The sequence below is a fragment of the Gasterosteus aculeatus genome, chromosome 1 (assembly GCF_964276395.1).
Source record: "Gasterosteus aculeatus chromosome 1, fGasAcu3.hap1.1, whole genome shotgun sequence".
In the NCBI taxonomy this organism is placed as follows: domain Eukaryota; kingdom Metazoa; phylum Chordata; class Actinopteri; order Perciformes; family Gasterosteidae; genus Gasterosteus; species Gasterosteus aculeatus.
Window position 1 is genome coordinate 22,227,579 of NC_135688.1, and position 242,894 is coordinate 22,470,472.

At 43.5% G+C, this 242,894-nt stretch overlaps 16 protein-coding genes across 48 annotated transcripts; 7 read left to right on the forward strand and 9 right to left on the reverse strand.

Annotated features, from left to right (window-relative positions):
* Nucleotides 1–4,341: 4,341 nt before the first annotated feature.
* Nucleotides 4,342–18,570, reverse strand: mdka (midkine a). Of its 3 annotated transcripts, none has more exons than XM_078104411.1 (6): nucleotides 18,221–18,381; nucleotides 14,225–14,292; nucleotides 11,864–11,949; nucleotides 7,039–7,206; nucleotides 5,812–5,973; nucleotides 4,342–5,096 (listed from the first exon to the last, which is right to left on the reverse strand). In XM_078104411.1, exons 3-6 carry the CDS (start codon nucleotides 11,937–11,939, stop codon nucleotides 5,068–5,070), a joined length of 435 nt encoding a protein of 144 aa, XP_077960537.1. In that variant the 5' UTR covers nucleotides 11,940–11,949; nucleotides 14,225–14,292; nucleotides 18,221–18,381; the 3' UTR covers nucleotides 4,342–5,067. The 3 variants fall into 3 exon arrangements, with proteins under 3 accessions (XP_077960537.1, XP_040038467.1, XP_040038460.1); XM_040182533.2 differs by having other exon boundaries at nucleotides 14,229–14,292; nucleotides 18,221–18,292; XM_040182526.2 differs by lacking the exon at nucleotides 14,225–14,292 and having other exon boundaries at nucleotides 18,221–18,570.
* Nucleotides 18,571–24,941: 6,371 nt separating this feature from the next.
* Nucleotides 24,942–92,777, reverse strand: dgkza (diacylglycerol kinase, zeta a). 22 transcript variants are annotated; one of them, XM_078104261.1, is made up of 38 exons: nucleotides 86,117–86,258; nucleotides 84,699–84,799; nucleotides 79,263–80,370; nucleotides 77,623–77,731; nucleotides 77,340–77,435; nucleotides 75,766–75,843; nucleotides 75,396–75,458; nucleotides 73,859–73,915; nucleotides 73,654–73,722; nucleotides 73,494–73,565; nucleotides 73,295–73,378; nucleotides 71,810–71,881; nucleotides 71,503–71,601; nucleotides 70,967–71,049; nucleotides 70,771–70,831; nucleotides 70,561–70,674; nucleotides 70,344–70,481; nucleotides 70,025–70,103; nucleotides 69,864–69,919; nucleotides 69,459–69,521; nucleotides 69,215–69,288; nucleotides 68,490–68,601; nucleotides 67,174–67,260; nucleotides 66,978–67,090; nucleotides 66,797–66,897; nucleotides 62,818–62,897; nucleotides 62,437–62,472; nucleotides 55,089–55,155; nucleotides 53,506–53,546; nucleotides 51,430–51,572; nucleotides 44,410–44,493; nucleotides 44,133–44,189; nucleotides 41,013–41,062; nucleotides 33,116–33,156; nucleotides 32,862–32,982; nucleotides 30,143–30,179; nucleotides 29,716–29,996; nucleotides 24,942–26,501 (listed from the first exon to the last, which is right to left on the reverse strand). In XM_078104261.1, exons 3-38 carry the CDS (start codon nucleotides 80,159–80,161, stop codon nucleotides 26,497–26,499), a joined length of 3,822 nt encoding a protein of 1,273 aa, XP_077960387.1. In that variant the 5' UTR covers nucleotides 80,162–80,370; nucleotides 84,699–84,799; nucleotides 86,117–86,258; the 3' UTR covers nucleotides 24,942–26,496. The 22 variants fall into 22 exon arrangements, with proteins under 22 accessions (XP_077960387.1, XP_040028415.2, XP_077960381.1 ...); XM_040172481.2 differs by having other exon boundaries at nucleotides 29,716–29,815; nucleotides 73,295–73,411; XM_078104255.1 differs by having other exon boundaries at nucleotides 73,295–73,411.
* A 3,231-nt stretch (nucleotides 92,778–96,008) lies between these two features.
* On the forward strand, nucleotides 96,009–98,470 carry cryaa (crystallin, alpha A). Of its 2 annotated transcripts, XM_078104439.1 has the most exons (4): nucleotides 96,009–96,103; nucleotides 97,040–97,382; nucleotides 97,604–97,726; nucleotides 97,887–98,470. In XM_078104439.1, the coding sequence occupies exons 2-4, from the start codon at nucleotides 97,185–97,187 to the stop codon at nucleotides 98,094–98,096; spliced, it is 531 nt and encodes a 176-aa protein (XP_077960565.1). In that variant the 5' UTR covers nucleotides 96,009–96,103; nucleotides 97,040–97,184; the 3' UTR covers nucleotides 98,097–98,470. The 2 variants fall into 2 exon arrangements, with proteins under 2 accessions (XP_077960565.1, XP_040038634.1); XM_040182700.2 differs by lacking the exon at nucleotides 96,009–96,103 and having other exon boundaries at nucleotides 96,896–97,382.
* A 304-nt stretch (nucleotides 98,471–98,774) lies between these two features.
* On the reverse strand, nucleotides 98,775–105,698 carry hsf2bp (heat shock transcription factor 2 binding protein). Its single transcript, XM_078104431.1, has 9 exons — nucleotides 104,814–105,698; nucleotides 104,567–104,677; nucleotides 103,260–103,395; nucleotides 102,793–102,896; nucleotides 102,430–102,579; nucleotides 102,210–102,351; nucleotides 101,351–101,468; nucleotides 99,574–99,677; nucleotides 98,775–99,391 (listed from the first exon to the last, which is right to left on the reverse strand). The coding sequence occupies exons 2-9, from the start codon at nucleotides 104,627–104,629 to the stop codon at nucleotides 99,156–99,158; spliced, it is 1,053 nt and encodes a 350-aa protein (XP_077960557.1). The 5' UTR covers nucleotides 104,630–104,677; nucleotides 104,814–105,698; the 3' UTR covers nucleotides 98,775–99,155.
* Nucleotides 104,609–111,449, forward strand: ankrd10a (ankyrin repeat domain 10a). Of its 2 annotated transcripts, XM_078104419.1 has the most exons (7): nucleotides 104,609–104,973; nucleotides 105,063–105,238; nucleotides 107,472–107,624; nucleotides 107,725–107,816; nucleotides 109,807–110,024; nucleotides 110,247–110,303; nucleotides 110,400–111,449. In XM_078104419.1, exons 1-7 carry the CDS (start codon nucleotides 104,919–104,921, stop codon nucleotides 110,702–110,704), a joined length of 1,056 nt encoding a protein of 351 aa, XP_077960545.1. In that variant the 5' UTR covers nucleotides 104,609–104,918; the 3' UTR covers nucleotides 110,705–111,449. The 2 variants fall into 2 exon arrangements, with proteins under 2 accessions (XP_077960545.1, XP_040038625.2); XM_040182691.2 differs by lacking the exon at nucleotides 104,609–104,973 and having other exon boundaries at nucleotides 105,047–105,238.
* An 18-nt stretch (nucleotides 111,450–111,467) lies between these two features.
* ccdc14 (coiled-coil domain containing 14) lies at nucleotides 111,468–117,438 on the reverse strand. Its single transcript, XM_040182679.2, has 11 exons — nucleotides 116,972–117,438; nucleotides 116,472–116,527; nucleotides 116,302–116,383; nucleotides 115,707–115,779; nucleotides 115,445–115,519; nucleotides 113,251–113,970; nucleotides 113,037–113,169; nucleotides 112,804–112,889; nucleotides 112,587–112,730; nucleotides 112,302–112,404; nucleotides 111,468–112,187 (listed from the first exon to the last, which is right to left on the reverse strand). The coding sequence occupies exons 1-11, from the start codon at nucleotides 116,993–116,995 to the stop codon at nucleotides 111,761–111,763; spliced, it is 1,923 nt and encodes a 640-aa protein (XP_040038613.2). The 5' UTR covers nucleotides 116,996–117,438; the 3' UTR covers nucleotides 111,468–111,760.
* A 2,325-nt stretch (nucleotides 117,439–119,763) lies between these two features.
* ddx4 (DEAD (Asp-Glu-Ala-Asp) box polypeptide 4) lies at nucleotides 119,764–127,261 on the reverse strand. Of its 2 annotated transcripts, XM_040175444.2 has the most exons (22): nucleotides 126,974–127,261; nucleotides 126,092–126,122; nucleotides 125,973–126,021; nucleotides 125,753–125,791; nucleotides 125,626–125,673; nucleotides 124,382–124,402; nucleotides 124,235–124,300; nucleotides 123,871–123,891; nucleotides 123,752–123,793; nucleotides 123,629–123,676; nucleotides 123,508–123,543; nucleotides 123,241–123,285; nucleotides 123,023–123,165; nucleotides 122,734–122,886; nucleotides 122,441–122,595; nucleotides 121,443–121,572; nucleotides 121,194–121,360; nucleotides 120,977–121,122; nucleotides 120,726–120,825; nucleotides 120,383–120,653; nucleotides 120,190–120,297; nucleotides 119,764–120,113 (listed from the first exon to the last, which is right to left on the reverse strand). In XM_040175444.2, the coding sequence occupies exons 2-22, from the start codon at nucleotides 126,113–126,115 to the stop codon at nucleotides 120,033–120,035; spliced, it is 1,893 nt and encodes a 630-aa protein (XP_040031378.2). In that variant the 5' UTR covers nucleotides 126,116–126,122; nucleotides 126,974–127,261; the 3' UTR covers nucleotides 119,764–120,032. The 2 variants fall into 2 exon arrangements, with proteins under 2 accessions (XP_040031378.2, XP_040031386.2); XM_040175452.2 differs by lacking the exon at nucleotides 123,508–123,543 and having other exon boundaries at nucleotides 126,974–127,122.
* Nucleotides 127,262–127,922: 661 nt separating this feature from the next.
* Nucleotides 127,923–137,244, forward strand: LOC120818393 (ubiquitin-protein ligase E3A). 2 transcript variants are annotated; one of them, XM_040175435.2, is made up of 11 exons: nucleotides 127,923–128,369; nucleotides 128,925–128,969; nucleotides 129,626–129,930; nucleotides 130,033–131,285; nucleotides 131,366–131,510; nucleotides 131,886–132,091; nucleotides 132,190–132,354; nucleotides 133,274–133,429; nucleotides 133,529–133,602; nucleotides 133,737–133,880; nucleotides 134,688–137,244. In XM_040175435.2, exons 1-11 carry the CDS (start codon nucleotides 128,293–128,295, stop codon nucleotides 134,806–134,808), a joined length of 2,691 nt encoding a protein of 896 aa, XP_040031369.1. In that variant the 5' UTR covers nucleotides 127,923–128,292; the 3' UTR covers nucleotides 134,809–137,244. The 2 variants fall into 2 exon arrangements, with proteins under 2 accessions (XP_040031369.1, XP_077960578.1); XM_078104452.1 differs by having other exon boundaries at nucleotides 127,994–128,317.
* Nucleotides 136,820–145,842, reverse strand: LOC120818417 (cyclic nucleotide-gated channel alpha-3). Its single transcript, XM_040175464.2, has 7 exons — nucleotides 145,641–145,842; nucleotides 142,667–142,759; nucleotides 141,952–142,008; nucleotides 141,496–141,570; nucleotides 140,892–140,993; nucleotides 140,706–140,812; nucleotides 136,820–140,630 (listed from the first exon to the last, which is right to left on the reverse strand). The coding sequence occupies exons 2-7, from the start codon at nucleotides 142,744–142,746 to the stop codon at nucleotides 139,273–139,275; spliced, it is 1,779 nt and encodes a 592-aa protein (XP_040031398.2). The 5' UTR covers nucleotides 142,747–142,759; nucleotides 145,641–145,842; the 3' UTR covers nucleotides 136,820–139,272.
* Nucleotides 145,843–164,758: 18,916 nt separating this feature from the next.
* On the reverse strand, nucleotides 164,759–171,523 carry atp1b1b (ATPase Na+/K+ transporting subunit beta 1b). The gene is made up of 6 exons (XM_040182210.2): nucleotides 171,119–171,523; nucleotides 168,941–169,069; nucleotides 167,399–167,554; nucleotides 166,805–166,989; nucleotides 166,393–166,476; nucleotides 164,759–166,298 (listed from the first exon to the last, which is right to left on the reverse strand). The coding sequence occupies exons 1-6, from the start codon at nucleotides 171,207–171,209 to the stop codon at nucleotides 166,038–166,040; spliced, it is 906 nt and encodes a 301-aa protein (XP_040038144.2). The 5' UTR covers nucleotides 171,210–171,523; the 3' UTR covers nucleotides 164,759–166,037.
* A 24,167-nt stretch (nucleotides 171,524–195,690) lies between these two features.
* Nucleotides 195,691–199,677, forward strand: ddrgk1 (DDRGK domain containing 1). Its single transcript, XM_040181645.2, has 8 exons — nucleotides 195,691–196,169; nucleotides 196,947–197,096; nucleotides 197,210–197,328; nucleotides 197,690–197,791; nucleotides 197,868–197,990; nucleotides 198,166–198,204; nucleotides 198,282–198,387; nucleotides 199,362–199,677. Exons 1-8 carry the CDS (start codon nucleotides 196,082–196,084, stop codon nucleotides 199,520–199,522), a joined length of 888 nt encoding a protein of 295 aa, XP_040037579.1. The 5' UTR covers nucleotides 195,691–196,081; the 3' UTR covers nucleotides 199,523–199,677.
* A 785-nt stretch (nucleotides 199,678–200,462) lies between these two features.
* Nucleotides 200,463–207,702, reverse strand: cars2 (cysteinyl-tRNA synthetase 2, mitochondrial). Of its 6 annotated transcripts, none has more exons than XR_013467919.1 (16): nucleotides 207,431–207,702; nucleotides 207,290–207,340; nucleotides 207,087–207,204; nucleotides 205,908–205,979; nucleotides 205,470–205,575; nucleotides 205,285–205,368; nucleotides 204,815–204,944; nucleotides 203,724–203,857; nucleotides 203,514–203,581; nucleotides 203,345–203,411; nucleotides 203,084–203,222; nucleotides 202,733–202,856; nucleotides 202,410–202,508; nucleotides 201,937–202,093; nucleotides 201,060–201,861; nucleotides 200,463–200,978 (listed from the first exon to the last, which is right to left on the reverse strand). XR_013467919.1 is itself a non-coding variant. In XM_040181570.2 (15 exons), exons 1-15 carry the CDS (start codon nucleotides 207,634–207,636, stop codon nucleotides 200,892–200,894), a joined length of 1,692 nt encoding a protein of 563 aa, XP_040037504.2. In that variant the 5' UTR covers nucleotides 207,637–207,702; the 3' UTR covers nucleotides 200,463–200,891. The 6 variants fall into 6 exon arrangements, 2 of the variants coding, with proteins under 2 accessions (XP_040037504.2, XP_040037517.2); XR_013467921.1 differs by having other exon boundaries at nucleotides 207,533–207,701; XR_013467918.1 differs by having other exon boundaries at nucleotides 201,060–202,093.
* atg3 (autophagy related 3) lies at nucleotides 207,566–215,001 on the forward strand. Its single transcript, XM_040181630.2, has 12 exons — nucleotides 207,566–207,904; nucleotides 208,103–208,144; nucleotides 208,222–208,271; nucleotides 209,308–209,378; nucleotides 209,882–209,989; nucleotides 210,301–210,353; nucleotides 210,835–210,922; nucleotides 211,006–211,040; nucleotides 211,123–211,269; nucleotides 211,601–211,728; nucleotides 212,398–212,466; nucleotides 213,882–215,001. Exons 1-12 carry the CDS (start codon nucleotides 207,833–207,835, stop codon nucleotides 213,961–213,963), a joined length of 945 nt encoding a protein of 314 aa, XP_040037564.1. The 5' UTR covers nucleotides 207,566–207,832; the 3' UTR covers nucleotides 213,964–215,001.
* On the forward strand, nucleotides 214,919–219,876 carry slc19a2 (solute carrier family 19 member 2). Its single transcript, XM_040181604.2, has 6 exons — nucleotides 214,919–215,402; nucleotides 216,118–216,672; nucleotides 216,759–217,005; nucleotides 217,168–217,360; nucleotides 217,481–217,622; nucleotides 217,749–219,876. The coding sequence occupies exons 1-6, from the start codon at nucleotides 215,280–215,282 to the stop codon at nucleotides 217,914–217,916; spliced, it is 1,428 nt and encodes a 475-aa protein (XP_040037538.2). The 5' UTR covers nucleotides 214,919–215,279; the 3' UTR covers nucleotides 217,917–219,876.
* A 1,097-nt stretch (nucleotides 219,877–220,973) lies between these two features.
* arl6ip6 (ADP-ribosylation factor-like 6 interacting protein 6) lies at nucleotides 220,974–222,945 on the reverse strand. Its single transcript, XM_040181657.2, has 4 exons — nucleotides 222,417–222,945; nucleotides 222,018–222,053; nucleotides 221,614–221,731; nucleotides 220,974–221,492 (listed from the first exon to the last, which is right to left on the reverse strand). The coding sequence occupies exons 1-4, from the start codon at nucleotides 222,556–222,558 to the stop codon at nucleotides 221,399–221,401; spliced, it is 390 nt and encodes a 129-aa protein (XP_040037591.1). The 5' UTR covers nucleotides 222,559–222,945; the 3' UTR covers nucleotides 220,974–221,398.
* A 1,375-nt stretch (nucleotides 222,946–224,320) lies between these two features.
* arhgap1 (Rho GTPase activating protein 1) lies at nucleotides 224,321–236,771 on the forward strand. The gene is made up of 13 exons (XM_040181618.2): nucleotides 224,321–224,481; nucleotides 226,233–226,439; nucleotides 226,688–226,786; nucleotides 226,905–226,992; nucleotides 227,590–227,721; nucleotides 228,290–228,376; nucleotides 229,995–230,093; nucleotides 230,935–231,042; nucleotides 231,553–231,629; nucleotides 231,717–231,794; nucleotides 232,454–232,582; nucleotides 232,818–232,921; nucleotides 233,184–236,771. Exons 2-13 carry the CDS (start codon nucleotides 226,316–226,318, stop codon nucleotides 233,349–233,351), a joined length of 1,293 nt encoding a protein of 430 aa, XP_040037552.1. The 5' UTR covers nucleotides 224,321–224,481; nucleotides 226,233–226,315; the 3' UTR covers nucleotides 233,352–236,771.
* Nucleotides 236,772–242,894: the final 6,123 nt, after the last annotated feature.

Here is a 242,894-nt window from a genome sequence, read left to right on the forward strand (position 1 = left end):
GGTTTATCAATTAAACATTGTATATGAGTGAGAATCAGAATCTGTAATTTGATACACACACCTGTGTTTATCCATTTACCGGTCGGACTGGCTTGTAACTTGCATCTATAAATGTGATGTATCCTTTCTCCATATAGTCAGGTCTCTCATGATCCTAACAAGAATGTTTACTGGGTATTCGCTCAACTAGTTTCGCTATTGAGAGAGCTCCCCACTCATAAGTCATACATATATCGAAGTAATTTAACAGATTTTAAAGGTATAGATGAGGCAGGTTAATTAACTCAAAGCAGCTAATTTAAGTATGAATAAATAAATTCTGAAATGAATACAGAAATATTTAAATGCTGAAATAAATATAGAAATAAATTAATTGATGTATCTATAAATCAATAAGTAAACGTTGATAATAAAACAGATCATAAACAAATACATATTTTATATTTCTACATTTCTATTCCCCTACATTTCTTTGTTTCTGTGTCTGTATGCTAATGAGGTGGGAGGTAACCTCTGTCTGAAGCAGGATTAGTAACAGGAGTCGCTCCTGGGCCCCATTCCTCGTATGTTGCTATAATTTTCCGGATAAGATCACACAGATCAGGCTTCGGTTCCAAAAGCCAGTTTGGCAAAATCACCATCGTGGGGCTTTTGAGTTGGTCTTTCCTCAACCCACTAATTGGGTGTTTCCCCAACAAACTAGGTTCATAGGGGCATCTCAATATACATGTTCTGTTAGATTTTATATGGATATATTTTTAATTAAAATACTGAATTGTATGTTGTTATTATGTTAAAATAAATATCTATTTGAATACTTAACTGGAAAGTAATAATACGTGTTTGGTACCTTTTTTTTTTGCATTGAATCATACTGGTATGTTTTCTGAAAAATCCTAAGGATCCGTTATCACGTCACAAAGACCTTCTCGAGCCGTAACGTTACATGGTGAACACTACACACCACAGCCGATCATTCACTTTCCCACAAGCTGTGTCCCACACTGTCTCACACACTGTCTCTCATACTGTCTCATACACTCTCTCACATACTGTCTCTCATACCGTCTCACACACTCTCTCAGATGCAGATGCAGAGAACACCTAGAAAGCCGCTGCATGTGGTGTTCTTCATAAAGTTCTGTTTGTTTATTTGGCGCTTAATAATCTTCTGTTTCACTGCTTCAGTTGATCACATTTCTGATTATCAATAAATCGATATATACTGATTCGCCCATGCACAGAGCGACAGCCCAGAAACCTGAAGGATCTGGAGAAGGTCTGTATGGAGAATTGGACCAAAATCCCTGCTGCAGTGTGTGCAAACCTGAGCTACAGGAAACGTATGATGTCTGTAATGCAGGTTTCCTTACCAAATATTAAGTTCAGCTTTTCTGATTTATCAAATACTTATGTCATGCAATAGACTGCAGAATATATATATATTTAAATCATACAATGTGATTTTCTGGATTTTAGTTTTAGATTCAGTCACTCACAGTTGAATGAGTACCTATGATAAAAATGACTCCTACATGCTGAAAACCCGCAAAATCGGCAGTCAAATACTTGTTCTCCCCACTGTATATATGAAAAGTTAAAAGTGGCTGTATCATTTTGAAAATTTAGATAATATGTACTGATGGTAACCTTGATGAACGTTTTACATGGCTGCCATGGAATAAACTCGTCAGTATATCAGTTGAATGTAGCCTGATTTGACACATTATTAAATAAGCACAATTTCATCGGTTTGACCCTTATGTTCATAATCTCAACATGTGAAAATTTTTAACTTAAAATATAACTTACACGTGAAAGGGATTGACAGATGTCCAGCAGGTTTAAGTTTAAACCTCAGATCTGACAACCTCTAGTCTAGACATTTTAGCTTTCTAGTTCTTATAATTTAATTTATATTAATTGAATTAATGAACTTTTTTAACATGGTTTTTCAATGGAGTTAATTTTCAAATCCTCTTAAACTTCTTAAACTTTCCGTTTGAGATTTACATTAGTGTGTATTGGATTTCTTAGAGTGAGAGCTGAAGATCTTAAGTTTACAGCAGCTTCAGAATATGGTTAAAAAATATTTCTATCTTGCCCTCATGGCCACAATATTCACTGTTCAAGCTTCACTGTTGGATGTTGTGGATTGTTGTGCTGGTTGTACTCATGTGGCTATAGAATCCCACAGGCATTTACTTTTTTCCTGAAAAGCCAGAGAGTGAGAACGTCTGTCTCAAGCTCTGTAGAGTCTTGATCATTAAGGACTCAGCAGGGACCCGACAAATCAATTTGATGACATTAATCAAATCTTTTGAAGTTTTTATGCCGATCTATTTTCATCTGAAAAGGACCCAAGTCAAGAAAACAATTGATTTCTCCACAGCATTGATCTACCATAGATTAAACAAGAACAAACTAACATATTTGACTCGCATGTATTGCCCAATAAGCATTGGGCACCTCCTAAAAAAGTTAACTTTCATCAGTAATGATGAAAGTTCATTGTTTTACTTTAAAAAGCATGTCAGTCGGACTGATACATGTTCTGGTGGTTCTAAAAAAGTTAATTTCACAAATATGTAGAATAATATAACGGTGATTTCTCCCTGGATGAGTTCTATAAACACATTTGGTTCATTTTAGCTCCACTTTTTAACAAGATAACTGAAATAAAACAAAATGCGCAATTTCCAACCAACATGAATACAGCTTGTATATCACTCCTCTTCAAACCATACAAAGATCCAACTCTTCCATCTAGTTAACCGTCCAATTCCGGTCCTCGATCTATATATTAAAATTATCACTAAGACACTAGCTCACAGATTAGAAAAAGTCACTCCATTCATCCAGATCAAACCGGCTTCATCAGAGGTCCATCCACATGCAGACTGTTTCATTTAATAAATTACTAATTAGAACAAGCCAGAACCATCATAGCCTCCTTAGATGACAAGTAAACTGAACATTTCTCAAAAGCACATTACAAAGATTTGGCTTTGGGGAAAGATTTATTAACAAGAACAATTGCGAATTTCTAAGCCACAATAAACCTCTAAAATTTTACGTGGTCCACTAAAGGCATCACCCATTTGAAAAACATAATATATTCTTGGTTCAGGTGGTATTGGGATAACTTTTTGGAATATCTGCAATTGAAATAATCTATTCAATCCAAACTTTACATCAAGACCATTAATACCTCTCTCAACCTTCAATGTTTATATCACCTCCTAAAAAAGTTAATTTCACAAATATGTAGAATAATATAACGGTCTGACAAGAAAGCCTCCATACCATGAAGAAAATGGGAGACCTATCCATCATATCAGGTTTCATGATACTGGGCAAAAACGGTTTCAAATGGGATTCATGTCAGACATCTCTCCACATTACATTCAAAATATCCCAGTTAGCTACATTTATGCCACCTGGCATTGCATACCAGTTAAACACTTTTGGAAAAAAATAATTGCATCATTATCTGTTTTTGTGGGCTGCCTCACCCCATTATCTCACTCACTGTGCTTCCTAGGAGACGTTTCCACTTGAGCAAAATAAACCACTGATTACTCCTCGTGACCATAACCAATGCCAAGAAAACTATTCTCATTAATTGGAAATCAAATGATAAAACGTATATTGACGTTTGGAGAAACTTGATTTTGGATATCTTAATAGAAAATCTATTGACCCCCATCCCTTACAATACAACAAAAAACCACTCCATCTTGTAAAATTTCACTAAATATTTGCAAACATGACACCAGCCATCCCATTGATATTAAAACCTGTTATTATTGTTAGTTTATTCGGTTACTTACTTACTTTTTTTGCCGGAAAACCAATTGAGCCCACGAGTCAACTCCCTTCTTCACTACCCACTGGTATTGCACCAGGGGAGATTCTGCCAAGCGGAACTCAGCCCCTTGATTATCCTGGTTTAGGATCGCCACAAAATTGCACTATTTTAATGTTATACAGGTGTAATAAATGTTTTTCAATTCAGACCGAGTCTCTCCTGAGTGTAATACAACTGCAAGCACATACACGCACCATTGTCCTATACCCATACCATATGTTTTTTGACTTATAGTTTTCAGTATGCATCATTCCTTACTAAAATTATAAAAACACCTCAGCCAGAATTTCACACATAGCTTTAGTGTACTGTACCTCCTGTCATCAGTGTATGAATGGATCAGATCTAATTTTAAAGAGCCTTGAGTAGTCCAGACTACAAAAGAGAAAAACAAGTACAGTCCATTGAACATTTGCATTATGCTTACAGGTCTAGAAAAGTCTGAAATAATACAAAAATGGACAGTGTCACACCATGTTGGGCAATGTTCAATAAACAAAAGAAAATAATACGGTTTGAGCAAACCTTGGACAGGATAGATGGAATGGCAATTCTTCAGTGAGAGAGGGTTGTGGGTGGGGAGGTGGTTAGTGGTTTTGTGCCCTAAGGCAAATGTATTACCTGATATACCAAATGCACTTTCATACGAGTATACCCGTGGTGATTTGAAGTTTTGAACCGGATGGCTGCTTTATTGGGACAGAATAGAACACAAAGTATACAGTTTGTGTGTGGATGGTACCGACACATCCAAGAACTGATTCAGAATGGCTAAGAAAACTGGGAGTTTAAATAGCTCATATTCCCAGTGAAGCTATAATGGAGTGGAGCACAAGAAAAGGTTTGGAGGCGATGATGGATCACTTAATGAGAACACCTCAACGGGGAAAATGTTATAACATTTATCAAAGTTAAACAAATTTGTAAGGTGGTGGTTTTGAAAAATATATAATTTTAATATTCCAAATGCACTTTGATTTGGAAGCCAGTGTAGGCAATACTCATTTTATTAGTCCTAAAGAGATTTAGTACTTTACTGTCTTCTATTTTTCGTTTAGAAACATACATAATGGGTTTGTTAAGGTGTAAGAAACCTGTATTCAAATATGTGTCTATAAGAATCAGGAAACTATTCTATAAGCGTTGGGGGCACTGTGCAGCTGTCAGCTGGCTCTTTGACTCCTTTCCACAGACTTCTAGTTGCCCTCGCCTTTTGTCTTCTTTGCTGGAAAAAAGACAGACATAGGCTCAAACATTATAGTCTATAATTAAAGAAAAATCTAACAGAATTGCAAACTGTTAAATGGTAGTGCAGTCCTCATAGAAGACTGAATGCTGGCAGTTCAAAACAACGGATAGAAGAGGAACAATGGGGATTTCGTCCTTGTCCTTGAACAAGGGACCAGCTCTTTACTCTTTCAAGGTACATGAAGGGGCCTTGGACTACGCTCATCCACTACAAATGTTTTGTCTTGGGATCCCCCAGTAATAGCCGGTAGACGTGGACGTAAAGGGAATTTCTGGGTCCCCTGCTTGAACTGTTGCCCCCGTGACACAACCCCAGGTAAGCGGTTGAAGATGAGAGATGAAACTGTTGTAGAGCATTCCTGGTCCACACAGCATAAACACATATGGACCTGATAGGTGTGCTTTCTTTTGAAATGTCTGACACCTCCCATGTCCTCCTCCACTTCCCGTTTTTTGATACATGGCCAAATACACACAAAGCTGATGACATTATTGTCAGCCTTCGGAGCACTGTGATTAATACTGGTAAGCACAGTTTAGCATGCAAAGACGTGAAATCAATTAAGATGGTGAACATGATAAACATTATACCTGCAATACACCAGGATTTACTATGGTCATTGTGAGCATCTCATCCTTATAATCTTATCCTTATCATCTTATAATTATCATGTCAACATTATCAGTCTCACCTTTGCTTCGTGTCTTGATTTTTTCAGTGCAGGGTTTGGAGGCAGAAATAGACGGTTGACATTCCGCATTAAACAAAGCCTTCTTTAACGTCCCCATTCTGGTCCGCAAGCCAGAGCTTGGATCACACTCTCCCCAACTATCAAAGCGATACTTGCAGTCAGCTGGGAGAGAGAAGTCACACAGAAGATAAACATATGCATCTTTGAATACATGCATGTTCCAGTAAAGCAGACCTATCACATCTTTAAAACGTGTATGAAAGTTTAGCTACGTTCATTCTCATTGCTCAAACACAATCATGCATGTTTTCAAACCAATGTGCCTGACATTTTGACAATACGTACATTGTACCTACTGTTCTTTATAACATCACAACATGTCTGTGATCTCATTTATCTTCTGCTACAGTCATAACCACAACCACATAATCTGACTTCTTACCCTTTTTCATCCCTTCCATTCATTCAACAGCTGCCTTCCTAGTTATCTGATATAGAGTAAGACAACAACTTTGCTCATATACTGTCTTACCAAATCACAACCATAGTTAGGTTATGGAACTTGGCGCTACACCAATTGGGCCTGACTCAAACTCCACCTCTACCTGTCCTCAATTTTTTAAAATACAAATCAATGTTCTTTGTCTTTTCTAAACATTTAATGTAATAGATACTTCTAAATAACCACTGTGCTTCACGCCACCACTGATCAAGTCATTTTTACATTGTCTGCTTTAAGAAATGGAAAACTCACTTGTTTAGTCACTTTTACTGTGATTCAGAAGTGATCAGGGACAAATAAGCGCTTACATAACAGTGCAGGTCTCCTTTAAGAGAAATACATATGGTGAATCTCTGAGCACCATGGTTAAAAAAATATTTTCTGACTTCACAGTACAAGCTACAGGCTGTTTACTGAATCATTGTTTCTGAATCAATTTGAATTCATACCTCGCAACAAGTCTATCATTATAGCTACACACATGAATAAACAGTATGTATATTCATACAGTGCTGCTGCACAGGATTGGATAGGATATAGTTAATTACTAGTTCACGATGATGTTGTGTTCGCATACTGTACTATGTCATTCAGTTAGTTTCTGATTGGCCCTTTTCATTTAAGTTTTCTAACATTACCTTATCATTAGATACACTGTGTGTGTGTGTGTGTGTGTGTGTGTGTGTGTGTGTGTGTGTGTGTGTGTGTGTGTGTGTGTGTGTTACCTCCAAATTTCTTTTTCCAGTTGCACGGTATTCTACATTTCATCCTCTGGTTCTGCTGCTCACATGACCCCTCTCTAAACCCTAATCCACAGTCCCCGTTGCTAGGGACACAGTTGCCATAGCGCCAGTTGGTGCATTCTGACCCGGACTGGGAAGGCTTGTTTTTCTCTGAGGACAGAACAATCAGACATGCATCGGTTCAACATTATTTCATCATTCAACGACTACTAGTGTAACAGATGTGATCTGTATTCATCAACCTCCACTGTGTAATGTCATATCAACTTTCAAAGCCTTTTAGACAAGAGGTATTTACAAAGTGCTAAGTGATTTGGCACCATATCATCCCACTAGATGGTAAATGGACTCTACTTGTATAGCGCTTTTCTAGTCTCCCGGCAATTCCCACTACACAAAATTCAAACCATTCACAGACTAGTCACATTAGTCGCCCAGCTATTTGTGGTTAATTTGCGTCATTTACTTAAGGAAAAGGGCCGGGACTTGTCTCCGGCGTTCCGCTATCCACAATGTAATTGTGAACCAACAAGCCAAACCAAAAAACTGTTGTCTTGGTTCACTCTGAACCAAAAGGTTTTCTAGCCACTGACGATGTAAAATTTCATGACAAGTATATAAAATAGTAAGGAAATTAGAAAGCTTGGGTGGCTGATGGCGTAGCGCAGCTGTCTTGTAATGTCTTGTTATTTTGCTTGACAGGGTTCGAATCCAGGTCGAGGCGATCTTTTAATAAATGTATTTTCTTGTATTAATGTATTTCTTCAGACATGGCAGTGATGTAGTGCTCACTTATACAATCGTAATGGCTGCAAAAGATATGTGATGACTTTTGAACATTTTCAGCAATATATTTTTGCGAATGTGTGACAAATCAGGTGACCGAGGCAGACAACATCTGCCGCTGTAGGGGGAAACAAACACGCACGCGTAGACAAACCAGTAGGCATGTAACAGCGGCAAACCAACGTTTGCAGAGAGAAAAATGGGTCGACGCACACAAGGTGGTGTGAAAAGGCACGCAAGGGACACGCAAGGGGCTCTTGCGTCTGCGTGTCCTTGAGTCTCTGAAAACGCAGAAGTATAAACTAGGCGTAATGCATTTATTGACAAATGCCATTTTAAATTCATCTCATAGCACTTTTTGTTTTTTAGCTGTACTCAGATGGGGTGATACATTTACTTAACGTGCACTACAATGATGGTAATAATTTAATGAATAAGCTTCAAGTGAACATGGGGGTGTGTTTGAGTGTGCAAGTATTATAGAGAACAAGTTCTGACGTTAAAACAAATCCTGTTGAATTTTCTGGTTTGTATTTTTATAAATTATGTTAAAGGAGCAACCTGTACTTCATGTATTTTTGCAATGTGAATTTGCATTTCTGTTTTAGAATGAAGGGGGGGAAGCTTTTTAATGCGTTTTTTTTTAATGCAATTCATCGATTAATGGAAGAAATACAGTGGATCCGGAAAGTATTCACAGCGCTTCTTTTTCCACATTGTTATGTTACAGCCTTATTCCAAAATAATTAAATTCATTAATTTCCTCAACATTCTGAACACAACAACCCATAATGACAAAGTGAAAACTTTTTTGCAAATCGGTTAAAAATAAAGAAGTATTTACAGCCTTTGCTCAATACTTTGTTGAAGCACCTTTGGCACCAATTACAGCCTCAAGTCTTCTTGGGTATGATTCCACAAGCCTGGCACACCTATTTCTGGCCAGTTTCTCCCATTCTTCTTTGCAGAACCTCTCAAAATCCATCAGGTTGGATGGGGAGGGTCGGTGCACAGCCATTTTCAGATCTCTCCAGAGATGTTCAACATTGCTGCATTCATCTTTCCCTCAAGTCTGACTAGTCTCCCAGTTCCTCCCGCTGAAAAAACATTCCCACAGCATGATGCTGCCACCACCATGATTCACTGTAGTGATGGTATTGGCCAGGTGATGAGCAGTGCCTTGTTTCCTCCAGACATGACGCTTGGCGTTCAGGCCAAAGAGTTCAATCTTTGTTTCATCAGACCAGAGAATTTTGTTTGTCATGGTCTGAGAGTCCTTCAGGTGCTTTTTTGCAAAATCCAGGCAGGCTGTCATGTGCTTTTTACTGAGGAGTGGCATCCGTCTGGCCACTCTACCAAACAGGCCTGATTTGTGGAGTGCTGCAGAGATGGTTGTCCTTCTGGAAGGTTCTCCTACTGGAGAGTCCTGGTGGTTCCAAACTTCTTCCATTTCGGGATGATGGAGGCCACTGTGCTCATTGGGACTTTCAATGTTGCAGAAATCTTTCTGTACCCTTCGCCAGATCTGTGCCTCGATACAATTCTGTCTCGGAGGTCTACAGATAATTCTTTGGACTTCATGGCTTCTGATATGCACTGTCAACTGTGATACCTTATATAGACAGGTGTGTGCCTTTCTCAATAATGTCCAATCAACTGAATTTAGCACAGGTGGACTCCAATCAAGTTGTAGAAACATCTCAAGGATGATCAGTGGAAACAGGAGGCACCTGAGCTAAATTTTGAGTGTCATGGCAAAGGCTGTGAATACTTATGTACATGTTAGGTTTTCGTTCATTATTTTTAACAGATTTGTAAAAATGTGCAAAAAACAGTCTTCATTTTGTCATTATGGGTTGTTGTGTGTAGAATGTTGAAGAATATAATGAATTTAATCCATTTTGGAATAAGGCTGTAACATAACAAAATGTGGAAAAAGTGAAGCACTGTGAATACTTTCCGGATGCACTGTAATCAACCAATTAATCGATTATCAAATTAATTGTTAGTTGCAGCCCTACTATTGAGTATGCCCACAATTTAAAATAATATTCAAACCGTCAGATTATTTTTTTTTTCAATGCAAATCCTTATTGGCTGTCAGATCGCGCCCGCGCCAATTATTCTTAGACGTAATATAAGGAAAGGCCAATTTGCTGCTGCAGCAGGCAAATGTTTCTGTAGGTAAAATACAGAGCGGTGTAAAGAGTGGACTGAGAATTTGAGAAAGAAATGGAAGGAGAAGAAAGTTATGAAAAGAAAGAATGCTGATTACGGCCAAAGTTATGATTACGGCCAAGTGTTTAAAAAATACATAAAGGACATTAACTTTCTTATCCGTCGTTACTGTGGTCGATCTCCCATTGTCCATCCACTATCCCACAGGTCGAGACCCCCTAGTGGCCTGTTCCGGTTGTGTTTAGAGTGAACTTTGTGATGGCCCAGCCGGTGAGCAGTGCCCCACGTGGCGAGAAAGGGCCAGGAGAGGGCCACCAAGAGGCATGGTAATGGAAGGGCGGTACTACCCCAGGTGTCACTGAGTTCCCCTTCCAGGTGTTGGTAATCACGCAGGCAATCAGGAACCTGTTTTAAACCTTCCTCCCAGGAGACACGAGGGAGGAAGCGAGCGGGACAGTTGGAACGCAAGGAGAGTGAGATTCAGGGATGTTGCGCAGCAAAAGGAGTCTAACTAAATATATTCTCTCTCTTCTGCACCAGTAGGAATCTGGGGATGTCCCTGGCCATCCTGGTGAAGAACTTTTGAGTTATCGTTTTCTCACCCTTTTCCCCCCTCTCCCCTTTGCATTATTTGATAATAAACCTTGGTTAATTCCACCGGATGTGTTTTCAAGTTTGCGTCGCTTGTGCTCCGGTCGTTTTTGTGATTGCCGCATTTTTCTCTTGTAGCGTTTTACTGTATTTTTTTAACAATAGTACTTTCACTTGTAATTGAGTACAATTTAAGCAATGTAACAGTACTTGTACTTGAGTACACATTTTCAGTACTCTTTCCACCTCTGGTAGCCGCACACAGCTCGGTGAATTTCCTTTAACTTCTGCAGGGATTGCGTATGGATGACTGCAGCTTCCAGAGCTACTTCAGGCTAACCAGTAGCCAGTTTGATGACCTGTTAGCTCGGATCTGGTACCAGGATCTCTCGGTTGGACACCAACTACAGGCTTTCAATCTCAGCTGCGAATCGCCTGTCTATCTGTCTCCGGTGAATGGCATTTCATAAAATATATTTACACTTTGGCAGCATCTCAACGCTGATTGGCTATCGCAAGACAGCGTCAGGTGTATATTTTGTTAAAGTTGGAATACTTCAACTTACGCAAATGAGCACACATTATTCGTTCCGCGCCGCTTTTTAAAAATGTTAGCTATTACGGGGATTGACCGGTCAATCCTCCTGAGCTTCGCTCCCTGAATTCAGGGTTTCTTGTGGTAAAACAGAACCAGAGCATTAATTTGCCGAGCTACTCTCTCGAGGAACCAGACTCCAGTTTTGATATTTCTTATCTCACACTCAAAAACAATGCAGGTTGAAGAATTCCTTCAAATGGTGCGCTGCTTACACTTGCTGTTTGAGGGCAAAAGTGAACTAATCCTGGAGCTCACAGCAGGTTGGTGGAGCATATCTGAAAGTCTGAGCTGTTGGAAGTTGTTGCTCAGTGACAACGCCTCATTACTCTGATCTTCCTGCTGAATGGGCTTCCTGTGGCAGCCAGGGTGACTTAGTATTACAGTAAGCTGCTTTCAGCATGGACGGGGCAAAACTTGCATTTATAATAAGTTTGATACTATGTGTCTTGAATGATCTGCACATTTTTGCACATGCCATATCTTTACATGTGAATTATGGAATGTTATAACAATGGACCTATGGGTAACAGACCTATTGTTAGTATGTGTCAGACGTTCAATGAGATTTGGGCTTCAGCAATCAATATTTGCAGGAACATGCAAATACAAGTATATTGTAACATGAAAAGCATAGAGAGAGAGAGAGAATCCTACCTTTCTTGTTTTTCCCTCCAGCTACACTCTCGACCGCAATGAGAGTGATGACCAGCAGAAGCATAGCAGCCCTCATCCTGAAAAAACTGCAGATAGAAAAGGAATATTTAAAAGTGTTCACCCTAACCTTTGGGTTGTTTCATGAGGAATTGTGATGTGCTCCTCTCAGCACACGATCAAAGCTCATAACAAGCTGACAGGGGACTTCTGAACACGGCCAGCCTTCATTCAATAAAATAAGCACATTTGAAGTTGTCAGACACAGCACACATAAGCCTCTGCTTATTTTTATACAAATAGAGCAGGCGTATATTGCTAGTTAGAGCTACCTGAAGAAGATATTGCTATTGTACATGTTTTAAAATGATGTTGAATCTTGATGTCTATTAATACCTCAGTACAAACATATGGGTTCCATCAATATTTAGGGCCCTTACCACATGATGAAATCCTCAGACACACTATGTTGAGGCAACAAAACTAGCTTGTTAGCTTTAGGGTTCATACAACGTAGTGCCTGCTGGTTGCACTTTGCTTCACAGCTGCACCTCCTTGCTTTGCAGACTCACCCAGAACTTTGATTAAACTCATACGTGATGTCAAATATAAACGTAATCAAGGTAAAAACCGGTGTCCCAGGTGGAAACACATATCAGGGTATTTATAAGCTGTTTTCTTTTTACTTTCCTTCATTTAGCTGAAAGGTTTTTTTCTTCCTTCACCTAACAGGGTATTTGTACACTTGTACCCTGTTTTTAAAGTTTGAGAGACATAGACACTTGTGCTTCCCACCACACTGAGCCTTTACACATGGCTGTCCTGCATTACACTCCAAAAAGTCAGCAGCCATAAATACAACAGAAGCAAATGATCGTGGAAGCCCATCAGACATTATATTCAAAGAAGTTCCTTCCTACAGGCTCCAGGGCTCATTGTTCCTTAGCTACAGGTAATTCTGTATAGTTCTAAAAATCAGTCTTTAATAATAATTTATAATAATAGTTATAGTTTTTTTATAGCGTTTTTATAGCTATCCAAAGACGCTTCACAAAGACAAGAACAAAACCAGGCAAAAAAGAAAGCGAAACGAGCAGACAGACAACAAAAAGAACAAACAGAACCCCCCAAAAAATAACTGGAGAAAACTGCACGGAATGAATTAGCATTTGAAGGTGAGTTTTGAGGGCGAGCCTGGCAGATTTGGATAGGGAGGGTGTTCCAGGAAGGTGCAGCAGCTAAGAAGGCCCTGTCGCTGCAGGTCCGATGCTTGGTCCTGCCGGTCTTCAGGGTGTTAGCATTGATGGACCTGAGGCAATGGGTTGGGGCGTGGAGGGGGAGGAGGTCTGAAAGGTAGGTAAGGGCCAGGTTGTTTTGTTGTCTATCCTGTATTTGACCGGGAGCCAGTGGAGGTTACATAGGACCGTGGTGATGTGTTCGTAGAGGCGGGTGGAGATGAGCAGTCGAGCGGCAGAATTCTGAACATATTGGAGTTTGTTGAGGATTTTGTTGGGAGAGCCGTAGAGGATGCTGTTTAGATTAGATTAGATCGATTTTATTGTCCCGAAGTCAGCTGTATACAAAATACAGACATTAACATGGAGCAGGGGTGCCCACACTTTTCTGGCTCACAAGCTACTTTTCAACGTGGCGATCTACCCTACCCCCCCCCCCCCCCCCCCCCCCTAGTAACGGTAAATAGTAGCGGTCATGCGCTCCAACAGTGCATAACTAGTCGATATGAAGAAAACAACAAGCCTCTCATCTTTCTGAAGGAGGAAACCGTCACAAGCATCCTGCACATTCTTGGTAATTACCTTACTGGAGTCAGCCTGGGTTGCTTTGGAATGAAATTAAATGTGTTCGTTAGTAAGCAAGGATCACTAATTAGCATTAGCATTAGTTTTGGTCATCTCCCGCGGTAGACCGCGCATGCGTGACGTCATATTTTTTATCGATGGCCCGCGATCGACTGGTACTGCCTTTGAGATTGACTGGTCGATCGCGATCAACCTATTGGGCACCCCTGACATACAGCATACATACAGTACATACACAGACTGTCGCCAGCCGGCAGATACATTTCACACTGACCATTGTAAAAACACATCTCTGGTGTGGTGTGAGACAAAAAGATTTAAAAATAGATAATAACTGTCGTAGAAGTCGAGTCTGAAGGTTATGAGGGCATGAATAAGAATTTCGTGGGAGAGGAAGTGTCACGAATAGGGGACAGGAGACAGCCGTGAGGTGAGTACAATAGTTTATTCACACGATAACGGAAGCAGACGGAGATATGAGGAATAGGCAGGCAGATGATCAGGATTGAACGTTAACAGGAGGGTAGTCTGAGTTCCACATTACGGACTGGAGGAGAGTCCCTTGGAGCAGCCGGTAGGGATTCAGGTACGTAGCTTGGAGTCTGTGGTGTCCTGTAGAGACGAGACCAGACACTGAGTGTGTGAAGAGGAGCCAAATATAAAGGGAGGTGAACTGATGAGGTGCAGGTGACGGTGATTAGAATTCAGGGGACTGTGAACGAGTGGGAGGAGTGAGTGAAGCTGGTGGGATCCTGACAGGAAGGGCCACAGCCGTGCAATGTTCCATAGGGCCAATGCTGAGTATTTCAGATTTATTGCAATTGAGTTTGAGAGAGTTCTGTCGCATCCATGATTTTATGTCAGTGAGACAGGCAGTGAGAGTGTAGCGGGTGACTGAGGTGATGGTCTTGGAGGAAACGGAGAGTTGTCGTTGTCGGTGCAGCAGTGGAAATTGAGATGATTTGTCCAAGGGGAAGCATGTAAATGATGAAGAGGAGGGGACCAAGCACGGAACCTTGGGGGACACCGTGGGTGACTAGGGAGGTGTTTTGATAACATAAAAACAATCAGAGAGAAGAAAGACATCCTTTCTAGACTCTTGATGGAGTATAAATGGACGTTATTGCTCGGGCTGAAAGTCGTCCTTGGTTAGTCAGATTCCGATTGTATGTGTTCAGTCTTGACAAACTGATGAGTCAAACTTGACTCATTGACTTTTTTTAGCTATGCCATCTGTCTGCAGGGCTCTCAAGTGTCATGCATTGAACGTGACAGTTACTCATTTCGGCCCGTTTCTAGTCACGCACTCCCGCCACACATCCAATTTTCACGCTAAACTTGGGTCCGAGCCGCATTGGCTACTCTACTTGGGAGGAATTGCGCAATCCGAGAGGAGGCCCTGCTCGTCGCTGCCTCCCCCCTTTATTTGAACAGGAAAATACAGTCAGAAATGTGGCAAGTGGGATGACTGGCGCTATAAGAATGTTGACATCTGGTAGCCCAGGTCCGGCTGTTTAATCCGATATGTGGCTTCAAAAATAGCTTTCATTCATAAATTCAGTTAGGCAGGGGGGGGATTTGGAGCTTAACAGGTTAAATAAAAAGACATCAATCCTGCTAAAAACTAGAACAGTGAATTTCAATAACATGGCTTCAGTTCAGTCGTTGCCTCTCCAGAGCACCGTCTGCAGGATTAGTTTGCTTATTAATGTAAAAAATATATAAGGTATCACTACTGGTTTGTTTATAATGCAGTGACACAACTGCACTCATGCTGGTTTGCTCCTAATTTAATACTTTAATTTCTGCTGGGATTTCTGCATATTTAGCAATAATGCTTCAGTGAAACATTTTTGAAAAGGTTCATGAAAATATTTCGCTGCTCTAGATACATACATAAAGGCAGACATTTGATTTTGGGATGAACGAATGTACTGTAGCTTCTGTGAGGATGTATAACACTCACACGAGGACAGATCCTGGGGTAATTCCTCAAAGGATGTTCTATTCTCTGCTCTGATTCTCTATCGGAGCCTGGATGTCCATATGACAGGACTGAGAAACAGAGTACACCAGTCCTCACACTATACACTTCCTCATGAACATGAAGGTAGACAGAGATAAGGTTCCCTTGTTTAAACGGAAACACTGGCGGCATATGTGGCAGGAGGCTATTTAACCAGTTGACCATCGTTATGTTTTAGATTCTATTCTTCACTAGAATACCTACCTTTATCCGCCACACTGTATATTTGTTGGTGTTTCGAGGGGGACAAAATATTAGAAATACTTTTCAGTTTGAAGTGTAGCTTTAAAACCTCAATCATTTCATGTTCTGCAACAAGCTTATTGTTAATCTGGCCTCTAGTCAGTACCATTACATTCCCTCACTCACACACACACACACACACACACACACATGCACAGATTGAAAAAACACTCAAGTGGTCCAAGTTCTTGAAATAAAGAAAGGGGGAAAATTCCCTGGGTTCAATGTGAAATGGGGCACAATGGTTTCCATGGCAGCCTGATCCTTCCTTCTCTCTGTGAAGACAGGCGGCTCATTGTTGGGGTAACTGTACTTCCCTGTCATTGTAGCAGTATTAATATCCTTCTCCATGCTATCATCGTCTGACTTTAGGACAAGGGTTACAACAAATAATCTTTCATTTTGGTAGAGTTGGCGTATTCTTAACTGACTGGTGCAAGAGTCATGGTTGCTTATTTAAAAAACACACACACAAACAGACACACACATCCTCTTACAGTATATATTTATGTGGCAGGTATCCTTATAATTTTGAGAAGCCATTTGTTCTGTGAAAAAGACACATTTTGTTCACTAGTTTGGAATCTGACCAAATTATTAATAGTGAAGGAGGTTGGACATAAAGGCTCCATGTATGTGTGTGTGTGTGTGTGTGTGTGTGTGTGTGTGTGTGTGTGTGTGTTGACTCTGTAATTTGGTATTTTGATAAGCAGGCAGTCGGAAATTACATTTTATAGGTCCCTGTATAGCAGAAGATAGAGGCACATAGTGTATATTTGTGTGTATTTGTATTTTTCTGTTGTCTCCATCTGATTGCAGTCGGTTTTAATCAGTCGGCAGTTAGACTCACAATGTATGAGTGAAACTGCATCTACCGACTTCTAAAAAACACTTTTAGCATCCGGTATGCATCTTATTGCAGAAAAGCCAATATTCTCACCATGAGTAGTATCTGTATTCCTTTCATTGACATGTGGTAGCTACTAACATAATATGAATTCTGTCACGTGATGAGTCTGTGAGCTCAATCTCCTCCTGCCAAACTTCCTGCACTCTCTGTAGATTTTTAGATTACAACCTAGCAGGAAAGGGAGGAACAATGACTTTTAATGTGAAACATCTGTGTGAGAAATGTTGTATTAAGTGGATTGAATTTATAAAGAGAAAGAAGAGTCTCCTCTTCACACTGTGTAGCAAAGTAGTTTTTAGGTGACTCCTCAATTTTTATCCTGCATATTTTCAATATTGTGTTGTTTAGTTTTTGTAATTTAAGTTACTCATATTACCTGTCAATCAATCAATATTACAATTCGTATCAAAACACAGCAGCACTGTACACAATGCAAAGACAAATGGAACTCTAAGCGTGCATGGTTATTAATAAATACTTACCTTATGAAGACAACAGGTAAATATAAATGTTTTTATATCAAGGCTATGAATGGGGTATGTTACAAAAAAAACTATGAATATGAAACTATCACATAAAAATGTTCTACTCTCTGAGGTGAAGCTTCTGGCTGGAAATTCACGATCATACACGTGAATGTAATTCATGACTGACTGCTGATAAATATTCACCGTGGGGGTAATTTAGTTTTATTGAGTTGCATGTGTGTGGTCCTCTTATCACCTGCAGGTTGTTGCTCAGCACTGTTCTGTTAAAGCTAATTGAATTAAGCCTCCTCCATCTGCCTCTCCCTAACACACACACTGGAAATGTGTCGTAAACTTACAGCACAACCCAGCTGAACTACTTAAATCAGCAGGAAGCCAAAATATGCATCTGTAACGTTTTAAATCAAACCCTAAAATATGCTAATATGGCCAAATTTCAATGATTCCGATGCCTATCTCTTGTAGTGTGAGCACACACAAACACACAGACCACATGAAGTATGTATAGAAGAGCTTTTCTTGCACTATTGTAAAGTTGAAATGTGGTGAAAGGGCTAAAGACTAATGAAACATAGCATCAGATGCAAACAACTTAACCCAAGGGAAGGACAGGTAGCCGAAGAAGGATACAGTAACGTTAGATATAATATGTGTTTTTAGAAATGTCAGCTCAAGTTCAAAACCGTATTTTGAAGTTAAAAACACATTTTTATAGTCTAACAACTTTAAGGCTATTAGCAAAGCTCGCATTTCAAGTGCTGGGATGATAATATGGTTAAAATCAGTCAGCCACATGAGTTCTCTGTTTTTTGACGTCATTTAAAACAAGTTGCTACATTTTACAAAATGTGAAGTGAAGAAAAGCTTACTTACTTGTTAAGCAGATAGTTGTAGGTAGTCTTAGGGGAAAGTTGAGTCTCTGTCTGGACTCATGGGAGTTTACTCATGCACCCCCCTTAGCTCCTGCTTTGTCCCTAAATCCAGTTCATTCTGGTTGCATTGCCCTCATTCACCCCACTTTCTCTCACACAAACACACACACACACAGAACACACAAGATAGTACTGACTCATACGACTGTACAGATGTTGTCTTGAAACAACCCTTTTCAAATCATCAGGGTCCGACACTTTTGACATGCTCAACCAAAACTCTAACTTTCAACTTTCGTTACAGTTGGTATTTGTTGATTATTCCGATCCACATGAGCCTCCGGCTGCAGCGAGGAGAGCGTTTTTTTGAGCATTTGTTGTTTCTTTGATCATTGTGTTTCTTATCTTGTTGTGTCTCTGCTTTCATCTTATTCCCATGATGTGGAGTTGATCTTGATGAAGGGTGATCAGAAGGCAAGAATAAGAGGCAGAGAGCATGATCATTTTCAAACCTCTAATGTAACACAGAAGCTGTTGGAAATTAAACAAGCCTAGAGGCGAATTTAACTCAAACACAAGTAAAAACTTTCGAAAACTACTTGATGCTGCTTGATCAACATTTTAATCCATTAGCCAACAAAGAAGAAAAAAAGTGACCTGACTAAGGATTGTTTTTATAAACTGGCATTACCCCAAATAACCTTTGAGCCATAATTTCACAGAATGTGTGGAGAGGTTGTTGTTACTGTAGATGCGGCGTGCTGAACAGGAGACAATAAAATTTGATTAAACTTTCTTAATAAGGATAAGAGCAGTTGGCAGTGTGTCATGATCCTGATCAAAGACACCAAAATAAGATCAGAGCTGAAGCTTTCATTATTCATGAGGAATTTGCTCGGACATGTCAATGAGAAAATGAATAGAGATTTCAAAGGAATTAATGAGCAGCATACTTTCATACGGTGGCCCTGAAGTGCAAATCACAACGGCAGAAAACATGATAGCAAATAGGAAAACCTAACGACATTAGTTTCTTACGGAAAGGGTTGGGCCTATCTAGCAGAGGACAGACCCTTCTAATTGGACAGACGGAATGAGTGTCTTTTAACAGGAAGAAGAGGTGAAAAACACTGAAAAGCGCCCATTTTTAAAACAGGAGTAGAGCAGCGCAGCCGCAGTTGCTTATGCAACTGCGGCTGCGTGTTTTCGCGCAGTCATGTCGATGGTCTCGTTTCAATTCAGGGTTCTAAAAGGCTTGCGTGTGTTGCAAAGCAATTCACCGCCAGAACAATAGTTGGAGTATCGTTTTTTCGACGTCTTTGTCAAAGACGACCTAAAGAATGCCGTCTTTGTGTGTGGAAGTCGTTGGTTTGTTTATTTACTCTGAAGTTCTCCCTCCATGAATTGGAGGCCATCTGCGCATCCTTATAGTCCGCCAATGACGGGTTGTATAAGTGGTCATATTTCCGTATTTCTTCAGACAAAAGCTCTTAAATCTGATTCATTCTCTCTTCAAAAATCTTCCCTTTAAAAATAGCGGTCTTGTGCTATGAAACCGGAAATGTGAGACTCCGGAAAGAATGTAGTTAGCAGACCAATCACAGCCTTGCAGACTGCGTGAGGCTTACGCTAGTCGAGAAAAATGGGTCGACGCGCGCAAGAAGGGGTAAAAAAGCACGCCCCTTGCGTGCGCGTGTCCTTGCATTTACTAGTTTACTATAAACTAGGCTTAATCCCGAAGAAACTTTCGCTATTATCAAGCGAGTTATCAAGCTCCTCTTTTGTGGAACCAGTTTGCACTTTCAGTCCGGGGGGCAGATTCTGTCAGCTGTAATAGAAAAATGTATGTAGCCCTTCAAAATGTTTCATTGAATGAACAAAGTACTAAATTGTAAATGCTCGGATGGTGTGGCCGTGATAACGAATTGAGCTGGAGTGTCTCACACCGATAAGATGCCAGTCTCCTGGTTGTAAAGACAAAACAAGTTGGTTTGAAGGCAACCTGTAGGTATAACAACTGCCTGGCCCTGTTATGGGAGGAGGTCTACTGAGCACGTAGCTGTTGTGACATTTTTTCCCTTGCAAGGAAATAAATGGAAAAAGACATGTTCTCCCCGTGTTTGCGTACGTTCTCTCCGGCTCTGGGAATTATGTTGATTGGTAACTCGAAATTGCCTGTAGATCTGTGAATGGTTGTATGTCTGTGTAGTGGCTAAAGTTCCCTTCTTACGTTCGGCAGTTGCTTCTTCCAGTTCTTCATTCATTTAACCACTCCAAAGCGGAAAGAACGAGTCTACGCGTGTGTAATGTGTTGAACAACGGTAGAAAACAGTGTGTTCGCTCCGTTCGCTTTACTGAAAGATCTGCACAGTGTACAATTACACAGAGTTTCTCGCTTTGTCAAAGCACAGGTACCTTACATCATAAGTCAGTGCGCTCACTTGCGTCACTCCTATGTATCAAGCAAAGCATGTACACTAAACATGTATTAACTAACATGCCAATTATAGATACAATTATGTAATCATAGCGTAATCATACGTATGATATAATAAATCATCATTAAACATGAATTGAATCAAAATAAAATCAATCTAAATCTAAATTACAACATGGAAAATGGCAGAACAGTCTGGTTCTTGTGTGTTAGCCCTGCGATTGGCTGGCAACCAGTCCAGGGTATACCCTGTCTATCGCCCGAAGTTGGCTGGGATAGACTCCAGCCCCCTGCGACCCTGTGTGCAGGATAAGCGGTTTGCAGATGGATGGATGGTAATTCTAAATTGCCTGTAGGTGTGTGAATGTGAGTGTGAGTGGTTGTATGTCTCTGTGTAAGCCCTGCGATTGGCTGGCGACCAATCCAAGATGTACCCTTGGATTGGTAAACTTTATCGCCCAAAGTTGACTCCAGCCAATTTCTGTTGTATGAATTGAATGTACATCTTTTACATTGTTCATTCTGTACACATGACATCCATTGTAGTCTGTCCATCTCGGAAGTGGGATCCCTCCTCTGACGTTCTCCCTAAGGTTTCTTCCCTTTTTTTCCCCATGGAAGGGTTTTTTATTTTAGTTTTTCCTGTGCCGATGTGTGGGTTTCGCAACAGAGAATGTTGCATGTGTACAGACTGTAAAGCCCTCTGAGGCAAATTTGTAATCATCCAACAGACTTACACATGTCATTTAGCTGACGCCTTTTTCCAAAGTGACCTAAAATAAGGATACAAACTCAAAAGAACAAGAAACAGGAAAGTGCAATTTCATTAAATAAGCCGGTTTACAACTTGCTATAGATAAATACAATTTAAGTGCTACAACAGTCTGAAGAGTTGTGTCTTTAGTTTGCGGCGGAAGATGTGAAGGCTATCTGCAGTCCTGATGTCTCAGAGAGCTCATTCCACCATTTCGGAGCCAGGACAGCAAAGAGTTGTGATCTAGTCAATGTTTTGAACTGGATGTGGGCAGCAACTGGTAGCCAGTGAAGAGAGCGGAGGAGTAGAGTAGTGTGGGAGAATTTAGAAAGGTTAAAGACCAGTCAAGCTGCTGCCTTCTGGATGAGCTGCAGAGGTTGAATGGCGGTAGATGACAAGAGCCTGAACCAGCACCTGCGCTGCCTTCTGAGTGAGAAGGGAACATATTCTCCTGATGTTGTAGAGCGTGTATCTACAGAATCGTATTACCGCTGTAATGTTGGGAGTCAGGGAGAATTGGCTGTCAAGGGTCACACCGAGGTTCCTAGCAGTCAAAGTGGGCGTTAACACGGAGTTGCCAAAGTTAACAGTCAGGCCCTGTGTAGGGGAATCTTTTCCCAGAAAGAGAAGTAGTTCAGTCTTGTCAGGTTCAGCGGACATCCAGCGGACTGAGAGATGTCAGTCAGACAGGCAGAGATCCGTGCCGCCACCTGAGAGCCGAGAAAGTTGGTGTAGAGAGAGACGAGGAGGGGACCGAGGACGGAACCCTGAGGAACTCCAGTCCACAAATATTGTTTCACGTGATGCTATTAGGAGGCAGGCAGCCTTTAAGAATTGAGTGTGTGTGACTGCACTGCTTTTCTTGAAAGAGGAAACTTCAAAGTTGTTGTTTTATGGATTCTTTATAAATACTATACTTCCGCTTTTCTCTACCACTTTGATATTTGTCTAATGTCTAGCTGTTACGTCCCCTGACTTGACTCTGCCTCCTCCTTTAAAAGAGGGCGGGGAGGAATTATCTTTCATGGGATTCACCTGGAGCAGCGCCACCCAAGAGACATCAGGCAATTAGTGGGCTGAGGTTGGGTTTTCTCTTCTCTTCTTCCTGAGAACCAGCAGACCTTCTGCGTATAGTGGCTGAGGGCAGACTATCAATATGTGGGAAGCGTGTAAGGGTTCTCTGCCATTTCTGTTTCTATTTTTTCTCCTGTTTTGTGGATAGACAGGGAGGTCAGTAATGTTTTTCCTTTTCATGCTTTAGGCCAGAGATACTTTGTTTTCTAGCTAGGGTGGGGTTTTTGTTTATTGTTTTGGCCTTCGAGACCCTGATGCCATTTTGCTTCCATTTCAGTCGTCGACTGTTGTGTTAAATAAGTCATTGACGATAAATGATATTCACTGTTCTAACCTTGCTCATGCCTTGTTTATTTCCGTTGTTCCACCTTTAGCAAGGCTGCGTTTTTTCTACATTTGTGTGTGACGCCTGTGCCTGTGGTACCATGGGCAGGCCATTGTTATGGCCTATTGACTTGGCTATTGACTTGTATGCTTTTACTTGGCTAGTATATCACTGATATGCTTCCACTACATAAGCCTTCAAGATCACTAAGATCTTCTGACACCAATCTGTTAGTGATTCCCAGAGTAAATACAAATCATGGGAAAGCATCATTTAGTTACTACGCAACAAACAGCTGGAATAAACTTCCTGATTTAAGACTTGCCCCAACTCTGACCATGTTTAAAACAAGACTGAAAACTTTTATGTTCAGCTTCGCCTTCTGCTAAATTTTACCTACATTGCATTTTTAACCTCTGCCTTTAATTAAACAATTTAAATAAGATTTTAATTTATAATTTTTTTTGCTGTTTTTAATTGTCTTTTAATTCCTGCATTTTATTTCACTTTATTGTATGTGAAGCACTTTGAGTCTGCCTTGTGTATGAAAAGCGCTATACAAATAAAATTGCATTGCCTTGCCTAGTTTTATGCTTTTACTTGGCTAGTTTACCACTTATACAGTATAGATTATGCTCACAAATATGTACTTCCCCTAATTGTACAAAACAATGTGCCTTAAATGAAATACTATTTTAGTTTTAATCTCTGACATGGTATTTTCTTATTTCTTTTTAATGATATTTCTACTTGGTCTAGTTGCTGCTTATATAGTATGTGGTCAGGGCTGTGATATATATATAATGTGCTATCATGTATAAAGGTGACTGGCTGTATGTGTAAAATAATACTTAGCAATAAAAATGGTTTCTTCTTCATTGTGGGTTGATATACCTGTAATATCTTGGTCATAATTTTCTCTCATTACATAGACAAGTCATGCGACAATACAATGTCATTTAGCTGACTCTTTTATCCAAAGCGACTTACATTTCATTTTTAATCCATGGCTTTTTTACATTCTTTTTGCCCGGGGAGAAATTGGGGGTTAGGTGTCTTGCTCAGGGACACTTCAACATGGGACATGGAGCAGCCAGGGCTCGAACCACCAACCTTGTGGTTTCCAGTGCGCCCTCTCTACTCCATGCGCCACCGTCGACCCAGATGGCATTGTTCTGGCAGAGAAGAGGCCTACCTGTGGAATTACGCACTACCTTTGCAAAGCCTTTAAAAAAAAAATATGTGTGCGTATGATTGTTTCATGAGATTATCAGGCTAGCCTTTAATGACTTGAAAATTCCACTGATAGTGTGTATGTGGCTGCCGATTGTTTTAAAACTTGGGCATTTGAAATGTATTTAGATAGGAGATGAATGAAGTGCTCACAATCATGAATACTGGATTTACTTTTTGAGTGGTGCTGGGTTGATCGTGTTTCAAAGGGCTAGAAATCACAATGATTTGCAATACATACTATACTTATGTGTATATTGTGACATCTTCGAGCAGTCTCAGCCACACACTCAAATTTTTAGCTTTTTAGCTATACTTGGTGGGACTATTTCCAGAGCAATTTATACCATAATCCATGATAATTCAATCTATTGTAGTGGCAATACTATTGTATGTTGATTATCAACTGTTTTAGTTTGACTTTTTATAAAAAGGTAAAATCCTGTAGAGCCTCTGAGAAAAGGCGGTCTGACAATGTCACTCAACAATTATCTCTTCATATCAACATCCCAGCATTTTCCTGCGCACAACTGAAGAGCTTGATAATCTGACAGAACTGCTGAAACACGATCTTTAGTTAAAAACACGACTCACAGGTTTGGCTTTGTGGACAACTTGGTTGTATGATGATACCGAGACCCCCAGATGACCTGCGGCATCGCTCTTCATACACAGGTTAGGACGTTGTCCTCCCCGTAATATCTTTCTGCTTGTTACATGCATACAGGCTATTTAAACTAAACTACTGTCTTCACAGGAAACTATGCAACTATCTAAGGCTTTCTGAACTTTCCAGAAACATGTTGATTTGCTTTAAAACTGAAATCATAAAATGCTGAGCTGTTTTTTGGTGTGTAATCCCATATCCATAAAAATACTAAAGAAACAAGGTCAAGATCTGCAATAAACTGTCTTCTTTAATTGACTTCAGAGCAATCTCAAAAACAAATTCAAACACAAAGTGCCAAAGAATTGAATCCACGAATAAAGGAATAGAAAGATAGGAAGATTTGAACAGTTGCACACCGACGTGTTCACCATGAACATGAGAGGACAAAGACTGGACTGGCTTCAGGTGTAAATACAATTTACGTTCACTTCATCACAGTACAAGAGTTTACTGTCAATGTAAAGTGAGACCATTCAAAATACTAAAACCACATCAAAGGCAGGAGAAAACTTACAGATTCAAGCAATGGCTGGCTGGGTTAGGCTGCTCAGCAGCATCTCATAATCCAAGAGTTGGTTCCTGCAGAGCAGATGTCTGAGCCTCCAGCTGTACAAGCCTCAGTGCATTCTGGGGAATGGACTCAAAGCTCTTTGGTAGACTCAAGTCATAAAGTACAGTGCGACATTACAATTGTCTGCCAGGGGAATTGAAATGCAATTACAAATTATATTAATGAAAAATGTATATCTTAATATCATTATAAAGGAAAGATTGTATGATCTATAACAAGTATGATGTGAATTTATCAAAGTACACATCGTACATTAAAAATCCAATGATTGGCGTGTACTGTGTCTTTAGTTGTAAACAAGCTTGTTTGGCACAACAAACTATATTATTCCATTTTGCATGATTCTGAGCTTAATATTTCATATTCTCGCACACACCCATTTGATCTTACTTGACATAACATAAAAGTCATAAAAAGAAAAGATTTAAAGTCCAATCCTTCATCACACGTACATCACGCTGATTGAATATGTTGATACAAGTCAACTAGTTACAGCATGTACAATACGTTGATGAAGTGGTGTGTCTGAGGTAAGAACAACCAAAGCAGGTTCCAGACAGAAATCACAGATTTTCATTCAAATTATTGGATTATTACAAATATTTATGAATCCTCTGACCTTAACACCAGAACGACTACATCCGTTTTTCCATTAAGTTAACTGTAGATATACCAAATATAAAAATCTAAACGTCTACCTTGTACACATGATATTCAATAATCTAAAGGAAACAGAAGGTTGACGTAAGGTAGGTAATGCACTTTGTAGCGGTACCTTGGACTGTGACGCCAAGGTTGTACAACATTAATTACATTTCCTGAGGAAGTTCAACCATGACATTAGAACTTTTTAACTTTTTAATACCAACCCCAGAAAGTTTGGCATTATAACTTCAATAATGCCCCCCCTCCCCTGTTGGACATCGGACTCTGATCATCGCCAAGTTAGTTTTACTGATTTAACACATTTTACATCTGAGAATTTTACTGCCCATAAACGGTCATTACATCATTGAGTTACTCATAGTTATCAATCCTAATTATCACCAAATGTACATGACTGGTATTTGTGGAGCAGTCCTCATGAGGAGTGGAGCAGCCTCAGACAGCCGTCTCCTGGTCCTCTCTTTGGATCATCTGGTAATGCTGTCTGTTCTCCAGATAGGCCGCCAGTTCAGAGTCATGAGCTTTCTCAGCCCGGTTCTTAGGAGTCTCACCCTGACGAAGACACACACAGATCAACACTTATTATTGCAGCACAAGTCCTTCCTGTTTTTATTCTGGCCCAACATTTATCTCAAAGTGAGAGCATAGGTTGCCATGACATGCAGGGCTTATCACGCCGTCCCTCGTGCTGCACTGGGACACTCTGACCACGTCATGGTCCATCTGATTCCTGCATACAGGCAGAAACTAAAGCTCTGCAAACCTGTGGTGAGGGAATTCAAGAAGTGGACCAGTGAGGCGCTGGAGGATCTTCGGGCGTGCTTTGACTGCACAGACTGGGATGTTTTCAGGACTGCTACTGACAGTCTGGATGAGTTCACAGAGGCTGTAACTTCCTACATCGGCTTCTGTGAGGACAGCTGTGTACCATCATGCACCAGGGTGAGTTACAACAACGACAAACCCTGGTTCACAGCGGAACTCAGAACACTACGCCTGCAGAAGGATCAGACATTTAGGAGTGGGGACAAAGACTTGTACACAGAGGCAAAATACAAGTTTAGCAAGGCGGTGAGAGATGCTAAACGACTGTACTCTGAGAAACTCCAACAACAGTTCTCAGCAAGTGACTCTGCTTCGGTTTGGAGAGGCCTCAAACACCTCACTAACTACAAGCCAAAACCCCCCCCACTCCATGAATGACCTCCGCCTGGCAGACGAGCTGAATGAGTTCTACTGCAGATTTGAAAGACAATGTCCTGATCCCATCCCCCACAGCTCGCCCAACCTGCCCCAGTCCCCCTCCCCTCCCTCCCCCAGCCCATCAGGAGCGCACACCTCTTCATCTATATCACCTTCCCCTCCCCCACCAGCAACGACCCTCTCTATTCTGGAGAGAGACGTTAACCGGCTCTTTAAAAGACAAAATCCCCGTAAGGCAGCCGGTCCGGACTTCGTCTCCCCTCATACCCTGAAGCATTGTGCTGACCAGCTGTCTCCGGTGTTCACTGACATCTTCAACACCTCCCTGGAGACATGCCACGTACCAGCCTGCTTCAAGGCCTCCACCATCATCCCTGTTCCCAAGAAGCCCAGGATCACAGGACTCAATGACTACAGGCTCGTCGCCCTGACCTCTGTAGTCATGAAGTCGGCTAGTCCTGTCCCACCTGAAGTCCCTCACCCCCCCCCCCCCCCCCCCCCCCTGCAGTTCGGCTACAGAGCCAACAGGTCTGTGGACGATGCTGTCAACATGGCCCTCCACTACATCCTCCAGCATCTGGACTCCCCAGGAACCTACGCCAGGATCCTGTTTGTGGACTTCAGCTCTGCCATCAACACCATCATCCCGTCTCTGCTGCAGGACAAACTCTCCCAGCTGCACGTGCCCGACTCCACCTGCAAGTGGATCACAGACTTCCTGTCTGACAGGAAGCAGCACGTGAAGCTGGGGAAACATGTCTCAGCCTCTCGGACCATCAGCACCGGTTCCCCCCAAGGCTGCGTTCTTTCCCCTCTGCTCTTCTCCCTGTACACCAACAGCTGCACCTCCAGTCACCAGTCCGTCAAGCTCCTGAAGTTTGCGGATGACACCACCCTCATTGGACTCATCTCTGGTGGGGACGAGTCCGCCTACAGGTGGGAGTCTGACCATCTGGTGTCGTGGTGCAGCCAGAACAACCTGGAGCTCAACGCTCTAAAGACAGTGGAGATTGTTGTGGATTTCCGGCGGAACAGAGCCGGATCGAGACGATGATGGTCCACTTCTACACGGGTCACTTTTTCATCGAGTCCATCGATGATGACGATTTCTATAACGCAGTTAAGACCGGCTTTAACTGCTTTCATTATTATCAGAGACTCTGTAAACTTTTTAATGCTCTGCAGACGGTTTTTAGGGGGCTCTGTGAAATCGGGTCTCAGACCACCTTCATTTTAGGGGTCCGTTACCGGAAGGCGGACGCCTCAAAGTGGCAGCTGCTGAATTTGATGACAGGAGAGGCCAGGCTAGCCATCTTCATCAGCAGGAAGAGCAGAGTGGAGGGCGGGACCAGACAGGATGCACTTCCAGTCTTCAGATCATTGGTCAGAGCCAGAGTATGGCTGGATTTTAGAGTTTTTTAAACTATGAATAATGTGCTGGAGTTCACTCAGAAAGGGTACTATAAAGAGGTAATATGCTGGGTGTCTGGAGAGGAATTCATATTTAACGCTCCTTTCTAGTAAGGAAGAAGTCACTATGTCTTGATCCACAGTGTGAACCTTTATTTTTGTACGGTTTGAATAAAGGCTCTCTTTCTACACTGAGAGAAGATGCATCATTGAGACCAATAATGACCATTATGACACAATTTATGATAGGTTACATTTCTCTGGAACCCTTGATAAGGGTTTCAGTTATTGGGATGGGTTGATATGGCTTTATAGCCATTAAATGGGACGCCCTCTATACCTCGTCTCAGCAGAAGAATAATGTTATGTGATCATTGTATAACATTCTCTTCTCACAGAATAGTAAAAGTTTGAAAACACTAGCTGACCTAATCCTCCACCGCAGCGACTTCTCAGGCCATTAAAAGCTTGCCTCTGTCTTTTAAAGATATTGTGACTATTCCTGTAGGTATAAAATAATGCTCCTTTAGAAATGGCTCCCTACCACATTCCATGCACTTGTGGTTGTATCTTTCATCTTTAGAAGAACAGATGGCTTGGACCTTAATACTTAATAGCAACCTGCCTGTTCACTTTTTTAATTGAAACCATAAGATCCTAGCAAAGTGTTAATGGAATGCATGATCCACTTCAAAACAAATCCAAATGGACAACGTTGGTAAAGAATAAAAAAAACGAGGGGATTCACTCCTTCCCACCTGAAATGATTCTTGGAGAGGGTTGAAGTGATAGGTGAACGTCCTGGTCTGAATAGTTGGTGCAAAAGGGGTAACCAAAGAAAAATCATCCTATTATTACTCAATCACTATGGAATTAATTGCATTTAGAAGCGCTGTTCAAATCCCCTCAAGCACCTATATATAGTAATTTTCATATATCGATTTGAGATTATTTTTGTTTTATATTTATTGGATGATTGTGCTAAACAGGTTGCTGAGGTATTTGTAAGTGAAAACTACCTTCTCCAAATAGTCAGTAGGCTAAACTGCTAAACCAATAAACTTCAGGACCCTTTGAAATGAGGTAGATTATTTTGGCTTTTACAAAATTGGACGCCCCACATAATATATGTGTGCGTGTGTGTAGAACCTACCTGTAGGTCTGTCTTCATCAGTGAGGCTCCTGCTTCTACCAGATAATGACAGATGGTCCTCTGACATAGCGATGCAGCTCGATGAAGAACCGTCTCCCCACTGGTGGTTAGAGGCAGAGAAGGAGAGCATGACTTGTAAGCAGCTCTCAGGGTCTTCTGAGAGCCCAGCTTCATTGGTGGTCTGATGCCCCATGGCTTTTGTTTGGTGCCTTATGATTATTCTCTTTAGCATTTGCAACACATTTTCAGTGGGGTCCGGTGGGACAGTATCTAAGCTGGTTCTGCAGAATAGAACAACTTTTATCAATGTCCAGTAAAACTAAACCAACCAAGTCCCATATTTTACTAATTTATTTGAATGAACTTTTGCAGAGAACATGTTGTGTGGAAGTGTTTATTGGATAAAGGTATTCATGACTGTACTTACTGTAGTTTCTCTGTGACATCAAGCAGATCGCTAGGAGCTGCAAAACAGACAGATGAGATTAGTATACAGAGTTTGGACGAGCTGTGGAGCAAAATCCAGGACAATTTTGGCTATATTTACTTACATTTTTAACTTTCATATGTTTTGATATTTTAGATCGTAGAACTTTCAGGGGCTTTGCATCAACTAAGAGGTCTGTGTCATCATTCAACAACATGACGAAGAAGGCTAAGAATTATAACTCAATACTTTCTATTCACTATAGTTATGTGAATGCAGTGCGAAAACAAGAGATACTCTCCAATGAGGAAACTTTGGACAGAACGAGTTTCAGTTTCAGTTTTTGCACATTGGAACTACTCCGGGCCTCACCCAGAGCTTCCTCGGGTTGCTCTGCCAGCAGAAGGAGAGGACGCGTAGAGCACTCAGTCCACGTCTCTTCAAAGTTCTTTTCAACTTTCCCTTCAGGTACTTGAGGACTTTCGGTCTTGTGCCGGCATTGAGCCTTAGATGGAGTTCACAACCCGACACTGCGAAGACTCCGGTCTTCGATGCTTACATTTAGCTGTAACCGCAGTATGAAAGCAGTGCACAGCGTTGACTTATTTGAACTACCTGTGGTTACAGCCCCGGTAGCCAGCAGACTTGGCCGTATTGCGGCTGAGTGTCGGCTAACTCGGCTGTGTTCCGGCTCGATGCGGCGAGATGTGAGCAAGCTTTGGCCCATTTCATCTTTGCCATATCTGGCATTACAGAATCAGGCCAATTCTGGTTGAGACATGGCAGCCGGGTTTATCGGCAACTAGCTCTGAAATTGGTTCTGGCCCGTTGATGGCTGCCGAACCTGGGCCAAATCTGGCATTATAGAATTGGGCCTACTCTGGTTGAGACATGGCAGCCGGGTTTATCGGGAACCATCACTGAAACCGGTTCTGGCCCGTTGATGGCTGCTGAACCTGGGAGAAATCTGGCATTATAGAATCCGGCCTATTCAGACTGAGCCATGTTGAGAGAAAGAAAATTGTTGTCTGTCGGGTTGTACATTGACAGCGGATTTCTGTATTTGTGAGTACGGTGTGCACTGTTTTGCAATCTAAGATGACCGTGGATGGCAGCCTTGACATTGCGGCCTCTTATTTGTAAAGCTTTTAGCAGTTTTTAGCTCTCAGCTCTCTGGTTGCATCCACCAGGGAATAACTTTTGAACCCCAGTGCTTCCAGGTTTGGTCCACAGCGGTCGGTCTGGCTGCCGAATTGCTAGCCAGCACGAGTCCACCTGTTTACCATCCTGGGATCTTTTCGTCCAGTTAGCAGACCTGGGTTGGTCTCTGCTAGCCATCACGGCACCAGCTTGATCTCCATTCTCTGGGCCGGATGGGCCAGAAGGTTGTCAGGCTAACAGGCTGGAAGCCCTCCAAACTATCAGCCTGAGGACCCTGTGGCCCATCTCAATCTTGCCTTTGTATCAAAAAACAACGCATTGTCCCTGCACAACTCAAAGCCCACCTCATCTCCAAAGATCTGTTGCAGCCATTTAAATCTGGTCTATTACATCTTAAACAAATAATATTACATGGCATGTATATAATAACATCCCTCAAAGTTGTCTTTCTTAAAAAATTGTAAACTGGCTTAATAAATGTTTTTAAAAAGAAAAACACCTTGGGTCTTGTATAAATAAGAACATCCACCCTCTTGTGTGATTATTTGGTATTTATTTGTAGGGCTGTCGAAATGAACGCGTTACTCCATGCTATTAATGTTTGAGATTAATGCAATAAAATATTTTAATCCCCATTACCGGAGTCATCTTTGTTTATGTACAGCAAATCGGAAGTAAATAAAGATGACCCCGGACACAAAACCACCGCTAGCTGCTGTCAGTTACCTTTGATCGCAGAGTTCGAGGTGGTGGTTGAAGATGGGGAAAGCTTTTTGCCTTGGAAGGAAAACAAACAGAGGCGCGACATACAGCGGAGAACTGTGCAGAAGAATTCCTCCACGTGTCAAACAGAACGGGGATGAGTGGCAAACGGACCACGTTACGCACTGATAAGCTAAGCTAGCTGCTAGGCTAAGATAGCTGGTAGCCTACCTCTATGGTCAACATCTAGCCTGTACTGCACACGGTTTGGAGAGTACCACCGCCTTTGCCCTGACCACCACCGCCGTTGACCAGACAGTGGTTGGCATTAGGAGTGAGAATGGTTTGTAATACCATTGTGAGATCTCAGAACGCTTTCTTGTCTCTGTTTCTACCAGGCTGCAACCTCCTGGATTTTGGCCAGAGTGAAAGGTTACCAGTCTAGTGTTACCAGTCTTGTTAGGCAGTATGAGTTTAAATTATTTTAATTGAATGTAATTTGACCCTTTTAACGGTGTGCTTTCTACAAATTCACTGATTTGGTCGGTCTTATTTTGATAATATAAAATTTAATGTAATAATAATAATAATAATGAGTCGTTTTCCGATTGTGGCCCAGTAACGGCAGTGTCGTACGACGGAATTGGGACAGTGTATTCGGCCCGATTCTGAGGTGTCATTCATCCCGAATCCAGAGTCGGCAACCGGACGCGTTTCTTTTGTAGTGGCGGGTTTGACTTGAGTCATTGTTGTTGAATTTGGTCCGAATCGATGAACACCATCGTGTGCGTTGTGTCCGTTGATAAACACCATGTACTAGTCTGGCATCTCTTATGGTACTGTGTGGTACAGTTACCATTGTCCAGGATGTAGCGGACCATCTCTTTGCTCCCCGTATCGACGGCATGGTGTAGCAAACTACAGCCGGAACAGTCCAGCACCGTCAGGTCCGCCCCCTTTAGGTGCAGCTCCTGTAGCTTTGAGTAAAATAAGTGTTAAATGAGCTTTAAGGAAGTAAATAAGATGTTAAACATCTTTATTGAATAGTACAAAATCAACAGACAAACTTCCATGTTTGCATTGATTGATTGGCTAAATAAACTGACTTACCTTCTTGTCGTCCTTGTTCTTCACACACTCGATCAGCATCTCTGGCGTCACAAGAGCGAGAGAGAAGAGTAAGCTATCTTATTTCACACAAATCTATGAATCCCACACAGTATCACTGTGGTAACCTGAGCTCTGTGTTACTCAGGAATCTTCAAATCTTCTATTCTCAAGCTTTATCGGACCAAAGAGCAGCAATGAACATCTTTAACAAGCCACGGGCAGCTGATTTCATTTGGTAGTGATGTCACATGTTTCCATGCAGCAATCAGAATTCCCCAGCCTCTAAATCAAAAACTGAGAGTTGGTGCCTTGTTTTGCAGCACAACGCTGAGAGCAACCCCCCCCCTCCCCCCCTCCTCCCCCCATCTGGGTCTGAGCCTGATTCGACCCACAGTATCATTTTTCTCAGTGGGCTTTTACATTCTATTTTTGGATGCATTTAATGACATACTATGAAATGTCAACATTAACATCATCACTGATATGTTTCATCAGAGTAGAGTGATGTATGTTGGATTAAAATACATGTGAGTCAGTGTGCAGTTACTCCTTCGGGTCTTCATAAATACAATATATGTGGTGGAGACTTTTTTTAAACAGGAAACTGTAATAAATCCTACTTTTTTAGTCAACCACATTATTCAATGAGGGTGTATACTGCCGATATTTAACATTAGTACACCCTTTGGGACTTATAATATACATTGTGAATAGAGTAAAATAGAATAAACTCAGACAACATGGCGTGTTAACGTCATTAGTTACTGTCGAAGCCAGGCCCTCAAACCACATGAATGTTTATTAGGGTTGACCTGAATACTGCTCTCACTCCTCTCTCTCTGAATAGCTGAGTCCTAATCCAGTTATGTTCGGCTTAGTGTGAGTGTGTGTGTGTGTAGGGAGGGGGAAGGGGGGAGGACTTCAAACTTCTCTAAGAGCTTTTGCTGCTGCAAGACAAATCAAAAACAACACACAGACCACAAAACCCAACACACACTCTGAATGCAGGAATTAAATGAATTTAGCCCACGGAAAGTATTAAGTAAACCAGAGGAGATGAGAGGCCGACTTAAGAAATAAGAGGAGAGAGAGGATAGGAAAGTAGGTGAGGGAGAAGAGGGAAGAAGAGGAGGGTGGGAAGAGAAGAGAGGGGAGTGCAAGGAAAGAAAGAGAGGAGATTTATGAAACTATAGAGGCCATGCACGGTCTCATAAATTCGGCACACACACAGACAGCTCCCAGAGGGGTCAGACAGGTTGACTGCATCAAACTGATAGTTCAATGGAGCAAGTGACGTCTGTATGCGAGAGAGAGAGAAAGTGTGTGTGAGACTGGAGAAGAGAAAGACATGTCTGCATTAAGAATAAGATGCATATTAGACAAAGAAAGCAGGACTGAATTCTGATTCAGGGCGACCATTCACTTCAATAATAATACTCTCCAAGACGAGCCAATCTACATCTGCTTCTATTTATGTCCATGTACTGGATGTCTAAATATTTTAACGCAAATTAACCCAACTTTGTTTGGTGTAACCAAGTTGACCCCGGAAACGAAACCACCGCTAGCTGAAGTCAGTTAGGTCGGAGATGGTAGTTGAAGATGGAAAGAGCTTTTTGCATTGGAAGTAAAACAAAGCGGTGAACTGTGCAGAGGAATTTCTCCATGTATCAAACAGAAGGGGGATGATGGAAAACGGACCATTTTACGTACTGCTAAGCTAAGCTAGCTGCTGGGCTATTTCCATCTCAACATCTAACCTACCACCACTGTTGCCCTAAAAGACCGTGATTTTGAAACGTCCTGGCTAAATGTCGGGAGATTTTTTTTTACTTCAAACACAGTCGTCAAATGATGGAGAGTTGAGAGCTCAGCAAAGTGCATGAAGGGACAGCAAGAACAGTCACTAGTTAAACATGTTCCAGTTGGTAAAATTCTCCCTCCAAGATGATGTAGTTTGTAGTTTCCACATGTGTGTAGTTTGTGTTTAAATACAACAGTGTCTAAAATGTGACGCATTTTAAAGTGATTACTCATTACCTGTAATATTTAGTCTTTTGAATAACAAACTTTTAATTGAGATTAATTCATTTGAATATGTGCAATTCATAATTTGATTTATTTTAATCTATTGACAGCCCTAATATATACACACACACACACACACACACACACACACACACACACACATATACCCCTATTTATTTGTGTCCCCAGTGGTGGGCATTTTGGTTTTGCACCTCTCCTTTTACTCATTTGAGTTATTCTATTATATTCCTGCTGTACTCTAAAAGAGGACATCCTGGTCTTTTTTTCCTTCATAACGACAACTTCCTCTCTTTTGATGGTGTCTGTATCAGCCAGCAACATTTTACGTAAAGTCAAAGGGTAAGTCAAATATTGCTTAATTATATTTTGCTTAATATTGCTAAATATTGCTTAAGTCTTTTTTACGATGATATTCATAGATTTTCTTGTTTATTAATATGTTAGGAATGATATAGACCTCAAGCAGAGATGATTCTTTACCGGATAGTTGAGGGAGAATCAGATTTGGAGCTTTGAGATGATGAGAGAGATGAGGAAGAGCCAGGTGTAGAAGAAGACGACGACGATACATGAGGCTCAGATGAGCAGGCAGACTCAGAGACAGACAGGGATGAGCAGGAAAGACGTCAACCTCTATGCTGAATGTACCATGGGGAGAATACATTCAGGGACCAAAGATTGGGCATTGGAGCAGCGTCAGTCATACGCATCAGGAAACATTTATTTACCAAAAAATGCCAAACACACAAGGAATTTGTCTTGGCGGTTAGTGCGCAACAGTAGACAGACAAGACAACAGTGCACAAGTAATAAAATAAAGTAAAATGAAATGCTAATGCGATGGGTTAGTAGAATAAGGCTATGTGTTAGTATGAAACAAGGGAATAAAGTTAAAAAATTTAAATATTAAAAAAGTTAAAAAGAAAAATATTAAGCATAAAGTGCACTAACGAACAAGTAACAGACAAGTAACAAAGTGACGAGTGACGACAAAGTGATGAATTACAGTTAAATGGCATGTGCAGTATGAAGGGGAGTGACCGGTGGAATGTTATAGTCAGTCAGTGGGGGACCGGCTCTGTTGATGAGCCCGACTGCCGACGGGAAGAAACTGTTCGTGTGGCGGGAGGTCTTAGTCCTGATGGACCTCAGCCTCCTGCCAGATGGAAGGGGCACAAACAGGTTTTGTCCGGGGTGAGAGGGGTCGGCCACAATCTTCTTAGCTCGCTTCAGAGACCTGGAAGCGAACAAGTCCTGCAGGGACGGCAGATTGCAGCCGATCACCCTCTCTGCAGAGCGGATGACACGCTGCAGCCTGCCCTTGTCCTTGGCTGTGGCTGCAGCGTACCAGACGGTGATGGAGGAGCAGAGGATGGACTCCATGATGGCCATGTAGAAGTGGACCATCATCGTCTTTGGCAGGTGGAATTTCTTCAGCTGCCTCAGAACAACCTCTGCTGAGCCTTCTTGGTGATGGAGCTGATGTTCAGCGATGATGGAGCCCAGGAAACGGAAGGAATCCACAATAATGACGGGGGAGTCACACAGGGTGATGGGGGAGGGTGGGAATCTGTTCTGCCAGAAATCCACAACCATCTCCGCTGTCTTTAGAGCGTTGAGCTCCAGGTTGTTCTGACTGCACCACGACACCAGATGGTCAGACTCCCACCTGTAGGCGGACTCATCACCACCAGAGATTAGTCCAATGAGGGTGGTGTCATCCGCAAACTTCAGGAGCTTGACGGACTGGTGACTGGAGGTGCAGCTGTTGGTGTACAGGGAGAAGAGCAGAGGGGAAAGAAGCAGCCTTGGGGGGAACCGGTGCTGATGGTCCGAGAGGCTGAGACATGTTTCCCCAGCTTCACGTGCTGCTTCCTGTCAGACAGGAAGTCTGTGATCCACTTGCAGGTGGAGTCGGGCACGTGCAGCTGGGAGAGTTTGTCCTGCAGCAGAGACGGGATGATGGTGTTGAAGGCAGAGCTGAAGTCCACAAACAGGATCCTGGCGTAGGTTCCTGGGGAGTCCAGATGCTGGAGGATGTAGTGGAGGGCCATGTTGACAGCATCGTCCACAGACCTGTTGGCTCTGTAGGCGAACTGCAGGGGGTCCAGGAGGGGGTCGGTGAGGGACTTCAGGTGGGTCAGGACAAGCCGTTCAAAAGACTTCATGACTACAGAGGTCAGGGCGACGGGCCTGTAGTCATTGAGTCCTGTGATCCTGGGCTTCTTGGGAACAGGGATGATGGTGGAGGCCTTGAAGCAGGCTGGTACGTGGCATGTCTCCAGGGAGGTGTTGAAGATGTCAGTGAACACCGGAGACAGCTGGTCAGTACAATGCTTCAGGGTGTGAGGGGAAACCGAGTCCGGACCGGCTGCCTTACGGGGATTTTGTCTTCTAAAGAGCCGGTTAACGTCTCTCTCCAGAATAGAGAGGGTCGTTGCTGGTGGGGGAGGGGAAGGTGATATAGATGAAGAGGCGTGAGCACCTGATGGGCTGGGGGAGGGAGGGGTAGGGGACTGCAGCAGGTTGGTGGAGCTGTGGGGTATGGGATCAGGACATTGTCTTTCAAATCTGCAGTAGAACTCATTCAGCTCGTCTGCCAGGCGGAGGTCATTCATGGAGTGGGGGGGGTTTTGGCTTGTAGTTAGTGAGGTGTTTGAGGCCTCTCCAAACCGAAGCAGAGTCACTTGCTGAGAACTGTTGTTGGAGTTTCTCAGAGTACAGTCGTTTAGCATCTCTCAGCGCCTTGCTAAACTTGTATTTTGCCTCTGTGTACAAGTCTTTGTCCCCACTCCTAAATGTCTGATCCTTCTGCAGGCGTAGTGTTCTGAGTTCCGCTGTGAACCAGGGTTTGTCGTTGTTGTAACTCACCCTGGTGCATGATGGTCTACAGCTGTCCTCACAGAAGCCGATGTAGGAAGTTACAGCCTCTGTGAACTCATCCAGACTGTCAGTAGCAGTCCTGAAAACATCCCAGTCTGTGCAGTCAAAGCACGCCCGAAGATCCTCCAGCGCCTCACTGGTCCACTTCTTGAGTTCCCTCACCACAGGTTTGCAGAGCTTTAGTTTCTGCCTGTATGCAGGAATCAGATGAACCATGACGTGGTCCGAGGAAAACGAAGCGCACCGAAGCACCGTGGCGGCCATCAACGCCGCCATCTTGGAGACATATATCTGAATATAATCTGAATCTGTTTAATCTCCCACAGGAAGTGACCTATTCTTCGATCGATACTTGTCAACAATCAATCTCATGGATGCATTGTTGGCAAAGGGCCTTCCAGCAACTGGAACCATAATGAAGAACCAAGTCCCAAAGCTGTGCCAACTGCCAGGAGCCAAGCAGTTGGGCAAAAAGGGGAGAGGAGCATCAGTGTCTCTGGTCAGAGAGAGTCCTGAGCTGGCCATCACAAAATGGTTCCACAACAAGCCAGTGCTGATGGCTCCCCCTGTACATGGGAAAGATCCCGAGGATGTCTGCACCAGATGGCCCAAGAAAGACAAAGCCCATGTCCAGGTGAGAAGACTAGCAGTAATCAGACAGTACAATGATAACATGAAATAGTAAATAGTATTACAAGAAATAGTATTACATTTAAGGCATATTGTACATGAAAAGTATAGATTTATAGACTAGCTAGCTAAAAAGCATGAGACAATGACAACTTACCTACTGTAAGACAAATGTCAACAAGGTAGAGAAAAGTATTTGTTTCCTGATTCCGGATTCCTGAAAATCCGGATCTAACGTGACCCCTGTTGCCTCTCATGTGACCCCTGTGGCCTCCGGGTCTAACGTGACCAGTATTTTTCTCTGTACTAGTCACTGGGTCTTATCCGGCTTGCTCACCTAAAGTGATGATGTAAACCAGTTGTGCCCAACCAGTCGATCGCGGTCTACTAGTCGATCGTGGGCTGAGTTGCAGTCGATCGCGGTCTACCAGTCGATCGTGGGCTGAGTTGCAGTCGATCGCGGTCTACCAGTCGATCGTGGGCTGAGTTGCAGTCGATCGCGAGAAATTTTGACCCCAGTACACTCAGTTAAGCCGTTGAACACAGAACTTCACCCACAGCCATACTAAGTTGGGTCATGGTGCCCACACTCTTACACATTAAACAGTAACATTTGAGCACAACACAACATTAAACAGTAACATTTGAGCACAACACAACCTAGAAAAACACACATAAACTTAAACACTAGAACATGAACATAACAGATAGGGATTTAAATAGATCCAAAGATTGTCCCATAATGCAATGCGCCTACCAGCGCAGCCTAACGCGCTACTGTAGCGACTCTCGATAATGGAACTCGAGACATCAATTTGATTTTAATAGATTTATTTAGAAACAGGGAAACAGAGCTGCCGACTTTTCCAAAAACCTTGGCGTGAGACCGAACACCGACGACACGCTTTCTGCTCCGCTGATGGGAGCGCGCGGACGTATCCGCGCAGCTCAATACCGAGCGCGTTGTAAACGTGTCCATGGACAGGAAAGGGAACCTTACATTACTGTTGTGTTCTGGCCTCCCCTCTCCCCTCTTTTTCAATGGTAGTCTCCCAATTTGTTTGGCGTGAGAAATCGGAGGTGTGGCGTGAGAGCGTGTGAAACCGATCAAATGCGTGACAGTTGGCAGCCCAGGCTATGGGCAAAGACTGCAACAACTCCAACTTGAATTAGTTCTTATAAAAGTTCAAAGAATTAGGCATTGTATTATTTGGGTTGGTTTGTCTGTCGTGTTGTTACGGGCCAGTCCTAGGCCTACTTGTGCTTATTCTTTGCAAATTCACATTTACTTCAATAAATGTATTATGATTGTTAAAACTGTATGTGTCAGAAAACAGTGTCCTATATAGGTGCGCAATAAATTGTGGCTACGCTACGGATTTCGATATGGCTTGGTAGATCTCGATACACTATCAACTTTAAAAGTAGATCTTGGTTCAAAAAAGGTTGGGCACCCCTGATGTAAACCATTCCTCTCGTGACTAATGTTCTCTTTTGCTTAGGACGCTGTCGCGGCGGCAGGTAAGACACTGTTCATTTTATGCATATAAAATTCATCTTTTGGGGGGATTCTGCCAAGCAGAACTCTGTGTCACGGCCCCTTGATTATCCCGGTTTAGGATGGAGTCCAATCGCCAAATATACTGCATTATTTCAATATTATACTGTATAATAAATGTTTGTGAGTCCAGTTCTGATTGAAATAATAGTCCGGATTGTCAATCCTGGTATCAAACATTACTATTAGACATAAGAAGAGGTGCCCTTAAAAGATCTTGTCTATGTATGTGCATTACATAGTGTAATATTCTGCTCTGGAGAAGCTGTCCCTACCAGTCTGATTTCTGTTTTGGCTCTAAATGTCAAAACAGAAATCAGACCGAAAGTTGCTCTATCATACAAATAAGGGAAGAAACGAAATTGGACCAGATCATGAAAACATGCACGTTCCCAAAACCAGTGACCCAAATAACAGATAAGACAGCTCCGGCTCCGACACACTCAACTCAGCCAAGTAAGCATTTGCAGATAGAAGTGGGGGGATTATATGCGAGAAGACACTCAATCCTTCTCTTACCCGCACACATCCCTGTGTCTTACGGGGGGGCTGGGGGGGAGGATCAAACCGGAAGATACTCGGAACAGGGCTTACTCAGACCAGAGGTTACTCAAAATGGGGATTACTCAGTACGGGGGTTGCTCAGACCAGGGGCAACTAAGAATGGGGGTAACTCGGAACGGGAGTTACTCAGGATTGGAGTTACGCCTCAAGGCTACACAGCAGATTGAAGCTTTCAACTGCTGACAGAAGTGTGAGTGTGTATGTGTGTGTTACCTTTGTCCCTCTCCTTCTCCATCTCACTTGTCTTCGGGCCCTTCTCCAGTCTGGACAAAGGGAACACCAAAAACACAGGACCTGCTTGAGTTCATTCTACGTTCATAGACATTTAGAATTCTCAGTTTGAAACACGCAATGCACAATCACAACTCACATAGACATCCTGATATATTAAGTGTATTACAATGATATGTCAAGGATCATTGTTGTGCACCTAATCCCCTTCCTTTACTTCAGTGGTTCCCAAACTTTTTCAGCCAGGGCCCACAAGACCCCCTTCCCCTCCCAACAAAAAAATGTATTAAATTAATTAATAGCATTATAATATAATAATTGGAACGTGTTGAACTAGCGAATCTTCCTGCTGTCCTCCTGCACTTTGCTCTCAACTCTCCATCATTTAACGGCCGTGTTTGAAGTGCCCCCAATCTCCTGAATGTTGACAGCCCTAATATATATGTATATCTCAATCCAATGATTTTCATGGCCAATATCGCTGAATTTGTGTATTTTCCTGTTCAAATATGGGGAGGAGGCAGCGACGAGCGCCTCCTCTCGGATCGCGCAATTGATCACACACATAAAAGATTTAAGGAATAAAGTACGAGAGGCTGTACTTCATTGTAAATTATGTACTGTTCGAGGGTGTTGTTGGCAAACCGTATTGCTTTTATAATACAGTTGCCAGCGACATCACAAATATTAAGTAAATAGCTGCCTTTCAGCACAAAAAAGGTTGTAGCCACCTAATGTGTGTATCGCATTTCAGTAGCCTACAGAAAATCATCCCTGTGTGTGTGGCTGTTGCTATGCAACAGACAAACAGCATTGGGAACCTCACGTTTATTAAACTAGCACCAAAAGTTGGTTGATGATTAGCTAGGCGTTCAACATTCATTTGTGTGTCCTCTGACAACATCCCAGGTCTCCTTGCTCGATGTCGCACCCTCTCATTCATTCACATTTGTCACGGTGTGGTTCCTGTCCTGTCTTATTTTGTACTTTTCTGCCACTCGTGTCCCCGGGTAACTTCACTTCCTGCCTTGTGCCGTCATCCCCTGTGATTGTCTGATCGTTTCCACCTGTGTCCAATCACCTGCACCTCCCTAGTGTATTTAAGCCGCGTGTCTCTTGTGTCACTTGTCGCGTCATTGTCTCTTGTCCTGGATGTCTCTAGTTACTGCCTGCCGTTTTTGCCCCTGTTCCTGTTTGCGTTTTTGCCCCTGGGCCATTTTGTGTTGGAGTTTCTGACTATTAAAGTCTTTTGTTTTCGAGAAGCGTCTGCATTTGAGCCCTGCCTTCCACCCACCCTGACAACATTGCTCATTACGTCCACCTGAATTGTCCACTTTAGCTAAAAGGTGCCCTAAATCAGTTTGCGAAAGCTAGCATTTTCCAAAACCAGTCATTTGGAGCATTGCCGGCCTTTTTTTAGGCGACCGTCACCAAGCTAAAAACTGAAATGACAACTAACGGTCAGGCTAAATATTACTTATTTTGATTGTGTGCTGATATGGAATGCCCCGGTCAATGTAAACAGGTATACTGTACATTATGGCTCAACATAGTACACCCTGTGACTCACTCTCAACCACTTGATTTCATCTACCCGTATTAAAAAAGAATATACGATACACGATAGGAAACATAACCAGTAGTCAATGTGCAAGCAGCCATTTGATTCGACTTAGTCAGTAACTCCCCAGCCACGAACCTCACCGCACGTAATTGAAAGGAACTTATGTTGTAACATCTTATTGCTTAGGTGTAAACGCAGGATTCTCTTCCATCTTTTTTAATCATGATATCAATACTCTCTCTCTTTGATGCAGAGGTGAACAGTGGGAGATGATCCCCTGAGGAGGGGGAACAGATGTTTGTTACCTTAGACTATATAACTCAAAGCTGTAGAAGGAAAGCTTTGAGTAGCCTTTACGCATGATTTGTATGTCTGTCAACTCCGGTTCATGTTTGCATGTAATAAATGTCCTGTTCATGGTGTCCTTGTACTCCGTGGTTGCCATTTTTTTTTTTAACAATTTCAATTAAAACATGCTGTGCTTCGTCAGATGAGACTTTTGCCATATTCTCCAGAGAGCTTCAGAGTGACCAAGTTGTTCTAATGGGTCTGTTCTTCTGTACCGATGCTCAGTAGATGGTACCAGCAATATTGTGGTTCTGATGGATTTGTTCCTCTATTCTGATGCTTAGTAGATGGTAGCAGTGACGCTGTGGTTCTGATGGGTTTGTTCTTCTGTACTGATGTTCAGTAAATGGTACCAGTAATCATGTGGTTCTGCTGGGTTTGTTCTTCTGTAGTGAGGGTACCAGTGATGCTGTGGTCATTTGTTTGTTTTTTCAGTACTGGTGTTGAGTAGATGGCACATGTGATGTTGTGGTTCTGCTGGAGTTTATCTTCTGTACTGATGCTCAGTTGATGCTACCAGCAAGCTTTGTATTCTGATGGGTTTGTTCAGTTGTTTGCGAAGAGTTGAACCTCCTTGCTCGCAAGTCTAATTTCTGCTTGCTCTTTGCAAGCGAAACTTGAACCTCCTCACTCTTAATTTGTTGCAAACCTCGTTTTTGGATTGGCTGGATTTCATCTCTGTTGAGTTGTGCATGCACAGAACTATGGAAGCCCATTTCTGCACTTTAAAAAATGAAGGGGAAGATTATGAGATAAAACGTTAAAGCAAATAGCTCGCTCAAGACAGACTTTTGCTCGTGAATGTTTGATTTGCGTGCGCAAATGGACCTGATTAGCACTCGGATTTTGCCGTCATAGAGAACACACTCAAACAAACTGACGAGCATTAGGTCCCCTGGCTGTCTCCTCACCGTTCTTGATTGTATGTGGCAGTTTAAGCAACGCTACGAGTTGGTGACCAGAGGGCAGCGGCCATCAGCGAGAACGCTGCCTGGTATTGGTCCGTACAGAGAAAGTGAACCTTTACAAGCAAAAACAGCAGACATTGACAACTAACACCCTCAACCTTTATTTGGACCCATCATACTCACAGCTGTTTTAGAGATGCATTACCATTCATTCAGACTCCATCATTCTTAAGATAATTCTGTGATGTGTTGATTTAAATAACAGCATTAACACACACTGACCTCAGTCTTGGATTGAAGTCAGCAGCAGTGGTGTTGGAGCGATGGATGCATCCTGCCCTGCAACACACCAACCAATTAGTAAACTTTTAGATAGGAAGGAATATGACAGGAAGGGCTTACTGTTGTTCCTCTGTCACTTGAACATGACATGAAGTGCAGAGCTTGTACCCAGTGGCTGTCGCCACAACTTGTGAAATCATTCATTGTGTTGTCTGTACAATGGAGATACAACATTCATCACTCCACGGATTGTGTGTTTGCCAAAGAGAACACTAACCTGCTGAGTTTGCTGGCCACAGGAGTTGTGTTGTGTGTTAAAGCTTCAGAGCTGTCACTGTTCACTCGCTGCCTCTGGGAAGAACTAGAGTAGAACACAGGAAACAGGAGTCAGTGAACAAAGTCCTCGTCATCACAGAGTCTTCACTGAGGCCCTCTGCCTCCACGGCCTCAGGCACCTAAAGAATGGCGATGGGATGGGATGTGGTAGGTTAATTCTTCTGGAATGTTCAGATTATTTTCAAAAAGAAATATTTTTCCCTCACCTATATTTGTAATACACATCAGTGTTTCCCACAGATCCAACAAAGTCAATGCGTGGGGGGGTTGGGGGGGGTACTACTGTATGTGCACTACAGCTCACATACTAGCTGTAGAGCACGTTCCACACCCTATATAACTTGCAGTTACAGCCTACATGCTCAAAGTCTGCAACTTCTGTCAGAGCAACGGATTTTGCAAGACAAAAAAAAAAAAAAGACACACCAGACAGACGCGGTGTGTGTGTGAGACGCGTGAGTGACAGACAGAGGGGAAGCAGGGAAAGGAAATGCAGACAAATAAAACGCTGCGTGATTTAAATAGCGTTTTTTTTTAAAATACACCAAGCGCAATGTGTGGCGGCCGGTGTTAAATTGTAGCGCACCGCCACAAATTATGTGTGGGAAACACTGCACATTTATTTCCTGAATGTGCGAAACACTAAACTCCCCTCTCTGATTTCCACATAATGCTCTGTCAGAGAGGGAATGGTTGAAAACAGTCATGAATTCACCCTTCGTGGCCAAATGTAGGCTACTGATGACTGCCTGCCTTTTAATGCCTATGACAAAAAACCTTTTTGTGACCTCCTCACTGCATCTCCTCACTAGTCTGGTAGCTTTTGATTGTCACTAGATAAAATGTTGAGGAATTGAACACTGAGATAATGACCATAAGTGAGATAACAGCACAGAAAGAGAGAAGGAGAAACAAAACATTTAGAAGAAAAAGCTCCTTAAGAACCAAGATGAAGCAGACAATTTGTGAACTCCAAATGAGCAAACTGCTAGCAAACTGCTAGTAACTTAAGTATGACAAAAAAGAAAAATGAGTCGCAGGACACAGCTGGCAACATAATGTCCACTGGGGACATTTTTGTCTAGAAGTCTTAAATCTGCATTTTCTCTTGTGTCCGTTCTGAGAAAATGACTACTTATTCCTTGATTTATTCCCTCAGTAAAGTCGTCTTCTCTAATACAGCATGATGCTCGTCTGGTTTACCCTGTTCTGTCCTCAAGTACTAGTCTGAGGATGTTCTACCACCTGTTAGACTCCAGTGCTGTTCCCTCTGTCCATAAGCACCTAGATGATGCTTTGGTGGTGATGTTGGAGAAGAAGTGGCTGTATTTACTGAAAAGTAACTGTGTAGAAAAATGAAATCAGTTGAAACCAGCATGGACTGCTTCTAAATCAGCCTCTTTACTAATGGGATGTGATAAAGATGTTTAAAACACCCACATATTCATATTTTGATCAAGCAATCTGTTTGTGTCGGACGTCAAGTCGAGGAAGTGGTAGGAGGTTGCTATGGTTACTATGCAGAGAAGGAAATTAGATGGGATAACAGTACATACAGATTCCATTCATTAGTAAGGTGGAAGATAAATATGACCGTGTCAGATCAAAAACATCAACAACACAGCAAGCGACTCTCTCCGAGATGAAACAACGTCCCTGTGGTTGAAAGCATTCACAATGTTCAGCTCTCGTCATTGACACTGAGCAGCCGCACGGCCTCTGGGGAGGTGGCTGGCTCGCATCATTTTTTGCCAGCTTCCAAAGGGCTGTGCTGCGTTGCAGAGAGGGGTGCAGTGTTGAGCCCACTGAAACGGACTGGTATCCCCAGGTCTTCGGTGTAGAGTCAGGGAAGTGTAGGGGGTTTTGTTTATCTTGTTTCCTTATGGTTTCAGTTAAGGAGGTAGGTATTTTAACAATATAACAACGTGGATGGGTAAAAATACGTTAGAACATTAGATCAGCCCCATCTCGAGTCACCAATAGACTTTAAGAACCACAATGCACCCACACAGCAGATCCTTTCTTCTTCCTGTAGCAAACTGTTCAACTCATAATCCCAACTCACTGGCTTGTTCTTTTCCCAGTATCACATGGTCTTTATCAGCAGACTGAGATTGCTCAGTTTACTTTGAACTGCAGATGATTGTAAACCTCTGTGGGATCTCTCATCCATGTTCAACTAAAAGCTGATATTCAGGGTTCTCTTTCTACTGTAAGTGTGATCTGAATCTTATAGAGGGAACACGTTAGTACCGTGCACTCCCTACAGTAATAAAGGCAGCGACCCTGTGCCCTGACACGCAGTGTGATAAACTCAAACACCAGTCAACACACTGATATAAAAATGTGTTAAGAAATTATTTCTGTCAGACTGCGACATCTCCCACAAATTGTTAGATTTGCTATATTGTTCTGTCGTGAACCTTTCAGAAATTTAAATTAAATTAAAGCAGAAGAGCATGCTTAGCAATTATAATTTGTGTGATCATGACCCACGTTAGAATTGTAGTTTGTGTGTTATTATATTTTAATTATTATATTAGTATGCTGTTAGATAAACAACTGTAAAACACACATGATAAGTAATTTAATTACTGTACATGTGAGGTCTCAACCCCAGCGTGGCGGCAGGAGGTTGCAAGGGGGCGCCGAAGAGCGAGTCCTCCGGAGCCAATCACCAGAATTTTAAACACCTGCGAGGGAGGACGCGTCCTCCGGAGCCAATCACCGGAATTTGGAACACCCACGAGAGAGTAGACCTATAAGAGCAGGCCGACGCAGCGGGCGAGTTGTGAGGTATTGCGAGTACGCTTCTCTGCTCAACCCTTTGTTTCTCTGCCCCTGAATTCCTTTAGAACCAGTGAGCCTCCGTGTATCGACCTTCCGCCTTCTCCCGACTACAAACCTGCCTGTTCCCTGGACGCCCGTATTGCCTTGTCCCTTGAGTCTACAGTTACCTGTCGTCCTAAAATAAATATTGAGAGCTCTGCTCTTGGGTCTGAGTCTGTCTCCAGAGTCCATTCCTTACAGTACACATGAAATCCAGCCACAATGTAATGTTAAGCCTTGGGGAAGGATGCTTAAACCTTCGCTGATGGATTTCTTCCATATTTTCTTACCAATGAAAGTTTTCTCCTGTCAAGGATTTAGGAAAGCCCTGCAAGACAATTGTTTTGATTTTGGACCATAGATCATATGAAATGTGATGATTTAAGATGTGTTATGCTTGTATGCGTGTATTAACTATTAATATTATATTATTAGACAATATTATGCATGTTATGTTTACATTAAGAAGTAGTGAGGGACATTCAGGAGAGGGCTTTCAGGTTTCAGATGGAGTCACAGAGGAATGTTACAAACGAGCTACGTTTAAATATGCAGCCAGTCACATACGACTGCAACACAAAGGACACACCGTGCAATTTCTAGACTGCAACAAGACTAGGGGAAGACTCCTGTGAGAACCTCAGTCTGTCCCAGATCGATAATTTTGTTGATACTGCTACAGGCTCTTTGAGAGTGGCGCTAGACGCTACTGCTCCTCTGGAAAGAAGAATAGCAACAAGAAGGAAGTCTGCTCCGTGGTATAACCCTCAAACACGGAATCTAAAGCAACTGTGCGGAAACTTGAAAGATTTTCAGATTTCAAAGTGGGCCGCGGCATTCTTGAGTTTGGGAACCGCTGCCATAGACCATTGTATCCTGTTGCAGAGACTAGAACATTTAATTGGTATCAAAGGAACTGCACTCAGCTGGTTTAAATCCTACTTATCGGATCGATCCCAGTTTGTGCTTGTAAACGATGAATCCTCAAAGACAACCAATGTCGGTCACGGAGTCCCACAAGGTTCTGTACTTGGACCGATTTTATTTACCCTCTATATGCTTCCTTTGGGGGATCTTATCAGGAAACACCGCATAAACTTCCATTGTTATGCAGACGATACTCAACTGTATCTGTCGATCAAGCCAGAAGAGACGGACCAGCTAGTTAGACTTCAAGAATGTCTTGGAGACATCAAAACTTGGATGACCGGCAACTTCCTGATGCTAAACTCAGAAAAAACAGTTATCTTGATAGGCCCAGAGCGCCTTCGAAGCCAGCTGTCACGTGATACAGTTTTTATGGATGGAATTGCTCTGGTGCCCAGCAGCACCGTCAGGAATCTGGGAGTTCTCTTCGACCAGGATATGACCTTCAACTCGCATATAAAGAAGACTTCAAGGACTGCCTATTTTCATTTACGTAACATATCAAAAATCAGGAACTTCCTGTCTCAAAGTAATGCAGAAAAATTAGTTCATGCGTTTGTCACTTCCAGACTGGACTACTGTAATTCTTTGTTATCAGGCTGCTCTTGTAAATCTCTTAAGCCTCTCCAGTTGATTCAGAATGCTGCAGCACGTGTATTAACAAGAACTAAGAAAAGGGATCATATCACTCCTGTATTAACATCTCTGCACTGGCTCCCTGTTAAATCAAGAATAGATTTTAAGGTACTTCTCTTCACCTACAGGGCACTTGCTGGTGAGGCACCGTTGTATCTTAAAGAGCTTGTAACACCTTATTGCCCTACAAGGCAGCTGCGCTCCATAGATGCCGGGTTACTTGTTGTTCCTAGGGTTTTAAAAAGTAGGCTGGGGGCCAGAGCCTTCAGTTATCAAGCTCCTCTTTTGTGGAACCAGGTTCCACTTTCAGTCCGGGGGGAAGATTCTCTATTTCGCAAAATAATATAGTTTTATGAAACCGTATTTCACTTTTTAATTTAATTGCTTCTGTTAGTTATTAAATTAGATTTCCTTTTTAAACTCAATTTGATTCTTTTGACTTTTCACCTCCGGCCGGGGCAAAGGAAAAAGACAGCTGAGCCTTGTTTCTGCTGACGGACCCCACAACACCGATGTTGAAGGGTGAACAGAAGCCATCAGCTCAGAAATCATTTCAGAAAACAAAATGTTTGGTGTGTGGGCGTCTTTCAGTGTGTTTGTCAGAGAGACAGGGGGATAGAGACCAAAGGAGAGAGAGAGGTAATTATAGTGGGAGGAATAACGCTAACCTCTGGCCCTGCGTGGGCCCAGCACTCACACTGTGTGTGTGTGTGTGTGTGTGTGTCTACATGGAGCGCTGTGGCTCTCGCTGCTCTGACATGCATTTCTCTCCACATTCACTGTTTTCCTGACTCCAAACCCGTCCCTCCATCTCTCCCTCACCCACCCCCTGCCTCTTGGCCTCATCTCTCCTCCTCATCCTCCCACTCGGTGCACTCAGTATTGCAAATCAGCCCGCCAACACACGTGCACTCACAAAAGTGCGTGCACATTCACACCAGTAGGGATTCTGTTCTTAGGATTACCATGTTGTGTTGCTCTGCCTATACTCTCGTTGTACCAGTTCCGTTATTTAATCCCTTTTTTCTATACTGTATGTTAATCTCTATATGTTCACGTTTCATAACTAAAATGCCGGGAGAAATACGACTTTCCTCTACATGTGTTTGTACCTTAAATACATCAGATATTGGCCGCTGCCTGCTAGGTGTCACCTCGGGTATCTAGGGTCTAAATGTTTCTGAACAATAAATCTGATCACTGTCTTTCTTTAAATTCGCAGAACAACAGTGAATGTATCTGTTGCGAAAGAAGAAAATTGTTTCTCCACAACATATCAACAAGCCTCATTGTTGTGCTGGCTGATAAGTTCCTTCATTAGTGTGGCTGATCTGATGCTAAAAATAGTCCACTACAAATGCAGCTTTTAGGAACTGACTGAAACTTCCCTCAAATACAACGCTCTTAAAGATCGTTCGTGGAAACCAAAGGCCCTGTGAGCCATTTTAACAGTGTTGGAATGGGTCCTAAAAATAAGAGTAACATGAGCAGGTCTTCGGCATCTCCCTTCCAACTCTCTGCGATATTCTCATTGTAAGAGAGAACGTGCAAGGAGCCTCAGCAGACGACTGCTCTAACAGGCTGCTGTAGGTGTGAATTTAATCAGTGTGAAGGTGTGTGTAGATATGCTTTAAAGGATTTCATATGGAGGCAGAGCAAAACACACACCAGTGCACACAAACACACCCACGAATGCAACCATAGCAAATAGTAACACTTCAGGACAATAAACTGTGTAAAATTAAGATAGAAAATATTTTTCCTGTGTTTATTCACACACACACAGAACTACAGCCTCTGAATGATGCAGTTCTTTGCCCTCCAACAGGCTCTATAGGCTTCACTACTCATACTGTGAAGCAGCAACACCACATCAACATACACTCGACCAATGGGAGTGAGCCAAGCCCCTCCCACACAACCAACCATTTACTGTACATGGACATGTAGCAGCAAAAGAAACCTGACGTCCTATTTCTTCACTGAAACACAACACATGTTTTGAATGCTACGCTTTTGTATATCTGTTTCATGTCGAACATGAATCTTAGAGCAAAAATAAAATTGAAAGAAAACGGTTTCAGCAGAGAGAAAGAGTCAGATAGACAGAGACAGAAAGACCAAACAGGCGGACAGAGAGAGAGGCACTGGCCGCTCTCCTCATGGTGAGGGTTCAGTGTCCTCCTTGGATTTATGTGGACATTAGGAGCAGAGGACGGATCAGGACATGATAAGTACACCAGCCGTTTTCCAAAAGCCGAAATCTATCACTGTAACTGTGCCTTTGAACGATATGGGGCCAGTGTGTTTCTACAGAGGACCAGCTGGAGGTCAAACTACCAACCAGGAAGTGGGATGCAGACTCCCAGTAGCAGTTATTACCTATTATGTCTTTGCCTGATCAAAGAACGCTGCAAAAGACCACATTTTGGGCTCTAGGGTTATCTTCTTCTTCTTCTTGAAGGCTAGACTAATTCTGACATTAACATTAAACGCTTCTATTGTGCTGCTCTGTGGCTTTTGGCTCTGAAGGTTTAACCTCTAGTGACACTGACAGCACCTGACCTACCTGCTTTTCACCAGGCTGGAGGCGGGGTTAACCAAGTCTGGCATGGCAGAGGGGGAAGTGCCCACTGTTATCGTGACAACCAGTTCGGGGTCCAATATAAAGATTTCTTCTTGGGAGATTTCTGACACATAGTTGAGATGTTCCTGAAAAATATGAGGCAGTTCTTACCCTTCTGTGAAGTGCAAACTTAATACAACATTCATCCATACTGCACAAAAATATCCATCTAAATTGCATGACTATGAGATGCAGCCTTCAATAACCAGACATTGAAACACCTCAAGCTTTAACTACAGTAGTGGTCAAAGGTTTACATACATTTGTAAAGAACATAATGTCATGGCTCTCTTGACTTTACAGTTATTTCTACAACTCAGATTTTTCGCTGATAGAAGTATCTGTTCCAATCACTCTTTGTCACAAAATCATTCATGAAGTTTGGTTCTTTTATGACTTAATTTTGAGTTAATTATGGCACTGTTTTGTCACGATCAGGAAGAAAACGCAAGCTACCACCTGCTGCTGAGAGAAAATTGGTCAGGAGGGTGAAGAGTCAACCGATAACCACCAAAAAGCAGATCTGCCAAAAATTAGAAGCTGCTGCAACACAGGTATCAGTGTCCACAGTCAAGCGTGTTTTGCATCTCCATGGACTGGGAGCCTGCCGTGCAAGAAGGAAGCCCGCACTGTCCAGTAAAGTTACTGAATCGATTTTAAGTCACTGAATCGAATCGTTCTAAATGAACCCAGATGGTCCATGAATCGAATCGCCAACCATGAATCGCGATGCGAATCGAATCGTTGTTAAAATGAATCGTTACACCCCTAATGTCTACCGTCAAGCACGGTGGTGGTAGTATTATGCTGTGGGGCTGTTTTGCTGCCAATGGAACTGGTGCTTTACAGAGGGTAAATGGGATAATGAAGGAGGAGGATTACCTTCAAATTCTTCAAGATGACCAAAAATCATCAGACCAGAAGGTTGGGTCCTGGGCGCAGTTGGGTGTTCCAACAGGACAATGACCCCAAACACACATCAAAAGTGGTAATACAATTGCTAAATCAGGCTAGAATTAGAGTTTTAGAATGGCCTTCCCGAAGTCCTGACTTAAATCCCATTGAGAACATGTGGACAATGCTGAAGAAACGAGTCCATGTCAGAAAGCCATCAAATTTAACAGAACTGCACCAATTCTGTCGAGAGGAGTGGTCGAAGATTCAACGAGAAGCTTGTGGATGGCTACCTAAAGCGCCTAATTAAAGTGAAAATGGCCAAGGGACATGTAACCAAATATTAGTACTGCTGTATGTATTTTTTTGACCCAGCAGATTTGATCACTTTTTCTGTTAACCCATAATAAAGTCATAAAAGAACCAAACTTCATGATTGGAACAGATACTTCTTTATCAGAGGACTTAAAATAACGGGAAACTCAAGAGAGCCATGACATTATGTTCTTTACAAGTGTATGTAAACTTTTGACCACAACTGTATACTGACAGCTGTGGTGCTTAGTAATCTTTATTTAACGATTAATAAGCACCGCAGTTGTGTCATGCTATGGTCATGCTCTGATCAAAGCAAAACATATGTGCTGTATTGCATGGATATTGATTTCCTCTTGGGGGGCATATAAAGTGTGTCCAGCTGCTCTGATATATCAGTATGAATGGGTTGATAAATTAACTCAGAAGATAAGTGAAGATAAGATAACTAAATGTCTTTCCACTCAGTCATATGATCCACATGTCAATGAGTAAGCTCCAGTGAACACATGTGTCGATGATCTCAAAGTGGCCACCAGCTTTATCAGAAGCAGCAGGAGATGAGAGGCTCAGGACGCATATGGGCTGGTCTATTCTCTGCGAGGCAGGTTGCTCAGGCCCTATTGTGAATGACTCCTCTGCATTCACCATCAAATAAGTCCTTTCACCTGATCCTATTTAAAGAAGATTCTTCCCAAAATAAGCTAGAATCAGTGGGATGCAGCGACAGGCTGTGCTCTTTGTGGTAGAGAGACCTATATTTCCACTTAGATATATTGACAGGATAGTGTAGGTGAAGGAATTAATTACCTGTGCTCGGTCAATTCTGTAGAAACGATCCGCGGTTGTAGCTTAAAAGACAAACAGAAACAAGGGATGAATCTTCTCTTTAAATGTATCTGATTGAAATCAGATCGTCTCTAAAGGATTCAGAAAAAAAGGCAAATGGCATTCATCATTGTTCAAATCTACAATCAGTATTAGAAACAATGGACTCAGGGAGGCTAAACCCCTCATCGGGCTTTGCAGTCTTTGCAGACACTCCCTTCTTACTCTCTTTCCACTAACAGTTCGGTCTTTCTTTGATCTCAGCTATATTCCACCTGGACTGTATGTGTGTGTGTGTGTGTGTGTGTGTGTGTGTGTGTGTGTGTGTGTGTGTGTGTGTGTGTGTGTGTGTGTGTGTGTGTGTGTGTGTGTGTGCATGCACGCATTGATAAAATATTTTTTTCTCTGATATTTTTGGTGAGCTGCACCTCTATGTATGCACAAATGACAAAATAACTAATGGGACAATATACATTTGAGTAAGAATGTATTTAATAAAAAATAAACTTTAAATGAACCAGAAATAAAATCACTGCCACTCAACCAGGTGGGAAATAAATATGTTTGCTTACCTAAAAATGCAGAGCAACTGTGCTATTTTTATGGCATTGATGTTATAGCTGATTGCATTTCATCTCTTTGGGGGCCTTATCTACCTTGAATCAGGACTAAATCCATATTATTGAGATACTTATGGTATGAAGACAAGTTAGTAATTTGCATTAGATGGAAGAGAGAGAGGAGGGAGGAGCTTATTGTGCCATCGCCAGTCTAGATCTATAGAAGTATACCTGGGGAGCTGATCTAAGGCAAACCTGAGCCAGCCCTATATGGTTTCAGGAGATGAGTTGTCAAAGCCACAACTCACTTGCAAAGCCCTTACTAGTCAAGCCCTATAGCACCCCATTTCCCAGTAAAACACTGCACACACAGAATCTAAGCTTGCTTGAGGCTTGGTTAGTCTAGGTTTCCTATGAGAGGATTGCTTGGATTTAAATTCAGGGCTGGCTCAGGTTTATAGTTAAGGCTTGGACTAGCCCCCAGATATGCTGCTATAGGCCCACGCTGCAGGAGGACTTCCTATAAACACTGAGCCCCTCCCTCCTCTTTTCTACCTTCATCTTTATATTGTACTGGACTAATATTTTTATCTGACATGTAATGTAATTAGTTCTATTACTGTACTGCCTGTATTGTTATCCTTTTTTCTTGCTAATCCCCCCTAATCATTAATTAATCTCGGCTACATTAAGGGCATATATTAACTATTAATTAATTTTGACAGACTAAATAAATACATTGAGAAAACACAGCATATGCATATTTACAAAAAGGTAAAAATCTTTTTGTAAAAAAAAAAAAGTTATACAGCCATTTTCCAATGCGATATCAGTGGGAATAAACAATCCATTTTGTCATTTGAGTATAGCTCAAAGAGTAGCACAGCAGAAACTTAATTCTCTCATTATTTGCAGTAAGAAAATTATGTCATATACATTCACGCGAGTAGGGATTTGACTTGGTTGAAGAACTGATGAAGGAAAGAGCAGTAGCGATGTACTTACAGTCTAGGAAACACCACTTTGGAGATAATCTTTGCGAGGAAAGACTCTTTGGCTTGGCTGTCTCCTCCTGAATGACAGACAGATAGAAATAGTTAGATTTGAAAGCAGGAGAAAAAGGAGAGTTTTAGTTTAGAAGCGATGCATCCATCACAGAACAGAGGAACCAATGAGCTGATGGAGCACCGCCGAGAGCAGCAAAACAACCAGAACTGGAACGTTTCTTAGTTAGACTTAGTGTGAAATTGTGGGTCAACAACAAACATCACAGATGATGACACTAGAAATAAAAGAGAGGCTGTAAAATAAATACTCAGCCATCAGCCTGCTTAAAATGAAGGACATTAACAAAACACTAGGCCCAAATCTGATTGACAACAATCTCTTAGGCCAAACTTAATCAGCAACTTTGGTCTCTATAGCAGCGTGGTGTTCTTAAAAGAGAAAAACAAGAAGTTAATCAGGTTGCTGAATATCTGATCCTTCAAATGGAATTCAGCTAACGCTGAACACATTTGTTAATGCAATCATGCCAATCCCTTAAAGCAGTGATTCTCAACTGGTGGGTTGCGACCCGTTTTTAATTTTAAAAAAAATTTATCCTGTGATTTTATTTTGAAGGGACTTTTTTAATGCAGCGGAGTGACGTTTTTTTTGCCAGCTCGTCCGTCCATGTTTTCAGCAGCGTGTTCCAGGTTTATTTAATTTATTTTGAATTTGTGCAAAAGCTGCTCCTCAAGACATAGTGTTTGTCGTAGATCTGTTAAAGTTAGGTCATGTGTGTCTTTTTTCGACTTTTTTGTTTGTGCATGAAAGCTGTTGAGTTTGTTTGAGATGGCTGAAGATTCTTAATTGTTATGTATGTTGGAATACCTCGTGTCCTTAAGGTACACTTGCCTTAAAGCGTCTGTATATGTTACCTAGTTGTTACATAATATTCTGAAAGATCACTCAAACAATATGATGGCATTGTGTTAGTCAGAAATCTTCTGCTTCCACTGTGTCTCGCCTTGAATAAATAGAAGACCCACAGAAAATGCATAAATCACAGCCTAATGGTACCTCTACTCAAACAAGGCACAGAAATGTTACTCACTAGGTCAAATGTGAAGGCTAAGCAGTTCATCCACTTATGACAGGTCTTCCTGCCACCTCACTGTCCCTCACAAGACCTCAGGTTTCTCTATTCCGGTGTTATTCCCTGCAAACATGCAACGCCTGTCTGACCACATCGCGATGCTATTTCTTTTCTCCAGTTATGTTCTACCAACAGTAGATTACATAAATCCAATTATGACACACAAATGTGTTAGCCTTTACAGTTTTTGAAGTGTATAACGCCACACCAAGTTATTAACTAGAGACATAGCAAAAAAGATTATGTCAATTCATGTAGATTGTTACTTTTGAAGGTCAAAATGAGGGGGTGAATGATGCACATTGTGACACATGCCACATGTCTCTGCATGGGTTAACAACAGTTATTACACAACAGTTATTCTACTATACTACTCCCATCCACTCGTTATAACAAAACAAATATATGAAACAAATCAGGAGTCATATTCTAATCAGCACTGAAGTTTAATAAACCAATAAATCTGATGTATAACATTTAACTACACAGGAGAATTGTGTCTGCACCCACACCGTCATATCCACTCTCCTATTACAGAAACCTTTTTGGATTTTGGCATCACTCAGGTGAATTTTTTCATCCAGTCTCCAATTAGCTCAGAATGTTTTTAACAAGATGAAAACCAGACTGCCTGTTACTTAACCTCCTGGCTCCCTGTTCACTCGAGACTGGTTTTAAGCCTAAATGATCCAAACCGGCCTTCTATCTGTGAACCCCTGACACCCACCCAGTTAAACACCTAAGATCCTCCAACTAAATGTTGGTGCTGACTTCGTGTTCGCTGAGTCTGCCGCTGCCCTGTGTTGCATGCTGCATGTTCTTTTGTTCTGTCTCTGTCTCTGCAGGACACTGTGGATCTAAAACTAATGAAGTTGAATCCAACAGCTGTGCAGTACATCGTCCCTCCATAAATCTCCATGTTCAAGGTAGGATTAGTATGGATGCAGTTTGTTCAGCTTTATGAAGGTCAAGAAGTCTTTGTTGCAGTGCAGTCTCTTTTCAAAATAAACATTAAACCGGTTGACTTAGTTTTTAAGTTAACAATACAAGTTATTGGTTAATTAAAGTCCTTTAGTGCAGTGTGTTAGTCAGGGGGAAAATACCTGGTTATACATGCGACATGAACACCAGTCTCCTGGGTGAAAGTCCAGAATCGGTTTGACCCGTCCATTGTCTTTATTTCCTCACTACAGCTCAGCTCTATCACTCACTGTCCTCGTACTGTTGGAGAGGCTTCCCTTCAGTGAGTGAAATCTTTAACTCTTCAGGAAACTGCTCATATTTACAGAAAATCAATGCTGCGTAAGCAGCTTTAATGCAATACAAAGCGACCAATTTCAGTTTTACACTGTGAATGAATGTAAAAAAAAAAAGTCCCCTTTCAGTAGACGTAGAAGCATGAAAACAAGCCAAAGAAAGTAAAGTTGTTTTTCCTTCGAAGCTCAAGCCTTTCATGTAAATTGTGACAAGTCTCCATGAAGCCTGAAGTAAACACTCCTACTTTCCCTCTCCATGCTTATCTCACCCTGCTGTCAACTTCAGAAGCAGGCTCGAGCAGAGTAAACCGCCGGCAGGCTTTAACGGCAAACCTACAAACAGCAAATCAAAAGCTGAGCCCGTCTGGCTGAATGACTCCTCCATTCACCTACTTTCTTCTCCTGTCTCTTCTGCCTTCCCTCCTCTTTGTCTTTTTACGTAGAAAGTTTGAGCTCTTTGTCAGATTTAGAATCCTGGTTGGCTTTGTGAGTTAATAATCAGGAGCATCAGCCTGGAAGAACAGTTAGCATGTTCCTCTAGAACTTCTCAAATGTTCACTAAGGAGGACAGGCGACACGTATATAAATATATACACACACACACACACACACACACACACACACACACACACACACACACACACAGTAAAGAAGTGAATTTAGATTTTAAATAAACCACAATAAGTGAATATTAATTTATTATCGGAACAACCCTTCTCCTAATCAATCTCAAGTGCACCATTGAGCATCAGCAGTCACCAGCCAGCAGAAGATCAAACACCACCTGGTTGCTATGCAACACAAAGGCCGACTATCAACCCGTGAGCTCTCTTTAGTGTTAGCAATGTGACCTATTTAAGAACGGGACTCTGTTGTTAAAAATAACATGAACAGAGTTCGTGTTGCTCCTGAAGACGAAGATGAAGAACAGCTCTTTGTACATCACACTCACATACCGAGATGCCCTCAGGTTTGAAAAGGAGGTGCGAAGCATTGTGATAACTAGAAACCCATTTCCTGTTTCATGATGAGGAATTAAGACAAACACGCGTGACAAAGATTTGCTGGATGAAACCTGAATGAAAGGGGAATGTTAAATCAGAACTGCTCATTAGAACTCCTCACTAACAGAACCAGCACCCCTTCCTTTCTAGGAGAAACCTCGGACTACATCAATGGAGAATGAGCAACACAAACAACCTGATGTTGTGGTCCTCAACTCCATCTCAAGGAAAGAACTTCCTGTGAAGGGACGAAAAATCTGCAGTCTCAGTATAAAAAACAAAAATCACGCTAGTTAAGGTATGTTTTTATTAGACTCGGACCCAAACATGTGAAAGTTTCACACTTTTCATGATTCGGATAAACTAAACAAGATAGAAGTGAAAGGAATTTTCAAACTGGACCTACAGGACAGGTGATGGTGACACTAGTTAACTGCATCCTCACCGTCACTGGGATTAAAGAGACGTGGTCAATAAAAAAGCAGTTGTAATACATTACTTTAGATAAATGGATTGTAGTGCAGAACTCCAAGCTTTGTGAACAAGCACAACCACCTCTTTCCCTCGCTCCACCCAGTGTTAGAACAGACAATACCCCCCCCCCCCCCCCCCCTCCCCACCTACAACAAAGAAGAAAGAAAAGTCAGAGACTTTGTCTGGACCACATCCGACTAATACAAGGATAATCAGTGGTGTCTGTAATATCAACTCCTGGATATGAAGATTCAATGTCCCGTAGTGACGCCAGTGTACTGAAGTAGAATATCATATAACCATATTAAATGTTCAGTCGACAAAATACATGTACATAAACAATTATTCTACCAATTATTTTACTCGTGGAATACATTATGAAAAATAAAGTATTTATACTAAAGAGATCAACTCAAGGTTCACAAGTTCTTTGAGTTAAATATATAATATTAATAAATTAAAATTCCTTTCTGATCCTGTGACATAAAAAAGTTGTGAAAAGTGTTTGGAGACATTACCACTGTACTTGTGTGTGTGTCACTTGATATTTTGGTTCTTCTGAGGAGCCTAAAAGATACTTCCTAATTAACCCTGTATATTCATAAAGGAAACCAATAATAACTTATAACTCTTCTATTCTAAAGCAACAAAGTAAATCAGCTCACCTTCACAACATGCCACAACAAGCTCTGCTTACAATAAGCTCTGCTTATTGTGGCATGTGGCATAAGAACTGCTACAGACACACATAAACTGAATATGAATATAATAAGCACATACAACTGAAAGGTAAACGTACACAACAAATATTCATGCTGCAACATGCTGAAACATGCTGAGACACATGTGGGAAACTAATGAGACAAATATATGTGTGTTTGTCTGGCCTGGGGGATCAAACCCTGTCCCCACGCTCTGTGTGTTTGTGTGCGTTGGGTCTCCTATAAGGCAATTCCTCCGCTGAATAATGAAGAATTGGATCAGTTAGTTATTAGGGGTTTGTTACACAGTTGATCATGATCTATAATGGAAGCACAAGGAGGCAGAGTTGTTCAGCTAAGTTGACCTCACAAATCAATCATTTTCATGTCTAGATTATGAACGAGATCCTGGGCTGTTAGAAGTGCTTCAATATGAGCACAGTATCAATCCAATATTATTGGCTAGCGGAGTGGATCAATTCACTATTCAAACTTCCTGGCCATTGCCATGGGAAAGTACACCAACATGATAGACGAGTGTCGGGCCCACTGTGTGCCCATTTAAAGCTTTGTTCCATAACATGAGGCCTAACGACTTCCACACACAAAGACGTGACTCTCTAGGTCGTCTTCAACAAAACACGTTACTCCACCTGTTGTTCTGGAGGTGAATTGTTCTGCAACACACGCAAGCCTTTAGAACCATGCATTGAAAGGAGTGCGTCATAAATACGCAGAAGCATGCGCCAGCCTTAACAAGCTATCCAAAAGAGAGGGAGAGACAAGGCTCTGTGTCATTTCTGTGTCCTTTTCGGGGATCATTGAGGGCAGATAGAGAATCTCCTTAGGATCTGTGGACTGTGAAATTTCATCCATGGGTTTCTCCTCTTGCTGCATATGCTGAATGAAACAACAGCATGGGGAATTTGGAATACCCGTCCTTAAAATGTGCTTCGGAGGAATAGAAATATGGCTTGAGAGATTTGAAAATCCATTTATTGTTTGAAGTGATAATAGAAATGTACCTTCAGTCTCATGGTACGTTCACACCGAAGCGTCGCTAGCGTTTTGCGCCACAGGATTACATCAGCGTTGAGATGCTCCCGGTCGTCACTGACGTCCTGCATAAAGCGGTCCCTGAATTGTACGATACATCCACGTACCTTTATGGTGACCCAGTCTGGGAAAGACCTCGCACTTTTCACAAACAGCACACAACCATATATGCCTTTTTACAACATCCCATCACTGTACTGAATATAGTACATTCTAGTGTAGGATAATTGTATTGTTTATAACGAACACACTGCTGCTAAATATAAGTAATATAAGTAAGTTTGCTCAACGTGTGTGCGGCTCTTAAAAGAGCTGTTTGGATGTGCTTGAGCACTACACGGTGTCTCCATGGGACAGTTCCCTCGGCAGAAGTATGATGTGAAGATGGTGAAGTCCGCTGCCCGATCCGAGCCAACAAGCTATTAAACGGGCTAACGGCTACCACCACGCACCGCTGGAAGCGGCAGTCATCCAGACGCAGTTCCTGTAGAAGTCAGTGAAATTTACCGAGCTGTCGGCCTACGGATGCTATTTAGTTTAAAAAGACAACACGGTTTGGTGGTCCGGCGTGAGCGAATAAGCGATACCCGCGAATTGACAACAAATGATGCCCCGAGAGTCCTGAGGGGCGTTTAAAGCGTTTGAGGCGACGCAAAACATTTGCTACGGGTTCAGGGTGAACGTACCATCAGTTGTTTCAGCTGCTTCAGGTTTACACTGCTTTACGATGTTGGTTCCTGTAATATTGAGCCTGATGCTCTCTCTCTCCAACTTGTTTCCGAAGAGGCCCCGCGAGTCCGAAAATCATCCCCCCTTCCTCTTATGTTGTGGCAGCTGTTGGCTTTTAGATTTAACCTACGGTGAAGGAGACTCAAGTAGACCCAGGTAATGGCCTCCTTGGCCTTCTTTTTGTTCCTGTCTGCGTGTGCTCCCAGCAGCTCCTCAGGGCCCTGGTGCTTGGGAGGTGTGCTCTGGGAATAGCCCCCTATGGGCCAGCATCCCGTCTGATCCGTCCCCTTCCCATTCCCAACCATGTTCCGCTACATTACGCTAAATGTGCACTACAATAAATCAAACAATACTTTTTGGAATACTGTTTTGTTAGAAAGGTATGAGTATCTGTGTGCCCATATTATGTTATGTAATGCATTACTGACCACATGCTCTTTGTATTGATGTGTGTGGGTGTTTGTTTGTTTGTTTGGAATGGTGTGTGTTGAATTCAAAGCAGGATTTCATATCGGTGCAACACTAAGAACTCTCTTTAACTAGAATTCTGTCTCAGCTGTCAATCACTCCTGCTGGCTATCAGCGCTGATGTCAGATATAACCTTTTTACTAAAGGTCTACTAACTCTGATGGTTTAAAAAATAAAAGGAAAATTTAAACCCGCCCTAAAGAACTGCAGCAGAATCAGCAAAGTGCGTGTTACAAGAATCTTTCCCTTTGATGCATTGGTCTGATGTTTGCTTTGACATAAAGAATGTATTACGTCTATAAAATTATATCAGCCACGCAATGACCAGGTAGTTTTAGTGTAAATCAGAACTTTGGTACATGTACACTTTGGATCATGTTTTCTTAAATGTTTCTTGTGCGTGTAATATATTTCAGAAAGGGTTGTGGTAAGATTTTGAGGTAAAATGTTGAAGCGGTTAGTTTCCCGTGTGCCTCTGAGCAAAACAAAAAACACACTACAAACTCCAGCATCCAACTACCAACCTGCAGTCCCAAGGTGAACTTGACAGAAGAGAAGTCCTAGAGAGGAAGATGGGATGGAGGATAGAGGTCTGTTGGCATGTACTTGCTCCACCTATCAGAGTGAGCCTTCCTACACTACCAGCCATTCGTATTAATGGCATTATGTAACATGAAAGTAGCACAACTCAATATTGCTCTCTGAATGTTATACCTCGCACAATTTCAGCATTTCTACAAATGAGTGAACTGTCCCTGATCACTTAATAAAATAAACTGAATGAGGCACACATGCGTAGTTCCAAATGTTAGGAAATGTTCTTCTTGCTCTGGACTGTCACTGCTTTTCTGTTTCCATGCAGTGACACAGAACTATGGCCTCCCCCCCTCCTCTCTCCTCCTTACCTCCTGGAGGCGCTGGATGTGTTCTCTGCAGGTTTCTAAGTCGCTGTCACCAGAAACCACGATGAGCCCCAGAGGAATGGCTGAAGATACAGAGGAACAAGACAATTATCCCACAGCACTTTGATATCTACTTACAACCTCAGGACCCTGGAGAACCTTGAACTGCATCGAGAAGGGCCTGGTGCACACCTGGGACTCTAGAGGGGTAGTGAGGACAAATCATTATCAATGGATATGTTACCTAGCTAGGCTAAATGTTTCTGGGTTTGCTTTAGTGCGGAGAATGATACCGAGTACATCCTATTTGTGAAAGAAACAGCTTACAGGAAGATCCTCCTGATCACTACTCCTCCTTGCTCTTCCTCACTGCTCCTCCTCAATGATCATCCTCACTCCTCCTCACGTGTGCTTTACACCACTGCTCCGCGACAGTGTTCCTCAATACTGCTTCTCATCACTGCTCCTTAGCAGTGCTTTTCACCACTGCTCCTCATCACTAGTCCTCCTCTCTGCTCCTCCTCCCTGCTCCCCATCACTACTTCTCCCCACTGATCCTCCTTCCTGCTCCTCATCACTGCTCCTCCCCAGTGCTTCTTCTAACTGCTCCTAATCAGTGCTTTTTACCACTGCTTCTCATCACTGCTCCTCGTCACTTTTCCTCACCACTGCTCCTCATCACCGCTTTCCACCACTGCGCCTCATCACCACTCTTCAGCACTGTCAGTGCTTTTCATTACTGCTCCTCATCACCTCTTCTCCTCCACTGCTCCTCGTCACTGTTCCTTACTACTGCTCCTCATCAGTGCTCCACCTCACTACTGCCTAATATCCCGATATCTCAGAATGGCATTTCCAAATCTCATGAATGGTGCCAAGTGAACCTTGGCATTGGCGTCTTTTATTTTCTTAAGTGAGCAGACATGACGTAAAGACAACAGACGGCTCCCTGAGGCGGTGCAGGCCCAATGCTTGCTGCAGCACCTCCACACTGCTGGATGAAGATCACATCTCTTTGTGCTAGAAGAACTCCTGAACCCATACACAGCGCTGATTGATGTCTCTGTGTGGAAGACCGACTGCCTCACTGGGTGGGTCACTCCCATTCCCTATTCTCCAAACATTGCTCAGATATAACAGACAGGAGTGTTTGGAACTAGACAACAAAATACCCCCCTTGGTTGAATCATTGTCCATTCAGAGGACTACTGCTGTTCCAGTGAACCAGAGAGAGTGGTTCAATAGGAAGGTCCCAGAACTTTTAACTCTTAGCATGGGAAGATACAACCCACCATTCAACTGCTATATTCCTCTGGCTTCAACAATGGCTCTGTTCCTGTAAATCTAATCTTCAGATCTCTGAGAGAACAGGGTAAAACGAGTCAATCACTTCTCTTATTGATCAGACAAGTAATTTAATAATAACCAGTAATTGGATAATAGATCTTGTTAACACATCCAGATCACAATTAAAGTATCTTACACTCCATGTGTGTTGAGGGTGGAAGACAGAGCCTCGGTGAGATGATATAACCACTGTGCATATTTTTATCATCTCCCTAAGTGTGACACATCCACGAGTTGAGAGGAGGGATGGATTTGCATAATGAAAACAACTCAAACTTCAGATAGCGAGAACAAAGGATGAGGTATGAAATGATGTTAGTGCAGAATATCATTTCATTTCAATAAACAAAAAGGGAAATGTGACCAGTTGATATGAATTAGTATGAACTATTATATAGTATTTCCATTAAGAAACTACAGATGTAAGGCCTGATTCTCTGTACAGTACATATATATGATATTAACTACTTCTACATTTACACTAACATACAGTTTACACTGTTGTGAGGCCTTGTGGGAATGCTTATATGTGGATATTGGAAAGGGGAACAGTGCCACCTGGTGTCAGAACTCTGAACTGACTGCTAGTGAGTGTCATTGCAGCTGTGTGTCTATGTCGCTAGGCTGCATCCTTGTAGCCCGCAGCCTTCACCAGCCTTCGCGGTCGACCTGGGCTGCGTCCGCCAACAACGGCATAGGCCGAACCGAGCGGTCTCTGAAATGGGATGGTCTGGCCTACGGGGGGACTTCCTGCCTGCGTCATCAGCTTTACCTCCACTGCTTCTGTTGCCTAGCAACCTACTGTGCTTGACAGTAAAAGGCTTAAAAGACAAAACAATTACAAAGGTACAGATAAAGAAGATAATCTTCTTATTTCATTTAATTTAGGAAGATATGCTTCTCCTCCGAGCATGATATATTTCAGGCTGAGGTAAGAACTTGTTTTTATTTTAAATTCAAATTAAATCAGTTAGGCCATGTACTTTCAGCTAAAAGTAGTATTGCAATCTCAAGGCAGAGGAGATTCCATCAATAAAAACCACAACAGCAAATAATTATTAACTTGTATGCGAGGACTTCTTATTTTTGTCTTGCATAGGATACGAGCTATTTTAACTGCAGCCTTAAGATATTACAGAATACGTCCAAGCTACAGAAGCTGAATGTCATCACACACACCATTCTCCTTCAGCCTGATGCTGCTTCCTCCTGCTACATCAAACACAACTAAATGTAAAGTTAGTTTATGACCACACAACAAAATAAACGGATCAAAGAGAGTTCAGTTTATTTGTGTATTTATTCTGTAATGTTACTTACTTAGAAAGTGACATTTCAAGTTCAGAACTTGAATGCCTGAGCTCACTTTGATCCATTTCTGTTCATAGGATGGAGTATAAACTGTGTATAAAACCATCTCAGCCTCAGTAAGATATTAGTCAGCCCAGTGCTTGAAGTAAAAAAAAAAAAAAGGTGCCAGTACAGGAGGTGGCAGGGACGTTACGGCCGACGGGGGGATTGGCGCGGACGGGGCATTGAAAATCCGGACAGTCCAGCCTAAATCCGGATGTCAACCTAGTGTGTGTATCACACACGCCGGTTACATGCCAGAAGTAGCGGTACGCAAGAAAAGGTGCTGGTACGCTTGTATAGGTACATCGATGTTCATAAGAACAGTACATGGACCCATGAGTGATTCAGGTGAGAGTCTGGGTCATGGGCTGTATGAGGTACGGGGGGGGTGGCAGGACGGAGTTAACGTCATCACTAAGAGCAGTTTATTCTAGCTTCTTATGTGTATTTAAAAACACAACATTGATTACCAATGTCACATAACTTAAGATTTCATAAACTAAGATGTGATTTTATATATTTATATTATAAATTTGGTAGATATTACTTTACTTATTACTACTTAATGGTACATTTAAAAGTAAACTCTCGGATCACCCGCCTCCGTCCTGAATAAATTAAATCCTCGTCGGACCGCACTGCATGATGGGATATGCTGGGCCGCAAAGGATAGATCAGATGTGTCCTTCAAATCGGCTCCTGGGAGGCTGCATCCCCGACCGCGGACGAGCCGGCAGAATGGGACAGTCGCAGCAGAGTTGCAGCAGTATGCGGTTGACGAATGCGTCCTTAAGCGACTAGCCTAGCGACTTTGAGACACAGCTTGAGTCTTCAGATGGAAGCTTCCCCTTTCCATATTCCTCAGATGTTGTGATGCTGCTCTCTCACTTTGTAGGTCACAGGCATCTCTTACTGAAGAGTGTCTGAAATGCTGGAGGAAGCGACCGCTGCTAATCCCCTCTGTGGCCTTTACATTACTGCTCATCATCAGGCTGTGAGGTTTCTACTTTAGCCTGAAGATGCTGATGGTATTCAGCCCCACTGAGCCTCAGTAAATACTTAAATATTTGATCTGAACATCGTCTGAGGGATGATATTGCAGGATATGGTCCAAATGAATATCATGTTAACCGTATTATGTATTAAAGCGTACACATTTCCATGCATTTGTAGGTGTAGGTTCTGCTAAGAGTCAGCAGCAGTGTTTTCCTTTTCCATCAGCCCGTGTGTGCTTTGATTAGGAAATTGAACCCTTGTGGTGCACAAAGGAATGTTTGCTTACATGCTTGTCTTAGTTTGTCCTTGTCATAGTGCAAAGCCTCGTAGTCCGTCATACTGATCCTGCTGACTCGGATCCTCAGCCTCTCCGGAACTGGCTGCTGACTAACACACACACACACACACACAGAGGCATCATTACACGATGACATCATGCCGGGAGAAACAGATCGTGAGTCACTTACTCGTTGAGGTGTGGCAGAGAGGTCTGCCGTTTGGTTTTCTGCACCATGTTCGCCTGGTTTCTGAGGCTGATGCGGATGACAGAGGGAGCCAGTCTGCACGGTTCACCGTCCACCTGACATAGAAATCAACCATGTGCACACTGCTTCAGCACGGTGTGGGTACAGATGCGCGCAGCCGTGCATGTACAGCACATACCTGTACTGGAAGAGGTTTTGTGGTGGTGAGGATGACTTCCCTGCACTGGTTCAACCTCTCGCCATGACCCCCGACCTGGAGAGTAGCCTATAAACACACACACACACACACACACACACACACACACACACACACACACACACACACACACACACACACACACACACAGAGTGGGTCATGACAGATATGACTTTATGAAATACGGTGTTTCTGGTGGCAGATTGATCCTCGTGTGCTGCTCATGTTCTGCTCCCTGCAAAATAAAATAGATTCTATCCACGTTTCCAAAGTTGTGAAAAAATTTGAATTATTGTGTTCAATAATATAAAATACACATCAAAAAGAGCCAATTTGGGTGACGATAAAACAGTTCCAGCTACCAGGCAATAGTTGAGTTTTACTTTGTCTGAAGGTTCAGGAAATACAGTTTATAAAAGGAGAATGTGTGTTGTTGCAATGAGATTGGTTCCTAGTATGTGAATGCATAGCTGGCCACTGAAGGGGATTGTGAGCTCTGTGACTGCTCTGTGAAAAACATGTGAGGTGTAAGTACATATGTAGGTGTGTGTGTATATGTATGTGTGTATGTACAGTGGGGAGAAAAAGTATTTGATGCACTGCCGGTTTGGCAGGTTTTCCCACTTAAAAGCATGTAGGAGTAGCTATGATAAAAATTACAGACTCCTACATGCTTTGTAAGTGGGAAAACACGCAAAATCCGAAGTGAATGAAATGCTGTGTGTGTGTGTGTGTGTGTGTGTGTGTGTGTGTGTGTGTGTGTGTGTGTGTATGTGTATATGTATCAGGAAACATTTATTGCCAAAATGTCAGACATACAAGGAATTTGACTTGGCGGTTGGTGCAGAGCAGCAGACAGTTAGACAATGGACCCCAAGACAGATAAGACAACATATTTTAAGGGAAATAAAAGGCTATGGGTTAGTTTAAACAGTTAATTTAAAAATGTTAAAAATAGAGTGCACCTGCGAACAGATCGCCATACTCTTTTCAACTGTGTTGTGAGTGAATGTGAAAGTGACAAGTGCATGTGGAGTGCGAAGGGAGTGATGGTGGAAAAAGGGATGTCAGAGTCAGTCAGTCAGTGGGGGACCTGGGCTCTGTTGATGAGCCCGACTGCCGACGGGAAGAAACTGTTCTTTTTTTTATGGATATGGATGTGTGGATATATATTATATTATTATATTATACATAGATGTTTCTAGGTGTGTGTATCCTGTGTGTTGAAAAGGCAACCCACTTTGTTTATTGCTTCTTAATAAGTATGCTACCACAGGTACACAGTGAGTATTACACACCAGTGACGTCATAGTGAATCCGATGACCTCGATGTATCCATCATCATGACGTTGAGGTTCAAAGTCGTGATGCTCACCGGGGTTTCCCCAAGGCGTCGTCCCTGCACAGTATCTGAGGAACACAGCATAGGTCTCATCATCAGAACCAGTTCCGTCTGAGCAGTAAACTTTTTAATGCTCATATGAGAGCTCTCGTGGAATCCACTGGAGATGGTACCTGGTACCACCAGTAGGTGCCACTCTACATCAGCTCTCAAGTGGGACTTGATGAGACTGAATCAGCGAGCAAGAAAAGATCATCTCTACTCATACAGGCCTCACAGCCTTTATCTCGGTGCACATCAACCATAGATAGTCACTGTTCCTGTAATTATGGCCACAAAACAGTTAAAGCTTGGGTACTTTCGACAAAAGTTTACCCAACAGCCCTTCACAATCTACCTGATGCTAACACTAGAATCCATACTCCAAACTATGCTGTGTCTGTATTAGCAAAGCACTGTGTTGCATCTAATGAAAATAAAAGATGAAGTGCAGTATTCTCATTAGTATTCTGTATCGGCCTGTTAATACCCAAACGTAAGTAGTGCTGGTTTCAGAACACAGCAGAAGGCCGAGGATAGTACCGATGTGGACATTCTCACTACTGGATCAATAAAAGAGTAACAATAGTGAGGAATGTAGCTCAACCAGTTCTGATCAGCATGTAGTGGTGAGAGAAGCACCTGGGAATGTTGAGGAAGACCAAACACTGCAGCTTCAAGTCCTGGACCTTTGACGTTAGATCGGTCCCGTCACACTGGAGAGAGAGCCAGATGGAGAGAGAGAAAGAGAGGGGGGGGGGGGGGGGGAAGAGCGGGGAAGCAAGACAATAAGACGACACAGAGAGACAGATAGAAGAACAAATGTAGAGAGATGGAGTGGGTGTTTTTATCTAAATGTCTGGACGCTTGATTGACAGCTGCTCACCACCACATTGATGTGCTTTGACAGGTCTTTGGAGCTTCGCATCAGAAAATCTGAGAATGCTGTCTGTATGAGAGACACACACAAACACGCAGATCAGCGGGACTGTCTCAGAGGAGTGCATTATGAAAGCTACACCCGGATGCAGCTGTCTCCCACCCCCCCCCCCCCCCCTCCCCAGGTGAAGTCAGAGCCTGTCTTATTCAGGTGTGTCTATCCTTTGATTCATAAAGGTCTCGTAATAAGTAGTTTCAATCAGGTATAGGAGCTGCTTAGCTAATGCTGGAGGCTCTGTCGTGCGGAGCTCATAGTTGATCACACCCTTCTGACATATAGCATCGTGGAGCTTTCAAAAGTGAGCAGTATTAAACAGAACCACAGAGAGCTTTAACATGGAGAAGCACTCACCCCAGCATAGAACATCTTATTCCTAAAACGACTGTTAAACTTCTCTGGGTTGGCTTCTGAAACAGCGAAGAGACACTAGATAAACAAAACATAATTTCTCGAAAAATTACAACCGCAACATTCCGTTCATTGAGTAGTAAGATGTAAAAAAATGAATGTACCTCTTGACTCATGGAACTCTAGAGTCACATGGGCATCAAATCCAAGGCTGAAGTAATTGTTGAAAATATCTAGAGGAAGCTGAGAGCATTGACACAAACATCAGCAGCTCACATTGATGAATGATTTGTGTCTCCTTCACTGACACTGAGCTGTCACCTGTTAACAGACAGCTCTATACCAGGGCAGGAGGACTCGTATAGAAAAATATAGATAAACATACGCTGTGTTGAATTGTTCTGAATGAAGGATGTTGAATGGACACTGATAAGCTTCTGGGCAGCTCAGCACCTTCACATCATCATATAGTCCATTTCGAACCTTATCAGCCTGGTGCTCGTCCGGCTCAGCCTCTGCACTGTGGTTTGGTTCCACATGTAGATTCCATCTGTCCAGCTGGACCACCGCTCCGTCTTCAACATGGGAGAGGATCTTTGACAGGGGCTCGTCTGTGTACCCCTGGAGCACATGAGAAGTTACATCAAACATGTGCACAAAGACATTTAAGTTTTATGAAGTGTAAATTAATTGGACCCACCCCCCCCCAGTTGAGGGTCCTGGCGAGGTCATTTCCTGTCCCAAGTGGTAACACGGCAACGGGAGGTTGAGGATTCAAGGCCAGTTCATCAAGACAAGACAGGATCCAGCCCACCTGGTTCCACACACAGACATGCAGTTACATCCATCTATCTTTACGAGGAACCGGTTTTTAGCATTGGTTTTCCTCAGGGTGTGTGTTTCTACTCACTGTGCCATCTCCTCCACAGGCCATGATCCTCAGGTTATGAACTTTACGATACAGCTCCAGGCTGTAAGATGGACATTGGCTAATGAACATGTATTTGGCTCCAACATGTTCATTGTGGCTAGTGCGCATGTGTGTGTGTGTGTGTGTGTGTGTGTGTGTGTGTGTGTGTGTGTGTGTGTCAGACAGAGAGACCTACCCTTCCTTTGGTCCGCCATGGCTCAGGTCAAATACCTGTCTGGGGTTCAGATACCACATGAAGGACTGCAGGATCTTAGCACCCTGTTAGACAGAGGAACCATTAGGACAATAGAATATTAGAAAGTAACATAGGATGGTTCCCCATATCAAGATGGACAGAAGTGTGATTGAAGTAGTGTGTAGAGAATGAAGTGTTTCCCCTAGGCTTACTACTTGGGGGGGGCGGACCGACGGTGGGGGGTAGTTGTTGTGGACGCACATTCTCTGAACGCTGGTGGGCGAGTGCTCACCTGCGTGTGCAATACTGTCTGTCTGTGTCCATCGGGACTGCCGTGCGCAGCGAGAAGTAGTTGTAATTGTAAACGTTAAAAAAACCCTCCCAGACCTTTTTTGGTGCCTGAGCCTTGAACTGACAGTCCGGCTGGTTAAGTGGCACCATACCTGCTTTGCATATGGCCTGACTGAGCTGAATGACACATGACTGGTTCATGGAGCAGTTCACTGGACTGCTTGCTGAAGGGACTCCGCGAATACCTGGTTTCCTCCGCTCTTGGGATTAACAAACACCAGCAGTGGCTTCATCAGTGGTGCAGGGATGGGGCGGATTAAAAAGGGCCTCCACTGCCGTCCTTCCTGTTGGAGAAGAAGATCTGCTCAGTTCCTCTGAGGCAAAGCTTGTTCCTTCAGGCCGTCTGAAGATTTATTTTACAAAAACACATCATGTCCCTAAGAAATAGCCTATCGTGTGTCCCACACAAACCAAAGAACCAGACCCCCTGTGAGGGATTTCTGTGTTATATGTGAACCATAACTAGAGAGATACAAGGACACCAGGACTGACCTCGGCTCCCTTCTTGCTGCATTTCCTCTTGAACGATGCTCTCTTCTTCTTCTTACTCGCCTTAATAGATGACTGTTAGAGACACAGAAGAAGGACAGAAGCTGAATATTATTTGAGGCCTATTTTCTCACAGTTAAAGGCTTTTTGTCATTTTTGGGTTTCAGTTTTTCCTACATCAGCATAGGGTTTTGGGACGGAGAACATCGAATGTGTACAGATTGTAAAACCACGTGAGGCACATTTTTAATTTGTGATTTGGGGCTATACAAAATAAATTTACTTCATCGTGCCATCGACCAGACTTTAATTTGCGTTTCAAAGGTCTTACAGTCAAAGTAAAACTTACTTTCTCCTGCTGTGCTGTACTAGTGACAGACAACTCCATCCGCGATAAGAAACAACACTTTGAAAGAGTAGAAGTGTGGACAGAAAGGTTTTGTTCTGATAGAGAGCAGGACAGCTGGCACAGCATCATCACGGTTATTACCTCAAAAAAATTACGATTTTTGCCAACATTTCTTACAGTTCTTTTCGTTTTCTTTACACCCAGCTTCTCCATTCCACTACACAACAAATGCAGTTGTACAATCTTCCCTAAACATCTGGTATCAGTTCCCATCTGCTTCAACACTCCACCCCCTATGCTTTGTTACTCGGGTAAAGGAAAATACCTTTTTTTTCATTTTATAATAATATTATCTTTGGCTTTGTATTCCTGTATTTCAAACATGAATCGGCACGCTCTCATTCCAACATCATGTTCGTACAGCTTTATGTACCACCAACCTCTCTAATTTAGTCCCAGTCATAAATCATTCCCTTCCAGACTTTGAACAATATCACTGTGGTCAAATCTAAATTGAAGATCAAGGGATAGAGCCATCCCTATCCCTATCCACATGCACAAAATACTCATCCATGTCATCATTCTGGAAATCATACGCTTATACATATCTTATTGGTTGAGGCAATTGTTTCTCAGGTGTTAACCCTTAAATATTGCACCCGAGCAGGTTTAAAAAAAAAAAGTTTGGGTTTGATCGGCCATATCTAGCTCACCTTTCCAGCTAGAATTTATTTAGGGTTACTTTTGAAGCCATGTATTTATTTATTTAATTATTTATTTACTCCTTTTGTCACTTTGTTGTAAGTAGAGAGTAAGTACATTGCGTACAAGAACAATGCCACTTTGCCTTTGCAACTCCAAAGTTGTGTATGTTTTTGCGACACTATCTTACAGCACTAATAATGCTGCAGTCAACCAAATAAGTTTGCCGGACCAGGAATGTTTACTCGTACTGAAACATACTCAACCAGTCGGTACACTGCATGATGCCCGCTAGAAGATTATCTTTCTGAACAAGAGGTAAAGGTATGAAAAATAGTTGTGTAATCCAAATGTTACGTATTGTTGAGGGACCCAGTCAGACGCGCTTAGAACAGAAGGTTATAAGAAAAGAAATTAAAGAGTGTAGACAATATTACCTGATGGCGCCGGACTCGAATGATCCATGTGGGTGGAACTATAAGAGCAGCGTGGGCTCCTATTGGACAAGCCTCCTCGATTTGCTGAAGCATGAAGCAAGACACCTTGTTGTGGTACTAAAGAGGGACATTCAATGAGAGACATGTATTGAACGTAAGGGGGGAGACCAGAAGGAGAGTCATTGGTAAACAAACTCACAGCCTGTTTGCACCAAGAGCAGCTGATGGCCACAATCTCCTTGCTGTGGAATGCAAACTTCTGCTGGAAGCCCTGCGAGGCAAACAGGAGCACAGATGAGTCAAAGCCTCTGGGCTGCTAAAAGTATTTATGTATTAAGTATTACACACTGCACACTCACCTTCCCACATTGTTTACATTTGCCTTCCTGCCGTCTCCGATGCACCCAGTGATGACGCACTACAATAGACTGACCAGGCACAAATAATACCGATACTTATTGAAGAGTTTACTTTTAGAACGCTCTACCAATGACCATCTTGTAAGGAGAGGAATCAGAGGAACTCTGAAGCAACTCCAGCAACAGCTCTGCTTATAAAACTCACCTCTCGGATGTTCCTTGAGCCGGATTCTCTGAAGGACGGTTTACACCTGAAGTTAATCTGTAAAAGAGCAGAGGAAGAGTAGAGAGGACGATGATAGCTGGGCAGCTTCTGGGAACTCCACCACTCATCAGGAGAACATGGTTTACAACTAAGAGCCACCACCATCCCCCCGAGGAAAGGAAAACACAGGGCAAGAAGGGAACCAGCAGATTCTGTGGCTACCAGGTTGAACACCAGACTGTTCTCAAGTCAGGCCATTGGGAATTATTCCGCATCACCCCTGGTTCAGCCATGCAGATCACAGCATTTGTTGGTATCCACCTTCTCATAATGAAAAATGGATCCATTGGTCCTTAGTGTCCCGTAATTAGTACTGTGCTGACTTCTTGACTTGACCTTTGGTCTGATATTGTATGTTTACTGGACTCACACAGTTAAGGCAAAAGAGGACCAGGATTCCCACAGTGCCATGTGGCACATTCTATGAGTGTGATTATTATACATGATGATTCATAAATAAGCACATTAGTCACGCTCACATTGAGAATCATTATCACACATCTGTGTGATTCTCAATGGGCCTCATTCACCAAATGTTCTGAAGAACAAATTTGTGTTTAATCCCCACTTACGCAGTTTTCACAAAGATTCTGGCATTCACCAATGTTTTCTTATTTGCGATTTGTTCTTCGGTAAGAACAGAATTTATGCACACCCGAGAGCACTCCTACACACAATTAAGAGCTGACATGTTAAAATAAGTAGTTATACAGTTTTTTTCCGTTCTAATTTAAAATGGGATATTTCTCTTCTTTATAATTTTGCAACTAATTATTCTGATTATTTTACACGTAATATTTTGTGTATTTGTTTTAATATATGATTAGTGTCAGGCAACACTGCACAGTACACTTAACAGGGCGTTCGCCTATATAACGGGGCACGAGCTTTGAATTTACGACATATTGGGATTCCTCATTCTAAGACCGCACCTACTATTTAGGAACACGTCTTGAATCACACATAGACTTTTCTCAAGAACATACGTATGAAATAACTTAGATATTGGTGAATGAGGCCCAATGTAAGCAGTGTAGACTGCCTGCCAATGGTCACAGTCGATGTGTTCGATCTGCGACAGTAGGTAGACCTGGTCTCAGTTACCAGTCCTGGGTTCCTCCCTGCTGCGAGGCTTTGAGAAAGTCGCCTGAGCATCATATCACTCTGAAATCAACAGAGCCAGTTTTCCAACCGGTCACATGTATACTCCCGATCAACAAGGAAAGAAAAGAAAAGTAAAGAACATGAGCCCTTCATGATCCCAGAACCAAAGTGGAAGTTTCCAAAGGGTGTTTGTCTTACCTGGATTAGATCACAAGCCACAAACCCTGTACATACATCTGTAACTATGCCCCTTCTAAGGATGTATCCCGAGGAAGCACTGATGCTGAAGATGCTCGGAGTGAGGTTAGCTACCACCTGAGCACTGTGTGTAAGTGTGTGTGTCACAGGCGAGGAGAGAGGTTGTGTGTCTCACTCTAAAGTGGGGCTCTTTGAGAGGCAGCCTGTCATCCAACAGAATGGCTCTAGAGCTGGGGAACTGCAGGTTAGACAGGAGGAACAGTTAAGGACAAGCTCTGCTTCTGGGACCGTGAGGAAATAAATTATGAAAAGCTTAGATTCTCATCATGTATTAGGCTTTAAAGTAATCCTCCTTTTCACTTCTCCAATCTCCCATCTTAAACTCGTCTTTGAGGACTAAAAGTTCAATCCTTTAATCTAGCTCCCATCACCTTTTATCCCTCATGAAAGATGGTTTAAACATCTGTCTATGATGATGGAGGTTTCTCGTCTCCATGAAGTAGATACAAATACATTTAATTGAATACATGAAAGAGACACATTACCTTATCCAGTTGCTCAATACAGATGGTGTGGGCCACTATCTTACAGGCAGCACACTTCCTTCGACTGACAGACTTTTGCTAGAATGAGAAAGAAAGAGAAGGAGAAGAGGATTGCAGAAACAAGGACCAAAGGTAAAATAACCTGTACTGTGATCAACAGTCAGTCAGTCAGACACTGTCTCTTGTGTAAAAGGTGGACTCAGGACCCTGCCATCATCAGTGAGTGTGAGTGAGCGGTACATTAGACCTCGATCCAATCAGGCCGCACCATGGTAACATCATGGCAAGAGACGGGTAATAAAACGACATGAATTCATTTAAAAATTCCTTTAGGACCAAAATAAAAAGATTAGTGCTGGGCACGTTAACGCATTATTAATTACTGACAACAATTATTTTGGTGCGTGTTAGTGCAGTTCTCTTTAATTATTAAGGTTTAGAAACACGTGGCTCACTGGCTCTGAATAAACATGCGAACAAAAAATAACTGGCAGAGAAATGGAGAATGGTAGTGACCTACTACGTGGACAATTTCACCTTAAATCTCATCCAGACGGAGAACCAAAGTTCTTTGTTACCACTACTATTGTTTTGTTTTTTAAATACATACAAGAACAAAATTGTTACTCATTAATCAGGTAACCAGTAAGCCTTCTCCCCCAGGTTGTCTCCCTCACCCAAATCCCCCAGGGTCCTAAGACCCTCCATTTACTGTTCCTTATGAACATCAATGTACAAATATACATGTATAACAAATAACAAAACTTCTGAACAGAGCCTGTTTATGCTGCTCCCTGATACAAGAAAAAGGTTTCTGCTGGACATCGTCAGACAGCAAGCAAATATTAACTTGGTATTCAGTAGATAGGTGTCTATAATGTACCTCGTTTTGCTATAACAAAAAGAATGAAGTGTTAATGCCCTGGCCGTGGCAAATACCTTTAGTTTTATGTTGATTTGATTACATTAATATGTTTACTGCTACTGTCTGAAAGGGAATACTGCTGTTAAAAATCTCCTAAAGTGTTTGAGTAAATTAAGGTGTGCAATACACTATTTGGAATTAATTATTTACTTTTTCAATTAAATATTTTGTTAGAATATCGTTGCCCAGCATTTAAAAAATACATACACATTTACTTTAGTGCAAAATGTGTGGATATTGGAGATCTCCTTCACTTAATACCCAATAAATCTACTCTGAATGAAGTAAATCGCCACACAGAGCATACTATGAAAAAAGGTGGAAGATCATGGGTCGGGACCCAGTGGATGAATGGAGAAGATAGAGGAGGAAAACGCAGGCTTACTATCTCCCCTCATGTTCAATATTCTCATATGGCAGCTATAGATTTATTGTCACTGTTGTTCATCTGATCACCATTAGAGGAAGTGAATTATTGAATATTGGATTGGTCTGGAACTTGGATGAGGTGTCTTCTTTCGTGAAGATGCTGGGGGATCTAGTGAGCTTCTGCATGATGAACTGAAGGTAAATTCACTATGACACAATCTGCTGATTGGAAGCTGTATTAGTGCTGTTGAAGAGAGGGTGGTGGGGGGGGGGTACTCACTAGTGCTCTGGCTATACAGTGTTCCTCTCCCACATAACAGTAGTCTCCAGACACGTTGGTTTCAAACCAGATGTGATCTCCATACACTGCCGACTCCTAGAGGGTCAAACACACAGAGGACACCAGCTGGATCATGGGTGGTGTTTAAAGCCATGTGAGACATTGACTGAGCATGCTTTGTGTGTTTATCCACAAGATCGTGGCACACTAGTCTCTGTCTCATCCTCTGAACACACTGACATAATGGAAGAACACAGCAGAAGGCATCGGAGCTCAGACTCACAGTCCAGTCCAAAGTGCTGCGGATATCTGCTTCTGGGTCGCTCCTGTTCAGAGACGATGTGCCCGGCTGACAGGGCAGATGGTGCAGGCCCGATTTAGCTATAGCTTTCCTGGAAACACACAAAGCTCTCTTAAAAGTCAACAAGGCGAGAACAAGATCAAACTTGCCAACTTCACACAGAAAAAAAACGGAAAGTATTCTTATAACAATACATTAGCATATCAAACACTCATTTCAACACCCTTTGTGGATGGCATTGGATTACAGTTCAAATCATTTGAATTCATATCGTGGGGTGTAGCACCTCATGTTGAATAAAACATGTTTTATTTGGCATCTGCTTGTTGGGTGAACAAAGAGAGAGTGAGAGAGAGAAAGAAAGAGAGCGGAGGTGGTAGAGCGGTCTTTAGAGTGAACGAAGAGAGAGCAGGTTTCCTGATATAACAGTAGAAACACGTCTGATAGGATACCTCTTTGCTTGTAAAACTGTAGTGTCAGCATGTGAGTCTCGATAGTGTACCCTACCTGAATAATAGAATGATGAAACTCACAACTACCACAATAATAACAACATCTAGTTTGGCCTTCAAAACAAATGCATGAAATGATGCTGCGGAAGAAGTTATACATCTGTAGATAAATCCTATGAGCATATGCACCTATACAGGAACCTCATAGACTGACTACTCCACCCAGTAAGATGTGTCTGGTTGGTCTCTTTGTTGATGACAATCAAGCAAAGTGTGTCCAAGCAACGACTGCCTCAGAGGAAGTGAAGCTATATATTTTGGCCGTGTGAAAACAACTAGAAAGATAATGCAGCATCTTTCAGACAGATGATGACCAGCTGCAGGAGGAACCGATAGCGGTAGTGCTAGCCCAGCATGAAGGGTCAATTTCTAAGGCTGAATAAGACAAACATGTTATGATATCACGAACACCAGTTGCAGTTAAAAAGCTTCTACTCAGTCCACCATTTTGCAGATTGTAAAAACTTAATTTCTATAATGTGTTGAAACCCATAACTAATCCTAGTCAGGATATCTAAAATGTTCATACCTGTCCTCACCATTCATAACCAAGATGTGTGTGTCACAGTGAAATGTTGCTCTGACAGTAGAGAGAAGAAGGCATCCACAGATGAGACTTCATGTTAGATGTCATCTTAGACGTCATGCTAGGCGTCAGGTTAGAGGTCTTGTTAAGCGCTATGCTAGACATAATGCTGGCATGCTAGGAATAATGTTAGGCGTCATCTTAGAGGTCCTGTTACGTGTTATGGTAAACATAATGCTAGGCATTAGACTTCATCTTAGATGTCATGCTAGGCGGTATGCTAGGCATCATGCTAAGCGCCGCGCTAAACGTCATCACAGCATCGCCGTGATAGAGGGGTGAGAACCATAGAGTGCAGCTATCACAGTAATTGGTCCATGTCCCATGGAGGACAGAGCCACATGTTAGATTTTTTTCTACACATCTAGACACGGTTCATCGCACTAGAAATAATACTAATAGTAGTAGGGAGTAAATCTGTGGAAGCATAGAAGCAAGAAGCCTGCAGATACAAAATCGATAATACACTTTGTTGCGGTGTTCTTGTGTCTGTGTGTGTGTGTGTGTGTGTGTGTTTTACATACGATAGGAAGTTCTCCCATGTATCCAAATAAGGGTCATAGTACATGGTTTCCTCTGTTTCCCCCAGTGGTGAAGAACAGCTCTTACGGAGAGTAGACCCAGAGGAGGACTCGTGGTTCTCAGATACCAGACGTGCTGAGTCCAGCTGACCTAGACTGGGGCTGGTCCTGGCACTCTGGATCTGCTTATTTAAACTCTGCTGAACTTGACTTGACTTTCTGCGATTATAGCGACCATAAACTCCATAACCGGTTTCACTTTTCCCGAACACAGAGTTGGCAGGAAGTAGATGGGAGGAGTTTCGTCTCAGACAACGAGGCGGGCTGATCAAGGGGCGGGGTTTGATGTTTTCCACATTCACTGCCTGGGTTAAGTGCATATGAAGCCTGAACCCTACAGATGTGGTCTCCACGTCTTCATCATTCCCCTCTTCTCCATCTGACCCCGAACAGGAACAGCAGGGGGCATCCACTTCCTCCTGCTCTTCTTTCTTTCCCGCCGCTCTTCTTCCCATCTGCACTACACTTGCAAGTAGCATGGAGGATCTGAGTAACTGAGGTTCAATAGACCTGACTTGAGGACGTTGAGGCCGCATTGCCATCCCTCGATGTACGCAGGGTGCTGAGCCAGAGGCTTTATACTGTGATCCTCCTTCACTAATGTAAGTCAACCCCCTCTGTCTCCTCTGTCCACTGGCCAGCAATAAGCCAGCACTGGTGCGCCGGCGCTGGTCAGTAACAACTGGAGGTAACCCGACGGAGGAGCGTCTGGACTGCACCAATGCGGCGGAGGGCAGGCCGACACTAGAGCGCCTCCTGGCTTTACTGGCCTGACAGGCTGCAGCTGGGGGCTTCGCTCGCTTCTTGCGATGGCAAAAATGGCGTTGAAAGAAGAAATCCATCACATCAGCGAGAGCAGTCCAGTATGGAGGGTATTAAAATGATAAGTGGTATCTGATAAGCTAATATTCCTCCTTGTTCTCTTTTAGACAGCTAAAGGGTGCAGATGCGAGTACAGGTTGAATGGTATCCATGATGGTTGATGATACTCCAGCTCCTTCCCTTCTCTCCAGCCTTCCTTTAGAAATGCTCTGTGTATTAAATGTGTTCCCTAAATGACATGAACAAAGAGAAGAGTATCCACAAACCTTCCTTTCAAATTATGAACAATGCTTCAATACTGCAAATGCATGCAAACAAATTGAATAGATCAGGCGTTGCCATGGTTAATTAGCCGTTTCACTAGATTGATAGATGCCTGATGCAGTGCTGCTTAGTTCATAGTCACTTGTTCGCTGGCTCTCTCAACATGCTTCACTTTAGGAGCCCTCCTGACCTAGGGGCCACTTGCCGTCATCATATCCCCCGCGGAAGCTTTATGGACCGTGCAGTGCGGACTCACATTAGCTCACCCTGCTTTCACCTAGCGGTTGTTACGCAGCTGATTATTTGGTAATCTAATGATGTGCTTCATCGGATTGTACATGGATGCTATTGTGTTAGACTGTATTTATATTATTATATGGTATGACTACCTGCCCAGACACTACATGAAGAGGAGCTAACATTTACACCAAAGGGGAAATAAGTGGTGATTTATGTCTGTTGAACCAATCAATTCATCAATAAATGACTGCAAATTAAACTAATACAGATTGACCCTCTGCTGTAGGATCAGCTTACATGTTCCACAGAAATCAGAGCTTTACAGCCTTGTGGGTCACATGTCCCTTTTTCACGAGCCAGAACCCTTTAACAACAGACCAGTGCCCGACCCTCTGCTCCTACTCAACACAGAGCCAACATTGGACCCAACCAGTCTCATCATGGTGGGTTCTGATGATCAGTGCTTAGTTCCTGATTTAGCTCGAGGGTCCGCTAAAAGGCCAGAGGGACACCAGGTCCAGAACAGTACAATTATGTATATGGTGATCCAGTTAGCATATTTATATGTTGTGGCAAACTGAAACCTGAGCTAGGTATGTTGAGAAAACGAGAAAACGACTAAATGAAAACCACTCGGACCACTGGGCCAAGACACACACGGATTTGCAAAGATTAAAAGAAGTTAACAGTGGTACTGACTGATGTACTAGGTTTTTAAATGAGGTAAGAATTTTGTTATTTTCTGAAGAGCAGTGACAACATTTACTCTGTGCCAACTGTTACTAGGCCTGTCAGTCATGTTGGAAGGTAAGGTATGAACATATCAGACCATTCATCCTTAGAGATCTTAGTGGACAGTGATGCCTCATACTGTCAGACAATGAGAACCATTAAGCCGTGAGACTTGAAACTAGCACATGTACAAGAATGAAATCAGCAGTGGAACTATCAGCTGTTGGGTTTCCTGCTGCAGATGAAGGTGAAAACCGTTGAGTAAAACCGCCGAAAGCGCTCTGTGGGGAAAAGAGGATGAGCACCCAGAGCTTTCTGAAAACGAGATGAGTGAATGAAGCAGACCACAGCACCACTGACACACTGGGCCTGGCTCTGCAGTGCCAAATCAACAAGTCAGCGGTTATCCCAGAGCTCTGACCAACTCTGGCACACAGTGCTGCCACAGAAGTCAGGGCTCTTCGCTGGATGCCTTTAGCTCCAAACATCACTACTGGGGTAATGTTGCTGAAGTAATCCGGTAATATGACACATGCATCAACTCTGACTCCTGGTCTCACCCAACAGATGCCTCCTGGAGGAGGTCTTTGTGTGTGGTGTGTCCCTGACTGTGAATAAATGCCATCTATTTGCCTCAACTGTCTGGGGGAAGTGAAAGTGACCAGGTTTCTCTGGATACACCTGCAAGTTGATCATCACAGTGAGACGTGTTGTGTAAAACTGTTACCATAAGAGACGGATACAGATGCTCACTAACACAGTTACAGTCCACATGTGAAGAGAGAGTGAAGCGGAATTCATGAATATATGTGATCATTCAGTTTGCCTTTCACTCTACCCAATTAATGTTTCAGTTCATGTCATCATTAGTAGCATTCCTCTCAAACGAAGCGTGTGATCACACAGGCAGCATGGACCGCCACTAAGAGGATATCCGGCTCATCTGCCACAGATCCAGTAGATGTTCTCAAGTTGTACACTTTGGGGGAGGGGGTGCCGCTGTGGCCTGCTAAGCACAGAGTTTAATGAGGCACTCAGGGAAGGGAGTTATTCTTACTCTGCAGAGTTCCAGGACTGCATTTTGCCCACTTGTTTTCTTGTGGTCTTGAAAGATCAAAAGTAGAAGTGCTCTGGATACGGTGGTGTATGGGCATGCTGAACTCGGCAGCTCCCATGACTGTCGATAAATGTACTATTGTGTTTACTACTAATGGCATAGGACAGAATATATTAATGAATACCCGAAACAGAGAATTGGGAATGAAGTTACATGATCACTGCCAACTAACCAGCCAGACCTGCTGCTGGACCAAACGCCACAGGGGGAGGACCCAGGATCAATGCATCATAAACAGATTCTCATTACTTCTCAAATATCAATGTCAAAGTTAGCTATGGTGAGTTTACAATAGAACGAGTATCTCTATCCTGTCATCCTCCACTATCCATCCCAATCCCTTAAGTCACTATACAACTGGATGATGACTTTGTGTGTGTATTATGCAACACTGCCTACTGCAATGATAATCCCAACCATAATGAGGCAGAGTGAAGAAGATGGGAGTGCTCAGCTATAAAACATTACCCTCCTAAGTGTGTATAGTGTCTGCACAGCGTAAGGCTGAGAGGAAGAAACAGATATGTTTCTACCTCTGTGTCTTGTCTTTTCTGTGTCCAGAAATAGAACGACTCCTTTTAAAGACAGCTGTGTGTCAACCCAATCAAACAGAGGTGAAGGGGCCTCTCAGGAGTCTAATACTTTCCGTACTATTTCCTGCTTTAATATAAAGCTCTGCTCACCAACATGTCCCGAGAGGGGATGGACAGGAAACACCACCAGGATGTTCATCCCCTTGAGAGGGAGACAGGACTCACTAGATGTTATTCGATATGTCTTTATTAGGACATGTGTGCAATGTTGATACTGCTTCTCCAAGATGCCGCTCTCAAACAGAAGTCTTGCTATTATATCTAAATATTTATGTGGCAGGACGGTGGAGGAAGAGTGTGGCCGTCCTCTGGAGATAACGAATACATGCAAGTCCATCCGTCCGCACACATAGAAGTGCTTGTCATCAGCAGGATGACATCATCATGTGTCACCTCATTGCTGACGTACGTGCCAAACTGTGCCTGAGTTTTTTCTTGAGGAAAGGTAGAATGCATTTAGAGTCATGGCAACAACACTAAACATCACGGTCATGCTCTGGACAGAACGGCATTGACCGTTAGTAGGAAACAGGAAACAGTTATATAACAATGTCAAGTGACCTCCAACTCTTTTATTTAGGGTTCATTAGTGAACACAGGACTCCTATCAAAACACAATACATGTTAGGGAGAATATTAAGATAAATAAATATTAATATCTGTTTGGGCTGAAGGGCAGAATAGTGGAGAGAGTGTTCGTTCCAGCCATCTCTATCAGGGGAATTGAGATTAGGTGAGCCAGGAGGACACCCGGACCTCATCTCCTCATCAAGGGGTGAGTACAAAAAGGCAAGGAGGGAAGACATCGGGAGAGAGGCAGGTTGCAAGATAAGCAGTTTGGGTGCTCCCTTAGATATCTGGGGTGGAGAAAAGAAATACACTAGAGAGAGTCAAATCTCTGTTGGATGAATAACCAGCAACCAGGGCGAGTGCTTTAAGGAAGAATGATGCGTGTGCATGTTGTCGTGCCTGAAAGACACTATCCAGAGCTCTATGCTGTTGGGTCTAACATTTACATGAAACATAGTGGCGTGCTAAGCAAAGTAACCAAGTGGATGTGGACTGTCAAAAATTTGCAATCGAATCATTGACTAAAAAGACACACGTGGACATGGAAACAGTCTGTGACACAACACTGGCTGAGAGACCTGAAACCTAGACTGAACATAGTAGAGTGCCTATTAAGGGTGTGTATATATGTATATAAATATACATATATACATGTACGTACGCCTGTTTCCTATATATTTGCGACGGTCCTGTGGTTGGTTGTATTGTTCCATACTTTGCTTTACATGCTAGTCCCTGGAACGTTACCCTGTATGGTAGCGCCTGTCATCACTGTGGATGGGTGTGAATATGTGAATGATGACATGAAGTGTTAAAGCTCTTAGAGTGACTGAAAGACTAGAAAAGTTGCTATACAAGTACCGTCCATTTTTCAGGTCTGAGTAGACTAAACGCAGCACTGCATCAGCTCAAACCCCGGCGACATCACTGACCAGCACTTTAGTTTCCTTAGTAAAGTCAGCATTTTAAGAATGCTGAATAAAGCAACAGTCTTCCTCCTAATTAATAGAATACAAAATGAAGAATCAATTATCAGCCAACCTGAAAAAGCAGGAAAAACGTATCCATCCACACTTCTTGTTTTTCTCCTCTAACTGTCTTCAGAGCGTACGCTATGAACACACCGTGGTGTACAGAGAGTGCTAATGTGCAGGAGGAGGGTGGCGGGGAGAGAGAGAAACAGGAAGAGAGAAAGGAAGGGGGGGGGGCAGTGAGACAGACAGACAAAGAAAGCAAGTCAGGACTAAAATACCCACTCTGCGAGGAAAGTTACAAATAAGGAAACTGTAGAGATTGAGTCAAGCCACACACCCTTTTCACAGCGGAAATCTCAATGACATAACCTGCATATGAATGTCATCCTTTATATACGAAGATACCAATCGGGCTGGGTCCACGTCCCAGCAGCCATCTGTGAGGCTACAGTGAATACCGTCTCTTTGGACTCTGAACCCACTCTGTCCTCTCAGGCAACAAGCTAAAGCTACCTGAGATGTGTCTGCAGCATCAAACTTTAATGGATCTGGTCGAAAGTCCTCCATCACATCCTCTTTCATGTGGTAATAATTAGAAATGATATTTGCTGCATCACTATTAGTAGTCGAACATGTTGAGAACCCAAATGTTTCATGTAGGAACCGTGACAGCATGACACCTCTCATGGGTCTTTAGGCCAGAGAGAACACAGCACCACGCTCTGATGATAAGAAGACTGTGTTTTCCTTGTCCGGTTAGCAAAGTCATTACTTTATTTTCACAATTTGTTTGAGAAATAGAATTAGTGTCTAGCAAGTGAATAGTATTAGGATGGGGCTTCATGCTTTTTAAATCCTATATGTTCTTCACTACCACATTGATCCAAACCGGCACCAGACCATCCAACGTAGTCGCTGCTTCCTGACAGCCCGTAGGAGTGTAGAACCGAGTTACGGCCACCACGGTCATCCTTTTCACTGTCTGCATTACTGCGGCCCCAGATGCAGTGGTAATAATGTCCACTGTCCACATGATCCCGCTAACATGGTCATGTACCCTACCACAGACACGCACACGCGCACCTCCTTTGTTTGAGTATGTAGAATGAATGAATGTGTGATGATCTCTACTTAGAACGGGGACTGCAGCAATGTGTCTAAAGGGTGGATGCTGGTGCCGTAACAGGGTGTAAAGGGTGGATGCTGGAGATTCAGCATCACGTCAAAAGGGTGGATGCTGGTGATGTAGTGGTCTTTCAAAAGGTTGGATGCGGACACCGTGGATGTGTGACTAATGGGTAGTTGCTGGTGCTGCAGCTGTCAGTTTAAAGGGTGGATGCTCAACCTGTGGCTAATGGTTAAATGCTAGTGCTGCCCTGATGTGACTACACATCTGTCCCCCACGAGTCTGAGGCGGTGGCTCCCCCTGCAGGTCAACAGCATGTATTACACCACCACCAGTACACCTTGCCGTTTCAGTCTTACCTCCTGGTGAAGATCTTAAGTCCGGTGAAAGACCTGGAACAGCCGGTCAGCATGTCGTTCTCTTCTTCCACACTAGGTGTGGAGGGCAAGGAGAACCCCGTGAGAAGGGTAGAAGAGGAGTTAGAGGAGGATAAAGAGCTGAATTCTCCATCCCCTTCTTTTACTTTGAGTGACCTTGGTGGTTCAGGAGCACCACCTAAGGCCTCAGCGTGTAGTCCAGGATCACAGTCCATGACAGCGGGCGTGTTTTGGTTCCTGTTGTCCAACCCGAGCCCTGCTCACATCGTGGCTGGAGGAGCTACACTTCATCTAACTCAAAGATACTTCCTGCTGAGTTCACAAGTCTTTAGATGTCCTGATAGGACCTAAATCCTGAGATGTCCAAGCTCCACCAGTTCACCAGAGTTCAAAGGAGAGCCAGGAAGAGCGGGCAGAACCCTGACTGCATCCTGTTCTCCTGGGAGGAGGTTGGACCATCAACCAATAAAACAACGACCAGGTACTACAACCACAGACATCAACAGGGCCGCTCAGCGTCTCAGAGGTTCTCCACTCCAACAGGAACCTCGAACAACAGCCGGAGAACCATCAGTCAGCTGGTCGTAGACGTGAAGGTCGTATTCAAACTGAGCAGTATAAAGATGGTACTCCTCTCAAGCTGAGCAGTGTGAAGAAGGTACTCCTCTAGAGCCGAGCAGTATGAATAAGGTACTTCTGAGTATTACACTTATGAGCACACAAGGACTTCAAACATGGCTTCCCAAAGTCAATAATCCACATGCCAAAGGTCTTTAACAAGACACACAAGGTGTGCGTGTGTGTGTGTGTGTAGACAGATTAGTCCTGAGTCCTGAGGGAAACATAATCTGTCCCTGCTTTTCTCTCCACGTGTCCCTGTGAGCAGTAGAAGTCCTTGGTTTCTATCAATCCCTGTTCACGCTCCTCTTTGTTTCTTCTTCAGCTTTTCACTCCTCCTTCCTCCTACTTCCTCCTCCTCCCTTCCTTCTGTTCTTCTTCGTCTTCTTCAATAAGTCTGGTCTGTTGTCGCTCTTCTTCTTTAGTTCGAGGCTTAGTTTAGCTTCACACTTCGCGCACACACACAGCTGAGTGACACACTAAACACATGCACGCCTCGGTAGACACACTGATCCTGAACTACCCGTCCAGCCACAACCAGGAAGTGGATAATGACTACAGTCAGGGCCTCTCTGCTAGCTGCCCTTTCACATGCCTGACTGAAACGGTTTTCACGATGTTCTTAAGCCGCAGCTTAACAACACGTTTCACTAAGGAGCAGTAAAAAATGTCTCTGAAACTGTGTGTGTATCTCAGGAATTTTGTCAGTGCAGTTAAATGAACAAATTGTGGTAAAAACTGTACAATATATCTAAATCTAGATATCTACATTCACCTGTTGAATTTGCTAATCAGCCGCATCACATGGCTTTAACTCAATGCTTCTAGGCATGTAGATTCAGTTATGACAACTTGCTGAAGTTCATACCGAGCATCGGAATCGGGAAGAAAGGGGATTTAAGTGACTTTGAACGAGGCATGGTTGTTAGTGCCAAACGGGCTGGTCTGAGTATGTCAGAAATAGAATTTGTGTGGACAGAAATGTCTTGTTGATGTAAGAGGTCAGAGGAGAATGCAGACTGGTTCGAGATGGTAGAAAGGCAACAGTAATTCAAATAAGCACCTGTTACAACCAAGGAATATAGAATAACATCTCTGAACGCACAACACGTCAAACATTGAAGAAGATGCCTACAGCAACAGAAGACCACACCAGGTGCCACTGCTGTCAGCTAAAAACAGGGAACTGAGACTACTATTTGCACGGGGGCAACAAACATGAAAGCATGGATGCATGCTATCATGTCATTATGGACCAAATCTCTGAGGAATGTTACTAACACCTTGTTGTTATAAATAATTAAGGCAGTTATGAAGGGAAAAGGGGCTCCACATTTTTACTCTGGTGTGGTGGAAATTCGTGCAGGTCACAGGTTTCCCAAGAAAGGTCACACACCAAGTTCCTGAAAGACTCTCAATGCACAGATCAACAAATTTCCCCCCAACATCAAGGTGTACCAAACACACACACATACACGCTTCATATATATAGTAGTTTTAAATTACCTTACTGTACTACGGATTATATGAACTTCCGATGCTGTATTTGACCGGTGAGGGGAGATTCTTATGAATCCAGTGAGTCTGACTGTATTTGTGTGTGATCATGTTAGTCTCCATAGAAACCCTTTCCCATAGAGACCAGTGACCTCACACCCTTGTGAAACAGCAGGGCATAGGATGTACTCTGAGCAGATTAATAAGTATAATAAATAATCACTGAACACTCATCCCATCACTGATTGACTTCTTCTTCACTGGTATCATTCCAGTCATACTCCACAGTGGGGCAGTGGTGGGTGCTAACTGCTCTAGAAACCCAAGGGAACCAGTGAGACTTCATTTGTTTCCATAACGACTTTATCGTCATGCTGCCGTGGTAACCGGCAGACTGACCCTCTCAAAGTCCTTCCTGTGTCATTAATATGGCTCCTATGTCCATGTTCAGAGCTCCTGTGATTACTGATGTCTGATCATCGTCATGGTAACCAACTGCTGAAGCTGGGCGATACTTGAAGTGGAGTAGAAGTACAATGGAAATATTCAAGTGAAGTACTAGTTTGTAGATCACAGATCTAAGTCTACTGCGTGAATACAAATTTGAGGATTCTTCAGGGCGACTGTGGGTGAGTGGGGAGCACGGTCGTCCTCCAATCAGAGGGTTGTGGGTTCGATCCCAGGCCCGGCTAACCTGCATGTCATTGTGTCCTTGGGCACGACACTTAACCCAACATTGCTCCTGTAGCTGCAACTACAGTGTGTGAATGGTAGTTTCTGATGTGCAGGTGTCACAGTGTATGGTTCTCCTGTCATCAGTGTGTGAATGGGTGTGAATGGGTGAATGATGTCATGTAGTGTTAAAGCGCTTTTCAGTGGTCAGAAGACTAGAAAAGCGCTATACAAGTACAGGCCATTTACCATTTCAGAGGAACATTTTACTCCTAGCAAGGTGAGCTCCATGTTCACACCTAATAACACCAACATGCTCCTCACAGCAGAACCTCAGCTCGATCCAGCACACAGCCTCACTGAACTGAGTCCTGGTGGTTACAGTACATGTAGGTACTGTGTGCACTGCGTGTAGGAGGGAGAATGCTGGTCATGGACACCCCACACACACCTCTCTGCTTTGTGTCATCACTGTTCCCGCTCTTCTTTTGCCCACTCAGTATTTCCATGACAAATAAAATGTCTCTCGATAGCGTGGCACACAATCCAGATCCTTTGTCTCTGTGCCTGATTTCTCTGTGTCTCTAAGGAAGGTCTGGTTATGAATGCAAACATTCATCCAAACTAACCCCAAAGCAAAGCCTTTTCCTAAGGAGCCGCAGAGATAATGACACCGTGGCTGTGGATGAAACACCCCACACACTAATACCTGATTGTTGCTGCTTTCTATTAAACCAGGTGTGTTCAACAGTAAGTGGCCTGAAAGAAGAGTAACACAGTGATTCAGTTCCATCGACTGCTCCTCTGTTGGCGGGTCACAACCTGCGTCCTAGCTGGCTGTGAAATGGTGAATGTGAGGCAGCTGGGTGGCAAGGTCTCCATCCTTCTGCTGTCACTACAAAGCGTCCACAGAGACAAAGGAGGCTGATGAATCACATAATGCCAATGACACCGTAATATGTCCGAAGGACTACTTATAGCACATATCAAGGTATTAGATTCATTTGTAGATCAATGCTTCGCCAACATCGTTTAAGGGTTAAAGAACATCTTAGGGTCACTGTCCCACTTCATTAGTGTTTCCACAATTCATTCACTTGGTTTCCGTGGTAACCCTGAGGGGCAGCTGAAGGAGCACATTACAGACCAATACGTCACAACTGTAGCTGGGCCTCACTTTATGTTCATTCATTCATTGTTCAGTGAGAAGTATATAATACGGTATAGAAGTGGTCTGTCCACTGTGGGAACAGTGGGGATTGATTAACCTACTTCCTGTGTGTAACCCGGCCCACCTCTCAGCAGCTGGCTAGCTGCTGATGGATAATGTGACCGGTCCGATAAGCATGCAGAGGATCACCAATAGCCAATCTGAAGCCTTATCACAGAGGGATAAAGCCATACAGACTTCTGGAATCAATGAGCAGTGGTACGACGTCCTAGGTGGGCTTCCCTGACGATGGGATGTTGGTCTTTATCGGGCTGAATCAATGGGCTGGACTAACTGAGCCGAGCCATTCTAATTTCATAAACAAGAATGTTACCATGTGAGCATCAGGCTTCACAATGTCTCACTGTGACTGTGGAGAACAGCAAGCAGAGCTACGTTGACATACAATATTCTAAACACCTCAAAACAAATTAACAAGAACATTATTAAAATGTCAACATTAATGTGCATTACTAACTTTGTTGTTTATTTGTGCTTTCTCGCCTCACAGGTTTCCATGGATCCCTGTTCCCTCCCGCCACAGCCCTGCTGACAACTGCTGACACTATTATCATTCTAAATATTAAACACATCACTATTACTGTCATTATAAACCAACATTACCCGCTTTGTGAGGGTTTTGTGACAGACAATGTTGCATGTGATTTTGGGCTATTCAAAATAAGGATTAATTGAATTGTCACTGCTGTGCCTTAAATAAGGAGCAGTGTGTATGAGAAGGAGGGAGTGAATCCACTGATATAGTCCTGTCCTTTATCACTTCGTGGAACCAAACACCACTAAACGAAGGCCACTCAGGGCACACAGCATCTGACTCATGATGCCTCCTTCTAACAAATGCATTGCAAGTAGGACCAGACCGGTGAGCAGCAGCGCCCTCATCCTCAGGTAGAGAACCGCAAAATGCACAAGACCACTCCTCTAAGTTGTGTTTGCTTTCCTCTCGGCCATCTGCTGTAAGATACCCGGCTTGTTGGCTTGATGCCCCGCCCCCCCTCCACGGATCAATGGAGATCAAAGTGGATGAAGTTTGTTGATGAGCTAATACCACTGTCCATGTCAGATTACAGTAACCGTCACCTCGGTTACGTTTGTGTCTTCTACATTGGGATGACTTACCTTCATTGCTCCCACTGGAGGAAGTAGAGCTGCAGTTTTGCAGTGGCACAGACGGTGGTCATTACATAACTCCTCTGGTGAGTCTGCACACCCCCACTGACACACAATCCCATCTGTATTACTGATTACTAAATGATGCTGTGATTAGGCCTCATGCTGGCAGTGACATAATAAGCAGCTTCACTGAGTCTTTCTAGGGGACATCTGAAAGCCTGAACCGAAGGAAGGACACAATCCATAAACAAGAAAGGTCCTTTTGGGTCCAATATCGTATTCATGACATCAGTGTACGAGTGCATCAGTGTGTTTTCCCTTGATATCTACACACGTCCACTTCATGGAGTCCACCGGGTTGAACCGTTGTGTTTTACAGAACAAACCAGTACTCTCTTCTATTACGGGTACATGTTCCTGTAGAGAAGGTAGCATGTGAAGACAGCAGCAACTTCAGCAAAGTCAATCTATTGATAACATCAATGATGATGAAAGTCTGCAGAAAGCTGCTTGTGTTCCCACAGCGGATCAAACTCTGCGGTTCCAGTTCAGCAGATGAAATAATCGCAGCTGGATAACTATGGATTCCAGCTTATGGATCAGCTTTTATGGAGAGTGACCAGAGTGAACTAGAAAGGTAAAGATAAACAAGTGTGTGTGTGTGTGTGTACTTATGTTAGCTATTAGCCCAACACATCACATGCATCCTCTACATCAGAGGGGCTCAGCTGTATTACCACGTGCACACACACATGCACTGCGTCATGTGACAGAGACACTGAGGCAGTGACGTGGGCGCCTCACATTCAGGTAAAACCAGTTCCCGGGTCGCAATAGCACTTTTTGTGTGTGGTGTCTCCTACCTATAGGACACCTGCTTCCTGAAGGTCAGCTGGACAAACTCTGCTTCCATCCCAGACACTGACAGCTGGGCCTCTTCCTCCCTCTTATCCTCTTCCTCACAAGCTACCTAAGAGGCATAGTGAGACAACTCAATTTCGTACCTTTTATCCACCCTAACGAGCTGCCTGAGTGGACGTTTCACACGCACACACGCGTACACAAACACGTAACCCTACACACCTGAGTGTGGCCGGGCTCCAGCGTGCTCGTGGAGCTCACCTCCGCGGCCAACACGTCCTCCTCTTCGGCCACGCCCTCCAGGGCAGGCTGCTCCTGGGTCGGAAGAGTGGAGCGTTTCATCACCCCGAACGACGAGCTCGGTTCTAACGGCGTGATTCCGCCGAGTCCCGTCCGTCTCTGTAAAGTCACCAGTAGCCTCTGACCGTTGGACGGTGTCGCCGGTCCCACATGGAGCTCACATGCATGAGCTCTGCACTGGGTAGCGAGAAGTGGGCGGAAGAAGAGCGGATAGGGACCTGCTCTGTCCTCAGCTACGTGTTGCCGGAAATCAGATCCCTGCTCTCTCCATTAGTCTCTCTCTCTCTCTCTCTCTCTCTCTCTCTCTCTCTCTCTCTCTCTCTCTCTCTCTCTCTCTACTCTATCCGCCGTCTGTCCATCTCTCTCTCTCAATCTTCAATTACAGTTTCTATTTAGCTTCGTTGTCAAACATCGATTTCACAGTGTTGCTAAACATGAAGAGAATGTGCATTTCAGTCAGTGGTGTGAAGGTCTGGAAAAAACTTCAAAAAGAGCTGAAGCAAAGTCCAAGCAAGACTGTTTAAAAAAAGACTCAAACTGGTGATTCTCAACAGGTACTGTAACGAAGAGAGAAGGTGATTGGTATAACTACTCAGCACTATATATATGTTAGATTGTATTTATTTTATATAATGTATTTGGTATATCATTATTATTAAATAAATAAATATTATTATTATTAGTCTACGTATGTATATAAATACATATTTACATGTTATAGGTATTTTTGCAGGGATATGTATGTGGTGTATGTTTGTTTTTGTGATTTATTTTATATAATGTATTTGGTATATCATTATTAATAAATAAATAAATATTATTATTATTAGTCTACGTATGTATATAAATACATATTTACATGTTATAGGTATTTTTGCAGGGATATGTATGTGGTGTATGTTTGTTTTGGTGATTGGATATGCGTGGTATGTAGGTGTATTATGTAGTATTCTGTGTGGGTACAGGCTGAAGAGCAGTTGAAAAGGGGAGGGACATCAAATAAGTGTCATGCTTCTTCCCACTCCTTTTTTTCGAACAGTTTTTTTTTCTGTTGTGTCTTAGCTATTTGTTGTTCTATTTTTTTTTAATAATTTGTATTTTCTTTGTGTGTACAAGTAGTAACATTTTCCCCCTTTTATACATGTTCGGAAAATTCAATTCAAATTCAATTCAATTCAAATTCAAGTTAAAAACTGTACATCATTGTTATTAGGACCATACGCCTTAAAGATTACATTACATTACATGTCATTTAGCTGACGCTTTTATCCAAAGCGACGTACAATAAGTGCATTCAACCATAGGGTACAAACTCAGGAGAACAAGAAACAAGAAAGTGTAATTTCCTCAAATAAGCCAATTTGCAATTTGCTATAGATGAGAGGCGTTACAAGTACAATTTAAGTGCTACAATTTGTTAGTCTTTAGTCGAGGTAGAGTCTGAAGAGGTGTGTCTTTAGTTTGCGGCGGAAGATGTGAAGGCTCTAAACCAGCTGAGTGTGGTTCCTTTAATACCAATCAAAGGTTCTAGTCTCTGCAACAGGATGTAATGATCAATGGAGTCAAACACAACACTGAGGTCCAGCAGGACAAGAACAGAGACTAGTCCTTTGTCCGATGCACTTTTATTTTTCATTTGTAATTTTCGCCAGTGCTGTTTTTGTGCTAAGATAGACTCCTGACTATAAATCCTCAAACAAACCGTTGTTCTCAAGGATCTTAGAGCCATCCAGAAAGGCAAATCTTCCTTAAGCAGCCTATTCAGATCCAAGAGACAAGTAATTTAGACTTCAAAATTGTAGAAGTCTGTTGATCATGGTTTATGAGAGAGAGAAGCGTATCAGGACCAACAGCTGCTTCCAAGGTTCCTACGCCCGAGGGCGGGTCGGCACTGGTTGAAGCCAGGAGACCATCAATTCTTTCTCTAATACTTAGAATCTTGTCATTAAAGAAGTTCATAAAGTCGTTACTAAGAAGAAACCTGGCATTGTTTTTCTCCATTAATAATGAGTAATAAGCTGATTGCATTACGGACAGCCTTCTTATATGCTTTAAAGCTGTTTCGCCCAACTAACCAATAAGCCATAGTCGTTTAAGTTTCTGCAGTTTGCTTTAAGTTGTGGGTTTGAGGGTTTTACAAAGAAACAAACTTCCTCCTTTCTAGAGGAGCAGTAGAGTCCAGCTTCACTTTCAAAAAGCCTGTAGCAGTATCGACAAGATGATTAATCTGGGACGGATTTCAGTTTTCACAGGAGTCCACTGATATGTACTGATATGTATATACTGCAACCCCAAAGCTATACACAAGAACCAGGTCACAGGTGGGATTAAAACAATGACTAGGTTTCAGTAGACTGACAGAAACCAATTCAATCTAACAATAAGATAAATAGTACAATGGCTGTCGATTCAGATAGAAATTCTGAATAAGGACCTGGGACACTACAACAAGTATAACTCGCTGTAATTGTTTTCCAGGTTGGGTGTGAAAAAGTTGTAATCATCTAGTTTAGGTTCAGGGTTTATTAATAAAAGGCTAGTCAAAAATAGCTTCTACTCTACCTCCCCGGCCTGTCCCTCAAGGAATAAAAGTATTAACACAACTTGGAGGAGTCGCTTCATTTAAGCAGACATTCTCTATTTGACAGCTTTTTAGTAAGAAAAAGTATCAACGTGGTGATCTGATATACATAAATATAGTCACGGTTTGGGTTCACGTCTTGTTTTATTTTGTAGTCTTGCATCATGTCTCCCTGGGTCATGTCACTTCCTGCCTTGTCCTGTCATTCCCCAGTGATTACCTGTCGCGTCATGATTGTTTCCAGCTGTTTCCAATCACCTGCACCTCCCTAGTGTATTTAAGCAATGTGTGTCTCTTCTCACTTCCTGCGTCATTGTTTACTGTGCGGAGGTTCTTGTCGTAGTGTTTCTGGTTCTTGGCTGCGTTTTTGCCCCTTGGCCTTTTGCTTTTTTGGAAATTAAAGTCCTTTTGTTTTGGAAACTCTGCGTTTGAGTCCTGCCTTCTACGCATCCTGACAGAATATTCACCTTTAATTCTCCTATTGTAAAATATAACTTGAAAACAGCTGTGAACCACTGTATTTGTTACCGTGTTCTATATTGACCGATCACAATGGAATTCACTGATCACTGATGTTTGTCCACATCTGTTGCATGTCTCCATCATGTGAAGCTATCCTCTACTTTGGTCAACCTTCACTGGGAAATATTATACTAGGGTTTCTCGTGAGTTTTCTAAAGAGATGGAATCTATGAATGAATATGAGCATGCATCCCCCCCCCTCGGTAGTTAGCCAAAGCAGCTTTTCAGCGGTGTGGGGACAGAGCACACAGGCATTGTCTGCCTCATTGATGAATCCAAGAATGCTGACTCTGCTGAACTGCAGCCAGTCAAACAGCGTCTAACCGTGCCAGACACCCCGAATCAGAAAACACCGCAAACTGATCCTGAATCAGTCGGCCCGACCATTTGCCTTTGGCTGTGGGTGCATGGAGCGGCTTAGCCCCTGTGCTGGCTGGCCAAAGCCTGGTGGGATTAGACTAATGGAGGTGGCAGGAAGCCACTCCTGGTGCAACAACAGGCATGGGAAGGGACAGATTGACTGGGTCCTGCAGACTGCTTCACAGCGTACACGTGTTCATGCTGCTACCCCCATGTGAGCACACACCTTTCTGTTATTACATGACATGTCTCTGTTCATTTACCTAACTGGATCCAACAGATCCAGCACCGTTGGACCTGGATGGACCTGGACCCAGACTCCTCCATCGCTGAAGTTCTCAGCTCCTTTACTGTAGTAAAAGTACTAATACCAAACTGTCAAATTTTTGTAAACGCGTGGAAGTATAATAAGAAACATGTAAATAATATCATACTACTATTATAATTCTATAATAGCAAAATAATGTCCCATGTGACTATAAAACTATTGAATATTTGTTGTAAACCGTCTAAACAAAAGCACACAATAAACACTGTCCAGAGTAGATTTGCTTTATTTAATCATAAATGGAAAAACAGCAAATCCTTTTAATCGTAAAAAAAACGTAATGTTTATGAAATAGTTTTTAAGTATCGAGTGACTCAAGCTGTGCTTCAAGAGTGAAGTCAGAAGGCTGATGATGTGATTTGTAGGCCAGAGACCAGTAACAGACGAGTTGGGTCTGTATGATGAAGGTAACACATAAGAGGGCCCATCTTCTTTTCATTGTCAGGTCTTTCCCAAAGGGACTGAACCAACAGGGCTCTCTTTAAGAGGAATCCTCTCAGCTTGCTCCCAGAAGAACAGTGATCCAGTGGGGGCAGGTTGGGACTAGTAGTACGTTGACATGGGTGTTTGGTCACTCAGGTGAAATCCCTGGTTTAGTTTTCGTCCCGACCTCACTGTCTACTCCCCCCTCTCCGTCCAGCAGTGCTTGTTTTGGCAGCCCGGAGTGTCTGGTTTGTGAGTGGCACTAGTCGTACCAGGAACTGGACCCAGCGGTGCCCCCCCCTCCTCTTCAAACCTGATTCTGCTGACACGGCCCAATCCACCATGAGATAATGCCATTCCAGAGGGATCGTGGCTAAAGCCTCTCTTTCTGGCTGTCAGGTATATAAAGAGGAGGCGGCTGTGCAGCAGAAAACCAAGCCTCCTGAAACTCTCTCCACTCATCAGCGCTCTACAGCCTCCGCTGCTCGACTCCTCTCCGTCTCCTGCTGGACTCTGAGCTGACCAGGATCAAGCCACAGCCACTATGGATATTGCCATACAGCACCCTTGGTTCAGACGTGCCCTGGGCTCCGTCTACCCGGCTCGCGTCTTTGACCAGTTCTTTGGAGAGGGCATGTTTGACTACGACTTCTTTCCCTACACCACCTCCACCATCAGCCCTTACTACAGACAGTCGCTGTTCCGTAGCTTTCTGGATTCTTCCAACTCCGGCACCTCAGAGGTAACCAAGCGGAACCATGAGACCCATGTAGACAAAGTCAGCTCATATGTTCGCAGCAGAGGACTGGCTTCCTGTGGCTAACTCTTCTCGTGGGGTTTCATAGTAATGACGCTCTTTTCCAGTTCACATTTCTCTGTACTATGTGTGAGCTGCTGATTCATCCTGAGTGGAGTTGCTCCCCATCTGATTCGAAGGAGTCTCTCTGTGATTCTTTCCCACAGGTGAGGTCTGATAGAGACAAGTACACTGTCCACCTGGACGTCAAGCACTTCTCTCCTGATGAGCTCAGCGTGAAGGTCACTGACGACTACGTGGAGATCCAGGGCAAGCATGGAGAAAGACAGGTATTGCTCCATCAACGGACACCCCTTTATGTATTTTTCTTTATAAAACGACATAATGCATGTCCCTTTACACAAATACAGGATGTATGTCTCTTTATGTATAGACAGAACGTATATTCCCTTATATAAAGACATTGTATGTTCACGTTGCTGTTTACAGGATGACCACGGTTACATTGCTCGTGAGTTCCACCGCCGCTACCGCCTCCCCTCCAGTGTTGACCAATCAGCAATCACCTGCACCCTGTCAACGGATGGTCTGCTGACTCTGACAGGGCCAAAGGTCACCGGAGGGAGCGAATCCGGCCGCAGCGAGCGCAGCATCCCTGTTGTCCGTGATGACAAGCCCAGCGCTGTTGGGTCATCCTAGAGGCTGAGTGGTGGGGGATGCTGGAGGGGCTCAGCCCCCCCCCTCTCCCCGTCCTTACCCTAAAACGTTTGGGATGAACGACCACGCTGTGGCTTCAAGTGCTCCCCTGTTGTTGATCCTTCTTACACTGATATTAGTATCCCTGTTTTGAGCTTAACAAAGAAAAGTCATTCTTCCCATGACGAGGTGCTTCATTCTGCTGTTGGTTGTCGGTGCGTGCGAGTCCCCTGGTGGTTGGTAATGGAGGTCAATGTGGATGCTTCCTCTCTGAAGGCTCTTTTCTGGTCTTCAGTGTATCCTGTACTGTAGTCTAGCCTTTGTTCAATGCAGTCTATACTTAGGAACACACAATAAAGCTGTTTAACTAAATGAAACTCCTCTGTGGCTTGATTATTCTGTTCAAAGTGGAGCTGTGTTCTGCTTCTGGAAACCACAAGCAGCGAGGAACAATAATCAAGACTTATCGTCTCACGTGGTAAAACACGTTTAAATCTAGGATTCCTGCATCACACATGCACCAAATAAACATGCACTTGTGGTTGAGAAGTAAATTCACTGGGGTTGTTCTCGTTCTGCATGTGCACGTATGAACACAATTCATGCACCTCATATCACGACTCGTTCTCAATACACCCGTATATCCATGTGGTCAGACGCTATTTAATTAGAATAAACCCCTTTAGATACCATGTGTACAAACTGCATTTTTATTTTTTATGAAACTTTTGCAGGGACCAAATAATAAATAACAGAGCCAAAACCCAGCCTGCATGAAAATAAAAGAACGGCAACACCTGTAAAGACATTACAGCGTAGCTTACAAACATGACTACATGACCATGGATGGAGTCAAAGATGACGACTTCAAAACTGAAGTCACCAGTTTCAATACATTTGACCTTTTCTGTGAGTTACGTAAAGAACAAACACTCGATCGACAGAACAACAGTTCTCTGCAAACTATTTGGGGATTTTCAACTACAGTAGTTATCTCCACTTCAAAGGGATGCGTTGTATGGTAGAACATGTGAGACTTCATGTTGTACAGTAACGTATGACTTAAGGTTTGGAGTGCATACGTTTTGACTGGGGCCCCTGTTGGAGTGCCAGCAGGTCCTCCAGGGTCTGCTGGGCAGCCAGCCTCAGGCTGGGCCGCTCGCTGGAGGTCAGCCCACTGACACGAGCCCGAAGGTCTGGATCCAGCAGAGAAGAGCCCAGCAGGAGCAGCACCTCCTCCTCCATCAACACCGACTGCAGGAGACGCAGAGAGTGGAGACACACCTCCCAGTCTCCATCTGTCAGACGAATAGAGATCCCAGGTGGTGGAGTCACTGACTGTGGGGTTTTATTCATAATACCAATGTAAACTGTGGGACATTCAATTAATTACAAGTGGAGAATTAACGCTGCATTGATTCAAGCCTTATTATGCTCAGTGTATCGGTCAGTTTGAATTGTTCTGAATGAGTCTTCTTACCGTCCAGCAGGGTCAAGATGAGAGGCAGGAGTCCTGGATTCTCACTGAGGCACTTCAGTCCTTTGACACTGATGCTGACGTTGTACAGAGCCATTAGCATCAACCTGCAGCAAATCAAAACACTATGTGGGTCACAAGTCCAAGATTGACACCTACTGCCCCCATGAAGACACACACAGGCCGATCCACAGACTACGCGTCCTTCAGCTGACCTCCACCAAAACAATGGAAAGAAACAAAATCATCAGGAATGGACACCTCTTAAGCCTAGTTTATGCTTCTTCTCCTACTGTGTAAAAGTGGACTGTGTGGTTGCCTTGTTTCTGTCTAAAACCTACGTGGACATTTGCCTCCAGCACAGGTCTGTACAGGTCACATGGTGTTTTACATTCCATTGAGCTTTTCCAATGAAGCTTTGAATGCATGTTGTCATATTTTATGACATCATCACTTATATATTTGCATAAAGTGGTTGGTTGGATCATCTGTTTAATGAACATAAGTCGGTGCTGCCTCTCTTTTTGTTCATTCGCTAATCCGTAAGGCTTGATAATAACATCCTAAATCTATGACCACACAATGTCTAGATATGCATTTAAGAGATCTACGAACAGAATTGTATTAATGCACCTTGTTCAGAAGAAGGACCTGCGTGTGTGTACAGATCATCCAGACCTGTGACTGTTAAGATGTTTTATGGATCATCTAAACCACATGTCAAACTCAAGGCCCATATCCGGCCCGGCATGCAATTATATCTGGCCCGCGAGATCATTTTATATTATTGTTACTAATGGCCCAACGATATGAAGCGCTGATAACAAAATAAACTACAGATCCCATAATGCAGCGGTTCAGCTGCCTTGCCGAGCGCTTTCCGTGGCGTTTCTGGCTGACATAACCGCACGTCTCAATGCCTTAAACCTCCAGCTCCAGGGACGTGACCGCATGATCACTGACATGTATGACGCAGTGAAGCTGATTTTATGGGAGACACAAATGCACCAGTGCAACTCGCCCCACTTTCCCTGTTGCCAAGTAATGCGGCACAACGGTGTTCCCAAATACGCACTTTGCTGATAAACTGAGCGCACTGCGCACGGAGTTCGCACGGCGCTTTGGTGATTTTGAGGAACAAAAAAATAATTTTGAGTTGTTTCGCAACCCATTTGCCGTCGACGTGGAAACTGCACCTGTGCAGATTCAGATGGAGCTGATTGAGCTGCAGTGTGATGGGACACTAAGGACAAAGTACGACACTGTTTGTTCACTCCATTCTCGCCGCAATGTCCCAGCTCCGTCTACATGAAAAAGCAAAACTCAAATGTTTTGATTTGTTATTTCAATGTTTACTTAAAGCACAAGCACTGTCGCAATTTTTATTTATTTTTTCATGCGTTTTTTTGCAGCATGTTCATATTTCTAACTTGTATAATTTTGACTGGATATACTTTTATGGAGAGCAAGATATTTTAAGATAAGTTAAGTTTAAGTTTATTTATTGCAGAATAACATTCCTGTCTGTTTGTATTTATATTTATGTTAAAAGAAACTTTTAGTTTTAGTGTGTTCAATAAATGTTTATTCTGTTCGGCCTGCAACCTGAAGTGTGTTTTGAATTTTGGCCCCCTGTGCAATTGAGTTTGACACCCCTGATCTAAACTATTGGAATACATATTTTTGAAGCGTGAATTCTCAGATTTAGGTCCATGTTTATTCTACAACGTCCACTCCCAGAGCTTTGTGTAATGCATTCTACCAAAGCTTTTTCACCTACACTTTCAGTTTGGGGAAGACACCGGGCGACATCAGCTCCAACAGCTTCATCAGAGAGTCCAGAAGATCACGAGCCAAGCACGATAAGAAGTCCCGCCCACAGGCTACTGCTGCTACATCTGATTGATTACAAGAAAAGATGCATGTTGCAGGATGGACTTCATTAACTTTAGGTTGTCCCCACATTGTTTGACATGGTCACAAAGGCTACAGATTTGTGTTCCAGGTCTCTGAAGCGAGCTAAAAAGATCGCGGCCGACCCCTCCCACCCTGGACAAAAACTGTTTGTGCCCCTTCCATCTGGCAGGAGGCTGAGGTCCATCAGGACTACAACCTCCCGCCACACGAACAGTTTCTTCCCGTCGGCAGTCGGGCTCATCAACAGAGCCGGTCCCCCACTGACTGACTATAACATTCCACCGGTCACTCCCCCTCATACTGCACATGCCACTTTAACTGTAATTCCTCACTTTGTCACTTATCACTTTGTCTCTTGTCTGTTACTTGTTCTTTTTAACTTTTTAATATTTAAACATTTTAACTTTATTCCCTTGTTTTATATAACCCATAGCCTTAGCCTTATTCTACTAACCCATTGCATTAGCATTTCATTCTACTTTATTTTATTACTTGTGTACTGTTGTCTTGTCTGTCTACTGTCGCGCACTAACCGCCAAGACAAATTCCTTGTATGTTTGGCATATTTTGGCAAATAAATGTTTCCTGATTCCTGATTCCTGATCCTTCTCCTACTGTAGTGCCTCATGAGCTGTGAAGTATGAAGGATCCAGGTGGTAGCTCCTCCCCTTCAATGACCAGAAGAGGAGGAGTGGGATACAATGCAGAAGCTTTGAACTCACTAGTAATGGTTCCAGCCAAAGCCAGAACAAACTGGTGCTCCTTGTTGTGGTCCTCGGCCTGAGTTTTTGCATCCTCATCCAGAGACCCGACGAAGCTCTCCAAAGTCTGAGCGGCTACCTGCAGGAAGGACTGCAGCTTCGCCTACCCATCAGCACACACAGATATAGATGGGGAAACCCTGGGAGCGTATATTGTCATCAGGGCAGACAAACGACTCACATCAGTCAGCCACCGTGAGACTGTGTCCTCACTGGAAGAGCAGCTCCACAGCAGACTGCAGGCAGCAGATCCCAGATCAGAGCAGAAGTCTGCCTGCTGCTGCAGCTCTGCTCCGCTCTGCCACAGCTGCTCACGCAACAGCAGCTTCTCCTACACACACACACACACACACACACACACACACAGGGAGTCACAATAGGACAGAATAATGGAAAACACCAATTCACAGAATGCAACGTTCTCCACCTAGTTATTATTTCTACAATGTTCTACAGTTCAGATTGTGTTATTCTTTCTGCATAGCTGAGCACAGCGGAGCCTTTGAAGCGACCTTACACATACAGGTTGCTCGTCCTCTCTCACCTCTCTCTCTTTCTGACATTCAGTCTGCACTGCACCCAGTCGCGACTGAAGGTGCAGACACTCTTGTCGCAGCTGTTCCTGCTCCTGTGCAAGCTGCTCCTTTACTACGCACACACAGACACACTCACTCAAACATACATGTAACACTTGAAAAAGAAAGCCCTGGTTTGATGGAGAAGTTCCCTGATGAACAAGAGTTGTTTCCACATCACAGCTAAAAGGAGCAGCTAGCTGTGGATAGTTCACCTTCCATTACCCTTTTCAAACTGCATTCATGAAACATGAGGTTATCCTTTGTTGTAGTAATGTGTCCGAGCGGCTCCGTATGAAGAGCTCCACCAGCTCTCCTGCTAGCTGGTGTAGAGTGAGACTAGTTACCCGTCTTACTACACTCACCAGATCACACGCAGTTGTGGATTCTTACTGAAGTATTTTAGCCCTCAGGGTTAAGTTAATTGGAAGCGTACCCGTCTGAGCGGTTCGAGCTTCATGCAGCGTTTCAATCAGGTCTCCGTTCAGGACTCTGGGCAGGAAGTCTCTCAGCTGCATGACTTCTGTGGTTAACTTCTCTAGATCACTTTTTCTCACCCTCACAAAATCATCCTGAAAGAAAAGAGATCAACATGCATTGATCCGAAAGGATTCATTTTAAAAAGGCCAAACCCGACCCACCCACCTAATAAATAATGTGTTATACCTCATTGGAATACAACATTGATACACCGCAAATTCTTTATTTCCAGGATGCGGTCTTTTAAGCCTCTTTAGATGATTCAGAATGCTGCAGCATGTACTTGTTCTCACCTACAAGGCACTTGCTGGTCAGGCGCATCTTGTTTTAAGGAGCGTATAATACTATATTACTCTACTAGAGAGCTGCACTCCATAAAAGCTGGTTTACTTGTTCTTGCTACAGTGTTAAAAAGTAGGATGGGAGGCAGAGCCTTCAGTTATCAAGCTCCTCTTTGTGGAACCAGCATACTCGGTCAGTCCGGGGGGGCAGACATGGTCATCCCATTTAAGGTAAAGCTTAAGAACTTCCTTTTTGATTCTCCTATAAGAATTCATCATTAATGCACATCTCTAATTCAGCTTCTCTCAGAGTTTTTTTGCCTCATTGGTTTCCATGGATCATGGTCATATCTGGAACCAGGTCCGGCCTTCTGCCATTGATCCCCTGCTACCAGTATTATTAGACACATTACTGTTACTGTCATCATAAACACACATTACTGATTGGCTTCAGCCTTCTCTCCTCGCAGATTTCTGTGCATGGTAGTTATATCTGGACAGTGGTTGTTTCTGCTGAGGTCCTGCCTGACATCTACTGCTGTTGTCACTGTTATTACGAATACTACTTTACTATTGCTGACACCATCACTTCCTTTGTTGTCATTGTTAGTCTACTACATCCACTACATTTGTTATTATTGTCAGTAATTGTAAATCAACAGCTTATTATTTTCAATATATGAATCATTACCATTATAATGTATGCATTAAATATATTAATATAAAATGTGTTTTCATTCTGTAAATATGACAGGTATGACATCTATTGCACTCTGTCCATCCCGGGAGAGGGATTCCTCCTCTGCCATGGTTAAACCTCACGGTTATACCCCACATCTTTATACGCCGTAGTTACATACTATGTATAAACCTCTTGCTTTTACCAGGTATGGTTGTGTGAGGATAGTCATGTTGTCCTGACTGCCGTTTACTATGAACATGTCAACCACAGACTGGTTCCTGCCAAGTCACGTTGTCTTACCCGTGTCCCTGCATTGGACCCATGACACAGAGCCAGACGATTCCCGCCCAAAGGCGCAGCCATGTTGATAGCTAACGTCAATTTAGTTGTTGTTGTCCTCTTCTTCCGTTCCTGTGCGGATTGGCAGCATTGTCAATTGCATGAATACATTGTTTAGCCTTAGTACATATGTGTAGTTAAACTAGCATTCAACACGAATTAGCCAACATTAAGAAAGAAAATAATGAAGTTAAAAACTGTTCCTTACCTGGGAGGTTAATTTCACAGCTTCCCCCCAACCGCTAGGAGGCGGATTCCGTGCCGACCGGTTTTAATCCCAAACCGACCAGAGGATCACTGCGTTTCCCGGATTATGTCCCGGTCCAGACTCCAGTCCGGGTTTTGTGATTTACAGCCCGCGGATAAAGGTTTATCTCCTCTTCCTTTGTGTTTGAAATAGTTGGTTGTACTTGGTCGGACAGGGAAACAAACGTCTCACTAATGTCACACGGACTAGGACTCGATTTGTCCGGTGAGGACTTGTTCATCAGCCGGTTTCCCGTTCACCGAGCATGTCGGGATGGAGATGTTGGAGCTTTGTTTTCCTTGATCCAACTGAACCAAGCTCATCTGACCGCGGAGGACTCGAATTACGGATGGACCCCTCTACACTGGGCTGCTCACTACGGACAGGTAGGGACCAGGTCCAGGAGACCTTTAGCTCCAGGTGGGGATAAACTCGATGCCTCTAGCTCCAAGTGGGGATAAACTCGAGACTATCAGTTCCAGGTGGGGATAAACTCGAGACCATCGGCTACAAGTGGGGATAAGATCGAGACATTTAGCTACAGGTGGGGAAACACTCGAGAGCTTTAGCTACAGGTGGGGATAAACTCGAGAGCTTTAGCTACAGGTGGGGATAAACTCGAGGCATTTAGCTACAGGTGGGGATAAACTCGAGACATTTAGCTGCAGGTGGGGATAAACTCGAGACATTTAGCTACAGGTGGGGATAAACTCGAGACATTTTAGCTACAGGTGGGGATAAGCTCGTGAGCTTTAGCTACAGGTGGGGACCAGCTCGAGACTTTTGGATACAGGTAACTCCCGCCGTTTTTCAGCTCTCAAATGCTGCCGTGTTACGATTGTGTCTTTCTATAACTGGACAATAAAGTTGTCTTAGTTTAAAAAAACAATAAACATCCTCACGGGCTGCAGCATTTCCATTGGTTCCCGTATAACCAATAGCTATTGGATATCAGACACAGCTCTTACAGACTGGTTGGATTCGAATTAATGTTGCCCAATACATTTTCCGGGGAAGTTCTTCCTTCTTCCTCTTTTTTTGGTGCATCCATCTTATTGGTGCATTACCGCCACCTTCTGCACCGGAGTGTGGATCAGAATATACGTTTCCTCTCCCCCCAAAAAAACTCCTATATAAAAAACTAAATAGTTGGTGCACTTTATTTTTTAACTTTTTAACATTTTTAAACTTTATTCCTTTATTTTTAAACTAACACATAGCCTTATATACTAACCCATAGCATTAGATTTTGATTTATTTTCTCTTGCACTATGTCGTCTTCTCTGTCTTGTTGTCCATTGTCTGTGGCTATGGACCAATCGACAAGTCAAATTCCTTGTATGTCTGACATATTTTGGTAATACATGTTTCCTGATTCCTGATCAAATTTAAATAAATAACTATTCTTATCCATACACACATATATATATATATATATATATATATACAATCACATTTGTACCTTATCCCTGCATTTCCATCATATCCAATAAAATACCCCTGTGTTCTTTAAGAAAGATAACAGTATTCCAACCTGTGCTCTCTCATCCACGGTCAGTAGTCTCTGAAATGTGCATCATGCAGCCCTGATTCCCTCAGCTGATTCCTCATCCTCTCTCTCATCTCTCTCTGCATCTCATACTTGCAGCACCTCAAAATTACGTGCTCAACCGACTCCTCCTCTCCACATCCTTCACACAACCCTGTCTGGTGTTACCCTATAATTTTCAGTGTTTTTTAGAGCTCAATGGCCTAATCTTAACCTTGTCATCAGTGTCTCTTCTCTCCTGTTCCTACTGCCTAACCATGCCACTTTGACACTTTTGTAGATGGTATGGATGTCTCCCTTTCTCCTCTCTGTCCCACCTTTTTTATCTTCCCAAACAATACACTTAACCTCTGCTTTGCTGATAGTAATGTGGATTTGTATGTTTCCTTTCTTCTTCCCCCCGTCCACCCATCCATAGACACACATTGTTCTCTCCATCAGTTTGATGAACTAAGCTGCTTTCTCCTGGCTCCCTCAAACAAAACAAAATGTATAGTTATTCACGCCTCAAAACAATAATAGTAAAGCAACCAAGTTCAGTTTCTAACATTACTGGACTTTACAATAATGATTATGTTTCTTTCCATAATCAGAGCTAGTGGAAGCATGTAGATGTTGAACAGGAGGGGCCCCAGAATTGAACCTTGGGGAACCCCACGTCATTTTAGGCCGCACCTATGTGGAAGCTACAGACTCAACGTATTCCCTTTTAAGTATCATTCAAGGCAGTTTAGTGCTGTGCCAGAGAGCCCCACCCAGATTTTGGTATTTTAACCCCGACCGTGTCAAATGCAGCTCAGAGATCCATTATCATTCCGTTCAAAACCTTAAAAAGAGCAGTTTTGGTACTGTGGTGCTGTCAAATGCTTGACTGCATTCTGACTGTCACAACATTTTTTTTATTTTTAACCTTTGTTGTCTTTCACGGTGTTCACCTCACAACCCATCTGGACCAGGAGCACCTAGCTGCAGTGCGGGGTCTCCTGGTACAGTTCTTAATTCATCTTTGTCTCCTCCCAATGGGACTTTGTGATGTGTTTGGTGGTCTCATAATGTACTGGTTCTCCTAGCTGGACTGCGTGGCGCTCCTGGTCCAGATGGGTTGTGAGGTGAACACCGGGACCAGCCGCTTTAACCAGACCCCTCTGCACACGTCAGCGTTTGGAGGACATCCTCACTGCGTGGTGTGGCTCACTCAGGCTGGAGCCGACGTCAACAGCCAGGTGGTGTAACTCTGTCGACTCTGTTAGACTTGAGAGACAGATGCGGTGTAATGATGGTGAATTGGCATGCAATGAATACACATGTGTGACATATCTGCAGGACTTTGTAGGTGAGGCTCCCATCCACAAGGCTGCCCGCTCCGGGAGCTTGGAGTGTATCCAGGTCCTGCTGCTCGCTGCTGCTAAACCACAGTGAGTATTCTGACGCCTCACAGTCTCAGGCTTAATATGATGTCTGTGAGACATCGTAGCAGGGACTGGCTCCTAAATCTGCTGCTACTACAATGTCACACAGTCATAAACCAGCAGCAATCTGCCACTCATCTCACAGGTGTTTCCTCCCCGCAGCTGGCAAAATAAGAAAGATACTTGTGGTGATAACAGTAACGTCTTATCTTGCATGCTTACTTCATTTAACGTGTGTTTGTCTAAATTTTTGCCCTTTATAGCGTCTTACGAGCTGATAGATTGTTTGTACCAATACACATTAAACGTTGTGGTTAATTCATCTCAATGCAAAGGTCTACTGACTAGCTTCTCCTAAGCTTTCATCAGCATCTCACCCTCTTTACCACAGTGACAACTGAACTAACTCCCCCCACAATATACCATTATATACTCTAGTTAACAGTTAAGTCATCAAATGTCCTGTGAGGTTCAATAGCTAAAATAGGGGGTACTATAGCAACGTGTTTATCATTTTATAAGTGTAGGTTTCAGTAAGTTTGGAATGTTCCTCCGTGGTCAAATAGACCAGGAATGGAAATCAATTGGAACAAAATAAACTGGAAATAGGTCATAACGTCTCTGGTTTTTAGCACAAGTTGGTCCAGAACCCCATGTTCCACTTTACAGTTCGGTTAAATGGGTGGTCACAGTCTGGTCAATGTGGGGAACCCTCAATAATTAATATAAATTCCTGCTTTTTTTTTGCTATTTTACCAGGTATTACAATAGCAAACACTTATGAAGAGGAGAAAATCAGCATTTGTAAGTCTTCATTGAGGCCAATTCATCAGACTTATTTAGGCCTTCAGTCCTTATTTTTGGAAAATAAATTAAATAACTGAAATAAATATAACATACAGCAGCAGCCTAATATCTTGAAAAGAGTAAACCTAAAAAGAAATGCCAGTATATATTTATGTAAGTTAGACTAAAGTCTATTGACTTACGGACATCAACTGTAACGTCTGAACATTAAAGTGTGAGAATATTTCAATGAAAAACTGAGTGAAATATTATATCAATCTTTTTTAATGTGTTCATGATAAGAATAATAGTTATCACATTTACTGAATTTAGGAGGTCAGTGAAGGTCTCATGTGGTGACGCTGTTATAACCTTTCAATCATCCTAGCTACAGTACCTATTTGGATGGGGGGGCACACGTCAGGCCGTCTGTGATTGGCAGAGGGGGATGTTCTAATTTTGTCATGCTCAATGTGTGTGGATAAGTGCGTGACTGGGGGCTGATGTTCCAGCACATATGAGAAAGCCTTTTGCGTGTTCACCAATAAAAGTATAAATGATCTTCTGCTTTTTCTTTTTTCGCTCTTCTTCTCCAACTTGATACTTTTCAGTAAATACTGTGATATTCTTTGGAAGCTTCTTTAAACATTACAATTGAATGTTTGAGCAGAATGAACCTATTTTCCTCTTGACTTTTCTAATAGTTTACAGAGGGGCGGTTCTGCAAATCCTTATAAGCCCGCTGCAGGGAACGGCGCTTGACAGCAATGTCACATGATGTGACGCACATTTCTGTTGACAAAATATTAAAACATTTTATTTTCAGTGACACGGTTTTACGTAAAAGATAAGAGTTGTTAACTTCAAAGATTGTTATGGCTGAAAATGAAAGCAAATTATTACAGAGTGAGTCCTAAGAACCTTGGAAAACGGTTCATCTTTGGAGTTTATTCTCTACTCAGAGAGCCTCAATGGTCAAACAGAGTCCCAGGCAGTCTGCGGGAGGACGAGCTATGACTGCAGGCTGCGTGTAGCTGATGAAGGGCAGGAGCACCCTGAGACATCTGCTCCCCATTCATCTCCTTCCTGTTGTCAAAAAAGAGCAGGTCTGGCAGATTGCCGCCCCCTGAGCTAAAACTATGTGGGTCAGAACCCCTGTTATGAGTGTGAAGGTGGGCTTGTGGATCTCATCTTGTGTCCTCTGGTTCAGTTTAAGGAACGCCAGTGGACAGACCGCAGCAGACCTGGCCCACGCTAAAGGCTTCCTCGACTGCTTCAGCTTCATCTCCAAAACCAAGAAGCACTTGCTGCAGCTCGGTGGAGTGCACAAAGGGAATAGCGCCCCGTGTGGTCAGGCCCTGCACAGCAGGAAGAGGCTGCAGACCGCTGAGGATACTGGGCACATGAAGAAAGCCAGGGCAGCTGAGAGTAAGACATTCTTATTACACTTCATGTGAAGTGTTGTTACTAATTTTAGGGTAAATTAGTCAGAAAAGCAATATAACCGCACACAATTTAGAATCATCATAATAAACCAGTAAAGTCTCCCTGGTTAAGACAGATAGTGCTGTGTGGCTCGACATGTCACCAGAGGAAGTTTGTATGAACAGTCCAGGTATCAGAAATGAACAGCTGTGTTCTCTGCTGCAGCCGTGTTGGAGCAGAGCCGTGGAGGTGACGAACTGGAGAGCATGAACATAGACCCAGGTAGGACTGCAGTTTTTATCATTTATTAACGGAGACAGAAAGACACAGTACAATGTAACATGAGCTGCTCTCTCTGTCCAAACAACAACATTAAAGCCACAACGCTGGGCCCTCGTCAGACTCCGCCTCCTGGGGACCAGGAGGAGCCACAGTCGGCCTCCTCACCAACAGCCAATCAGCCGGCTGCAACAGCGCCACCTCAGCGCTCGTCCGCTGACATGTGTGGTTCCCTGCATCTGACCAGCAGCTCCGTGTTCCACTCGCCAACCTGGGGGGGGGCGAGAGGAGCGGACCGCAGGGACTTCCTGCATTACGGACACTACCACGGCTTTGGAGACACCGCAGAGGAACTGAGTGACTACGATCTCCAGGAGGAGCACGGAGACAAGCAGCCTGTGTAGCAGGACACTTGAGGAGACGGGGACAGACGTGTCTCTCCCTCATTAAGACAAACCCAGAGGTCGCCCTCCATCGTACTCCAACCCATGGACGTGGACCATAATAAACGGATGCTAACTGCACGGCAGATGCTTTTCACACGTGATGCCAAAGAGACCCCCCCCCAACACACACCAAATGTTTCAATTAGAGATACAAATGTACTACCATAGTTCAGCTGCAGTGAGCATTGTTGGGGATAATACATGTTTGCAGCATGTAGCATTGGCATAGCTAACACCACTTAACCCTGGGTTAAGGTCTTGTGGTGGTCCTGTCCAGAGTGGGGTTGCCAGGTGTCCATGCTGTCAGCACTGAAGCTTACCCGGGGGGGGGGGTGCTAAGCTAAATAATCTGTCTGTTGGGAGCATATTAATATTGATGTGGGTTGTCCTAGAGACACGTGGAGGATGTCAGAGTGCTTCTTCATGTTGTGTAGGTGAATTTGTCATCTCCTGCAGATGGGTCCCAGGTAGCTCCTCCTCCTCCTCCAGGCGTTTTGCACTATGAAGGCCAGTGTGCTGATGTGGTGCTGTGTCCTCTCTACCAAAGGGAACATTCAAGGAGGGTGCTTATATGCTGGATGTCTTTATTCCCAGCTGTACATTGTTTTTTTTGTAATGCTAGCCGTAGACTTTGGGATGCTTGTTAATCTACACCATTGCTTTTATACTGGTCTATTAAACCTGTTTTACAGTTTTATAAAAATGCGCTTTGAATTCTTCATTTACCTCAGATGAGGCTTCACTTCAGATTTTATTGATGCATAATCTAGTCGCGTAACTCAAGTTTGTTATGTTGAGTTTATATACCGGTGGAGCGGATTCAGCCTGTGCCTGTAATGCAAACTATTCATTAGAAAGTGAGATGTTTGAATCAAACACCAGTCCGTTACAAAACAAAGAACTTGTTATTGCATTTACAGTTCAGGAAAATGAAAAACATATTACAAAACGCTTTATTTCACTTACAACCATCATATGACAACTTATTTGATAAAAACATCAGAGCTGAGTGCTTCACCTCCTCGTGTCCAGCTGAATAGTCCTCTGCAGACTAGCTATGCTGGCATCCAGAGCCTCCAGGCCGGCTCGAAACGCCACCTCGTCTTTGGTGTTGAAGGTGGAGCCCGAGCTGGAGCTACAGTCAGAATACAGTGACTCCACATCGCAGCGGGACGGGGCCTGCTGCTGCTTCCCATCAGAACCATGTGATTGGTCCTCATGGCAGCTCTGAAAAGGGAGGGTTGCATGAGCCGCTCGGCCTCCTCCCTCACGGTGTGGTGCTGGGATTCCTTCTCTCTCGGCAGACACATGCTCAGAGGGGGTGGGCTCCAGCTGGCCCAGAGACATCAGGTATTGGGGGACGCGATCATATTCTGGCCTGCGCTGGTTGAAGAGGTGTCTGGTGTCTGACAGCGAAGATGAAGGGGGATCCTGGAGAATCCTGAAGCAGACAGAGTAGAGAATTTCTCACCATCATTTCCTCCACACAATTGCACATTCTCTCAGCACTTCTATTCCAATTTCAGCGCACTCCGGAGACAGGCAGCACACACACCTGTTTAGGTTTCCTATGTCTTCCAGTCTGTGCTGGGCAAGTGAAGCCAACTCACTCCTCTCTCGCTCACTGTCCAGCAACCTGCTTCGGGTGGCCTCCAATTCTACACACAAGCACACACACTTCCATTATAAACCAACCCAGTGTTCACTGTTGTCCTCTACCAAGATAGAATTAGTTGATTTGGTCTGTAGCTGTTTGATTGACGGATGTTCTGCTCTAGGAGAACAAGGAGGAGGCTGAATGGTGTGAGAACAGGTGGGTCACATAGATCACTATCTCCACCTGTCTGGATGAGGGCCTTCTCTGCCTCTCGGTCTGTCAGCTGGCTCTGTGTTTCCTCCAGGGCTTTCCGTAGCTCTGTGAGGTCGTCCTGGACTTCTTGCAGTTGTGACTGAGCAGTGCTGAGCTCCTCCTGCAAAGTCCACACTGTGGAGAGACACAGGATCAAACCAGTCCTGAGGGAGAATCTCCCAGAGAACCACACACATACAGGCTGCACCTTCTGGGTTATACAACATCTCCTGGTTCTGATGAGACTCTGCTCTCTCCCTCTGCTTCAACTGCTGGTTAAGAAACCGCACTCGCCTGGGACACACACACACACACACACACACACACAATATTTATGTATATACACACAACTGTAACTACACTTCCTTGGTATTTACATCCCCTGAGACTTCCTCCATGTTTCCATGTCAAAGGGTTTGTTAGAGCACGCAGGTAAGCTACCTGCGGAGCAGATTGTTCTGGCTGTGAAGGGACACTCGTTCTGGTTCGGTCCATATGTTTGAACTCCCAGCATCCATCATTGGTGAAGACACGGTCTGCTCCAGATGAGTGAGCAGCCTCTCTGCTACACTGCCTGCATGCACGAGCACACACAATACAACAAGAACCAGCTGATATATTACCGTGTCCATGTACAGTCAGACAGACAGGTTACCTTGTCCAGCGATCAGAGCCTTCAGTTCTCCCAGCAAGTACTGAACCGTCTTCACTTTCTCATCTGTCTCTCCTGTGCAGTCCCTCCCACTGGGTGTGTCCAACAGGACTCTGTCAACCTGTCCAAGCTCCAGCCGCATGTCTGACTTCTTTGGACAGCTTTGGACACTGATGTCTCTTACAGGAACAACCTCACCCTCTACTCTATCCCAATCTACCTTGCAGTGTGTGTGGGAGATGGATGGAGGGAGGTCCGGGGGTGGATGGATTGAGGGCTGAGATAGATGGACGGACGTCCGGAAAAGATGGATCGAGGACTGCGATGGTTGATTGGAGGTCTGTTTCCCAGGTAGATGGAAGAGGGGCTGTGGCTCAGATATATGGTTGGAGGTCTGAGATGGACAGATGGAGGTCTGGCATGGAGGGATGGAGGTCTGAGGTGGGTGGTTGGAGGTCTGTGATGGACAGATGGAGGTCTGGCATGGAGGGATGGAGGTCTGAGGTGGGTGGTTGGAGGTCTGTGATGGACAGATGGAGGTCGAAGGTGGATGGGTGGAGGTCTGAGATGGAGGGATGGAGGCATGAGATCGAGGGCAGGAAGTCTGAGGTAATTGGTTGGAGGTTTGAGGTGGATGGGTGGAGGTCTGAGGTGGATCAGTAGATGGTTTTCTAACAGGACGTTGAGCTTTGAAGCCTGGTCCAGGCTGACGCCCCCTGTGATCTGGAGGATGAAGGGAACAGGTATCAAGAGAAGGTGGAGGAGAGACTATGTATCTATATAGACTATATAGTACTAATAAAACAACAACACTAACTATTAGAGATTATATTAATGATGTATTCCTATAGACCTCATCAGTACTGACTGACTTCATGAACCTCTTTAATTATTTCTAACTATTAACATGTTCATAGAACCAATAGAACGTGTCCATTGGACATATAAAGAGATGAAGTGCAGAGCTCCAAGTTAGTCCACAGGATTCTATCTACACACCGTCTTCAGCAGAGGTGTCGAAGTACAAGTACAAATGTACAGTACAGTAACGAAGTACAAATACTTCGTTACTGTACTTAAGTAGAAATTTGGGGTATCTATACTTTACTGTAGTATTTATTTTTCAGACGACTTTTTACTTCTACTCCTTACATTTTAAAAACAGCCTTGTTACTTCCGGCTTGTCGTAGTAGACACCGGGTGGGAAAAGTGGTCGGTGGTATTTAGCGACATGGACCCTCCTCCTCCTCTTCCTCACGCAATCTTCATGACCGTGGGTTTGTCCTAAATGTTTTATTGAGAGTCTGGCACAACTCAGCGACTTGCAAGTAGTGCAGCGTATTAAATAAAGTGATGTGTGTCTTAATGCGGCTTGAGAAATGAACACAAAGGGATTCTGTATTTGCTCATGAAGCCTGAACATACTGGTTATTTGGCCAATGTTTTGATAACCGACCGTTGCCAGTTCAGTGTTTCCCATCATTATAAACAGAGTGCGAACCCCCCCCCCCGCCACCCATGACGTAGTAAACCTGGGGGAGACACTGCGGTCTACCTAATCAATGCGAACAACGTGTGTGTGTGACTCGTGTCACTGGAAATGGGTTGTGGTTTTATCTGTTTAAGTCAGATACATTTGTTGTTTTGTTGTTGCGTCTCTGAATATCGCCATGTTTCCACCATCCCAACGGCAGGTCACGTGATCTCCAGGCACCTTCTGATCACATTGTAACGGACTGACGTGTGTGTGAGCGAGGTTACGCATTAAGAAATTGTCCTTAATGGAATTTCTTACATTACTTTTACTTGTATACTTTAAGTAGTTTTGAAACCAGTACTTTTATACTTTTACTTAAGTAAAAAGCTTGAGTCGATACTTCAACAGGAGTCTTGTTAAACCCTAGTATCTGTACTTCTACTTGAGTATCAGTAGGAGGGTTCGACAGAAGCTGGGAATATTAGTGGTCAACCGCTCTGAGCCAGAGCTGCACACATCTTAAGAATTCAGATTTTTAGATTGATGTAAACTTGTATTCGTCAGATTGTTTTGTTGTAGGCTTCAGAGAAGACATCACTGCTGCTCAGACAATGCTTTAACTCAGAGACATAAGTAAGTAGTAAGTAAATAACATAAGTTGTCCCTTTCACACGGACAGGTAAGTTAAACTCAAATACAGACTCAATATCACACACCTACCTTTCTTTGTGTTTTTGATAGTTCTCTTCCTGAGTGAGCTACATGGTGATCCACCCTTCGCTGCCATGGGGGGGTCTGTTAAGGAACACACAGTACCGTTCCTGTAGAACAGCTTTATCTTCTTAAATTAAACAAACAAACTAAGCCTTGTGTTATTTTCCCTCCCCTCTCGCTCTGTCTCATTACTACAAGCTGTTGGTGAAAAGTTGACTTCCCCAGATTGTTTGAAACCTTTCTCTCTGCTCTCTTCTCGTCTACTGACCTGCCTTCTCCACCTGGAGGATGTTAGTGATCAAGGCAGCACAGCGGTCCAGACCCTTGTGGAGAGAAGAGACCTGAGGACACAGAACAAAATTACAACACATGATGCTGACCTTTGACCCCGCCAGCTGTGGGCCTGAGGACCATGAGGCTCTCCTCCCGTTGCTGGTGTTGTGGTCTAATCTCACATATTTGGGCCTTGATGTACCAGCGCATTGTTTCACACAGAGCTAATTTCAGACCAATATATTTCATTTTGCTTTTATTTATTTATTTTATTTCATAATCACAATCCTGCTGAGGCAATTAATGTCTAACTTCAGGCCTCTAGAGACTTGACAGTTAAGTTGTTTGTGTGTGTGTGCGGTTACTATATTATGCTGAATAGTGTGTGAATGGAAGTCGTGGAAGTATGCAGCTATATGCTGTAGAATACAACATGTATGTATTGGTGCGGAGCTGAGAGATGACATAATACAGATGATATCATCTCTGATCTTGAGCTGAATCATTCTGAAAGCCTCTTTTGCGGTCCATCGTCATCATCATGCTCTAAATATCTTCAGTGCGGATTGAAATACAATTCACTTGATTACCTGTTCTTCAGACTCTGTGGATGTGGAGTACAGAGAGTAGGCCGGTTCAGGACAGGCGGCCGCTCCTGGATCAGGAGTCCCTCTGTCACCACAGGTAAATACCCAGAGTGAGAATGGGGCAGTAATTTAGTTGATGTAGCAGTGAGGAGAATAAAGGCCAGTGGACTTACCGTCTCCTGTAGATCTGTCCTCTGACTCCTCCCGTCAGTCTCCCTGATGTCAACACCTGCAGGTCACAGGACAGCAAAGCATGACTACATCATTACTACATCTACCCATTAGTCCTGAAGCTGTGGCAGCAATGGTACTTCTCACATCTGGAAATGAATCTATCGAATATCAAATATTTTGCTGCTATGGCTCATTCACATTGCTTATATTCATTGTAACCCGTACCTCGCTTGTACATCAACATTTGAATAATAACGTGAACTTAACGTTAAACATGTCCCTTTGGTTTAAGTCGTTGAAGCATTTTTCTCTTTACTATGCAGCAGCACAAATAAGGCTCCCTCAGGGTGACGTCACGCCACTGGGACAGGAAGCCATGTTTTATTGAGATGACAGATGTCACGTTATCTTCGCGTACCGAACGCTAACTTAACAGAGCCAGAGAAACCGGGACTCGGACTGGTGGGCCTCGGCCTAGACCCGGGCCCTGTGGTCTTACCTTGCTTTTGGCGGTTCCTTTCATGCTGAGCTCAGCTGTTTAACCCTTTTGTCGAACAGAGAGTAGATTCCTACGTCCTTATTTCACGTCTGTGGAATAGTTGTGCCTCTTCCGGTGGTTTGAAACAGACAACCCGGAGCCGACCAATCAGATCGATGGTGAGAGTGAAGGGCGTGGCTGCAGGACCCGGAAACAAAACCGTTTCTATAGAGACCATAGAACGCTAAAACACGCTCTCTACTCTCTCGCTAGAGAGTGTCCAATAAAGTAAAGCTTATGTTCCATACGCATGTAGTTACAGGGCTCTCAAGAGTCACGCATTGAGCGTGAGAGTCACTCATTTCGGTCTTTCGTCACGCACTTTAGTCGCCACACAATCAACTTCTCACGCTCGCAGACTTCGGTCCGAGCCGCGTTGGTTCCTCTTCAACCTCCCCGTCGGCCATATGGTCACCCCCGACAAAATCTCACTCCAAGGTTTTTTTTAAAAGTTGAGAGCTCTGTAGTTATTGGAGTAACACTATTCATTTGTAAACAATGCGAATACTCAACAAGTAGACCAATTTGTTTGCACACAGTGCACCAAGTAAACAAGTGCAATCGATAGACCCCACACATTAACATCCCATCTTACATATTTTGATCTTGATGTTTTTAACTAATGTATTACTGTGAGCTCTGATTTGTATGGAGTTTTGATTTGGCTTTTTAGCAGATGTCTTGTGCGTCTCTATTAAAACCTGGTGTGGTAGATCGGAGAACAAGGCATTCGGGAGTTGGCAGCAATTGGTTCCGAAATTAAACGCTTATAAATTTCGATCCTGTTTTTTTCCCCACTGGCCTTTTAAGTGGTACACCGGCAGTTTGATTTACCTTGACCACACACCTTTCAGATGCAAATTTTAAGATATGAGACCACTTTGAATCAGTCCTGTTGCATTTGATGACTATTTAAAACTGTAGGTTGGTGATCCAGATTATAAAATATTTTGCTTTTAAATTCATTGTTATGTTGGGCATTGACACTACCTTGCCACAGGACCAGGAAGTATATTTATTGTAGGTTTCTCCTGTAATCATTCCACCTGATGGAACAAATTTCCTGTGACCGAAATGTGCATGTCAGGACGAAGAGGCAAAACAGTTATTTTAAATTAAATTCATATTGGTTAGACCATGTACTGTAAGCAAAAGTACATGATTCTCCCCTTCAGCTTGATGCGGCCTTTAGTAAATTATCAGGGGGGTATTCCAGAAAGCAGGTTATGTGAAAACTCAGAGTAAGTCAACCCTGAGATCAGGGAAACTCTGAGTTATCCGTTCCAGATAGAGAGGTAACTGAAACTCTGAGTCAATCACCATGGTAACAGACTCTGTAAACATAACCTGCTTGCTGGCAGGTTTACTATAAGAAACCCAGAGTTTCTACCGGTCTCCTCCCACATGAAGAAACCTGGTAGAAATGAATTTCCCATTCGTACCAAATCCAATTGACATCGAAGCCGTCGTGATTCGAAATGCTTTACATCGCGAGAGTGTCTTCCGACCCAGATTAGATGTTTTATCATTTCCAGGGGAATTTCTGTTAGAACGCTACCGCTTTACTGGTAACTAACATATGACCGACATTTAATTCCTACAGTTACACATACAGATTTAACAAGATATTGACTGAAAATCTGTTTTAAGCTGTGCTGTGGACGTTGATGGACCCTCCTCCTGGTGATGCCCAACCATGTTCTGTTCAAGGACAAGAATGTGCTAGTTATCCATTATCTACGCTCATCACTTCAGTCTACATGTCAAACTCCACTCTAGAATGTGAATGGGCAGAGCACTGCCAGTAGATAATATTAAGACACACTTCAGTAGGCCCCTCCGGATCTCTCCCTGTGGCAGCAAACAGGGTTTCCTTATCATCCTTCTGTGATGCAGGAAAAGATGTTTCTGAATACTTTTAACTACCATCTGAGGCAAGATCTGAGTATCTGCAGGGTTTACAGCTGTGCAGATGACACCATCCACAACTGTTGGATATACAGTATATTAATTAAAAAGTAGGCTATATATATATATATATACATACATACATACATACACACACACACACACACAAAAGTTTGGGGCTCCATTGATGGCTTTTTATAATCGTCATGCACGCGCTTAACTCAAGGTTAACATACTCAGAGTTGATTGAACTAACGCAGATCAGCTGTTCTGGAACCGGATACGCAGTTTCCCATCTCAGGGGTTCAGGGATAGACTTAGTTTGTTGAACCTCCTTTCTGGAATACCCCCCAGATCACCAGGTTTATCCATTTTTTTCCCGAAAACTGGCTGTCGAATGGAGAATGTTTAGATGCAGAAACTCAAATTCATGTCACTCATATTCCGAGGCACAGGCAGAGTAGCAGCCATAGTTTAGCCATTTAAGAATAAACACTAAACCAGATCATAACTCATTTGAAAGCCTGGGGCTGAATTCTTCACACCCCACTTGGAAAACACAGCCGGTTCCCTGTTGTAGTGTACAGAGCCCCAAGTCCTTATTCAGAATTTATATCTTAATCTTAGAAGTTCTATGAGGTTTAGTCCTTAGAATGGATAAAGTAATTATTGTAGGGGATATGTGGATGTCAATAACAGCAGCCATAGTAATACATTTAGCTTTTTGTTAAATTCAAAATACAGAAACCTAATCATTGTTTTAAATCACACCGTGGACCTGGAAAGAACTTAAGGCCAAAGAACAATCAAGATTTGATGATTAAAAGTAACACTGGACAACAGTATGCTTTGAACAATGTATTTAATAGTCTTTAACCCAATAAGAAAATATTGTTGAAATATGACCTCAAAGTTTGGATAAACACACGTTTCCTTAACCATGTTAGCTAGAAGAGGATTTAAAAAAAAATAAAACAGTCACTGAAGAGCCATCATACATAAGGGTCCAGCATCTCAAAAGAAATGTGATAAAACTACAACAGACTGAACACCTGAACAGTAAAAGAACTTAGGTTGGTTGAGTTGAGTGTGTGTGCTGCTCCATCATCGCTCTTTATTCCCAGGCATCATCTTCATCATTTACACCCAGGGCAGCCGGCTGGCTCCATGCAGCCATATCCTTGAAAGACCCTCCCTGAGGGCAGACAGACAGGACACGGTCAGACGACAAACAGCAACACTGATGTCACTAACAGGTTTGATCCATTTACCTTCCTGGAGTCTGTGGAGGCAAAGCGCTCCCTGGGCGGCTGGAAGCTACCGCTTCCAGTGCCGCTGAAGGCAGACTCCTCTAGCCAGGAGGGCACTTCCTGCTGGGCCTGTCAATTACAGTCCACAAACATGAGGAAACAATGAAGGCCAATACTGACGCATCATTGGGCAGTACCAACGTGGGTTCATTACCTTAGAGAGGATTGTGACGAGGGAGCGGGCCAACTGGTTGTCAGCACAAGGATCATAGAATGACACAGCCCTCCCAGTGTTCCCACAGCGGCCAGTTCGCCCAATGCGGTGGACGTATTCGTCAATGTTGTTGGGGAGGTCAAAGTTCACCACATGCTGCACATCTGGAATGTCCAGTCCACGGGCTGCTACGGAGGTTGCCACCAAGACGTGACATTTTCCAATGCGGAAGTCTGCCAGAGCCTGTTCTCGCTCTCGCTGCTCACGGTCCCTATGAGAACGCGATGCTAAACACATTCAGACGTACATGTTACTGATGTTTACCACTGGACAGATCACCTACCCATGGATGCTGGTGGTTAGGACTTTCTCCTGGCATAAGTAAGTGGCAATGAAATCCGCTTGTCTCTTGGTCCCCACAAAGACCATGGTGCGCGCCGTCCCTGCACACACCATGCAAAACATTGCCGTGAGGTCACACATCAGTTTGGAAGAGTTCAGTGTTTAAAAGCTCCACAACGTTCTAAAGAAATGCCACCTTTCAACCATGTATATACACATATATTGATGGAGAAATTGTGATACAACTTGTACCTGTGGTCTTGAGAAGGTCAAGGAGTTGTTCCCTCTTTGAGAACTTTGTGACTTGAATAAACGTTTGCTCAACGTCACTGCATGCTCCGCCCACCACACCCACGGCCAAGAACAAATAATCAGTCTTGAGGAAGTCAGCCGCCAACCTGCAAAAAACACTTTCACGTTCATACAAGCTCACTGAAACAGGACAAGATGGAGCTGATGAGGAGCAGACCGTTGAATGTCCTCAGGGTAGGTGGCACTGAACATAAGAGTCTGCCGATTCTCTCTGGACGGCATTCCAGGGGAGCCCACCAAGCGACGCATTTCAGGCTCAAATCCCATATCCAACATCCGGTCAGCCTCGTCCATCACCAAGTACCGCAGCTTGGCCAACCCGACCTGGAGCACCAACAGTAACCGGGTCATACAGAGCAAGCCTTCACATAAAGGCTATGATACTGAACATACTGAATGCAATTACCTTTCCTTTTCCTATTACGTCCATCAGTCTACCCGGTGTTCCACACAGCACATTGCACCCTTTTAAGAGGTCTCTTATTTGGTGCCCAGTGCTGACTCCACCATAGACCACTACTGGGCGCACACATGTCCTGCAACAGTCAGAGGACCCAGATTAGAGCGTTAAATGTTTAGACATACTGACAAAGATAGGAAATAATTTACAGCTAAATTGAGCAGGATAAAAGGTACTTTAGGTTTCATCCACGCACACCTCAATCCTGGAGATTGTGTGGCTGTTGAATAAGCAGCCCGTCATAGCATGCGTGATATAGCGTTGCCTACTAATTAAGCGGCTAGAGGAAGGTCAATTTGTTGCTAAATGACAATAACAAAATTGACCTGCCTCTAGCAACAAAGACGCAAAGTCCTTACGCATAACAGTCATTACATAGAATACACAACAACATTACTGAAATTTACTGTCCATCTTTGCAAAAAGATGATTATACATTAGTTTGTTAATTATCACATATTTATATAGTTTAGAATACACATATTATATGATCAGATATTTGAAGCACAACCTATTATTGAACAATCATTACACGTTAAATATTATTGAACCATTATTTATTTTCTTATTAACTAGTAAACCTACACATTCTGAACAATATTTTTAGGCGGTCTCTTAGTAATTAGTTAACATACTGCCAAACTATTCAACAATTCGGTACAAGCTAATACGGTATATATATGCTATGATGTGAATCTCTATCCAGCTGTCTCCAGGGTTTTGTGCACTGACTGAGTGACTGCTGTCACTTACAATGCACTTTTACAGCCGTATCTTTTTGAATAGCTAAATTTTGTTTGCTGGGTGCAGTTTAAAAAAAGAAAAAAAAAAGTTGCCGAATCTAGCAACAAGCTGCTTTTCAATTAACCAAATCATGGTGGTCTACACTTCTACCGGGTAATATGTAATGATTAAAAGGGATAATGAATCGCTTTGAAACATACCCAAAGGCAAACTTCCTGGCCTCCAGGTAGATTTGGTTGATGAGCTCCCTTGTTGGGGCCACAATGATGGCGTCAGGCTCCTGCTGCTCACTGAATGAGCTGGCTGCAGTGCCATTGGCCATTAGCTGCTGCAAAATAGGGAGCAGGAAGGCAGCCTGGAGGGGGGACAATACAACCACTCAATTCTAATTAATAGGACATCCAAGATTTCCATCAGCAGCCGTGGGTTGCTGCATGTCTAGACTCTGCCGGTCCGCATGGAACCGCCCCCCTACTTGTACCCTTTAACTCACCGTTTTACCAGACCCAGTCTGGGCACAAGCCATGAGGTCTCTGCCAGCAGAGATAATTGGGATGCCATGTTTCTGCACCGGGGTCGGCTTCATGTAACCAGACTTGTTGACATTTTTTCTCAGGGTCCCGCATAACGCTGCCTCTTCAAAAGTCTGAAGGAAGAAGTTTCTCATATTTGCGTTAAATCTTATTTAAGGTATCAGCTCTTAACATGATGTCCTGATGTAAACTGCAGCAACTGCTTATCAGCCAATTCATGCGTTAACTATTTACTGCAGCGCTAGTTACCATGATAGCCTGCGGTGGGTTGGATCCACTGACGTCCACCAGAATGTCATCATACTTGTCAAAGTTGATGCCTTTCTCATAGTGGGCAAAGATGGAGTCTTCATCTTCAGGGAGTGTTGGGGGGACATAAGTGACCTTTGGTCCTGCAGGTCACAAGTGGCCCAAGCTTAATCCTACAGGAGGACAGGAATTGATCCACACTCAACAGTTCAACTTACTTTCACCATCCGTGTCATCCCTCTTTTCTGATTCGTCAGCTCCCCCTGTTAGACACAAGCCATCAGTAAAAGGTTTCAGATCAAGTGGAACTGTTGGAAAATTGATGTGGGAATTAACGGGAATATTCTAGAAAAGCTTTCCTAGTTTTGTTCAACTACATTAAAGTTCCCTGCTATTAAAAAATAATAATCCGAAGCGCAACTTCCAATGGAAGGTTTCCACCCCTATGCAACCCTAAAAAAATCAGTAGTACAACGCAGTACAACCATGTGTTAAGATCTCCTCATCTCTCCCACGGTAGCCTGCAAACAGACACAGGACATTTACTAACACCAAACAATAACTGAAGGGTTAACAATCCCAAACAGTTAGGAGGGTCATCATTACCTCCTCTAAAGGCGCCTCTTGCACCCTGGTCACCGTCACCACCACCACCTTAAACACATTGATAAATAGCCATTAATTTCAGAACACTAACTTCATGCAAAAGCTGCCCCAGTTCACTTATACCTCGTCTGAAACCTTCTCCGCCGCCTCTTCCTCCTCTAAACCCTGCTCAGAACAAACATTTGATGAAATAAAGAATTTTTGTAAAACGTTTTAGACAGTTTTAGTTTAAGAACACTTACCGTACTCATGAACTCTGTCATCTGTGAATTTAAATCAGTTTATGGTTTTAGAAAGGATTCACTCAGACTACACTTTATTCCATTGGTCTCACAATAACATTACCGTGAACATATTTTTACACCCAAAAAAACACAGCATCTGTAGAAGATGCTGTAATGCGGTTGAACACATCCAACTAAATCAACTGATACACTTTAAATCCCCCTATGTAGTCCCAATAGCATAAGACATTACCTCACAAAATATCAATCAGGTATTTGAACATTTACTCACAACCCCGGTCAGTTTTTTTTTTTTTTTTTTACAGTCAAATTTGAAGTTGACCAATAAATTGGTCTGTGTGAATGAGTGTTCATGTCTCACCTCTGCCTCTGGATCTGCCCCTGGAAGCACCGCTTTCTCCAGCTCTACTGTTCCAGCTGTTCCCATCTATAAATAACCAAATCGATTGTCCGTAGCACCAAGGACTGAGGTACTGACAATAGTTAGCATAATACTACAAGAGCTTACCATTCGTAGTCTCTTCACCACCTACAAAATGAGAAGCACAATTACATTAGATCATTTTGCGACGCCCATAGTTAAACATAATCCAAGCGTCACATTATACTCCTAGTCCAGCTCTCAAGAAACCCAAGTCCTTGCCATCAAACACTAGTTCCTATTGGCTGGTAGCAGAAACACTGCTTCTACACAGTAGGGCTGTCAATGAATATTCGTATAATCGTTGTTTTCAACAACTATTAGAATGTGAAAATGAATATTCGAATGTAAAAAAATAAATAAAATTCTTTAAACGGCGGTGCGACTGTCTGCTCTGCTTAGCGGGCGGGCACCTGACCGACTGTATATTGCATGAATAAAATAGGCTACAACAGCTTCATGCACTGCTTTGATTATTTGCAATTTCATGCCAATGAAAAGTTCCGTGTTTGCAGCACAGCTCGCTCGAAGTTCAATGTCGGTACTGTAAACCTTTCAGTTTCAATCACTGAATGAAGCCTGACATATTTGGGACACGAAGCGCGACCTTAAATTGCTTGGACAAAACTCTTGATCAGCATTTGTTTATTGTTGTCGTTGTGTGCGCGAAGCAAGAGATCTGCGGTCGTGGCCATTAGTTTACTTATTTTTGTGCAGGTAATATGTTGTTAAATGGGTTTAAACTTAAATTACTTCTACAAGTAGTTATGTCTTGTATAAATTTGTCCTGTTATTGACGCATCTAATGCGCAACAAGATGTTCGAATATCTGTCTTTTTTTAAAGCAAAGATTCAAACGTCCTTTTTGAGCAATTTTTACAGCCCTACTACACAGTGTAGAACTGGTCCACTGTGTACAAGTGTAGTTCAGTGACATCTAGTGGTGCTGTTTGAAATGGCAACTAACCAAATAAACCTCTGCTCAACCCTCATACCACAAGTGCAGTAACATGAGCTTTAAGCAAAGCTGTAACACCCTACCCCTCACTCAGACCCCATCCTTTGTGCAGCAGGCAGTAACCCTTTTGCACCTGGTGCCCACATTCTGAGCATCTGTACAAACATAGCGTGCAACATTGAGAACCATGAAAAGGACCAGCTACATGTGTAGATATGAAGGTCTCATTCTATGCTATTCCTACCCCCAAATACACACTGCTATTTTAAGAGCACTTTTACTAGAGTTCAGATTAATTTACTTGACCTAACTTGTAAATTGATGCTACCACCAATTGTATGAGATTGCTCAAGATGAAAATATATGAATAAACCTGAAAATGAGTTTTGAAATCCTCCTTGTCTGCCTCTTCCACCACGACCTGGAGAGAAAGAAATTAGATATTTTTGACCAATGTTCTGTAGAGCAGAGGGGATAATCGTTTGACTTTCCATACTTACCTCTTCCAAAGTCGCCAATCTCTTTGTTCCACAGGCCTCCTAAAGGGGATCATGTCCAAATAATAAACGATCTAAAACAGGGTGGGTGACTTATAACACGTACCTGCATTTGAAAGATTATTTCAACACACTTAAGCACAAGAAATGTCACATGTCGGACATGGATGGGCAACTCCGTAAAAGCAAACTACTAGTGAATACTAGTGAGCTGTGAACATACCATCACTGGAGGTGTGACTGGTTGCTGCATTGGTACTAGCAGTAGTTTCCTGTAAAGATTAACATATTCAATGAGGCGTTAACCACCTGGCAACATAACCAAATTGGAATATCACTTACCGCTTCATCCCACTCGTCCATCATTGTTCACCTGAAATATTCAAACACATGGTCAACATTAAGCTACTCAGCTGAAACGTTAGGGCGGCTTTAAACTAATGATTTCAATTGATGGAACAAACTTGAGTTTAACTACATAAATAAATGTAGGACAAATCGCATGTACTTTAAGGGAAATATATTTGATAGTCTTAACTTTTACATGATTTCATGTCCTTCCCCAGCAGTAAGGTCAGTTTGATAAATGCAGCACAGCAACACTTATTGTGTTAAAGCTTAGGATAGCCATTCTGACCAATTAAATCAAGAAAGAAGTACGGTAGTCATAGCTAACGTTACACAATCCTCTGCTAGCTTAGATAAGTGACCTAGCTAAACAACCTCCGACTAGCTTAATTTTAATGTAGAACGGGAAGAAGCCTACAGCCAAAATAAGTCCCTAACGTTACTACTCAATAGTATGAGAAAGAGCTGACTTGACAGGAGTTATGAAGGTGACGGCCATGTGCACACATTTATCCGCGTGCAGCTAGGGCGTGGCGCTAGCTAAGTCGGATGGCTGAGTCATGCAACCGGTTAGCTAAATTAGCTAACGTTAACATTAGTTCGATGGGGTAGGGTAAGCCAAATCAGGCGGCGAGGTAACCAAACTAACTACGTTAACTTCGTTGAATGAACGTTAGGGTGCTAGCCAAGTAAGGCTACGAAGTCAGCTAAATAAGGGAACATTAGTCAAGGCAGGAGGTCAAGTCAGGTAAGTCAGCTAACTTGACTACGCTTGGCAAGTCAACAAACATAGCTTCAAAAAACATTAAGAAATAGACAAAATATCAAATCTGTTCGGTGTGAAATCAATACATTAGAGCTAACTTTCACACATACCGTATCAAATGCTTCTCTACTGGAATGCAGCTTAGTAGAGGCTCGTGAGCAAAATGAGTGCACGCGAACCAGTCTGCCGTTAAATCAATGTGAGAACCCTCGCGTGTAACCCGCCGCACGCATTTATTGCGTAGGACCGCTTTTATATCACTCCGCGCAGACTATAATAACTTATATGCGGTCGCGCGAGCAAATTCGCAGGCATGCAGAAAACATTTTTTAATCAATTTATTTGGTAAAATAATGATTTGGTGTCGAGGTGAAGGTTACCATTTCCTTCCATTGTGCATTTACCTGCAACCTTCACACTCCAATGGACCTTACTTTATGATGAATGTCTCTCAACATGTCTCTCACTATGTCTCTCCTTATATCCCTCCCCATGTCTCTTATCGTGCCCCTCACCATGTCATGCCAGCATTTCTCACTGTTTTTCACCATGTCGCCCACCCTGTCTCTCACCATATCCCTCACCATGTCCAGAATTGCCAACACTCAGCGGTGTGACCACTCAGACAGACGGCACCCCCCATTTGCACTCTGCACTTGTTGTCTTTGGGGAACAGTTTACGTTACACTTATACATACTTTTATATATATAATTATACTAATATTGATTTATTAGTTAAATGTTTATGCTTACATTTGTTCAAAATGTTTGTCATATTTAATATGTTCTAGTTTATTTGTATGTACTGTGTATGTTGAGACTGTAGACCAGCGTAAAATTCCAATATGCTGATTTTGATTCTGATTCTCATATGTCACAGTTTTATCTGAATAAAACCAAATAAATATGTACTTTGCATCCAGTAGACCTTCGGAGTTCAGTTTATTTTCGTAGCAGACGGCCTGTGTGGAAATGCTACATTCTGACTAAACGGATAACACCAGTTTATCTTCTTCATGAAGAGAGCCTCTAATCAATAGAGGCTCTCTTCTCGTTTTTACTGCTTCTTCCAGCTACAGATCCAAATATAATAAATAGCAATACAGTGCAACACACACTCCCCAGGGTTCCACACGAGTGCAGTCACACGAGAGTCCAGATCCTCGCAGCATGTGATCCAGTCCAGCACGTCCGCTACGCGCCCTAGAACGCAGTGCATTGTGGGACGTAGGTTAACGGTGAAGTCAAGATGGCCGTGAACCTCAGGCAGAGCAAAGAGCCTGCAGTAGGAAGGCCGTAAATGAAGTTTTGAATAAATCACACGCCGCCGCTGCCAGTTCGGACTTTTAAAGTAGTAATCAATCAGTGGAGGACTGGATACAAGCACAGAAAGCAACAGAAACACGAACAACAGAGGATAAAGTCTCGTATGAATTCCGAGGAGAAAGAGGACTGTGAGTGTGCTCCACCACAGGCCGAGACTAGCCCCGCAGGAGGACCTAATAGGTGGGGACATACACAGGAAACAGTCGGGGTTTCCGGGGATGCTAGCAGGCACGCTACTATTGAAAGCTAGCTAACTACTAGCTCTATGGGTGCTATTAGTGGCATAATGAGGCACAGTTCGTAGTCGGTATTGGTTTATTAAAAAGAGTAAGATTGTTTGAGACGCGACAGCTCAGCATGAATGTTTGAAATAAGGACAGCTTGCTAGCTACCTTTAGCTACATTAACTTAGCTCGCTAAATTAGCGTCAGGATCTGCAGCGCCCCGTGTTTCCCCTTTACTCAATAGACTTGTCCAATCTAAGATTGAACTAGATTAAATCGGTTACGGTGCCAACGTGTATTCGCTATGGCAGACTTTCCACACACCGATTCCAACGTGCTTAGCTAGCGTGTCCCTTTCTCATCCTTTCCTGAGGTTACTCATGACTGAACGTGATAAGTAACTGTTAAATGACAATACGTTAAATTATGAACCATCGACAGCATTTATTGTGATGCAGATTTGCGTGACCTCTGCTGGATTTCTGATCGTTGTTGTCTGTTGTTCGACTAGAGAATACGTGGAGCCTGAAATAGAAAACCCAGAAGCAAGCCGAATGTAAGTCCCATCCATGCTACCCTTGTGTGCACGTGTAATTACATTAGTGTGTGTTTGTATGGATTGAAGACTCAGGCCACTACTGTTTTTGTGTAAGTACCATGTTACATGCTCATAGGCGACACTGGAGTTCTAAAATCAAGAAGTTTTCATATGTTCTTCAAAGTGGATCCTGGTTCAATGCTCCCCTCAGCTGATCGATCAAATCATTCCAAGAGCAAACTAAATGGTCTTTATCAGCACCGAGATGGTTGATCGCTCAACAATGTTATCAACGAACAACAATCTACCAAACATTTATGTTAATGCCTTCTTGGACAATTGTATTCTTCTCCTGTGGGAGATTGTTTTTACTAGTTTTCGACTTAAATAATGTCTTCATGTCGCCATCGTTGAAAACCACCTCTTTATTTACGACCCAGCTTTTCATAACATGAAAGCGCTTGAGAAGCTCAATAGTTGAAACAAATGAAAGCCAAGTTTAATGGGGTGGTGGTGTATTCATCAGTGTGCAAGTTGTAGACCTAAAACTATTTTGTGTAGTGAAATGAAATGAAAATTGATGGTTAAGCCGTAAACATGGTAATCATTGTCTGCCATTGATCCGCCATCGAAGAATCACGCCCTGCTTCGACGCTTCTTCCCCCTGAACACAGGAAGCGAGCAGCTGCCAAACATCTAATAGAGCGGTACTACCACCAGTTAACCGAGGGCTGTGGGAATGAGTCCTGCTCCAACTCATGGTGTGCCTCTTCAGCTGGCTTCACCCGCATGGATAACAACGCAGCGGCTGTCAAAGCCCTGGAGCTCTACAAGCTCAACGCCAAGCTATGTGACCCCCACCCCTCAAAGAAAGTCACAGCCTCCGCCCACCTGGAAAGCAGCGCTCACAGCAACTCGGCCTGTAGCAACAGGAAGTTGAACCATAAAGATGTCCACTCTGTGCGGGACAATTTTAAAGGTAAGTAGATGCCACACTCTCACACAGGAGGATTGCCATTCAGTTTATGACAATCAGTTTTGCTATTAATTCTAACCATGTTATGTTTGACCCTAAACATAGATGTAAATTACCTGACAGAGGAAAAAGTTTACGAGATCTTGAACATCTGCGGAGAAAAGGAAGACTACTCCCCTCTTATCAGGGTATTAGGTCGGGTGTTCTCCAGTGCCGAGGGGCTGGTCCAGAGCTTCCGGAGGTCCAAACCTCACACTAAAGAGGAACTTAAGTCCCTCCAAGGTAAGGATGAGGACAAGGATGAGGATGAGAAGGAGTCCGCCGCCTGTTCTGCAACAGCTATGGAGGAGGACTCCCCCGCCTCCTCTTCATCATCTAGGCTCGGAGAGGGCTCCTCGGGGGACAATGATGTCCAAAAGCTGGGCCCTGATGAGGTGTCCGTGGACATCGAAGCTGTGCGGCGGGTCTACGAGCGCCTGCTTTCCAATGAGAAAATAGAAGCCGCCTTCCTGAATGCGCTTGTCTATCTCTCACCCAACGTAGAGTGCGATCTGACATACCACAACGTGTATTCACGTGACCCAAACTACCTGAATCTATTTGTTATAGTGATGGAAAACAGCAACCTCCACAGCCCAGAGTACCTGGAGATCGCCCTCCCACAGTTCTGCAAGGCCATGAGCAAACTCCCACTGGCCGCTCTGGCCAAACTGGCGCGCTTGTGGTCGCACTACAGCACGGAGCAAATCCGGCGCATGGTGGAGACCTTTCAGCAGCTCATTACCTACAAGGTGATCAGCAACGAGTTCAACAGCCGCAACCTGGTCAATGATGACGACGCTGTGGTGGCAAGCACCAAGTGCTTGAAGATCGTCTACTATGCAAACGTGCTGGGCGGCGACCTCGACACGGAGCACAACGAGGATGAGGACGAGGAGCCCCTCCCGGAGTCTAGTGAGCTCACCCTGCAGGAGCTGCTCGGGGAGGAACGGCGGAACAAGAAGGGGCCTCGGGTGGACCCGCTGGAGACGGAGCTGGGCATCCGCACCAACGATTGCAGACGGCCGCTCATTGCCTTTGAGGAGTTTGTCAATGAACCTTTGAATGAGGTGCTGGAGATGGACAAGGACTACACCTTCTTTAAGGTTGAAACAGAAAACAAGTTCTCCTTTATGACCTGCCCCTTCATCCTCAATGCCGTCACCAAGAACCTGGGTCTGTACTATGACAACCGCATCCGCATGTACAGCGAGCGGCGTATTACGGTGCTCTACAGTCTGGTGCAGGGTCAGCAGCTCAATCCGTACCTGAGGCTCAAAGTGAGGCGAGACCATATCATTGACGATGCTCTGGTCAGGGTACGTGTGGCTCGCTTCTCTACATCGCGTGATGCTGTTGGTGCACATTGCACTGACGTACTTCTCTTGTGTCTCTTCAGCTGGAGATGATCGCTATGGAAAACCCTGCAGACTTAAAAAAGCAGCTGTATGTTGAGTTTGAAGGAGAGCAAGGCGTTGATGAAGGAGGTGTCTCCAAAGAATTCTTCCAGCTGGTGGTGGAGGAGATCTTCAACCCGGATATTGGTAAGGCAGCACAAGTAGCCATTCCCTGAGTGAGCAGATGTAACTGCGGCCAGCCTCTGCTTCCAGACAAAGCCTGATGACATGTGGTAGTTAAACTCTGTAGTGTATGGCTCAGGTTTGTTGTTGTCAAGGGGACACTCCACGTGTCATTTCACCCCAAAACAGTAACAGTACATTTTAGAAACCGCTTTCCTGGATGCGCTTGTCTATTGTTGACATTTCAGTCATCCTGTAAAAGCTTGTTGTAGTTTACCTAACTTGCTATCCTAATGCTTATCCTTATGAGTTCTCATTTGTACTATGTTGAGCGTCCCTAGAGGATGTGATCCGCCAAAGCATCAAGCATGTCTTTGTGTCCTCATTGTCCTCTTGCAGGCATGTTCACATACGATGAGCGCACCAAGTTGTTCTGGTTCAACCCTTCATCGCTTGAAAACGAAGGCCAGTACACTCTGATCGGCATCGTTCTCGGTCTGGCAATCTACAATAACTGCATCCTGGACGTCCACTTCCCCATGGTGGTCTACAGGAAACTGATGGGCAAGAAGGGAACTTTCAGAGACTTGGCTGATGCCAACCCGGTAATCTCACCCACACATTTCCTACACACGCATCTCTTGTTTGAGGAGACTTATTTTCCCCTTTATGAGTTCAGCTAAATGGTTTATGTGTTGTGAAGGTTCTGTACCAGAGTTTGAAGGAGCTGCTGGAGTACGAGGGCAGCGTGGAGGACGACATGATGATCACTTTCCAGATCTCCGAGACAGATCTGTTTGGGAACCCGCTAATGCATGATTTAAGGGAAAATGGGGACAAGATTCCAGTAACAAACGAAAACAGAAAGGTGAGACAAAGCAGAATCAGAAACATTTATTTATATCTCAAGTATATTGGGCATATCCGAGGAAATTTTCATAGTGGGTGGTGCATACATGGCATTGAAGAAAGGACAATAACTTGATAATGTACAAGTAACCTAAAAATAGAATACAAAAGAATTTTAAAAAGTGCAGCGTTTCGCCTACAATTATAACAGCACCCTCCCACCTGTTATAAGTGAAATCATTCATCAACCAAGGGGAAACACTGAAGTGCACAGGCAACGGAATACTACACAAGTGCATTTGAAAGTGTCCAAATGGGTTTTAAATAGTCAGTCAGTGAAACTTGTTTGTGTGGCATGAGGTCCTGGTCCTGATGGACCTCAGCCTCTTGCCGGATGGAAGGGACACAAACCGTTTTTTCTTTTTGTCTGTTGCCAAGAAGCACTTTTGAATCTATTGCAACACTTTCTAACACTAGAGTTCATAGGATACAAAGCAGTTATTGTGCCATTAGCAAGACTTCTGATTGGGTTTTATATGCTTTATTATTGTTTGGTCAATGGAAAATTAAAGGGCCATCAGAATCAGGTCAATGGTACGATATTCCATGGATTCTTTCAGGTCTACGTCAAAGATGGGTTAAGAGAAAAAACACAACAACATAACGCTTTATGTTAGCGTCCAGTTTCTGGAATGTTCACAACCAGCTGCATTTACTGTCTACCTGAGCTAGGTTTGCATAATTATGTTCTCAACGACATTTAAGTTCCCTGTACATGCTTTTGCAAAAAACAAAAGGCTTCTTGTTAGTATCTTATTCACTAGTTTTTCTTCTATTGTATCAGGCTAGTGGCTGCAGGAGCTGTGGCAGATATCAGCGACAATGTCTCCAGGGCTAGCTGGAGCTGTGCTAAGTGATGCTGGTGTGTCTCTGTGCAGGAGTTTGTGGCTCAGTATGCCGAGTACATGCTGAACAAGAGTGTGGAGAAGCAGTTCAAAGCTTTCAGGAGAGGCTTCCATATGGTCACCAACGAGTCTCCGCTCAAGTACCTGTTCAGACCAGAGGAGATTGAGCTGCTGATATGTGGCAGCAGGGTGAGCTTTGTCACCACACATTTCAGTCGGGTCTTGGGCTTCAAACCTTAATTTCATCCATGTCTGTATGTATTCTCTGGTTTTTGTCTCATGCTACAGAACCTGGACTTTCTAGCTCTTGAGGAGACAACAGAATATGATGGAGGTTACAACAGAGATTCTCGAATAATCAAGTAAGAAATGTTTGCTGAGAGGGTCGTAGTGTTTATAGAAAATACTCTTCCTGTTTGGGTCAGGGGAAGCTTTGATTTCATGTTCTGCTTTGCCTCTTTACATTCTGACACTGCTCTCTCTTGGTGTCATTCAGGGAGTTCTGGGAGACGCTGCACTCGTTTGGTGAGGAGCAGAAGCGCCTCTTCCTGCAGTTCACCACCGGCACTGACAGAGCACCTGTAGGGGGGCTGGGGAAGTTGAAGATGATCATCGCCAAGAACGGCCCTGACACCGACAGGTGGGCCGCCACTATGTGCCCGTCATCTACATACACCGGGTCTTAGAGCAGACAAGCGGTCTCCAAATCACTTCATTCCTCCAGTGAGGAACTTACTCTGTGGTGTGCATACAGCTGCAGCCAACATCTGTACGCTGCTGTACAATTTTTGATAGGTATAGCCCAAGCAGCTGGAGTTAAATTTATTTTCTTACAAATTTGCCTCAGAGGGCTGCACAGGACAAACCCCCCCCCAAAAAAAGATACAGCAGCAGGGGAGGATCTCTATCAGGATGATAGATGTCATGTTTACAGAATGAACAACATAAAAGATGTACAATACGTTCTTCATATGACAGAAATCAAATATTGAGAATAAAAATTATTAAGGGCTTTACACTGTGTACACATGCAACATCCTGACTGTCCCAAAATCCCACACATCGGCATGTGATGGGTAGATACACACACACACACACACACAATGATACCAGCAGCAGGGCCGAGGAGGTGAGGGGGACCAGGGTTCGATAGAACCACAGAGTAAGTAAGTGATTCCCCAGCTGATGCAAGTAAATGTGTTAAAAAAGACAGGAGCATTTATTTTTAGTGCTGACAGCAGAGGGGTCTCCAGCAGCATCACAAACACGTGTGTCTGGTATTCTGGTGGTTTTGGAGGATCTCAGCTCCGCCCCCAGAGGGAGAAGAGCTCACCCACAAGTCTCTGCTGATGTGTTCTTTTCTCAGCTTCGACATCAGATATTTGTCCTTCGATGTCCCTATTTCACCCGTAGGTCTGACCAGCTGTGTGTTGTTTTGTCTTTGCAGGTTACCGACATCTCACACTTGCTTTAATGTGCTGCTGCTTCCTGAGTACAACAACATGGAGAAGTTGAGGGAGAGACTGCTGAAAGCCATCACCTATGCCAAAGGGTTTGGTATGCTCTGAGCTCCGGCTCAACGCGGACTCGTCCTCAGAACGCCTGTCGGACCCTTCCTTTATCAGAGTAATGGATCCAATAGAGCACTCGAGTAGTTGTTCTACTGTGCCTGCATCATCCCACATCAGTCAGTGTAAGCACAGAGACCCCCCCCCCCCATCCCTATCACCTCCACACACACACATCATATCTGTCCCATCTTTTCTATGAACAGAGAGGATCATGTCCATATTATTTATTTCACGCCCCAAATGGCTTCTCTTTCGTGCCTGTCTGTTTTGACAGCAGGGAAAGGAGGGGTTAATATTAAACAATTCTCTAACCAGTCCATACAAACCTAAAGTAGCCCTGAGATCTGGCTCACACGCCGTTCAGAGGAAGTGTAGTTCTAGAGTAGTCTTTACTTTTTAATATTGTCTGTTCCCACCATTCCACTCACAGCCAGTGGCTCCTTCTTCAACTGAGGCATTCACTAACTTCCTGTGATCCGGTCCAAAATGGCACATTCTCAAATAGCTGTTGTGTGTTTGGGCCTTTTTTCCTGGGGGTGAGGGGTCACCGCAGGTTAGAGTGAATCTTTTCAGAGCTGTTAAGTGCACTTAGACATTTTCAGAATGTTTTTTTTTTTTTTGGCCACAGGCTGCCGGAATTTTTTGAAGCATTTTATTTCCATGTCTTCCTGTGTTGACGATTCAAAATAAAACCAATATTTATATATCTGTGCGGTTGGAGCTACGACACCTTTGGGAGGGTGTACACCTGTGGACCAGTCACTGCTGATGTGCTCTGAGATAGCTGATAGGTCAAGCCCCATATGTTGATGGTACCTGATCATCTGTAGTCATCTACATCCAGGATGTGTGTATGTGTGTTCACAAGGCCTGATCCGGCGGCGGGCCAGGTGAGGATAGTAGTCTAAGCACAATCTGAACAAAGAGATCGGCTCCACAAGTTGACCTGTGTATTGATACCATTACGAGCCGTACTGTGTGGACACATCACTGGGATCTATCTGAGCCAAGTAGAAACGGGTGAGAGTCTGTACAAACTTCTTCCACTGTGGTTCTGACGGAATTGGTCCACACAGACTATCAGTGGCGAGCACCATCAAAGTCATCTGACCCACATCTTCAATCCGTTAAACCACTTATTTGAAACTGAGTCTTCTACACGACTTACATCACAGCCAACCTTTTAATTTTTATATTAGAATAGCTGTAGCCATACGAGGATCACCCAGGCGGAGTCAAGAGTTGGATTATTTTAGTGCCACTTCACCTAAAATGTACTTCCAAACTGCGGCAGTTTAACACCGGGGTGGATGTTCATTGTGATTCATTAGAATGTTTCTAAATTGTTATACCAAGTGGAGGCCAGTGTGAGAAATACACCCCCAAATCCCAAAGCATAGCAGGAATTAGAACATGTTGAGTAATGAGAGACATGCACACACCCTTTGACTCTTTGCTTTAGTTAACTTCCAAATGAGTGGTTCAGATTGTTGGGATGGACTTGAAGAAAGATATTTGTTAACCCTGCACGTTGCTGTGTGAACTGTTTCCCCTCCTTTTTAGGTATATAATTATATGGTGAAGCCTCTCCGAGCTTTCAGCCACATGCCATTGTCCCAATGAGTACATGAAGTAGGCTCCTGAGTCATCACTACATATGGATCTTCAGTCAGAGGGAACCAAGTGGTCATACATTGGTAGTCTTCATCTGCTTCCTGCTGTCTAGAACTACCCACAGCATCCAGTGGGAAGAGGTCAAAGGTCATGGACTAGGCGCCAGAGGTCACCTTTTCTCATCACACACCCCTGTGTTACCATGAGAAGTTCATGACTCCGGAGCTAGCTTTCCGACAGGCAAGGATCTTTAACGTCTTTGGAGAAGGACTGACTTCCTGCTGCCCCACTAATGTGTCTGCAGGGGGTCTGTGTATTCTGATGGTACCCACAGTGCAGTACACACTAACACCGAGCCATTCTCTGTTCTGTTGCTCTTACTTCCTCATGGTCAGACCTGGGTATGTGATGCAAGAGGCCCTTCGGGCTCTGCATGGACTGATGTGGAGTTACTGCAGAATACTTTATGTTTTGTTTGATTAACGCCTGGATGTTGTTGTATTGCTGCATTAACCTGTATGTATCTATTCAGACAAAGGTTAAGGACGACTAGTTATTGAGCCCAGGTCTACTCTCAGCTATTTAACATTACTATGTGTCTTCATTTTGATGCTGCTCACGTGAACATGTGAAACGGCTTTACAGCCACGTGGAGCTAAAAGGTGAAAGGTCAACCTGACCCTGGAAAGGAAAGCCGTTTTCATCAACTGGTCCGACTGAAACGTTGCATTCAAAAAGATACAAAAAGATACTGATGAAAGGCTGTAAGTATTCAGTGTTGTGAAAACATGCTAAATAAAGATGACAGCTTTTTTCCAACGGGTGTCTCCTTCCTCTCTGATTTGAGTCAACAGGTCCTGAATGTCCCCATGATGGGCTCGTTATTGTTGATCCCAGTCTGTGTAGCTTAGCACGGAATGGCTTCTGTCCTACGTGTACTTCAGGAACCAGAAATGTACTTATCTCCCTAAGCTCTGGCTGTAACAAGGCTCAGAGTGTTACCTGTGAGGCTGTACCATGTGACCCATCTGTAGGCTTTATCCTCAGAACCAGAACCAGTGGTTGTGATAAGTATGACGTGTTACACGTGCAAAGACTAGATAACTAGATAAAGGTCAACAGTATTGATTTTCATAACCATCGGCGTGTAGTGCAAACGAAAATGCCCCTAAATGCGACAGAAGGCACGTTGAACAAAGCACAGCAGGTGGACCCTTCCCTTGTTCCCTTCAGACCGCGAGGAGTACAGGGTTAGAACGAAGGATGTATGCTGAGAGGTAGTCAGAGGTCCTTGAGCTAAAGTTGCTTTGGTACATTTCTTCGATCAGAATTGACATTCTCAAAACTACCTGTTCAATCTTCACATCATTGTGTCACTTGGGAACATAAAAAAAAGCAGTTTCTTCAATTTCTTTGAACAAGTTGCAAATAATTTGGTACAACCATGCAAATGAGTATGTACAATTCTCTGCGGTTTCCTACATTGTCGATTGCTTTTGTCATGTTGATCAAAATGTATTGTAATGGGTCTCTGTTGAATAGTCTCACCCCCCTCAAGATTTAGGCATTAGTTCATCCAGAAGTCTTTATATGCAAAATGGCTGAACAAGTTGTCATAATATGTCAAGCATATTTCTATACATTACTTTTTTTATAAATCTGTCCTAAATTGGTAAATTGCTCCTGGGTGAATCTTGAATTTCTTTAACGATTGTGAATCTCGTAAACCATCAAATACCGTATAAGTATATATAGCCTGAGCACAACACAATGTTACAATGTCTGACAATGGAAGGACAAAGAATTGGACGGGGGCAACAGTCAGTGAGAAGAGGAAGAGGAGTTGGGAGGCAAAACAGGAAGAAGCAGAAAAGGTCGAGGACATATGCGTGTTCCTGATAAGATAAGTCATTTCTGTGCACACATTATTGGGCCATATAATCTTGTCACCTTTTTACACACAATCTACAGGGATCTCATCCTTGAACCAGGGAGGGACAGATGGAGATGACTTGCCAAAGTACGTGATAGTTTGGCACAATGTCACTTTCCATCGCTCCAACATCATCAGGCGATGGTTTGCGACCCACAACAGGATGCTGATGGAGTTCCTCTCACCCTACTCCCCATTCGATAATGCATGTCAAATTCCTTGTATGTCTGACTATGGCAATACACATTCCTGATTCCTAAACCCCACTGAGAAATTTTCCTCAGCTTGCAGATGTAAAGTATATGATCGCCAGCCACACACACAGATGACCCTTCTGGCTGCCATGGATGCAGCGTGTGATGAGGTTGGATAAGACACTCCAAGAGATTCTTTCCACATTTCACATTTGTACTTTTGTTTTTTAGTCTTTTCCTTTCTGTATTGCAATGAAAGGCTGTCAACAAATTACAGTAATTAAATGTCAATCTGGTCCAGTCTCTAGCATCAATCTCCCACATACACAAAGGTGTAACTTACAATTTACAATAATTTTCATCAAAACTTTAGCCATAGTTTACATCAGAATAGAACCCCCAGAGTAAACTGTTAGTAAACTGCCAACCTGACTAAGCAATTTGACACAAGGACTTATCACTCCGATGGCACTGACATGTTCAGTGACACAGATATTTACTTTTGAGAGATGAGCTAAGGATTTTGAGCAGAAATTGAGCATTAGCCTATTTTGGTACCAGCTGGTAGATAGTCAGTAAAGAATTGAAATGTCGGAATATCTGTTTTTATGATTTGCTCATAATATTCTGTATAGGAACCAGCCACTGTCCAGCTGTTGCTGACATGTCATCGGTCAGAGTAAAGAGTCCCACAGTAGACCGGCATCATGGGGGAGGCCTCTACTCGTGGTCTACTCTGAGAGTTCTGACCTGGTTGGACATATTACTGAGACGTTGTTTCAGTTTACGCTGAGACGATTCATACTGGGCCGACATTTTTCTAAATTTAGCTGACATGATCTCCACACTGGCTTCCACCCGGTTGACCTTGTCCTCCAAGTCTTTGGCATCAGCAGCAGCGACCAGTGACTCATCTATGAGATTATCCTTCATCAGAATGGCTTTTCCCTTCTCCTCCAGCAAGTTCTTAGCATCCGGGTACTCAATGAGCGCCTCCATCAGGTCGTCTTTGGACAGGGCAAACAGATCTGAGTAGCCCACACTGCGGATGTTGGCTGTTCTTCGGTTTCCGGCTTTGCTGCCCTTGATACCCAGGATGCTGATTTCTCCAAAGTATGCCCCATCGCTTAGGACCACAAATTGGGTAACGCCATCATCTGCTACTACGGCCAGTTTTCCTCCTTTGATGATGTACATTTCCCTACCAATGTCCCCCTTCTTACAGATGTAGTCGCCGGGACTAAAGACCTGAGGCTGAAGTTTGAGGACCAGCTCAACAAGCAAACCTGCCTCACAGTCTTGAAAGATGCGCACTTTTCTCAGTGTCTCCAGATGTACGTTGATGGCTATCTCAGCCTTGAGCTTGTCCGGCAGGTTCTTCAGCACCAGCTTCTCATCACACGTTTTCTCCTCTGTCCACAAGTAGTCAAACCACTTCACCACTCGCATCTCCAAATCTTTTGTGACCTTTCGAAATTGCATGTATTGCTTTATAGAGTCAATCTTGGCCTGGAACTCCACTCGTGCTGCACTCATGTTTGAAATCATGGCACCAACGTTGCCTACAATCGTTGCAAAGATCAGAACCCCAGTGAGGAAGTCAGCTACCACAAAAAAGTATTCAATGTCTCGAACTGGAGGCGGTGTTTCCCCGATAGTCGTCAGGGTGAGAGTGGACCAGTAGAAGCAGTATATGTACTGCCTTGCCAGGCGTTTGAACTCAGGGTTCTTTCCATCTGGATACACCCAGGTGTCAGAGCCAAATCCGAGGACCTTGGAGATGGCAAAATAGAGGCAACCGTTCCAGTGGATAATGATGATGATGTAGAGCACAAGATTAGCTATTCGGAAGATGTTGGGGAAATTTGTTCGAGTTTCTGTCCTGTCAAAGAACTCAAAAAGTCGGGCTAGCCTAAAGAGACGGTTGAACCTCCACTCGGGGTTGTTGATGCCAATTTTTAGGAATATGAGATCTGTGGGAATCACTGATATCATGTCTAGTTTGAATTGCCGGGTCTTCATGTACTTTTCTTTCAAGATTTTTGCATCCTTTACAAGAAGACCTTGTTCCAGAAAACCTGTTGACACATCAGCAACATTATTAGCATCGTCATTTTCTATGTTTTTACATTCATCAGAGGACCGTCACTGACCTGTCCTGGCTCTCACAAAGGTGTCAATACAGTAGAGGACATCTGAGCTGTAGTCAAAAACCATCAACATCGTTACATTTGCAGACTGCAGTTCATTAAAACAAGACCTGCAGGGAAACACAGCCATGAGTGAGATCTGAGAAACAGTCATGTGGAGAGGACTGACAGAAGACCATGAAGTCAGACCTGGCCACCAGGAAAATCAGGTTGTAGAACACTGGGACAGATATGGTGCACAGCCAGTAGTAGTAGGTATCTGTAGCTGGGTCCATGATCCACACTTCCTTTCTGAATGAGGAGAGGTTTCAGTTCAAAGTTCAAACACACAAACTTAGGCTCAGCTGTCACATATTGGTGTCGTTATTCAAGAGGTCTAACCCTACTGATACTAGAATCTACTGTCTGTTCATGACCAAGTGCAGGGAAGATGAACTCCTGCAGGTTTACAAGAGATCTTTTCATGGAGACTTCTACAGATTTTGGTTTTAATATCTACCATATTCACACAAAGAATGTTGACTGTTAATATGATGATAGCTTGTGCTGCAACTACCACTGCTGCCAACTCAATTTTTGAATCAGAAACTGTCCTGAAATGGAACAACAATATTCTTATGACACCTTAAAATTACTCATGTGGTGTGGACAAACTTTGTTTGAATTATTTTAGATCACAGACAGGATTTTAAATTTTTACAAAATCTTGAGCAAATGTGTGTCCAACCATGAACACGTTTTTTTTAAAGTTCCTGTTTGACAGAAGGTTGCAGCCATAGTATGCGTTACTCACGGTTCTTCTTTTTTAGCGTCCTCCTTGTCATCCTTTTTATCGTCTTTCTTCTCATCCTTCTTGTCGTCTTTTTTACTGTAAATGTCCACCAACAGAGGCAGGTGACATGAATTATATGTGTATTGTAGTACATTCAGTAATGTGAGCGAGCCTGAAGGTGGTGCTGTTGTCTTTTGCCGGTGGTGGAACAAGAAGCAGTCCCAATAGTGTGATCAGCCTGATTTATGAGGGATGGGACAGTTTGATAGAAGCTTGGTCAGACCAATCAGGGGATATACAACTCACTACTCTAGACGTTTTATGTTTTGCCATATATATAAACAATATTTGATCAATCAGTTTCTGATATCAGTATTCGAATCTTCTGGTATATCTCTGTAATGTGTTTGTACCGTAGGGGAGCCAGCCCTATTTCTTTATGTAAATGTGTACATCACCTGACGTGGACTATCTTACCCATCATTATTGTTGCAGTTGTTCATGTTCTGAGCAGCAAGGGCCCCTTCACCACCACTGAAAGACAATCAGATCATTTCATGTATTTGAGACGGAGGAATCTACAGTCTCCATGTCCCACTCTTGGCTCCCACTAAAGGACTGCTGGGGTCCCTCTACTGAGACAGTTGTTGCTTCTATATGTCCTTTCGCTGGAAGAGCAATACAGCACATGGATAACGTGAAAAGCAGTTTCTTGTATTAACATGCCAAGTCTGCCAAGTTTGTGGCAAGCGTGAGGTCGAGGAAGACTGCCCCGATCGTTTGTATTTTAAGTAAGGGAAAAAAGAAAACCAGCAACGCCACCCCGGGAGGTAACCCAGGGAAAAAGAAAGAACAAAAAACTATGAATAAATTAAATTTCTAAATTTAAGCAAAAGGACAACACAAGGTCGCTATACTGAGCAGGCGGGAGACGTGTTTCCAAAAGAAATATACAAAGTTTATTTCAACCACAATAAAAACAATTAAAACCTTCCTTTATCTTCTTCTGTGGTTAATGTTAATGTAGGTAGGTTTGTACCCAAGGGAAACACGTGATCTTGTGTTTTAGATACAGCCAACTGTTGTTCAGCTACAGCTGCATCTCCGTGGTGACCACAGAACAGGCTCTGTGTGACACCTTGTTGTGTTCAATGTGTGAGTATGGACCTAACAACGGAACGCAAAGGCTCACCTGCTCCTCATGCTGCCCTCTGTCCGCCGGCTGCTCAGGCCGGTCTCTACAGGACCAACACTGCTCCTCCCAAAGGGCATCGTGTGGGACGGCCTTTGAAAACAGATCAACGTCACTCACAGGAACACAGGGTGTGGAAATATAGTACTGTATAGCATAGTAACATGTGTAGATCACTAGTTGAATACGGGGGTATTTCACTTGGTAAACCAATTCATTATCTGGTGGACACCCCATGTTAGCGCATACAGTAGTTGACTCCACTCAAGATGTCTGATCCTGGCTGTCCATCGTGCCTCATGCAGGTCCACGTGTTAAACAGCAGTCTCCAGCAGAGCGTTAGGATCGAAAAATCAGGAGCAACAGAGCAGAAGGCTTCACCAAAGTCATTTGAATGCTCTTTTGGAGGCACAAATGTTCGATTTCATAGATTTGACAAGGGAACTTACGATTCTGATTGAGAGCCGTCTGCTAATCTTACGGCTACAGCACTTTCCATATTTCATAAAACAATGAGTGCAAATTGTCATTAATCAACTGAATAATGAACTTCAAAAGGAAAAGGTATTTTTTAGAATATGAGGAGTCAAAGATATTAATGAACATTTATTGAAAACAGCTATACACCATGTATTCTCAATATGATTCCAAGAAACAGTCCATAATCTTATCAAAGATATATTTTTATAGCCTTGATACACATCGATTAAATCAATGACTTAGTCATAAAAACATGATTTCAGGTAATTGAAGTGAGACTAGTGATTTTGACTAGTGACTAGTGACTAGTGATTTTCTAGAAGGTTGAGACATATTGACTTTACACCAAAGACTAATGTGTGCACAGAATAATTTTCATTGTGATGAGATCATGGAGAGTTTGACTTTATAAATTAATACCAGCTAAATTAAGACCATTGTAGTATTTGAAGGTGGTTCCTGTATTGACCAATTTATGAAAACTTTATCATGCAATAAGAAATCACTTTTGTTTGTGGTGACATCTCACATGTATTGATTTTAAGTATTAAGTTTACATAGACTTGTAAAGAACATGATATCATGGCTCTCTTGAGTTTCCCGTTATTTCTACAAGTCAGATTCTTCTCTGATAAAGAAGTATCTGTTCCAATCATGAAGTTTGGTTCTTTTATGACTTTATTATGGGTTAACAGAAAGAGTGATCAAATCCGCTGGGTCAAAAATATACATACAGCAGTACTAATATTTGGTTACATGTCCCTTGGCCATTTTCACTTTAATTAGGCGCTTTAGGTAGCCATCCACAAGCTTCTCGTTGAATCTTTGACCACTCCTCTCGACAGAATTGGTGCAGTTCTGTTAAATTTGATGGCTTTCTGACATGGACTCGTTTCTTCAGCATTGTCCACATGTTCTCAATGGGATTGAAGTCAGGACTTCGGGAAGGCCATTCTAAAACTCTAATTCTAGCCTGATTTAGCAATTGTATTACCACTTTTGATGTGTGTTTGGGGTCATTGTCCTGTTGGAACACCCAACTGCGCCCAAGACCCAACCTTCTGGTCTGATGATTTTTGGTCATCTTCCTGGTGGTCATCTTCTCCTCCAAACGTATTGCTGGGCATTGTGGCCAAACAGCTCGATTTTCTCCAGAACAGAACTTTCCTCCAGAAGGTCTTATCTTTGTCCGTGTGATCAGCAGCAAATTTCAGTCGAGCCTTTAGGTGCCACTTTTAAAGCAAGGGCTTCCTTCTTGCACGGCAGCCTCTCAGTCCATGGAGATGCAAAACACGCTTGACTGTGGACACCTGTGTTCCAACAGCTTCTAATTCTTGGCAGATCTGCTTTTTGGTGGTTCTCGGTTGACTCTTCACCCTCCTGACTAATTTTCTCCCAACAGCAGGTGGTAGCTTGCCTTTTCTTCCTGATCGTGACAAAAGAGTGCCATGCACTTTATACTTAAAACAATTGTTTGCACTGTTGCTCTTGGGACCTGCAACTGCTTTGAAATGGCTCCAAGTGACTTTCCTGACTTGTTCAAGTCAATGATTTGCTTTTTCAGATCCATGCTCAGCTCCTTTGACTTTGTAACATTTGTGTGCGTTTGTATCCAATGAGCCCTATTTAAATGGCCTCAGAGACGTCACCAGCTGTAGTCACTCATATCACTCATAAGAAGTTAAGAGGCTATGAAGCTCATTTCATTGACACAACTTTCTAAGTCACCAAAATTGCTAATTCATATTGTTGTATGTATATTTTTGACCCAGCAGATGTTGTCACTTTTCCTGTTAACCCATAATAAAGTCATAAAAGAACCAAACTTCACGAATGTTTTTTGTGCCAAGACGTATCTGTTCCACTCACTCTATCAGAGAAAAATCAGAGTTGACCACTTTTTTGACCACAACTGTAAATTGTATGTAATGTAATAATCACATTATTCGTGATACATGTAACAAATCAGAATGTGCTACAAATTAATTCAATATGCCAAGTGTTAAATAAGTCAGTGATTCTATTGTTGAATCTCTGACCTATAAATGTAATCAGTGCAAAAAACTGAACTGAGAGGGGGATCCTTTTTCAACAACCACAACAACAGAATATAAGGGACTCCAATGTGTGAATAGAGACTAATAAAAGTCATATTTTACATGCTTAGAAATGCTACAGTGGTTCCATTCCCTTAACTGGACTAACAGCTTATCATTCACCGAAACACTTTTTATTTTATCGCCCTGTCTTTAACTAACATGATACGACTAGGTTCCCATTGCTACCAGTCAAAATGAAGTGACGTTTAATTCCATGTGCTCAGCGGATTTCTTACCACCTTTAACTCAAATCCTTCTGTCCCAGATTACATTGGCTAAAATTAGATTTTCAACCCAGTGTGACTGGTTAAACTGAGGACTTCAGAGACGTTCTCTTTTCTAATCACACCGTAGCGTTAAAAACATTCACTATCTACTGTGTAGATGTAGTTTACCTGAATGTGAGTGATGATGGTGATGATGATGAGCAGTTTAGACCCCGAGTCAGCTCTGAATGGATTCCATATGGTTTCTTGTTGCTTCTTCCTCCTTCATATCAACATGGTTCTCCCAGGTTCAGATACACACAGCATGCTGTCACAGAGTACATGACACAAGTACCAGGAGGTGATCTCTTCTTCCACTCTGCACAACCTCGGAGGATGAAGGGAGGAGGAGGAAGAGAAGGAGGGGGAGGGAATACTTTTCTATGGCTGCAAACTGAGAATAAGCTGACGCTGACTTTAACGAAACAATCTATGACACTAAACAAGATGTTGGATATTAAATAATCATACTCTAGCAACTTTGGGTTATAAAAGTTGATGTGATTTCATTGAACCACACACATATATATATATATATATATGAATTGGATACAAATCTGATATTTTATTATTTCACGTATGTTGTCATATGTATGAAGATGAAGATCATTTCATGGGCATGTTTTCAGTTCTAAATAGATAAACGAGCCACCTCTTTATTTATATCCCTTCCAGTAGGAGTAAATCCTCTTAGTATGTGCACAGCTAAAGTGAGGCATCAGACTCCAGCAGCCTCAGCTAATCTCAATCCCCTGAGCTCAGTGTGTGACAGCTGGGAGCTGCTGGGAAAGTAAGAGCTGCTGAACAGGGAGACAGAAGGTACATCAGTCAGTCCATTCTTCTCATCTTCTCTCAGTAAATGTTTACAAGGGTCAATCTGCGTTTGTGTTTTGTTTTCGCAATTCAATTTCATTAAATTAATTTCATTTTGTAAAGCCCAAAATAAAAAAACAGATGTTATGTTCACAGAACGAACAACGCAAAAGATGCACAATACGCTCAATGCATATGACAGAAATTATTCAAATATTGAGAGTAGTGAGACATGTGTGAGACAGGACTGCTGCAGAAACAACCACCTATACATTGAACCACTATCAGATAAACCACCATCAGATAAAACATTATCAGATAAACTACCATCAGATCTAGCCACTATCCACCGAAACCTGTGAGGAGGCACAAAGACTTCATAATAATAATGAAAGCAGCAGCAGATGTCAGCAGGGCCATGGCAGGAGGCAAGACCAGTGGCCAGATATAACCATGATCCATGGAAACATGAGTACCAAAGTACCAAAACTCCGGAGAATAGGCTGAATTAGTGATGTGCATTAATTAGCTGAATTTGTGTAGAAGGACCTCTCCTTCTACTATCCAAATGTTCATCAGTGCCTCCAGCTGCCTCCAAAGTTCTTACAGCCGAGGACGGGTGGGTACTGGTTGAAGGCAGCAGACCATCAATTTTCTCTAATATTCTAATATTATCATTAAATGGTAAATGGACTGTGCTTGTATAGCGCTTTTCTAGTCTTCTGACCACTCAAAGCACTTTAACACTACATGACATCATTCACCCATTCATACACTGATGACAGGAGAACCATACACAGTGACACCTGCACATCAGTAACTAACATCCACACACTGTAGTTGCAGCTACAGGAGCAATGCTGGGTTAAGTGTCTTGCCCAAGGACACATCGACATGAGGAATAGCGGGGCCTGGGATCGAACCGACAACCCTCTGATTGGAGGACGACCGTGCTCCCCACTCACCCACACACGCCCACACAAATAAGTTCATAAAGTCATCACTGATGAGGTCCGAAGGAATACACTGCTCAATAGAGCTGTGAACTTGATTATTTCACAGCCATCTAATGTCTATTTAATGGCTATCTCATGTCTTTGTGATATTTATCTCTTGTCTATCTAACGGCTATTTCATGTCCATCTCATGTTTATTTCACGACCATCTCATGTCTATCTAAAAACTATTTCACGGCTATGTCATGTTCATCTCATTTTTATCTCTCGTCTATCTCATGTATATCTCTCATGTCTATCTAAAGACCATTTCATTTTAGTAAGGGCTAGTTTCACGTTCATTGCGCCTATTTCCTGTCCATCTCACAGATATCTAACGACTGTGGTATCATTTTATCCATTCACTTATTAAGCCTCCAGGTGCACATGTTACAGGCACACATGCACACCAGATCCTTCCCACTTGGCTCTGTAGACTCTTCTCTGGCCTTGGGTTTCTGACCCTTCGAGTAGCTCCATAATAAGCCAAGCAGCTCAGCGGTGAGATGGACCAACCTGCTGAAGATTTATTCCAGCTGCTATTGAGAAAAAGTAACAGCAAAGATGCTCCTGGAGTTTTCCCTGTGCCTGTCAAAAGATCAGAGGACGTCACATGTGTACAGATTTTAAAGCCCTCCGTGGCAAATCTGTGATTTTGGGCAATACAAAATAAATTGATTTAGGTGTTATTGCTCATGAAACCTTTTTTTGTGGCGCGTGGAGTAGAGAGGGTGCGCCGGAAACCGCAGGGTTGGCGGTTCGAATCCTGACTGCTCCATGTTCCATGTTGAAGTGTCCCTGAGCAAGACACCTAACCCCTAACTCCTGCCCGGGCGCCTTTAGGGCAGCACACTGCTCCCACTGTGTGGGATGGGTTAAATGCAAAGAACAGATTTCTGAATGTGTAAAATAATACTTATTTTTCTTCTATAAAAAATTATCAATTTCTGCTCATATATCACTAAACATGTATGTGAATCAATACTAAAGTATATATTGTGCTAACTGAAAATCTAAAAGGACCTTGTCATTGCAGAAAAGAGATTATGGTTGTTGTAGCATGAGTGCAACCTAAAGAAAAGGTTGGTCCAACCAATGAATTAAGCATTCGTTGTGTCCTCACTCTATCAAGCTCGATGTGTACAGCATGGAAGCTGTCTCTCTGTGTGCTGGTGGACTGCAGCTGCTGTAAATCAGATTACAGTTAATCTGCTGATGCTTCTTAGTTAGCGTGGGAGAAGTGATAGATCAAAATTCACACTGATGAACATAAGATGTGTCTGAAATTGGTACATTTTGTTTCATTGTTTTCATTTGTTCCTAGACCCCTGTTTTAACTTCACGAATTAAAATATATGTGTAACCCTGACACACAGCTCTGCTGTGATTACTGCATTGCTGTAATATCTTTGGTTGTGAAGTGTAATTTGCGGTATTTAACATGGTATGTCAAATATATGTCACAAAGAAGACTTTCTGTGGGGAAAGTAAAAATAACTGATTGAATATGTTACGTCCGAAACCAAAAAGTGATGTGCTGTTATGTTGTCCTTTGATTTACAAAGAGAAGCACAGGTGAAATGAGGCATTTGGTGTGTGAAGAGTGCTGTACATTGTTCCGTCTGGAGCCTTATCTTGTGCCTCCTTCAGGGATCAGATCTTGTCAAGTTGGTCTCCAGGCTGCAACGCTTGTTTCATGACACTGGAGGTCATCATGATATAATCACTGGCCCTGTGTGTATTGATAATTGCTAAGCGTCTGTGGATGCAGCTTGTTAGCTCCAGTGTCTCCCAGGATGCATTGCTCTTGGTCAAGATATTACCAGTGGGTGTTTTAAAATGATGATTTACTACTTTCATCTATGATATCCAAACCCTATGATCATTCGAATAGAATAGTACATCAAATAATGGTGTGTATAACTGTACCATTCTTTGCTTTTATTATTTAGACAAAAGTGAAAAGTGACCTCTAGGACTTCCTTGAAATGCAAATAACTTAACAAAGTTTAGCTTTTCAGTAGAGAAAAAAATAATTCCCCTCTGCTGTGGTCCTCTAGATGAAGGGTCCTCTGTTGTGGTCTTCCAGTAGACATGATGAAAGCCCTCTGTGGTGGTGACTGCATTCTTTGAGTGCTGCAAACTTCTATTGACCAATAAACTAACTTAGGACGAGACCTGGGGGAGAATAGACTGTTAGTTGATGTGCCACGGCCATTCTCAATTAAATATTGTATTAAAGGCAAATTAAGTGACTATACTCAATGAATCACCAGTCATATGAGATTAAGATACACACTAAATTGTGTCAGTTAATATCAGTAAATAAACCAGGGACATCACTTCATTCCTGAAGCAGCTGACGCGCTAACAAGCTGCTGACTGAGAGAGAACGGATGCGACTCATCAATTAAATGAATCCCAGCCTCAGTGGCAGCTGGATCTACCTCCCCACAGGACCGGTGTGGCATGGTGCATCCTCCACCTCTCCCTCCTCCTCATTCTTACACCCCTGAGGGGCCACACAAAGACAGGAACAAAAACTACAATTTACAAGAATCAAGTAATCACAAACAGCTGCTACGCCATCAGTAAACAGTGACAGGTTGGGATATGACTTTTTTTAGAGTTACACAATGTGTTCATTGTTAATATACTATGTCATCAAAGAGCAGCAGTGGTCACTACAAAGACATTTTCTTGAAACTCAGCAGATAACCCCTCCAACAGAGGACGTTCCTTTACTTTCAACAGAGATAATATAAAGAAAAATAAACCCTTGTTAAACGTGATATCGATATTGGATCTTCTCTCTTCTGAAGAGGACATGGCCCTTGACCTAACCCACCATCAGTGTTTTATGAACGTCCTTCAAAAAATCATGTTGACAAGCTGGCACTTTTCACCAATTCAGCAACATTCAGACCGATGGGTTACACAACAGGGATCCCAGAATCACACCAATGATTGAGTTTAAAAATCCTGCTGTAGATCTTCTTTAACTCGAAAATGAATTTCCTGCAGAAAATGCATTGGAATGGTGAAAGCTAAAATGAATTCTGAAAATACAGAAATACTATTAGTCATAGTAGTATGTGTAGTAAAATTAGTGGTAGTATTAATAGCATAAATACTAATATTTTTTGTTATAGTATTGTGACCCGCTGATATTCTACACAAGAGCCAGAATAAACTGGAACCAGAGACTACTATTGTCAGGACCAGACATTGGCCCTGACACACACACACACACACACACACACACACACACACACACACACACACACACACACACACACACACACACACACACACACACACACACACACACACACAGGGTAAGGGCATAGGTGGAGACCATCAGGGGCAGGGCGGACAATCGGACTGTTACAAGGGAAGGAGCAAGTTGCCTCCAACAAGAGGAAGGTTAATTTTCAAAATTAAACAAGAAATCACGAGACAACCTGATTAACACAGATTCCTGGACATGACAACTATAGCGAAAACGGTTTATTAAATGAACTCTTCAAATGAGATCAAATACTGTTCACTTGATAGCTCTATCAAACAAAACCAACAAAAACAATAGACCATGTGGGACTAACTTGTAACATTCGGGAGGTCAGTGTGAAAAAGGTATAACCATAAAGTAAATAATCACAAAATTAAATAACACTTGAAAGAAACCAATCAAATCACAGCAAATAAGATGACTAAAACAAACCATACAACAAACACATGCAAGACGGCTGCCCTATCACTGCGTCACTCCCCCACAAGAAAATGAAACATAAAAAGGCCCATGCGATTGGCTTATTATTATCTTCGGTATACTAAATAGGGGAAAAACACTGGTGGACCCTGGTAAACATGGAGCAGCCAGGGCTGGAACCACCACCCTTTCAGTTACCAGCACACCATCTCTACTCCATGCACCACAGTAGCCCCTAGCAACATTCAAAGAGTCCTCTATAAGATCAGGTCCTGTCAGACTGCAGTGATCAGCTGTGTGGCACAGACAGAGGGAGTGCAGTGCGTCTGAGTTGCCACGGTAACAGCGCACCTGCAATCATTAACGAGCTGCTCAGAGTGCAGAGCGAGACAAACAATGAAACATTATCAGTGATCATTAAAAAAAGTAAAATACATATCAAGAAGCTGTTTATTTTATAAAATAGTTTAGACATTTGTCAACATTTTAAAGTTTAAATGGTGTCTGTAGCTGAAAGATTGTCGAAACAGAAAAATGTGAAAGTTGATTTAATATCTGAAAAGTGAAAGTGAGTTTTAACAGCTGAAAGTGTGAAGGAGTTGAGGTGCCACGGAAGAAATATAAGAAGAAGCTGCTGGCACCGTCAGCCTGACCAGGTTTATGAGTTCTACGCGGCCGATGCAGCGATGCTGCCCTCTTGTGTGTGGTTTGGAAGTACTACAAATATACAGTATGCATCGTGTGTCTCAGAGAAACTTGGGAGGTCCGGCTATTTGAATGTATTCTATAGTTCATTTCATCAGGCACGTGGAAGAGTGTTCTTATATCTAACTCAGTGAAATTTGAATGTACCAAAGAAATCAGCGCTAAGGAAAGCCGATATATAATTGTGAAAGGAAACTCGAGACGTTCGGTTCTTACTCTGCATTCAAATTGAATCTGTCAAAAACGGAAATCATAAAACTAAATTATAAACCTTCTGAAAGTATAAAACAAACTCTTAACTTAAAAGAGTTCTAAAAGGATGACATACTTTGGAGTAACTATAACAAAATGTTTTGATGATCTATATAAAGCCAACTATACCAAAGTGAATCAAGACATTAGGAGTGACATTGAGAGGTGGGCCGTTCTCCTGTTAGATTAGGTACGAATAGGTACTATAAAAATGAGCACACTTCCAAAACTCCTCTGCTGCTTTCAATCCCTTCCAATCGAGATCCCTGAGAAGCAATTCATAGCTTGGGATACACGTATTTCAAGGTTTATAAGGAATGGCCAAAAGCCAAGAATCAAATATAAAACATTACAGATTGAAAAAAATGAAGGGGGAATGTCACTACCAAACGTCAGGGCGTACTTTCTGGCAGCTCAAATTAGACCAATAATATACTGGTGTACCAACGATTATCAAGCAAAGTGGAAAAATCTAGAGGTTTATGTAGAAGGAAGGGAATTCCAAAGTCTCATTGGAGACAGAAGTATGGCAAAACATCTCTTTGTACAAATGGACGTTGTCACCTGGTTTACGAGCTGTGGTTTCAATTAATAAAGAAAAAAGAATTAGAGGAGGAGCTTGGGCCCCTACGATGGATAGCCTACGATACACATTTCATTCCAGGTAGTCTTTATCAGAGGTTTAAACAATGGATCTCATGTGGAATAACAGTTATATGCACAGTTATCAAAGATGGAAGGGTGGCAAGCTTACAGGAGCTGAAAGACAAATACACACTAAATAACCAGGACCACTTCAGATACCTACAGTTATGGGATTTTTTGACAGGAAAATGAAGCACAAAATTAGACAGGGTAACAATGGAATAATTGCAACCACAATGGGAGTTTATAACTCAAAGAAATACAGAATCACCTGATGGAAAATCTAGGAAAAACATATCCTGTGTATCCTGCCTGTGTTGAAAATGCAGAAATAAAGTGATAAAAAAAAGAAATCTGCGTTTTTTGCCGTTTTTCATGATTTTTTAGAGTTCTAAAAGACCAAACTCCTCCCAGGGATTAAACCAGATTATTTTCAAATTCGTGCTGTGTAATCTTGAGATCCTAGGCTATAAAAATTTCATTCTGCCGGAAGAAATTATAAACTATGTGTGTAAGGAGCATTTTCAAAACAACACCATTCGCCATGATAATTGAAGTTGTTTTAACTCGACCATACTTTATCTAATCTGCTCCATATTTCTGGTGCATCGGCAAAGTTGATCGTCCGCCAAGAACAACTAAACATTTGTAACTCTACTCCACATCATCAGATTCTTTCCAATATACACATGTTTGATGAGACTTTGGCCCCGACACCACCTACTGGTAATCCAGTAAACAACAACTAAGGTGGCATTTCGAGAGGCTTTAATTTCTAAAATGGTACATCAGAATGTTCTGGTTATCACCGAGTCACATTATCATCTAACTACTGATTGTTTTCGTTTAAATCTAATCTGAAATGGACCAGATGTGGTTTTGTGATTGAGATTTTGAAAGAAATTGGCTTATGTACTCTATGGTATTTTGAGAAGCTGACTATAAACTAGTTGTGTCGTCTGAAAGGTTCGAACCTCAGAGTCTCCATACTTTCATATAGATTTTCATAATATGAAGGGTATGATTCAGTTTATAATCCCCTCTAGGCGTTTAAGTACTATGAATGTATTCAGACGGAATGGAATTCTGGGGACCTACTGGCAGGGGTGGAAGTAACGAATTACAAATACTCTGTAATTAAGTCGATTTTTGGGGGACTTTTTATTTTATTGAGTATTTCTTCAAGTGTGTAATTTTACTCATACTTGAGTATAATTTACATCATGTAATCTACATCACTACTTTTAAAATCAAAAGTCGCTATTGTGTAGGGCTGCAACAACGAATCGATGATCAAATTTGATTATTAAAAGAGTTGGCAACGCCGAGCCGACGTAGAAGAAAGAGGTACGGTGGCCCTGAAGTGCAAAACACAACGACAAATAGAAACGCACAACGGCAAATAGGAAAACACAACGGAATTAACTTCGTACGGAATGGGTAGGGCCTTATGGCAGGAAGCAGAGGACGGACCCTTCTGATTGGACAGACGGACTGTCTGTCTTTTAACCCTCTTAATCCGAAGCTTTTCGGCGGCGACGGAGAGTGACATGGAGGATTCAAATTACAGTGACTCCTTAACTATTTGCACAAGTGGATTCTGAAAGCTGAGAAATGCCGCTTTCTAGATATGGCCATCAATAAATCAGTGGCGGGACTGAGAGCCTGTGATGAGGGGAGGAAGTGAGCGCAGCTGTCTAGCATGCTCTCCCCATCAGACGACTTCCACCGTCTACTGGCTGGTTTTCCAGCACTCACCCAGCCCACTTTCCTTGCGTCTGCCGTGAAGCATGGTGTGGACACCATATCGTCTACGATACTACTGGTCCACCCGTCTACGCCCGTGCTCGGCGCCTCGACCCGACCGATACCGGGTCCCGAACATACAAGATTTTTCAGCACACCTGGCCGGTATAGTGATATTTTCTAAGGTAGACCTCGTCCGGGGCTATCATCAGGCGCCCATGCACGCACTGGATATCCCAAAAACAGCAGTGATTACGCCGCTTGGTCTTTTTGAGTTCTTAAGGATGCTGTTCGGCCTTAAAAACTTAGCCCAATCTTTTAAGCGCCTGATGGACTCTGTTTTACGTGACCTGCCTTTTCCTTTTGTGTATTTGGACGACATTCTTGTAGCGAGCACGTCCAAAAATCAGCACCTGTCGCACCTCCGAGCACTTTTTGAGCGGCTCAACCAACATGGCCTTATTGTTAGTCCTGCTAAGTGCCAGTTTGGTCTCTCCACCATTGACTTCCTGGGACACAGAGTCACCAGGGACGGTGCAGTCCCGCTCCCATCAAAGGTGGAGGCGGTCACACAGTTTCCCCGCCCGCTCACCGTGAAAGCCCTGCAGGAGTTCCTCGGCATGGTGAACTTTTACCACCGTGGACTGGACTGAGGGCAGGGACAAGGCATTCGTTGACACTAAGGCAGCCCTGGCGCGGGCCACCATGCTGGCACATCCTTCAGCCACGGCCTCCGTCGCTATCACCTCGGATGCCTCTGACGCTGTCGGTGGCGTCTACGAGCAGTGGGTAGGCGGGGCCTGGCGGCCGCTTGCTTTCTTCAGCCGCCAGCTGCGCGCTAACGAGCGTAAGTACAGCACTTTCGACCGGGAGCTGCTGGGTCTCTACCTCGCCATCAGACACTTTCATTTCCTGCTGGAAGGTTGACACTTCACCGCCGGTGGTGGTTTTCGCCATGGCAAAGGTGGCCCGAGCCGAGGTCCGCCCGCCAGCAACGTCATCTGTCCTACATTTCCGAGTTCACCACGGATTTACAGCACGTGGCCAACCAGGTGGCGGACTGTCTGTCACAGGCTGTGGCAGGAGCAGTCCATCTCGGACTGGATTACAGCCGCATGGCAGCGGATCAGACCACAGACCCAGACGTGCACACCCTAAGGACCTCGACTACAGGTTTGAAAATAGAGGATGTGGTTTTTGGTGAAGCCGACATCACGCTCGTGTGCGACGTCTCCACGGGCAGTCCTCGGCCGATCATTCCCACTGGGTGGAGACGACACGTCTTGATGCAATCCATGGTCTCTCCCACCCTGGTTCGAAAGTGTCACCGAGACTGGTGGTGGCGAAGTTTGTTTGGCGCGACCTCAAAAAGGACGTAAGAGACTGGGCTACCACTTGCCTTGAGTGCCAACGTGTGACGACTCGAAGAGACAGTGAAGATTAACTTCCTATTTTTATTTTTGTAACCACTGCACTTCCTGTATCTAGTTTCTTCACCCTTTGTTTCTCCCCACAGCTGAGTTTAGTTTGCAATCACATCCACCTGTATTTAAGCCTCAGTTCCCCCACTTGTCTGTGTCAGGTTATCTTTTGTCTTTCCCAGAGGTGCATGTTTGTAGTAAGAAATTCCCAGTGCTGTTTTTGGTCATCTTGTTTTTACTTCGTTGCCAGGCCCTCTTCCTTTTTTGTTTCTACAAGAGCGTGTGGATTCTTTGCCTGTGCACCCTTTTTGTCTTGCATTAGTTTTTCCGAGTAAAAAATTCCAAACCTGGAAAGAAGTTTTTGTTGCCTTATTGCTCTGCACCTGAGTCGAAGTCCTGACCCCTCACACAAAGGGCCAAGGTACACCGCCACACTAAAGCTCCGTTAGAGTTGTTCCCGGTGCCAGAGAGGCGTTTTGACCATGTTAACGTGGATCTGGTTGGCCCTCTGTCCTCCTCTCATGGTTTCACCTACCTGTTGACAGGTTGACAGTGGCCAACGGGTGGTTTACAGGACCACCCGTTGGCCCGAGGCTGTACCGCTGGCATCCATGGCAGCTGTCGAGATGACACGGGCATTTATCAGCACCTGGGTTGCTCGTTTCGGCACCCCTTCGGACATATCCTCTGACCGGGGCGCGCAGTTCACGTCTGAGCTGTGGAACGCGGTGGCCCAGAGCCTCGGAACGAAACTCCACCGCACGACTGCATACCACCGGCAGGCTAATGGGCTAATGTGAGCGATTCCATAGGTCGATGAAGGCTTCTCTTCGTGCCCACCTCAAAGACAGCAACTGGGTCGACAAACTCCCGTGGGTGATGCTGGGCATCATGACTGCACCAAAGGAAGACCTGCAGTCCTCATCCGCAGAGCTTGTATATGGCCAGCCACTGTGGGTTCCAGAGGATTTTGTTCCCACTCACTGGTCTGCGACTCTCCAGCGGGCCGCGCTACTGGACAATGCAAGGCTTGTCGCACCTGTCCCTACTTCCCGTCACGGCCTACCTCAGTCGCACGTCCCTGCTGGGCTTCAGACTGCTGAATACGTCTTTATTCGCCGCGACGCGGACACCCATGTCCACCACACATTTTGTGGTGGACATGGGTGGTAAACCAGAGCGACTCTCCATTGACCGCCTCAAACCGGCTCATTTGGACGTTGCTAGGCCCATTGAACCGGCCCAGCCCCCACGACGCGGGCGTCCTCCAGCTCTGCACCCACCCCCTGCCCCCCCCCCTCCCAAAACTCCCACACTCAACGCCCCACGCCCATGTCACGGTGGTACACCTGCCACGGTAGTGGCTCCTCGACCCCCTGTGAACACAGCCATTCTGGCCGGTTAATACGACCACCTCCCAGATGATTTTTTTCTTATGGTGAATTCTGGGGGGACGTGTGTAGTGAATGTGACTTCATAATGTTCTTAGTGTGGTTCTACACACTGTTGTTGTTGTGTCATACACGCAATTACGACTGTTCTGGGATCGCGGCCCCTTTAAATGTTCTGTTGCTGATGACGTAGAGCCCGTTGCTAGGGAGATTACAGGGCTGCGCCATCTTGTTTATTCATCCGTTGTGAAAAATAAACGAGACACACGTTTGTGTTCTCAACTTGAGGAATTGCCTTTTATGTTCGAATGCAACTTCCACACTACTGGTGTTTCACCATTGTTTTACCAGTGTTTTGTTCAATTATATTTAGGTGCTGTAAATAAAGGGGGGGGGACGCCGCAGGCGCTATGGCCGACACGACATTAGGAATTGGATGTGGCGGGAGTGCGTGACAAGAGACCGAAATGTGAGACTGTCAGGCTCAATGCGTGACACTGGAGAGCCCTGTATCATTTCCTGTTAAAAGACAGAGTCCGTCTGTCCAATCAGAAGGGTCTGTCCTCTGCTGCCCTACCCTTTCCGTAAGTTCATTTTGTTGTGTTTTCCTATTTGCCGTTGTGTTTTGCACTTCAGGGCCACCGTAAAGAGGAGCCAGCAGTTGTTGTGAGTCACATGACGCGTTACTAAAGACCGAAATGACTGACTGTCACGATCGATGCGTGACACGTGAGAGCCCTGAAAGTGTGTCAATGGCAAAATATGCAAAGTTGACGTAACCTGGCACGGAAGCACCATGTCCCGTTTTGACGTGAGCAATGTAACGAGCCTCCAGCAGCTTCGCTGCTGCTGTTTACTCGTCATCCAGCTGATCAAGCTAGCGTTAGCTCGCGAATAACATCTGTTACATTCCAGCTCCCAAAAGTGAGGGGAACATGACAACCCACTGCTCCGGCCCACCGGTGCCAGCAAAAGGGGTATGGAGTGCGAGAAAAGGACAAACACCAAATATAGTATAACGCTTTTATCTAACAAAATAAATACACATAAACAATAACTTTCTGGGAAATGGGGAGGGCTGGCAGGACCAAAACAAATAAATAAACAAAAAGGTCTCCACCCCTAACCTGTACTAACCCCCCCCCAATCGAAAAACACACGGTCAAGGCGCCCTAACCAAACTTACAGGTGGTGGTCCGCTCAGGTCTAAACTGGTGTTTCTAGACAGAAGTAAACCTACGGGTGATGTATACCCCGGGGTAGCTCTAAATCTACTCCCCACTCCCTGTGAACAAAAGAGAAAACAAATAATTAGTCAAACGACCCAAACAAACAGTTGCTCTCTTCTGCTGCTACACGTTTCCAAAAGGAACACAAGTTATCTAACACGAACCACAAATGAATATCTCCTCACACAGGGTACAAACCAAAAGCAACATGTGTGAATATGCAGCAAGCATCCAGCGCGCGAACTGGTCCAAAACTGGGCTTTTTAAAGAGCCCAGCCAGCTGCAACCACTGACGAGGGGGGTGGAGCTCCGGGTCCCAATCCTATCTGGAAAACAAACACACACACACACACACACACACACACACGTAATCCCCGAATTGGAAATATTATACGAACCCAGGTTTCTGGGGACGTAACACATCAGTAAAGCACTTGGCAAGACTAAGACACGTTTTTATTTACTCACCCCTTTTGGACCATTCATTTTTCAATATGTTGTCTTATTTCGTATTTCGTGATTTGTCCCATATCGGTTATTGTTGACAAATATATTTGTGTGTGTCGTACTTTTTAATGCTGTCATGTATGGTAGTCTAGTGCGCTTGCGCATATACTTTCGTGCATCTCTTCTACAAGGCCATCAGACATCCAGGCGACCTAAAATCGGACTAGAAGTATCTTTTTCTTTAAACCAAGCTAGTCTGCTAAATTTGTTGTTGATTCTAGGGTCTTTGATTGCTGATTTGCTTTAGTTCTTGCCGTTTTACTGCCAGCTCTCTCTGTTTGAGGTTATCTTGGCTCCTAGTTGGCTCCTGTGTTTTCAGAGAGACGCAGACGCAAGACCCCCTTGCGTGTCCCTTGCGTCGCTTTTCACACCTCCTTGTGTACCGCTGACGACCTGCTTGAATTTCAATCTCTTCTCTCTTTTTCTGCTTCTATCTCTGCTGCCAAAAGCTCTTTCTACCAATCCAGAATCTAATCTTCATTTTCTAACCCCAAAAAACTCTTTTCGATCTTCTCCAACCTCCTCAAACCCCCTAGTCCTCCTCCCCCCTCCCCCCTTCTTCCGGGTGACTTTGTCAACTACTTTACCAAGAAAATAGCTGACATACGCTCCTCTTTCTCAAACCCACCTCCTACTTCTTGCATCCCACTGGCTTCACTTTCCTCTTTTACCCACCTGTCTCCTAACCAAATTCTTACCCTGGTAACTTCTGCCCGTCCGACCACCTGCCCTCTCGACCCCATTCCATCACATCTTCTACAATCTATCGCTCCTGACCTTCTTCCTTTCCTCACCTGTCTCATCAACAAGGCTCTGTTATCTGGTTGTTTTCCTAATTCTCTGAAGGAGGCAAGAGTTCTCCTGAAATGAGTTCTCCCTCTCCTGAAGATACCTACCCTCAACCCTTCTGAAGAAAACTAAAGACCGGTCTCTTCTTCCCTTTTTGTCCAAAACTCTTAAACGTGCGATCTTTAACCAACTGTCCTCCTATCTCCACCATAACAACCTCCTTGACACCCACCAGTCAGGCTTCAAGGCAGGCCATTCCACAGAGACTGCTCTCCTTGCTGTCTCAGAGCAACTCCACACTGCTAGACCCGCCTCTCTCTCCTCTGTCCTCATCCTTCTGGACCTCTCTGCTGCATTTGACACAGTCAACCACCAGATCCTTATTTCCTCCCTTCCGGAACGGTGTCTCAGGCTCTGCTCTCTCCCTTCTCTCGTCCTACCTTGACGGCTGCACCTACCGGTGCCTGGCGAGGATCTGTGTCAAAACCTTGTCCTCTTACTACGGGAGTTCCTCAGGGTTCCGTCCTGGGTCCCTTTCTCTTCTCGCTCTTCTCTCGGCGCTGTCATTCGCTCGCATGGCTTCTCCTACCACAGCTATGCCGATGACACCCAACTAATTCTCTCCTTCCCTCCCTCGGACACCCAGGTGGCGGCACGGATCTCTGCCTGTCCGACTGACATCTCTTAGTGGATGTCCGCCCACCATCTGAAAATCACCCCCGACAAGACTGAACTACTTCTTTCCAGGAAAAGACTCTCCGACACAGGACTTGACTGTCAACTTTGGCAACTCCATTTACTCCACATTTACTTAACTTGCACTACAATTTGTTTGTGAATGAGAGTTCGTAGTTTAGAGAACAAGTTTGTTGAAACAAATCCAGTTACATTTTCTGATTTGTATTTTCTTTATTTTTTTATGAATTATGTTCAAGGAGCAACCTGTACTTTCTGAAGTATTTTTGCAATGTCAATTTGCAGTTCTGTTTTAGAATAAAGGGTTGAAAAAGCTTTTTAATGCTGTTTTTTTATCCAATTAATCGAAGAAATAATCAACCAATTAATCAATTATCAAAATAATCGTTAGTTGCAGCCCTACTATTGAGTATGCCCACAATTTAAATTAATATTCAAACCGTCAGATATATATATATATATATATATATTTTTTTTTTTTCAATGCAAATCCTTATTGGCTGTCAGATCGCACCCGCGCCAATTATTCCAGGCCAACTCGCTGCTGCAGCAGGAAAATGTTTCTGGAGGTAAAATACACAGCGGTGTAAAGTGTGGACTGAGAATATGAGAAAGAAATGGAATAAGAAGAAAGTTATGAAAAGAAAGAATGATAATTATGATTATGGCCAAGTGTTGAAAAAAGACATAAAGGACATTAACTTTCTTCTTCGTCGTTACTATGGTCGATCTCCCATAGTCAGTCCATTATCCCACAAGTTGAGACCCCCTAGTGGCCTGGCGAATTTCCATTGTGTTTTGAGTGAACTTGCAGCATTTCTCTCTTGCATGTGTTTTGAAGTTTACGTTGCATGTGCTCCGGTCGTTTTTGTGATTGCCGCATTTTTCTCTTGCAGCGTTTTACTTTTGGATTTGTTTTGCCGTTTGCACGTGTCGGCCACCGTAAAAAAAGTTTTTACTAATAGTAATTTTTCTATATTGTTCGTCTGAGAAATGTGCTTAGAATTTGAAATTTATACATTGAATGTCTGCTATTGCTATAAATATATAATCGGTTAAAAAAAGAATTGTGCTCAGAGTAGATTTTGAGAAGAGTACTTTGTACTTTTACTTTAAGCATTTCTTTTACCACCAGTACTTCTACTTGTAATTGAGTACAATTTAAGCAATGTGACTACTTGTACTTGAGTACAAATTTCCAGTACTCTTTCCACCTCTGCCTACTGGTTATGTATGATGTAGCTTTTCATTGGTTTGATAGCTCAACTTCAGTCTTGCATCTGAACTTTGAACTGAACACGTCAACTTGCTTCAAGTATCTGGTTGATGGCGGCAGCTAAAGGGGGCAGCTTAGGGGGTTGGGACATCTGACCAGAATGCCTCCAGGTCGCCTCCCTTTTAGTTTTAATTAATTACAACTTAAGATCAGGAGAGTGGTCTGTGATTTAGACCCCAAAAAGTGGACATTGATTTAAGTATTAGTTATTTAGTTACTGAAGTATCCAAAAATAAACACAGAAATTAAATGAAATAAGAGACACACCATCGCTGCTTTATGTTCCTGTTGCCCTTCATCGCTCCTGGCTACTTGCTTTCTGGTGGGGTCTGAGACAACGTCCCTCTGTTAGCGTCTACAAAATAGTTGCCGCCTGTAATTACAGAGCCATGTGTCTGAAACCGATCTAGCAGCCTCTTGCTGCCTGCAGACTGGGAGCTGAGTGAGTGGTAACACAAAATGTCACTCTGCTCCTCCTCCTGAGGCCAAAGAAAAAGAGGATAAGGGACTAAAGTTTGTCAGACTGACAGAAAATTCAATTCAATTCAATTCATTTTATTTTGTATAGCCGAAAATCGCAAATTACTAATTTGCCTCAGAGGGCTTTACAGTCTGTACACATACGACATCCTCTGCCCCACCATCGGCACAGGAAAAACTCCCCAAAAAACGGAAAAAACCTTCCCAGAGAAAAAAAAAGGGAAGAAACCTTAGGGAGAACGTCAGAGGATGGATCCCACTCCTGGGATGGACAGACTACAATGGATGCCATGTGTACAGAATGAACAATGTATAATACATGCAATTCCTATGACAGAAATGATTCAAGTAATTGTGAGTAGTAAGCCAGGCGCACAGCAGGACCACTGCAGGGGCAACCACCATCAGATAGAACCACCATCCACAGAAGCCTGTGGGGAGGGAGAGCAAAAAGACTTTAGGAGAGGGTAATGTTGGTTTATGATGACAGTAATGTGATTAGTATTTAAAATAATGATTATGATGGCAGCAGCAGGTGTCAGCAGGGCCACGGTAGGTGTCAGGACCAGGGTCCAGAAGGAACTACGATCTACGGAGACCTGCTAGGGGAGAAAGCACAAAAAACTCCCGGAAAGAAGCTGAATTAGTCATGTGCATTAATAAAACGGGAATTATTGTAGAACGAGAGCGTGAGAGAGGAGCTCGGTGTGTCCTAAGAAGTCCCCCGGCAGTCTAAGCCTATAGCAGCTTAACTAAGGGCTGGTCCGGGCTAACCTGAGCCAGCCCTAACTATAGGCAGAATCAAAGAGGAAAGTTTAAAGCTTTAAAAGAGCTGACCGAATCTGCCCCCCCGGACTGAAAGTGGAACCTGGTTCCACAAAAGAGGAGCTTGATAACTGAAGGCTCTGGCCCCCAGCCTACTTTTTAAAACCATAGGAACAACAAGTAACCCAGCATCTATGGAGCGCAGTTGCCTTGTAGGGCAATACGGTGTTTACAAGCTCTTTACGATAAGACGGTGCCTCACCAGCAAGTGCCTTGTAGGTGAGGAGAAGTACCTTAAAATCTATTCTTGATTTAATAGGGAGCCAGTGCAGAGAAGTTAATACAGGAGTAATATGATCCCTTTTCTTAGTTCTTGTTAATACACGTGCTGCAGCATTCTGAATCAACTGGAGAGGCTTAAGAGATTTACAAGAGCAGCCTGATAAAGAATTACAGTAATCCAGTTTGGAAGTGACAAACGCATGAACTAATTTTTCTGCATCACTTTGAGACAGGAAGTTCCTGATTTTTGATATGTTACAAAGATGAAAAAAGGCAGTCCTTGAAGTCTTCTTTATATGCGAGTTGAAGAACTCCCAGATTCCTGACGGTGCTGCTGGGTACCAGAGCAATTCCATCCATAAAAACTGTATCACGTGACAGCTGGCTTCGAAGGCGCTCTGGACCTATCAAGATAACTGTTTTTTCTGAGTTTAGCATCAGGAAGTTGCCGGTCATCCAAGTTTTGATGTCTCCAAGACATTCTTGAAGTCTAACTAGCTGGTCCGTCTCTTCTGGCTTGATCGACAGATACAGTTGAGTATCGTCTGCATAACAATGGAAGTTTATGTGGTGTTTCCTGATAAGATCGCCCAGACAGAAGTCTTCTTCTGCTATTAAATGATCTTCATAGGTAAGTCTAGGTTTCTATGTGGCTGTTAGATTAGTAAAAAAAATACCCAGAAGCAATGGATCCTGTTTGTGTGCCAATGAAAATGAAGATCAAACTAAGAGAATTGGACTCCAATCCATTGGCATGAGTGCCACATGTGTTTTTGTTGGGACCAAAGCACTGTTCAGCACTGTAGGCCTAACCTTTGAAAAGACTAGTTCTATTAGGGCTAATGGGTGCCATTATGGATGTGGAGGACAACAGAGGCTAAACTGTTTTTTGGACCTAATTTGATGATGAATCCACCCGGAAAGCAGCATCCTCTTTCACAGAACTGGTGGAAATTACCCAACAAACTGAGAATTGTTCTTTCAATCATTGGAATGTCTTTGTATTAAAGGAGAGTCCTTCAGTTGTTTTATTGAGTACTCATTTGAGTTGGATGCTAATGGACTCAGTATAATTATGTGCCATTGTGTTGAGATTTGTGTATGAAGGTTTAGATCTCAGATGACTCGTTCTCTCTCTCAAGTCGATCTTTGCTTTGACTGAAACAGTCCTTTCCAACACAAATCACTCTCAGCAAGAGTTAAGCAGCAAGTTGAGTTTTGCAGATTGTGCATTATCACGCACAGGTCTAGTGTTGCACTACAGTAACTCTTAACTAAACCACAGAGCATTGCATTCTGTTGAAATGCTTTTTGCATTTTTAAGACTTGAGAAAACTTTTGAGATAGTAGCTACATGTCCAATCTACTTCAGATATTCAAATAAAACAATAAATGTGGTGCACAATGACATGATCAGTGATGCACTGCAGACGCACCCTGTATCCCACAACCAATGCATGCTGGGAAAAGACATCACCAGATGCTGGTGTTCGGAAGGTACATTAGTGAACATTTCCCGATATGACTGAAAAAGACAACAAAGGTCCATTATGACTTTATTTGTTTCGATCTTTGATTAAATGACACAGATGAAATGGTGTAGAGTTGACAGATAGTAAAGTCAGAGTGTTGTACATCAACATGAAATCCTAAGGAATATTAAAGCCAACATTGTTAATCACCTAAAGCCACTGAGCTCTGTCGGAACTCTGGTCTTTTTAAAATGCATTGTGTCAGGTCATTGTGTAATAATGTGTCTGCTACCTGTTCATTCTACAGCGAACTACACGGCCGAAGCACAAATCAAGTGTTAACCACTGGGGTTGCTAGGCGACACAATGACTTTAGCACTTAACATGAGGTTCTAAAAACAAGTACTGCATTATTTCTGATAGGCTCTTCAACTTGTCACTTTGGTATTGCATTTATACATTACAATATTCTGCAAAGAAATAACATGTACAATTGCATAAATATAAAATTTTTCCTTCACGTTTAATGGTTGAAACATTCAGAGATTACAACACAATTCTGTGACAAACCCAGCAAATAAATGTTAAAAACTCAAGTCAGCACCGTGGGCCAGACAGCATGAAGAGTGTAAGAGGCCTGACACAACTCTACGTCACAGGTAAAAATAATCAAAAGTAAGGCATGAAACCAAGTGATAAAACCCTTCACACATTAATATGATTTCATAAAGAAACTAAGAAAAAAAAAGGCAAAGTTAAAAGTGATCAGACGTAAAAGACAAATAAAAAGGAAAGAAGTTCCCTGGAGTGCAGCCATTTCCTTACACAGATTAGAAGAGTGCATTGAGTGGGAGTGTGTGTGCGCTCATGTCGACACACAGAAGGAAATGAGGAACAACGTGGTTTGGAAGGACCAGTTTTTGTGACTAATGCACACTCCAAAAATACTAATAGTGAAACCAAAGAAGGCAGCGATATGCAGAGGGGACAAACACAGCTCGCAACACATTAGAGATGAGATTTATCTTTACAGGCATCAATGAACTATGTCCCATGGCTTGTGGAAAAGTCTTTAGAGCTGAATAAATATATTGTTGGCATGTTGCTACTTTTCCTCTAAGTTACATCCTAACGCTAGATAGAAGTGTAGAAGCTAGGGATGAAAGCAGACGAGATTACACTTCGGTCGCCTATCAGGTATTTTATTTCATTTCTTATTTATTTATTTAAGACTATTTGTGATTGACTGAAGCGCTACAGCCCGCCCCCCCACTCATAATCTCCTCCATTAAATCTGTATTTAGTTAAGGTCAAAGAGGGCCATGGGAAGTGCTATGTTCCTCATGTCGGTCATAAACTGTTAATAGATAGCTTGATTTCAAAGCGGCCCTGATAGCGGTCCTTTTCGCTGTACCCAATGTTGTCTCCGAACACTTTGCACTCAATGCGCAGTTCAGTATTCAAGGTGAGGTTGGTGAACTGCAGAGCCAACAGCGGCTGCAAGTACTGGGGGTGCAGCAGCTTGCCGTAGTACGGGTAATACTGCAGGGGGAAGCCTCCGCCGATACCGTGGTACTTGATCTCACCGATTTTACCAGCATCCTCCTCTCTCTGGAAGGAGGAGACACAGCGTGTGGAATGAAAAGGACGAACTCACAGGAAGTGCCAACATACACCTGATCTGAGGAAGGGAACAGGGAAGTACCTTGTTGGTGCAGTAGATTGGGATGACATTGGGCTGCACCTTATGTTGAGCCTCGTCAGGAATGCTTTCATTAGAGGTGGGAGGCTGAACGACACAGACAAGTTAGCAGGTTGACTCTTGCAAACAATAAATGAAGTATTTCATTCAGAGGTAACTTCCACCTGGAAGCAACATGTGATCTACAGCTGGACTGTTACCGGTGTCATCAGTTAACTAGTAGAATTGTTTACATCTCTAAAGAGAGCACTACCATGTACAGTGTGAGCTTCATCTGACTGATGGGTGATGACTGGAGATTGGAGCACCATCCAGAGGTGTCCAATTGACAGGACATACAATCAGAGCACTTTACCAACTTTACAAGTACAAGAGGAAACTAAACATGCATAACAAATTGTAAATTTAACATTACCTTTGGACGGAAGTTGACAATCCTGTTGAGCTTCACTATTATGCAGGGCTTTCCCTCCTTGAAACCAAAGTCTGGGTCGTCAAGGCCGGAGCAGGGTCCCAGCAGGTTCCTGTAGAAACGACAGGCCTTCCTGATGCCCTGGTCGCTCTCCAAGTCGCCCCGGTTCTTGTAATCTGCAGGGCTGTCTGGAGTGGGAGGGGGCCACGGGTTATGTCAGAATAACATTAGACAGTCCTGCCACTCAAATCTGGAAGCTTTTCGAACACCCCTAACGATATGATTTGCCTTAAGGACCGGCTCCAGTCGGCTGGTAGATCAAGGCACCACAATGGAGTGGTATAATCAGAGACTTCAAGACCAACAAGCTTGTTGTATAAAAGGCTTTAAAATAAATCCTGTTTTTTGGAAGTTGAGAATTTGTTTAGAATCTGAGAGACTTTAAAGAAGAGCAGCATTATTGTGTCCTTCCTGTACTTTGTAAGAGAAGAGATGCACAGGACTTCTAGAACATCTGCATTTGATGACGATGATGATGGTACAGTCATAACAACTGAGCCTCACAGATTAGCTGGCGGGAATTGGGAATGAACTTACCTGTACAGTCCTCGAACTTCATCTGGTCCTTCTGTATGTCCTCGTTGTACTTAGCCATGAAGTCCTTCAAGGCCTTGGTGTAAGGCAGGTAGGTCTCCACGTCATTGAGGTTAAAGGACACTTCAGATTTGTCTGATCGTGGGGTGTGACTAAGGCCTGCAAGGACAACAATGACACTACATTATTCATTACTCAGTGCACATTAATGCGTCTTGAGCCTTTGACTGCCATCCATAATGTTAAATCTCCACGTAGACAGTCGGAGGATCCCTGATCAAAGAACATGGATATGTCACACTGCAAACCCTTCTTTCTCTAAGAAAACAAAATTAAACGATCTGACAGTACAGCGGTGATGGGAGACATTCAGGAGCACTGACTGTGCGCGAAACACACATTGAGCCACCTCTGCAGGTTCATATGAGGTAATGGATACTCCTGCCATGTCTCTGCTTCCAAGATACTGATCGGATACAGTTTCCAGAACTGCAGTGGCTCTGGTCCGGACTCGGATGACACAGATGGAGGCCACGTGACTGTGCTGTAGCCCGATGTTGCCACACATCAAGGAGTTCATTTTACACTTTCTCTGCATTGACTAACTGTTAACTGCATGCACACAGCCGAGTGGACCTGAAGGGGCTGACCAGAGATCAGGTCATCGACAGTAGAAGCCTGGTGACACATCAGCGTTCGGATGACCTCAGCTGGGCTCAATGCTGCAGTCGCGGACTGCCTACCTCCTTACTGCTGTGCTTTGTGGGCTATAGTGTGCACATGCTCAGTCTGGCCTTTTAAATCCCATGTGGCCTCCCCCTCCATGGAAACCAGTCTGTGGGGTTTACACAGACTCGCTGAGGGAATACACCAAGTTAATTTACAAAACAACATGCCCTTGTTTCCTGAGATTCAAAGATTCAAAGATTTTTATTGTCAGTTACACACGCCCTGTGTATTGAAATTATTGTGCTTGCCTTTCCAGAAAGCAGACCAATTTTTAAATTAAAATAAAAACACTATTTACATAAATGTACATGAAATTAAAGTAAAAATGAGGTAAGGAGGAAAAGTGCAAAACTGAGCAGGTTGTAAAAGAAAAACTTAAATTACATGAAATGTGTGCAATATAAATGAACAGTACAGTAACAGTAAGTGAAATCGGGGGGGTAGATCACATGAACCGACTGACGTGTTGACCTGCATACAGATACAGATTCTCTCCTCCCAACTTCACTGCTTGAGGAAGTCATATTCAAGCAATTTTTCCAGGTACACATATTCCATTTGAATGCTCTATTAACTGTGAGAAACTCTACCCTCCAACACTGGAAGCAGTCAACTTCTTGTTCACGAAGCTGTCTCGTCACAGAGGAGGAACCCTCTGGAGCGCCACGGGGTCAGAAATCAGACCGACTCAGTGCCTTAGCTGCTGTGTTAAGGGAAATATTAGCCCCAGATCCTCCCGATACAGGAAATATGAGCCTTTAAGATTACTTTATAGACAAGCATCCTCACGGACAAGAAGTGGCTGACTTTTCTTACCGGGGGGTGCGACCCGGTCCTGCCAGGTGGGCTTGTAGTTGCTTAAGGTGAGCAGCAAGGCTTGGATGGTTCCGACGAAGATTCCTGCCAGGCAGCCATAGAAAATGATGTAGAAGCCTATAATTTTGACTGTTGAGAGGAAAAAAAGAAGGTGTGAGTTCAGAGCGAGACAAAGTGAAGCAGCAGCATGTTCTCCTAACCCGGAGCTTTAGAACCAAGGGAACAATGTAAGGGGGGGGGAGGGAAGGTCATAATAGTCAGGAACTAGTAGTGTGCAGAAATCACACATCAGCCGCTTTATCAAACAGTAACAGCATTATCATAATCACCTCCATTCGAAAGCTATGAGCTAAATATTAATCTTTTGTCTCTGCGGTCACAGCTGGCTACAACACAGGGCTCATCAGGGTCATACCTCTCCTCCATGGAGATCCCACATGTGTTGAGTGTATGCATACAAACATATTACACTGAAGGCAACTACGGCGAGGCGACCACTACGTCAGGGTTTCTTTAGTCCTGGGTCTCCGAGAGGTTCGCTCGTTTAGCACGCAATACAAGTGAGCACTGAGAAGGACCAAAGCCGGACTCTATGGGGCGATGTCCCGTTCCATGTGCTTCTACTTGGACAGAAGACATGTAGACGCAGATCCTAAAGAATACATTGAGACTATTGTAAGCTAAAAGCCATTCCTAGCATGAAAGCTGCTACCTGCTGCTCGGTCCTGTGAGGATGACCTCCATGGGGAAGATGGGTGCTGCTGCAAGGTCACAACAATGCAGGAACTGAGGAAAAGCAGGCTGAATGTGTGCTGGTACATACAGTACTTTGTACTCAGATGGGATGACCCAAAGGAGCTTAACGCTCAAGAGTTAGAATAACCCATTCTGTGCCATTTAATGGACAGCATTGATGTTTAAATAGCTCTTAATAAGCTCAAGTTTAGAACTATAAAGCGCTGTCTGCCTCCGTCCGCTTGACATGAAGCAGTGTTTCATGCAGTATTCTCCATCGAACAATCGACCATTGTGTAAGCAGGAACTCCGTATTGCTTGAGGTCCAAGGTTGTTCGGAGCCGTGCTCATTGTGATCAATGCCCAGGTAGGACTGACACAGAGTGTGAATAACTGTGGACCTCACACTTCATCTACTCCTTTTGCTGCATGAAGCAATGTCAAAAGAGACAAGGCCCGTCACATGACCCGAGCAGGTCCTCATTATGCCATGCAGCATACGCTGTGTGGTTTGGACCCATCTGTGACTGAGCACCGCTCAGAAATGCACTGCGCACGGCACATTTCGCAAACGCATCAGCACGCTTCAGATGACCCGAGAAGGACGAACGGGAGACGTGCGGGTGGAGCTGCTGCAGCAGCAGCCGGTTCACCGGGTTTTTCCCAGGTGTTGGTCCCGATGAGCTGCGTGACATTGAGAGGAGGCGCAAGGACATGCGCACTACCACCTCTCCGCGCTCGCCGCAAGGTCGAGCGGGTTAATTAGTCGGATTGTTGGGTAGATTACCGGGACATCTGATCACAGCAACTCGACACGGATCGATTGGCTCTTGTCCGCGTGCGAGCGGGCCGATCACCTTCACTCACCTTGGCCCGTGATGCATTTTTAACCCTTCGCTCATCTCAAACTACTCAAAGTACAACCCATGAACAGCAGCACCGACGATACGGTTAGTTCGGTCCGCACCGAAATCAACCGGCACCAGGCTACCAGGTCATTGGTGAAACATAAAATGTCCTGATCCTATTTAACCGCCGCCAGGTCATTGATCAGTCACTAAATATCCTAAATCCTGGTTAACCGCCGCCAGGTCATTGATCAGTCACTAAATATCCTAAATCCTGGTTAACCGCCGCCAGGTCATTGATCAGTCACTAAATATCCTAAATCCTATTTAACCGTATTCAGTCTATTGCTCACTCTTGTTGTTTTACGGTCCGGCAAACAAGCCGTCCCCAGGTTAATGATCAGTCCGTAGAATTTCACGAGGTCAGATCATGTGGGGACATGGTCATCAGCAGAGACGATCACATGAAGTCATATTAGTTACAGCAGCGCTGTGGTCCCGACTGCAGCACATTTAAGTCAAACAGGTAGAGAGAGACACGAGGCTACCGGCGCGCGTCCTCGCAAACTTGTGCGCGCTTGGCGACCGTACTTACGCCAACTGCCACCGGTTCGACCGAGCAGCTCTCCTTTGTCCGAGTCCCACACGAACCTCTTCCAGCCGCCAGCGTCTTTGGTGGAAGACATCGTAGTTTATGTCCGGTTATGGTAAGTGTTCCGTTAGTCGATGTCCTGCTGACCGTCGCAGAGGAATAACGCGCCGCTCTCCGCTACAAGGCACCTAAATATAACCGAGTCCTCACGACTCCGCCCGAAACTCCACTCAAGTTTCCTCGGAGGAGGGCGGTACGTTTCCGTCCAATTAGGGAGCGCAGAAGCCGTGCGTAACTATGACGTCATGAAGCCTACGGCGCTATGTCGGACTAAGCTCTTAGCGAAACGCTGAGTATGTATAAAGTTATTCATCTTCTCCAGGTGTTATGCTGCAGCCCAAACCAGCCCAGAGTTGGTCTATTTATACATGTACATATGCATGTATATATGTGCATGTATATATGTATATATATATATATATATATATATATATATATATATATATATATATATATATATATATATATATATATATACATACGATTACATGTGTAGATACATATTGGATGAGATTACCCCAAGCAGGATTCCTCTGCTCGGTGTATGTGCACCCTCACCTCAATATACTCGTTATGTTTGAATAATCCATCCATTGAATCCATCCACTGCCATTTCATACCAGTGGATGGATGTGTTGTGTCCAACAGGAGCTTCTGTGTACGTGCAGAGTAAATTTGTATCCAGCTCTGGGGGTACTCAATCCCCCGTTGAGCACCCCCACATAGTCAGCAGTTTGACATAAGGTGTGTGCAGGTAGATTCAATGAGACCAGTGGGATATGCTCCAGGACATGAATCATCTTAATGCTGTGTAAATGCTCACAGAGCACAGCTGGAGCAAAATACACAAAATGCATTAACCACAATCATCATAGAATGGGAACTCACTAACAATAGTAATTATTCATAGATTAACCCTCATGCAGGTATTCATATTAAGACTATAGGCTTCATGTGTACGTCCTACTGGTTATCAGTCTTAAGCTCTGTGTGGTTTGACGGATCAGGAGAGAGCAAGGTTGTATAACATGAGCAGGTTTGATTTGTGATTCAGTATGAATGTTCAGGTTAAATCACTGCATGCTAAATAATCCTAACACAGCACACGCAGCATGACAGATTACAGCGTTCCAACCTATAATTGTGAGTGATGTCGTTTGCCCTTAAATACTCATTATGGCCCAAACAATACAATCATTTCTTACCAGTCACACTGGTATCTGTGCTCAGTCTGACGTTGTGGGTGTCCTGAGTGTTGTTGTATGTAGTGTTCCCCCTCATAGCACAGGGATAATAAGCTCTAGTTACACCGCATTGCCACCTATACACATAGTTAAAACCTTTATATATATCCGGCCTCTGACAGCCTCTAACCCTCTAAAGCCGTCTCCAAGGGCATTTCTGTCACATGACCACCCATTTACCATGGGAGCGCCAAAGAAGACGCTTTTGATTGATAGTGATACTATGACAGTAAAGGCCTCGTTTGCATCCAGTAAAAACCCGTTAAGATTAAGCAAAGGAAACAAGAGAAAATATGTGTGTACATCCTTTACATTCTTCTCTGGTTGTGTTCATGCTGTGTGTAATGTGTGTGCTCATGCATTTGCTCTGCAATGTGCTGCCCCCTGACTTTCTTCAGCTCTGTTCGTTTGTTTGAATGTAAACATGTGTGTGTGTGTGTGTGTGTGTGTGTGTGTGTGTGTGTGTGTGTGATGGGTTGGGAGTGGACATATGCAGGTTTGACCTTTAAATATCCCCTTGAAGACAGGATGAGTGACTCAAGAAACCAAACCTGACAATATTTTATCCCCCTCAGGTTAACCAGACATCAATCTGTAATATACTTTCACTTGTTCAATAACACGCAACATTGAAGCTCCTCTTTCTAAAGAGACGTTTAAAGAACCAACAGTATTAGCATGTTTCTAAGCAAGGTGACGAAGGTCAGAGGGGCTCTTGGGTCTGAGGAGTGAATGATTGTAAAATCAGCACATTTCGTTGGAGACATAGTCCAAGAGCAACTCCCCTACCGGGCTGAGCTTTGGAAACGTCTGGCCAGGAGTCCTGACTCAAGGACTCACACTTAAACCCTTCAACACCGAGCCACTTGCACAAGCTGCCCAATGTATCCCACATTCGTAATTTGTAATTCATATCTCCAATTGAAATCATTGATATCCAGCTGATATGCATTGCAATGTGTGTATGTTTAGAGCTACACAAATCTTGAGTAATTTCATGTAAGTGTTTTAACGTTCTTGTCGTCACAGTGTTGTGTGAATCTAACATTCTGCTTCAAACATGACAAGACAATCTCCAACCTTCTGCTCCTGTATTCTTCCTGTGTCATTGGTTGTCATTTGCACTACTACAATGATAATGTCCTTGTTCATATGGTGCAGGTGATGTGAAGATAATCATCACACTGGGAGATAAAGCCTGCCATTTCTTTAATGATACAGCCATGAAAAGCAACCACGCCCAGAAAAACTGCTCCCTTTTGTCAGCCTGTGTGCACAACAAACATGTGTACTGTGAGAGGCTGGACTCAAGGTGAGAGGGAGTCCTCCTGTTCCAGGCCTGCACAGATCACTAGTTCCCACACCCAAAACACTCTTATGAACATCTCTATTCGGATTCACTACAGGTGTGTGCACCACTGACATATACATGCTGCCTGACGAGAACTCTCCAACCACCTCACCGTCTCACTTCAGTGGCACAAATCTGCAGCTGCTGCACATTATCTTAGCGGATTCAGGCTACAAGATATGCAGCAAGTTATGTGAATATGATTTCAGCCTGTTTACAATCACCATACATCTTCATAATCACTTGGAATCTGGTGTAATTGTCTTGATTATAACAGCTTCAGGTCTTGTTGCAACATATTGCCATTCATTTCTTGAATATGATGATTTGTATTATGTCTGAGTGAGGCGATGCCCATCAGTTGTGTCAAAAAAGAACATTTTGTTAACGTGTCCGACAGCACCGGCCGTCACATCGTACCAGTGAAGGCACAGCGAGGAGCTGCATCATTTCCTACCAGGACTGTCTCAGTTTTTAACAAACCCTAAGTTACATCATCAAGTATGACTGACACTGTGATAACGTTGCAATCCCACGCAGAGTTCTAAAGGCTTCGGAATGTAAGTACATCTGGCAGCTTAATGACTTCCCAAAATTATAAATAGACACATTAATTCCACGAAATTAGAAGCATGTGTCTGTATGTCTAGAAATGAAACACCACTAAACTACTACTAAAGATTAAAGAAGTCTTCATGTGATTATTTCTGCACTCTATTGGATCAGAGACCAACTGCTGCAAGGAAAACACAAATCCAAAACATAAGAAGTACACTATAGTGGGCTTTAGAAAGTAGGTAGTTATGCAGTATTGCTTACATAATCTCTGTTTATTTAACAAAGGAAGTAAATACATTAGCAAGGTCCAATCGACTTTCACTTTTATGGAATATATTCCAAATCATGTAAAGCCTCAGATTGTCACTTGTCAATGTATTCCCATTCATCAGGCAGAAGTATCTAACTCATTCATCGGCTCTAAGTATGGCCTAGAGCACACAAATAACATGAAATACATCATTCCCAATGCCTTCATGTGCTGTGGATTATTCAATTCTGCTGGGTTCCAGCTCTGGATCTTCCCTCAAGTTTTTTCTTGTTTTATCCACACTGCTAGATGATATTTTTTCTATGTTGACTAAACCAAACAAAATATTCTAACCCATGACCCCATGAGCACTCAAATTATACATATATTGTTATACATTTTGTCCAGGCATTTTGAGCCTAACATGTTGGAAACTGTCTCCCCTCCTGGAAGGTAACACGGCGGGTGGAGTTATACTCCTCTACTTGACACAAGGTAGTAAGCGCCGACTCATTGTCTTTGTCTGTCAGGGTCAAAAGGGTTAATTACTAATTAACCCCAAAGCCTGGTGATAACGCTCTTCATCCTGATGTCTTTCTCTCCGCCTCACAGATCACTGAAGGAGCTTCAACAACACACTACTGAGCTCAATACCATATCAGGACATTATTTTGCTTGTTGGTCTCATATTGTGATATAGTTAATAAAGCTCAAATATACATAGACATTCCACCGGTCACTTTCTTTTATACTGCACACGTCACTTTCACTTGTCACTTTTCACTCGTCACTTTTATCACTTTCTGTTCGCTGGTGCACTTTATTTTTTAATTTTTAAATATTTTTAACTTGAACATTTATTCTTTTATTTTAAACTAACCCATAGCATTATATTTTATATTTCATTTTATTCCTCGTGCACTTTTGTCTTGTCGTCCATTGTCGTACTGTCTGCTGTTACGCACCAACCGCCAAGTCAAATTCCTTGTATGTCTGATATATTAAGGCAATAAATGTCTCCTGATTACTGAGTCCTGATCCTGAAATAGTAAAAGATTTACAAAGTACAAATATTATTACATCACAACTTATTGGCAGAGGTATTGGCAGGTAGTTGTTATCTACCATTCCATATGACATGATTGCCGTAAAGAGCTGGAGCCAAAAAGTGGTTAACCTAGCTTAGCATGAGCACAGGAAGCAGTTAAAACATCATCCCTCTCTGTCCAAAGTTCAAAAATACACCATCTAAACCCTCTAAAGCTCATAAACAAACAACTACAAAGATATTCCACAGTAACAGACGTGTCCCGTCCCCGCAGACAAGGCTCCTGACCTTCACCACTGATGGCATGGTGTACTTTACCCCTGTTTATAGGTGAAACATGTTCAGGAATGCCACAGGGCAGGGGCGTTGCTAGCATGCAGAGAAAGGGGGGGAGGTATCTATGCCTGACAACAAATCCCTGTACATTTCTACCATATTAGAAGAAAGTAAAATTCTGGTTACTCCTGCCTTGGCTGCCTAGGCTCAATGACAGAGCAGACAGACTGGTTGATTGATTGGTTGGTTGGTCTATTGATTGATTGATTGATTGATCATACAACTGTTCTTTAATGATCTGTAATCTCCAGCGTTGATGTTGCTCTTACCACATTTCACGTGGCAATCTTTAGTCAACTTGTTACTATACTTTGTAAATACTCTTCCAAGAAAGATTACTAAACTTTGGCCTCTAAAAAGTAAAAACGGCAGACAACACTAGTGCAGTAGATGAAAACACAAATCCTCCCAGATTGCCAACTGAACCAAAATGTACCAAAACAAACATTATTGACACAAGGGCATTGCAATGTTACATGGTGTGACATTGTTAAAAATGAAATCTTTAAAACAAATGTATCTTATAAGAAATGATATGGTGCAGTGGTTATCACTGTCACCTCACATCAAGAAGGTTCTGGGTCCAAAGCCATCCTGTGGCCTTTCCCTGTGGAGTGCGCGTGGGTTCTCTCCAGGTAAGCTGTGTTCTCAGGGTTAGCTTGAGTAGTGACTCAAAATTGCCTGATGTGTGTGAATGTGAGAGTGTCAACCCTGTCATTAACTGGTGACCGGGCCAGGGTGCACCTCATGTCAGCCCAATGTTAGCTGGGATTGAAAGTTGAGGTGCTGACAGTGTACATGGATGTTTTGGATGTGTGATTAAACGGTTACGAGATGTGCAGCCAAAGCCAACTGTGTTTATCCCAGAGCTCCTGTTGGTGACCTTGCCTGTGGTGATAGGCAGTAGTACAATGGAGCTTTACTTCAAGGCTTTCTGCAACCGTGCCGTGCAACGTGTTTTAATGTAAATTGTGGATCTGAACTACATTGGAACTCTGGAAACGTCAGCTGGGGCCCCAAGTCCCAATGCACACTCGAGCCACTTCCTCTGATGACATAGACAACAGCAGGATGACCTTTGACCAACAAGCGAGTCAATCCACCATAGAGAGGAGATGTTTGAAACGCATAGGACGGAGAAAAAGGTTCCACCGGGTCCACCTTAACATGACTGTACCTCCTTTCCGGAAAGGAGCACCGCGCCAGTGCAGCTTTTATGTGGCCTTCTTAAGCCAGACAAGCGATTCTCCGCTGATGGTGCGGAAGAGACAGTCTGCAACAACGTCTTGCTTGCCCGATGTACCACATGCTGTACATCGGTACAACTGACTTTCTAAAAAGTTATTGAAAGTTGACTTCTCTTTTGATCATTATTCTTAGTTTTGTAATTCATGTGTTAAGGTTCACATTATATTGGGCCCTTGTTTAGTATTTATGTTTGATATTTAATGCCTTCTTTCCGGATGTATGTTTGCTGAAAGAGTCGTTGTTTGTCTCTTTAATGGAGCTTCACATTACCTCTTCAAAAAAAAATTCATCAAAGTCTAAGTTGGTGTGGCTCTTGAACTATTGGGTCTCTCTTCTGTTTGTGTAAATGTCATCGTAATTTTAATCAGGAATCAGGAAATCAGGAATCAGGAAACATTGATTGCCAAAATATGTCAAACACACAAGGAATTTGTCTTGGCGGTTGTGCGTGACAGTAGACAGTGTAACAATAGACAACAAGACAGCAGTGCACAAGTAATAAAATAAAATGAAATGCTAATGCAATGGGTTAGTAGAATAAGGCTATGGGTTAGTGTAAAACAAGAGAATAAAGTTAAAAAAGTAAAAAAATATTAAGCATAAAATGCACTAGCGAACAAGTGACAAAGTGACGAGTGACGACAAAGTGAAAATTTACAGTTAAAAATGAATGTCAATTAGAATACAAACATTTGATTGGCTCAGCTGCATCACATGAAATGATTTACCTGGACGAGTTTGTAGGTCCGGGTCCAGATCTGGAATGTGGACTAACTACTAGTGACCTATGCTGGATCCGGTGTTGAGGGTAGTGGTGGAGGTTAGTGAAAGAGATTTGTAAAAGAGATGTCTCCCTCAGGCCACATAAGTGTACGTGTGTGTGTGTGTGTGTGTGTGTGTGTGTGTGTAGACAGCCTTTGCTGGCTGTGTGTGCACATGGACTAGGTGAATAGAGGATTTACGAGGTATAACAGAGGAGTCAAAATGCTGCTGTTAATTGTGTGCGTTTGGAATCAGACATAAGCACACTTATGTGCGACATTTGGTTGTATTAAATATACAACCATTTGATAGTAATGGTTCTCTCTGCTTTATATTCTTCCATATAGAATGTCCTTTTCTCAGTCACAACCCAAGGCTGACCTACAATGCCCCGGGGGTCAATAATTGACAGAGGATTATTATGGAAAGTTGAAATGTCCTTTCTCGGAGGAACTCGTTAATGTGTAAGAGTTGTGAAAAGAATCTTTGGTTTCCTTTAACTTCCACCTCCTGGAACCCCACAGCTCAGCAATATTTGTACTCCTGTCATTTCAGTGATGATGTCAATGATCGGTGGCTTTCTGTCTGTTACCTGATGTCCGCTGTCAACATCTATGGGAGCTGACAACAAACCCATTCATTTTAGTACAGAGCGTATCTCCACTCATGTAGGAGGCATACAGGTCTGAATGTCAGGTGAATGTTTGGCTTGATGACGTTACTAAATGAAAGGTCAGAGGTTAACAAAGCAATGGGAAATCCTCCTGTGGATGGCCATGAAGAGAGCGAAACATTGATGATGTAACACTGACTTGTGTATGATAATAAGTTGATTATATTTGACAGGTTTCTTCTTGACAACATGAGCCACAAACAAACCCTGTTACAGTTTTTCTAAGTCACTTTGGTACATTTCTTCGATTAGTATTGAAATTCTCAAAACTACCTGTTCAATCTTCACATCATAGTGTCACTTGGGGACATCAAAAACTGTAAGCATTTGCAACTTTGAACAAGTTGCAAATGCTTTGGTACAACCATGCAAATGATTATGGACAATTATCTGTTTCTTTCATTATCAGTTTCTTTCTTGTAGTGTTGATCAGAATGTATTATAATGGTTCTCTGTTGAATAGTCTAACCCCCACTCACAGGTGATTCTTGACTTTCTCTAACAAAGATTCATCTCATGAACCATCAACTCGCCAGTATGTATATAGCCTGAGCACAACACAATGTTACAATGTCTGACAATGGAAGGACAACGAATTGGACGGGGGCAACAGCCGGACAGAAAAAGAAGAGGAAGAGGAGTTATTTTCTTTCTGTATTACAATGACATGGTGAAATGGAAAAACTAACAAGAATTGTGTAATTTCTTCTTCATCTCGTTGTTTTACTGGAACTTAGTTGTTAAAAAATAACTAAGCTCAGATGTTTGCTTATTCATATCCTCAAAGATTCATGTCTTAAGTGGGAACCAGTGGACTTGGTTCTGAGTATAAACGTCAGAAAGTAGGTTTGAGTCTTTTCCCAGAGTTATAAAAATACCACCTGGTCTTTGCTAAATATCTCACGTGTTCCTTGTCTGTCCAACACTACTCAGGGGAATACTAGTTTAGCTACTCAGCGATATGACAGAATAGTCAAACCAATCTGCATTGAATAGATTATATGACAGATTAATATAGAATATATTCCTTTTTACTTCTGATATTGGATACTGTAAAGCATACACAGAACTGAATCTGATCTGATGACAAAAAGCACTGATCTGAAATGTGGGGCCTGTGGCTGCACTACTGTTTTCTCTGCAATGTGTCGCTCTGTTGCTGATAAACTCAGGTGAATGTTTTTCTTTATAGGCCCCTGTTACCCAATCCCCTGCAGGCGGGCCATAATGTCACAGCAGTGTAAAGGTGGAAAATAGATAGGGCCACTGATATTTCATCAGTCATTGATGTGCAAACTCCCTGCATGTGAAGGAGTATATACAGATAGATAGATAGATAGATAGATAGATAGATAGATAGATAGATAGATAGATAGATAGATAGATGGATAATGATTTTTGCTGTAGCTGGATGGTTCAGCTGGAAATGATGTGCACCTTGTGCCCCTACAGTTTGAAGTAGAAGGTACATCTGATATGAGCAGTGTAATGAACACCGCCTATTAAACTTTCATTGTTTTCCCGTGTGAGCAGTAGACCTGTTTGATGCAGATCACACTTACTTCCCAAAGAATGGGGAAACATACCTTCTTGCGAAACTGTGGGCTAGTTACAAATTAATCCACATCTCACTCCTGTTTAGCTGCTGCTTAGCTCAGGACAAAGTTTAGTGCTCATTCCTTCCAATAATTCATGTGTTGGTTAATATTTGAGCCAAATAGATAACCTGATCTCAAGAAAGAGACTTGGCTATGAAGTAGAAGATATATAGCACCACAAAGTTGCACTGCAAAGGTTATGAAACTTTCCAAGACAAATCCCTTTTGTTGAGGGAACACTTCAGCATTTTTGAATCTCCTTGTTTGCAGTCTTGCCCAAAGTCAGATGATTGTGGTTTGACTGTCTGACAGTGACTGTGTGAGGACTTAATAAAAGGTTATGGAAAGAAGAATTAGTAACAGCCATTTAATAACATATTGCCATTGAAAACTAGACGTTCATTTTAATACAAGAAATCTAATACTTTTCTTTTATTAAATGATTGTACTGTCACTAAAACAGAAGCACTGACTTTCTTCTGTACTTTGTTTCATTTTGTCCAGAATGTTTCTGTAAATGCTCTATCCAAAATTATTAATTAATTGGAGTCTTTAAACCTTTCTCTGGTCCCTATTTTATTTTAATTTGTAGACTAATTCATTGAGATAAATTGAGATAAAAGTTACTTTAACTGGTTTTGTGTTTAGTTAAAGCAACAGTTTTTGACAAATCCCTCTGCGTATTGCTCTGGGGGTTGTGAATTGTGACCTTGACTTTATGACACTGCTCAATTCCTTATATTATACAGCTGAAGCAGAATGAACGCAGTGTGTAGCAGACCTGCAGAGCCCTAGAGGGGCAGTGTGACCTTATATTAACACCTGTTGAAAGGTACAACAGAGTACAGGACAACATGGCAGACAAAGAATCCTTGTGATCATACCCGAAGCCATTATGTCCTTGAAGCTGTTGTGAGAGTAACACAACACACCCTGTCACAGCCATATAAAGATCACAACCATTAACAGACTCTGGTGTATTGATTGTATTTTGATCACCCCGTTCTTTTCTGAGGAGGTTTAAAGTTTTCCATTGAGACCATGGTGCTTCTGGGCCAGCGGGAAGGTTTTTCAGTAGGTCAGTTTCCGTGATAGTTGGATAGTTGAGTGTCTTTCTCAAGATTTTCCATCCACAGTTGGATTCTGGTTTCTTCCAGAGACCATGTTAGGGACTATACATGGCTGAAAAAAACGGACGATTTTAGCTGTTGGGCTGGAGGTTGACATCCATGGAGGAGATGGTGTTTATCACTTGTAAATTGTAGATCACCTGACAGCTTCCCGTCTAATATCAGTAGGGGCAATGCCAGGGAGCAGATAAAGGTTGCTTGTGTTGGTGGTTTCAAGCAGCCAGTCTTCAGGCGGCAGTTGTTCTCCAGTACTGGGTCAAGTTTCTTGCCATAGGTTGACTTCTCCCAAACAGGCCATGCATATTCTGCAGAGGAATCACACAGGACCAGAGAAGTAGATCTCAATGTGCGTGCTGTGGTTCCCCACTTGCAGTAGGTCAGTTTCCATAGGATGTTGTTTCGGGATCCGACTTTGGATTTTGACATGTTTCTTAAAGGAGAGGGTATGATCCTGGGTTACTGCAATGCAGACAGTGGGTACAGTGCTTAGGGTCGTCCATCCATCCATCCATTTTCAACCGCTTATCCGGGGTCGGGTCGCGGGGGCAACAGCTCCAGCAGGGGACCCCAAACTTCCCTTTCCCGGGCCACATCTACCAGCTCTGACTGGGGGATCCCAAGGCGTTCCCAGGCCAGTGCAGAGATATAATCTCTCCAGCTAGTCCTGGGTCTTCCCCGGGGCCTCTTCCCAGCTGGCTCCCTAGGGAGGCGCCCAGGGAGCATCCTCACCAGATGCCCAAACTACCTCAACTGGCTCCTTTCGACGCAAAGGAGCAGCGGCTCTCCTCCGAGCTCCTCGCGAATGGCTGAGCTTCTCACCCTATCCCTAAGGGAGACGCCAGCCACTCTCCTGAGGAAACCCATTTCGGCCGCTTGTACCCGTGACCTCGTTCTTTCGGTCATGACCCATCCTTCATGACCATAGGTGAGGGTAGGAACGAAGATTGACTGGTAGATCGAGAGCTTTGCCTTCCGGCTCAGCTCTCTTTTCGTCACAACGGTGCGGTAAAGCGAGTGCAATACTGACCCCGCTGCTCCGATTCTCCGACCAAACTCATACTCCATCTTCCCCTTACTCGTGAACAAGACCCTGAGGTACTTGAACTCCTTCACTTGGGGTAAGGACACATTCCCTACCTGGAGTAGGCAATCCATCGGTTTCCTGCTGAGAACCATAGCCTCAGATTTAGAGGTGCTAATCCTCATCCCGACCGCTTCACACTCGACTGCAAATGCTCCAGTGAGAGTTGCAGGTCACAGACAGAAGATGCCATCAGGACCACATCCTCTGCAAAAAGCAGCAATGAGATCTACAGCCCTCCGAACTGTAGACCCTCCTCCCCCCGACTACGCCTCGATATCCTGTCCATGAAAACCACAAACAAGATTGGTGACAAGGCGCAGCCCTGGCGAAGGCCAACCCCCACCGGAAACGCCTTCGACTTACTGCCGAGCACCTGAACACAGCTCTCGCCTTGGGCGTAGAAGGATTGGATGGCCCCAAGCAAGGACCCCCTCACCCCGTACTCCCGCAGCACCTCCCACAGTTTCTCTCGGGGGACCCGGTCATACGCCTTCCACAAAACACATGCAGACTGGATGAGCATACTCCCAAGCCCCCTCTATGATCCTGGAAAGAGTGAAGAGCTGGTCCGTTGTTCCATGACCAGGACGAAAACCGCATTGTTCCTCTTCAATCCTTGGTTCGACTATCGGCCGAACCCTCCTTTCCAGCACCTTAGAGTAGACTTTACCCGGGAGGCTGAGTAGTGTGATACCCCTGTAATTGGCACACACTCTCTGGTCCTCCTTTTTGAAGTGGGGTACCACCACCCCGGTCTGCCACTCTTTTGGCACTGTCCCAGACTTCTACGCAATGTTGAAGAGGCGTGTCATCCAAGACAACCCCCAAAAACCCATTGCTTTTAGCATCTCTGGACGGATCTCATCAATCCCCGGGGCTTTGCCACTGCGGAGTTGTTTGACTACCTCAGTGATCTCCACCAGGCCAATTGACGATGATCCCTCCTCCGCCTCCAGCTCCGCCTCTACCAAAGAGGGCGTAGTAGTTGGATTCAGGAGTTCCTCAAAGTGTTCCTTCCACCGTCCGATAACCTCCTCAGTCACGGTCAACAGGATCCCATCCTTACTGTACACAGCTTGGATGGTTCCCAGTTTCCCCCTCCTGAGGTGACGGATGGTCTTCCAGAAGCACTTTGGTGCCGACCGAAAGTCCTTCTCCATAGTTACCCCGAACTCCTCCCATACTCGCTGCTTTGCCTCCATCACGGCAGAGGCTGCTGCCCTTCGAGCCTGTCGGTACACTGCAACTGCCTCCGGAGTCCCACCGGATATCATAACCCGGAAGGCCTCCTTCTTCAGTCGGACGGCTTCCCTGACCACCGGTGTCCACCACGGGGTTCGAGGGTTACCGCCCCTTGATGCACCTGAAGACCTTGAGGCCACAACTCACTGCCGCGGCTTCAGCAATGGAGGTTTTGAACATTCACCACTCTGGTTCAATGTCCCCTACCTCCACAGGAATGTGAGAGAAGCTCTGCCGGAGGTGTGAGTTGAAAATCTTTTCGACCGGGGCCTCCTCCAGACGTTCCCAGTTCACCCTCACTACACACTTGGATTTACCGGGTCTGTCCCGAGTCTTCCCCCATCCTCTGACCCAGCTCACAACCAGATGGTGATCAGTTGACAGCTCTGCCCCTCTCTTTACCAGTGTCCAGAACATGCGGCCTCAGATCAGACGATACGATTACAAAATCGATCATTGATCTTTGGCCTAGGGTGCTCTGGTACCACGTACACTTATGAACATCCTTATGCTCGAACATGGTGTTTGTTATGGACAATCCGTGACTGGCAGTAACAAACAAAGTAACAAAGTCCAGTAACAAACACCCGCTCGGGTTCAGATCAGGGAGGCCATTCCTCCCAATCACGCCTCTCCAGTTATCTCCATCGTCGCCCACGTGCGCATTGAAGTCTCCCAGTAGGACTATGGAGTCCCCTACTGGAGCCCCATGCAGGACTCCATTCAGGGTCTCCAAAAAGGCCGAATACTCTGAGCTGCTGTTTGGTGCATATGAACAGACAACAGTCAGAGTTTTCCCCCCCACCACCCGAAGGCATAGGGAGGCAACTCTTTTGTCCACCGGGGTAAACTCCAATGTAGCAGCACTCAGCCGGGGACTTATGAGTATCCCCACACCCTCAAACCTCAGTGATAATAGAAGTTCATTTAGGTTTGTCAAAATTCGAGAGTGTAAATCAGGTTGATGCGCGCGCGTAAATCAAACATCCGCGAGCAAATCTCCGTCTCGCGCGAGCAAAAGTTCATCTTGCGCGAGATATTTGCTCCCTCGCAAAACGTGAACTTCCTCGCTCGCGAGGTTAGTCTCTGCTCGCACTCGAAGGTGTTTTCTACGCACTCGCTGTTTTTCTTTTTGACAGTAAGAGGCCGGAGCCAATCACCATGGTATCTACATCTGATTGGTTACAAACCCTGTCTTTGGATTGGCTGGAGTGATGCATTCACACAACTATAGAAGCCCATTTCCGCACTAGAAAGGGGATGGAAAGTCGAAATTATGAGATAAAACGTTGTCAAAAAACAAACGCCCCCCTTCGGTAATCGTAGTGGACCGTAGATGACAACCAGCTACAACCATCATTTACCATAATCATCATTACCGGCACATTAAGAGCAATGCGTCCAGCTCGCAGACCGGTCTGTCAGTCTGAATCTGAATATCTTGCCAACTTTACCGCCTTTTTTTTTCAAAAAGTCGATCCGTATTGAAAGTTGGCAAGAGATTTCCTTGCGCGAGACGGAGATTTGCTCGCAGATGTTTGATTTACGCGCGCGCATCAACCTGTTTGATTTACGCGCGCGCATCAACCCAACCTCGAATTTTGACAGTGATTTGCCGCCATAGTACGATGAAACGCTCAGGCCCTCATGTACGTATATTGCAAATGTAGCGTTATCAGCGCCACGGCCAACCCACAGAAACCGCATGCTGTATTACCTCAGCTTACATTGTATTTTGGAAACCTGCAGCTCATCAGGTAATCAGCACCTTTCTCTGCCCACCATACAACACATTTAAATGCGCAATTCATTGGACCTCCTTCTCTTAAAGGGTTAGCCAAAACAGTAAAAACAAAAGTTCAGTGACAACGAAGCTGAAATTATTTCGGCATTAGTTACTAGGGAAATGTATGTATTGACTAGTGCGCTGTAGAAAAGCATTTGTGCTGTGATACAGCTGAGTGGAAAAAATTGAAATGATCCTGATCATCCAGTAATTGTAAGGAGGAGGTGGGTTTAACAACTGCTGGAATGGAATGTGAATGCTGAGTCTGAGATTCAATGTCATCTTTGATTTTATCCAGTAACTCTAATGTGATCCTTGTGGCCAAAATCTTTTTAGCCATAATTTGCCATTTTCATTTTTTTGCGACAGGCAGTCTATGCTTTCGCCTCAATGCGCCTTGTGCATACCTCGCCATGCTTTTACGGGCACCTTGCAAAACAAATACACCTGAAGTAGGAGCAAAAGTGTTAGTACATGAGGCCTTCAGTGTTCTGGTCCATTGGCCCCGAGGTATGATGTCTGGTTCAGTAACAGGAGCAAGTCTGTTGAGATTAAAGCACTTGTAGAGGTGGCATAGCAGAGAAATTGGGCAGAAGCTCTTGACATGCGATGAGTCTCTAGTTTGAGAAGACATTAAATCTGGATCATTGGGAATTTTTTTGTCAGCATGCACTTATCAGCTTGAGGATCCATTTCTTTACCAGAGGTCCAAAGTGTATGATCTCTTCAATTAAAATGTTATTCAGTCTGATGGCTCTTTCGGTTTTAAAGGCGTGAACGCCATATCAGCGTTCACGTTCAGTCCCATGCAGTGACTAGCAGTGATGTCAGTAAGAGGGTAGGCAGGGAGTAATGAAAGCCCGATTACCTGATTTGTTGTTCAGGCTAACACGTCCAAACAGTAAATGTTACTGTGGGTAAGTGGGGAGCACGGTTGTCCTCCAATCAGAGGGTTGGCGGTTCAATCCGATCCCTGTCTAACCTGGATGTCGACGTGTCCTTGAGCAAGACACTTAACTCAACATTGCACCTGTAGCTGCGACTGCAGTGTGGGAATGTTAGTTACTGATGGTAACTGTATGGTAGCTCCTGTCATCAATGTATGAATGGGTGAATGATGTCGTGTTAAAGCGCTTCGAGTGGTTGGAAGATTAGAAAGACGCTATAAAAGTACAGTCCATTTACACACAAGCGTCACACACACCCAAAAAAGACTGCAGACAGTGTCCTCTTAGGACAGTTCTAGCTTTCGCAACCGATTGTAACATTATTGACGACAAAGTCCAGCCTCTCTGACTTTATTGCTTAATTATTGCAAAGCGGGCAATTATATTTGTCAGTCAGCATCAATGAAAACACGCACGGCTCAACTGAATATGAAGAAATGTGGCTTGTTGTCCGCATCCATTCAACCACACTTATCAATTCAATAGTAAGCCCGAAATAGTTTCTGACTCACCAATCAGTATTTGTGCATAAAATCTATCCGCCGCTCTTTCATCGTGACCACGTCGATCACAGCATTGTAAAACTCATTTCAGATCTGTGATATCAGCAAACACCGCTGTCATATTGACTTTGAATTTCCAGGGGATTACGCTTAAAACGTACTTTGTGTAGTGACGTCAGCTGCGCAAATGTCCAGTAATGTCTCGATTTGAATTGGTCCATGTTTGCGGCTTTGTGGCTTTTGAAGTACATGTTGAAGAATACTGTATCGAAGTGTGCATTCGCTTGTCGTTCGCAATGAATGGACGTTAAAAGCACTGCTTATTCTACCATTTCTTTGTATTTGACTATGCGAATGGCTATATTTGTCATCGTAACGACTGACAAACACAATATCAGGGTTCTACCCTGATCTCCATCGTCCGCTGTTGAAGGACTTACGTTTTTTTTGCGTCGTTGATCAAATTAAGCTGTCAGTTTTCGGCCACATTTCTACTGCATCTCCATCTGCGTTGTTGTTGCCGTATCCCCATTCTGTGCTGTGGCTGTCTTTTGCTTGGTAGAATTTGCAAATTAACCGAAGTGTATGCTTCTACCATGATCCCCTGATTGATTAGGTAATATTACGTTGTAAATCTGAAACCGAAAGCCTGTTTGCTCATAGACCTTTAGAACTTATTTACATACAACACATATTATTGTCTAAAAACATTTAGACTACATGATCCTTTATTCTTAATCATGGTATGAGACTGAAACAGTTTTGGCATCAGATTTGACTTCATTAAATGAGTAAGTGATGATGCAGAACCAACAGAGTAGTGCACATCATCGGCTTCTATTGTGACGACAACAGAGCCATCGCTACGGATCACAAGTCCGCACATAGTGTCAACAGAGTGTGTTTTTAGAGAGACAATCGCCCTCTGGCTTGGCCTTCACCTCACTCACCTGCGCCTGTCCAAATGGCAGCATGTGGTCCAATCACTTGTCAGTAAAGTTAGAGGACAATCCAGTGTTAGATGTATTATATATATGTTATTTACTATGAAGTCGTTCACATCACTTCCTGTTTTATTTGGTAGATTACAGATCCACACCTCTCATGTCACTTTACTGTCCTTTTTCACTTTCCTGCTGTTTTTTCCCTACACCTGTCTCCAGTTTCCCATCACACACCACTCTTTCTTCTTCAGTAACTCAAATAACCACTTGTTACAACTAAGGAATGCAGAATACCATCTCTGAATGCACAATACGTCGAAGCTTGAATAAAATGGGCTACAGCAGCAGAAGACCACAGACCACTCAGCTGCAACATTCTGATGGTAGGGTCAATTTGGAATAAACAACATGATAGCATGGATCCATCCTGCCTTGTATCAACGGTTCAGGCTGGTGGTGGTGTAATGGTGTGGGGGATACTCTTTTCCCTTTATGACCACAGTGTCCCCGTCTTGGCTACTTCCAGCAGGCAAGCTCATATCATCTCAAACTGTTTTCATGATGCCCTCCACAGTCACCAGATCAAAATCCAATAGAGCACCTTTGGGATGTGCTGGAACGGGAGATTTGCATCATGGATGTGCAGCTGACAAATCTGCAGCAACTGCGTGATGCTACCATGTCAATATGGACCAAATTCTCTGAGGAATGTTTCCAACACCATTTTAAAAGTATGCCACGAAGAATTAAGGCAGTTCTGAAGGCAAAACCTAATAAATTGTCCGGGGAGGGTATGTTTCCCGTAGTGCAACTGGATAGCGTCTTCAATTGGATGCTCACTATAGTTTGAGCTGCATGACCTCCCTAGCAAATTAAGCTGGCTCAGGTGTCATCATACATCAAATAGAGTGAGAGAGGGAGATTGTGTCCGTCCTCTGTTAGAAAAGGTGTTGTATTAGCTAGTATCCCTTGTCTGAACCCTTTGGGGTGTTCTTACTATACTGGCCCTGGTTTTTCAGCCACTTTGTATCACCTATGAATGCTGTGAATGGGAGGGGGAGGGGGGGGGTAGCCAGCTTAAAAGGCCTGTCAATAGATTTAAAACAATGTATCTCACATTTTAGAAAATTTTGATTATTTGCAATTTAGAATTTATTTTTCATCCAAAGACTAAGGACCTTGTGTACTGATGCTTTTGTGACCACTTCAGGCGTTTTTGTTTCACAATGTGCGCATAAAAGCATGACGAGGTACGAACAAACATGCCACACTGAGTTAAAAGCTGCCTGTCGTGTGAACTGAAAATGGCAAATTGCGCTTTTCCATGTCATGCAAATGCATATCCATGATAGAAAGAGAGAAGGAGGCCCATTCAAATGCACATTTAAATGCTCGCAGTGAACATTATAGTGGGCGGAGAAAGGCGCTGATCAACCGAAGAACTGCAGGTTTCTTATATACAGCGTAAACTGAAGTATCACAGCAGGCGCTTTCCACGGGTTGGCCATGGTGCTGATAAGGCTACGTTTGCAAATCGACTTACACTATTTTAGACACTGTATAATTGTTTTGTTTTTTAAACACATTTGATCATCTCTAAGGACGAATTCCACCGGTTGGCAACATCTTGAACTTGCGACTCTTCCTGCTGTCATTGGGCAGTGTGCTGTGCTGTGCTCTTAACTCTCCATCATTTGACGGGCGGGACATTTAGCTAGGACGGGTCTCGGTCTCTCCGATCTAACTGACTGCAGTTTCAGGGGTTGCGTTAAGTGAGCTAAAATATTTTATTGCATTAATCTCTGCCACAATAATCTCATAGGCCCTACTTGTCATGAAACATAAAAGTGGATTTCCAAACCAGATTGGTTGATGCCTGGAATGATGAGATGGAAACAGATGATCCCCAGTGGCAACCCTTAAAGGAAACACCCAAAAAGAAGACTCTGGCATGTGGCATATACAGTGGCACTAAAGATTATTCAACCGCTAGATGTATTTACAACTTGCAGATGTATTCAATAAATAACTCAAAAAAAGACCATTTAAATAGCTCAATACAACTAATGTTACAAAGGGTTTCTCCAAATTCCAAACAAAATGACACTTTCAATACAGTCTCAAAATGATTAAACTTGCTTAATAGAATCCCTCATTAGAGCACACATTTACAAATCAGGTGTTGTCTCAAGCACATGGATTTGATACCTTCAGCACACCTGAGACACCTATTCTAAATACATGTTGCATATTAAAAGTATGGTAAATGTTAACAGAAGAGACAAACAATAAAATGCCCACAAAAGATATCAAAAGTGCTGTACTGTATGCTCCCACAAATATTTGCTTAGTTCACTAGCATTCAGTCACTACATGGGTGTGGCAGATAGAGGTAGCCATCTACAGCTGACACTAGATTTGTGACTTGCAGCCAGGCTTTGGGTCAGCAGGCCCTGGTGTTGACCTAAACCCAAAAGCATGAGAAAAATCCACTCAAATAATCTCCGAACCATATTCAGGAAGAAGGAAGCACACGTTGAGAAGAAGGACCAGCCTACAGAGAAGCGTGGCGGTGGCTCTGTGATGCTCTGCAGCGGCATTGATTCTTCTGCCGCTGGAAACCTGCAACGTGTGGAGAATGAGATGGATCGGGCAGTCCGAGGAGAAAAGGTCAGGTCCTTTGTGAAGGAGTTCGGCCCTTCCAACAAGAGAATGATCAAAAGAATACCTCAAAGTCCACCGCGGCCCTGTTCTGAGAATATTAAAGAGCTGGAAACCATTACCCATGATGCATCATCTGACGCTGTCAGAACCTGGCCTCTGGCTATTACCATTGCGTCAGGTAAGGAAGGAAACTGGCACACACATCCCCATCCATATCAACGGGACGGAGGTTGAGCGTGTCGCCAGCTTCAAGTTCCTGGGTGTCCACATCTCTAAGGACCTCTCTTGGACCCTCAACATCTCATCCCTGCAAGAAAGCACACCAGCGTCTCTTCTTCCTGAGGAGACTGAAGAAGGCCCATCTGTCAGATTCTAGAGAATTTCTACCGCTGTACCACAGAGAGCGTCCTTACAAACTGCATCTCAGTATGGTATGGCAGCTGCTCTGTCGCGGACCGTAAATCACTGCAGAGGGTGGTGAAAACTGCCCAACGCATCACCGGTTCCTCACTCCCCACCATTGAGGCCGTCCAGAGCAAGAGATGTCTGCGGAGGGCACGCAGCATCGAAAAGGACAGCTCTCACCCCGGCCACAGACTGTTTGCCCTCCTCCCCTCTGGGAGGCGCTACAGGGTGCTCCGTTCCTGGACCAGCAGGTTCAGGAACAGCTTCATCCCTGCGGCTGTCACTCTACTGAACTCTGCCCCCCCTGAAGTCTGAACTCTGCCCCCCGCCCCCACACACATCTCCCTCAGTGACTGTACTTCCCCCCCTCCACCCTGGCTTGACTGCCACACCCTCCTCCAGCCACTGAACATTTGCACTGTTATTGTATATCCATTTCTTACTGTTCATATTGCATAACTATTTCTTACTGTACACATCTATTTATTCACTTATTACACTTTACATATGCACATAATCTGCACTTTTTGCTATTTTGCACTCTGGTTGGATGTTAAACTGCATTTCGTTGCCTCAGTACTTGTCATTGCACAGGGTACTGTGCAATGACAATAAAGTTGAATCTAATCTTATCTAACTACAGCAATATGATGCTCTATTAAGTACTAAAAATGCATTTTGAGACTGCGATAGTCATCGGAAGTGATATTTTGTGTGGAACTAGTAGAAACAACTTTAGTTAGTATTAGTTGAGCTATTTAAAAAGACCTTGTTTGAGTCTTTTACTGAAAACGACTGAACGTTTATACATTTTGTATATAAACCTTATTTTGAATAAGTTGGAGGGCAACTGTCCACCAAAGTGTTCCTATTTGTCCATCATCAGGGCCAGCTCATTTGAAGCATACCATGGTCTGTCAGTTGTTCATTTCATTCGTTTGCAGGAGAAAGAATGTTTGTGGTGGGGCATTGAAGCGTGGCCATGTGGTCGCTGCACGTCATCCAACCTGACCACAGACAGGTTTCTAAGCATCTCATTATCTCTACAAACAAACATTCCTACTGCTGAAGACTGTTAGATGACCCATTTGTCAATCAAACTCCAACCGGGACTGAAGTAATAGTCGGGAGGAGAGCAAAGACCTCCTTTCCAACTAGAAACGTTTTTAGTGTCACTATTTTCAGAAATCTTAATATGATGAAAAGCTCTCAAAGGGCCCGTCAGTTGTAGATTTAAACCCCTCGGAAAGTTTGGACGCCACCACGGATATTTGTGAGGAGAGGAGCCTGAGGACATCAAAGTACAAAAGCCACCCAAACACAAGCTGTTCCCACTGCTGGCCCCTGGAGAGACACAGAATGATCAGCTGCTGTGCTATGAGACGAGGAAGCAGCCTCCATCCTCCCCATGAGTCAATGACAAGGACCTCAAAGGTCAACGACCACACCACTCCTCTTTCTAACTGAACCATCCTCTACATGTACTGGATTTATTCAACTCTAGTGTATATATGGGTTCTACAGTCTGTGTCAAATGAAGAATAAATTACTGCAACTGTACTGTAATTACTGTAACCTTGGAATTGTTATCCATGTCACTCGTTAGAATCTATAGAGTGAATCACATCATAAGCTTTGAAATGGCTGTAATCAAATATGTAACCAACAAATACTAATGTACCTACTTGGTGTTTCATTTACTAAAGTAGGGAAATATCAGCACAATGTGGTGAGCCTCTGATCTTAAAGGCTGTACAAACATGTCTTCTGTCCTCATTCTGATGCAGAGGAGTCACCTTGTCTCTGCAGAGCACTGCCTCCTTCTTCCTGCTTCTCTGTCCAGCCCCCTCCTAGCTTCGACTTCCTCTGTATGTCTGCATGACTAAGAGCCACTCGTCTGCTGACTGCCTGAAATTATCCTGCATCTGCCTTTCTTACACTGACCTCTGGGGTTGGACATAGACACAGGGGACATCAGCCATATGCCCATAACCAGTTCACTACTGTATTTTGCAGTTTTATTTTGCAGGGCTGTCCCACTATAGGAGCTGCAGTAATCTCTGCCCCGCCAACCCCCCCTCATAGATCACCCGAGCAGTGAACCAGGAAATGATGACTGCGGCGTAGTGTAGTGTCCTTCAAATCCTCACCTTCAACTTCACAGACCGGCACACATTCCTTACATTCGACAGATAGCTTCAAATGAAAACCAGTTCTCTTGGGTATCAGAGCATGCTGCTCCGTGAGCACACACACATTTGTTAATCATACTATACAATATGGAGCAGAGTTATGCTGATGAGTGAAATTCATCTTTGTCACATCCTTCTAGTTTCGCACCATACCGACACTATCTGGACACACACACACACACACACACACACACACACACACACACACACACTCGGTCACTTCACCAGCATGAAAAGTGTTATTAGTTGCAACAACACATTTCCCGATACAGGACGGAACAAACTGGAGGATAAAGAGAGCAAGTGTCAGATTGTAGTGGGAGTTCCAGAAGGTGGATGTGTCCTTCAGACGTCCCACCTGGTAGTCCATGGGGGACAATCGCACCCGGTGGAGCCTTATATGGGTCTGTGGTAGACTGTTCCACCTATTGGGAGACTCTCGTGGTCTGTGGGAGGCCGTCTCACCTGGTGGACTCTCTTGTGGTCACGGATATTGTTTCCCCTTTTTTCTTTTGTTTAATGTGAAGATGGCAGCCATATTATCTACACAGATCATGGTTTTGTTATGTTGTTTATGTTGTTTTTGTTTTGTCGCAAACGGGCTGCAACTGCATTATATTATGCATCCTGAATATCAATAAATTACCCTTGAACCATTGATTCAAATCATCCCAGAACAAATCTCAAAGTAAGCTCCAGGATTCAGAGCAAGGTGTCCTTTTGTATTAATCTACTTTCATATTTGCATCTCATATAATTACTACAGAGCCGAGTGATTTGTTACAGAGAGTGACGTCCCTCTGGAGAGCAGAGGGGGTTCTTTAGGCCTCTCACACTCACTATACGCATGTGAGTGGTGGAGGTGAGGTCTGCAGACACAGCATGTCTGCCACCTAGTGGCGGTCAGACCACACCACATGATGGCTGGACGCAGGACGAACTATAATTGCTGAAAGAGGTTATCATATTTATTTGTATTTCAAAATGATTACTTTCTATCCCTTGAGTATGACTTTGTATCTAATAAATATGATTTTCAATTTCATAATGAAGAGTGAAGTGTCTTCATTTGAATTATGCAGATGTTGATATAACTTAAGGGCAGAACCATGACGCCTTTGTGAGAGGATTTTAGTCATGTCTCAATTTGTCCGTTGTATCCTCTGGAGGACGCATCGTCACCCGAATACGTCACATCGGCTGCCCCCTTCCATCGGCTCTTCCAAACGCTGGACGCAGCCCTCCTGAAACAGGACGGAGGCAGGTGAGCCGACAGCAGCTTAAGTGGGAGTGATATGCATGTAAAGATAAAGGTTATAAAATTCACTTGAATATTTACCAATATAAATGTTATAATATAATATATAGCATCTTAGTTTATAAAATCACTTGAGTTACGTGACATCGATAACCAATGTTGTGTTTTTAAATACACATGAGACGTGAGAAATAGTCAGTCATTAGTCAGTCACTTTCAACCGCTTATCCGGGGTCACAAGGGCAGGAGTTCCAGCAAGGGACCCCAATCTTTCCCTTCCCGGGCCACATCTACCAGCTCTGACTGGGAGATCCCAAGGCGTTCCCAGGTCAGTGCAGAGCTATAATCTCTCCACCCAATCATGGGTCTTCCCCGGGGCCTCTTCCCAGCTGGCCGTGCCTGGAACACCTCCCTAGGCAAAATTAACGTTAAGTCAAATGAAATAAAATCATCTTCTCTACCTGCATTTTTTAAAGTTTCTCAGATCTCTTAAGGCTTTTACTGTCAAGCACAGCAGGTCGCTAGGCAACAAGAGCAGAGGAGGATATGCTGGGCCGCAAAGGATAGATCAGAGCTGTGTCCCAATTCCGCCAGGCTGCATCCTTAAGGACGTGGGCAGGTGAGCCGACCGCGGGAAAGAGTTCACTTTTAAATGTAACTGTAAGCAATAGAGTTCAATCAAATATCTACCAAAATAAGTGTTATAAAATAATATATAAAACATTACATCTTAGTCCATATAAGCCTTAAGCTACGTGAAGTTGGTAACCGATGTTGTGTATTTGAATACACATATGATAGAATAAACTGCTGTTAGTTATATTTCATATTATGAACAGAAATGGATCAACGTGAGATTAAGTAGACAAGTTATGAACCTAAAATGTCACTTTGTCAGTAACGTTAAAGACGTTGAGAATAAATACACAAAGAAGCTGAACTTGCTTTTCTTCTTTTGTTTTCCTGTGTGATTATAAATACTTAAATTTAGTTGTGTTACATGGAGCCAGGAGGAAGCGGCATCAAGCTGAAGGAGAACGATGTGTGTGGTGACATTTCAGATACTGTAGCTTGGACATATTCTTTAATATCTTAAGTTACAGTTAAAATAGCTTGTATTCTATGCAAGAAAGAATAAAAGTCCTCACATACAACTGTATAAATGTGTTTGCTGTTGTGGCTTTTATTGACAACGTTGATGGACTCTTCTCTGCCTTGAGAGGAAGTCCCCCCGTAGGCCAGACCGTCCCATTTCAGGGACCGCTGGGTGCAGCCTATGCGGCCTACACCTCAGATGTGTCCAAAAAATCGGCGCCTAGAGGGCTGCGTCCCTCGACCGGGTTCGGAGGAGCCGACGGAATAGGACAGCATCGTTGCAGCCGAAATGACGTAGACGGTCGACGAATGCGTCCTTAAGGATGCACCTTAGCGAATTGAGACATATGTTGGCTCTTCGGGGTTCAGTCTATTGCCTGGTCCATACTCCGGTGAGAAGGGGGCGATAGTTCACTAATAAGTCGGATACAAACCGTCATTGTACAGAAGAAGAAGAAGAAGAAGAAGAAGAAATGAAGGGCGGGGCTGGTGATATTCACCACAGTAAACTGGAGACTGAGATAAACGTGGACAACCATAGTTTCGTTATTTATATAACGTATAGCTAGTATACGTCTAATAAAAAGTATGGATGTAGTTCTGTACCTCATCGCTGCCGTTGTGCTCATTGTGCTCATTGGGTTTGCACTGAAGGTACGGAGACACACACAGCAAGGTAAGGAGCCTGAGAACGTAACGTAGCATTAACGTTAACGTTAGCTAACGTAGCCTAAATTTAGCCAACTGTAGCTATGCTAGCTAACTAACAGTTTACATGAATTGACCTTATAGTCCCTAATAGTGGAGTGGTGCACGTGTCCTCTGCCGGTGTTGCAGCTTTTGTTACTAATTCTCAACTTTGCCAATAGCCAAAGTTGTTAACTAACATAAGCTAGCGTTAGCTAATTGCGAGCCGTTGGTGGGCTTTGGCCACCGGCGCTGTTGGCATAATTGTTAGCTGCAAACAAGCCGTTACCGTGTGATTTACGGGTTGTGACGTTTATGACCCGGTATCATATTTGTGACGTCATCTCTATTGAAGCAGTCAAGTTGACTCTGGGCTGTCAATCCGTCCTGAACTACAGAGTCCGCAGAGGGGCATGTGAAGCTGACTCATGTGTATCCATCTTAATCTTAATCAGGAGTAAAGTTAGTCTTTATCTTGCACTTCTTCTTCTCGGTAGAGTTATTGTTTTTGATGCACGTGCTAGCTAACTCGCTAAAAGTAATGTATTGTGCAGCTGCATTCCTGGAGGACACATCAGGCCATGTTTACATGTGTGTAGTAAACCTCTAACATTATCTGACTTGATAGAGGAACGTGTGACTGAGGCATGGGGATGCCCCAGTATTGGCGACCACTGACTCCTGATGTTATATCAGTGCGTGAACAAGTGTACGCTGTAGTGCATAGACAGAAGTATGAGCTCTTGTTTGGCCTTTCCATGCCCAGCTGATGAAGACCAGCAGCGGGATGTTATCCGGGCCGTTGGGCTCCCCCAGCGGGCCGCCGAGGACCGAGGGGCCGGGATGCCTCGCAGGAGGCGGAACCTGGCATCAGTGATGGCCAACAGACGACCACAGAGAGAAGCTGTGGAACACGGTATGCGTGGTCATAACTCCCTGAGCCAGCATGCACAGTAGCAGCACTCCTCATCACTTCCAGAGCGAGCTCACCCTCTCAACGGATATGCTAAATGTTGTGTTGGATTTCAGAGGAGGAGCGGCTTGAGGAGGAGGCTGAAGAAGAGGCGGAAATGCAGCCCACTGCAAAAGTTGGAGCCAAGAAGCAGAAAAAGCAGGAGGAGAAACAGGCCAAAAAGGCCCAGAGAGAGGTGAGTGCTTCCTACCACACACTAATCTGTGTCCGTCGTTACCATGAAGACTATATGCCAGTGAGACCAGTCCACATTTTGATCTGTGATTATCAAGTGTAATTGGACATTCAAAGCTATATGTGTTCCATCAGTGTGCTAGATCACTGCAGGATCTAACATCCTGTGCACAATGAGTACAGAGTCTGAGCCTTCGTCATGCTGGAGTTCGTATGATCCAGGGACGCCGCAATGGGTGATCCTAAATCAAATACTAAATGATAAACAACAACTACATCTGGAAGTGTTCAGCAGAGTGTTGTTGAGTTGACTGGAGGGAAAGCTGTTATTAGTAGCATCCAGTGTTGTGTTTTATGTTCAGGCGGAGCTGGAGGAGAGGGAGGAGAGGAAGAGGATGCAGGAGCTTAGAGAGCAGGAGAGACGTCACGAGGAGGAGAGAGAACGACAGCTGGAGCAGAAGCAGGTCAGAACTCGGTCCTCTCACCTTATGATGTGTTGGCACGAGGAGGTACTGACACGCTGCACTCGTGTTCATGCAGGAGGAGGAGGAGCTCCGGGCTAAAGAGGAGCAGGAGCGCCGGGAAGAGGAAGAGTACTTGAGACTCAAAGCCTCCTTTATTGTGGAAGACCAGGGGGTGGAGGAGCAGCTCACTGAGGACCAGGTCACAACCCTGCTAAGCTCACATTTCATTGCCTTGTTTTTGCTATATATATATATATATATATATAATATATATATATAATATATATATATATATATATATATATATATATATATATATATTACACACACACACTGTATATAGAGTGTTACCAAGGGTTGTCTTCTTCTCTTAGTCGCGCAACCTGCTGCAAGAGTTCATCCAGCACATTCAGGTGAGAGCTTATACAGATACAACCTGTGCCAAAGGATCTGAAACCAGAGTCTTTACAGTATCTCCTCTGTCCTACAGAGATCTAAGGTCGTTCTCCTGGAGGACCTGGCTTCTCATTTTGGGATGAGGACACAGGATGCTATTGACAGACTGCAGGTTCTGTTGGCAGAAGGAGCCCTCACAGGTAAGTTAGTTGGTGCTCAGAGTGAACAGAGCAACACCGCTCAGTCTTTGAAGAGATGGAACGTACAGATGCTCCTGTTGACAAAAAACTGCTCTGCAGGAATCATGAACATTTACTGCCAAAGTATGTTAGACGTACTTTGACACGGTGGTCGGTGCATAACACAACTTTATTGTGAGTTTGTGAAAGTGATCAAGTAATCCCACTTGAGGTCCTGGGTAATGATGAAGCCTAGGAAACTGAAGGAATCCACAGCGGCAGACACATGCAGCTAAAAGAGCTTGTCCTTCAACAGAGACCGGATGATTGTGTTAAATGCAGAGCTGAAGTCCACAAACAGGATCCTGGTGTAGTTTCCTGGGGAGTCCAGATGCTCCAAGTGGAGGGCCATGTTGACTCTGTCGTCTACTGACTTGTTGGCTCTGTAGGCAAACTGTAGAGGGGAGGAGGGGGGTCGGTGAGGGTTTTTAGGTGGGACAGGACTAGCCATTAAAAATACCTTCATTCAGGTCCTCTTGTAAGACAAAGTGTCCACAACAGCCACACCTTTTATGTAGCTTTAGCAGATTCATGGCTGCTTGTCCCGGAGTAAAAAGAACTGCATATTAATGTTATGTGTATACTGATGGCTAGATTTATCCGTGGAGGACACCTGCCAAATATAATAGTAGGGGAAACACTACTCAGGCACTACCTTTACCAGCGGACTGTTATGCTCGATTTCCTGTCTCTACATGGTGGTGCGTGTCACCTTTGTGTACGCACACACAGGTGAGCACACCATCACTAGCGGAACGAACACCCTCAAGCTGTTAACCTAGGAAACACTGCAGAGGGTTTTTGTTGTAGTACATTTCAGAGGTACATTTAGTACTTTGTATATCATATCATCAGTGATTCTTTGTACTGGTATATTTCTATGCGTTTTCTACCAGTACTTGTTCTTCTAACCTCCTGTATTGTGCTCCATGCAGGCGTCATTGATGACAGAGGGAAGTTCATCTCCATCACGCCAGAGGAGCTGGACTCAGTGGCTCGCTTCATTAGCCAGAGAGGCAGAGTGTCCATCACAGAGCTGGCTCAGGCCAGTAACTCTCTGATCAACCTCATGCCTGAGAGCCTCAGCACAGCCTGATGGACTCCTGGAACCAACTCATCATGACATTAATTCCCTTGCGAATAAAGAGCTCACACTAGACTGTCGGTCTGCTGCTATCTGGTGTCCTCCAGAGATACATACAGAAACAACTGTGTGTGATATCAAATAAACAAACTCATCATCACAACAAACCGAGTCAGGATTATTGTCAACATGTAAAAAATACAGTTTGAGATCCATGTGGACTTAAACTGTGACATTACTTTAGTTATTACGTAATATAAATCTGAAAGCTTGTGAGATGCTCTTATGGAACAGAACTACACACCAACATGTTAAGGACGTCTCAGCTGATTCCACTTTGTTGAGATGCAGAGAGCTACTGGAGCTTTTCTTTTAACGGGACACTACTTTCTAATGAATATCAGTGTTAGCAAAGTGGTCTCAAACATTTTCTTTGACTCATATTACAATTATCATTGAGCTGACGCGTTTATCCAAAGTGACTTGCAATAAGTGCATTCCACCAAGAACAGAACCAGAACAAGAGTCAACAACGTATCTTTGTTCAACAAAGCCAAACTACCAAGTGCCATCGTAAGTGCTAACTCATCCAGGTATAGTCGTTAGGTGTGTCTTTAGTCTGCATGAGCTTTCTGCTGTCCTGATGTCATTGGGTCATCACATACAAGTGTTCATTCCACCATTTAGGCGCGAGGACAGCAAACAGGATCTTTTGAGTATTTAGCTCTCTGAGGCAGAATCAAGCTGGAGGATAGTAAAGGTACCGGTAGTTCAGGGTCAAAAACATGTTAAGAAAGTAATGACCACCAAGCCAAAACATCCTCCCATGCGTGAAACACTTTTTTCCACAGGAGTCCCATTTGCGCTACATAAGGAGGATGACATTTGGATTCGGGTCCCCAAAGACCTTGAAACTTGTTAAGATTGTTTATGGTTAATAAAACACACTGGATCCAGTTCAATACCAGATTTAATGGGTCCATGGAGCAGCATTTACTCATGTACTCTATTCATTTATGTACTCTATTTAACTGTTCTGCTCCTTATTGTTTAGATATCCACATATTTTCATACATGTTTCTCCCCAAATGTCAGAACTTGCTTTTAATATTCCATTATTTGTACAGTGCTGTAGCCTGAGCACAGGAGAAACTGGTGGAGAAAAAGCCGTTTAGCCTTCCACTCCACACTTCATTCTACATACCAAAACCTGCACCAATATTATTAGACAGTTATTATAAAATCTGTTGAAGCTTATGAAACATGAGCTGGAACATATGAGAGTGAATATACAGATTAACTGGCACATGAATCCAGGGTGCTTGGTCTTTAGTTGAAGTTGGATTGAGTCCTCCCGGCTGAAATAAAGAGTCAATGTTTCTCAGCTGGACTTCTCCTGGTCTTCATCCTGGACTCTTTGGCTCAGTTTCCTCTGAGTTAGCTCCCATGTCGAGGAGGGTCCTCGATCCTGAAAAACAAGAAAGCACACATCCAGTCTCATTCAGAATCCTGAGATTTGTAAACGCTGCATGTAGCCGACTCAATGTACCTTTATCAGCACACCCAAAGGAGCTAGCTCCTTTCTGAGGTTGTCGCAGGCTTTGAGGAGACTGACTCTCTCTGGATGTAGTCCAGGTTTCTTGGGTCCCTCCTGATGTGTTAGCGCAAATGCTCGAACTTCACTCCTAAAATGGGTGAGCTGTTCCACCACAGCCTCTAGACTTCCCCCACTGCTATCCACAGCAGCCTCCTGCACCTGAGGGCAGACAGCACAGTGGGAAAAAGGTGTGAGGGACCCTTAAAAGGAACATAGTGGACCCTTTAGGGTATCAGGAAACATTTATTGCCAATACTCTACACACTTGTGTTGTGAATGAATGTGAAAGTGACAAGTGACAAGTATATGTGCATGTGGAGTGTGAAGGGAGTGATCGGTGGGAAAAGGGATGTCAGTCAGTCAGTGGGGGAACCGGGCTCTATTGATGAGCCGGACTGCCGACAGAAAGAAACTTTGTGTGGCAGGAGGTCTTGGTCACGATGGACCTCAGCCGATCACCCTCTCTGCAGAGCGGATGACACGCTGCAGCCTGCCCTTGTCCTTGGCTGTGGCTGCAGCGTACCAGACGGTGATGGAGGAGCAGAGGATGGACTCGATGATGGCCGTGTAGAAGTGCACCATCATTGTCTTTGGCAGGTTGAATTTCTTCAGCTGCCTGAAGAACAACCTCTGCTGAGCCTTCTTGGTGATGGAGCTGATGTTCAGCTTCCACTTGAGGTCCTGGGTGATGATGGAGCCCAGAAAGCGGAAGGAATCCACAGCGGTGATGGGGGAAGGTGGGACTCCGTTCTTCCTGAAATCCACAACCAGATGGTTGAGGTCCAGGTTGTTCTGACTGCACCACGTCACCAGATGGTCAGACTCCCACCTGTAGGCAGACTCATCCCCCCCAGAGATCAGTCCAATGAGGGTGGTGTCATTCGCAAACTTCAGGAGCTTGACGGACTGGTGACTGGGTATGGGTACTCAACCAAAATGTAAAGAGGTCCAGTTAGTGAAAAGTTCCAGAAGCAAAGGTACGGAAGCTGGTGAAGTAAAAGTAGGCTCAGTCCTCAGGTATGTTTACACATGAAAAGCACAATTGTTTAACAAAGAAGTAGAAATACAAGCCTTCTGTCTATAGTTGAACTATTTTTTCATGATTGATTTCTCTTCTTTGTGTAATTTGTGTTGGGTTTCATTAGTCACATTTCATATCTGGTGCTAATGGACTGGTGAACCTGTCAGAAGGTCAGATTTGTTGCTTTGCTGTTATGGCCACAGCTGGAGAACACCTGTGTCTGGGCAGGTGTACTGCTCACATAGGAAGTCTGTATCACAGAGCAGTTTACTAGTACTGACCTTACTGTGCAGCTGGTCGATCCCAAACACATCTAAAACATCTCTGATGTAGCTGACCATGGCTCCAAACACTGCAGGGCTCCGGGTCCCTCCCTCACTCTGCACACACACACACACACACACACACACACACACACACACACACACACGCACGCACGCACGCACGCATGCACATTTCAGTCCTCCTTCCAGCCACGTTTTAGGGTTCTAGGGCGCTGATCACTGACATGGACCTGCATTACATCATTTATCTACAACACATAGAGCCCTTCTATTAGTCTGATGGTCCCACGGTACCTTTGGTCCGTTTATCGGTGAGTTACCTTTGCCACAGGCTGGAGCTGGCAGTTCCCGTGATAAACCAGAGCCATCACGGTGCCGATGGCTCTCGGAGTATCAAAGTCATCTGCCAGAGCTTTCACCACGGCGGCTTTAGTCTCAGCCAACCTGAACACAACAACAGCTCTCAGAGATAACCGTTTGGCCTTTGGTGGTGGATGAATTATATTACATTACATGTCATGGTGCGAATTGCTGACCTTGTCATCTAATTTGATGTATTTTCCAAAAACCTCAACCCCTTACATGAGAACAGAGAATGTCTTCATTGTAATAATTTCTCACAATCCACCACTACCTGAATGAGTTGCTCACACAGTGGAGGAAGTGATTACCTCTCCCAGAGAAAAGCTTCCTGTATAGGTGAACACTGGAGCTGACCCTTCATGTAGGCTGTAGCATCATGGGTGAAGGTGGAGATGGTTCTCAGCGAGGTCCGAGCCTCCAACATGCTGCTGTCACTGTAGTCTACAGCTGTGGAGACACCACAAGAACCCCCCAGGGTTCTTTCATCAGACACAGAAAACTAAACCTCTCCATCCCGTAGGGATGTTTTTATAAGACATTGGACAAAAGCACAGCACCAAGAGAGCCACCTGATCTGTATCTGGTCAACAGGCAAAACATCCGGAATTCATTGGCAGAGTAAGACTGCAGGAAATCCTAAAGGAGGAACAAAGAGGAAACCTATATGGTCTACATATTTCTTACACAATGTGGAGATTAAACAGTCAGTAAGTGATGCGTCACATAGGACAACCTTACCTTGATGCTGATGAAGTTCTTTAAAGATTTTGACATTTTCTCGGCACTGCCTTTTAGGTGCAAGTGACCTAAAAACAACAACCAGGTGCAGCGATTCAGGAAGAGAAACAATAGCTTCCTCTCATGTTTAGAGAGGGAGCCACATGACAGGTTATTTTAAAGGAGCATACAGAGGTCTAGGAGCTGAACCAGATGAGATTCAGGACTTACCTGAGTGTAGAAAGTAGTTGGCCCACTGTCCACACTGGTGATAAGCCTCACTCTGAGCGACCTCATTCTCATGGTGAGGAAAGGCCAGGTCGATGCCTCCAGAGTGGACGTCCAGCTGTCTCCCAAACACTGAGCTGAAAGCAGCACAGAGACAATAAGAAGTGCCACCATACACCCCCTGCTGCTGCTAACTATTACTGATAATACTGCTACTCTCACTCAGTCTTTTCTAATTGATCACTCTGATCACATGACATCATTTTCTCTCCTGGCAGTGAAATCCATCCTCTTCATTTCTTTTGCAGTAACGGTTGCACCGGTGAAAAGTAAGAGGATGTCGTATATACACAAATGATGAAGCCCTCTGGGATGACTTTTCGATATTGGTCTGAAATTACACTGAATGAAGCCATCCATATGTAGGGGCCACATTTAAGTTCATGTCCATGTATTTAAATAACTCATTTTTGTTATTTTTATTCATGTCGAAAGCAAAGTGCCCCTACAGGTGATGCAGGCGCTCCTATAAACTGGTGTGAATGGCACATAGTTGGGGGAGAAACGGGTTACGGCCGATACCGTCTTTGACCTCGGCCTCAGCCCTGTGACTGCGCCTGATGGTGATTGGCATTATCAGGCATCCAAACAAATTGCTTCTTATCTTTCCTTTATGTTTTGCATTATAATAAATAACAAGCAAGTAAACAACAAATTGCTCCTGGTTTTCTGTTCGGGTCAGACAACTGGACCCGGTCTCCCTGCGTGGTTAAAACTAATAGGACGCATAAACGGGCCAAAAGCAACTAATCTTAGGCGCAACACTATTGATTTCCAAAAGATATGGCCAAACCTTATTTATACTAGTGGTAGAATAAGTATTAGAAGCACCTCGAAAGATCCCAAACTACAATCCCAACACACAGTATTATTATCATTATTGGTGGTAGTATGGTATCTTTAGAAACCCCTCTAAAATGCTCACAGTTTCATCAACACTCCATGAGGATCACAGAGCTGTTGGATGAGACTCACTCAGGGTCCGACTGTTGAACCTGAAGGGCGAGGATATTAATAGAAGATTCAATCCAAACCTAGCGATGGTGGAACATTCAATGTGCCAGCCCGGTCTTCCTCTCCCCCACGGAGAGTCCCAGTACGGCTCCTGAGGTTTGGACTGCTTCCACAGAGCAAAGTCCCTCCAGTGACGTTTGTTGGATTTTACTGGAAAGCAGTGCAGTTTGTTGTCCTTTAGTAAAGCTTATTTACACAACATTAGCCCATATACAAAATAAAATGAATTGAACTGCTGTTTGCAGCAATAAGTGGTCAATTGTACGAGGTGGAAAAAAAAGAGGGACGAGCACACCGAATTAGTAGAGAATCCGGTTCATTTTCAAAATAAAAACTTTTCAGAGAAAAAAAAGTCGAATGCTAAAAATAAAAACAATGTATTCTTTCCATGGTGTGGCCCAGTACCAAATGGTACTACCACCTGGTGTTGTATAGGGTAGGTACTACCACGTATTCTTTATGTGTGGTCTAATTAGACGAAATGACTCACCAGGTTCTACGTGAGAATCTTCTACAGCTCCCACAAACTTTCCGTAACGGTGACCAATGGACTGGATGTCAAAATACACATCACCTACAGTCAAGACACACCACAAACGATGACCCGGGTAAAGAGCAGATAATGGCATAATCTATGGCAGTTCCCATGACAGGAACTGCTACACAACTGCTCACCTTCTTCTGTTGCATATGCGTGTCCATTGTTGATGATCCCCTCAATAAAGGCCACAATGTGATGGACATTCTCTGTGACTCTTAGATACACTGCAGGAGGAATCACCTCAAGAACAACAACACAAGATGACGTTTAGAGATAAACACGCATTACACATGTTTGCACTTTAATTATACGAACATGTTCAAATGAAACATAGACTTGGACATGACAGGTGGAGTAACAACAACTACTGTTGGATTACATTTAGACATGGCACCATTACACTCAAGGGAAGACATATCTATTCAATTGTGCAACTCATACCAAAACAATTCAAATGGAAGAAGACCACCACAGGAACGAGGTAAGATATTGGTTATTGGTTTTGTGATCAGATAATTCATCATTCGTGCCTTCCTTGTAGTGTGTTAAATGTAATAAATGTCCTCACACACCTGTAGTGACAACATGTCCCTCTTGAATTCCTCTTCATACATTGTGGCGATGGTGGTTGTAGACACATTCTCCTACAAAACAAGCCCGTCTCCTGAACACGGATGCTGTCACATCATAGATAACACAGCCTGTGTGTGTGTGCATGTATGTATGTCTGTCTACACTCACCGGCCACTTTGTTAAGTACACCTGTTCAATTGCTTGTTAACACAAACAGCTAATCACATGGCTGCAACTGAGTGCATTTAGGCACCGTAGATGTGGTTAAGAAAACCTGGTGAAGTTCAAACCGAGCATCAGAATGGGGAAGAAAGGGGATTTGAGTGACTTTGAACATGGCATTGTGGTTAGTGCCAGACGGGCTGGTCTGAGTATGTGAGAAACAGCTGATCTACTAGCATTTCTATGCACAACCATCTCTAGGGTTAACAGAAAACGGTCCGAAAAAGAGAAAATATCCATTTAGTTGCAGTTGTGTGAATCAAAATGTCTTTTTGATGTGAAAGGAGAATGCAGACTGGTATGAGATGATAGAAAGGCAACAGTAACTCAAATAACCACTCGCTACAACCAAGGAATGCACAATGCCATCTCGGAGCGCATGTGGAACCTTGAAGAGGATGGGCTGCAGCAGCAAAACACCACAGCAGGGGCCACTGCTGTCTGCTAAGAACAGGAAACAGACTACAAGTCGCACAGGCTCACCAAAACTGGACAATAGATGATTGGAGAAATGTCGCCTGGTCTGATGACTCTCCATTTCAGCTGCAACAGGTGGTAATGGTGTGGGGGATATTTTCTTTTCTTTTCTTTGGGCCCCTTAGTACCCATTTAAATGTCACAGCCTACCGGAGTATTGTTGCTGACCAGGCTCCTATTGGCTACATCCAGCATAATAATGCACTATGTCACAAAGCTCATACTATCTCAAACAGATTTCTTGAACATGACAATGAGTTCCATATACTCCACTGGCCTCCACAATCACCAGTATGGACCAAAACCTCTGGGGAATGTTTCCAACACCTTGTTGGAACTACGCCATGGAGACCTAAGGCAGTTCTGAAGGCAAAAAGGGGGTCCAACCTTTTGCTAGCAAGTTGTACATAGTAAAGTGGCTACTGCGTGTGTGTGTGTGTATATATATATATATATATATATTTGTATATTCAATATACCTCCAGACTTCTTCTGATGATCTTGTCATCGATGTCTGTGATGACCATGGCATGGATCACAGTGATCCCAAACAACCGGGACAGAATTCTCTGCAGGATGTCAAACCTGACATACGAGCTGTGACGAGACAGATGCAAAGACACGTGACTCCAGACTTGAACGCGGGAGCCCTGAACATGAAACCCAACATGCATGTCATTACCAGGCATGACCAAGGTGTGCATGGTCGTAGACGGTGGGTCCACAGCTATACCTGTTATACATACAGAGTGGGGGTTACAAACACATACACGCGCGCGCGCAGCGTGTACACAGTCATCATTGAACAAGTATGCTCTGTTACCAGGTGGCTACTCCTTCTCTGGCCACAATGAAAGGCTCTTTCTTTTTGCTCAGGCTGTTGAACACCTTTAACCCCGTGTTAAACCCGCTCGGGGTCACCCACGTTTTCCCTGGAGCCCTGCTGACGTCACACGATGCCTTCGGTCTGGACCTCGCTGACTGAGCAGCACGCACAGCCCCACGGAGGACCTTAGTTCTGGTCCACATAATGACACCTGGCTATCTGTGAAGCATGCTAACATGTTAGCACCTGGACTGCTCGCGTGTGACGTAAATCCTTCTCGCGAGAGTCACATACCGGAAGTGTTCCTTCGTGTCATGTGATATAGCTGGCTCAGTGCTCGAGTAGCTATGTTGAAATAACTTGTATTTTCACCGAACAGTAGAGGATTTAGAGAAGAAGATGCAGAACGTGATAAACACAGTGAAGGGGACGGCTTTGGGGGTGGCCGAGTTTCTCACCCCGGTGTTGAAGGTAAACATACTCACATTAAAGCGGGTAGCTTGTTGATAGCCAACACATAATCATAGCAACTGTCACTGTTAGCGCTACAAACGGTGGTTGATACCAACTTAAAGCCTCGTGGATGATCGACTCTCTAACAGTGGGACAGTGCTTAATATTCAGCTACAGCTACTCACGTTTCACCTGTGGTTCTGTTGTCAATCACAGGAATCCAAATTCAAAGAGACTGGAGTCATTACACCAGAAGAGGTGAGTTCATACTAGTTCCATGTTACGGGCCTTTTGACCACCTCAGTATACTGAATCCTCTCCCTTTCTTACTGAAGTTCGTAGCAGCTGGGGATCACTTGGTTCATCATTGCCCCACATGGAAATGGTGAGTGTGTTTCACAGCGATATGAATTCTTAATTACTACATATGCGATTATTAGCTCTTTGAAGCATGATTGAAGTGATTTCACAGATCAAATAGACCTTTTTATATAGTATCACAGAGGTTTGCTGAGGACTATGGAGAGAACTGCTATAACGTAGTCTGCTTTGTGATGTGGTGATGTCGTACTGTGGTCATAGTTAAGTAGCATTTAGATAAATGAGAACTAACATATAGCACGTAAAACTTCACATTTAAAGTAAAGGTTCTGCTATGTATACATGTTTAATTCAAATGCTCATGGTAATTTCAATGATGTTGTAAAATATGTCCCATTGTGGGGATTCTGGTTATTGCAATGATTGCATTCCACACAAGACACTAATTCAGAGAGAATGAGAGTGGTCAAACAAAATGGAAGCTGAAGCGATCGCTGCAGATGCACAGCCTCGTTTTCTTTAACATCACCACCAAAGCGTCATCCAGGTGGGCTTGTTAATACGGTCCCACTGCACACACAGCAGAGGGAAAATGACTGGAGTCCACAGAGTGGTGAAACATCCTCAGCCTGGTACTGAAGGAATGAACAGCTATAAACCTCCACCCGCTTTCTTCATCTTTCCAGTGTAAAGCCCACATCCGTCCACCCACACAGCAGTCCATTGAACGGAATAGCTTTAAGTTGAATTAAGTGAGCACCAGGTAGTGACCAAAGTGCAAACGGAAACTCACAACACGCATGCAGCCACCGCAATTAATACCAACACAAGTGAGTGCTGCAGGGACGACACATTCTTCATATCTGGTTCCCTCAACAATAAACCAATAGGATTTTTCCATTTCCATTTTGAATTCTTGTTTCTGTTACTCTCACGTCTTGTTCAGCAAAATAATCAAAATAACCCCACTCTATTGATTTATGAACCATGACTCAATTGTTAAGTAACGACCAAACATCACTAAAATGAATGTGGATTCAGTGAAATCTAAAGTAAAGAGGAGTCCTTTGTTTTCCTTTCGGTGGTTCCATCACATTCAGGGCGTCTGGGGAAGAAGTCAAGGTGAAGCCATATCTGCCCGAGGATAAACAGTTTCTCCTGACACGCAATGGTGAGAGGAAGAGACAACTTTATAATAATAATAATAATAATAATGACAAAGCAAATATGAAACTGAATTATTTAACATGTCACAGAAAAGGCGCTTTAAAATGAATTTAAATATTTTTTTCGGATAAGTATAAACATTGAGAAATAATTTAAAGTTTCTATACTGAATGGTTTTAGGTCTTTATCAATGGTTATTGCTTTTGAACAATTTCAAATGAAAAGTGTAAACATTGGTTTCATTTAATAGCCTCCTTTTTAATGAAGGATTTAGTTTAGTGAAGTTGACTCAGACTGTGGAGGGTGAGCCTGTCTGCGCTGCTCATTTTTAAGTCACTTTTGTATTCAGCTCATTGTGTGTGCTTCTAGTCTCTGTTCCAACTTCCTCTGGTTTGTTTTGCAAGAGACTAAATCCTTAACAGTTAATCGATGCAGTCATCAAAGACATTTTTGGAAATCCCTCGGTTGGTGTTGACACCCCCCCTCTCTGTGTTTGCGGTCTGCCAGTTCCCTGTTACAAGCGGTGTAAACAGATGGAGTACTCCGATGAGCTGGAGGCCATCATAGAGGAGGATGATGGAGATGGAGGCTGGGTGGACACTTACCACAACTCAGGTTTGACTTTATTTCTCAACATCCACACGTTGCATACACACATGGCTGCATCCACTTGCCATTTTATTCATACAGTCCAGTCTAATTAATGGAGTATGTGTAATTGTTTTTATGTGAACGTGTAATTTTGGTATTACAGAAACTATAAGAACCGGCTAAAAACTTCTTTGATCGAAGCCATGACGTATTCAATGGGTTCAACCCATTCTCAAACCCTGTGCTAATCAATTCCAGTTTTTAGGATACTGTCATTCGCATTCAAAGGATGACAATGCTCGGAATCCTTTCCTGACATTATTGTGTTCCAACAGGTTTGTTAGGAGTCACAGACGCTGTACAGGATATTTCACTGGACAATAATAAGGTATGCTTCAAAAATGTGTTGGTTCTATTAGTCGGGCCCGTTACGTTGTGTAACGTTTATGTTGTACCCGCTGGTCCTCCTGTGTGAGGGTTCCTCCCACAGTCCGAAGACATGCAAGTAGGTGATTCATGCTGGCTCTGTGGACTGCAGCCATCAGCTGGTATCATCTCCTGACCGCCAATTATCCCCTTGATCAAGGGGGCGTAATGCAGGAGGCATTATAAGATGTAAATAAAGCTCCTTGCGTTCCTCCCACCTGAGGAGCATCTCCCGGCCCCAGGTTTGGTTCTTTACTGACCAGATGCTGTGGATTCCATGGCCGTCCTCTGAAACCATTTGACGATTGATGTTATTAAATTCCTTCATGTAACCTTTTCGAAATGTTCACTGTGGGCCTTCCCACATTCTACCAAATGGCGATCATTTAGTCAGAACTTCTATAGATGCTAAATGGGTCTTTTTTTAATTTTACTTCCTCTAGGACAAGAATATGAATGGCAGAACTGCAGCATCATGTGATAATGATGAAGATGATGATGATGAAGATGGAGACGCAGCAGATATGGAAGGTACTGATGGTAATTACCAGTACCTTTTGTGGGTCTATCGGACGGCCTAACTAACTGGATTGTCCTTCGTGCTATCTTCTCAGAGTACGAGGAAAGTGGCCTTTTGGAAACCGATGAGGTAGGTGTCTCAAATGTCATATCATTTCATGGTGGCTCTAATACCGTCCTCAGTCCAACTGGCACCTCTCTTCTCCCTACAGGCGACCCTGGACACCAGTAAAATGGCGGAAGCCAAAGCAGAGCCTGGGAGCGAAGATGCCATCCTTCAGACTAGAACATATGACCTGTACATCACTTATGACAAATACTATCAGACCCCTCGACTCTGGCTCTTTGGATATGATGAAGTATGTACCTGGGACACATGGGGCTTATAGTGCTCATGTAGAGAATCTCACTTGGTTTGCATGTACATGCATGCTTCTCTGGCACAGTAAAGGTTGCCAACTCTTTAGTCTTAGTCAATACTGATGTGTTTGGTCAATAAGTTGTTTTTAAGCTTCTTCTGTGCTGGGTCACTTATTTAAGAGAAACTTGAATAAGTTAAAACTCAGCACACCTCTGGTAAACATGAGATCTAAAGTTGTGCTTTCACACCATTCTCTGACCTGGAATCTCTTTAGTTGAGGACAGTAGTAATACACGATGAGCTCATGAAGCTTTTGTGGTGTCCTCCAGGACAGGCAACCATTGACTGTAGATCAGATGTACGAGGACATCAGCCAGGACCATGTGAAGAAGACGGTCACTATTGAGAACCACCCCCACCTTCCTCCACCTGCCATGTGCTCTGTCCACCCCTGCAGGTGAGAAAGACAATGGAAAAGCATCTAAGCGTCCTCCTTTTAGATGCACACATGCAGCTTTGAGGAGACACCAGTGGACCCATTCATACCTGACTTTGTCTAGGTTGTATTATGAAACCATTGCTTGTAGATGCTTGAAGCTTTCTGGCCTTGCACACATAAGACATCATCTGTTGTCTATGATCCATGTCGTATGTGAGTGTGTGATGCTAGAAAGCTGACCAGCTGGTACATCAGGCTCCCTCTAGGAGGAATCAGTGTGTGTATTTGCACTGTATGCTATTCTTTATTTTCTGCCTGTAAAACACTGGGCTGGTGTGCTCTATAAATGAGTCTTCATTGTTATTACAAGTATGGTTGTTATTACCACTCAAGTATCACTCAATATATTTATAAGAAGTGTTGAATAGATTATGTGGTTATCACGAGCAAGCTTAACTGCTTATTGGTTGCCTGGTCATAGAGACCAATCCCTAGGGGGCAAACCTACTCTGAGTCTTTAAAACCTCACTAGGAGACTAACCAAAGAGAGTTGTTAAATACAGTGCTTTCTATCCAGATGTGTTTCATTGAGGAATCTCAAACTGAGTACTGTGTGTAGTGATTGCTCAAAGGGTTACTATAGGGGTGACTAATACTGTGCTAAAAATGATCTTCCTTTGCTTTCAGACATGCTGAAGTGATGAAAAAGATCATAGAAACTGTGGCAGAGGGGGGAGGAGAGCTGGGAGTGCATATGTATCCTTTCATGGTGATAACCACTTACAATGTCTTCTTCTGGGACACATGACACTGGCTCTGGTCGACTTTTACTATGGTGCTATATAACACTTGGGATAAAGTATACTTTATTTAGTGATGCCGCCTGTTCAAAGGCACTAAGCAGTTAGTTAGCAGTTATCTAACCCCTTTTCTGCTAAAGGACTTATGTTGCGTCGTATTTACGAAACCTGCAATTTATTGGGTCATCAGCGCCTTTCTCCGGCCACTATACCGCACATTACGAGCATTTAAACGTGCAAGTGAATGGACCTCCTTCTGTCTTTATATCAGCCAAAGTCAAAACAGCAAAAACTAAAAATCAGTGACAACAAAGTTGATGTGTTATTTGGGCGTTAGTGGTGGAGAAACGTCTGTATTGACTGGTGCGCTGTAGCAAAGTGTTACGTACTTGTGCTGTTATACGGCTGAGTGCAGACTGCGATTTTCCCTCAGCTGATGCTATGACTGTTTGAAATGATCCCGATGCCAATAATTGTACTATAGAGAGGAGTTTAACAACGGATGAAATGGAATGTGAACGCTGAGTCGGAGATGCGACGTCATCTTTGATTTCGTCCCGTAGCTGTAATATTGCATGGCTCCTTAATCTGTAACGCATAAGGATTTTGTGTTCACTCAACTGAAAAAGTGTGATCCTTGTGGCAAAAATCCGCTCGTCTCCGTGGCCGCATTTCGCCGTCTGGCTCGGATTACTGCTGCAATCTTATCAGCAGCCGTGTGCGTTCTGGTTTACACCTGCTTTTAAGAAGCAGAGAATTTCCACAGGTGATTTCTGTACATAACGCGGCATACATAATTACACACACTTTACACATCCCTTCCCATCTCTTTATGGGGAAACTCCCACTTTCCCCTTGACCCTCCTCTGAATGCATGTGCATGACACGGAAAGTGCAATTTGCCTTTTTTGTACTGTTTCTGCGACAGACAGTGTGCGCTTTTACCTCAGTGAGGCTTGTTTGTACATACCTTACCATGCTTTTACGCGCACATTGCCAAACGAATACGCCTGAAGTGGGCGCAAAAGCGTTCGTGCATGAGGCCCTGAGTGTTTCCACACACGGTTACAGCGTGAACAGGGGGGGCAAAGCTCACAGCCCTGGGGGGCTCTAGTGAGAAGGAGGTGCTGGGTCTGTTACTGAGGACCAGTTACAGAGGGAGGAGCTCAAGATCAGAGTACGGAGAACATTGTGATGTAGGTGTTGGGTTAGTAAATACCCCCCTTGTTGAGATTGTTTTGGTACCATCAACTACTGCTAATGGCGTTCGGTGTGGATATTCTTTGGTAGGTGGTGATTGGTAGACCTGTCCTCATAGTGAATGAATGCTTACCTGATGCCTCATCTGTTTCCCTTAACTGACACACTCAGGTATCTTCTCATTTTCCTCAAGTTTGTCCAAGCGGTCATTCCTACAATAGAATACGACTACACAAGACACTTCACCATGTAGCTTCCTACACCCCTGCCTCTACTGATGCACCATGGGAAACATCATCTGTGTTGAGATTATATCGGGTCTGGTCTGATTACAATCCGATAGTGTTTGTGTGACTCAGAGACACTTTGTGAGGGAAATGTTGGGAGCTATGCGACAAACTGTCTTTTAAAGCAACAGTCTGACATTTTGGGACACTGACCCAGAGTCAGAGAAGAAGATTAGTATCTGTTTCATCTGTGTGTGTGTGTGACATGAGAAGTGCACCTTTCAGGGCCAGAGCTGTGTGACCTTGCGTGAAGAGAAACAACCCACCTTTGACAGAGCTGACTTGTAGCTTCTTCAGTGCTAAGCTATGCTAACCACAACTTAGACCAATACAAATGAAACCGATATCAATCTAGCAGCTAGCAGACAAAGCTTTGTAACGTATGTTGGACTGCTCCTCTGAAGTTCCTCTCCACGTTTGATGTACTTTAATGTGGTGATCGCTTTCAGAGCCCTTCTTAAAGCGCTTAAAAAGCTCTGCCCATTCCACACTGCTCGGCCGCCTGTCATGTAAAAATAACATTACACCTGTTTTGCAGTGTTCTCGACTCCCTCAAAACACAATGTTTTACTGCGGAACATGCTGCTTTACCACAGTTTAACCGTGCGGGAGAGAGCACAGTAGTTATGTGCTGAAACAATATGCATGCCGGGCTTCTCTGTGGCTCCTCACTGCCAGTCAGCTCTTCATGGGCATCCACTTCCTGTACATCGTGGATCAGGTTCAACAGGGAGGGTCTGTGTTTTTTGTACAGCCACACCAGTGTAGAAGGTGTCGGTCTACTGGACCCTTGCGTCACTACATTTACTGCTCTCTTCATGGTGCTCTTTGTAGAAGGCATGGCTGAGCCCTGTTAGTGTTGCTGCCAGCCCAACCCAGTAATACTTCATTTTCTGAATGTGTTCATGGCCAGACCTTTTCGTCCATATATGCTTCTTGTGGTTGGTTCACATTGTTTTATTCTTAGGCTTCAACGTGTACTTCAATAAACTACTAAAATACTTGCTGCTTTGTGTCTAACTAAGTGTGTGTCCACTCTCTCAGTCTACTGATTGTGGGTCAGGTTATCCCTCAATACTGCCTGTAGGCCCAGTATCCTGACTCCACCTGCTAGGTATATTTAAATCCTTTACTTACGTTTAGCATACCGGTTGTATTGCTGCTCCACCGTCACACCAGCAGATGGCCAGAGTGAGCCTAGAGGTTGTCCATGTAACACCACCGAGGAAGAAGCTCACGAGCACCGTGAGAGGGGCCCTGAGTCCGCGCTGCCGAGTCCATCATGGCCGTGCTGGACCAAACTGTGCTGCTATGTGTGTACGGCTTCTTCTCCAACCTCCGGCCCTCGGAACCGTTCCTCACCGCATACCTCCTGGGCCCGGATAAGAACCTCACCGAGAGCCAGGTGAGTTAGCATCCTAGGCTACCTGCTACGTCACTGAGCACGAGCACCAACGGCTGACAAACCCTTGCATCACACGTGAACTTGGTTGCGTTCGTTTCCTCAGCAGTGCGTGCGCGCGCGGTTACTCGTTTACAGTTAGTAGGTCAACAGGCTCTCCTGCGTTGTCAGAAAACAGGACATATATGAAATAATAAGACCGAATAGAATATATTTAGAATAAATATAACGTTATAGGAAAATAAACATAAAGCGCAGGGGGGCGGCCGGCCGGCACAACGAGATTCTAAACATTGACGCACTAACTTCTCCATAATTGATTATACAAAGATTACACAAAGGTTCTCTGTGAGAGAGCACAGACTTTCGGTCGTCTTAAGTAATTTTGATTTAGGAGAAACTTTAAACTTGATTTAAATTCTCACTTCTACCGTTGTAGCAGCTGACCCTGCTGGGTCATCATGGGTTGCAGCTGTAGCAACACTGTAGCTGTTAAGCAGCATACTCAAAATCCAACTCTCAGTATCCCTCTTGGACGATTTCCCCCATCCTGTGGAATGTTTGGTTAATCCTCAAATAATTGCGAAAGTAAACTGGCACTCAAATTTGTGGGCAGTCCTCAACGCATTAAGCAGCGTTGAGCGGCTTAAAAAGTAAAATAAAGTGAACTGAAGGACTTCAAATATTCTTCATGTGAGTGTTGATCTGGTGTCTGCAGGTGGTGAATGAGGTCTATCCAGTTTGGACGTATTCCTACCTGGTGCTGCTGTTCCCCATCTTCCTGGCCACGGACTTCCTGCGCTATAAGCCTGTGTTGGTCCTGCAGGCCACCAGCTTAGTGGTCACCTACGTCATGTTGCTGAAGGTGCAGGGCGTGCTGGCCATGCAGCTCCTTGAGTTCTTCTTCGGACTGGCTACGGCCTCGGAGGTGGCCTACTACTCGTACATCTACAGCGTGGTGGAGCCCAAGCACTACCAGAGGGTGACGGGCTACTGCCGCAGCATGGCGCTGTTTGGATCAGCTGCTGGATCTCTGACTGGCCAGCTCCTTGTCTCTCTGGCCAAGGCTCAGCTGCTCCACCTGGTCATCATCACTCTAACCACAGCCGCCGTGGCCTTCCTCGCTCCCTGGTTTCTACCCATGCCCAAGAGAAGTTTGTTCTTCCACAAGAGTCTTGAGATGGAGGAGAAGCCACGCAGTACAACCGCTCTGCTAGAAAAGGCAGAGGACTTGGAGACCCAACTGCCTCTCCACAGCCAGGCCATCTCCACAGTGAGTGACCGTGTGCTGTGGCCAGGTCACACTGTGGGCGTGATGGGGATTCATCTGTTGACATGTCATAACTCCCCTTCATGCAGATACCCAGGTCCACTGAGACAGGAAGTCTTCGCAGCGGTCTAGTCGAGGTGCTGCAGGTGCTGCTTGCGGACTTCCTGAAGTGCTACAGGTGTCCTTCCCTGCTGGCCTGGTCCCTCTGGTGGGCTCTGGCCACTTGCGGCTACTTCCAGGTCATCAACTACGCTCAGGCTCTATGGGAGAACATCCGGCCATCCCAAGACAATGAAATCTACAACGGCTACGTCGAGACTCTGGCCACGCTGCTCGGTGAGAGGCTGATGATGTAGTCATGATCTTGTGATGATGGAGTGAGTTAACCAACATGTGGGCATGGAAAGAAGTGGGTCTTCTCCTACCCTGGCACAGCCCTGGCCTCCGACCGATGAGTAAAGGGTGTTCCTAACCGCTGTGTGTTCTGCTGGTACACAGGGGCCCTAGCGGCCTTGCTGGTGGGCTGCCTGCCTGTGTGCTGGTCTGTGTGGGGGGAACTAGCTCTCTGTGTCCTGTCCCTGCTGATGGCTTTGTGTGTGTTTGCTATGGACACACTGAGGAACATCTGGCTATGTTACAGCTCCTATGTCCTCTTCAGAGCTATTTACATGCTGCTCATCACCGTGGCAACGTAAGTACGAGGAGGCAGTTTTAAATGTGAGCTTCTACTCTGTATTCTCTAGCGTGAGACAACCCACCCACTACTACTGAGGTAACCGGCCCCCCCGTGGTCTGCTCTTTGACTCCACAGATATCAGATAGCAGCCAGTCTCAACATGCAGCGTTACGCCCTCGTGTTTGGGGTGAACACCTTCCTGGCCCTGCTGCTGCAGTCTCTGCTCACGGTGGTGGTGGTTGACTCAGCCGGCCTCGGCCTCGATGTCTTTACTCAGGTGAGGCGCAGAACAAGCTCCGCTGACCTTCGCTGGCCTAAGTTAATGTGCCTGGAGCATTCTTTATTGTTTCCCTCCTCCTGCAGAGTAGATGTGTCTGATGGATGTCTCGTTTCCTTCCCTCAGTTCCTCATCTATGGCGGATACTTTGTTGTTATTTCGGTGGTCTTCCTGCTCGCTGGCCTTTACAAGTTGGCCTCAAGGAGGCGCTCCAAGCAGCAGCAGCAGCAGCAGGAGCAGGTCCTGGCCAACGGCCGGGCAGAAAGCCAGTGCGACTCCCCTCCAGTCAGCTGAAGAAGGTTATTGATGGTGCCTAACATCCTAAACAAAGCCGCATGAGTGAGTGAGCACAGTGACTTCATAGACCCCCGAAGGAGCCACAGAGCTGCTGCCTTGTGTGGCGACTCCAGAGAATCTCCAACTGTATTAACCTTCATTGGCCACTAAATGGACGAGTGCCTCCAAACTGACTAAGGAGATGTTGCTCTACTGATTCATTCTATTGGTGTTTAATGATGTTCAACACGGACTGAACTATGCAGGAAAGATGAGGTAGATCCACAACAACAGTCCCAAGTATGTTCATACATACCCTGGTCCTGCGATTCATGGAATATAAAGGATCAGAGCTTCTCTGACATGCCTCTCTGCTGATTCCACACCATCATCTGCTATTTACCTCGCACATTGTTTCTGTAAGTTTCCCGGCTAATGGAACTTGGTGCCTTAGACGTGGCGTGAAAGAGAATGTTACTTTAATAGTTCACGAGAACAAGATATGTATTTCCTGTAACGCTGTAGATGTGTGTTTGGTACGATCATCGATTATGATTGGCACTGATGAGTATTTGAATTAGTTATCAATGTGGCTTTGGTGAATAATGTCTTTATTATTGTTAGCCACCTTATAGCTGTACTAGATGTGAATTACTGCAACATCTTGTACAGATATAAGTGTCAACAGTGTCCATTATTGGGTCCATTCTCAGTCTATTGGTCTTCTCCACTGGAATAAGTTATTTTCTCAGCGTCAAAGGCTGTTCCCAAATCCTCTGTTTGTAAACAGATGAGCGAAGAAGGAGGAGAAATCTCTGAGGAGCATGAAAGCACCTTCCAGGAAGCGTTTTAGCAGAGTGAAGACGAATCACAGATTAAACTCTTGTTCTATAATGTATTATAGTTTTCTGTTTTAATTATACATTGATGCCTGTGCAACAAAATAACCTCAAATAACTATTAGAATAGTCTCTAATGTGTTATAATGAATGCAGTTAAGGTCAGAGAGATGGAATCAATTTAACATCATTTAATTCAGTCACATGAGAATTATTGTTACTGAGTGTTGGGTTTTAATGCGCTATGCCATTTCAATTTACCCTGAATGAGAAGCATATTCTGGGTTATTTAGAGATTTTGGAGAGACTTGTGTTGAACTCGTTGATGTGTTATTAGTCCACAGTGGATGTAGATGTATATGTCTCTGAGATGTATACTGCATACACACACACCCCCATTGCAGGTTTGGACCTGCTCATGGGATGTGTAGCCAGAAAGGAAAATATAGAACATGAGGAGACATATCTTTAATGTGGAAAGTAATGACCAAAATATTGTCTGACATCAACCAAATTAATTCATGAGAAATATAAATTGCCAAACGTAGACTACAGATACATGAGAAGTGAGAACACGTCTCCTACACGCAAATGTGCACTCTAGAAAGCCACAGAGGCAATAACAGATTATGTAGCAACAAATGATAATTCCTTTGAGTGTTCAGATGAGATGTGTAGCCAGCGAAGTACTGTTTCAGGTGCTTGGGTTAGTTAATGCCACTGATGAAGTCGAGTGTCACTTTTCACAAGAATCATAACCGTGTTAGTTTTTCGACATGCGTATGAATGATGTTTGTAAATGTTTTCCTCTCTTCCTGGTCTTTGTACAGCAGCATTAGGCAGATGTCATAATGTAGCCTTTTCCCCAGGAAGTTTTCTGTGTGAAGATGCTGCAGCCTCAGGAGACGCTCTCACTAGACTTCTCTCTGGCTTCATTACTTTTCATTGATCTGCACTATTTTACATTGCGTTCATGAAGGAACATTGCTGTTAACACATTTAATGAATCTCCATGTTATTTGTATTACCAAGAAATCTAAATCTCTGTTTTTGGCCAATCACATTTTTATGTCTACGTTCTCAGTTCCTTTTTTTGTGATTCAAATATACATTTAGTAAATAAACCGAAGTAACCTCTACTCTCCATTGGTGATTAGCACATCATATATTAGCAAATGACCCAACGTGTCCAGCTGAGAGACAGGAAAAATGTCATGTGCGTGACAATGTCTTGATGGTAACTAACAATCTAACTGCAGGGGAGGATGCTCTCCACCGCATCACAGATACACAGCCTGACAGATGTTCGGAGCAGATGTTCGGAGCAGGTTTCTGAATGCCTCCCACGCTTGGTTTAGCATGGTTATAAACCCAAAGGCTGCCATTAACTTGTTTGTAAATATAATGTTAATCTCTCAAATTCACTCAAATGTTGAACTGTCGTCGTTGAGAATAATCAACATGCTCAGGATTAATCATCTGGAATCCATTAATATATGAACCACGTGTGGTTATACTCATATGTTTATACATTAATAATACACGTTTGAAGTTTGGTTTATGTGATATCTATTTTAAAATGTCTCAATGTGGACGCAGCAGACTGTAGCACCCATGTGGCTCAGCAGTGTCTCCGCCTTGCTGTCTTTATACTGTGAGGGGCACAGTGGACATCATCTTTGGCTCGTCACAGAGAAACCATACGAGGCTTGGCTCAGTCATAACATACAAGTATCGATATATGACAAGTATCGATGGATTAGACTACGCAAGGACCATCATACAACATAACCACCAGCCCATTCTTCTGCAGCGGCAGTGACATCACTCGAGGCGCAGTGTGGCCTCCTGCCGCGAGACACAACATCTTTGGGCTGTGAACAGTTTCATGTCACCGTGGCTTTTAAGTTGTACAACGTTGGGATTTAAATTTGTTGTTGTATAGCTGGCTTATGTTCCCACTTACCTTGTTTTGCGTTTGAGTCCCTTTTGGGACAGTTATCTGTCTTTTGTGTGGACATAAAATAAAGTAAGTAAGAGTTTAATACAGCTCATGTTATGGCTTGGACTGGTGTTTTAGACAGAGAGGCGCTTGTTTGTTAACAAAAAGCAACAAAAGGGAACGGGAGTGAACAGTATTTACCTTCTGTTGGGCTTGGAGAAAATCTCAATTAAAGAATGCTTTATTGTGACTGTTAAGTACATACCACATAATAAATACACACCCAGACTTGTCTGATATCTATAACACTTTATTTCCAAAAATAAATGGTGCAAACATGTACCAAACTGCAAATTTATTATCACCTCAACCAGAAGACTTCTTAGAGCATAAATGGATGCAACGTTGGAAGAGGACCTTCACAACATTCTTTTGCATATAGTTTGATACTCTCTGGAGAAGTAAACAGAAGCACGTTGCTGTGTAACGTGGGGAAGCCCCATCCAATCAAATGCTTTAGTTTCAGCCAGTTCTGTTGCTTGTAGTGTGAACATAGCGAAGTGTTGGTAGAACCTGTGTGGCCAGCGCTCTTGCACACAGGAGCACTGGATACAATCCCATAAAGACTTTTATGATAATTAATAAGATCACAGCAACATATGTTGATCGCTGCCAAGTATCAGATACCTGACTAAGCACATGAGCCCTTCTCCTGACGGTCAGGTGAGGCTCCAGATGACAGTGAGCATCGCCATGAGGCCATTAACAACGGCAACCCCATAACCCAGGTGGACGTCCTGGTCCGATAGAGCTCTAGAAGAACACACACACACACACACACACACACACTTACTGCATTAACACATTAAAGGTTCCGCCTGGAGTACTGTACTGCCTGATGGGTCATATGTAGCCTGCTGTACCAGTGTCTTACCTCAAGTGGGCTGGTGTGACCGTGGTGGTCGGATACGAGTCAAGGCATGTGAGGGTACATGAGAGGACACAGCAGATACATCCCACTAACAGCGACAGCGCCAGGATACTCCAGAAACCTGCACACACACACACACACACACATTAATAACAAAGGCTTGAAGCCCGACAGAGGTATCAGAGACCTTCCATCCTAACCCGAATACTCTCCTAACGTCCTTCATTATTAAATAATGATAATAATAATGATGTACATAAAGAAGAGAAGGAGCATTTCCTCTGGGACTAGACACACAGATATTAATACTCACTCAGCATCACCTAATGATTATAACAATAATAGTAATGTACATAAAGATAAGGAGATGTGACTCTAGGACTAAATAAACAAATATTAATACTCACCCAGCATTCTGTCTTCAGTCCAATCCGCCTTCAGCTCTGAAACAGTGCATTTATTACAACATGTGGTTTGATTCCAACCCATTGGATTCCTGTTATTTCATTACTTCCTATAGTGTGGCCCAGTTAGTGCACATGGACTAAAGTACCATATGTCTCCATGCATGCTTATGTTTCAACTTTCATGCATCCTGGTAATGTAAGGTCTTATTATTAGTAGCGCACTGTCTGAGTTCCCGATGCGTCATAAATCACGGTAAACTGTCCCTGTGGACCATCAACGTTACGTCATCAATGTCACGGGCTAACATGTTCACAAACACATATCACACCCACATAGAAAACGGATCACTGATCCCCTTTCCTACTACTGCTAAATGAAACCTTTATGGCCCACGTTACCTCTGAGGATCGGGTAGACGAGCGCGCAGAAAAAACCTCCAGCGACAACGACCAAGGCCGAGCCCAGCACCGACAGCGCGACCCCCGACCACGGCCTGCGCCCGTCACGGGGGACCGAGGTCCCGGGCGGGTGTCCCGACATGCTGCTCCCTCGGGGGCTTTCTACTGGGACCGCGGTGTATTCTGGAACCTTTCACTTCCGCGGCGGGACACCGAGAGTAGACGTCACCGTGTAAGGATCCCCCTCCTAGAACGACACGTCACGTATCCACGATAACACGAATGGAGGGAGACCTCAATCCACACACACACACACACACACACACACACACACACACACACACACACACACACACACACACACACACACACACACACACACACACACACACACACACACACACACACACACACACACACACTACCAAACGATGATCTGTTCTACTGAAGATTAAGGTCGTCCCGGGTCTTGTGGAGGGATGACGGATATCAGCCAAACCCGGAAGTCAGCAGCACCACTGGTTCTCTCGACCGAAATATCACAGAAACTCTGTGACATCCTCTGTTCAGCAACGAAACTTTAACACTTTAAAGATGTTTGAAACTTTAATGCTATGACCAGCAGGGAGTAGTGATGCTTCAGAGGACAGCACACACTGAACCACTTGTCAAACAGATAATCTCCTCTCCACAAACCTCATTTATGCCGACTGCTTTTTCAGTGTGTAAACTGTTTAGGTCAACTACACTCTTGGTAAGCTGTTTGCAGAGCAACGTGTTGTTTACATTAAGCTAACTGCTATGATATTTTCACAAATGTTAAGTATTATGGTCAAAGATGCTTCATAAGAGGAAGGAAACATATATTTTACATATTTTCTGCTGTATATGGGGGGGGGGGGCAGATAGGTATTTTTTTTATTGAGAGGAACACAACCCCCCCCAAAGGATGGATGGTTACGGCCTTGGTTAAGCGGTAGCATAAGGTGTCAAGTGAGTAGGACACAAAGTGTCACAACACTTCTGCAGCAGAGCAGAAGTCAATGTCGAAACTTTCTCTCATGGGACAAATAGTGCTTAAAGAAACACACAATCACACGTCATTATGTTGTGAATCCATGTGTCAGGTTTAAGCAACAAAAGGTACTCGGTTATGGTTATGAAAATTACACAGTTTGTGTTGAAATAAAAATCAAACGTCACAAGGTTGAATCAATAACATGACAAAATAAAGCGCACACTTTTTGATGGTTTTAAATAGAACATGATCATCTGCCTTCTGGGTGAAAGTAATTTGATAATCCACCACAGAGACGACCTGGCTCTTTTTGCTCAATATTATACGTTTCTAGATGCATATAACACTCATGCTCTGCATGTGGCTTATTCTACTTTGTCACTGGCTTTGAATAAATGAAGAAACGTCCACGTTCAACAGAAACGTACATTACAAACTTTCTTCTTTTCATTTTCAACAGTCAACTCCACCAGAAAGCAACTTAGAAAGCCACGAGGCTGCTTTGAATATATTACATTATATTATATATGAATGCTTGATTATGGACGTTAACCCCCAACTCACGGTAACAAACTAAAGAGTTACCCTAAACTAAAATGGAACCAATCATTTGAGATACATATGTCTCTCTATGTTTTTGTGCTTCGTATGTTATGAATAAATTGTGCTTTATGAACAAAAGTAATAAATGATAATGAAATCCCTTCAAGTGGTCGTTTTACAATTAATGGCACCTTTACGTTTAGTCTGTTCGTCCACATTTCCCTATGTTTATTGTACCTGCTTTGCTCAAACCTGGGGAAATATAATAGAGGCCCGCCAAGTAGCAGTGTTCCGTGTAAAAGAAAGGGAAGAGATGAAACCACAAATAATATCAAGATCACACAAAACAAGGAAACAGATGAATGCAGAAGTTTATTTTGAAAATAACCGGCCGGAAAAGGTGTTGGAACAGATCGTTGATGTCAACAGCAGCGACGAGGTGTTCGGTTCCTTCAGACACCATTCGAGCCCCCCGGAGGAAGACGCATCGCCTTCACCACCACGGTAACGAGGAAAACACATGTTGTTGTTGATGTTGTCGTCACCCCTTCACAATAAAGGGACTCGCGGGGCGGCCGCCGTCGAACAGCTCGTGCTAACGTTACATCGGGGAAATGGGTTGGTTGTGCTTTGGTCAGTCCTGGTCAGTTCTGGCTGTACAACGAGTAGGAACCGGTCCCGTTAACGTGTGTATCAGTACGTGATGAGACATGTAGCTGCAGCTAACGAAGCGCGCTAATGGGTTTAGCTTAACGTTGCTAAGGTAGCCCGCGGAACTGCTCTGAAACCAGTCACGTGACGGCTCACTGGTTGCTTTATCAGCAGACGCATCAACAGCCAACGTTAGCTGGTTTGCTCCACTGTACGGATGTGTTATGGACACGTTTGTTGTAGAGACAAAGGTATAACATGGTGCCTAAAGAGAAGGTTATGTCAGAATTACACAGTGCGTAGTAGTGTGTGAAACGTGTCTTTACATCTATGAGGTCATGAAATGGGATAAATGACACTGAAAACAATAGTGATGAGACCGTTTGATGTAGTTGTCATTGTCAATAGTAAAAGTGATGTGACAACGACCTTACCAGTCAAGGCCAGATCTCAGCTCCCCACCCTCTGAGAAACGGGCCAACTGTTTGCTAACGGTTGAGATCTCCCCCCCCCCTCTGCACGCTCGATCACAGAACCTTTAGATTCTTTGCTCCTGAACCGTGATGTAGCCTGATGACTACGCTTCTGTCTCTTTTGGGTTACCCAACGCCCGGCATTCAAATGAAGAACACCATCACGTCATCACAGCACAGTGCACATTCTGCCTTCCAGCTGCGATTATCCTCCAAGCAATGGAATCATTTAGCACATGAGAGCAGCTGAATTATAATTTGAAGCAGAATTCCTACCCGTGTAAAGATAACTAGATGAAGCAGCATGCAGATTTTAAGATTAAAAATGATATTTCTCCTGTTTGGTTTTTGCTGGTGCTGAAATGTAAAATCATGTGTTTCCCTGTTTCTGCTTCTTGTCAATAGCTCGTGGTGCACAAGACGGTTCAGTTGCGCATTTGAACATTTTATTCGTCATGTATGTTGCACGTCCCGTATGTAATGAAAACATATATCCCCTGCTTTACGTACTGTATACAGCTCTAATGTTTTGGCAGTTATTTAGAAACTGAATCTGATGACAAGGGAAAGACGAACAGCTGTGACTCAAATGAAATGATGATGAGTTTGCTCTGTAACATGTCCCTGCCTCTTCTTAATGGCTGGTATGTCGGACAGGATGAAGGAACAACAATAGAAGAGAGTTTAGGGTTAAATCTTTGATAATTAAACTTTAATAAATCTGTAGAAAAAGGGATCCTTACCATTACCTATACTAATAATACAGCCGCAATTCAGAAGGATTCGGTTGTGATTCTGTGGAAAATGTCCATATATAATTTAAAACAAGGAAGTGAATGAGTGTGAGCAGGAGCTAAACATTGTCTCTTTTGTGGATTCAGTTGAGGATTTGGCTCATTGTTGTGTTTTGACTTTATTTTACATCCACCATTGTTAGTCTACAGGTAGTATCGGTTGGTTACTTCTGTCTACGAGAACCATATCAAACAAGTCCATAATGCTATAAAAACAACCACAAAGACACTCTGGTGCAGCAACCCACAGGAACCTGCACGTTGTCCCCTTGGCCCCTAACACGCTGAGCTAAGAGGTCTTCATGTACCTCAGCTTGGGTGTCTCTCTCCCCTGCAGGACTCGGGCTGCTACTCTGTGGACGACCTAGCATCACTGTACAGAGTGAGTTGGTGCTGTAGCGTCCTTCTGCACTGAGCGTCATGTCTTCAGAGCTGCTGGTGGAGTTGGGTGAAGACCCTGCGACTGCACAGCTGGGACAGCTGAAGCTTACCACGTTGGAGGACCAGCAGTGGTCCGCTGATGAGTCTACTCTCAGCAAGTCAGGTGGGAGATCTAACCGAGTGGCATTCCTTAACTTCAAGTCAAACCCATAGGACTCCCTCAAAAGGTCCTCAACCCTAACCCATAGGACCAAAGGTCAACTCCAAACCTTAACCCTCTTTAGATGCAGAACCATTTAAACTGCATGAAACCCCAGTGAACCTCCCCACTAGATGCCCCTAAATGTTAAACCTTGCTCCTTTTGATAACTTAACTAAACAAAGTGAAGAAGTGCTAAACTTGTGTTTCAGAGAAGGACGTCTCCCAGCGCTTTGACGCTGACTCCCCCCACCTCCCGTGGGACCATCCCTACTATGACATCGCCCGGCATCAGATCATTGAAGTGGCAGGTCAGTCACCCCCCCCCCACACACACACGTATCTTAGGTACTTCTTCATGTGTTTTTAACAATGTGTAACACAGTGGCAGTGAAAGGTTGTGTAAATCGTTTCTCTGTGTATCTATAGGTGATGATAACTTTGGCAGGAAGGTGATCGTGTTTAACGCATGCAGGATGCCACCACACCACCAACTGGATCATCACAAGCTGCTCATGTAAGAACTAATAAACTAAATATATCTGGATTGCCTTGATATATATATTGTGTACTGTTTCCATGTCCCTGCTTATGTATTGATGGCTCTTTGGTTGGCAACAAGTAATCTTAAAACAATGAGGATTTTGAAAGTCCTGCTTTCGGACTAGACAACCAGTTTGGAGCCAAAAAGGAGGTTAGAAACATTTTGGATTTACAGGCACTAGTCCTTTTGCAGGAGCACCAGTAAAGTCCAAAATCTTAGAAGATATCAGATGGAATTCCTGAAACATCCGTCTGATGAATATGCTCTCATTTTAAACAACTTACAAGTCAACTCTCACATAAGATCATGGCGATTGCTCTCTTTTTGACTCTAGTGAGACATCTGAGTAGTGATCGGTAGGTTTCATACAGGAAAGGTCCCTGGTTGGAATCACCAGTGATTTTGTGGTCACATCACACTTTGAAAAGAATAACAATCAATCAATAACTGCTGAAGCATGAGGTAGGTGGGTATAGAGGAATTTCCTTGGGTAAGGACCAGGATAACAATTCCAGGTGATCGACTCACCAATCTGTTTAAATGGCAATTACTTTGTTGTATTTCTTACAGGTATCTTAAAGGAACCCTGGATCAGTATGTGGAAAGTGACTACACGCTGATCTATTTCCACCACGGGCTGACCGCTGAAAACAAACCCTCTCTCAGCTGGCTACGAGACGCATACAGAGAGTTTGACAGAAAGTAAGCTCATCAATTCAATTCAACTTCATGTATAGGATATGATCAATCGTTGAAGCCTGACAGAATATCATCTGTAAACACTATAAGCCCTATTTTCATGGCAGCACACAGACAAGTGCAAATGGCTCTATGAAAGAGTTTGATCGTAAAAATGAGCTGTGAACTGAAATGTATGTTCATGCTTGTACTTGGCAGCATAGATTTTTCGGTGAATTATGATTCTTTGAACACAAGGGTAGACCATAAAGCAGGCTATGCTTAAATGAATATCCCAATACCCCAAATCAATGAAATGGTCATTTGTATTGATGGAAGACAAGTAATGAAATCATGTCAAATATCTTTGAATTGCTCCCTTTGTTTTGTGGTAATTCGAGATCGGTGACTCAAAGTCATGATACGACCAGGAATGTCAGTTCTTGTTGTGTGATGTTTTAGGTCAATGCAAATGTCTGGTATCATTCTACTGTACATGTTTGCCGGTAATGAGTATCACGTTACGTGTGAATGGCAATTAAGGGAAATTATTTGTCGTAAAGGTAGTTTTAAAGTGAATTTCCTCCTTCAGGTACAAGAAGAACATCAAGGCTCTGTATATCGTCCATCCGACCATGTTCATCAAGACTCTGCTGATCCTCTTCAAACCAATCATCAGGTTCTTTTTATGTCAAATGAAGTGGTTATATGTGTACATTTTCACACGTTGAACAAGTATGTAGAGCATCGCTGTTCATACTGGGGATGTTCTCAGACCACTATTACTAAATGTAGCAGGATGAGGTTAAGCAGCTTCTCCCCCCACCATGTCACCTGTTCATCTCAAATATAAGGTCAACTTACTTTTGATGAAAGTGGCGTAACACTTATATGGAGAGCCACAGATGGGTTTTGGGGAAGACTGTTTTTTATAAATCTGACCAAACACCAACTGTTACACACATTGATTAATGTCTACTAGTATTGATAGGATCAAAACAAAAATAGAAATCTAAACACTGTTCTGCGTGCATTTGGCAATTATCTGGGTAGCTTTGGTAAATTGTGAAAGGTCTTTACATCTTTCATTGTGGACTTGCGACCACTCGGTCGACCACTCGGTCGCAAGTGCTGCACACAATAGTTTTGAAGATGCTGTCTTACAAGCGGTCAAATTAGTCCTCCACGTGCTTCTTTTGGAATCAGGAAACATTTATTGCCATAATATGTCAGACATACAAGGAATTTGACTTGGCGGTTGGTGCGTAACAGCAGACAGTACGACAATGGACGACAAGGCAGTGCACGAGGAATAAAATAAAATATAATGCTATGCTTTATATTCTTCTGAGGAGGAACCTTGCTGTTCAACAATCACCAGCATGGTTTTACTCTCAGCAACGGATGCAATGAAAGTATACTAGAAAAACCTGATTAAATCATGGTCTTTCTGTACATCCATAAAGTACAGTGGTGTGATATTTCAGTTTCTGTTGCTTCAGAGAAATATGAAGCAACTTTATTGATGCAACATTGACATCACTAGGACGTAGCTCCAGTGACCTCTAGTGGCAGCTCTAGAAAACTACAACAGAACTGATACGTGTGTTTTCATGACCAAGTGTCATAGGTAGAGCTAATGAGTATGCTTCACATTCAGACTTCTGCATTGTTGCTTGTTGTTTTGTAAAACACATGCAGGGCGAAATGATCATAGGAAATGTAGCTCATTCAGTGTCCTGTTGAGGCTTCAATAATAACCTCTCATGAAACATACCCACATTTTGTCATTAACTTTTAAAAAGCAACATTTGGTAAAAGGACCATTGTTTGAGTGAAGCTGTATGCGAAAAAGGTGTCAGGTTCCATTTCAGAACGGCAGGTTCCGGTGGATCCTTTTTCAGGCACAAGCCGATCTCAGTTGGGTATTAAGTAATGTATTAATTAATGTAACTAACTCATTAACGTATTAGTTGGGTATTTTGCGGCATGCAAATTCCATGTAACGTTAAATGAGTATCTTCATGACCGTGGGTTTGCCGTAAATGTTTTTTGCTAACTTTATTTAGAATCTGGCTAAACACAGCAACTTAGTAGCGCAGGTCTTAAACACAAAGGGATTCTGTATTTGCTCATAAAGCCTGAAACGGGTCATTTGGCCAATGTTTTGATAGCCGTTCTAAGAAGGGAACCTTCCACCGACCACTTTTCACCCTCGGCGCTACTGCGTCGTTTGTGACGTGAAACAGGAACATGTTTAGAACAATCTCTCTCTCTCTCTCTCTCTCTCTCTCTAGTTTTAAGTTTGGCAGGAAAATCAACTATGTGAACTATCTGAGTGAGCTGGAGGACGTGGTGAAATGTGAGCAGCTGATCATTCCTGCCCGTGTCAAAGCGTAAGAGCTTATGTTCCACATGTCCACTTTGGTATTTTATGCTTCCTACTGCAGGTGTTTGTGTTACAGTCACTGTTGCTATGTCCACCTTTGTGTCCTGTTACACTACAATCACTGTTACCATGTCCACCTTCTGTCCTGTTACACTACAATCACTGTTACCATGTCCACCATCTGTCCTGTTACACTACAATCACTGTTACCATGTCCACCATCTGTCCTGTTATACTACAATCACTGTTACCATGTCCACAATGTTGTCTTGTTACACAACAATCACTGTTACCATGTCCACCTTTGTGTCCTGTTACACTACAATCACTGTTACCATGTCCACCTTCTGTCCTGTTACACTACAATCACTGTTACCATGTCCACCATCTGTCCTGTTACACTACAATCACTGTTACCATGTCCACCATCTGTCCTGTTATACAACAATCACTGTTACCATGTCCACCTTTGTGTCCTGTTACACTACAATCACTGTTACCATGTCCACCTTTGTGTCCTGTTACACTACAATCACTGTTACCATGTCCACCTTTGTGTCCTGTTACACTACAATCACTGTTACCATGTCCACCATCTGTCCTGTTACACTACAATCACTGTTACCATGTCCACCATCTGTCCTGTTACACTACAATCACTGTTACCATGTCCACCATCTGTCCTGTTATACTACAATCACTGTTACCATGTCCACAATGTTGTCTTGTTACACTACAAGTTACTGTTGTGTAGTGAAATCTCTTGGTCAGACAGTCTTTGTTCATTCTGTGAATCCTTCGATCCAATGACAATATTGCAGTCAGCTGATGTTCTCTGTCTGTGTCAGGTACGACAACAAGCTGAGAGCATCTCTTAAGCCGAGCGCACAGCCCCTTGTATCTCCTCTTCTCAGCCCCCCCCTCCCCGGGCAGGTGTTTGGAGTGCCTCTTCTAATGTGAGTCACCTGATCCCTGCTGTTTGATTGGTCACTACACTTACTCAAGTACACACTTAGGGTACTCTTGAACATTTCCCTTAATGCTTTATTTTGTTCTCTTTACTAGATTTCAGGGTAATTGGTCATATTTGTTCGGGAGCCTTTTCAGTTTTATATTTCTTTCTTTGGCCTTCTTTCCGGCAATTTGTGGTTCACACAGAACAGAGATGCTACAAAGAAACACATGACGATGTTTTGCAAAATGAATTGATGTAGACTTAACTGTGCATAATAAGCATGTTAAAATTAGGACACCCATGAGCTCATACTGCAATGAAATGCAACATTCACATTATTGCAACATTGATATTAATCCAGAGACATTATATTTGAAATTAAATAACTGACAGCTTGACTTTTACTATTTCTAAGATTTTTACTTTTAGTGCATTAATGATAATAGTAACCTACTTTTACTTCACTCAGGTTCTTTTAGTAAAGTAAAGCATTTGAGTATGTGTTTGCCAGGCTGAGACAGAGGAGTCCAGATGGAGATGCTATTCCCGTGGTGATGAGAGACACCATCAGCTTCCTGTCAGAGCAAGGTAACAGCTGGCGATGAAAGCAACTCGTGCTGGTGCTGTAACGCAATTGTTCTATTGGTAAGAGGGTCCTCTGTGTGTCTCTCTCAGGTTTGGAGATTGAAGGGATCTTCAGACGGTCTGCTAATGTGACTCTGGTGAAGCAGGTCCAGCTCAGATACAACTCTGGTAGGACCAGTGCTCCGACTTTTTACTCCGATTTAGCAGTCTCATGACTTCCTGTCTGAGCAGTTTTATGATGGTAAACGGTCGGCGGACTGGTAAGTAAGTAGTAAGAATGTGAGAGAAATTTGTGTTTCGCTTAGCATAATATTATGGAGGCGCTCACACAGTTGAGCAGACAGAGAGCGTGCGTCGAACAATATTGGTGCCCGGTCGCCGAGCTCCAGTAGCATAGAGCCTAATGAAGCCCATAATCATGTTCTGGGTTACTGAATAATGACATCTCAATCAGAATATCAATAAAAAGAGACACAGGTACGGTAAATGAATGAGACACACAAACACACGTTCCTTCCAGTCGAAGTGGTTCCTTTGCCTCTAAGCAGGACACATCACACACAATGCTGTGCTTGTTAAACAAGTCATAGTCTGACTCATCGTGACATCACTCATTGGATTTGAGTTTGTGGACTGTTGATATGAAGTCTTGAGTTTGGCGTTTCAGTTTTAGAACTGAAACATGAAAATGTTTTTTTTTTTCAGTCATGCAGAATAGCCGATGCGCACACCCGCACATTCAGGCCCCTAGAAGGACCTTTCATGGAACACAATGTCTTGGTGGAATGCCAGTGATGGATCTTCTTGTGTGTATGTGTGTTTGTTAGGTGAGGCGGTAGATTTCAGAGAAATGGAAGACATACACCTGGCTGCTGTGATTCTGAAGACTTTCCTGAGGGAACTACCTGAGCCTCTGCTCACCTACCAGCTCTACAACGACATCATCAACTTCAGCGGTATGTTAAGACACATCTCACTAGAATGGGGGGGCGGGGCCCCGCTGATATAATGGTAGGGGAAACACATGAGCCAACCTGCTTCTGTTTGGAAGTCCTCTCTGATTCTTACTTTGAGTTAGCGGGAGCTAACGGGAAACTAAAGCTAATTAGCGACCCTTGCTTACTAACAGACACATTTAACCTCCTCAACAAGCTCTGGGTCACCTGGCGTCTGTGTGTTGTCGTCTTCCAGCTGTTTCCAGTGACAACCAGGAGTCCCTGATGAAGACGCTGGTGGAGTCGCTGCCAGAGGAGAACTATGAAGCACTTCGATTCCTCATCACATTCCTGGCACAGGTACAAAACCTAACCTCCCAACCCACAGGTACAGATCCTAACCCCTTAACCCAGTGGTCCGAAAGCACCTCGGACCACTCCGTGGGCCATTTGGTTACCGGGCCCAGAAAAGAATAATCAATCTTTTTTTTTTCTTCAGAAAAATGTTATATATATTTGGAAAAAATGACCGGATTCTTTCCCAACTACATGTGATTGTCCCTCTTGACCAATTCGCCAAGCATATTTTTGTGTGTGTGTGTGTGTGTGTGTGTGCGTTTAGGTATCTGCCAACAGTGAAGTGAACAAGATGACCAACAGTAACCTGGCCGTGGTGTTTGGTCCTAATCTGCTCTGGGGGCGGGACAACGCCATGTCCCTCAGCGCCATTGGCCCAATCAACAACTTTACCAGAACCCTGCTTGACCAGCAGCATCTGGTCTTTACCTAAATCTTCCTCTCCCCAGTCAGCACCACTATACACGTTAAAAATATGCAGTGGATCAGCTATATTTCATTCAGTATCACATTCCCATTGGCCCATGAGCAGGGTATCACGGTGTCCTAGCCTGCTGCTATCTGCTGGTCCTCCTATCTTCGTAATTGCAGGCATGTGGGTGTAACAGATACAGGTTAGACTGCAGCCAGAGGTCACTTTGGTGCATTTTTTCTGCTTTTGTTGTTGCTTTTTGTCCTTCTCATTCACATTAATCAGTCTCATAAACAGAAAACTAGCTGACATGAGGTGAAAGAGTCACTCCTGGATTTTGTCTCAGCATTTTATCTCTCACGAGACCCTGAAAAAAATAATGTGGTCAGAATTAAACCACTGGTTGCTATGTCGATGTCCTGACGCACTAGTTCCTACAAGTCCCACAATGCAGCGTAATTTGAGCTGCCTGGTGGATCCAGACTTGTAGTTAAGGGCTCCTATTATATATTTGCAGTCTCCCAGCCAAGCTGACGTCACTTTGTCACATGTGATACAGTTCAGAGGACAAATAAAGGTGTCACATAATCAGGGAGTGTGTCTTTCACCACATCCATCATCATGTCCAACACAATTCCTTGATGCATGTGTTAATATCTCATTACATTGATTTCTAACTAACAGCAGTTTGCTTCAGATCAGTCATCTCTGTATTCAGACTGTCTCTGTTGTCTCCATCAAGTGTCAGTGAACTGGCCTCCAGCTGTCACATGGAAAGCCGTGCGATGGCACTCCATCAATAATACGCATAGATCATGTCCCTCTATTATGAAAGAGAGAGATGGTCGCGGAGTTGTTGAGTAACATCGGAACAAAGACCAGGGGAAGATGGCTCTGCTGTCCACCACTTACGCTTTACATAAAAAACAGAATTTTATTTTTGTCTGTCGTTGACTTGTGTTTTGTTTTTCATGTTGTTCCCTAGGACAACTTTAAGCACTTTAATTCACTACCGGCATAGAGCAGCAGTGCTACAATGGAAAAAAATAAATGGCCAAACTAAAAATCCATCCTTAAATCCATTTGAATTTGCTGAAAGCGGAGCTGTAGCAATCTGCTGATTTTTTTGTAGTTGGTATTAATCAGGGTATGTCTTTTTCCATATATAATAGAGATAAAACAGGTTCTCATCGTTACTATTATTATCGGTATTATTTCAAGTAACATTAGGACCGGATAAAAAAAATTGTACTTCATTTTAGAAAAACAAACTGATCTGCAACTTTATATTCAGTTCATTCAGGTGTAAAGGGATATCAATCAAAAAAGGCCAGTATATTATATTATTCTCACCTTCTAAAAAGATAAATGTGTGCAATCACTTTATCAGTGGTTATTAAAATCCCCGATGTCCTCTGTTACTCAGTGAATTCATATGTTAGGCTTGAGTTCTTACGTTAAGTATTTTCTGTGCCTTTATTCCATATGTATGTTTGCTTGAAGTTTTCTTTGTCTCTTGAGTGAAACTTCACATTATCTCCTTTAATATTCACCTATCTATATGAGACATTCTGGTTCTATTACTGGTGAAAGGTTCTGGTCCCTATGACCTCATTCCTCCTTTTGGAGAACCTTGTGTGACTCTTGTGCCTCCTTCTCTGACCCGTGTTTATCTCACTAGAGTCGTGGGCGAAAATCATTGTAATACACGCATTTCATTGCCTGAGCAGCATCACGTGAGAAGATGTACCTGGGCCGCTAAATAAGTTCTGTAAAGGCTGAAAAGCTGCACGGGTTAAAGAGGTGCACCTTTTAAAATGTAATACTTCTCAATTATCAATCGGTTGTCTAGATAGTCTAGATACAATGCGTCTGGTTCCGGACCGGATTAGTCCAACTATGAGTGACCCCTATCTAGAGCATCCAAGGGTTTCAGTTTGGCTGCAGAAGAGTTGTTTAAATGGAATTGACTCTTTCCTGCATTGCCTGGTACTTTTGTGTACTTCCAAAGCCAAATGGTATTTCTACAACCATCACTGTCTGCACTCTGATGCATCCTCAAGGTAATTTTGCCTTCATTCAGATCCCCAAGCCTTGAATTTAAAGAACTTTTCCCACAATTTCAGCATTCTGTGTCAAATCAATAAGATTCATAGATGAGCTGCTCGGTGTTGTACTGTAAATTACTTTGGATGCAAGTCACAGGAACAACATTGAGTCAGCAGTTTGACCTTTTGTGACCTTGATCATTTGTGTCTTCTTTCTGTAGTCATGCAGTCATCCATGTAAAGACTCCTGGCCAAACTATGCTATTTAGTTTTATGAATGGCCAAAGTACTTTTTAGTGTTGTAATGTTTCCTATGATACTTAATATGATGTAACTGAAAAGCACCAAAAGATATTTCGTTTGACTGAAGCTAAAAACTAAAAAAATCAATCTCCGATGTTAACCTCTTGTACCGACCTGTTGATCCCGTGGTAATTGGCATGCTACCAGTGTGTGTGTGTGTGTGTGTGTAGGTGTGTGTAACTAGGGCTCCTGTCAGTTCATATATAAATATATATTGTATGTAAAAAAAAAAGAAAGAAACTATTTTAAAACAAAATGAAGATGAATCAACACAAATTTAGGGTTACACATTTTTCCATTGGACAACTGGTGTGTGTGTGTGTGTGTGTGTGTGTACGTGAATGTGAATGTGCCTTATCTGTCTCTCCCCAGTGATTGTGTAATTAGCAATCAAAGTGCTAGTGTGCCATTCTGCCATAGATTAACGATGTGAGGTGAATTCATAGAAGTTGAGGGGTTTGCCTCAAAGGGTTCTGGTACTGAACACAAAAGAGCTCACACAGCTCATACCGTAATGGATGATCACAAGGCTCGAGAAACAACCTCAAATACAAAATATTCTGAAGAGGATTGATCGTCATACATGAAATGCAATTTTGAAATGATATACAAAGTAAGATTTACGATTGAAGTAATTATTTGTGTACTTTGATGGTAATGTTGCAAATATTTCTACTATGTATCCAGTCAACTAAATATTTAGATTCTAATACCACTTTGAATTATTATCATCATTGTACAACCAGGATGTTTTAGGCTTTACAATCTCATTACATATTTTTTTATTTCTGTATAAAAATAAATACAGAAATAAATGTAAAATTTGTTTATTAAATTGTATGACACTGTTTCTCCTCAACTCTGCTTATCAATTACAGCTCCTTAAACTATGGATCTTTGTACTGTAATGGTTGTCATGGTGACAGTAAAAAATGTTTCTCTTGGAGAAATATTTTTTTTTCTTGGCTGATTTGATACTTGATATTTCTTTTTTTTCTCCATTACTTTTGATATTGTGGATGTTAGTCTTATGTATTGATTAGAACGTCAAACTAATGTCTGTGGAAACAATAAAGAATGGCAAATAAAAGCATATTTGCATGTTGCAATACTAGCATGACATTCACACACAAATATAGCTGATTTAAAATCTTATAATAATGTCGAAGCAAACCGGTTATTTTGATGCAAGTACAGAGGGAAAGGAAGGTCACAATGAGGTTTGTACTCTCCAGATAAAACATGCAATCTCACCAACTCAGGATACAGGATAAGTGAAAAGTTAATCAGGAAAATAAATCAATATAAATTATTTCAGGTGTAACATGAATCTATGGGGTCAGATCAGTCTCAATAAGAGAAAATTCACAAATGCGCACAGAACATTTCACAAGTATATTCGATTTATAAATGCAAACAAAACGTTTTTGAGACTTGTCTTACAGAGTAAATCTACAAATGCACTTTTTTCAACATGGACCTATCTAGCCAATCAGATATCGCCCTCATTCTCAATCGATCACATCATCTCCTCCCTGCACTCCCCACCAGATTGCCAGCGCTGCGTAAGTTGCGCAGGCCATGCGACGGCAGTCAATGGCGTCTGGTAAAGACGGCGCTCCGCTTCAATTGTAAGTGAAACATAATTGATTGTAATTGTTGTAAGACTTGACAGCGAAGTAAATTCCGTGAAATATTTGAAACTTCTTATTCACTTTAATCTTGTAGCTCGACAAGCTTAGCTAGCTAGCTAATTAGTGTTGTCGAACGTTAACATGACTGTCTCCCGACCCGGACACTCGTCATTTGATGCTGTTTCAGGTCTTTTTTTTGTCGATTGCCCGGGAAACATGAGTGATTCATAAATGTCACCGAATCTACGTGACAAATCTTGTGTCACTCTTGGAGACATCCACTAAGGACACAACAATCATATTCTTAGACCCTGTCAATCTGCACATGAATCTATACATAATAGATACATACATACATAACATTTCTTAAAACAGCTTTAAAAGTGGGCACTTTATTGGGCACAAACATTTCACTGGCACAATTCCGCCTAGGGACTTTAAGCACAATTCTGCATCATTATAAGAAGGTTTGTAAGAAGGAACACTTGAAGGTTTTTCATCTTCAACTTACTAAAATGACACCACAGGTGGGCAGTATACTGTGGGGTGCAATAGGTTCTGAAAAGTGCGAATTTAACATCAGAAGTACACATGTGAAATTTGCGTGCCTGCCCATACAATTTTCCACACTGACGCTGCACATCATCATCATCACACAGGTCACTCTGATCACATGTCCTAGATATTTAACTTTCTTTACAACTTCTAGTGGTTATAGTATATATTATAGTGTATATATATATATACATATATATTTACATGTCTAACTACTGCAGGAAAAGATACTTTTATGAGAGAAAGTAGTAAGACTCACATGGGTGATGGTTAGGCAATGCTGGCGCGATGATGAAAGAGCTTCTATTTGGAAGTGTTGAGGCGGGATATCTCATTGCGGAAAGGCACAATTTGGTTGTCAGCATTGATGGTGATTTTGGCCACCCTTTAACTAATATTTAATCTCTGTAAACAATGTTTACAATGACGATGAACGTCTGTCCGGGTCAAGGCTATACCAGTGCACGGCTAATTCACCGGCGTTAGCGTCCTTTTACCAACTGGTTAACCCTTAGATGCATAAGTGGGTCAAAAATAACCCGGGGAGGTTGTTTTCTTGAAATATCTTTGTAATAAAAAATTGTTATCATTTCATATTTCAGGTATTCCTCAAAACATGTTTTTTTTTTTAAGAAATTGTAGTTTTTGTACTACTACCGCAAGTAGTAAGTTGGTCAATGGAAATGTGATTCTTATCAGTCTGGAAACAGACCACATGGCAGCCTTTCGCTATGTATGGGACCATTTTCTGATCATCTGCGAACAGCGATTCATCCCCAGTGATTGTGTCACTGTGGACGAACAGCTTGTGCCATTCAGGGGTAGATGCAAGTTTCTACAGTACATGCCAAGCAAGCCCGCCAAGTACGGCCTAAAGATCTTCTGGGTTTGTGATGCACGCATCCCCTATGCAATAAATGGTATAGTTTACACGGGGAGACAACCATTTGAAGAAGTTCAGAAGAATCTGGGGGACAACATTGTCCAGCGGTTGTGTAGTAGATTTAGAAACCCAGGCCGCAACATCACCATGGATAACCTCTTCACCAGTGTGCGTCTTGCACAGCATCTCCTGGAGAAGGATCTCACTGTTGTGGGGACTCTACGTCTAAACAAGCCAGACATCACATCACATTTTACATCAAGACGAAAGGAGGTGTAGACACCACTGACAGGATGGTTGGCTCCTACACCTGCAATAACATAATTGACATTGCCACCCTGAATACCTACACCTTTTTCACGGCTCAGCACCCAGAATTCAAGAGCGGCATCACCAATGCACAACGGCTCTTCCTCAAAGAGCTGTCAAAGAAGCTTGTCACTCCACACACGAGGAGTGGACTGGAAGGCTGCCCCCAACTGCAAACCCCGATTATTGAGGCAACACAAAGGTGTGGGGTAACGAAAGCCACAACCCAGCCACATTTTAACAAATATTACAAGGAAAAAATAAAGATATTTCAAACATGAAATCATTCTTGATTTGTGGTACTAAATATTATACGAGTAATTATTCTTAACCAAAATGACAAAAATGGCATAAAAACACATTGATTCTAATATGGGTCATTTTTGAAAAAATGCGCTCACACGGCACGGATGAGGCAGGAATGCTCAAAATATGATGTGCTAATACAAATAGATGTGGGTACACATGTTTGTGTTTGACCCAATATTTTAGCGTGTCTTCACTTCGTGGAATGTTTGGCTCAGCCAAATAGCGGTGGTCTCCACAATAAAAATAAAGATCCATAATTACACAATACAAATGACAGACTTGGCCTGCCTATTACAAACCTCGTTAGAGGAAATCAAATTGAAGTGCTCCCACATCTCGGGTCGACCTCTCTTTTGCCACAGGTTCCATTGTAAATTTGCTCTGTATTTGCACTGTATCAAACCAACAAACCCGAACCCTGTTTCAAACCCAAGGTTCCGACAAAGATCCTCGCCAGGTTACCCGGTAGGTGCCGCCGTCGAGGTAGGACGAGAGAAGGGAGAGAGCAGAGCCTGAGACACCAAGTTCCTGAAGAAAATAAGGATCTGATGGTTGACTGTGTCAAATGCAGAGGAGGACAAAGGAGAGAGAGGCGGTTCTAGCAGTGTGGAGTTGCTCTGAGACAGCAAGGAGAGCAGTCTCTGTGGAATGGCCTGCCTTGAAGCCTGACTGGTGGGGGGTCAAGGAGGTTGTTATGGTGGAGATAGGAGGAGAGTTGGTTAAAGATCGCACGTTAAAGAGTTTTGGACAAAAAGGGAAGAAGAGAGACCGGTCTGTAGTTACATTACATTACATTACATGTCATTTAGCTGACGCTTTTATCCAAAGCGACGTACAATAAGTGCATTCAACCATAGGGTACAAACTCAGGAGAACAAGAAACAAGAAAGTGCAATTTCCTCAAATAAGCGAATTTACAATTTGCTATAGATGAGTGACGTCACAAGTACAATTTAAGTGCTGCAATTTGTTAGTCTTTAGTCGAGGTAGAGTCTGAAGAGGTGTGTCTTTAGTTTGCGGCGGAAGATGTGAAGGCTCTCTGCGGTCCTGATGTCTTCAGAGAGCGCGTTCCACCATTTCGGCGCAAGGACAGCGAAGAGTCGAGACCTAGTCGAGTGTTTTGCTCTCAGTGAGGGAGGGACGAGTAGTTTTGCAGATGCAGAGCGGAGAGTGCGGGTTGGGATGTAGGGTTTGACCATGTCCTGGATGTAAGCTGGACCCGATCCATTCACAGCATGGTACGTGAGCACCAGTGTTTTGAACTGGATGCGGGCGGCCACCGGTAGCCAGTGAAGAGAGCGGAGGAGTGGAGTAGTGTGGGAGAATTTCGGAAGGTTGAAGACCAGTCGAGCTGCTGCATTCTGAATGAGCTGCAGAGGTCGAATGGCGGTGGCAGGGAGACCTGCCAGGAGGGAGTTGCAGTAGTCCAGGCGGGAGATGACAAGAGCCTGAATCAGTACCTGCGCTGCCTTCTGAGTGAGAAGGGGACGTATTCTCCTGATGTTGTAGAGCGTGTATCTACAGGATCGCGTTGTCGCAGTGATGTTGGGAGTCAGGGAGAGTTGGTTGTCGAGTGTGACGCCGAGGTTCTTAGCAGTCGAAGTGGGCGTTAGCACAGAGTTTCCAAAGTTGACTGTCAGGTCCTGGGTAAGCGAATCATTTCCGGGAAAGAGAAGTAGTTCAGTCTTGTCGGGGTTGATTTTCAGATGGTGGGCGGACATCCACTGAGAGATGTCAGTTAGACAGGCAGAGATCCGAGCCGCCACCTGGGTGTCCGAGTGAGGGAAGGAGAGAATTAGTTGGGTGTCATCGGCATAGCTGTGGTAGGAGAAGCCATGCGAGCGAATGACAGCGCCAAGAGAGTTGGTGTAAAGCGAAAACAGGAGGGGACCCAGCACGGAACCCTGAGGAACTCCAGTAGTAAGAGGACACGGTTCCGACACAGATCCTCGCCAGGTTACCCGGTAGGTGCGGCCATCGAGGTAGGACGAGAGAAGGGAGAGAGCAGAGCCTGTGACACCAAGTTCTTGAAGGGAGGAAATAAGGATCTGGTGGTTGACCGTGTCAAATGCAGCAGAGAGGTCCAGAAGGATGAGGACAGAGGAGAGAGAGGCGGCTCTAGCAGTGTGGAGTTGCTCAGAGACAGCAAGGAGAGCAGTCTCTGTAGAGTGGCCTGCCTTGAAACCTGACTGGTGGGGGTCAAGGAGGTTGTTACAGTGGAGATAAGAGGAGAGTTGATTAAAGATAGCACGTTCAAGGGTTTTGGACAAGAAGGGAAGAAGAGAGACCGGTCTGTAGTTGTTTTCTTCAGAAGGGTTGAGGGTGGGTTTCTTCAGGAGAGGGTTGACTCTTGCCTCCTTCAGAGAATTGGGAAAACAGCCAGATAACAGAGCGTTGTTGATGAGAAAGGTAAGGAACGGAAGAAGGTCAGGTGCGATAGATTGTAGAAGATGTGATGGAATGGGGTCAAGAGGGCAGGTGGTCGGACGGGCAGAGGTTACTAGGGTAAGAATTTGGTTAGGAGAGAGGGCGGTGAAAGAGGGAAGTGAGGGCGAAAGAGGTGAGGTCGGTGGGACGCGAGAAGTAGGTGGTGGGTTTGAGAAGGAGGAGCGTATGTCAGCTATTTTCTTGGTGAAGTAGTTGACAAAGTCTCCCGGAAGAAGGGTGGAGGGGGGAGGAGGGGTAGGGGGTTCGAGGAGATTGGAGAAGATCGAGAAGAGTTGTTTTCTTCAGAAGGGTTGAGGGTAGGTTTCTTCAGAAGTGGGTTAACTTTTGCCTCCTTCAGAGAATTGGGAAAACAGCCAGATAGCATTGTTGATGAGACAGGTGAGAGATCAACATGGGTTTTCTCAGGAGTGGACAGAACCGCAGGTGTAGCAGCAGATTCACTTTGCAGCATCTGTCTGCAACGAAGAGCAGGACTTCAGGTCTTTTTGCTCAGGACATTTAGACTCCTCAGATCCTTGCTCACTTGTGTTAAAAGCATAAAAGAAAGTGTCATGTAATGGAACTTCAACTTGATTTTCAGATAGTGGTTTTGCCATGGATCGAGTAACTGCACAGGCCGGAAATAAATCAGGAAATTCTCTACAATTGTCCACATCAGATTTCCTGGGTATAGATGAGATTATGGGGGGAGCTGCAACACCACTCCGTCCCCAAACATTTCCACCTGCTAAATCATTTCCCAGAATAAATGTAATCCCAGGGACTGGAAGTGCAGAACCAACACCAACTACTACATCACCAGATACGATGGCTGAGGACAGATGGATTCGATGTAAAGGCACTTCAACAAACGCAATCTCAAAACCTCGCACTAGTACCTGCGATCCAGTAGCGGTTTCAGACGTTAAAGGCAAAATTCCCTCTAAAAGAAACGACTGCGCGGCTCCTGCGTCTCGAAGAAGACGCACTGGCAGTTTCCTTTGAACCAAGCAATGACACAGAGCAGGTGGAATTGTCAAAGACAATCAAATGTGTGTAGTTTTGAGTTTCAAATAAGTGTCTAAAATACATGCTT

Excerpts from the sequence above, each read along its gene's own strand:
- ddx4 (XM_040175444.2), bottom strand. The coding sequence starts at position 126,115 with ATGATGGACGAGTGGGATGAAGCG. Across the intron at positions 124,301-124,381 it reads TGGTGAAGAGACTACGAATG|ATGGGAACAGCTGGAACAGT; the intron begins GTAAGCTCTTGT and ends GGTTATTTATAG. Across the intron at positions 123,794-123,870 it reads TGACAGAGTTCATGAGTACG|GGTTTAGAGGAGGAAGAGGC; the intron begins GTAAGTGTTCTT and ends TGTTCTGAGCAG.
- ddrgk1 (XM_040181645.2), top strand. The coding sequence starts at position 196,082 with ATGGATGTAGTTCTGTACCTCATCGCTGCCGTTGTGCTCATTGTGCTC. Across the intron at positions 196,170-196,946 it reads ACGGAGACACACACAGCAAG|CTGATGAAGACCAGCAGCGG; the intron begins GTAAGGAGCCTG and ends TTCCATGCCCAG. Across the intron at positions 197,097-197,209 it reads GAGAGAAGCTGTGGAACACG|AGGAGGAGCGGCTTGAGGAG; the intron begins GTATGCGTGGTC and ends GTTGGATTTCAG.
- mdka (XM_040182526.2), bottom strand. The coding sequence starts at position 11,939 with ATGAGGGCTGCTATGCTTCTGCTGGTCATCACTCTCATTGCGGTCGAG. Across the intron at positions 7,207-11,863 it reads TGGAGGGAAAAACAAGAAAG|AGAAAAACAAGCCTTCCCAG; the intron begins GTAGGATTCTCT and ends TTCTGTCCTCAG. Across the intron at positions 5,097-5,811 it reads AATCAAGACACGAAGCAAAG|CAAAGAAGACAAAAGGCGAG; the intron begins GTGAGACTGATA and ends TCTTTTTTCCAG.
- slc19a2 (XM_040181604.2), top strand. The coding sequence starts at position 215,280 with ATGGCCGTGCTGGACCAAACTGTGCTGCTATGTGTGTACGGCTTCTTC. Across the intron at positions 216,673-216,758 it reads ACAGCCAGGCCATCTCCACA|ATACCCAGGTCCACTGAGAC; the intron begins GTGAGTGACCGT and ends CCCTTCATGCAG. Across the intron at positions 217,623-217,748 it reads GCCTCGATGTCTTTACTCAG|TTCCTCATCTATGGCGGATA; the intron begins GTGAGGCGCAGA and ends TCCTTCCCTCAG.
- arl6ip6 (XM_040181657.2), bottom strand. The coding sequence starts at position 222,558 with ATGTCGGGACACCCGCCCGGGACCTCGGTCCCCCGTGACGGGCGCAGG. Across the intron at positions 221,732-222,017 it reads GACTGAAGACAGAATGCTGG|GTTTCTGGAGTATCCTGGCG; the intron begins GTGAGTATTAAT and ends GTGTGTGTGCAG. Across the intron at positions 221,493-221,613 it reads GTCACACCAGCCCACTTGAG|AGCTCTATCGGACCAGGACG; the intron begins GTAAGACACTGG and ends GTGTTCTTCTAG.
- dgkza (XM_078104255.1), bottom strand. The coding sequence starts at position 80,161 with ATGGATTTCTTCTTTCAACGCCATTTTTGCCATCGCAAGAAGCGAGCG. Across the intron at positions 75,844-77,339 it reads ACTGTATAGCCAGAGCACTA|CAAAAGTCTGTCAGTCGAAG; the intron begins GTGAGTACCCCC and ends TTCTCATTCTAG. Across the intron at positions 70,832-70,966 it reads CATGGCGGACCAAAGGAAGG|CCTGGAGCTGTATCGTAAAG; the intron begins GTAGGTCTCTCT and ends TCCATCTTACAG.
- cryaa (XM_078104439.1), top strand. The coding sequence starts at position 97,185 with ATGGATATTGCCATACAGCACCCTTGGTTCAGACGTGCCCTGGGCTCC. Across the intron at positions 97,383-97,603 it reads CCAACTCCGGCACCTCAGAG|GTGAGGTCTGATAGAGACAA; the intron begins GTAACCAAGCGG and ends TCTTTCCCACAG. Across the intron at positions 97,727-97,886 it reads GCAAGCATGGAGAAAGACAG|GATGACCACGGTTACATTGC; the intron begins GTATTGCTCCAT and ends TGCTGTTTACAG.
- atp1b1b (XM_040182210.2), bottom strand. The coding sequence starts at position 171,209 with ATGTCTTCCACCAAAGACGCTGGCGGCTGGAAGAGGTTCGTGTGGGAC. Across the intron at positions 167,555-168,940 it reads GGACCGGGTCGCACCCCCCG|GCCTTAGTCACACCCCACGA; the intron begins GTAAGAAAAGTC and ends TTGTCCTTGCAG. Across the intron at positions 166,477-166,804 it reads TTGTCAACTTCCGTCCAAAG|CCTCCCACCTCTAATGAAAG; the intron begins GTAATGTTAAAT and ends TGTGTCGTTCAG.
- LOC120818393 (XM_040175435.2), top strand. The coding sequence starts at position 128,293 with ATGAATTCCGAGGAGAAAGAGGACTGTGAGTGTGCTCCACCACAGGCC. Across the intron at positions 129,931-130,032 it reads TGTGCGGGACAATTTTAAAG|ATGTAAATTACCTGACAGAG; the intron begins GTAAGTAGATGC and ends CCCTAAACATAG. Across the intron at positions 131,511-131,885 it reads GATCTTCAACCCGGATATTG|GCATGTTCACATACGATGAG; the intron begins GTAAGGCAGCAC and ends GTCCTCTTGCAG.
- ccdc14 (XM_040182679.2), bottom strand. The coding sequence starts at position 116,995 with ATGAAAGGAACCGCCAAAAGCAAG. Across the intron at positions 113,971-115,444 it reads TATCAAAAACACAAAGAAAG|ATCACAGGGGGCGTCAGCCT; the intron begins GTAGGTGTGTGA and ends TTCATCCTCCAG. Across the intron at positions 112,731-112,803 it reads GATGTTGTATAACCCAGAAG|TGTGGACTTTGCAGGAGGAG; the intron begins GTGCAGCCTGTA and ends GTCTCTCCACAG.
- atg3 (XM_040181630.2), top strand. The coding sequence starts at position 207,833 with ATGCAGAACGTGATAAACACAGTGAAGGGGACGGCTTTGGGGGTGGCC. Across the intron at positions 210,923-211,005 it reads AGACGCAGCAGATATGGAAG|AGTACGAGGAAAGTGGCCTT; the intron begins GTACTGATGGTA and ends CTATCTTCTCAG. Across the intron at positions 212,467-213,881 it reads GGAGAGCTGGGAGTGCATAT|GTATCTTCTCATTTTCCTCA; the intron begins GTATCCTTTCAT and ends TGACACACTCAG.
- LOC120818417 (XM_040175464.2), bottom strand. The coding sequence starts at position 142,746 with ATGCCCTTTGGGAGGAGCAGTGTTGGTCCTGTAGAGACCGGCCTGAGC. Across the intron at positions 140,813-140,891 it reads CTGATTTTCCTGGTGGCCAG|GTCTTGTTTTAATGAACTGC; the intron begins GTCTGACTTCAT and ends GTTTCCCTGCAG. Across the intron at positions 140,631-140,705 it reads CTTTGTGAGAGCCAGGACAG|GTTTTCTGGAACAAGGTCTT; the intron begins GTCAGTGACGGT and ends ATGTGTCAACAG.
- arhgap1 (XM_040181618.2), top strand. The coding sequence starts at position 226,316 with ATGTCTTCAGAGCTGCTGGTGGAGTTGGGTGAAGACCCTGCGACTGCA. Across the intron at positions 230,094-230,934 it reads ATTCCTGCCCGTGTCAAAGC|GTACGACAACAAGCTGAGAG; the intron begins GTAAGAGCTTAT and ends TGTCTGTGTCAG. Across the intron at positions 232,922-233,183 it reads TCATCACATTCCTGGCACAG|GTATCTGCCAACAGTGAAGT; the intron begins GTACAAAACCTA and ends GTGTGCGTTTAG.
- cars2 (XM_040181570.2), bottom strand. The coding sequence starts at position 207,636 with ATGTGGACCAGAACTAAGGTCCTCCGTGGGGCTGTGCGTGCTGCTCAG. Across the intron at positions 207,205-207,289 it reads GCACACCTTGGTCATGCCTG|CTCGTATGTCAGGTTTGACA; the intron begins GTAATGACATGC and ends GTCTCGTCACAG. Across the intron at positions 200,979-201,059 it reads CTTTGGGTGTGCTGATAAAG|GATCGAGGACCCTCCTCGAC; the intron begins GTACATTGAGTC and ends CTTGTTTTTCAG.
- hsf2bp (XM_078104431.1), bottom strand. The coding sequence starts at position 104,629 with ATGGCTGCGCCTTTGGGCGGGAATCGTCTGGCTCTGTGTCATGGGTCC. Across the intron at positions 102,352-102,429 it reads TCTCACGGTGGCTGACTGAT|GCGAAGCTGCAGTCCTTCCT; the intron begins GTGAGTCGTTTG and ends GCTGATGGGTAG. Across the intron at positions 101,469-102,209 it reads TTTGGCTGGAACCATTACTA|ATGTAGCAGCAGTAGCCTGT; the intron begins GTGAGTTCAAAG and ends GTAATCAATCAG.
- ankrd10a (XM_078104419.1), top strand. The coding sequence starts at position 104,919 with ATGTCCCGGTCCAGACTCCAGTCCGGGTTTTGTGATTTACAGCCCGCG. Across the intron at positions 105,239-107,471 it reads GGGCTGCTCACTACGGACAG|CTGGACTGCGTGGCGCTCCT; the intron begins GTAGGGACCAGG and ends TGGTTCTCCTAG. Across the intron at positions 110,025-110,246 it reads GAAAGCCAGGGCAGCTGAGA|CCGTGTTGGAGCAGAGCCGT; the intron begins GTAAGACATTCT and ends TCTCTGCTGCAG.